Source organism: Zootoca vivipara, chromosome 2 (assembly GCF_965207765.1).
Source record: "Zootoca vivipara chromosome 2, rZooViv2.hap1.1, whole genome shotgun sequence".
In the NCBI taxonomy this organism is placed as follows: Eukaryota; Metazoa; Chordata; class Lepidosauria; order Squamata; family Lacertidae; genus Zootoca; species Zootoca vivipara.
In genome coordinates this window covers 33,561,505-33,849,862 of record NC_142584.1, presented here as the reverse complement: position 1 = coordinate 33,849,862, position 288,358 = coordinate 33,561,505, and the positions used below count along the sequence as shown (strand labels likewise).

Here is a 288,358-nt window from a genome sequence, read left to right as displayed (position 1 = left end):
GCTACACAAATTAAAATTGCCCCCTATTTACAATCAATCATATTTTGCAATCAATCATATTCTCAGTGCAGATTTATCCATGTTTACTTGGAAGTATGTGTCACTGTGTTGAATGGGGGCTTATTCCCAGGCAAGTGGAATAGAGTTATGCACAGATGGCATACTGGAATTCTCCACTATACTGATGGGCAGAAAAATTGGAGGGAACATTTTACCCAATTTCTCCAGAGGGAAGAGAAATCTTCCAACAGTTTCTCAGGGTGGGGCTTACCAATAGCAGCAGCACTATTCCCAGCTCTCTCCCTGCCCTCCCTTGGTATTGTTGCTGCCGCCACTGCAAGTTGTCACAATGGCAACTGGGTGTCACCATTTTGGATCTTCTGCAATGTTCTGGACCCAGTGCCATTGTAGGGCAGGGTGTGCAGGGGTAGGGTGTGTGGAATGTCGGCCGCTACCTGAAAACGATGGAGAATATTCTGTGAAAATTCGTAAAGTGTCCTTCTTGCTCGAATCTTCCTCAGAGAAATGGCTCAGCTCAATATAGCTTCAAGCAACGCCACTCTAATCAATATCAATTGGCATGGGTTCAAGCTCCAAGTTGTGCAAAATGTTCCTGCACTGTAGGGAGTTGAACTAGAAAGTTAATAGATGATCCGTATGGTTCCTTCCAACTCTGCCGTTCTATGATTGCTCTGAATCCCCACAATGTGAAGTGGCTCCTTATTGAGGCACTTCATGGTTCAGCCCCATTGTAGCTGCTGGGAGTTACCTACTGATTAACGTTACAAAAGTTAAAATGATTTAAATGTCCTGCCATGTCTGTGTTGTGCAGGTTGTTCACAAGGTAGGTGTCCCCTATACTTACATTATTGGTGTCTTGTGCTCCTCCCCTCCATGTCGGACAGGGCAGATACAATCTATTACTGTATATTGATTTTGTTCTAAGGATAATTTTGTCTGCTCTGGGAAGATGGAGGGAAGCACACAGGATCAGGGCTTGCCTTTGAGATGACCTTGATTTTGCCTGATAAGACATATGCCCCATGACTCTTTTCCCTTCCATTTTTCAGTTTATTACTAATTTTGCGCTTCGCTTTCTTGCTGTGGCTGCAGAGAGTAATGAACCTGGTGCTGATTTGCTGTCAGATAAATGGTGCACCATAGAGACTATATTTCTCCTTTGTGATGAGTGCTCAATATCCTCCCAATGAGTTATTACTCTGAGCTCTTTAAAACTTGGACTTTAAGCACCAACCAATTACTCTGCCGTCATTCCAAGGCTGTCTGCCTTCTCTGCCAGAGGGACGACCTTTTAAGTCTTCACATCATCTGGCTGACTGGAGAGCAAAACAAACTTGTTTAAAATACTGGATTGATTTTGTTTGTTTCATGACACTCCCCCTACCACCACCACCCATTCTTTCTACCCCTTATTGCTGTCTGGCTTCCATTTCCCCCTTTTTACTAGAGGAAAGTAATCACAAGCCAGATGTTTGCAATCCAATCCAATCAGCTGCCGCCACAGGTAGAACTGAGGGTTACCAAGCCGGCTGCAGCTCTGATTGCAAACTTACATTTCTGGTTGGGGATTGTAAACAACGAGGAGGAATCCTGGGGAACCAAAAATAAAAATAGCTGGCATGGGACGGGATGCAGAGATGCAGCTTATAGGTATAGGTAGGAATAGATACGGCTTATATGGGGAGGGTGTCCACCACATCTCTGTATGAATCACTCTTCTGTCCTTGACTTCTTTCAGTCAGGAGACCTGCCCAGATCAGAGACTCATGCAGATATATACAAGGTATAGTTTCCCCTGAGGGCTGCCAGGTTAATCTTGCATGCTGTAAAAGTAAAACCTTTTTTACCTGTAAGAATGGAATTTATCTTTCATTTCTATTCAGAAAAAAAGTGCTTCTGCTTGTCAGAGGAATGTTTCTGTGAGCTCTGTATTCAACACCCAGAGGAACTGAAATGGATATCTTCTCAACTTTAGCCAGCGGCTACCTGCAAACAAAATTCTGAAATTGACCAGATCACCTTTACAATACAGTCCTACACATGTTTACTCAGTGACTATGCTACTTGCCTGCTACTGTCAAAATCTGAAAGCTCCAGCACGTTCGTTGTTGATTATGGTCAAATACTGACTGCTACATGTCACATGCTGTCATATTCTTTTTCTCTCTCGTATGCCAGCTGTCAGTCACTGCCAAATGTTTACATGTCAAAGTGTGGTGACAAACAACAGAGAATATTTGCCACCAAACTTTGCAAATGATTTTGATTTTTTTTTTTGGGGGGGGGGGGAGAGGGCAGAGAGTTGTGTTTCAGCTCCTGATGGGACTGCTCATTTTTGCTCTATTGACATGTACTGTGGACCTTATATTTTCCGTCTTCTGAAGGAGTTTTCTCACATATCAGGAACACAATATGAATTATAACGCAGTTCCACTAGCAAACTTGTTAGGATCCAGTGAGTTCTGCTGGCTTTTTTGCACCTCCAGCCATGTCCCAGACACACGGGCTAACAATAGGTATAACCAGAGCCAATGACCGGTAGAGCCAACTATTTCTTGTTTTGCCCCCATCTTCCTCCTCCCTGAGTTCTACAAGGGCAACAATGACCGGTAGAGCCAACTATTTCTTGTTTTGCCCCCATCTTCCTCCTCCCTGAGTTCTACAAGGGCAACAATGAGACTAAAGAGGAGGAAGCTGTCACAACCAGTGCCACCTCCTGGGCTGGACGTACGTAAGAAGGCAGGCAGGTAGATGCTGGTTAAAGTCCGACTGAGCCTGAATAAACCAACTTCCACTGCCTGTGCCTTTATTTCCCAGTCTGCTTCAGTTCCACAGTGGGCAGATCTCCAAACCATCTGTCCAATTCAACATCGGGGTGAAATTCAGCAGCAACCTCATTGAGAACCATTCTAGCCATATTAGCAAGATGCAGAAAAGGCATATCCAATTCATATCATTGATTTGCCTTTTGGTTTTCTCGCTTATCTTAAAATTGCTTTAAAGGTACACAGATGCATATTTGCACTCAGAAGCGGTGACAACTGGAAGGTCAGAAACAACAACAGGCAGGCTCAAGACTCAGCTGTGTGAATAGGAGCTGGTTAACTATTCTGCACACCCTGCCTGGAATTGCTGAAAGGGTTCTTTGTGTAACTTTAATTGTCCACGGAGGAATTACAAAGCAAACAGCAATTATGTTTTTAAAAGATCCACCCTCCCACTCCAGCCCCCTGCCTTGCGTGCTGTAGGAGCTCGCAAAGCTGCTTTAGCAATATATACCAGAAACTAAATGGCTTTAAAACTCAGGAGGTTTGAAAGCACACAAGTGTGGGTTGGAAGGAGTTTTCTGGCTGTACTTAATTCAGCCATTTAATCCCAGGTGGAGCTGAGATCTTTGCAGCAATATGAGAACTTCTGTGGCTTCTGCTGTAACAGATCCATTGCAAGACGCCTATTAGTTATGGAGGTGCAATTGTGAGTATTTTGTTTCCTGATAAAACTGTGAGCTTTTCCTGATCTTGGAAAGAAAGCCCAGGGCTCTATCCTTGGTTTCAGCATCAGCACCAAACATTCCTTTTCAGCTTCCCTAGAGATTTTCTGTGGGAAAATCTAGCAGGGGTGGCCAACTCTCAAGAGACTGCTATCTACTCACAGAGTTAAAAACTGGCAGTGATCTACCCCCTTTTTTGGGGTTCAGGTCAAAGTTGTTGGGCTTCTTTTAGGAAAGAGGAAGGTCCATGGGGGGGGGGAGTCCAGGTCAAAGTTGTTGAGTTTTTTCAGGGAGAAGATAAAATGTTCAGCTTCTTTGGGGGGAGCCAACGATCTACCAGTGATCTACCACAGACGTCCGGTGATCTACCGGTAGATCACAATCTACTTGTTGGACATGCCTGATGGTATTTTCAGTGCCAGGTAAATATATTTTTATTCACCTAGGCTGTGCACACAACATACATAACCAAGCCTTCCCCACAACATCCTCGAATGGTAGTTAACCTTTCATAGAGCTACAATTCCCAGCACCCTGAACAAACTACAGTTCCCTAATTTTTTTTGTGGTGTGTGAGCTTTAAATATATAGTGTATATGCAGCCCCAGATGTTTTTATTGTGATTTAAGTACAGGCTGTTCTGTGTTTCTATTGTTATGGGGGGGGAAATACTCTTTGCTATCTTTTATGGGTTTTTGAAAATAATAAATAATAATAATAATAATAATAATAATAATAATAATAATAAATTCATATGTGAACCAGCCAGCCTGTAGGTTTTGTGGACTATCTTTTATAAAATGTTGTGAGATGCACATGTAATAACTAAGGGTCAAATCTGACATGATTAGGATCTCCCGTTGTTTTGTTTTTTTGTAGTAATAGAAGTCGCACTCTAAATCGGCCTCTTCCTGAAGGTGCCATTAGTTCCAGAGTCGAACATACAATTGTCTTTACTATATTGGTATGTTGTTTTTGCTTTGGTTAGCTGCTTTGGACTCCTAATTCGTGTAAAAGCAGTGCATAATAAAGAAATCCATACCATACTTATTTGCTTCCCTCCATAAAGCAGGTGCAGGAGAGAGGAGTGATAATTACCCATTATTATTTGATCTTCAAAGTTGAAGCTGCTAATGCGTAAAAACAAACTAACAAGCTGGATCGCTCACTTGGTTTAGACAAGTGTGGTGCTGACAACATCAAGGTCTGAGTTGCATCGCAGACAGTTGGACTCAATGATCCTCAGGGTCCCTTCCAACTCTATGATTCTAGGAAGAGCTCAGAAACCCAAAGGGAGATTGTGTTCGCCGTTTTCCTACTTCATGTCTAATTTGGCCCTGTAACAACATAATTCTTCAGTACACTGCTGTTGCATTTTGCCAATGCACATGTTGCGGGTTATAATTGTGCAACAATACTACTCCATGCAAATGTAATTTCTGCTTTGCATGGATAGATCTCCCTGACCCAGATTTCCTGCTTTGCACTATAAACCCAACATAAGATCTGAGTTGATTTATATATTATCTATCCAGATCTTTCCATCCATCTGTCTCTCTACCTCCCCTCCACTTATCTTTCTTTTCATCCGGGGGGGACGGGACAACTGGCGGTGCTGGAGGAAAGGGTTAAGAAGCCTCTCCTCACTGCCTCTGCTTGTCTTGCAGTGCAGAAGCAGATGACAGTCATAGCTGCCAAGTCTCCCGTTTTTCACGGGAAACCCCCATATTTTAAACCGTTTCCCGCTGGCAGCCCGGATTGGAAAAAAATCCCGTAAATCCCCCGGATTTCAGTACCTGCCAGGGAGGCTCCTTCTGTGCATGTCTGGACATGTGCAGAACTGATTTTGGGTGCTCTGCCCATGTCTGGGCACCAAAAATTAGGCAGAGTGGCACCGGAAGTCGCTTCTGAGCATGTCTGGACATGCGTAGAAGCAACTTCCGGTGCCGCTCTGCCCATGTCTGGGCACCAGAAATCAGGCAGCACCGGGCACCGGAAGTTGCTTCTACGCATGTCTGGAAGTGACTGCTGATCCCAGATTTTTCTAACCAGGAGTTGGAAGGTATGATGACAGTAGAGATCTGACCTGAGAAGACAAAATGCCACTGTCAGTTCTTCTTGACCTGGAGAGACTCACCATGGAACTGACTGAGAAATCCTGTTGTAGAACTCAATGTTTCCCACAGCTGTCTGGTTGGTCACTGTGAGAACAGGATGCTGGACTAGATGAGCCCCATTGGCCTGATCCAGCAGGCTATTCAAAAGAACATGAGATGAGCCTGCTGGATCAGGCCAGTGGCCCATCTAGTCCACCATCCTGTTCTCACAGTGACCAACCACATGCCTATAGGAAGCCTGCAAACAGGATTGAAGCAGAGGAGCATCGTGGTTTCCAGCAACCGTTATTCAGAAGCATTGCTGCCTTCAACTGGAGAGCCAGAGCATAGTCATTATGGCTAGTAGCCTTCGATAGTTCTCTCCCCCTTGAAGTTGTCTAATCCCCTTTTAAAGGTTCTTATGCTCCTAATATCCCTGCTATGTTTCTTGTGGCTCAGCTTTGCGATGGGAGGGGTTTCCCCAAGAATAAAACTTGCTGCACTGATACCCTATTGGAGGGGCAGGGGAAAAAGAAAGCTCTAACACAATTGATTAAACGAATAGCTGAATCTTTGTGTCTAGAGAAAGTTAATCAATGGTATTTTTTTTTTGAAAGGCAGGGAGTGAATACCATGTGACGTTTTCGTGTGGTTGTGAGACTGACAAGATGTATTATATCAGTAGCTGGAGAAGTGGAGGAAACAATGGCGGTGGAGGGGGGAGAATGGCAGAGATAATGTACAGAAACACAAAGAAATACCAACGGCTGAAATGAGAGGAGAAAATTAAGGTGACTTCCTTCCTTTCAGCAACTGCTGCAATCAGTTCAGAGAACAGGAGGGAATTGAATTTTTTTTTAAAAGGGCTGACAGATGGTAAAGCTACAGCTTTCTCATTTTATGTACCTATCCCCATTCTTCATTCTGTTGTTGATGGTAAAATAATGCTAAGAGGCATATTGGCAAGGAGAGGAAAACATTGCAATTGTAACCTCATCATATTTTTGTGCCACCACAAGCTTCAACTTGTGGACTTGAGAGTTCCATGGACTGCAAGGAGATCAAACCTATCCATTCTGAAGGAAAGAGTCAGACAGGACTAAACGACTAAACAACAGGAGGAAATTGCAAGCAGTTCCAGAAACTTTCATTAATTTCACTGCCACTTAAAACACTCACTCCAGGGGTGATGCTTATTCCTCAGGGACGTTGTCCAGATTTCTAAGGCCCCTGACACCTTTTTCAAGGTTGTGTTCAAAACATGAGTGTCATGTCCATCCCATTAAATCAGGAGCCCAACTTAGCACTGGACGAGACACTAAGTGCTCCTTGAATAGACTATTTACACTGGAGGGTTAAACTCTGTCCCAAAGGAGGATAGCAATAAGCTCTTACACATGAGTTCTCAAGTGCACTCTGCTCTAATTTCTTGTTTTAATGATTCAGTTTCAACCAATGGCCTATCTCCACGTGAAAATACTGTCAGATGCCACCACTCTTGCCCCAATTACAAGTAATACAGCATCTAATTAGCATGCAGAAGGTCCCAGGTTCAAACCTTGGCATCTCCAGGTAGGCATCTGGGAGTGTCCCCAGTCTGAAATCCTGGAGAGCTGCTGCCAGTCAGTGTAGACAATATTGAGCTAGATGGACTGATGGTCTGGCTTAGCATAAGGCAGCTTCCCATGTCCCTGCGTTTTGTGCTGTCTTTAGGAGTTAACAATGATTTTGCATGTATCAGATGGTTGCCTCCACGTGATTTTGGCCCCAGCACTGCATGCCTCTCTTTAAGCAACTGCAATTCCCTAATCTGCAAAAACAAACAAACTAAAAACTAAAAAACCCACAGCAGTGGGATTGGCATTAGCTCAGTTGGTGAGAGCGTGGTGCTGATAACACCAAGGTTGTAGGTTCGATCCCCATATGGGACAGCTGCATATCCCTGCATTGGACTACATGATCCTTGGGGTCCCTTGCAACTCTACAATTCTATGAGTCTATATTTTGCACACAGGCACACTGGATAGCCAGGACTTCCTACTGTGAACCATGAAGGCAGCTGTGCAGCTATCATAAGCTTTGCAGCCTTTGCTGCCACTTGGCAGGTGGTGGTTGTTAATCAGCCAACCACACTACCTCATTTGTTCTGTACTTGGAAATAAAGAGCTGCCCGTATGGATGTGTGCGTGTATCAATCTACCCCTGGCCTAAGGGGGCACCATTCAGCACATCACCTGGGCAAGTGCTCCTGTCCATGTTCCATGGATAGCCCTGGTGCCACTTAGAAAGCAGGGCTCCTGAATGACTCTGATCTGCTCCTGGTGTTCCAATTTGTTGGCATGCATGATAATACTGATGTCATTTCCGGCGAGGTGGAATTAGAAGTGTCATATCAGTTTCACTCTTCCTCTCATAGCTTTCTCCAGGATATGAACTGGAATGACACCTTTTCAGAAACATGTGGGCGGATGTAACCTACTTTGGGAAGCACCAACCCAAGGTTTATTTATATATGCTTTGTCTGCCAGCTTTGGATGACTTGGAATTAGAAGGCTAGATGAATATTTATCGTTTTGCACCATGCAGAAAAAAGAGTAAAAATGGCACTGTTTGAAGAGAGGACGAATGTGCTTTTTTGGAATATCCTGCAGCTGGTCGGATGATATCATCATCATCATCATGTAATTTAACTTGGATAAAATTTCCCACAATCCCTTTCAAAAATATATTCTCACCACTTTTCACTTGCACAGCCCAGACACCGCTTAGCTGGAGATTTTGTAATCCACCCAGAACAAAGCACAGGCTTCTTGTGAGTCTATGTGGCATGTAAAGGGCTAATTACCTTTGAAGACAAAAGTGTGTTTATGTGCTTAAAAAAAGCAGTAGGAACGAGAGGCAATAAGTAACCAAGGGAGTGATAAATGGCACAGGGGGACCAGAATGGCAAAAGGCAGAATGAGAATGTGCATTAGCAAGATTGCTTGTTGCAGTCACAAAAACACGTCCGGCAGACATCAACAAAATAATTCAATTTAAAAATGGCACATGTTGTTAACAGGGATTTCATTTGCATTTCAGAGGGTTATCTTCTGCTTTCACTAACTCCTCAGCACATTCACATGTGCAGACTACTGAGTTGATGTTCTTGGGGTGGGGGTATGGGTCAGTTGTCACTGAATGCCATTTGTGAGCATGCCCTAAGAAAAACTGGAGAGCCGACAGCTGTTGCTTTGATGCCCACCCACTCCTCCTGTTGCCCCCCTCTCTCCAATTTCTCACCCAACTCCAAAATCCTCCTTTGTCCTTCGATCTGAAATTCAAGCAACTGAACTCACACACCCAGATTCCATAAGCCTATTTAATGTGTGAAGCCAGGAAGGCACTCCCGAAGGGACTGGAAATTAGCTGAAGATTTACCATCGACTGCTCTCTCCTCCTATTTTTAACTGCATCGTGTGCCACAAGTGGGTCAGCGAGAAGGATGGGGGTGAAGAAGGCAGCTGAAGGAGCAGGTCTCATTTATTTTAGCTTTTGGTATTCTGAGAAATGCCTTGCTGTCGAACAAGGAAGGGTGGCGGGAGGGGGGAGGAAGCAGAAAACGGATTCATACTGGACTCAATTCTCCTTTTCACTGGGAGTTCAGCTCCCCATATCTAATAAGCCTTAATCCTGAACCCTTCACGAGTCATTGTTGTGAAAGTGGGAGAAGTGGAGGCAAACTAGGAATCTGGGCACAGCTTCCAGGGATCAGGAATGCACGGCTTCTTGTTTTGCCACCCCCTTAGCTCAAGGATGGTGGGCAGAGGAGGCAGAGCTGCCCCATCCCAATACCATTGGGCAAAATTAGCAGGCCATGAGGAGCAGCTTAAAGGGCGGGGGTTGCTCTTTGAGGGCAGCTTTCCTCCATTGTGGCAGCTCTGTCCCTGCCCCCAAGATCCAGCATTATAGGTCAGCCACTGATAAATTAGGGTTTTGTTGGAATTTTAGGCATAATTCTCACAGCTGGTCTTCTTTGTCCTATTCCACACTGTTTTTAAAAACCTACTGGGGTAAGGTTTTGTGCAATTCAGTCTGATTTGGTCTTTAAGGCAAGTCTACCCTAGTGAGGTTGCTGAGGCATCTTGGTGGTGAAGAGCTTTTTTTTTTTTTACCTGAAGAAGAGAACCAGGATAAATCCTTCGGGCCTCCTTATTGCTTCATGGAGAACTGCCGTTCGGTTGTTTTAGACTCGGGGCTTAATGGTCTCATTCACCACTTTCAATGGCAATGTGCACTACTTCGCATTTTTCAAAATGTGGTAAGCCAGGCCTGCTGCATTTGGGAGTACTTGTCCTCATTTTGCTGAAGAGGGCCCTGGGTGTGCTGCCCTGACAGCACCACTGGTTTCATGGCAGGTTCTCCAGCTGAGATTTGTCGAGGCAATCAGTTGCCTTCTTGGCACATCCTTGACGTAAGCAAGCAACAAAAAATACGACTCAGCTGACTAACCGATTGGATGCTTGGAGCCAAGATGGAGGCACCCAACTAAGATTATTTAAAGCACACAAAGCTCTCGGTTTGGGGAACTGTGGCTATGTAAGGGGAAAACTCATTTACTTTAAATGCGCAGTATGGCTCTGAGAAAGCAGGCGTTCCTCCCAGCTCTCAATTTAAATATTAAGAAATCTGTGTTAGCTGGTGGAATCAGATGTTGCAAATCAGTTTCTGCTAATTTTCAGGTGCCTGTTAAATTTTGCAAAGTGTTGGTCATTATTAATGCCATATGCTGCCTCAGTTCTTCAGTCTGGGGGTGTGGGAGCAAATGTCGCTTCTCTGCGGAGGATTTTTCTTTTTCTTTTAAATTTAACACCCACATGAATGTTAATCCTTCTGAAAAGAAACGATCTACGGTATTCCAAAGTCTCATGTTGGACAGAAATATAATTAGGAAGCAAATATATTAGATTTTATGGAAATGGAATGAAAATCAAATAAAACACCTAGAAATCTGATAGCAATCTTGCATACAGGTAGTGTCCAATTCAAGGCAATCTTTCTTGAGCAGACTCTTCTCCAGAGCAGGCATAGGCAAACTTGGCCCTCCAGATGTTTTGGGACTACAACTCCGATCATCCCCGACCATTGGTCCTGTTAGCTAGGGATGATGGGAGTTGTAGTCTCAAAACATCTGGAGGGCTGAGTTTGCCTATGCCTGCTCTAGAGCCTGATTGGATTCTGGCACTGTCTGGAAAAGTCCACCTACATTTTAGGCCATGCATACCCACAGATATGACATAATAACACCAGCATAAGGATGCTTTATACGTGCAGCATGTGGTCATTGATATTCCAAAGCCTCCAGAACTTCCAGTGTCATTCAGCAAACAGGGTTACTAGCATCCAAAAAGGGTAATACATCCAACTGTCAGGCTTTGGGGAATACCTCCCCACGGTAGCAGCCAAGAAGCAGAGAAACAATAAAAGTTCTTACCAAGTAATTAATTCACACAGAGAGATGAAGGAATGCATTCTTCCCTAAATAATGGCATTGGTCCAAGTAATGTCCCCCCCCCCATCTCTCTCCTATTCTACATCACCCCTGCACCGGCTGATCTGTGCTTTCTGCCCCCGAGCTTTCTGTTCTACTACTCTCAAGACACGCCTGGTTGTGGGCAAGGGGGGGGGGTCAGGAATGCTTTCCAAAGACACTGAGTCTGTCAGCTGTCTCTCCGCTTGTGCTTCTTCTTCCTTCTGTTCCTCTTCCAATATTTCCCAGCGTATCCCCTCTGCAGCCTCTGAATGATGCCCTTCTGCAAACTACTATTCTAAATCTATAGTGTCTTCCTGTTCTCGGGAAGGTTCAGGAGAAGGGGGGGGGCAACATTCTTCCTCAGTCCAGTCCCTGACACCAACTCTACAAGTATATTATTCCATGTTTTGAAAATCTGAACTGAAAAATCTAATTCTGCTCCCCACCACCACCCCCAGAGTAGAGGCTAGTACTCTAGCTGTGCTTCATGCAGTAGTTAGAAACTGCAATGTATCTACAACAAACACTACTATTTACCACACCCACTTCCACAGGTTACGTAACTGCTACCAGCCATGGTGGTTGTTAAACCAGAATTGGGAGGCATATCAAAAGAAAAGTGTGGCCAGGAGCAAGCTTTCTTTGCAGGTCCTTTTGCGATGACCCTCCACAAAGCAGGTGAAGATGTCTTTGTATGGGAGGCCACTCTGATAAATGGGCGTTAGAGCTTAGCAAGGGACCTTCCATGCTACCAAGGCATGTAAATTGGCACCTATTAGTGCTGTGAGAAATAACAGCAACTTGTTTGACATAATGAGGTGATTAAATCGGTATGAGGAATCCTGCTTGTGAAGCCAGGAGGATGTTGAGATGTAAATTACATCTCAAACCGCAGCACAATTAGGGAAAGGACAGCCAGCAAAGGAAAACGGGAGTGGGGAAGGAGGGAGGAAGAGGGAGAGATGAACCACAAGGCTCACATTTAAATATATCTGCAAATCAGGGCAAACTAGAGAGCTGCTGCTTGGGGAAATGACCTGGCTGCAGCTAAAAGAAAAGTAAAAGTCAACAATGCCAATAAATTAACCTGGTTAACAGTGCTGCCCCAGGACATTTTGCTGGCAAAAAACAAACAAAACAACCCCTTACTGATGCCTGCCACCACCTTCTCCGCAGCCATGCTCACCACTGCTGGCATGCCCCTACCATAGCTGCCAAGTCTCCCACTGAAAAATGCAGGATTGGCAGCAGCGCGGCACCGGAAGTTGCTTCTACGCATGTCCGGGCATGCGTAGAAGCAACTTCCGGTGCCGCTCTACCCGATTTTCGGTGCCGAGGCATGGGTGGAGCGGCACCGGAAGTCACTTCTATGCATGTCCGGACATGTGTAGAAGCGACTTCCGGTGCTGCACTACCCATGTCTGGGCACCGGAAATTGGGCGGCGCCAGGACCCAAAATGGAGCCCCCCTGGCAGGTAAGAAATCCGAGGGATTTACGGGATTTTTCCCAATCTGGGCTGCCAGTGGGAAATGGTTTAAAATACGGGGGTTGCCCACGAAAAACAGGAGACTTGGCAGCTATGGCCCCGACTGCTGCAGGGGGACCCGCAGAGGAGGAGGTGCCAGTGGGGTGTGGTTGCAGCAGAGGTGGCTGCCACTTCACAGAAGGAAGTGGTGAGCTTCTTGAGCCCCGGTCTGCTGCCTTAGGCAACTTTCTCACCTTGCCTCATGGGTGGGCCAGCCCTAAGTGCCAGATAAGGAAAGGTGTTGAAGTCCAAAAGATCTTCAGGTAAGCACAATCTGTCTTCATACTGGAGTGTGTGCACAGCAATCAATGTTTCATAAAGGTCTGAAATCGATGGAATGGTTCTGGTTATGAGGATTTAGAACCTGCATAAAGAAAAGAAAAAGTATCTGCATTTAGAGCTTGAAATCATGACTTCATTTCTGTTTCAATCGGTATGCTTCTTTCCTTCCCCTAGATACTGTTGGCAGAAATAATATTATCAGTTTTGGAAAGAATCAATGTCTTATTTCCCTTCAATTATAGAAGATGGCATATTTTATTCAAGAACAAAGGAGGGCTTTCTTCTTGCACACACTGGAGAGATATCTTTGTTCTATGAGCGTTTCCATATTTTTACATTTTTTTGCTGTTCCGTTGATATTTTAAGCCTGTGGTTCTTAATGTGAACTGAAATCTCCCATCCTCTCCTCTCCCAGCTAGTTTTACAGATCTAATCACCTTGAAATGATTGGCCTAGGAAGATAATGTTTGAGATCCAGCAGCCCCTAGAGAAGTCAATGCAGCTGGCTTCATATTCCTACCCTAATTCTTTAGGGACCCATCATTCCAGTTAATTCTCTAGTGTTTCTCTGCCTTGCTTGAACCCTAAAGCAAGAACTAATAGTTCAGTTGCTTTTTATTTTTATTTCCGACCTCGTTATTCCTTCTCATGATGCTTGTTTTATTATTTTCCCCTCCCCCATTCCTGTCAAATTCCCAATTCCCTGAGTTTATTATCACTCTAGAATAGTGGCCCGCTCTGTTGTATGACCGACACATTCCCCTTGTGCAGTGTTTTAAAGGCCTTTGCCTGTTTCTATGGCAACAGAGAACAGAAGATGCACTTTGGCTGGCTAGCATTAGGATCCCTGGAGCAGACAAGGTTTTGACAACTTCCTTTTCTCTGGTGGAGGATGCTGTGGCTGCTTGTCTGGGCACAGATACTTGGGCGTAAGTTCTATTGAAACCAATGGGATTTGAGTACAGATAGAAAGACTAGGCCTCCTTGGGCAATTCTAGTTCCTGGGACTATACCAATGCAATGCCCCAAATATCTTATCTATAGGAAAGAAGAATTCTAGCCCCAAATTCTTCTTAACGTGAGTCGTTTTCTATGGCTCTTATGGCAGATGAGGTGGTAAATCTGTTTCTATACTGTACCATTTGAGACTACTTCCTGCGACGAATGTCTCCCTCTATTACTAACATGCGACACAGGAATCCAGAGGTGAAGCCACCCACATTCTTCTCCCGCTGCCTCCAAATAAACCCCTTTATTCTTGTGGGTTTATAAGTAAAGAGACTCTCCTTCTGTAGCAGGGCCCCAAAGGGCCCCAATTAAGTTAATAATGTAATTCCCTGTAAATCCTGGAATATGCTTATATTAGTGAATTATGGTAACCTGTTGCTTTAGAGAAACTGATGATTCAGCAAGAAGCCGTCCCTACTGGGATAGAAGGTCAGCTAATACGTAAATCACAAAGAAGCAATTCATAAACTAGAACATAAATTGTTACATCCACACGTAACACAGGTTCCCATACATGCAAACTAACAATATGTAACAGATCACAGTAAGAATCAAAGTTTAGTTAGCAACGCTTATTGCACATGCGTATTAGATTAGGTAATGACGTACGTATTAAATATGAAATGAGGTGATGAATATTAAATATTAAATGATGTAATGATTTATGTGATTGGTTAAATTGAAATCCTTTGTCTGAAATGTTATAAATACCTCTGCCTGGCCTTTGGGCGGGGTTCCAGTATTCTGAAAAGATTCGACTGTAACCTTATTGCTTTGCAATAAACAAAATGGACTCCTAACTCCTCTTGTCTCTGAGTTTTATTGGCTAACTCAGAAGATAAGCCATTTTTTGGCTTACAACACTTCCAGCTCACATGGCCTGGTATCAAAGAAAAACTCTTGGCTGTTTAATAGAATAACCTCCTGCCACCAGTAAAGGCTCTCTCTCTCGGCTTGATTCCCCCTACTGTAAAAGTTTGCCCTTTCCACGCTGGCAACTTGTTGACACCCCAGGTTATCTTTCTAAGCCTCCAAGACACAAACTTTCGCCTCTTTTCCTGAGGTAAGTTTTGTCCTCTAATGAGTTACCACCTCTGTGAGTCCCGATACCTTGCTGGAAAAATAATGGGGATACTTCTTGGCACAAAAGAGAAGAATTTTATTACCCTTAGAACATAGTTGTTTCTTTAACGTTTCATGTGTTTATAAGCTACGTTTCGGTTGTAGATAATCTCTGTCAAACATTTAACATTGAGCCTTCCTGAACCTCATCTAGATCCCCACTATCCTGGCCTCTCAACTTTCTTCTTCACACCTACCCACTCCCTCTCCCTCTCCTCAACTGACAAAACCGCTGCTCCCTCCTTTTAAACTGGGAACAGTCCCGCCCCCACCAGAATGTTATGTCAGTCAGGCTGGAGGTGGATTAACTCTTTTCCAGCCAGGTAGGAATAAATATTTCAAAACTGTGTCAATCCGTTACACTTCCCATAAAACACCTCACCCCAGCAAATACAAAAATATTGGGATAGAATTCTTTCGCTTGACATGTATTCTACTATGTATAGAAATTGTAATGTTTGTTGTTGTTGTTTTTAAATATGGAAGAACATTCAGTCATGCACTTCCCCAAATGCTGTATTTATCTATGTATTTCAATTCCTACCTGCATTCTGAAGTGGTACATTCCCAGGAGTCTTACACCCTCCCCCCCACCCTCAGTGTAGGTCTGCTCTGAGAGACAAGGTGGCAGCAAAGTTGGCATGGTACAAACACACCAGCTGAACCAATCTGATGCTCCTTCTGATGGGTTTGCACCATGCCAACCTTGCTAATGCTGCGCCCCTCTGCCTTCCTCAGCCTAACCACCCCCAACTCACAATTATATATGTGTGTGCGCGCACACACCTGTGTACTGATCTTGTCTCTTTCTGTACATAATTTCCCACTTTACAGCTCCATCTTCCTCTTTTCCTGGAATAATAACATTTCACTTCAGCCTTCATAGCCTCTATGGGTCAATTTAGGTGAAGATAACAAAACGTCTGCTCCCATCTGCTTTGTGCGCTGTTAGAAAGATGCGGTGAGAAAATGGATTGTGACCCGGTAAGAAAAGTGTGAAGTGGCAGATACATTTTGTAAGTTACAGGCTCCTGGTAAGGTCAGAAGGGGCTACAGCAAGCATCTGTCAAGCAGAAACCATGAGAGGCTATGCTCCATTGAGCTGAAGAGATGGGATGCCCAACAGGTCAAATTGCAAGCACCTTGTGCTGCTTGGTGGCACAGAGGAGAAAGGAAAGGTCATTCAGGGCTTGTTTAATGCATCCTCAGCATCAAAAGCAGGAGGGAGCTTTGTACTAGCTTGGAGATACAATATGCTGAGAGAAACAAAGGGTACCGACTAGATATTAACATATATTAGCTGGTTTTGGTAAAAGCACATGGAAAGCATTATACATTTTTAAATTTTAAAAATATATAAACTATAGAATCAATAAATACTGCAAGTAAAGCAGGTAAATAGGTGTGTGCACGTGAGACTAAAATAACAGTGGCATCAACTGAGAAGATTACCCCCTCACTCCATGAGCCGATCTTGAACCAAAGATGATCATCCTTGCAGGAGAAGGAGGGGTTTTTTTGTTTGTTTTTGTTTTAATACAAAAATGGATTCGCGTGTTTGTGGAAGGTTTGCCTGCAGGATCTGTTCAGGTGGAGTGTTCCAGAATAGAAGCCACCATGGAGAAAGTCTGACTCAGTGCTCTGCTTGATTTCTCTCCAGCAAATGGAGAACAAGTTTGGTGATAGAACACATACTTTTCTTTGAAGAGGTAGTAGATTCAGTCCTTGATACATCCAAGGAAGACAGAGAAAATCTGTCTGAAACCCAGAGAGCCATTGCCAGTCAGTGTGGATAATAGTGGATAGTCTGAGGAGCTGGGTAGAGTCATGCTCTGACTTGATAAGGTGGATTTCTGTGGTCTGAATGGTCAGGGACAAACATCTGGCCAGGAGAAAGTCTCCCTAAGCTATGCCAGTGTTATGTATTCAGTGGTCTGTGTTTGCCTGAGCTTGAGTCTGGACTAAGGATTTTGAGCTCCTGTATTCTTATTCGATACTTGTTGTCCAATCACAGAACATTTCAGGATTTGGGCCTCTGTCATTGGCCCTTGAACTCTGAGTTGCGATTCGCAGTTTGGAAGTTTAGACAGGCAATCACGTTGGGAATGGGAGTGGCCCAGGCTTTCAGAAATGTATATAAGCAGTTGCTTTGCCTCTATTTCCTAGTTATGTAGTTCAGTAAAGGTTCTTGCTGTTATCACTGTGTCTTGCTTCGTGGGAACCCACCTACACTTCACTGGCGACGAAGGTGGGATGCTAGGCTAGATATTCAGCCCTGGCTAGCTTCCACAAGCTGAAATCACTGCTGGGGAACTGTTGCCTCAGCTGAGCTGAAATCACTGACTGCACCCACAAGGCAGATCACACAGAGTGGACGTCATGGCCACCCAGGGCCACATTGAGGAATTTGACACAACAGTTCCAGGGAAATGGGACTCCTGTGTCACCTGGCTTGAGTTCTTCACAGCCAATAAGGTGACTGACCCAGAACTGAAGCTGGTTACGCTGTTCAGTGTGTGTCTGCTTGGTTCTCATCCAGTTTATTAACTCAGTTCTGTCTTTGGTAGGCTGGTACTGCAAGCCAGCCCTGGACTTTCCTGCTTCCTCTTTAGAGCTTTCAATCAAAGGAATTGTGGCTCAAGGGCAACATGTACTATTACATGCTTAGCTCTTTACTAAAGTCACCACATTGATCTTTCCCATCACTAATAGCAACTTTGGGAACAGGGGGTGGGATTTAGGTCAGGGAAATGAAATACAGGTTATGCCTCTGCTCCAGTGTTTCTTCTCCACTCAAATTAGCAGCATCACTGCAGTTGTTTTTGAGTAAAAACCGAACAAAACTGTGGGAGACTCTGATCATGGAACATCAACATTGCATGCAGTTGAGCCCACACACTTTTGGTGTATGGCCATGTAAACATCTTTTCTGAGTCAGAAAATAATACCCCATTTCAAACAGATGCAGCACACCTCCACACAGCTGACTGGATGAAATGAAGCTTCTTCCCACATAATAGGGTCTTGGGATATCCGGTGTCAGCAAGGGGAGAGAAGACCTTTCCACTCAGACTGCTATTGGCAGGCAGCACATCCAACACACCCTGTGGCCATTTCCCAGGGTCTAAGGCAGGAGTGTGGAAAACCTGGCCCTCCAGATGTTGCTGAACTACAACTCCCACAATCCCTATGGCCATTGGCTATATGGCTGATAGGAGCTGTAGTTCAGCAACATCTGGATGGTCAGGGGTTTTCCACACAAGGTCTGAGGGATGTCCTAACCTTTCGTTTGAGGCAAGGGAGTGGGGACTTCATAGCACTTGTATGAAGCTGAGTTGCGTTCAATTATACCAGTAAAATATTTCATTTATAAAGGAAAAGAATGGAAGCCAAGTTTTGCCAAAAGTGTCTATCTCTGAAGTGCCTTTAACTACCGTTCTATGGTGAATAAGGCTTTCCAATAGAGCCACATTCCGAATATTATTTACCCAGGAAATGAAGCTGGTACTTTGAAAGTCCAATCTAGCTCTGGGCCTGGTACAGGGCTGCAACCCTCTTGGCAACCCTGGAAGGACAAATTGGGGTGCGGGGGAGGGAAAGCAGATTAAATGAATATATTTTCCCCAAATATACGCATTCAGAGAAAACATTACATTTTAACAATGCTTGTGTATTTCGTTCTTCCAAAATAATGGGCTGCAAGATAGTGCCAGAAAGATTCTCTCACACAATTCCTGGTGTTCTCACTGTAAAAGCCCAAAGAAACATTCCACTCCACCCACTCGCCTTTACATGGCAGCTAATCCTGTTAGCTGTCTATCTTGGGAGTGTCAGAGTACTGCTACTGAATATAAACATTCTGCATTTGTAGAAGTACAGCAACGGTCTGACCCTCCTATTCGCTGCCAAGGAATGTGTGAGAGGGAGGGCAGCTTGTGTCCCAATGCCCTTTGCCCTGTTATAATGGCATAAGCTGCATCCTCTCATTGAAGCAACCATTCGGCTCCAGTGTTGCATCCTTGCAAGCCGTCATGCCATGCTTAGGTGTTTCAGCATGGGGATGGATAACCTACAGGGTCTTCAAATGTTGCTGGACTTCAACTCCCATCATCCTGACTATCGGCCATGCTAGCAGGGGCTGATGGGAGTTGTAGTCCAACAAATATATGGAGTGCCACAGTTACTCAAGCCCGTTTCAGAGTTACATATGCTCAGTTGGTTAGAGCGTGGTGCTGACAACACCAGGGTTGCAGGTTCGATCCCCGTAAGGGGCAGCTGCATATTCCTGCATTTCTGCAGGTTGAACTAGATCAGGCACCCCCAAACTTCGGCCCTCCAGATGTTTTGGACTACAATTCCCACCATCCCTGACCACTGGTCCTCTTAGCTAGGGATCATGGGAGTTGTAGGCCAAAACATCTAGAGGGCCGCAGTTTGGGGATGCCTGAACTAGATGATCCTCAGAGTCCTTTCCAACTCTAGGATTCTGTGAGAAAGATGTTCTTTTATATGTGGTACCCTACAGCGAGGTTGTGCCAGTATAGATATATATGTTGAGTATTTCTAAAGTGGGAGAGTTCAGTTAAACAAGTCGCCAGGTCACAAAGGACAAAGAAGGTAGAGTGGTTTGCATTATCTTAGGTAATGGAAGAGCAGGAAACTCAACGGACCTTGGAAAAATGAGTATATTCCACCTGGGGACCACGAGGAGCCTAAATTAAGTGTGTAATGAAAATCCAGATTAGTCTGGGCCTTTATGAGAGATGACTGGTGTGAAGTGTTTTAGTGTGTGACCATGAAAGCAAGAAGCATGCTGAAAGCTACGTTGTGTCTTGCTGGCTGTTCGTATGCAGAAGTTCAGCCCATCTGAATCCAACGGGATTTGCTCTCAAGGACTGCACCTATGAGAGCAATCCCATAGGTGTGATGCTGTCTTCACCTTACAAGCACTCCCATCTCCTCCAATTCTCCAAAGAATGTCTCTGGGGATAGGATAGAGAACATATAAGACAGAAGATGTAACTCCAGGGCTTCCCTCTTATACACATGAGAATCTGCCAAAGCAAAGAGGGGCTACAGTGCTCTGGGTGTGTCAGTGTCACAAGATGGCCCTCGCTGCAGAATAACTCTGAACAATTTGCAGAGAGGCACCGGTGTGTGGAAACCCATCGCAAAGAAACACACCAACATTTCACAGCCAGGGTCTGGCAGTAAAATAATCTATTTATTTTTCATGTGCATCCGAGTGGCAATGACATGCTGACAGGGCAGCCTGCCGTCTTTTGACTCTTGCCAGTGCCATCTGCCAGGGGAAACAGGACAAATGGCACTGGAGTTTGCGAGCTATGCTCTTGCTAATAGCTGCTGAAAAGGTGAGATTTAGGCACAGCTTGGAATCTGGGGAAAGTGTACTTCTCTCTTTGCTACTTTTCCGGGAAGCCACAACCCAGGAACTAAGAAGTTCTGACTGTGGGGCAGCATCAGGAATTGGATCCAAGTAGTCGAAACAAAATAAAAAAAAATCCTTCCAGTAGCACCTTAGAGACCAACTAAGTTTGTTATTGGTCTGAGCTTTCGTGTCCTGCCCACCTAGCAGTTTTAAAGCACGTCAAAGTGCAAGTAGATAAACAGGTACTGCTCTGGCGGGAAGGTAAATGGTGTTTCTGTGTGCTGCTCCAGTTTGCCATAAGCGGCTTTGTCATGCTGGCCACATGACCCGGAAGCTGTCTGTGGACAAACGCTGGCTCCCTCGGCCTATAGAGCGAGATGAGCACCACAACCCCAGAGTCGTCCATGACTGACCTAACGGTCAGGGGTACCTTTACCTTTAAGGTGCTACTGGAAGGAATTTTTTTATTTTGTTTTGACTACAGCAGACCAACATGGCTACCTACCTGTAACTGGATCCAAGTAGGTGGTTCTTCTTCTTCTTCTTTTTCTTCTTCTTTTTCTTCTTCTTCTTCTTCTTCTTCTTCTTCTTCTTCTTCTTCTTCTTCTTCTTCTTCTTCTTCTTCTTCTTCTTCTTCTTCTTCTTCTTCTCCTCCTCCTCCTCCTCCTCCTCCTCCTCCTCCTCCTCCTCCTCCTCCTCCTCCTCCTCCTCCTCCTCTTTTTCTCCAAAGATCTCAAGGTGGCATACATAGCTCTCCTTCTCTTTCCTCACTTTATCCTCAAAACAAGGAGGCTAGGCTGAGTCGGGGTTTGAACCAGGGGTGAAACTAGGCTTTATTTTACCTGGGTCAAAGACCCAGTCTGGCACCCCTCCATGAGCATTTGTGTACACACACACACACACACACAGAGAGAGAGAGAGAGAGAGAGAGAGAGAGGCTGGAAGCCATTAAGGCTCTGGAGGCTTCACTTGGGAGAAAAACCCCTGGCTAGCCCCCTGCCCCCGACTATGACTCTGATTTGAACTCAAGTCTCTCAGGTCCTAGTCCAGGCATTCCCAAACTTCGGCCCTCCAGATGTTTTGGACTACAATTCCCATCTTCCCTGACCACTTGTCCTGTTAGCTAGGGATCATGGGAGTTGTAGGCCAAAACATCTGGAGGGTCGCAGTTTGGGGACACCTGTCCTAGTCTAACACCAAGCTAGAGAAAGTGTTGGAAAGGACCGGTATGGTGTCATAGATAGGTAGTTGGATATTGGTTGGGACTTGAAATTCCTGCTCACTCATTAAGCTGATTGCTCAGTCACCCAGGGTTGCCCTTGAATGATGATGGCAAACTTTGCATCTGAATGCATGGCTGCCTGGATGCTGACTCAGTGTAGATATCTGACCACCACTGTTTGTTGCAGTATAATCATGACTTGTTTTTTTAAAGAAACAAAGCTGTCAGACAGATTTCATACTACAGTGGAACCTCGGTTTATGAACACCTCGGTTTATGAATTTTCAGTTTATGAACGCCGCGGACCCATCTGGAACGGATTAATTCACTTTCCATTACTTTTAATGGGAAAGTTCGCTTCAGTTTATGAACGCTTCAGTTTATGAACAGACTTCCGGAACCAATTACACCCATGCTTCAGTTTATGAACGCTTCAGTTTAAGTACTCCGCGGACCCGTCTGGAACGGATTAATCCACTTTCCATTACTTTCAATGGGAAAGTTCGCTTCAGTTTATGAACGGTTACTCTGCGGACTGTCTGGAACGGATTAATCCACTTTCCATTACTTTCAATGGGAAAGTTCACTTCAGTTTATGAACGCTTCAGTTTATGAACAGACTTCCGGAACCAATTGTGTTCATAAACCGAGGTACCACTGTATATGTATCCACAGAAGAAACCATCCAGTGAGGCTGCCTAATTATCCTGCTTTTAATACAGCAGCTCACCTAGTGGAAGGAGATGAGACATAACTGGATGTAATTGTCAGCAACTGTTGCTTCTCCATTGTCTTTTCTCTGGCAATGTATATTATGTGTGTACATGAGAGAGAGACAGAGGGAGAGAACTAAGTAGTAGGTAAGTCATATGCTTTACAAAGCAAATGCATTGTGCTTTATAAAGGAAAGTCTAAAGCTATAAACCCTGAACCATTATTTGCAGCTCAAACCAAAATTCAGCAACATTTTCAGATGTAGCAGCTGAAATCCAGTGACCGTAAAAGCAAAACCTGACCTCAGTGCAAAAAAATTAATAGCATCCAATTTAAACAAAGCCCCCTTTTACAAAGTGGCCAATATAACATCCCTGGGTGTATGTGAGCTGAATAATATGTCAAATGCCAATTTCAAGGGAGTCAGAAATCATTCCCAAAATTGCTATTTGCACGTCGCTTGAAATCTTACCCAGAACAGTTGCTATTTGCACCATGTGGTTTATGGAGCTGAAATGCATATTAACTTGGAACGAATACAATGCATGTTGCGTATTAACCCCCCCTGACCATTAGGTCCAATCGTGACCGACTCTGGGGTTGCGGCACTCATCTTGCGCTATTGGCCGAGGGAGCCGGCGCACAGCTTCTGGGTCATGTGCCCAACATATCAAAGCCGCTTCTGGCGAACCAGAGCAGTGCACGGAAACGCTGTCTACCTTCCCGCTGTAGCGGTACCTATTTATCGACTTGCACTTTGACGTGCTTTCAAACTGCCAGGTTGGCAGGAGCTGGGACCGAGCAATGGGAGCTCACCCTGTCGCAGGGATTTGAACCGCCAACCTTCTGATTGGCAAGCCCTAGGCTCTGTGGTTTAACTCACAGCGCCACCTGCGTCCCACTGTTGTGTATTATACCATTGTGCAAACCTAAATTATGTATCTCAGAGTGGGACAGATTTGCAATGGCTAGCCACTTTCTGCCTCTCCACATTCAGAACAACCTTCTAGGCCAAGTTCTGACTGATGCCATCCTGTTGCTTGTGCTGCAGGGTAAAAATTGGGAGCTGACCCTCTTTGGAATATAGTCTACAGGGGGCATCTGGGGCATGTTGACAGCTCTAGAGCCTCTGATACCTTCCCAGGTCACAGAGATGTTTGCTTGGTCCCTGGCAGTGCCACCAGGAGATGGGCCTTTTCCTTCTGTTTGGGATTGAGATTCTGATGTCATTAAGTGAAGGCTTCATTTATCTCTGTTTGCTCTCATCTGACCTTTTAGCCACTAACGGTTCATTGATGGACTCACATTACCACGAAGATGTAGCCCATTTCCTCCCATCTCTTTGGGTACTAAATAAAATGTTCTTGGTGATGATAGATGAAGAAGGCAGCTTGTTAGCAGAGGACTGGGGAAAAACATTCTGATGCCCCCCCTAGAGAGATTAAGGAGGTCTGCTAGGGAGGAAAACCATCATATTAAAGTAAAACAACTTGGGGAGGGAGGAAGGGTGGATATTACCAACCTGCCTTTCTTGTGAATTTTTCCATGGCATTTGGTGGGTGCAAGCAAAGTGTTTGACAGGCAAATAAGAACTCATGACAATAAGCACCACCATGCTGAGTGCGACCTTTCGTCCATCTAGTTTGAAATTTCAAGCGAGATGGACTGCTGATCTAACCCAGCGTGGCAGTTTTTACTGTCATGCATTCTTATGACTTCCAAGTGCTTTGCTTTTAGCCAGGAGCTATATTCTGGTATCTATTTCGGGCTCGTGTGTGAATATTTTGCAAAGGGGTGTGCGCGTGTGTTTATTTGTGCTGGAATTAGTATGATTTAAATGTCTCCTCTTGAATGCATTTAATATTAATATCTGTGTGCTTTGAGATAATTTGTAGTTGGGTTTTTTTAATAAAAAAATACCTCGTAAGGTGCAACAAATGGGATATATAGACGCCACTGGGATTTGTGCCTTTGGTGTGCATAACAGGAACACAGCTCCATTTAATTGTATACTATAATAGCCTCTTCTTGTGTACAACCAGGAAATGTGGGTGCTCCTGTGAAATAGCCATACATGTCTGAAAAATGGAGAGGCGGGAGGGAGGGAGAGTCAGTACCACCCCTCAACGTCCCCAAATGACACTCCTGTTATAGATCCTTTATATCGCAATGGGAGTGGGTAGGTCAGGGAGGAGGGTCAGCCTTTAGGATTTTCTTTGATTAAAACATTTCCAAGTTTAGCTACTCATATATCATAAATCAGTAAGGAGCCTCATCTTACTGTCTAACGTTTCTTTTCTTTTTTTTTTTAAAGAATTTAATATACTTTATTAAGATTTAAAATTAAAATACAATCCACACATACTCAAAAATCGCAATCATACCAAACAAAATCAATTATACAAAGTCATATAAGTCATACCATACAGATCATACGAAACCATAAAGATTGTAATATACAAAATCATATAGATTGTGTAGTGATAAGAGGGGGAGAAAAAGAAAAAGAAAAAAGAGGGGGGATAAGGGCAGGGAGTGAAGTAGGAAGAAGAGAAGAGAAGAAAGGAGGAAAGAACAGAGGTAGAGAAAAGAAAGGCAGATAAAAGGGAATTAGGGGAGAAAAAGAAGAGAGAGAGAGAAAGAAGAAACATACATTTATTTCAACAATCTCATCCAAAAACAATCAATAAGAATATCATCTAAATTCCTTAATAATCTCAATCTAATACCCTTATTTCTCCCACTGAAGACTTCCACTTACCCCTATTCTCAGATTTCTCTAGATATTATTCCCTATTACTGCATTCCCCAATAAAAATAACTCAGTACGCATGTCCAATATCATTTTCTTAACATATCACGTCAATAACGTTTAAATTATAAAGTAAAATAAAATAAGATAATAAATCTCTCCTTCCCCTCAACACCATATGTTTTGTTTTCCTTTAACTCAATACGGGGTACTAGAAGTAGACCCAAGACTTTATCATTGGGCACTGTCCCCTCATGTATTCCCCAAACTTATCCCAGTTTTGTTGAAATTTTTTTTTTGAATATCCTCTAATTAAATTAGTCAAATTGTCTAAATCCAAATAACTTAATAATTTCTCCTGCCATTCCGTTATGCTGGGTGTTTCTTTCTGCTTCCAATAGGATGCGATCAGAGTTCTCGCCGCTGCTGTTGCGTATAAGAACAATGTCTCATCCTGTGGTTTGATTGTGCTATCTGTAATCCCCAGCAGAAATGATTCAGGACTTTTCTTTATGTTATATCTAAATATTTTTTTCATTTCTTCGAAGACTTGATTCCAGAATTTTTTAATTCCTTCACAGTGCCACCATGCATGTATGTACGTCCCCGTTTCCCCCCTGCATTTCCAACATAGATTATCTCTGGTCTTGTACATCTTGTGGATTTTAACAGGGGTTAAGTGCCACCTATAGAACATTTTGACCATGTTCTCTCTGACTCCCTCTGAGGCTGTAAATTTCCACGTTGTTTTCCATAAGCGTTCCCATTGATCAACTTGTATGTTTTTTCCTATGTCAATGGCCCATTTTGTCATTGTCTCCTTACCCAATTCATCTTTGGTTTCCCATTCTAACAGCACATTATACATCTTTGAAATAATTTTGATTTCTGGTTGTACTAAATTTTTTTCCAATAAAGAAGGTTCTACCAAAAAGCCTAATTTTTGTTTGTGTTCTTTAAATTTACTATGAATTTGGTGATATTGATACCATCCATTTAATTGGTGTTTTATTTCCCCGTAGTCCTTAAGTTTGATTTCTCCTTCTCTGCCCTCTAATAAGTCCCTATAGCTCCCCCGGTTTTCCCCTGAATTTAATTTTTTGACTGTGATTATTTCTATTGGTGATGCCCACCTGGGGGTTTTAGGCTCCAACAATCTTTTATATTTAGTCCAGATTTTTAAAAGAGATCTTTTAATTACATGATTGTTGAAGTCCTTATGTACTCTGACCTTATCTTCCACCAGGTAGGCATGCCATCCAAATTTATTCCCCACCCCTTCCAAATCCAGTAATTTATTATTTTCCAATTTAATCCAATCTTTCAACCACACAAAACCTGCCGCATCATGATAGAGATTGAGATCGGGCAATGCCAGGCCTCCTCTTCCTTTAGTATCAATCAAGAGTTTATACTTTATTCTAGCGGGTTTGTGTTTCCATATAAATTTCATCAGATCTTTCTTCCATTGATGGAAAATATTGTTTCCTGTACCTAAAATCGGGATCATCTGAAACAAAAAAATCATTTTAGGGAGTATGTTCATTTTTACGGCCGCGATTCTACCAAGCAGTGACAAATTTAATCGTTCCCAATTTTCCAGATCCTTTTTTATTTCTTTCCAAATTCTACAATAATTATCCTTTATTAAATTGTTTGTGTTGTTAGTTATCCAAATCCCAAGATATTTTGCTTTTTCCACCACCTTTAGCCCCACTTTCCCTTCTAATTGAAAAATCTCCTGTTTTGTTAAGTTTTTGGTTAACATATTTGTCTTATTGATATTTAATTTGAAACCCGATAGTTTCCCATAATCATTTATTACTTTCAAAACATGGGGGATGCTTTCTGTCGGTTCCTCAATTGTAATGATGATATCATCTGCGAATGCTTTTGTTTTATAGACATTTTCTCCAATTTTAATTCCTTTGACTTCCTCCTCTTTTCTTAAGTTTTCCAATAAAAACTCAAGACTCAATATAAACAAAAGTGGAGATAGAGGGCAGCCTTGCCTGGTACCTCTTTGGATGTTTATCTCTCCCGAAATTTCATTATTTATTATTAGTTTAGCTGTTTGGGTCTTGTAGATTGCCCCTATTCCGTTGTTCATTTTTTCTCCAAACCCGAGGAAGTTCACACATTTTTTCATAAACACCCACGATACTCTGTCGAAGGCCTTTTCGGCGTCCAACAGTAAAAATGCAGCTTTTTTATCGATTTTTACACTAAGATATTCCAATAGATTAATAACATTTCTTAAATTTTCATGCATATATCTTTTTGGTAGAAAGCCCGACTGATCTTTATTTATTACTTTCCCTAATTCCTGTTTCATTCTGTTAGCCAATAGGTTCGCAAATATTTTATAATCATTATTAAGTAAGGAGATCGGTCTAAAATTTTTAATTTGGGTGTTATCTGTTCCTTGCTTAGGTATTACCGCTATATAAGCCTCTTCCCATGTTTTGGGGATTTCACCATAATCAATGATTTTGTTCATCAGTATCCTCATAGGATCTAACAAAAATTTTTCGAACTTTTTATAATAAAGAGCTGAGAGCCCATCTGTCCCCGGTGATTTTCCTATTTTTGCTGTTCGAATTACCTTTTGTACTTCCAGAGATGAAAAGGGTTCATTCAATACATTTAGTCTTTCTTTGTCTAATTTTTTTAAATTGGAGTCCTGTAGGTATCTTTCTATTTCTCCTTCGTCTACCTCCTCTTCCTTATATAATTTTGTGTAGAATTGGACAAAAGAATCCCTGATTTCCTTGGGTTCTGTTATAACCTTCCCTTCCTGTGTTAATTTGTCTATCACTCTTTCTTTCTGTTTTTTCTTCAATTGCCATGCTAAATATCGGCCTGCCTTATTTGAGAATTCAAAACTTCTTTGTTTTAAAAATCTTATTTTATTCTCAACTTCCTTATCTAATAATTTAGAAATTTGGTCTTTCAATAGTTTTATAGCTCTATTTATTTCCTCCTTCTTTTGTATCTTGGCCTTCCCTAATTCTGCTTCCTTCTTTGCTATTTCTTTTAGCAAGGTGTCTAGTTTTTTCTCTTTTTCTTTTCTTTTCCAGCTACCTTGGCTGACAAAGAAACCCCTGATCACCGCCTTTCCTGCATCCCACACTACATTTACTGATGTCCCTCGATTTAAGTTTTCCTCAAAATACTCTTTTAACACCTTTTCCGCCTTTTTTATTATATCTTCATCTTCTAATAAGGATTCATTTAGTCTCCACCGTCTGGTTATCCGGTCGTTCCCTTTTAATTCCATTAAAATTGGGTTATGGTCCGACAGACATTTAGGCAGAATTTCGATTTTTTTACATCTCATTGCTAATTCTCTAGAAATCCAGATTAAATCAATTCTACTTTCAGTGTCGTTTGGGTGGGAATAGTATGTATATTGTTTCTCAAGGGGGTGTTTATATCTCCACATGTCTCGTAAATCCAATTTTTCAATCATGTTAAAAAAAGTTTGGGGTAACTTCCCTTCTTTTTTCCCTACACCTTTACTCAGTTTATCCATCTCTGGGGAGACCACCCCATTGAAATCTCCAAGTAGAATGATTTTTTGGTCTATAAAATCCAATAGTATTTCTTCTAATTTTTGATAGAATTCTGTTTTATTTTCATTAGGTGCGTAGAGTCCCACCACTATTATCTTTTCTGCTTTCCCTTGGATTTTCACCATGATAATTCTTCCTTCAGTATCTTTATAAATTTGTTCCGGGTTCAATTTCGCGTTCACATATAATACGACCCCTCTTTTTTTAACTACATCCGAAGATATAAACTCCTCCCCCAGATTTTTCTTCACTAGTAGTCTGCGGTGTCTTTTGGTGATATGTGTTTCTTGTAAACAAGTTACGTCAGGTTTCCTTTTGCCCAGTAGATGTTCAACTCTATTCCTTTTCGTCTTATTATTAAGGCCATTGACATTCCATGTAATAAATCTTAAATCCATTTTTGAGCTGATAAAATCTTTATTCTATCTTTATTAAATATCCTCGTTTGGGAGTAAGAGAGAATTTTAAATTGACGGGCAAAACAGCGAAGAGCGAGAGAGAGAGAGTTGGCTTACGGGAGCAGATCAGTAAAGAGGGAAAAAAAAGGAAAAAAAAATTAGAAAGAATAAAAAAAGGAAAAATATCAAAAATGGTCACAAGTTTCTGCATACAATTATAGTGATTTCTTAGGTGTATCTTAAACAGAGTAGGTATCTTCCTTATTTATCATTTATTAAATTTCCTTATTCTTCTTCGCTTTCTGAACTATGTTTATCCCCTTTAGCTTCTTTCTTGTCTCCCGGTTTCCCTCCCCCCCCCCCAGAAACTTTTCATATTTCCTCCAGAATTTCTCTGCGTCTAGTCCTGTGGTCAACTTTCTTTTGATTTGCTTGTAGGTGAAGGTTATTTCTTTCAGGGAATTCCCATTTAAAATAGATGTCATTCTTCTTTAATGCCTCAGTCAGGAAGTTGTATTTTGACCTTTTTTTCAATAGTCTTGGTGGTATCTCTCTCATGATTGCTATTTCTCTATCATCTATTTTCAGTTTTTGGGTTTTCTTACGTATCATAATTTTGTCTCTCAATATCCTTGAATTCAGAAAGACTAAGCAGTCACCTGGCCAATTATTCGCACGGGCTTGTTTCGATCTCAACCTGAATGCTTTATCCAGGCATATAGAAATGTCCTCCTCCTGCAAGTCCATCCACTGCGCCAGGGCTGTAATGATGACATTCTCTATATTTTCATCTGCTTTTTCCTTCAATCCTCTGAACCTCAGGGTCAAATCATTTTGTTTTAATTCTTGCATCGCAAGAGCATCTAGTAGTGCTTCCTGACTGTCTTTTAATTTTTGTATTTCTTCCCTCATTTTTTCTTGACTTCTCCTATTTTCTCTACCTTCCTCTGCATGCTTTTTAGCCACTTCTTCCTGCTTATTTAACCTTGCTGTTAAGTTCTGGATTTCACTTTCCATTTCTTTATTTTTCTCTTGTAAGTCCATGACATGTTTGTCCAAATTTTCAATCGCTTTGGTATTCTCTTCTGTCTTTTTCCAATTTTCTTCAATTCTATTCCCCATCTTATCCATCTTGTCATTCAATGAGTCCATCTTTTCTGTAAGGTCTGTCTTTAACCCAAGAATCAGTTCCTTTATGTCCAGCGTATCCGAATCCATATTTGATCCTCTTCTTTGGGTACCAGCCGGCGTAATCGCAAGTTGATTCTTGAGTCTTTTATTCTCTCCCATTCTTACGTAATGTAGGGTATATCCCCAAAGCTTTAAAGTTCAAAGTTGTAAGAGTCCTTTTTCCTCGACTTCAAAGTGGAAAGAAGTTTATTTTCAACCTTAACAATTGGGGGGGGGGGAAGGCAAGTTCTTACGCTGGTATCATATCTCTACCGCTAAAGTCAAGGGGGAGACTGGATGCAAGTCAGAGAGGGATTAAATCCACTTTCCCATACAGGGCAGGAGTGTGAAGAGTATGGGCTAGTATGGGCTGTCACTAGATGTCGCTCTTTCCTTACTTTTCCTCCCCTTCTCCCAGCCTTTTTCTTATAGTCTGCCACTCTTCTTCCTGCTTCTTGTATCACCAACTTCCGTTTCTCAGTGACTCAGCAATTTCTCACCGCCATTAATCTCTTTTGCTGCCAATTTCATGTTGTGGTTACCCCCTTCTGGCAGCCTCCAATGTCCCTCACGGTGGTTCAAAATTTAATTTTCCTTCCCTCCCCTTTTATCAATTCAGTCCTTCTTTTGTAGCCCCCTCTATTAATCTACTCCGTCCAGCACTCTTTCCTCCTCACTTCTTGTCTCCTCTCACCGCCCCTCACTTTGCCTTCTTGTCTCTTTGTATCTCTCTTAGCGTTTCTTTGTAATTCTTTGTAGCAGTTCGTATAGGAGGAACCACCCCTCGCGCTCCCCTGTTATCCCGCTACTCACAGTCTTTGCGTTTGTCACCTCGTCCCTTCCCCAGAAGGTGGGTACATCCAGACCAGGCGTTGCGGGGGGGGGGTCAATTCCTTCTTTTCTTAGGGCTCTGCAAATATTATAGTCCCATATCGCTTTTTTGACGCAGTTCACAAGTCCTCTAGAGATAGGGGTAAGCTCCGTTTGCAGTCCTCCCCAGTTTCCGCTTGCCAGTCGTTTTGAACTAGTTCAGCAGAGAACTTGGCAGAATAGGTTTCGGTTAAAAAAACTATAGGAATAAAAACTGTACTTCCTCTGCTCTTAGGGTGCTTTTCTTTGCGTTGAAATGCCGTCGCTATTCCGTGCTCCGTCCTGAGGCAGCTTTTAGAGGGGCGGACATTTTCTAAGCGCCGGGGCTTGGCTTCTCTTTCAAGTTTTGAATGTTTCCCTGCCCTTTCTTCTAGCGCCGCTTTTCGTCTCAAGACCCTGAAATTTTCCTTCAGGGTTTTTGAGGCTCCGTTGCCTTCGGAGACCCCCTGAATCCCTCTAAAATTGGATCGCCACGAGCGCCTGCAGCGATCCCGACGCAGCTTCGGTAGCGAGCAACCCGGAAGTCCTACTGTCTAACGTTTCTAGTAAAGGTAAAAGTAAAGGGACCCTGACCATTGGGTCCAGTCGTGACTGACTCTGGGGTTGCGGCGCTCATCTCACATTATTGGCCAATGGAGCCCGCGTACAGCTTCCAGGTCATGTGGCCAGCATGACAAAGCCGCTTCTGGCAAACCAGAGCAACACACAGAAACACCGTTTACCTTCCTGCCGCAGCAGTACCTATTTATCTATTTATCTATTTATCTATTTATCTATTTATTTATCTATTTATCTACTTGCACTTTAACGTGCTTTCGAACTGCTAGGTTGGCAGGAGCAGGGACCAAGCAATGGGAGCTCACCCCGTTGCAGGGATTTGAACCGTCGACCTTCTGATCGGCAAGCCCTAGGCTCTGTGGTTTAACCCACAGCGCCACCTGCGTCCCAATGTTTCTAGTAGGGTGCCTCAAATCATGACATGGCCTTTGGGCATTGTACCATATGGTTTTTATTCACTGCAGGAGGACCTTTGGCCCTCCAGATGTTGCTGAATAATAATAATAATGATGATGATGATAATAATAATAATAATAATAATAATAATAATAATAATAATAATATTTGTACCCCGCTACAACTCCCAGCATCCCTGGCAATTGGTTATGCATGCTGGGGCTGATGGGAATTGCACACCTAGCAACACCTGAAGGGCCAAAGGTTCCCCACACCTGATTTATTGCTTCAAGGACCCACAGCATCAGGCCCTCAGAATTCACCCCTTATCCCTCTCATCCTCTTTCCCTCTATGTTGCAGTAAAAAGCAGGAGCAGTAAGAAAAGCAAAGGATTTCGTAAAAACAAAAACAAAAACCCAAACCTTAAAATGTATTTTAAAGATTATATTCATTTGAGAGGTAAAAATGAGAAACACTAGGAAATAGTGAATGATTCCTCAAACACATGCATTCACACAGGCCTTTTTTCAGCTGGAACTCACCAGAGCTGTAGTTTATTGGTCCCACAAACCTATAATTCCCAGCATCCCAGACAAACTAAAGTTCCTAGAATTCCCCATGACTGTTCAAGGGGTATAAGAGTGTTTTGAATGTATGGTGTGGATCTCTAGCTACAGGCTGATTTACAGCAGCACAGAGGGGGAGAAGCGTGCAGACATCCTATTGTTTTTGAACAATAGCCACAGCCACAGCCAATACTCAGGGATGATGGAAGTTGCAGGTCAACAACATCCAAAAGGCCACAGGTTCCCCAACCATGCAGTAGAACATATTTGCGTGAAATATTATTTTGCTTCTGCTTTTGGTGAATTAATATTACCAGTAATCCATGTTTGCTCTTTTGTCCACCAGGGAAATGATATTTTTCTTATGATCAGAGTAGAACAGCATAATGGCTTTCTAAAATACTGTTTTTTTATTGATTGCTTTCTGTGAAGCTGCCCCAGTCCTGACCTTCCACACTTCTGCAATTTTCATTTCTGGTTATTTCCCCACCTTACACATTTCTGACGATCCATTTCAGTATTAACCTTCTGAACTCTCTGCTTTTCCACTGAGCTCTATGGGCCCAAGGAACCAGCCAAACCAATCCTCCTCAATAACAATGTATAACATTTCCCTATTCAGCTAAGAATCTAAGCATTTAAAGATGATGGAGCGTGGCTGAGCTGTGTTGTAGTCTAGCAGAAAGGTCAGACGTGCACATTTTCTGGGCAGGGGAAGTTTGCATGCTAATGCAACTTGTGAATTTGTATATTGCCACAAAAAGCACTGTCAGTTGTTTTCAGAACTACTTGCAGCCTAGAAACTTCTGCCTCCAACCCTCTGGACAATCCAGAGCATATTTTGCCACCTGGCTGGTTTCAAAGTAGACAGGACAGAATGAGGCTGACTTTTTATTATTACTTTTTTTAAAAAATAAAATCTTTCAATAGACAAGCAATGGTAACTGTCTGATAAATTCCATGACCATGGGATGGGGGCATGAGTTAGGTCACTCATCACCTGTGATGGCACAGGTGCTATCCATTAAGTGCCCAGGAAGAGAGGACAAGAGTCACCCAGTGGGCAAATTTCACAGATGAATGTGGCTGCCCACCTGTCAATCACCTGGCGCCACAGTGACATCATGAGCATTTTCTTTCTTTGGTGGTTGTGGCTAGAGCTGCACCTGCAGAGAAAGATCCTGCTCATCGTTCTATTGAATTCAAGTTGGTGATTCAATGGAAAAATCAAGAGCACTCTCTAAGCAGTGCTTCCTTTTTGCTGAAAACAGTCTGCTGGGCCTAATTAGGCTTGGAGGAGTCCCCCCCAACCCCCCCATGGAGTGTTCCTAGCATAAATATGGCAGAGCACACAGTTTTGCAGTTGATAATGCTGTCTGGGGTTGATGGGCATTGGAATTCAGCCGTGTGTGTGGAGTCCACCCACTTCCCCACCCTTGCTTTCAAAGGAACAGGCAGATTCATGGAAAATGGGATAATCAAATCTGCTAGCCATAATAGCTAAACGGAAAATCCACATGCAGAGTTTACCTCTGAACAGCAGCTTTGAGAGGGGCGGGTGGAATGATGAGAGGGAGCTACATCTTTTCTTCAATGCTTGCTTCTGAATTTCCAGAGGCACCTGGCTGGCTGCAACTAGAAAGAAAGCGTTGCCCTAAATGGATTTTTATTCTGACCCAGCAAAGGAATTCCTCTGTTGGTCTTGCCTGGCCTGGCATTCTGAAAAGTACTAGCTCCCCGGTGCCCGCTATCTTGGAGAGATCTGTGTGTTTTCACAAATAGCAGCATCTCATTAGCCCAGGCAGGGCAGTGGCCTCTGTTGAGAATCTGAAGATTTGTCTATCAATTTATTGTGCTGGACTCACCCCAAAGTAGCAATGCTCCTCCGTAACAAGGGAGGGATGAAACAAGAAATAGCCTGGGAAATCCAGGGTTGTCAGAGTAGCAGCTAAAGTTCTTGGCTAGAGGCAAGAGAGAACGAAGCAAAATAATTTATGTAGCTCATCTTTGTCCAAAAATTTTAAGGACAGTGTGTGTGTGCGTGTGTGTGTGTGCGTGTGTGTGTGTGTGTGTACACACACACACACACACACACACACACACACACACACAAATGCACTATTAAAAACAATTAAAGTAATTAAACAGCAGCAACAAAATACTACAAAGGTGACATGAGACATGGGTAGCTCAGTTGGTTAGAGTGTGGTGCTGATAATGTCAAGGTTGCAGGTTCGATCCCCATATGGGACAACTACATACTCTTGCATTGCATTGCAGGAGTTGCACTAGATAATTCTCATGGTCTCTTCCAGCTCTACAATTCTATGATCCTTAGTTATTGATGCTTATATGAATTGCATGACTTCTCTGGACTGTATTTGCCACAAGCCCCACAGTAATTTTGGGTTCAGGCATGGGCTGGCCAGCTCTCATGGACGATTGCTGCCCTCTTTTGAATTGGGAACATTCCTTTAAAATAAGGCATCTTCACTTAAAATTAGTTAGATATCTACCAGACACCTGCAAGGAGGAGATGCAATCTTGTGGAGCCTCAAAGGCCTTTGTGCTATCAGTCACCATCTTTAAAGTGTCACAAGATTCTTTGTGGCTGGGTAAGGAATTCTGAACCCTGGTCTCACTGGGAGAAGTCTATCAACACCACAACACTGTCCGGAATGCACCTGCAAGGGGAATTCTGCTCAGCCTGTTTCAAATCCCAAGTGCTTTTAGTGAAAAAGAAAGCCAAAAATTGCAATAGGAGAAAGGAAAAGGAACAGTACAGGAACAGAGTCTGCCAATGCAACCTTTCTATTTATGATTTCCCAAGGTCAATAGTAATCCCCTTAGCTACAAGCGTATAAAAATTGATTCTTTCATGAAGAGATTGATGGCTTCTCAGTCAGGGCATCCTGGAGCAGCTCCTCCTCCTCCTCCTCCTCCTCCTCCTCCTCCTCCTCCTCCTCCTCCTCCTCCTCCTCCTCCCAGCACAATTCATGAAGATACTGCTTCTCTCTCTCTCTCTCTCTCTCTCTCTCTCTCTCTCTCTCTCTCTCTCTCTCTCTCTCTCTCTCTCTCTCTGTGTGTGTGTGTGTGTGTGTGTGAAGAAGAAGAAGAAGAAGAAGAAGAAGAAGAAGAAGAAGAAGAAGAAGAAGAAGAAGAAGAAGAAGAAGAAGAGCTGTGTGGTGCCTCCATCCACGTTTCTCCATCTGAATTACCTTCTCAATGAAGTATTTGCATTTTCATTTGCTCAGAGAAACAGGAACTTTCCAAGTCTAGCATTTTCTCTCCCTTTCTTTCTTTCTTTCTTTCTTTCTTTCTTTCTTTCTTTTTTGAGGTAGGGTGTACACTGGGATAGAATGAAAAGTGCTTACTCACCTCATTAAGCCCTAAATAAGCTGCTTGTGTGTAACAGTTACAAGTGTTGGGCTAGGACCCTGGGAGACCAGGGTCTGAATCCCCACTCAACCATGAAGCTCACTGGGTGATTTCAGGCCAGTCACTGTCTCTCAGCCTTACCTACCTCACAAGGTTGTTGTGAGGATAAAATAAATAATAATAATAATAATAATAATAATAATAATAATAATAATAATGATGATAATAATTTATTATTTCCCCAGCCACTCTGATGAGGAGGGGGGAAATGAGGAGGGGGGAAATGGAAGGTAGACTCAAACCTTCCTCCCAAAGAGAAGAGGAAAGGACCTCATGCACCAGAAACACACAATGGGAAGGCGAGGGCCATTTGTGCCACCTTGAGCTCCTCAGAGGAAAAGGTGGCATATAAATGTAAATGATCTAACTGATGTTGCAAGCAAAATCTGCCCTTATTCCCTTATGGGGTATACAAGAGCCCCTATAAAGTCATTTGTAGGTTCTCCATTGGTAGGAGAAAATAACAGAGGCCAACCAGAGAATATTGAGAAGCAAAGCAGCTAGTAAGCCCGAACTGTTGCTACAGCGTGCTCCCTCACTGGCAGGAGAGAGGAGGAGGACCCAGAACAAAGGTGTGCCTGTCCTTATATAGGCATTTTGAAATTCCCTGCCCTGGAGCTCAAGACCACCCCTCCATACATCATACCTACATCACAGAAAAGATGGTCTACAACAGAAATTTGAACGTTGTTGTTTTTCCTGTCTGCCAGGTTATCTGATAATGCCTTATCCGATTGCCTTTCCTGGTAGTTTGGCCATTCCTTTGAGATGGTAATTACTTAATTCCTGAGAAAATGGGAAGGTTTATTTCACCTCCTCCCTCCTTGCAGAGAAACACTTGGCCAGCTTGGGAGTCAAAATGGTTTCAGGACTGTCTTCCTGTACTGTTTCAGACACGTGGTTTATATATTTATGTACGTGTTTGCCTTGTACATTTATGAACATTTATTATATATCTAAGACCTTAAAATTCTTATAACACTGAGAAGCATTGATCACAAAGAGTGTCCCCTAAGAAGTCATTCCACTTAGATCAAACTCTGTTGTCCTCTTCTTATATGGGTCCCTTCTGGTCATATTGAACCATCTCACCTCATAATTTGGTACTCAAGAGATGGGAGAGCATCAGCAGCTAACCCTTCTTACATTACCTCCAAACATCTGGAATTTACACCCTGAGCTCCCTCTTTTCTGCAGTGAATCTAAACTTGAAAAACTTTACCTGGGTTGTATGTTATTGTTCTTTGCCAGTCATTCTGGAGACAGGATTGTGCATTTAAAGGCTTCCCATTCAGTTCAAATAGTCAGTTAGAACTTCTTTTAGTAGCATCTAATCAGAGAAGCAGTCATTATCTGCCATTTACAGTTCTCTCTCTCACTTCCCACCCCCTCAAAAATCTATAATACAGAAAAAAAGCCTGCAATGGGCAGATACACTTCCAAGGTAGAGTGTTTAAAACAGAATTCATTGGGCAGGCATGAAAAGAGCAAAGAGTTTCTGGGCATGAAGGTGACACTTATGCATGATTTGGAAGTCTGGATTTCAAACTAGATACAAGTCCAGCCTCTGCTCTCTACTCTGTTTTATTTCTACAAATGCAACGTCCACAACACTTGGGATGCAAGAGGGACTGGCAATACTTGCCAATAGCATTTCAGTGTGCAACTAACCAGTTTAATCTGCATTACAAATGAGTATTGGCATTTCCTCTGTCTCAAGGACTGTGATACTATTCTTATTTATTTATTTTCAAATCTACTGGGCTGAACTATTCCACATTGTTGGCACATTCTAACATGGGACTGCTCATCATGCCATGAAGGCCCAGTACATTTTAGTGTTTTTTTTTTTGGGGGGGGGGGAACCCTGGTAGAAAATGATGGAACATATTAATTAACTATTTGCTGCCCTTTCATGGTACCCCAGAATCTGCCACCCAAGGTGAGTAGAACTGGCCGTGTCATATTTATGTATTCAACAACAAAATGAATTTTAGGAACTGCAGTTTTGTGAGCATAAGACTGCTTTCCCACAACTAGAGACTGTGACGAATTGCTACAGGGAAGACAAAACCTGCCAATGCAGGAAAATTTCTTCCCAGCTCTTCAACAGCAACCAGTCCAAAGACCGTAGCAGTGCCTGTTAAACAGGAAGAAAAAGGTTAACCTGCAAAAAGAACATTAAACTAAGGGAGGGTTGGGTGGCTGAAGCTCCTGAGCCAACTGCCTGGTTGCCGCCAGCTCTGCCTCCTATTTATGCGACTGTCCCCACCTCCAGTAATGCTAAATGAATAACTGAGGTTTGGTGGGAACCTCCAAAGAATAGCACCGAGAAGCAGCCTAGCCCAAACAGCCAGTAGGTCCCCAGGAGCCTGAGGCGCCATGCGCGATCCTGCAAAGGGCGGCCACAGTGTAAGGTGTGAGAGCTCAATATCAAAGGAAGTGAATATAAACATACTGTATATGAGCTCATTCTTGCAACAACTACCAATTAATGTGGGGTTATCTTGACTACCAAGATGCTGCTTGCAGGTCTTCCAGAACTGCTCACCTTTGGTTCAACACATCCCCACAACCAGCTGCCCTCCATCTGTTTTGGACTATAGCTCCCATCAGTCCCAGCCAGCACAGAGCTGATGGGAATCACAGTCGAAAACAGAGGATACAAGGCTGGGGAAAGCAGCTTTAGGCTATGTTTAGTCAGTATCAAGCATCCTATTCATCTTCCTTCTGAGAAAGCGTCAGTGTTGGCTAAGGTGCAATAAGGTTTCAGCAGTTCAACAGACAAGTCCCACAAGGTAGGATCCAAGACCTTTGCATCTCAAACAAGAGGACATTTTCCAAAGCAACTAATCAGAAATGGAAGAACTGCAAATTAACTGTGGGGTAATTTCATTTCCATTGCAAATGAAGTCACTTCTTCTTCTTCTTTTCTTTTTTTTTAAAAGAACCATACCACTAATCAACTGAGCAGTCATTTTTACAATGCTTTTAAATAAGCCTGATGGTCCTTTTGCTTCTTTGTCACACATCAAGGTATTATACTAGTCCCTGTTAAGCAGTTCTCCTAATATTATTGGGAACCCTGCTTCACTACTTTCAGGCCAGATGTTCTTGGCTAAATGTCTGGTTAGCATTTTAATGCAGCCATAACTATTAACAACAGCAACTTGATGTTTCTCATGAAATACACGACTGTCAAGCTTTGTGCTTTACCAGTTGCTAACGGCTGTCTTTGCCCAGATGTTCACCAGCAGTTTCATGAGCTGATTAGGAACAGTGCTTTTTTTCTGGGGGTACTTGAGGGTATGCATTACCAGCACCCCCCCCCCAAATGTTAAAAGTGTGGCACTTATTGTAACAACTTATCGGCACCTACCTGTCAATCACCTGATGTCATCAGGATCGACACCTGTCAAAGTCCATTGTGTCACACTTCTAAACTGCTTGACACCCAGTTGCCGGGAGCTGTGCAATGGGCTGGGCTTGGTGCTTGGGAAGCGTACTGGGTTTCCAAAGTGCTTTGCTTCCCAAATTGCTGCGAGGCATTCAGAAAGTGTTGCACAAAGCGCTTTGCAAGCCCTGTCCTTGATGCTTCCCAAGCACTGAGTTTGGTGCTGGCGAAGCCCCTTGTGCAGCGGTTCCAAAGCACCCTTCAACCAGCTGCCTCGTGGGTCCTTTGGAAACTGTGGAACAGATTTTGACAAGTGTCAGTCATCTGACATTATTAGGATTGATAGGTGCTTGTTCCAACGTGGGAAGCGTTGGGTTTCCCAAAGGCCCAATGACCAGCAGGCACTGCCTAAAGGCAAAGCCTCTTTTGCCAAGCCCTACCTTTACCAGTTCCACTCCTGATGTCAGAGATGCTGCCAGGTGTAGGATTGGTGGGCCCACAAGTTTGAGGTTCCCCATCCTGATCAATGCAGTGCATGCAATTCATTCAAGAAAAGGGCCAAAGGCAGGCTGCTGTAGCAGCTCTTGAGCCCTTCCCCACTCTAGCTCCCTATATTATAAAACATGAATGGGTGCAGCTTGAATAGGGATGCTAAATCTGTGGCCCTCCAGATGTTTCTGCACTACAAACTCCCATCATCCCTGCCCGTTGGCTGTGCTGGCTGGGGTGATGGGAGCCTAACAAAACCCGGAGGGCCTCAGATTCCCCATCCCAAAGCAAGACCTTTCAATACCTGCTGCCAAAGTTTGTCATTAGTGGCTGCAAGGCCTGAAGTCTGGAAGCATGGAGGATGACAGTTTTGGGACAGGCAACACTCTCCCCCTTGCCACCCAGTGAAGCCATTCAGGCAGATCTTTCTCTACTGCTTAGACACCAAATCTATCCTTGGTGGAGCACAGTTCTGCTGAATAATTAAACTGCAGGAAATTAATACTTTTTTTTTTTTACTTTAGCGTTGAATTGGGGTATTTGTAATCACAATTTTATTGAAGCATTAAAAATTAAAAGTGCGCCACAAGGTTACGTTTTGGGTAAGTGCTGCATTAAGCCTGGACGAAGAGTGAGTAAAGCTGGGGGTTGGGAGGGAAGGAGCTGGACGGCTGGTTAGGCAATACCACAACAACAAATGATGGCAGGGGGGCAGCAACCCACACCAAAACTAGCAGTTTTGCCACGCTCCACTTTCAGAGAGTGGTTTTCTACGGGGATTTTGACTAGCTGAGAAAAGCCTGCCACTCTCATTATTCACTTCTAAGAGGGGATTAATGAAAGCAGTCTTAATTTAGAGGCTCTCTGCTGTTGTCTCTTATCTGCTGACCTTGCTGCTGTCTGTCTGAATGTTACCTGATCTCCCTCTGCTGCTGACTAAACACAGGCCGCTCCTGGCTGCAAATGTACCTGCTGTCTCTCATACCCTCCAACATTTTGTGAGAAAAATTTGGGGCACCCCCTCACCACCACCCATCTCTGTCGTTCGCCCCATCTCCCTGCTGCTGACCCCTTCCTGGCCCATCCGCTCGCCCCTTCCTTCCCTCCCATCTCTTACCTTTGTTGTCTTTGGTCCCCTGCTCACCAGATGCTGTGTCTCCAGGCGCTGCATGGCCTAGAGCAGCCTTTGGAAAGTCTTCCCAGGTCTCGCCACATCGGGAGACACTGTGCGCCTGGAATGGCCTTTGGCAAAATCGGGCATCCTGGATTGGGATCAGAAGCCAGGGCAGCTTATGTAAATTTGGGGTGTCCCAATTAAATCAGGGCACTTGAGGGTTTCTGGAAAGGGGGACAACTAGCTCAGGGGCAGAGCAAAGTTCATTAAGGTTGTGGTTTCAATTTCTGGCAATAAAACAGCTTTAGATGCCCTCTCCAGCCGCCGCCGCTACTACCACTGCCATGGCTTCTGATGTCGCTGTTATTCAAGTTTTGCTCTGAGAAGGCATCTGCCTGAGAGAGCAGTGTGTTCCTTCAAATCAGGGTGGAGAGCACCCCCTGACAAGGACCACTGGCCTGACCTGGTACAACAGCTCCTGTTATTTCTGCTTTCCCCCTGAGTGTAAAGTGGGATTTGTGCCCACCTCAGATCCCCAGAACGGTGAACATAGATCAGATACCCACAAGCAGAAATAATGTGCAATGCACTGCGAGTTGCTGGAGAATAAATGAGGGTTTGTTTACCTGCTCCTAACAAGTATTCAGAGATCGCAGAACTGGAAGTGCTCTCTCTCTCTCTTACATTTTTAAACACAGATGTTCCTCATCAAATGCTCTTCAGGGTATACAACCACCATGCTTTTTCCTTATCACTGACTTGCAGCTGTACCTCTTTAAGGTAGGGAGCTTTCCAGAGGCAGTATCTCTGGCATATATAATCTAAACAAACAACTGTCCAACATGGCCTGAATTTTGTGTATGAGCAGGCTGCCATCTTTTCCCTTTCTTTTTCCTTTTACTGTCCTTTCCTGCAGCCTTTAACAGCAGCTGGATACACCAATATTATAGAAATATATTTGTAAATTAAGCAATTCTTACAATGGTACCTTTGATGACCAATGCTGTCTTGTCCAAAGGGGGGGGGGAAGAAACCCTGATACTTCTGCCCCTTGATCTTCTCATCACTTAGAGAAATGGGGAGTGTGTAATAACATGCTTCATTCTTTGTTTTCGCATTGACCATGGGCTTCTCCAGATGACCTGATTATTTATCATTCATCCTGTTTTGTTTGCACAAAGCTTATGTGGTGGTTAGACCTGTCCAGACTGGTCTTGTAGATGTTCTTAACACAATAATAATGTTGGATTTATCCTGATCTGGTTTGTTCTGGGATGCGGTCCCAATGCTACCACATTATTGCTGACCTGTAGGGGCTCTAGCTCAACAAAAGCATGACAAAAACAAAACAGAGTATTTCTGGTATAAAAAGGTATAGGGTTTCGGCAGGAAGTTACAGGATATGCATTGATAGAAAGTGAAGCTCCAAAACCTTTGCAGGCACAAACAATATTGACAGGGGTCGTGTGTGACCACCCTGGCAGCATCATGAGAACAAATAATGAATGTGCAATTAAAAGGATGTCTGGAGGGGTCTGAAACTGATTTAAGAATTAGAATTTATCCTGCATTAATCTTGCTTGGTGTTTATACATCTCCCCATTAATCATTTATTCATGCCACACTTTCCAAACCACAAAAATGGGTATTGTGTGTGAACCTGGTGAATTTATTTTGCTAAGGTGACAGAGTGCTTAAATACACTTTAATTTCACAAACCTAAAGTTTTGGTAGGTGCTTCGGACAGCCCAGAGGCAGCCCATACTAGTCTTCATGGGTACAGGCAGAGTTATCCTTGCCTTCGTAGTGGGTGGCTGGAAATGTTAGGCTGTGCTCCTGTGCCCAGGGTCTAGACTAGAGCATAAAATTGCAGGTGGCCGTGAAAGTAATTACTACATTGCTGAAGATTTTCAATCATGCCGTTTATTATGAGCAGTTGCTCAAAAGAAGACAAGGGACAGGAAAGATAGGGAAGAAAATACAAGGCAGGTTTTTGCTGCCGATTCTGTGAGGGTGTGCGCTGACTTAGCTGTCATCCTCTCTGTGGATGGCCTTGAGATTTTGAGGCCATCCCTTCCTGGCTTACTTCTTAGCACGCTACATCCAGAGAGGGTCTTGCTACAAGGTCTCATTTTGCTGGTGCCCACATCATGTGTCCTCTTTGAAATCTTCTGTTAATGATGGCAAGATACATGACAGTGGGTTACTACCCACTGTCATGTATCTTGCCATCATTAACAGAATGTGTCCAGGCCAGGGATTTCATAGGGTTAACAGTGCTTACCAAAGTCAAGGCACAGGGGAGGAAGCATTACTGGAAGCATGTGACTGCCTGGTCTGCATGCTGTCTCTCTCACACACACCCCTGTGAAAAAGAAAATCTGCTAGTAAATGGAGTAATTTCTCTCCTGCAGATTGTTGGATCCTGGAAAGGATTTTTATTTCTTCCACAGGAGGCTTGTGGTTCTTTGGAGAGAGAGGAAGCATTTGAATCAAAATCAGGTCTTGAAGGATTCAGGATGGAGAAGGAATACGTCCCTTTTCTATTCTCTCTCTCTCTCTCTCTTTCCACCCACCGAGAGAGAGAGAGAGAGAGAGAGAGAGAGAGAGAGAGAGAGAGAGAGAGAGAGAATATGTATATAAATAGAACAGGAAGACATCTTTACTCCATTCAAGCATTCAACTCCCTCCAAAGTTCTGGATATTATTACAGTGGTACCTCTGGTTAAGAGCTTAATTCGTTCTGGAGGTCCGTTCTTAACCTGAAACTGTTCTCAACCTGAAGTACACTTCAGCTAATGGGGCCTCCCGCTGCCGCTGCACCGCGGGAGCATGATTTCTGTTCTCTTCCAGAAGCAAAGTTCTTAACCCAAGGTACTATTTCTGGGTTAGTGGAGTCTGTAACCTGAAGCGTCTGTAACCCGAGGTACCACTGTACAGAATTTGCACCCTCCAAAGAATGCTGAGTCACCATAGAGCAGGCATCCCCAAACTGCGGCCCTCTAGATGTTTTGGCCTACAACTCCCATGATCCCTAGCTAACAGGACCAGTGGTCAGGGATGATGGGAATTGCAGTCCAAAACATCTGGAGGCCGAAGTTTGGGGTTGCCTGCCATAGAGCTTCTGCTAGCCTCAGCTCCTCCCCCCCTTCATAGCTATAGGTTTATCGCTTCCCTGGATCATGGTTAGATTACCATTCACTTGGCTCTGTTTCTGAACTGCCCCCAGCCCACAAATGAGTTGCTTTCCAGTGACATAATACCAGCTGTTGGTGGGCTAGAGAGAGTACGGTGGGGGAAGCTGGACAGCCCTAGTGAGTAGTTATAGGCTCTAACCCAGGGGTTGTCAACCTGGTCCCTACCACCCACTAGTGAGCGTTTCAGAATTCTAGGTGGGCAGTAGGGGGTTCTACGGCACAAGCTGAATCCTCCTTCCATCGAGCACTGGTGGACGGTAAGGAAATTTTACCACCAAGAAAGATGCATTAATGGGTGGTAGGTATAATAAGGTTGACTACCCCTGCTCTAACCCATCACTTTATGCACAGAAGCAGAGGTATGGGGCTCATAGAATGCCCCACTGAATGGAAAGAAAGTCTGGTTTTCACTTGTGCCCTCAAGAGTGTGTAGAAAACAGTGATTGAAGCAGTGTTTCATGGAATGGAGCTAAGATAAAATATTCTGAAGGAAAAAGCCAAGCTGCTGTCAAAGGTGCAGGGATAGGATCTGATAGAAAAGTGGGCAAGCCTCTTCTCCTGCCTTTCCTAGATAGTGCTTCTGCTGCTCATCCCACCCAATTTTCTTTCCAGGGGGCCTAACAAGTTGTACTGAAGCACCTCCACAAACACTGCCATGTTGTACAGGCATTCTTTCATCTGCTCATGCATTCTCTGCCCCCACCCCATGCACTGTGCCTTTTATAGCAGTGCAATAGGCAGAAATGTAACGGGTACAGTTTTTGAGGGCACACAGACATGGTGATGCAAAATGCTTTTGCCTGTTGAATTTCTTACTGTCATGCAGCAGTTAAAAGCACAGGAGCTTGTACTGAACACAAATGTTAAAGATGGCAAAAAATGGACACTTCTCCCATTCAATACAGTGGACGGGTGTGCATACGCACCTATTTCTGCACCAGAGCTTTTCATTCCCCTGAAGGAGACAATGAAGCTGCTGCAGGAAATGGAGCTGAATGTGGGCAATTATGGCCCCCATGATGAAGCATTGCTATAGGAAGGGCCTAAGCAACGCTGTGGCACAACTGTTCTCCTTCTTGCTCTGTCTCAGAAGGTCTTTTTATTCTAGAAAGGGTTTGGCTTATTCCAGCTTGACTATATTTTGGTGGCATTTTGTCTGAAGCCTCCAGGAGATGAGAAACATTTGCGTGGAAATGGAAGTAAAATATCAAGGACCTGGCAGGATTTTCTCTCTCCTGCAGTGTTTAGCTTGAAAAATCCTCATCAGAACAATAAAAATAAATCTGCGTCTACCACGTGTCATTTTTTAACAGCTCGTTTCCCCCTCTCCTATCAGAGGTGCAACCGACCAATCAATCAATAAACGTGTTTCGTTCAGTTTGAGAAACAGCAAATACCTCCTGGGAATCTGCCTTCACAATCATGGCAGAATTGTATCAGTAGAGAATCAACACAGGGTGCACGCCCTGGAGGAGAAGGGCAGGCAGGCTAAAGGTATAGAGAGGAGGAGAACTTTGGAATACAAATGCCAGAGCTTTAGGGATGGATACGGACTTTCTCAGTAGCGGATAAGCCGAAGCAGAAAAGTGCTTTAGAAGTCGGCAGAAACCAGTGAAGCATCCTTAAAGCTTCAGTCCTGTGCACATAGCAGGGCTTACTTCTGACAAAATATGCATAGGCCTATGTCCTTCAGCAACTTCACTGGCAATCCTCTTTGTCAAATCCAGCACTATAAAAATTGGTTATACCCAGAGCTCTGTGTACATTTGGTACTTTGGCTGTTGACCCAGGAAATGGGACATTGGAAACTGGGAACACAATCAGCATCGTGGCAAACACCACTTTTGTCTATTAAAAGAGAATGGTTCTAGTCCTCTTGCCTGTGGAGAAATGCATTAAAATGCATGGCCATTTTAATGGAGGCTCAGCAGAATTTGCTACAGTCAAGGGCTCCAGTGTTGCACGGCAATGCTCCTTCCTACTCCTCTGACTAGCAGAGTAAAGGTGGACACTGTGGGGACTTTGTTGATCACTGTGGGCCTGCATGGAAAATGAAGCAATATATAAGTGGACACAAATGTACTTATTTGGAATGATCCAGTGCCAGTGGGCACATTTGGCATTTTGCTGGTGGCCCCTGAACTAAATTTGAATCCAGAATGTGTAAATAGACAGTTTTCTGTTCCAGATACTAGCACAGGACGGGCAGAACAAAGGCTAGAATTTTGCTGGTGGCCCCTGAACTAAATTTGAATCCAGAATATGTAAATAGACAGTTTTCTGTTCCAGATACTAGCACAGGACAGGCAGAACAAAGGCTAGAATTTAACAGGAAATGCTCACTCAGCTTCATCTTCTAGGCTGGCTGATGACATACAGATCCCCTGCAGGTATTGAAACCAAGGTGGTGCCCAACTCTGACATTTCAGTCTAATTTCATTACTAGAAACAAGCATTCTGCCAATAACAAAGTCTTTAAATCCACAGACTTATTTTTTTCCCCCAAAGTGAAAAATCTCTACATCCATTCTTCAAGTTAAATGTATGATTCCGAGAAGCAGAGGATAAAGGAGGAAGTCCCAGACTTAATTTATTTCTAAATTTATCCCAAGAAACCAAGTACTGAGAAGCGTTGTCACAGTTATATAAAATGCTATTAAGCTTAGAAGCGGCAGATTATTCATTTAAGCATATTGGGCTAGAGACTTGGGATATGCTGCCTTTGGTAGACCTGGTTTAGAGCAGAATATTTGATTCATATCATCTTTTCCTTTTCTTACCATTAAAAGAATCCCAGTTTAATTTATTATATTGGTGGTATCTCCAAATAGATATCACAGGATCTGTAACACAAATATGTTAAAAAGCGGAAAATGCTTTTTTTCACAGAATATAGTTGCGCTGCCATTGGTGGCTGTGCCAAAGTCCAAATGAATAGCTACAGATAACCAAGAAGCCATTTCAAATGACAGGATGGAGAGTGAACTTCGACCTTTAACAGTGCTAATAGACTGTTTGGAAGCAGCAATGCATGATCAAGTGGGATGAGCTCTGTAAAATCTATGGATGACAACAGAAATTGTTTTAGTCAGATAGTGGATGTCAGCAAGTGCTGATAATCACATTTCTGAAAATGGCAGAAACAGAGATGCTAATGGATGTTGCATGCAAGAAAAATGGCTTCTTCTGGCTGTGTGGAAACATGGGCTTCATTGATTGATTATCGAAATACTCATTGTACACAAATTAGATTACAGTGCAATCCTACACAATCTACTCAGAAGTAAGCCCTGTTGAGTTCAATGACACTTGTTCCCAGGACTGCAGCCTTAGAAAGACTTTGCTCGTTTGGTAATTCCATAATTGAGAATCCTATATAATAATATGCAAGTGTCTCTGCGTCCAAGTTTTCCGTGTGTCTGCGCATGTGCCCCAGGGACACAGGGATTGGACGGAGAGACTGCATGCGTGCACTCTCCCCCCCGCCTCCTCCAACCGCCGCTCCCGGCCAGACACCGCCTCACTGCAGGGCACGTCAGGGAAGCGAGGGTGGAGGCCGGCGGAGGCCTCCTCCTCACAACCCTCCCTGGCCCGTAAGAGGAGCGTCTGGAGGAGAGGAAGCAGCGCTTTCTCCTCCTCCGTTCCTGCCCCCCTGCCGCCGACAACAAGGACAGGTCCCAGGGTTCGGAGAAGCGCTGCGCAAGCGCTTCTCCGAACCCCAGGATTCTAGCGCCCGTTATTGAACGGGCTGAAATACACTAGTGTTGAAATAATGTGGAAGAGAACTGAATTGGGAGAATACATAACTGACTCTTAACAAAAATTTAAAAAAATCAAATTGGGATGGGAAAAATGGGCTTGGAGATTTCCTCCTCCAAAATTCGTTTCAGCTCTCGTCTCCATGGCTAAAATTTCTCATTTACGTTCTAGTCATTTCTGGCCTTGATTACTGTAATCTTTTTTTCCAATGCTTTCCCAGCATGCCTCCATTCCAATCAATTGAGAATGCCTCCAACAAAATAATTATTTATGTTCATGACACTGATCACGTTACATACTTCATTACACATCTCACTCCTGTATTAGGGCTGCATACTTACCCAGGAGTAAATCCCATTGAACATGATGGTGCTTACTTCTGAGTAGGCATGCATCTGATTGTGCTGTAAAACTTTATATCAACTACCCACTATATTTTCCCTTACTTTTACTAGCTGCCATTACCATCGAAACTTCTAATCATGCTCCTCCCTGTATACACAAACATTTCCTATCCCTCACTCATAAGAGGCATTGTTGCTTGCTATGTATATGCACACGGGCACGCGCGTGCACACACACACACACATAAGTGTCTCTGGTCAAAGAACCATTTCAAAGAGAATCATAGGCTCATGGAGTTGGAAGGGATCCTGAGAGGGTCAATCTATCCCAACCCCATGCAATGCAGGAAATCTCAACATGCGGGTCCCATCCAATTTGAAACCATACCAGACACTGCTTAGCTTTGCAACTGTGCTTGTTGTGTTATTGCTGCACCACTAGGAGACAATATGGATTGCACTGCCCCTTTCATACTACCTACAATGGGGGGGGGGAGAATAACCCTTTTCAGCCAGAGGGCCACATTTCCTTCTGCACCTTCTTAGACCACCAGCAGCTCTCCAAGGTCTCATACAGAGGTTTAGAGAAATTGGGATTCTATGCCTACGCTCAAAGTATGAGCACTACCACTGCAAGGTGGGCCTTCCTTCTGTGGGCTGTGGATCCCAGTTATTTCTTAGGGTTAGAACATCTGCTTCATATGCGGGTCCCAGTTCAAACCCTGGCATCACCAGGTAGGTGTAGGGAAGTGAATAGATGCTAGGAGAGGATATATTTATGAGATCTTACCCTTCCTTCCTCATGTTCGTGAGTTCAGCATCCCCTTGCATCTTAAAAGCACGCTTAGATGGGCTAGTTTTAGCCTTTTGGTTTAAGTAATTCAGGATGCTTTAAGGCAGACTGGATTCTCCAGGTATTACCCCCTTTCCTCCACCTTAAAACAACAATCACACAAACAGTCTTCTAAAAGTTAAAAAAAAAAAACATTGACTCATTCAGAACGCTTGTTGAACAGTAACAGATACAGCAGGTTTGTTCAGGCAGGCTTAAAATGGTAATTCAGTTACAAGGACATAAAGTCTAGCTTAAATTGATGTCTGAACATTGGAGCTCAGGCATTCAGGTGTCCTCACATTGCTGGCTCGAAGGAAAGTGGCAAAAAAGAGGGTGTGCCCAGGCAGGTAAAAAAAGCCAGAGGTTTTTTTTTTCCAGCCGGAACTCAGTTCCGGCACCTCTCAGGTGGGTGTCATTGCCATTGTAAGAGAACAAGGGAGGCGTTCATGGTGAGTTCTGGCACCTCTTTTTCTAGAAAAATGGCACTGTATATATCTACACCATCTTCCTGTCAGGACACAATGGGAATATATACCTCGCAGAGTTTCCTGTGAGAACTCTGTGAGCTTCAGCGGGTCCCGCAGGGGGGCAATGACAATAAAGATTCTGTTCTGTTCTCTTCATTTCATCTCATCATCTTATCTAATCTTTTCATCTTATCTTATCTTATCATCATGTGCCTGTCTAGTAAAACATGAGTCGTTGGTTTTGACTGCACTTTACATATCCCACAATAGGACTGGAAGAGACTCCTGCCTGAAATTCAAGAGAGGCGCTGCCGGTCAGTCATGGGTGTAGGCAGGGGGAGGCAGGAGGGGGCAGTTGCCCCCCCTCGCCCCTGAACGACCATGGCTTTCCTTGCCCCACTGTGGCCCCTCCCCTGTGCCTTGGTCCTGCCCCTTGCCCCCCTAATTTTGATCCTGGCTACGTCCCTGCGGTCAGTGCTGACCACAGTGATCGAGGTGGACCATTGGCTTGGTATAAGGCAGCTTCCTGGAGTTCCTGAGATTCCATAATGAACCCCCCCCTCAAATGCTGGGAATCTGTCCAGCCTCCTCCAATTGCTTGGCTTCCTGCTTTTGTTTGTTGCAACCCCAGACAGAGCAGCTGCTGATCATGTGGGCTCTAAAGAGCCTGCTCAGAGGACACGGCGGCAGCAGGAGATACCGGCACATGCAGTCACTTTGCTCGCAAACTGATAGGGGCAGATGTGCTCAGCATTGATTGGCCTGGAAACAAAAGCACGCCCTGGGATCATTCACTAAAGAAAAGAGAGAGCTCCCTCCCGGCAGCAAATGATGATAGATCATCCGATTTTCAGGCAAAGGCATTCTTTCCGTGCCCATCTATGCACATAGAACCTGTTCCCCCCCCATGGCCCCATGGGAAAGGGGAACACTAAATGTTAATGCAATTACATATTATAAAACTGTACATATTATAAAAGTGTCATTTTCTTTCACTGTCTCTCTCCCCCTCACACCCCCCACTCCCAGTTTTGAGGGCAGGAGCAGGCTGTTCTTTCCCATCAGCAATGAAACCTTAGTTTTGCCTGCCGGTCTTGGTGAACTGCAGGTATGGGGGAGTTTTTGAGCAGGGAGATAGCTTGTAAAGGGTCATGTAGCCCCTATACCCTCCCCAATGGCCGTTGACTCGAAACCACGGCCCCTTGAGGCTACTTTTCATTTTGAAATATGTTTAGACGCTGTTATGTGTACTTATGTGCAATATTGCTTGCCCTGTAATCGGAAGGTGATTTTTCTACTAGCTTTTTCCATTATCCCTGTCATTTGTAGCGCCTATTTGCATGATAATAACAGCTATGTAATATTCCTGACCCTTTTCTTGCGTCTTCCTTCTCCTTCTCTTCTTCTCTTGAATCCTAATGGATTCCTGATGGAATCATTTTCCTCCGGAGATCTCTGGCATGTTAGCCCAGCTTGATGTCTGGAATTGGGAGACACCCCACGCAATCTACTGTATTTACTCGAATCTAATGCTCACCTTTTGGGGCCAAATTACATTGGGGTGCATTAGATTCGATGGCACATTTACGTCCACCAGCAAATACTTTTTTTGGTTTCAAGTTTCTGAAAATTGAGGTGTGCATTTGATTCGATGGTGCAATAGACCTGAGTAAATGTGGTATGTTTGTCATAGTACCTGTCTTCTTACCCCTATTTACTTTTCCCCCTCCAATGCATTTCCTTGATATTTTACCCACTCCCCAATGCCCTGAAATCAAAACAGTTAAGCACACATGCAGATACAGCCTCCGCACACACAGATATGTAGGCAGCTTAAGCATTGCACAATACTGAATAAAACATGTGAATGACTCTAATCTGTGTAATGTATTGCAATCATTGCAGGGATCTGGGGTGCATAACTAGGCACAGCATCCCAACCTTGTGCTTGGAAGAGGAGAGCAGTGCTTGGTTGCTGCCATTTCCCTTGGAGATGGATCTCTTTGCAAGCCAAAGTGCCCTGAGTTGCTAGAAAGATAAAACAGAAAGTTGACCCACTTTGCGTCTTTGCAATACTTTAAAACATTTCGGGCCTCATTTCACATGGCGGCGCAGCACCCTCACCCCCAAATTATTCTGCAAAGAAACGGACATATTGAATACTGCCCAACCTCCCCCCCTCTAGCAAAGCGGAGGAGGTTTGAAAAGCAGTAATAACTTAAATTTTTGTTCTCAGATGCCTTGAGTGAAAAGCACAGATAAATAGTTCTTCTTTTTATGTACAAAGGGAAGAGACTTTGAATGGGGAGGGGGCTCTTTTGAAGCAGAGCATTTGAGTCCTCCTTTTGTAATGAGATCAAAAAGTAATCTCCAGTGACACGCATTGTAGCGTGTTAATGGGAAGCCATTTAAACTTCAGATCAATATTTTCTCAGGAGAGATAGGATCTGTTCAATACAATTTCTCAGTCAGGAAAATAAAATGAAAGCAGCCCATCAACAACACAGCAGCTCTGAAGGACTGAGCCAGAGTTAAGCTGATAGAAAGTCTAGTCCAGTGAGAATGGGGTTGACGCTTCTGAAAATCTAGACGCTAACAATTGAAGAATTCACTCTTACATCCATTATGCTTTCAATTTTGTACCATCCTGACTATGAATACACATTCAGCGTTTTTTTGCACTTGGTAGTCTCAAAAGACCCTTTTCTTTCCATGCATGTGACAAATTCAGTCACTTAAATCCTTTCACAACGACCCATCCTCATTCTTGTGCTTAGTATATGAACCATTAGAATGAACATCAGACATGTTTGTCAAGTTTATCTTCACTATCATAAGATCTAGAACAGGGGTCAGCAAACTTTTTCAGCAGGGGGCCGGTCCACTGTCCCTTAGACCTTGTGGAGGGCCGGACTATATTTTGAAGAAGAAAAAAATGAACAAATTCCTATGTCCCACAAATAACCCAGAGATGCATTTTAAATAAAAGCACATATTCTACTCATGTAAAAACACCAGACAGGCCCCACAAATAACCCAGAGATGCATTTTAAATAAAAGAACACATTCTACTCATGTAAAAACTTGCTGATTTCCGAACCATCCGCGGGCCGGATTTAGAAGGCGATTGCGCTGCATCTGGCCCCCGGGCCTTAGTTTGGGGACCCCTGATCTAGAAACATGCTTTAAAAAACCACAAGCTAGCAAACAGATTATCAGGATTGTTTCAGAAAGCAGAGAACCCATTTTACTACTAACAGAACAATATGAGTTCAGATTTTCTAAATCTGCTTCTGTTCCCTAACTACAGCTTTTGGGTAAGAAGACCAGGATATGAAGCAAGAGGTACAATTTTGGGCTTTGGAGCCATTTATTATGTAGGTAGTTGTACTGGCTATGGATGTAAATGTTAAATGGATGAGAGACACCTGAAACAGAGAGCAGACTGACCAGGTTGATTCCATCTGCCTTGTGTTGGCTCATGGTCAGCATTAGACGAAGTCTGTTACTTCCAATCCAGATATAAATTGGCTGTCCATCAAGTCTGCTCTTGAAAGTGTCTTCTTGGCATGATATCATGGCAGTGAGATAAGACGGTACAATTCACAAATCACTTCTGGCAGGACAGTGCACTTACTTGCATTTAAACTGACATCCCGCTCACACCAGCTTTCATTTATCTGAATTTTATTGTGCTTACTTTGAATTCACAGAACAGGTTGCCATCACAATAGGCACCAAGGTATAAAACCAAAGCAAAGAAGAAGAAAAATGTGTGTTCTTTCTTTTATATCCTCCCAATCTCTACTTAAGATGCTGGTTCATGAGATTTGTGAATTGCAGCTAACCAGATATATTTGACCCCATAAGAAGAGCCCAATTGGATCAGGCCAAAGGTCCATAGACTCTAGCATTCTGTTCTTGCAGTGGACAACCAGGGGGCCATGGGAAGACCAGAAGCAGGACTTGAATGCCCAACAGCATTCTTCCCCACTTGTGATTTTCAGCAACTGATCTACAGAAGCGTATTGCCTCTGCCAGCAGAGGTGGCACATAGCCATCAGAGTAGCCACTGGTGAGCTTATCTTCCACAAATTTGCCAAAACACCTTTGAAAGTCACCCCAGTCGATGACCACACACATAGGGTGACCAGCTCTTTTTTGACCAAGGCTCTTTCATATCCAACAGAAATTCCATTGTGTGGAGAGATGTAGTGACAGAATAAAATCAGTTTTGAAATGCTTGCATATCACCCAGCCCTCACTGAACCTGCTCTGTGCACTTCTGAAATGCTTTTGCAAGGAATGGAGATAAAGTAAAGGAGTGTTTCCCCAGCAGAATAGTGTGAGTCACCTTTGGCAATTGTATACTCAGCCCACTATTGCCTCTAGCAAACCAGGTTTGCAAGTTTTTATATATTGTTCACTTCCCACCCATATTTGTACAGCACCCTTCCTGCATGGAACAAAAGGCAGCATGCATGGCAGTTACTTGGCAGTAGCTAAGCACACAAAAAAAGATATTTGGGGCACAGTGGATCACTCAAGAAGAAAGCCAAGGCAGAATGTGATGTCAGGAAAAGAAGGGATTTCATGCTGGGAATGATTGGGAAAATGATAGAAAATTAAGCCTTTTGTACCATGGTGCCTTATAGCTAGGTTCCCAAGCCAGAGCACATGGAAATGACGTTTACTTTCCCACCGCAGCGGTACCTATTTATCTACTTGCACTGGCGTGCTTTCGAACTGCTAGGTTGGCAGGAGCTGGGACAGAGCAACAGGAGCTCACTCTGTTGTGAGGATTCGAGCCGCCAACATTCTGATCAGCAACCCCAAGAGGCTCAGTGGTTTAGACCACAGCACCACCTGCGTCCCTATTTGGTCCACAACATACCACTGCTAGAGCACATCAAGGCCCATCCCAATTGTCTTAAAGATTGAATTTTCGGACTTTTTTGTTATTTGGTGGAGAGGGTGCCTTTTGGTGTGGGTGTTGCCTGCTCCTTTTGCTTGTCTTTTGTTTGTTTGGGGGATGTAAGTGTTTTGTCTGTCTGTGTGCATGTGTTCTTTGCATCACCAGTTTTTCTTCTGTGAAATGGGTATTTCGTGGAGCCCACAAATTGCTTAGATTTCAAAATGGGCCCCCAAGCCCCCCAAAATTGTGAACCCTTGTTATAAATCTACAGTATGCCCACATTTGGAACATTGTGTATCATTTGCATCATTAATATTTCTAAAGGTTACTGTAATGCTAGGAACCAACACAGAAAAGGACAAGCAAGATGATCAAGGAGTTTGAAGAGCATCTCTTCCCTATGATAAAACACTAAAGCATTTGGGCTTTTACAGGGTTCAGTCCTGTACTAGAGTTATGGATGAAGGGCTTTAGGATAAGGTAGCAGAAAGTGAGAGATGCCACCACCATCATGACAGGGATATATGCCAGTAGAACATTCTACACCAACTGAGCTGTTCCATTGGAGAAAAATATTCAATGGAATGGCTAAAATAGAGCAGTCATGAGTAGGGACAGGGCACAGCAGAGGAGCATATTTAGCATCCTGGATAGATCCATGGCCAAGCACCTGCTGGTCAAGCACCCAGTCACAGCATACCACCACCAGATGAAAGGTTTGGTTTGAGGGCCAGATCACCATATGGTTTACCATGAACACACTACTCACACAACACTGTGTGCTGCTTGTAGGGAAAGAGGAGAAATTTGAGAGCCACTCTATCAAGTTCACAATTTCCAAAATGATGATGATGATGATGATGCAAGAACTGAAGCACAGTCATCCTTCAAAATTCACACTTAGCTGATTTTTTGTGATGCAAAAATGTATATATTAGGGGTAAGTGTCTGTAAAAAAAATGAAGATATTAGTAAAAATAACATTTAAAATGCATTATATTAGGGGAGATTTCTTGCAAAAAAATGCATTCAAATGCATTATATTAGGGGAGATTTCTTGCAAAAAAATTGAATTCAAATGCTGGTGAATTTTCATGAGGACTTTAAAAAACAAAGGCACAAACTGATGCGGAAATGTGGAGAACTGAACTTAAGATTAGGAAAACGAGAAAGTAAGAGAAATTGAAATGGACAGCTCCTTCCATTCCTATTTGCCTGTAGTGGCATATGCAAGTCAGCAGCCCAATTTGCATGTCATAATAAACAATTGCTAATGGAGGTGTGAGGGACATCTGGCATTCAGACCTAATTACGTAGTCTTGGCATGGGTTCCAAATTGGCCTTTGAGGCTGTTTCCCAAAACCACCCACAGCTGCCCCACAACTGACATCACTCATGACATCAGGTGAGGGACAAGCAGAGATGTGGCTACCAACGAACAACCAGGAGCTTTAAAGTGTGTAGGCAGTTGTTCCTTGATAAGGAAGACCTGCTACCACTGCCAATCAGCTGACCGGTGATGACAGCAAGCCTTCTGGGATTGGCTGTACCCCCCATCAGGAATGCTATAGGGCAACCAACCTTGATGAAAGCGGGGATTGAAGTCGGTGCCTGTCAGGTAATGTGCATTGACTTCAAGCCTGCTGGAACTGTCTGTACCTTGGAGTTCCCCTTTGGGGAGATGGTAATGTTCCTACCTAGACTCTTTCATTGCCCCCTATAAGTGCACAGAGGAAACAAACTGTGGTCTCTGGCTTAGCATTGTGTCTGAACCAGGGATCATTATTTCTTTTGGCTCAATGCCCACCTCCCCATGTTTGGAAAGCTAAAGATCATTGTTTCTTCCCAGTGGTAGTGCAAAGGAGCAAAGGAGATGTGATTGGCTCATGCACAGAAAGCCATGGTTTATGGCTTACCATGACATGCAAATACAGGCTCCATACCAGCCAGGTTCCTATTTTCTTCAACTTTCCAACAGTCCCCATAGCCTCTAATTTGCAGCCACGATGCCTCTCTGTTTTGCAATGCAAAACATTCAGTAGCGCCATATTATGCCTGCATCCCTCTACAAGCCTTTCAACACCTCTTTTCTTTTCATTCCCTTCTGAAAGGATTCTCTTTCTGAAGAAAGCATTTGAAACAGAAAACATTCCTCAAGGGCTACTTGTCGATTTTCCTGCTTTAATTTCAATTTCCCCAATAAAAAATAAATAGATCAAGATGTTTAAGGAAGATGAAATCCTAAAGAGGCTGCCTTGTTGTCCTTCAGAAGGATTTTCAATGCGGCCCTTCTAAGCCACTTTGAAGTCTCCAGTGGTCTTGGATGCAGGAGGAGATATGCCTTAAGAAGTAAATAAATGTTGGAAACGGGTCCTTGGCCCTTGACTGGGAGACAAAACAACCAATGGAATCTCACCGACATCCAAAAAGTCTCCAAGAAGATGATTCATTTGGAACCTTCTTGAGTATTGCAGAAGCCTTTTATGAAAGAAAAAAAGTTATTTGTTTGCATGTGTGGCACGTTACAGCACACATGCCTCAGTGGAATCACAAGCAGTCCCCACACAGTGCCACTTGTCCTTTGCGGTAATTGCGGCAGGGGCAGAGGCGCTGGTACTTGGTATTGCATCCTGCACAGCTGAATAAGAGAGGTTCCTTCTGGAGGTAGCACTCCTGGGCATTTTCAGCCACAGCTGGGTAGAGGTGATTCATCTCTGACTCTGTGCTGTCACAGACAATGTTGAGCCTTGGAAACAAAGAAACACACAGAGAGAGGTCTTTTCAAACACTGGTTCTAATGTTTGCATTCCCACTTTTATCGTTCGTTAGGCATACAGGAAGGGCCTTATTATATGTTTTGCAGAAGATCCGTGATTAGATTTCTAGACGTTATGTTTTTCATGTGGAAGTGCAGGTGAGGTGGGCGCTGAGCTGGCCTCCTGGTGGGATCCCTGCATGGGGCAAGGCTGATGGGAATCATAGACCTAAACATCTGGAGGGCATCTGGTTGGCAAAGGCTGTTGCAGATACGCCTCTTCTCAAACAAACCTTAGTGAAAGAAGTAAACCATGCACCCGTAGGCGATGCTATAGCCTTTCCTTCCCCAGCCACTCAGTAAACTCCCCGGCATCTCTTTAATAAACTCTGATTTGAACTAGTGATTCTGAACCAGCAATTTCTTGAAATGGTTGGGTTTTAAGGAGCTAAAGGAGCTTAGCAAGTAGAATCTGAGCTCTGCCTCTAATTTATCATATAAAAATGTCACTTGGACTCAAATTGCCTGCCTGGCCGCCGTGACAGAAATGATAATGCGCCCATTTTAATTGTCCAGAGCTATGTATGGAGCTTGGTGGCAGATTTATGTTCTATTAAAATGTCAGTGCCTGTGTGTTCCAAATGTATGCTTACAGACATAGGGATAAAGGGGGAAGGAGGGAGACAAGAGAACAACGGTGTCTAGAAACCCTTTTTCAACTACAGAAAGCCATTCCCACACACAATGCAACCAGAAGGTCTGTCCAAATATTTTTAGTTTGCCGTGTTGTGTGCAAAGGGCACTGAACAAATGTCAGGGAGGCAACTATGAAAGGATTCACTTTCTTAGCATGAATGAAGGTCTATAGCAATTATTGAGGCTTTGGGAGAGACTTAAATGGGCCTGAGGAGCAAAAGGACCTTTAATTAATGAGCGGTGTCTAGGCCAACTTTTGTATGGTGGGATATTGCTCTTTCTTGGGGTCCTCAAATAGTTCTGATATGCAATTAAAATGTCAAAATTCAATTCAAACTCAAGGTTTTTTTTTTTATAAAAAAACAGACTGTTCCTGCAAAGCACCAGCCTCTAACGAAACAAAACCTGGCTGTAATATTCAGATTTAGAAGTTGAAAAGTGAGTTTTGTAAGCAAATATTGTGTTTTTACGAAGAGCTCAACACTCTTCCAACTCCATCTTTGCAGCATTCACGGCACATAAACGTCACTTTCCAATACCGCGTTGCATAAATATCAAAACTCAAAATCAGTTGAGATGCAAACCAAAACAAATCATGAACTTTACAGTTTTGCCCAACAGCTTCAAAGTACGAAGTGCCTGGGTTGCTATCTAGCACTTGCAAAGGGGAAGAGATAGGACTTATTTTCAGTTCCGGGACCTTTGAGGTGGGCACCATTGCCAAGAGAACAAGGGAGGTGTTCATGGTGAGTTCTGGCACCTCTTTTTCTAGAAAAACAGCACTGGGAAGAGAAGAGATTCCAGGGTGTATGAGGGTAAGATGGGAGAGAGAAGAGACTTACTGCTGAAACACTCCTTTCTTGTTGATGAACTTGAAGAACTCTGGCTCACAGACCAAACCATGCTGCTGACAAGTGCTGGTGCAGGCTTGCCCAGCGTCTGATATCCACACCTGCATGGAGTTGACTGGAGGCCAGGCAGAGGGGCTGCCGCTGGAATTGTGAGACCAGGCCAGGTATGTGGAATTGGGCTGCAGGCTGAAGGGGCTTGCTGAGCTTTGCATAGTGTGGCTGCTGGACTTCTCTGGCATAGCAGCAGTGGCACAGAAATCCTATCCGAGAAGAAAAGAGACAGATTTTTATACAGAATTTTTCAAAAGGCACAAACAGGAGCTAGTCCCACCGAGTTCAATAGGGGCCTGACTCCTAGGGAACTGCAACCCTGCTGGAGTCCATAGAATCCCATGCTAGAGATCATTAGGAAAGGAACTGAAAATCAAATTGCCAATATCATAATGTCACCGTGCTAATTTTTAGTGCAACCGTACTTGGAATATTGTGTACACTTCCGGTTGCCTCGTCTCAAAAAGCATATTGTAGAGTTGGAAAAGGTTCAGAAAAGGACAACCCAAATGATCAAGGGGATGGAGGCATCCCGGGTGAGGAGATGATGCAGTATGCCTCTGAATGCCAGTTGCTGGGAATGACAAATGGGGAGAGCACTGCTGCACTCGGTTCCTGCTTGCGGGCTTCTCATAAGTGTCTGGTTGGCCACTGTGGCAACAGGGCACTCCTTGGTGAAAGGAAGGCATATCATGTGTGTGAGAGCATCATTGGTGCATGGGAGTCTTGGGTGGAAGACGGCAACCTACGTGAGCGCTATTGAGAACAGCTCATCTGTATGATTTAGGTATGGGTGGCATACGGTTATTGTATATACACCGTTCTGTCAGTGAAAGCTTTCATTGTCTCCTTGGTGTTTTTGCTGTATGTTTTTGTTGAGTGGTAGCAGTGACTGGTGATAGTGGAAGGTGAATGAGTGGGAGATATTGGAATGATTGGGTGGGTGATGAGTTTGTGTGTACTGGTGGGTGCATATGTGAGGTGTGGGAATAGACTGCAATGAGTGCTACTGAATGAGCAGGAGGTACTGTATGATTTGCGTGGATGTAAGGCAGAATTTGGGTCTGATGTCTACACATTAGAGGGACGAGCGCTGTATTTTGTCAGTCAGGATGTGGCTTGACAAAAGCGAGGCTCTAAAAATGCTTCAAGTTATGCTGCTATGTTGTTCCAGTTGGGTTTTATTATTTATTTCATTGCTTATTTGTTTGACGTTGCATTACATTTGTCAGGGCTGGTTCAGCTGCAGGTCAGCACGGAGACTCAGAGATGAGCAGTAAAGTTGATTCTTTATTCAAGGAAACAGAATACAAACAAAGAAACCTACAGCAAGACTAGCCAGAAATGACAATCTGGGGCTCCCACTTCCCCCTAAGTCTCCTCCCTATCTGGCTGTTTTCCCCACAGTCTTAAGCTCTGTCAGTAGGGGGCCCCCACTGCACCTTCTGTGCTCATTGCTCCACTACATGCAAAACTCTTTGAGCCCTTGGAGAGAAGCAGGGAAGACTGGCAGGCTCCTGTGAATCTGTTGCTGCCTCAGCCCCCACCTCCTCCTCAGCTGCCTATTCTACATCTGCAGTGTTTTCTGCCTCTTCTTCTCTCTCACTCAAGCCTGTTGCTTGTTCAGCATTCAACTATTTCCCCCCCCTCCTCTGACCGGCCTTCATTGCCCCACCACTGGCTCTGAGCCTTCCTCTTTTTAGGTTTCCCTATGGGGTTCTCCGGCTGGAGCCTCTTCACATGACACCTCTCACCACTCCTCATTGCCCAGCCAGTCCCTGATAGCATTATATTGTAACTTCTCAGTTACATTGTTCCATCTACCTGCCTACCAATGTATTTCTCTACATATATCATTTGGAATGAGGCAGTTTCATAGCTACATGAATTTTTTTAAAACCACAGATAGACTGTATGTCTTGCGAAACCAGGTATATCTACAAGGCATTTCCGTGGTGTAAATCTTGGGGTGAGGTGAGATGTTTAGAGGCTGATGTCTGTCCATATGCATAAGGGGTTGGGTCACACTTTCAAGTTTTATTCAGAAAATTAATTATACTTGTGCACAGTCTTAAAAATGGAGCTACAAGCTGATGTGTCCTAAGATCCCAAAGCATAGCGTTTTGCCAGTTAGCAAATGTGAGGTGGTGTGTGTGTGTGGGAACATCACACATAATAAATGCTGAAAATAGAAACTGTCAGAACTGTGAGGAGAAAAGCCCAGAAATAGATGAAACTTGAATTTCCGGGGGTGGGGAGCTCAGAAATAAATAACCATATAATTAATTCAATTTTGCTAATCATTTGGAAAAAGATATCAGAAGAGCTACATCCCCCCAATTTCTGCTGGCTTCCCAACCCCCACCCCAAGACATAACTCTCCAGACACTGGTAAAAATTTAACTCATACAACCAAAGTGAGTGGTCATTGTGCTATTCATTACCACCTTGGGGGCAAGAAAACACTTGCCTCCTAGACTTAATCAGAAAGAACTGCAGAACAGGATGCAAATCAACTACCTGGTACTGAATGTAGGCATGAATTCGCTCCAGCATCCCTTCAGAGGTGTATTCATAGGGCAGGTAAGGATCAACCTGGAAGAAGGGAAAAGCGCAGCATAGGCATGGATCAGTACAAGGAGACTATCTCCATCACCACTTTCTGTCAAGTGAAAAACCCAGTACAGTATCTTGTAACATGCCTAACATGTTGCATTGGAAGAAAGAGGCAAATTTGATCACACGTCTTTAATTTGCAGCCTTCCTCAAGTTTTGCAGGCTTTTGAATTATTGGCAAGGATCTGGGAAGACAGAAGAGCTCAGCAAACCATATGTGTGGGAATAAGATGCCAGAAAGAAGGAAAATGTACAATGAACAAAGATTTAACCTCCAGAGCATGAGAATATCCATTCAGATATCATATGATTTGATAGCTGAACAGCCATGTATTTTTTCCTCCAATAGGATATCTAGAAATCTAGTGGCAAGGTGGTTAGTAATCTGACAGTTATCTGATTTTTAAATCCCAGAAACCCCAGAACTACAGGCCATCACCTGCCATTAAGAGTTGCAAAGAAGGATGCAAATATTCTTCAGATCACTTCAACCAGAAATGATTCAACCATCCAGAATTTTTTTCTGGTGCAAAGCTGTTGAAGTGTGCAAGACTGCTGGCTTGTTCAGCTGGGCCTGCCTGTATGCACATGACTTCGCTTCAAGCTTCCTCCTCGGCAAAGCTTTCCTTATGTATGAGCCTCTCCTCCTTAGGAATGCTGGCAAGCATCCTGATGGATCTGTCAGAAACACTCACAACAGGCAATGCCAGCAGATGCCTGCCTCCATCTGCTACCAGGAGACAGGTGGATGAAGCCTCATCTTGAAAGGAAAGAGACCCAACAACAGATGGGCTCACCAGGACAAGTGGCTCCTAATGAGCTTCCGCCTTCCCTTTCCCCTTTCCCCGCTCCCTCTTTTTTTTTTTAAAAAAAAGATCAAAGTTGGTTAAAAATATGCCAATTAAGAATCAAACTAAAGCTCAGTGATTAAAAGTGCACGGCATCTTCTCTACTTCCAGCAAAAGACCCCTGTATGCTCTGGATAGCCTGCTCTTCTTCTGAAGAGCAAAGAACTAACTATAAAACCGATCACACTAGGGGAGTTTGGTTTTCAAGCAGCTTAGTAGTGACTGATGACAACAGGATAGATTTCCTTTTAACTTAAGATGTATCTGATCTTACATCTTCCTTTCACCCTCTCACCTGTTCTTTCCCCATTTGATACCAAGACTGTGAACACAGGCATGTCCATGTTGGGCTTTTCTGGATTTGATCTCTAGAAGCTGGCTAAGAACTGTGCTGATTTTTCACGTTTATTCTTTCTCAGATGCAGCATAGATTTAGGTTGTATTCCTAAACACATTGGCCTGTGAGCATAGGCGCAGGCCCCTAGGGGCCGAGATATTTTTGACCCCCCCATGGGTGTTTTTTTTTTAGGAGGAGGAGGCCAGTTTCCCTCAATGTTCAGAGGGTGTTTGGCTCCACCCCCTGGCTTCTCACGATGTCAGGACATGCAACATCACATGGGTGATGTCAGGATATTGTGCTGGGCCCCCTTTGGTCATCCTGAGAAGATGGCGCCTCTGGCTGTGAGCCAGGCCTGTTGAGCCTAGGAGGCCTTGCTTCAAATGTTCTGGCTGCAGGAGGAAGAATTAAGCTTCCTGGCAGTCAGCACAATCAACAAGGGGAAGTAATATGCAAAATTCCCCGTGTTCAAATTAATTGGGGACAGACAGAGCCCAGTCCCCTCATCTCTTGTGGCAGGCCTTTGCCAGGTGCTGTTTATAGAAGGTTATGGGGAGCCAATGATTTAGATTAAATTGGGGGTGAGGGTGAAGTTGGAGGTGTGGTTTGTCTGCTACATCCAAAGGCCCCTACCTTTACTTGCACAACCCGCACAACCGTGTAGTAGCATTTCCTGCAGTTTTTAGCTGAAGTCCCAGATAGGCATGATGGCCAGCCCTGCCATGAGGTAGAATGAAGCAATTGCCTCAGGTGGCAATGGCCTCAGCAGCAATGGCCCTTCTGGTTTTTCCTCCCGCATCCCCTAGTCATGCCACTCTGTTGGAGAACCAAGATGCATGTGCCACAGGCCTGTCATTCAGCCCCTAAACGTGCCTGCCTATTGCATTGCCATTGCTGAAGTAAGATTCAACAACCAGTCCAACCAGCTTCTGTTTGTGGCATTTGTCCTTTGTCTCAGGCAGCAAAATGACTTGGGCTGGCCCTGAGAGGCAGCATAAAAGGTTACTTCTGGCCTGGGATTGAACAGAACTCTTATTCCCCTTGCCCCAATGATAATAATAAAAAGACAAAGGAGGCAAATGGACATTTCCCAGCTCTACAGGCAATGTTTCATCTCTCCATCTATCATCATTCTTTTCTTTACTATACCACCCCCCACTATCCCCAGAGAAGAAGAAAAAGCCCCGAGGAGTCTGATGGGATATTTTACATTTTGAACTTAAGCTTTATTGCACCAGAAAAGTCAAGCTGTATGTAAAATGGGTCCCTGCTGCTGAGAGAGATTAGCATTTAAATGAGGGATATGATTAGCTACAAAATCCAGCAGGGCTATGGAAAGAACATTGGAGTGAAGGGAAGAAGGAGAGACTCTAAATGTTAGGGCACTTGAGAACACAAAACACCCTGTACAAATCTGCATAGAAGCCCACTGTAGCCAAATTCCTATTTGGGAGTGCCCAGCTTGCCATCTGCCTTCCATAATGAAGGTTCTGAATTTCTATTATTATTATTATTATTATTATTATTATTATTATTATTATTATTATTAAAGATTTTCTTGATTTACAAAAATATGTACAATGTCTCTCGTAACATTTTTACGAATCAGTTTCATTTGTTGAGACCATGGGCGTAGGCAGGGGGGCAGTTGCCCCCCCTAGAAGCAAAGGGCTGAGGGGCGCAGCGTGGCGGCCCCAGGCTTACACTCCCCGTGTGTCTCCGGAGCTTCGCGCAGGGAGTGAGAGCCTGGGGCCACCTCCTCGGAACTGCTGGGAGGCGCGGAGGAGGCAGCCGCAGGCTCGCACTCCCCACGCGCCTCTGGAGCTACGTGCGGAAAGCGGGAGCCTGGGGCCACTTCCTCTGAACATCTGAAAGGCGCAAGCCACGTAGCCCCGCCCACATTCCCACTGTGGCCCCTCCCCTCCCGTGCCTTGCCCCCGCCCCTTGCCCTCCCTAATTTTGATCCTGGGTACGCCCCTGGTTGAGACATTGGGAAGAAAAGGGGGAAAGAGGTAGATGGGGGGAAGATGGGTGGAGGTGGGGTCAGGTGACGATGTTTCTATTTTACTTAATATATGTGGGGTTGTTTTTGTCAGCGTCACTTGTGCAGGTTCTCTGCTATTCGCTTGTGTTCCTTTGGTGGTGAGAGATGTTGGGGTTGGCCTAGGGTATGCTTGTTCATTTGTGGTTGGCTGTGGTGGTCTTTGTTTCGTGTGTGAGTTGGGTGGGCGGGTGTTTTGGATCAGGTTAGCCATATTGATTTGTATGCTGTTGGTGAATTTATGTCATTGTCTTCTTGGGCTGTGTATGTGATAAAGGGTGAAGCCGTTTTCTTCTATTTGTCCCCATGTCAGTTTCAGCTTATTGGTTAATTTTTCTAGTAAGGCTGTTTCCCATACTATTTGGTAAGGTTCTGAATTTCAGAGAGACTGGGACCAGCTTAGTTGTTTTGCCCATTACTCAACAACAACAACACCATACCTAAGTTCAAAACTATGTGTGTTTACCAGCATTACCATAATTACAGAAGCAGATGGGAGGTAGGAGGTATTCAGTAGTAACTTGGGGGCCTTAAATTATGGTTGGACACTCAGTGACTCCTTTAAATAGGATTCCAAACTTCAGCTGAAACCTCAGTATGAATAGGTTGCATCTATGCACAAAAACCAAGCATTAATCAAGTAAAGTAAGTAACTGAGACAATCTGTGCTCAGATTCTTGTCTGCAACAAAGGTTTGGGTTTCTGCAATCTTGGTATTTTGAGATCAGTTCTGGTAGAGTGTACGAGGCTGTAGACAAAAGAGACACATTTGGATGCATGCAGAGATAAGGTGTAGCAGCTCCGAATTGCTGTGATTTCTCATGTTCTGGCTGCTATTTATACACGCTATGTGATCTCCTTTGCCTTTATCATTCAAATGGATAGTACATTTTAGGAATGGATTATGGAACACCTCTATTCTTACTTTGTTCCGCATGTCTTTGCTTTTTGGCAGCAGGCTGCCAATGGGAGGAGAGCCATATCTGAAAAGTACCTCCCAACATTCATCTAGCTGGCATCTGGTCACCTCCCAAACTTTGCGGTCCAGCACAATAATGTGAAGATTGTTCAGGTAGCTAAAGCTGATGGAAGAATGATCTCACTGAAGTTCATGTCTAACAAACTTTTCAGATTCAAATGGTCCAGCCATATAAAGTATTCTGTGTTAATGTAAGCGTCACAAATTACAGCTGCCTTTTAAAAATGGAAACAAATGAATAAAACTTAACAAAACAGCCAAAACAAGGTGGACATTGGATACTTCTTTTGTCTGTTGTTACTATCATGTGTAATTATTCCCTGTTATACCACTTCACCATTTGCCATGAAACTATTCCAAAAGGAAGAATCCTTATGTTCAGAACACCTCACATGGTGATAGATCCACAGAAGACTGACCAGAACTCCACCACTATAGTGGGACATGTCACAAGGGATACACAACATCCTGGCTCTAGATCAGGGGCAGAAAATATTATGCCATCCAGGTGTTTCCAGACTGCAGTTCCCATCAGCCTCAGCTAGCATGGCTAATGGTAGGGATTATGGGTGTTGTAGTCCAGCAATATCTGGAAGGCATCACATTGGATACCTGTGTTCTAGCTAGTCGATGTTCAAAACCATACTAATCCTACAGCTCTAGGATGCTATGATAATGTCACTGTCCTAGGAGTATCTCAGCAGGCAATGAGCAGCAAATGAGTCACAAGCCAAGGGCTCTCTATCAGTTTATGACACATCTTCTGTCTACTGTTCCAGTCACATATGTGCTAAACGGAGTTACTTCTTCTCTTCTGATGTATGAGTAACTCCAAAGGCTGGAGGAGACACTGCTAAGCAACCTTCTGCCATAAATATCTCAGATGAGAGTTCAGCAAGGCTGGAGATTGTACCCATTATATCTAATTACAGGTGCAAACGGTAATCAGTTTCGACATAATGACAGGAGTTGATACTGCCTATGAATTATTGAACTTGCCCTGGTTTGATTCGGCAACCTTCAGACAGGAAAGTGATGGGCGCTTCTGTGAGTTCCTTAAATAGAAGTGTCTAGCTTGTCGTAGCACAGATTACCTACTTGACTCTCCTAGCAGAGAGCTCTGCATTGTACTTCATTGTTCACACATAAAATAGATTTCTATATGACAGAATTGCCCTACTTTAATTCCAAAAGCAAGGGGGGGAAAGGGGGAAATCTGCTTTTGTGGTACTGGTGGTGTCAATGTTGCATTTCACCAGCTTATTTATTTATTTGGCAGATTTAAAAACTGCTTCACAACCAGAAGCTAAGATGAAATGAGGTGAAATGAAAAAAGACACAGACTCTAAAAACAATACAAGCATTTCTACAACTATATAGTTAACATTTGATAGGACCACACTTAAGGAAAAGCCTTCTTAGTAAAAAATACATCCAGTACCTAAATACATTCAGCACCTAAATATCAAGATGCGAGGCACCTACTGAGTTTCAGCTGCTGATTCCAGAGCGCTGGAGCTGCAACACTAAAAGCCCACCTTCTGGTACAAGCTAAGTGCACCTCTGGGGCATGTGATACTCTCAGCTGTGCCCCATCCAGGCAGCACAGCAGATGGCCATGATGGATGGACTCAACAGTAATAGACTACAAAAGGCATGGATAGTAGGTGCCTTCTCAATCGACACCACAACTTCAACTGCTTTGAAGATATGAGAAGACAGTGCATAAATAGAGTAACTGTGGCTCTGACACAGGCAATGGAGATGGAGGAGAGGGCAAAGAGAAGATCTACAGAATGGCCACAAACACCATTTCGAAATGCTTACAATAGCACCATCGCAACTAGTAAGTCACTAAATTTATTTACTCCACAACAGACTGACTTGCACTGGCTTTTTAAGCAGGGTGTGTTTACAGTTTTATTTGTTAACTCCTCATTTCTAGCTGTTTTCGAATGGATCTCATTGGACTTATTACAGAACAGTTGCAACTCAAGCACATTCAGCAATATTTACTCTCTACAAAGGCTGCGTGCGTATGTCAAGAATCTAGTGCACATATGCACAGATTAACAGATTTATTTTTTGTTTTTAAGCATCCATCAAATGCAAAATTGGGGAAATGATTAACAAAAAACAAGTCCTAGAAAACAGCTGGTAGCTATGGAACAATCCTTACCATGCAGTCCTACGTACATCTACTCAGAGCTAGAGTGTAGTATATAGTGAGAGCCTGTGTGGTGTGGTGGTTAGAGTGTTGGACTAGGATCTGGGAGATCAGAGTTCATCTCTTTACTCAGCTGTAAAGACCAAGTCTCAGCTTAACCCAGGCCTGGAGCACCCATGAGGCAGGGTGAAGCCCCTGAGGTGGCACTCCCAGGAGCCCCCCACTCGCTCATTGCCTCTGCTGCTGGGATCGGCAATGATTTCTGGTGAGATCTCACTGAAATCTTGAAAGACCTCATGGAGTGCATGGGATCTCATGAGGTTTGGGTGAGATTTTGATGGAAATCAATGCCAGTGCTGGGTCTACTTCTCCACTGGTGGTGGAGGCGGTGCGGCAGGTGGCCCAGCTGGTGGCAGGGCGGCACTTCTCGTTTTACCTCAAGCAAGAAGATGGGATGCAGTGCGCCTGGTTTAACCTATCTCATTGAAAGCGATATGGAGAAAGGAGAGAGTCACATACAACCCCACCCTGGGCTCCAGGTAGTAAAGATGAGAAATTAAAGGGAATGATTAAATAAATAAGCCTTACTCCCAGATAAGCATGTGTAGGATTGCTGCGTCAACCTACAAAAGGAACAAAAGCCCGAAATGAAGGCAGAAGGGCCTACAAATTGTGAAGCCGTTACTCGTAGAATACCAGGTTTGGGGTGAGGCTTTAGCTTGGCTGGCTCCCCAAGAAGGAGCAGAACAAGTCATTGTATTAAGACAGATAGTGGTGGCCTAATTTTCTGAACTTAAGAACACACATAAAAACCTTTTTGATCAAAATCCATCAAAATAACTGGTCTTGAGCAAGTCGAGTGTCGGTGTATGTCATGCTCTTGGCCTGAAGTTGACTAAGTGCCACTTCATCACCACGCTTTCCTTGGAGCGAGCTTGTTTCACTCTCCGGAGGAATGGTTCCTTCGATCATTATCACCATGCCATCTGATCATGAGTAAACTATTTCCTACCCATTGCTTGAGGGAGAGAGGAAGTACTTCTCAGGATTGCATAAAGGCAACCAAGGCTTAAAACAACCAGGGCATCATAAGACAAATGCAATCATCACATGAAACACACAATGGCACAATGCCACCCTTAGTGGCCTCAAAGAATAATTTTTATTTAATTTACTCTAGAGAGTCTAATACCAGCAGAGTCATCCCGCAGCTAAATTGCACAGCCCTCAAAGAATAAGTAATCAGACTTGGCTCTGGTACAATGCTTCACCTCTCAATTAGGTTTTGGCTTCCCCTTAGTTCCAGGGCCAGAACCTGGCACCATCAGAGCTAATGTTCTACTAAATTACATTTTGGCATTTTGTGCTAAGTTCAGTAGGTCTACCTGGGTACAATGTAAAATGGAATCTGGCCTCAAACGGAGCGTGTTTGTATCCTCTTTCTCCCCCAGAGGGAGACCGCCGCTCTTATGATAGATAGTGTTCTGGAAAGGTCTCAAAACACCGCAGTGACCAACAGGAGGTAGGAAGTGTCGGATTTTAATTAAACAATTATTTTGGAGGAATTGGCACTTTGCTGTGGCCTTGACTGCACCATCTGAATGTATAAACAGAAGGAAGAGAAGAAAGAGATAATGCAAGAGGTGCTCTTGGGACCGTGGTGAACAGATGGGTCATCAGAAATAGTGTAGCGAAGATGAGTGCTTCGATTACAGGGACAAGGGCAGGAGGAAAAATGCAGAAAAGACAAGATAATGAGGAAAGTGCTTGTGCCCAAGGGAAGGCAGGGAGGCTGATTAGAATGAGAGCCACAGTGGAGGGGGGGGAGATTCCAGAGGGGCTGGGAAACCACATTTCTCTCATCCATCAAAGACTCCCTTTGCACTCTGGTGCCAGGAAGGGAACAGATGCCATCCTCATAACAGGAGCCATCAAAAACCACCAGCATGTGTAGCCCTGACAGCCTGCATAAGAAGCGAAGAAGTAACAAGTTTTTCTTAATTATGTTCAGGTTTATCTAGCCGAATAGGCACAAGGTGGGTAAAATGGGAAATGGGTGGGTAGGGGAGAGAAAGACATGTCAGAAGACACTTCACAGTATGTATTCTCTTTGACATCCATGGCATAAACACAATGTTTGTTTCGTAGGCCCCTTTGGACTTTGTGAGGCTATTAGCAGCACCGAGAGGAAGAAATAACTCAAAGAAACAAATGTGTACCTTCCTTTTAAAATAGGCCCAGATACAATATCCCATGCTATTCTGGAACAGCAGTCTCTGTGAGAAGCCCTTCTTCACCGAGGCCCAAACTGGACCTGCCATTAATTGCACGAACACTATTGTTGTTGCTTTTGGTTATGTAAATAGCAGCCAAGGGATAACCGGAGCAGCCTTAGGAAGGGAATGCTTAACTTTTTCCTCTCCCTGCCACAGTTCCATTGGCAGCAATGGAAGCTTCCCTTGAAATGCAAATAGCAGCTTCAGACAGATGTCTGTGCTAATGTGATGTTCGTAACTGCACCACTTGGAGAGTTCAGGTGTGAGGAACTCAGTAATACCAAGGCGTCATTAAAGGGGGCGCCCCATTGATACTCTGAATGAATGAAAATTTATTATTACGGCCAAACAGCTAGCGTACCATTGATACAGTGGTACCTCGGTTTATGAACACAATTGGTTCCGGAAGTCTGTTCATAAACTGAAGCATTCATAAACTGAAGCGAACTTTCCCATTGAAAGTAACGGAAAGTGGATTAATCCGTTCCAGACGGGTCCGCGGCATTCGTAAACCGAGGTGTTCATAAACCGAGGTTCCACTGTACTCTGTAACAAGGAACATTCCCTTGAATAAATCTAATATTTCCTTCTTGGTTGGGAAACAGGTATGAAGACTCAATTGCAGTATGGAGAACAATGGCCAGTAGTAGTAGTAGTAGTAGTAGTAGTAGTAGTAGTAGTAGTAGTAATACCACCATCTGACTGTGTTGCTCCAGCCACTCAGGGTGGCCAACATAGTAACAGGTCATCTCACCTAGATGTGAGCTTCCTCTCAGTCTCTAGGCATGTCAGCTGAGCCACATTTTTGTAGAGGTGGTCTGGAAGTTGGTTTTATTGCAGCAGTACCAATGTACCATGATAAATACAGTCCCTTAAAAGAGGGCACCTCTTGGGTAGCAAGCAAACGTACTCACAACCCAGGAATAGATTCAAATTTATGATTTCTCCACAGGAATCTGGGTTTTCAACAGGAATCATAGCTCTGAGAAGAATAATGAATCCTTCTCAAACAAAATTGTGGGAGGAAGGTAGGGGGGAGAAAGCCCAACCTAAATGTTATCAGCCAAATAAATAGAAAATAATGCAATTGTCTAACAGTGTGTAGCAGCAGCCTGGGGATATTTTAACCAGCTATTTTCACAGCATTGCTTAATATGCTACTCTCCCAAGCATAGCCTGAAATATATAATTTTCCATTATATTCCTGTACATTTGACTTTAATATAATGAAGGCTTCTCCCTTCACTACACCAGAATATTGGCTGTATTAAATTGCTTGTGTAAGAACCGTGGTTTTTTCTTTGAAAATGTAGAAGCTGAAGTTCAAGCAAATGACCTCAAAGGAAAGCCTGTCTCTGCCTGTCGCCTTTAACCCCTCCGTTAAGAGCTGTAATTCATCACAGGGACAATACTCCCAGTGTCACCTTTCCCTGTGGGCTGCAATTTGACTTTTTTGTCTCACATGTTCTCTTGGCTCCATGCAGCTGCTCTGTAGTCTCCTCTCCTTATGCTATGAGATGCTGAGTGTCGCAAGAAAAAACCCCGGTAAGCTCATGCTATAATTATCTTCAGGAACCATAGCTTATGTTGGATAGCTGGACCAAAAACATGAGCGCATAAACTAGGCCAGCACAACCTCTGAGGGGGGGGGGAATCTTGAACTTCTAGCTCAGCTGTGTTTGGCTGGTGTGCAGAGAAGCTTGCACAAGCTTTAGTAACAAGCAATGCTCTTCATTCAGAACAACAGGAGAAGGAGCTCTGCACACTTAGACTATCTACCATAGGGGTAGCCAATGTGGTGGCTTCCAGATGTTGTTTGACTAATCAGGTCTAACCAGCATGGCCCATGCTTGGAGAGGATGGGAGTTGTAGTTCAGAAACATCTGGAGCAGGCATGTCAAACCTGCGGCCCTCCAGATGTTTTGGCCTACAACTCCCATGATCCCTAGGTAGCAGGACCAGTGGTTGGGGAAGATGGGAATTGTAGTCCAAAACATCTGGAGGGCTGCAGGTTTGACATGCCTGATCTGGAGGATGCCATGTTGACTACCTCTGTATTACTCACAAATTCAAAGATTCCCATTCTAGTCAGATTGGAGGCAGGGGAAGAAAACTTCAGGACATAGACAGCCTGTTGAGAACGTCCATTCTAAGCCACCCAGACTCCTCCTCAACCTTGCTGTTGTTTTTTCCTTTGTACATTTCCTGCTGCAGCAGAACAGTGTTTCAAAGACAACGTATCAAGGGAACCCAACAGCAAAAAGACTATAATAAGGCTTTCAAGCTTTTAAGGTAGGTCAGTTTTTAGGCCTAATTGCCTTGACAGCATCTCTAATATCCTAGCCCTTTAAAAATAGAAAGAAGCAAAGTGGCTGCAAATCACATTGTATTCTCTACCGCTTTCCGGGTGGTTTACAAAACATATTTTTGAAAGCAGCTCTAATGTGTTGAGGGAGTAGCCTAGGAAGATGCGTTCTGGAATGGGTACTGAGGATAGGACAGGGCTGAGGGGGTACGCCAGCCAACAATTTTCTCTCAGAGTTTCACTGCACATTTCAGTTGCATTGTGGTATCAAAGTTTTCTTACATCTTAAACTAAAATGAAGGGTGGATCCAAACTCCATTGTTGTCAGTGGGATCAGGAGCTGTTAAGCTAGAACCTGGAGCCCCTGACTCTGTTTGCTTCTACCCCATGTGTGATCACTACCACCTCTGGTTCTGCCATGGAGGGTAGCTGCATCACATCCTTCTTGGTCTCCCTGCTGTTTGTGGGGTGACCTTGCCCACCCACCTGTCTGCCTATTGGGCAGATATGATAATTTTTGTTTCCTCCGGTTTCTCATTTTCCAGTCTTCAGTTCTTCACATTTCCACATTTCCGCTTTAAAAAACAAACAAAAACCTCCCTTGAAAATTCATCAGTATTTTAGTGCAAATTTGCAAGAATAGGTGGAGAATGGTGCAGATGGAATGCAGGGGCTCAACCTGTGCTCTGTAAACACAAAGCTCCTCTGTTGCTTCAGCAGAGAACAACCTCAGCCTCAGCCCTATATGATAGTAGCACAACTGCCTCCTGATGGTGAGTCTCGCCCATACTGGAAGGTGCTGCCAGCTCTCTCCATTGGTCTCTTACTGTCCCTGAGTAAGGGGTGTTGCTGGTTTTACTGAGTCCCCCATGGAGTCCTCTGAGTTTGAGGATGGCAGTGCCACATCCTCCGGTTAGGTGGGACACAGACACTGCAGGTTTGTCAGGTAGCAACACACCTTGAGCAAGCCCTGTGTGCCCTTTGACTTCCTTATCAGAGCCTCCACTTCATCAGCAGAAGAGGACTCCTGCTACCTGGAATAGCATTGCCACAACATCCAGGATAATTCTGCACCCTTTCCCCTAGCAGTAGCATTTTGTAAACATCATTTAATTGGAGAAGTGCACTACAAAATTCAGGGGTGTGTGAATTTTGAAGGATAAACATGCGTCAGTTGGCATACAGTCATACCTCATGTTACGTCCGCTGTGGGTTACGTCTTTTTGGGTTGCGCTCCATGCCAATCCCAGACGTTCTGGAATGGGTTACTTACAGGTTTGGAATGCGCGCATGCACAGAAGCGCTAAATTCCACTTTGCGCATGCGCAGAAGTGCCGAATCACAACCCGCGTGTGCGCAGATGTGGGTTGTGAATGCTGCGGATTGCGAATGTGCATCCCGCATGGATCACGTTTGCAACCCAAGCACCCACTGTATTGGTTCGAGAAGTGAAGACTGAAATGCGAACAAAACCAATTCCCCCCCCCAGCCCTAATTTCTTGCTGATGCAGGCCCACCTTTCTGTCTGAGACTGAGGAATTGAACAAATAGCTCCTGTCATTTATACGAATGACAAAACCTAAGGATTCATATAGCGACATTGGTCTGGATTTTCAAAGCGAGTCAATAAGAGACCATAATTCATAGTTTGAAGATGAGCGCCTAACTTGGTCCTCCGTTTGAAGTGTGTCTACTGCGTGGGCGGGGAGAGGTCTCATTGCCACTCTTTTGCTCTTCATTGAAAGCGGTTCAATCTGTTTAACACTTGTTAAAGAAAAGAAGGCTCCGAAGGTCTTATTTTAGCTTCCTGGCAGCGTTCTTTTGAAATGTGAGGCCTGACCCAACTTGACCCCCTTTGCAGGGTTTCATCTCATACAGTTCTCCAACAACAGGAAAATCTTGCCCTACATCATTATGGACCAATTTTGAACTTGAACCAAATATAGGCCCACAGTTGGAGCAAAGTGGTTTTAGAGTAGATGCACAGCTTCTATAGCAGGAGGCTGACAACGGACCCTGCTTTTGAGGAGACATGCCCCACCTGCTTTTAATCATGCTATCGGCTGTTGTCTCTTCAGTCAAATATATTATGAAACCTCCCGTTTGCTCTCAGATTGGGTTCTTCCTTGAAGACAGGGCTAGCCAGCGTGCTACCCTCCAAATGCCATTGGACTAAAATCACCATCATTCCTAAGCATAGGCCATGCTGGCTGGATCAGATGAACCACATTGGCTGCCCCTGTTCTAAAATGCAAGCTGTGCCATGATAAAGGCCACCACATTACATCAGTAAGGGAGGGCATTTTACCCTATTTTATCTTGTTTACATGCTCAGAGAATAGTTACGTTTCTCAGCGTACAGAGGGTATTTCTCAAAATTTTGGAGATATGGAGATCAGAAACCTCCACCCCCACATCAGACCAACTACTCAGATACTGGAGAGTTGTTATTGCTTCCTATTACTTGGTTGCTAGTTTGAGCGGTCTAAGTTTGATTAAGTGAACTTGTAGTGGAGGGGAAGGATATTAATTTATTTGTTTCAGGGCCAAGACTTCACAAAGTTGCTTACTTCATGCTGACGTAAAATATAAAACCACAACATCTGATGAAACTAGAGGCACCCAACACAGCAGCAGAAGTATAGTATACTTGCAAGGGCGGGGAGAAAAGTGTCAGAACTTGGGATCGTAGGGTGATTTGAATCTCAACTGGAACAGAACTCCACAAGGGCAGAGCCACCACCAAAAAGGCCCCATCTCTCATGCCCAGCAGTCTAAACAAGGTAGCAAACCTTCATGTCATACGGAAACAAAAGAGTACAGTGGTACCTCGGGTTACAGATACTTCAGGTTACAGACTCCGCTAACCCATAAATAGTACCTCAGGTTAAGAACTTTGCTTCAGGATGAGAACAGAAATTGTGCGGTGGCAGCACAGCGGCAGCGGGAGGCCCCATTAGCTAAAGTGGTACCTCCGGTTAAGAACAGTTTCACGTTAAGAACGGACCTCCAGAATGAATTAAGTTCTTAACCCGAGGTACCACTGTCTTGTGGTAGAGGAAGAGATGATATATTGTGGCTGTTTCCTTTACAGCCATGAAACTGTAATGAAAAAAATTAATCTAGTAGTCTTTAAGAAGCTGCCAGACTCTCTCTGTTTTCTTTTGCTACAGACTAATATGCTACCTCTGTGGATTGGGTGATCCAGGTATGCTTATTGGGGAGCTGGGACTGGTGATAGCTTCCTGGCCTGTGTTCACTTGGAGACAAGCTTGGAGTTGCTACTACGTAATGTGTGAAGCAGCAATCACCGGTTCCTAAAAAACATATCCCTTTTAATAGTCACTCAGTTGATTTGAGTTCCTTGATTCCTGTCAACCTTCTGAGTCAGACTTGGGTATTAAGAGAGGCACCATTTTGCAGCGCATTGTCTTTTGAAACAACAGAGACACCCATCTCCCCCACCCAAAGCAAATTGTGAGCAAAATGGAGATCAGCACATTTTCCCCCTCCAGGAGAATTGACTTTAATGATCTGGACAACTTGAAAGGCTTCTGCTGTGGGAGAAGTAAATATTCATGACAGATACATTTTAAAAGTCTTTGAGAAACCGCATCACACAGCAGGTGCTGCATTTTTCAGAAGGTCCTTTTCCTTACTTCCCAGTCATTATTATTATTATTATTTTTATAAAAAGTGTGTGTCTGTGTGTGTCTACAATGCTCATATTTAAAACGCAGCACTTGAGGCTCTTCCTCTTATTGTTGGCTGGCTTAATACAAATACTGCTAATATACTAATAATGAATAATTAAATCAAAGAAGATAAATTATCCTGAGCTTTTATAGCACTTGCATGGTAGGAGTGAACAGCAGGCAAGTTGTGTTAATATCTCCTGATACAGGAGAGGCCCTGCGGAGCAATCTTTGAGAAATTGCCCAGAAGCTGAAAAAGATTTATCTGAAAACAAATGTATAAATGCTGAGGCCTGTGGCTGGTGTTACTTCTTTCTGTACATGCAATCTTAAAACTCATATCTTAGGGCTAAACTAGATGTTACAGTGGCAAAGGTGTGACTGCTTTAAAAAAAACAGCAGGAAATACACCTGTTTTCCCCTTCCTCTTCTGTATCAACTAGCAAAGGCAACATTGCGTCACTCATGACATGTGTGTTTCACCCTCATGTGCAGACCTCGGTGCAGACAGCAGGCCTGGTCATCTGTTTATTTCACAGGATTGTATTCATAGAATTGCAGAGTTGGAAGGGACCATGAGGGACATCTAGTCCAACTTCCTGCAGTGCAAGAATGTTTTTGCGCAATGTGGGACTCAAACCTACGACCTTGAGATTAAGGTTCTCTTAAGAGGCTCATGTTCTCCTGACTGAGCTATCCTTAAGACCTTGTTGAACATTCTGATGTCACACAAGTCACAAGGTATAAATTCTCCCTCAATATTCCACAGGGGAGAACGAGAGCAAAATGCATGGCAGCCATTTTTCGCAGTAGCCAGATATTAACTGCAATGTCTCATTTGGTCTTTGAATGCTTGCAAAAGTCACTTTAGAAGTATTTCTTTCAAATGTAAGTTTAGTTTTGCTGTTAACTGCAAAGATGCGTGCTTGGTAAAACCAGGAACAGAAATGCCAGCATTCAGTTTGCCATGTGTGGGTCATTGCTATGAAATAGTTGAATGTGTGTGATTGTCCTACATAATGTTTATGTACATGCAGAGATGGGTGGATCTGTCAGTTCTGTTTTGTCTCCATTTCTCATTTTTTCCAGTCGTCAGTTCTCCCATGTGTGTGTTTTTTAAAGTCTTCATGAAAAGCCATTATTATTATTATTGCAAATTTATCTGAACATATACATGTCTGTATGCAATTTTGCCTAACAGACACATTTTTTGCAGTGCAATTTCCCCTAATATAATGCATACTTGCACACTATTTTCACAAATATGTGCAAATTTGTGCACACTTTCCCACAGTATATGGTTTTTTGTATATGGATAGGCATTGCAAAATTCAAAGAAGTGAAAATTTCAAAGGACAGCTGCGTCTTGGTGCTCATATTGCTTCAGAAAGTGCAGATCAAGTAAACTTGCCTTTAAATGTGAACTGAATCACATTTCTCCCCCACCTCTATGTACATCTTAAAATAAAGTTGGAAACGGTCGTGAAACACTCAAGAGTGTTTTGGGAGTCACGTGAGAGACACACTCCCATGTCTTGAGATTCTAAATGCCAGGTTTTTTATTTTTAACTGTGTTTTTGAAAGTGACATTTAAAAAATGAAACTTTGAGGAGAAGTTAAGAAAGTAAAAGCAAAACACAGCTCGCTCACTTATTAACACTTTCTAATCCAGATGGCCTGGCTTCCTGTCCTACAGTTTGTAGGGGTGGGGATAGAATACACCTGATATAGGTCACGGTTTTCTTTATTTTCCTGAGATGCACTGCAAACCCACACACATTCTCTACCTGCCATCATTCTTGTTGAATCCACCCACTGGGTTTTTTTTTTTTGCAAAATATTGAAATAAAAGGCTCAATTCCTATGACTAATAATGTTTCAGGAGGCTTGGCTGGCAATTACCTTGGTCCTCATAATGACTTTGATAGCAGCTTCAAATTCCTCTGAATTATTGTAGTCCACTGTCCACACATGGGGTTTCCCTATAAAATCCTCTGCATAGGGATGCTGGGAGGGAACCTAAAACACAGAAAGGAAACATAATACTTCCTGCAGGGGGCACTGTGACTGCAAGCATTTCAGAAAACAAAGCAAAGGGTGAGGATCAGAAATGGCAATAAGGAAATAAAGGAAACTGAGTGGAGCTTATATATAGTACAAACTTCTTTAAGTCATGGAAGATATACTTATTTTCAGACACGTACTAATTCAGGGACAACCATATTCTCTAATTCCTGTACATAATGTGGCTAACTGCCTCACCCTTCCCTCATGCACCTATATACATATTACAAGGTATGCACTTTTTATTATAATAATTTTATCATGGCAAAGTGGCATTTGAAGCAGCTCTCCTTCATTCTCACAACAGCTCACCTGCACAGGTCCTCCCCCTCTAATACTTTTACAAATGAGGGAACTAAGGCTGGAAGAGAAAAACAGGCATTATGAACTACTACATCCCACCAGTGCAAGGATTTCTTGAGTAACAGGAACCTCCTCCCCTCTTTCCCCCCGATGCACATGCCCTACACACTCCCCAAATCTACCCCACAGGGTTGGAGAAAATCTTAGAACAGATTTAGGGGGCATGAGCTGGAGGGGGGGGGGGAAAGAGGTGGAGATAATGTTTTGTTGACCATGGTGAAATCTTCACACTGATGAAATGAGGGACTTAGCACTATGTTGAATTCCACCCAATGTGCTCCTGTCCCAAATCATAGGTCATAATCCCAACCCCTAGAACACACCGGTTCTCTGCAAGGCTGGTACATTTATAGTGGGGTATGAGAGCTGAAAATAATGCCAATATATTTCACATCTGGCAAGCAATGTGTCCCTTTGGTTTCAGATAGTACATGGGTAAAAGGTAAAGGTAAAGGGACCCCTGACCATTAGGTCCAGTCGTGACTGAGTCTGGGGTTGCGGGCACTCATCTCACGTTATTGGCCGAGGGAGCCGCCGTACAGCTTCCAGGTCATGTGGCCAGCATGACAAAGCCGCTTCTGGTGAACCAGAGCAGCACACAGAAATGCCGTTTACCTTCCCGCTGTAGCTATTTATCTACTTGCACTTTGACATGCTTTCGAACTGCTAGGTTGGCAGGAAGTACCACAATTCAAAGTGTTGGTGTTGACTTTTAAAGCCCTAAATGGCCTCGGTCCTGTATACCTGAAGGAGCTTCTCCACCCACATCATTCAGCCCGGACACTGAGATCCAGCTCCGAGGGCCTTCTGGCGGTTCCCTCATTGTGAGAAGTGAGGTTACAGAGAACCAGACAGAGGGCCTTCTCGGTAGTGGCACCTGCCCTGTGGAACGCCCTTCCAACAGATGTCAAGAAAATAAGCAGCTATCCTATTTTTAAAAGACACCTGAAGGCAGCCCTGTTTAGGGAAGTTTTTAATATTTAATGCTGTACAGTGGTACCTCGGTTTATGAACACAATTGGTTCCAGAAGTCTGTTCATAAACTGAAGCGTTCATAAACTGAAGTGAACTTTCCCATTGAAAGTAATGGAAAGTGGATTAATCTGTTCCAGACGGTCCGTGAAGTACTTAAACTGAAGCGTTCATAAACTGAAGCTAACTTTCCCATTGAAAGTAATGGAAAGTGAATTAATCCGTTCCAGATGGGTCCGCAGCGTTCGTAAACTGAAAATTTGTAAACCGAGGTGTTCATAAACCGAGGTTCCACTGTTTTGTTTTAATATTCGATTCGGAGCCACCCAGAGTGGCTGGGGAGACTCAGCCAGATGGGTGGGGTACAAATATATTATTATTATTATTATTATTATTATTATTATTATTATTACTACTACTACTACTACAAGGGTAGAAATGTCTAAAAAGCACGGGACACAAATTTCCATTGCCCTCTAGCAGCTATGGTGGCTCATTTGCCAGAAGTAAAGTATGCATGGAAGTGTATAAATTCTGACCAAACTAAGCCTTCTGATGTATATTTTGCTCTAGGGGGTTTAGTTTATTCAGAATTGAGTATACACTTCCAGAGTTAATGCTAAATACTATACTTCTGGTAAATAAGCCATCATAGTTGCTAGAGGGCTGTGAAAATTTGTGTCCCAGGCTTTTTAGACATGTCTACCCTTGTACTATCTGAAACCCAAGGGGCACATTTTTCCAGCTCTCCTACCCCACCATTAGAGCGGTGATGAAGCTGCAAGTATATCAGGGATGGTGAACTTGTGGCTCTCTGGACATTGCTGCTGGACTACAACTCCCATCATCCCTGACCTGTCTAGCAACATCTAGAGGGCCACAGGCTGCCCATCCCTGCTTTAGAAATACCCAGATCAATTAGGCTCAGGTCTAAGATCTCCGCTGCATTATTTCAGAGCAGGCTTACCTCTCTCGATGTAGGCTTCCCTCTGAAGAATTCATGATTGAGTGAACTGTGGGGTGGGTTGAAACGAGCCTGCAGGAAAACACACCCATTGGCTATTGCTTCCAAGGGGGCGGGGCCCTCATAGGGGAAACCAAACCCGATGAAGAGCTGCAAAGAGAAAATTAAGATATTTCAGGCATCTTTGGCAACCATACTTTTAAAAAGCTATTTAACCCTTCAGTTCTTTGCCATGGGAGTTAATGGTCCATCAACCCTTTGCTTGGTATTTTAACCTGTTGGCTGAAAGTCCTGCAATTTGTCCAGTACCAACAACCTGTGTCATTTAAGAGGACAACAGTTGAATGGACACGTAGCCCAGATAGTCTCTACTCATTTGCATGTTTCAGTAGTGACTAATTAACAATTTGCATATAATTTTAATGAACATGGCAGATAGCAAACTATAGTCTTTGAACATGTTGCAGTTTCATTCTTCCACTTAACAATATTCTTTATTCAGAAATATTGTTGCCTTCGTATGAAAATATTTGAATTAGCCCAGGAAACTGGGGCTGGAGCTAAAAAACCTTTTTTAAAAAATTATTCTTAATTTAGACAGTCATAGGAGTTGAAATTGGTGAATTTGGGATTGGGCTTGTCTCTTATCCTTTAGCGTGTTCCTGTCATTTTGTAAAATACATTAAGGTGGCTGATGCTAATTGGGACTGGTAGGGTGGAAGGCAGGAGGACTAGCAGTAGGTGGCACCAGAGCCAATGACAGGCAGAGCCAACTCATTCTAGCCTTGTTCCCATCCTCCTCCCTGCTGAGTGCTACAAAGAATCAACTCGGAGAATAAGGAGGAGGAGACTGGCAGGCAGTGCCACCTGCTGGACTGGCTGTTGTAAATTAGAAGGTAGGCAGCTGAGGGGCTGGTTGAGGGTAGACAGGCAATGCCCCAGTTGCTCCACTGGTAAAATAAATACAATAAATCTCTGCATCCACACAGAGTTTCTGCACAAGCTCTTCTGGAGAGCCATTGTGGTGTAGAGGTTAAGAGCGGCAGACTCGTAATCTGGGGAACCGGGTTTGCTTCCCTGCTCCTCCACATGCAGCTGCTGGGTGACCTTGGGCTAGTCACACTTCTCTGAAGTCTCTCAGCCCCACCCACCTCACAGGGTGTCTGTTGTGGGGGAGGAGGGGAAAGGAGATTGTTAGCCGCTTTGAGACTCCTTCGGGTAGTGATAAAGGGGGGTATCAAATCCAAACTCCTCCTCCTCCTCCTCCTCCTCCTCCTCCTCCTCCTCCTCCTCCTCCTCCTCCTCCTCCTCCTCCTCCTCCTCCTCCTCCTCCTCCTCCTCCTCCTCCTCCTCCTCCTCTTCTTCTTCTTCTTCTTCTTCTTCTTCTTCTTCTTCTTCTTCTTCTTCTTCTTCTTCTTCTTCTTCTTCTTCTTCTTCTCCCCTACCCTCTTTCTTTCCATGTGGTGCTTCCCCTTGGGAAGAGGAGGCACATGGCTATTTTGAGCAACATGCTTCCATGAGCAACACCACCAATAAGTGTTTTGTTTTGTTTTGTTTTGTTTTGTTTTGTTTTGTTTTGTTTTGTTTTGTTTTGCTTTGCTTTGCTTTGCTTTGTGTTTTGTTGGCAGGTGGATGTGTTGGGAGATTCATTCCCTGTCTGCAGTCGTAGGATTGTTGTGTATCATATGACTGTATGTGTGTTCATTCCACAGAGTGGATGTGACTTAGACAGGATGTTCGTCTACTGTTCTGTTCCTGAAGTGGGACTGTTGTTTCCTTTGTTCTCTCTTCACTGCCTGCTATGCTAGAGAGAGGCAGCCATGCTGAACAGCTCTGAATGTCTGAGCTGGGCAAACAGAGACAGACTCTGCATTTTGCCACAGTAAAGCAGTTTAGCCTTATTCAATGGCTTGTGTGTTGTTCTTCACGTTGGGGAACAATCACAGATTTGATTGCACCACCGGACTCTACCGGGCATATGTGCACTGGCTTTGGTCCGGGAGACAAATGCTAACAGGATGTTCACCTTACTGGGAGAAATGAACCCCAGAGTATGTGCGCAAATCTGCCTTTGCAATTGTTTATCATGAGCTGCAAAAGAACTGTTGGTTATTTTATCTATTTGATAGTTTGCTTGACTGAGTAATTTATATCCACCACCATCAATACCAAGCGGCATCCCAGAGCAGCTTAAGTTAAGAAGAATAAGTTTCAATGATACAATAAAATAAAAAAACCCAGCACAACAATTTTAAAGCAGGTTCAAATGATTAAGAGGCCTGGGGAAATAAAATTGAAATATCATTTCACGGCACCAAAACCCAGCAAAGTGGGGACCTGGGCAAGGCTCCCTGGGGAGGACATGACAGACAGGTGAGTGCCACCACCTCAGAGGGTTGGGGCAGCGGCGGAGCAAGTCAATCGGGCACCTGGGGTGGCATGCATGCCCTGCAGCCAGGGGTAGGGCCAGCTGCCAGTGGGGCAGGACGAGTTGGGGCAGGATGCTCCGCGGGGCCTCCAAGGAGTCTGCCTGCCTCCTCCCACTCAGCCGCCCTACAGCTGGGGGGGAGGTGGCGGGCAGACCGTTTGGGGCAGTGTGGAGCCTGCGGGCGCCCAAGTCACCATGTCACTCCCAGGAGAGACGCGTGGCTCAGGCTCACTGCAGGACCCACAATGAGTGCCACCCGACATTTTGCCACCCCCCTCAGTGGTGATACCCAGGGCAGACTGCCCCAATGCACCCCCCTTCCTCTGCCCCTGGGTTGGGGCACACAGAAGAGAGTTTTAGTCAAGGTCTTTGGAGTGAGTGGTGAACTTTGACTGGATTGTGCTCAATTTAGATCATTGAGTGAGGAGGGAAATGGGTGGAGGTTTGACAAAGGTGGGATTCAAGCTCCATTCACTCTCCATTCCTACGCTGAAACCATTCTGAAGTCACTAAAGACATGAGCAAGTCACAGAAAATAATGTGTAGACACCTGAGACTTTTAAATGTTCATGGACAGAAAGTGGAGGACGAACCTAATAAATTCTTTGTTGCAATTATATGCTTCAGTGAATTCTTTAGAAGCACTAGCAAGATAGCTAAAGGGTTGCAGGAACTCCTGACTCTATAATTATGAAGAAGATCCATCTGTAAGATCTTCAGCTATCTCTTCCCATAATGAGATTAAACTTTTCCCAAACCATTTCCGCTCTGCGCTACTTTGCCCTTCTAATTCTATTATGCCATTTTCATACAAGCAGTGGCTTCATCAGCCTTGCATTACCAGCTGTGGAGGTGAACCATTAGCAGGCTTACGGAGTGATCAGATCAGGAGAGGGGAGAAATTATTCAGCAACACACTGTGGAATGAACTGGCAAAAAGAGAAAGAAAAAAGTTCCCCCACCAACTCAAGGCAAAGCGCTCTAGTTTGAACATGTCCTATGGCCCACTGAGATAAGAGAGCAAGGACCCTGGAGAAGCTATGTGACTAAGGCTGCAATCCTACTCCCTAGTAACTGGGAGTAAGGCCAATTGAATTCAATAGGCTTTACATCTGAGTAGACTTGGCTAGTTTTGTATTGTAAACCTGTACTCTTACCAGTGCTAAGTAACCTACAGTTTAGGGCCTCTGGTTATGAGAGGCCTCTAAATCCATCTTTAACTAAATTTCAATTTTTATGTAATTGGTTAAAAAATAAAGGGAATAAGTAAATCCAAACAGACATTATCATTCTCTTATGACAGAAACATCCCATAAGATCTGGATTGAGAAATGCTTTCACAGCGGAATTTCATTTCTGTGATTTGGCCACTTGCAACAATATTATCATTTTTTGCAGGGTGCCTGCTACCTTATGCCAAGAGGCACAGGATGTAAAGTGCCAGAAACCACTCCTTACTGCTGCTTATTCTGATTTCCCCCTTTTTAAATTTTGTCTCATGGTATATGAGAGAGTTTTTCCATAATCACATATACAAAGCAAAACATTAAACATCAACTTCCCTTCCCCCCCTTCCATGGTTCCTAGATAGATAGATAGATAGATAGATAGATAGATAGATAGATAGATAGATGATAGATAGATATAGAAAGAAACAAACAGCCAACCACCATTACCAGCCCTGGAGCACTGCCTAAGGGTTTTGTCCCCTGTGGATTCCCACATTTTTATTGCTGCAATTTTTCCATTGCATTCTCCAAGACCTTCATCCCACAACAGGAGAATTTCTTATTGCCAAAGTTTCATTTGGCCGCAACCCTTTCTTTCTTTCTTTCTGCCTGTGGCAAATACCTTGGCTTTTCTCAGGAGTTGTTGGAACTCATGCTGTGGCAAGAGACCATGATTCTTCACAAAAGCTGGGACTTCAGGGGGGCGTTGTGTTTCATAATAAACAGTGCCGTGGATCTCCATGTACTTGTTCAGGATGGCTAGAAACTTCTCTTTGCCCTGAGAAAAGAAAGGAAAGAAATTCATCTGTGATTACCAATCACAAAGTTCAGAATTCATGAGGACATATAAAATTCCGTGCAGCTGCATAGATTTTGTCATGGCTCATCCAGATGGTAACCTTTCCCCAATTAAGCAATCAAGTAAAAATGTACCCCGGCAGAGACAATGGGAGATCAGCTAGTATAATGATTAGGGTATCTAATATGTTCCTGATTTAAATTCACACTTCAAGCACGAGCATATTGGGTGGGCCTTAGGCAAGCTGCTCCATCTCTCATTCTCAGCCACCACCTCTATAATATGGAGATAATACTGGCCTACCTAACCAGGTTATTGTAAGTCAGGGGTGCCAACTTGAACAAAATATGGGGAGCAGGTAAGCCCTGTTCCATATAATTGATCACAAGGCTCGGCACATGCACATCATTTGAAAGGCAATGCCCATCAAATTGGGGGAGGGAAGGCCCCTCAAATATTTTAGGGGGGGTGTCGGCCCCTAGGAGTTGGCTCCTATGTTGTAAGTAGCAATCTAAAATGAAGTGTGTTGAGCAGTTAGAAAAAATGTGAATACTTAGAGCATTCAAAAGGTATCCTGTTCTTAAAGGGAGCTCCTGCTCTTTGGAATAAGATTATGTCTGATCAAATTTTGTGGGTGGTATGCTCTTTTTAAGAAGCAGACACCAGTTGCCCGATCAGAGGTGGGGAAACTTCTTTTTCCTGGGAAAAGAATATGTTGCCCAAGAGCTGAACTGATGGTTTGTAGAGAGCTCCTTCTCTCCCTCCAGGCTCCCCTACATGCATGAAACTGGGCCAAGGTTCCCCACATATGTGTTAGGTGTTATCTTGCAGCTTTCCGGCATTTTTCCTTTGGGGAATGAGCCCTGCATTAGGTTGATTAACTCTGAAGCTCATTTGATGTTGCCTTTTAAGAATCGCACGTAGCTGGTAAGAACTTCATTATCACTCTATCAAATGAGTAGGCTAGCAGATCAATACATGTCACACAATGTTTCCAAGCATGGATCTCTTTTCCCTGCCAGCATAAATTCTGCACAAGAGAAGTAAATTCCCCTGCAAATTCAGCTGTGGTCAGCATTGTCCTTTGCAGAACAGACTCCTTTCTGTTCTCCCTTCTTCCCCCAATTTATTCACACTTTTCAGCATCAGAAGACACAAACCAGCCAAATTAAACTTGAGGGTGAGAGCAAAGGTACAAAGAGTAATCGAGACCTGGGCTTCATTGAAGCCCAGCCTAAAGAGGAAGCTCTTCCCAGCCACAAAAATTAATGTATGGTCTATGGTTTAGTAGACAAAGAAGGCTGGGAACTTTAATGGCCAAGGCTTGCTCTCACTTACCCTCCCTGTGCTGTCTGCAGCAGACACCTGCCTCAAGCACTTAGAGAAGTGATGCAACTTTTGCTGCCACTGCGGGATGCTGATACACTTAAAGATCTGTTTCAATTCTTCCACCACATTTGGTATTGTGGCTGAAGCGTAAAACCATAAAGAAGTGTGCAGCACTTTCTGCACATGCAAAACGTCACACACCAACTGCTGGGTTGATCAGTCAGATGTTTGATGGGAACAAGACTGAGTTGGCTCACGTGGGTAGGGAACGTTTTTCATAAAGCCCAGTATCCAAATCTGAATTCTGCTGATGCTTCTGTTTTAGATTCCATTATGGGAATGCCAGGCTTTAAAATGGACCTTGGCAAGAGGCCCCATCATGTAAGCACAGAGATGCTTTGCCATGTCATAGAGATCTGGGCTGTGCCAAGTCTTGCCCTGTATGGTGGGAGGCCTCTGGCATGTCACATAATGATGTGGGCTCATGTACAATACACCAGAGACTGGAAGGAATGCACAGCCATGTCTAACCAGTCCAAGGACGTTTTCAGAAACTGATGGAAATAATAATAATAATAATAATAATAATAATAATAATAATAATAAATTGTGTACAAGCTCAGAAGCAAAGCAAAAATTGTGCAAATCAACAAAAGGAGCAAATTCATTTTGAGTGTGCCAATTGGAAGCATCCAGTGCACTCCATGAGGGCTTGGAATCGACTTCTTTCTGTAAAGTCTCTCATACAAGAGTCTGTGGGATGTATGAGACAAGGTTATGTAACGGAACTGTGGCCAAAGGAAGTAAGTCTGCAAGTGACCTTTGAGCTGTCAGCAAGAGGTTCATATTGCAAATGATCACTGAGCCCAGTATATATAAAGCTATGCTTTTTAAAGGCAGGTAGATAAGCACATTGAAGCGATCATTTGCAATACAAAATAGGGTTTAGAGGAATGAAATGGAGTATATTCAGATCAGGTGTGATTTTCTGAGAATGGATGTGAATATTACAGACAGCATTTGTTAAAATAATGGGAGATATGCATAGTATGTGTGGATAGATGGATAGATAGATAGATATGATGTCTGCCTGCTTTTGCAATGGAAAGCATATTGTGCAATGGGACTTCACATTTCTCTACTCCCCCCACTGCCTTCCCAAATGCCTGACATCAGCTGTCTGGAGCTGATTTGGGGGGTATGCAGGGTAGGAGAGAAAAGAGGAGCCCTGTTCCACCAGTAGATGCTACATTGGAGAACATCCACTTGATATTGCTTTTGTGTTTATAGTACATTCTTTCTTTCAAATCAGTGGCACGCTAAAGTGAATAAGGAAGTTGTATACATCTATGGTGCACCACAGATTCCGGCAAATATGGTTTGGGTGAATACTGTTATGATCATCTTTTGACAAAACCTCTGGTTTCTGCATAGAGTTCTTGCTTAGCAGAAGTGATAATTTAAAACCCTCCACTGCACTCCTGATGGCACATATTGCAGTTTGCTGGATAGAAATCTGTGTGATGAACAATCACATGTCGATGCACAAGAGATTTCAATAACTTGAGATGCACAATGTTTGCATCAAGTAAAGCTGTGCAGGAGGGGGGGGAAGGGGGAGCGTTCTCTAGGCAGGATTTGCTTCTATACTCAGGGGGTAATTGACCTGCTTCCCCCCTGGAAAACAGAAGCGTGAAGAGGAAACAACACGCAGAGAAAACAAAACAGCAAAGGGAAGAAGCCAAGCCATTCACCACCTGGGTTTGATTAAAAAATGAGAGGTGTTGTGTTTCAAGTGTTCTACTTAGAAGGCACACACTGGAACTTGGGGGGCTGGGCTCCATATGTGTGGTGGTGGTGGGGAACAGAGATGGGTGAATTTGTCAGTTTTAATTTTTATCAGTTTCTCATTTTTCCAAACTTAAATTCAGTTCCTCCCACTTTTATATCAGATTTTTTTTAAGCGCTTTGGAAAATTAACCAGTAATTTAACTTCTCCTGATATGCACATTTTTATATGCAGTTTTCCCCAATATATGCATTTCCCCCCAAGGCGATGTACCCCAATATACTGCATGTCCCATGTTATTTTCATGATTATATTCATTGATAGGCACACTTTGCACTAGTGTATGTATTTTTGTACAAGTACACATTGCAATGTAGCCTTCGAATAAAATTCCATTTTGTCAGCGCAAATGGGTATTCAAATCTAAATACACATAAAAAGCACATAGCTCAAAATGATTTTCTGCTTACCTGCAGCTGGAAATCCCATGGTGGGCACACAGAGAGAAGCAAGAAGGGATGAGAGTTAGTTCCTCTGTATCAATGACAATAAACTAAAAAGATTTCAGAAATGCTCTGAAACAACCAGAAGAACTTCAGGAAAGCTCTGTTGGGTTGTACCAAGGTCTCATTTAGCCAAGCATCATGTCTGAACAGAGCCCAATCCAGTGCTTCCAAATAGCCTGTGAGCAGGCCATAAAGGCAATTCAGCCTCTGTGTGGTTGTTTTCAACTACCCCAAACTATCTTGCCACTGGTATTCCTTTAACTGTCACAGACAGTAGCAAATGCTTGTCCTCTCCTCCTCCTCCATGAATTCATCCAACCCCCAGAACTTCAGGGTGGCATCATGATTACTGGGGAAGATTTGGAAACAGGGGAGTTGAAGAACCATATATGGTAAGCATTTTAAAGTTCTTTAAAGCACTTTTTAAATAGCATGACATGAGCACAATGGTTCCTTCCCCATTCTTTCTTGGGCCCATCATTACCATTTGCTGCTGCAAGGAATAATACTCAAAGACCATAAAGACTGGTTTGCCTTTCAGTATTTATTTGTATATGCTATCTGCTTGACGTTTGGTTTTGGCTTCTGTGTCAGCGTTTGTATATGGTTCTCTTATTGTTTTCTTTTTGTACTAATAATACTTGATTGAAACTTGATTGAATCTTGTGCCCTTGCGTGCTGCTTGTATTGTATTGGCAAGGAATAATACAGCAGAGTTGAATAAAGAGGACAGGCTAAGTTAAATCTTTCAAATGCTTACTTTTATATAGAGAGGTCCATGGATAGAGTACATAGAGTGACAACATTCACTTAGTCCTCTCACTGTGGGACTTGACATTTAAACAATGTGTGTGTGTGTGTGTGTGTGTGAAAGAGAAGCCCCCCCCTTTGCATTTGCAACCAGGCAAGATTGGGATATATCTATCAAAGCCCTAAACTGGTCCTGAAAGTTAAAGAATTATTTGGATGAAACCTATAACTCTTCATATGGTCCTCTGCTGTGTCTGGGATGAGGAACCTGTGGCATCCACTGTTATTGGACTACAACTCCCACCAGCACTACCATCATGTTGTTGTTGTTGTTGTTGTTGTTGCTGCTGCTGCTGCTGCTGCTAAAATGTATGAAACAGTTGAAAACAAACTACAGTCATTATAACAGAGTCATTTCTGACCATTGGCCACACTAGCTAGCTAGAGCTGATGGGAGATGGAGAAAAAAATACCATTGGGAGAGGCACAGGTTCCTCATCCATTTGTAGATGCACTCCATGCCTAATTACTCAAAAGAAGTCCCACAGAGTTCAGATGGATGTATTCTCAAATACAGTACATTTGCATAAGATTGCAGCCACAGTGCATTTAGCACACTTTGGACCATGTCTGATTAAATGCCTTTGACACCGTTAAAAAGTTCCACTATTTTATTCGCTACCCACCTTCCAAATGCTGGCTTCTTTCCCATATACCACTGCCATGTTGTTAGCCTTGTTGGATTTAATAAATTGCTTCTCTGTTTCATTGAGCTCCTCAGACACAAAACCCATGAAGGAATTGTCAGGAGTATGAGCTGCAAAGAAATAAACATCCATGCATTTGACTTGCATTAGGTTTCTCCAGGGATTTCCCCTCTGTTCTCAGTAACACAAACACCCCATTCCCAATGGGATGCCTCACAGGGTGTGGAAAGAAGCCTCACAGGCTCTTTGCTAGGGATGCATTGAATTTTGCTCTCATACTCGACTTTCTACCACCACGTGGTTTTATAATATAAAAAGTGCCACATGTCGCCCCACATAGGCTACCACTATTGCAGCACACATTTTTTGATAATTCACAGGAGATCTGCTTCATTAGTTTACAAGTCAGTTACATTAATTTTAGAAATGAGTCCATTGAGATATTTTACACCCTCCATTACATAACATCTTTGATTTAATAATGGAATAACTCAGAAATACTTTATATTTTTCTTCTCATTAAACAACACCGACATCTAGTAGAGTGGGCTACATGAGGCAGAGGTGGCAATTAACAAAAATGTAATGCATCAACCCTGGAAAATGCTTTTTGTTTTAAAATAAAAATTGAAACTCTTTAAAACATTGACTGAGAATTTTCACTTTGGCACAACCTTTTTTTTTTTAAAAAAAAAACATAAAACCTGAGTATAATTTTAATCTTAGTTCTCTGGAACTATAACAGCTTTATTATTTATTTATTTATTTTGAAAAAACCCAAATGTTGAAGAAATTGAATTACTTTAGAGCTGAATTGCCTTAGAGGATGCATTCAACAAATGTTATTGGTTTGCTACTTGCAAAGTCAAGTCTAATACAGCTTCTACTTGTAAGATTCAGTTTCAAATATCCAAGTAATTTTCAAACAAACTGTAATTTCTCAATGCTGGGGGTCCCTCTGTGTTTGCTTCTTCTATTGGGCTTTCATTTTTTGAATCATATACAACCTTTCAAAATTACAGGTTCCTGATTATTATGGATAGCTCTTAAGGTGTTCATGTGCTTTTTATCTCCTGTTTTCTCAGGTGACATTTTGGCCATGCAGCTCAGTAGATTTCCATGGTCACTGAAATGTCACAGGATATATTTTTGGGAAGTAACAACAGGAATCCAACAGCTGGGGGAGATTGCTGGAGGATGGGGTGGTGGCACAAGGTGGTACTGTAGATGTGTTTAGTAGATCATGTGAATAGATGCTATGTTCATATGAACTGTTCACTGATGGACTTGTCTGCACAATCAGGGACCCACTCCATAGAGTTATTGGGAGGATAAAGTTTGGTGCTGTGGGGAAGCCGTGTTCTGCAGGAAGTGTGTGTTTGTGGAATAAATAAAATACAATAAAACTTTATCAAACTTTTTTATTTTGTATATAGCAAAAAAGGGAGAGCTGCATGTACCCAGTTGAAAAAGCACAGTCAAGACTAGACTGCTCTGAAGAGCAGACCCAGAAGTGATCAACTGATTGGCTTGCAAAGCTTTGGGTTATTTCATGTCTCTGCAAAGGAACAATGATGCAATGCACCATCGGTGCAATGATGGTGCTCACCACACATCTGAGTACATGATGGAATGGCAGCAATGATGTTATATTTTCCTAGCTGTTATACTGCAATTGTCTGTTCACCTAATTAGGAGGGTGCTTTCAGGACACTTCATTGCCTCTAAAGAAGGTTGGCATCCTCCTCCCATGTCCCTTCCCTCCTTAACCTTCCAACAAGAATTGTGCACCACACAACTGATCTCCCATTAAATCCCAGAGAATTCTGAGACTTAATTTGTGCAATGCCATGTCTCAAAGGAGGGGACACAAAAATAAAGCTTTATGCTAACTGCTGGTTTGCAAAGGCCCATTTATTTCATTTCCAATACAGTCCTGAAGATATTTTTTACCATGACACCACATCCTACTCTTTCTGCTGTCACTGTGCTTCTAGCTGGGTGAGGAATGATTGGTTATCTTGGCAGCTCGCAGAGAGCCAGAGAGAGTTACTTGCATCGAAATAGCTCTGTGTCTGTTACAAGTCTTTCACCCTGGCCATGCTGGGGAGAAGGGGAGATGCTGGGACAGCCTGGAAACATAATTAGCAAAAACAGTGGGAGTGGGACAGTAAAGTATGAAAGCTAATTAAAAAGGCAGGCCCCATTAAGCTAGCTTTTCCTTGGGGCATCATTGTCAAGGTTAAGGTCAGGTGGAAACAGCAAATCTGCCTACCCAGAACCCTCGGGAAATCAGCTTGGAGGTGCAAATGTGACAGTATCTCTACTACCCTTTTCATGGCATGGACATAACACAGGGCACAGGAACTTTCAGTTCCTGTCTTCATGATACCTTTGGGGCTTCTTCATTTTGTAAAGCTTCCAGATATATTCCCTGTGTTTCATTTCTACCAGCTTTAAGAATGGTGTGTCAATAAATTCTACTCTAGACAAATGATTCAGGCCACTGGTTCAACCCACAATCCAAGCCGAGGGTGTGGTGTGTGTGTGTGTGTGTGTTAGGACACTTGAAAAACAATCATGCGAATCGGTCAAGTGGTCATGTGAATAAGTGACAGCTCAGAAACGAATCAGAAAATTATTTTCTACTATCAGAGCAAAGAAGGTAAAAAGTACTTGGGGTTCATCTTGTTAGGTTTTTCCTTTAAGACTGATGTGGTCAATGGTGCTACACAGAGATGTGTGTTTGTAACCTTGTTCTGAATGATAGCACACCTGTGAGCTTTTGCTAATTTGAATAATTGATGGTAGAGTTTGCTTACTGTAATGTGATTGGGTAATTGACTATTTTGAATTCTGTATTTAAGCAAATGGTTCATGGGTGTGGTGGTGGTGATGTATTGTGAAATGAGAGGAAAGGAGTAGAGGAGTGTGGTGTATATAATTGTAAATAAAAGCAAGCAAAGATACTGAAGACGACTTTGTTATTTCGTCGACCCTGCCGCTGTTGCCACTCAGTTGGTGCGTATTTTGCCCAACATCCTGTTATGGGCCCAGGAACTGCGCATGGGTGTTTGAACTGCTTGCTAAGAGGGCTGCGAAGCTGAGCTATCTGCCGGTCAAAAAGGAGCCGGAAGTATATCCAGGATGGATGACGGCGAAAAGACGGCGCTTACCTTTCCTCAACTAACTGATGGTAATTATACTCTTTGGTCCTTTAGAATGAGAGGATTACCCGAATGTAAGGACCTGTTTGACTACGCCACAGATGACCCTCCTCAGATAATCACCCCTGAATGGATACGGGGGGATAACAAAGCCAAAGCCTTTATAAACTTAGCAGTGTCCGACCAGCAAGTTGTATATATCAGAGATAAAACGTCGGCTAAAGAAATGTGGGAGAGTTTGGCTGCGGTCCATTTGAGAAAAGAGTCCGCATCAGCCTTGGCTTTTTACCGCCAGCTTTATCAGGCAAAACTGCAACCTGGCGGTGACTTGGCAGCTCACCTGAGACATTTACAGGAAATCAGGTTGGAGCTTTTGAGAAGAGACGTTGTGGTTCCTGTTAATCAATTTTGTTTTATAATCCTCTGCTCATTAAACAAAGAGTATGACGCAGTCGCAAGCCAGCTCGCTTTAGTCCCTCCTGACCAGCTGAGTATTGAAGGCGTGACTGCAAAACTGATGGCAGAGCTGGACAGGCGAGATGCCTCAATCATGCAGGTTCCCAAAGAGCAGAATGTGCATTCAAATGACAATGGGGATGTTGTAGCTTTAAGAGCCAACAAGAAATGCTTTGCCTGTGGCCTTTTGGGACATTTTGCTTCGGAATGCAGAGCAAAGAGTAAAAAGACTTCCTCTAGGTCGCAAAAGGGACGCACAGCCACTCAGGCGTGGAAGCCTTCGCAGCGACTGCAGCGAGGTAGTCGACCCGAGCCACAAGCATTCTTTGCAGAACCACAGGCTTGTGAGGTTAAAAGAGGTAACTGGGACTTTTTCATCATCGATAGTGGCGCATCGCAGCACTTATGCAGCAATCGCAGTCTCTTCATAACTTACACACCAGAGACTGGAAATGTGCATTTAGCGAATGGAATAGTTTTGCCCTCACTTGGAAAGGGTACTATAAAACTGCATAGTTTGAATATTACTATATCAGATGTTGTTTATTGCCCTGAACTGTGTGGGAACTTATTATCAGTTTATCAGTTTGCACGTCAAGGTGTTAGAGCTAAATTTACTGAAAAAATGTGCCGGTTTTATCGGGCCAATAAGCAGGTTCTCTATGCAAAACAGACTCATGGGCTTTACAGGCTCAAGTTTCACTCCTCTTCAGGAGGAAGCAATAGCTGTTGTGGTGTAGCCAATAGGAGCAGGCAGGGGTTGGCAAATTGCCAGCCACATAAAAACTGCTTACATGAAGCTCACCGCAAGCTTTGCCATAAAAACTTTGCAGATGTTTTGAAAACACGGGATATAGTGCATGGTCTAGAGATTAAACCGTGTAAATTTTACATGAACTGCCTGTCATGCTGCAAACATAAAATTAAGGTGGCACGAAAGGGCAAAAGCACTATGAGAGAAGTAGCAGAGCCTTTTGAAAGGGTTCACTGTGATCTAGTAGGACCATTGCCAGAATCACTTGGAGGGTCCCGATTCTGGCTAACACTTGTGGACCAGAAAACCAGATATGTTTGGACATATGCAATCTCTAAGAAGTCTCAAGCACTAGAAATGTATAAAAAGTTTTGCAACTGGGTTAAGACTCATTTTGGTAAAAATATACAAAATCTGTACTCTGATCTTGGAGGTGAATTTATGTCGCAGGATTTTGAAGAGTTCCTAAATGCGCAGGGGACAGTACACCAAGTGTCCTCACCCAGGAGTCCTTGGCAGAATGGGATTGCTGAGGTTGTTAACAAAAACCTACAATCTGGGATAAAAACAATGCTCCATGACGCTCAACTTCCTGATAGCTTCTGGGCTGAATGTTTGAGCTGTTACACGCATACAAAGAATCGATCCTATCATTCTGCATTAACAGTAACACCTTATGAAATGCTTTTTGGAAAGCGTCCCAATCTAAAGTATTTGTGTGTTTGGGGCAGTGATGTTATGATGCATTACCCAGCTAAAGGGAAGCTGCAGGAAAGAGGTGTCCCAGGTAAATTTATGGGATATCAACAAGGGAATTATCGCATTTATTTACCAGACACAAAAAAGTTTCACCTTACCCGTAGCATTATACCATCAGTACACTGGGATGGTGTAGCTGAGTTTCAAGATAGTGATGGTCTTAAAGAAATATCCCCAAAGAGTACAGCTGATGCTAACGAGCAGCCAGTTGATACCGATCCTGACAGTAATCAGTCAGAGATTGGAGAATGTGAGTTTAAAGGGGAACAAGAGGCAATGGACAACTCAGACCATACTTTAAGTCCAAAACCCTCTACTAGCCGTATTTCTGAAGTTTTGGAAGGAAATTTAAAAGCTGACAGTGAAAGTTTACCAGAGCTTAGACGCTCCAGTAGGATAACTAGACAGCCGCAGCGTTACATCAATGAACAACAGCTACAAAGGCAAAAACGACAGGAGCAGGTGTTTAAACGTAGAAATATTGCTACTGATGAGGAAATAGAAGAAGTTGCAAACAATGTATACTGTAACCAAGTTAATTTTGAACCAAAAAGTTTTAAAGAGATACAAACCATGCCAAAGTCACAAGCTCAACAATGGAAAAAAGCAATAGACACTGAGCTTGCATCTCTAAATCAAAATAACACCTGGACTTTTGTGAAGCAAACACCTGATATGCGAGTCATAGACTCAAGATGGGTGTTCAAAGTAAAACTTAATGATAAAAATGAAGTAATGAGATATAAAGCTAGGTTAGTAGCAAGGGGTTATCAACAATTGGAAGACATTGATTACGAGAATGTGTTTTCTCAGAGTGTGAAGTTTGAAAGTATAAAGTTGATGATGCTAGACGCTGTTAAAAATGGGTGTGAATTGTACCATTGTGATATTTCCACAGCTTATCTTAATGCTGATTTGCATGAAAACATATACATGAAAGTTCCGGATGGTGTAGATGCTGCACCTGGAGTAGTTTGTAAATTAAACAAATCTCTGTATGGCCTACATCAAAGTGGCAGGAATTGGCATGAAACTTTAAAACAAACCTTGATTGAATTTGGATTTGTGCAGGGGAAAGCTGATAATTGCATTTTTACCAAACAATGTGATAATTCTGTTGTCAAATTGGCCGTTTATGTTGATGATTTATTATTTTCATGTAAACATTTAAAGGAATACCAGTTGTTTCTTTCTCAACTTGGTAAACGTTTTGATGTAAAAGATTTGGGGAAAGTTAAGAATTACCTGTCCATGCAAATAGACAGGGAAGCAGATGGTTCTTTTGCTGTACACCAAACTGCAAAAATTAAAGATTTAATAGAAGTACTAAATTTGGAGAACGCAAAAGGAAAAGAAACCCCATTAACATGTGGATTTACTTTTACTAAAGAGGATACACCTTTTCATGACAAAACACTTTACCGGTCAATATTAGGAAAGCTGAACTTTATTCAGCGCGTGTCCAGACCAGACATATCTTTCAGTTTTAATTTTCTTTCCACATTTGTGGAGAATCCAACCAAGCAGTGTTTTCGAGCGTTAAAAAGAGTGGTGCTTTATCTTAAACACACACTGCATTACAGGTTACATTTTAAGGCGCATAATGACACAGGGTTCGATATTTTTTGTGATGCATCTCATGCGTCTGAACATTTCAAATATAAAGGTGTGTCCGGTTTTGTTTATAGATACAATGAATGTCCATTTGAATGGAGAACACGCAGACAGCGTATAATTTGTATGTCAACCACAGAAAGTGAACTTTGTGCATGTTCTGAAGCCATCAGAGACATTGAATGGTTTTTGCAGTTGTTTGCAGACCTAAAAATAAAAGTAAAATTACCAATACCTGTGCACATTGATTCCCAAAGTGGAATAGCCATTTTGACATCAGAAGGCAATACCCAACGTACCAGAACGTTACGATTACGTTTGGAGTTTGCAAAACAAATGATTAATGAAAAAATTATTACTTTTGAATATGTAGCTGGACTAGAGCAAATAGCAGATATTTTCACAAAAGCTTTGCCAACAGCTACGCATCTTAAACATACACAGAAGATGCTGAATGTTACTGCTACGCATCATTGACCAGCAGGGGGTTGTTAGGTTTTTCCTTTAAGACTGATGTGGTCAATGGTGCTACACAGAGATGTGTGTTTGTAACCTTGTTCTGAATGATAGCACACCTGTGAGCTTTTGCTAATTTGAATAATTGATGGTAGAGTTTGCTTACTGTAATGTGATTGGGTAATCGACTATTTTGAATTCTGTATTTAAGCAAATGGTTCATGGGTGTGGTGGTGGTGATGTATTGTGAAATGAGAGGAAAGGAGTAGAGGAGTGTGGTGTATATAATTGTAAATAAAAGCAAGCAAAGATACTGAAGACGACTTTGTTATTTCGTCGACCCTGCCGCTGTTGCCACTCAGTTGATGCGTATTTTGCCCAACACATCTATGCTGAATTAAGTATGGACAGATTAAGGAACCACAAATGATTGCCTTTTCTTTTTCATATGTGCTCATTCCTGGTGAGGCAAAACCCATTGACAAGTTGGGAGTATGTAGATCTGGGAAGCAGTTTGGGGCAGAGTGGAAGGACAGCCAGGGAAGAAAAGGGTGGGGAATCTATCCTGGATCAAGACTCCATGAACAAGTGGTATTGGAGACAGGACTTTCAGTACTCTGGACAGTAGACAAATTGTTCAGAATGTAGAACTCAGAAGACCTTCTCCATGAGGAAAGCTGTGGAACTTTTTAAGGCAGGGGGATAACTAAGGGGGGCATTGTAAAAGTTTATAAAATTCTGCATGTTTTGGGAGGAAGTAGATATTGATAATGTTTCTTCCTCTCCTAACATTAGTACTCAGAGCCATTCAATGAAGTTTATGGCCAGGAGATTCAGGACATGCAAAAGGAAGAACTTTTCCACACTGTGCACAATTAGCTTATGGAATTCACTGACTTAAATAGCTTTAAGGGGGTGGGTGGGAAAGATACCCCTATTAGCAGATAATGGCCATGATAGCAAACTAGCAAGCAAACAAACACCCCTTCCATATTTGCAAGTCATCTCTGAATATAAGGCATTGGAGAGAGCAGAAAACAGCTTATTTGTTTGTTAAATTTATATCTCACTTTCCCACCAAGTGATACTCAAAGAAGCTAATGTAAAAAATAGAAAGTAAATTATAGAGTTGTAGTCCAGAACAACTGGAGGGCATCAGGCAAGGAAAAGTTGGATGCCATGGAGTTCTGGCCTTACTCAGGAAGGGTCTGTTATTATATCTGAATGCCCACTGTCATCACACACCTCTCCATGGCAAATCACTGTCAAATGTTGACACCACTTACGAAACATTGTCATGAACTGCTTTGGGTTCAGATTCCAATAGCCCCAGTTTGTCCGGTACCCATGCAGTGTGGCATATTCCTCATGGTTGTATGCAGGCTCAGTCCCAAAAGTGTCAATCACTCGAACACGGCACCTGTGCAAGGGAAACGAACAAAAGCCATGCCGGTTATGTCCTCCATAGGAGCAACACAAAAAATATGAGCTAGTGATACATTATCTAGAGCCATTGTGCCATGTCCAGTTTGGGTGGAGGTTCTTGTGTTCTGGCGTCTTCTTTAACCAGAAATGTCAAGGAAACAACAAAACCGATGCTCCCTGGAGAGGCTCAGCAAAACCTCTTGTGTCTCTGTCAAGCTGTCACAACTACTAGTGACCTCTCTTTTCCCAAAGGAAGAAGACAGGGATGGTAGACTGGGAGACTGGCAGGGGAGGAAGACTTACACATAACCCACTCCCCTCCCTCCGATGAGCATCTTCTGTGAATACTGGAAGTCCTGGCTGAGCGCTGGCAAGAAAAGGTCTCAAAAAGGGACTGCAAAATGAGCTGATGTGAGTTTGCTCATCCCTAGGTACAATACATATTTTTATTATCACCAAAACCCACTTTCTCAAATATATAAGGAGGTTGCAACACAACCAGCATGAGTTGCATAGCCAATAATATCGCTTAATGATGGATAGCTTCATATTTCTCTGAAGAAGAAAGATAGATCTAGGTTGAAAGAAGAAGGAGAAATGAAAGGGGTGGAAATGGTCAGCAGTGAGACAGGTGGAAGAGTGAAGCAGAAGGTAAGACAGGGGTGGAGGTGGGCAATGAGGTCTTGAGGCAACAGCTCCCTGAAGTGAAACAAAAATGCAACACAAACAAATTGTCTTGGTGGTGACAAATGTTTGGGTATCACAGGAGTCAATTACCAAAATCATCATTCTGTTAAATTTGAAGAGGCTTGATGTAATTCAAGTTTGAATATATGAGATTCGTATTCAAAATTGATTTCACATCTTGTTTTGCAAGAGCTCTTCCCCCTCTTTCTGTTGACAGGACTCCCCTGACCCCCACATCCTAGCCACCCTGAAACTGGCTTATGGCAATGATAAAAAGAGAGAGGGGAAGAAAAGTCAGAAAACACAGCAAGCAGAAAGCAAGCACAGGAATAACAACTCCTCTCTTCCAACCAAGCTGAATGCAGAGAGAAAATTGATTTACAATAGAAGCAATAACACCGCCTGCCATTTTTCTCCCTCATAAAATTGTGCAGGATAACAGGAGGGATTGGAGAAAGAGTAATGAATAGTTGGGCTACAAGTGCTAAATTAAATCACAAAATTTTGCTAGCTGCTGATCTGGCAAGAGTCTGTGAGCTGGACTTTTTAAAATCTCAAGAGGAGGGACAAAATGGGCAGAGGGGTCCCAAGATGATCCATCCACCTGCCTGCCTCTTTCTCTCTCCTAGCAATGCTTGCAGAACACACTTCCAGAGTGCAGATGTATTATTTATCCTTGCTCTCACTCACAAGTCCATAACCCCCAAGAGTCTCTGTGTTCTCCATGGAAAGTGATACTATTATTATTTCTTTTAAGAGAGTGCTATGAAGGATTGCTCTTTCACCTTTGCAAACACATCCCAGCATGTAACAATGGCAGCTGTGAAGCAGCATGGAAGCCATTCACTGGGCAATTTACCAGCTCTCAGAGACATGGAGATAAACTGGGCCAAGGGAAAGTCTAAAACTTGTGTTGTGGAAATTTACTTTTGGAAGCTTGAAGGATAAGGAAAGGCTAAAAGTTCAAGAGAATTCCAGGTTCAATTCTGTTCAGTCTCTGGAATAATCATGTGCAGTTAAATTCTTGGAAAATAATAGTGCAATGCATTTTGATCTTTTGAAATGGCAGAAAAAAACCAGCTCTTAAGAAGAAACCCATTTAAATAAAACATTTGTCATATGAAGCAAAAGTTTGTTAAGTACTATATACAGCTGTGGTTTCAAAAGAATAGAGAAGAATGGAAACAATATCAAAAAGGACACCAATGGAGATGTCCTTCTTAACTTTATTTTTCAGTTTATAAAATACATATAACAATCAATCTCCTTATACCCCACCACCAAGAAATATAAACCATGCATATACAATGTAAATAATACAGTCAAACATTCAGTTTGTAAATAGTTTAGACTTGATTTTAGCCAAGAGAGGTATTGAGAAACATTACTACTTTAGGGCTGCCATACATCTGGATTTTCATAGACATCACCAGGATTTCAGGGGAATTTCCAAAATTAGGTGCAAGTAGGCAAGTCAATCCAAAAAACATATTTTTGGCATTTTTTTGGTGGGGGGAGCTTAAGAATTTTAGGGTTTGTCTAAAAAAGCTCAACAACTTTCAGGGTGGCCTCGTTTTTACTTTTTGAAAAATGGCAACCCTAGCTACTTGCCTATAAAAAATATACAAGAGGTGGACATAAAAGCCCACCAAGTTCTTCTTACCTGTATTTCTTGAAGGAGAGGCCCATGTGCTGCTTCATCTGCTGTAGCCCATGGTAGTCTGTGTAAATGAGGTCAAAGGGCAAAGGGACTGTCAAGGGACAATTACCCCGGCCAGGAGGCACTCCTAAGTTACTGGAAAGAGCAAGAAAGAGAGGTGAAAAGGGAGGGAAAGACATCAATATAGCAGAGGTGGGGAGGAGGACAAATGTGGCCCTCCAGCCCTTTCTTTGTGGCCCTGGGGACTCTCCCCAAGCCATATTCCTCTTCCCCAGCCATACCGTCTCTCCCCAGATAGAATTTACATTCACTGAGTCCAAAAACATCTCTGGAGGGTCACAGGTTCACCACCTCTGGTGCAGAGGACCTTCAGAGGGGCTAGTGAAACTCTAAGCTGACTATAAATTTATATGTGCCTAGCATCATGGGCTCAGCCTTCTCTAGCACAGGCCTCTCAGGATGAATGTTAAGGGAGTGCTCTACCTAAAGATTCCTGCCTTTCCCTGGGGACACTTCCCATACTCTCAGGTGAATGCTTATAGCAGCCAGCAGGGAAAGAGGGAAGGTGCTGCTGTGTGGATGAGCCCTCAGGATTACAACTTCAGTGGGTCATGCAAGTCACTTCAGCTTCTGGAGGTAGTTCTTAGTGGTTGTAGTTGCAGCTCCAGGTTGGCCACAGAGAGCCACAGCACAAAGCTTGTGAGCTGCAGTTTCAAAAGCTGGGAGACTTGAGGAATCACTGTGGCTGCAGGAACGGATTGGGGAACAAAGTCGCAAAGGTGCCTCACAAGGCTTGGAAGTTGAAGGACCCACTTTTCACTGCTTCCTGCCATTGGCTCCTCCTCCTCCTCCTTGTTTCATACCACTTTTACCACCTGACTCTCTTGCCTTGTATTGTTACCTGCTCCTTCTTGCTCATCCTGAAACACCTTATTAGCACCTCCAACCTTGGCAAAGGTTCACCTCTTTGCTTTGCCTCTTTTCTTCAGTTGCATGCACACCATACGTTTAGAGTCCATGGCTCCCCGCAAATAACCCTGGGAAATGTAGCTTATCTCTCACCGAGCTGTAATTATGCTTCATTTTTTAAAATTATTTTGTTACAGTTTTTCCTGTTCTGTACAGTGGTAACCTCGGGTTGAGTACCCAATCCGTTCTGGGGTGGGCTGTTCGCCCCCCGAAAAGTACTCAACCTGATAGAGCGCTTCTGCGCATGCGCGTGTGGCGGAACCCGGAAGTAAACACTTCCGGGTCCACCGAGTACACAACCCGCAGCATACACAACCCGAGGTATGACTGTATTGTATTTTGGTGTGTGTGTGTGTGTGTGTGTGTGTGTGTGTGTTGGCTTTGTGAGCTTCCCATGGAACTCTTTGTTATGAGGTAACTTATGTAACAGACGAAAACAAACAAACAAAAAAGCGGATACGTCGGAAGGCCTCACATCTGGCATTAGCTGAGGGACATGCAGTTAAGCATTCCAACAGCGCAAACCATTCTGCTGATACTAAGAAACACTTAGAAGAAACTAATAAAGGACCATGCTACATTCCAAGCAAGGAAAAACAAGGATTTTCAATTTATGGTGATTTAGCTGGAGATAAGTGTGTGAAGCTGCTTCATTGCTCTTGTCAAAAAGAATATAAGCTTCAGCGCCATGTAGAACAGAAAAAAGGCTGGCAGTGGCTAGGATGGGCTGTGGTTTTATCACTTGTAATTTAAGTTCACTTTTACGGGCAATTTTACGCTAAGTGGCTGGCCGGGAAGATGACATGAATAGAAAGTCTCTTGTGTCTGACAGCCACCTTTAAAAAAAACCTACCACACCACATAAATAAAGTGAAGCAATGCAGAAGGGCTCAGCAGCCCATTATGGAGTAGCAGGTCAGCTTGCTAGGGATTTTCTGGCGCTTTGTGAGCATCTCAGCAGTAAAGAATTAAAGTGCAAAATCAAAGAGGAAAGGGAGATTCTGTGGCTTCTTAGAATATGGACATCAGCTTAGAGCAGCTTTTAACACATTTGAGGGGAGAGGGGAGAGACCTGCATTTGCATATGGAGACTTACTATTTCCACTTGCCTTATCCCATCCTTCAGCCCTAGGAGCCCCCATAATGAAGCTGCCCCAAAGAAGAACTATTGAATAGAAAAGAGGACAGTTTCACTTGCCTCCGTGGCTCCCAACATGACTATTCGGCCTTTGGTAAGAGGAAGTTGTCCCTTTATAAAGAAAGAAAAGGACTATACCCTCTTGATATTGGAGTTTTAAAGGGTGTGCACTTTCCGAAGTGGTGATTCAGTGTGGCAGCCATTTTATCTGTCGTAGATGGGAGAACTCAATGTTCAAGAAAGAGGAATATGCAGATGACAATGAATACATGTGACTATTGACTAGGTCAGCAGGAATATAGGAAAAAGGCACACTGGTGAAGGTTGTTCTCGTGGTGGTGTTTTCATTTGTTTATTTGAACTTTGAAAGAGCATAGTGTTCCCTTTGAACTGGTACAATAGGCCTTCAGGGATTTTAAAATAATGACTCATCAGCTGACTGTTGTGCACATAACTTCATTGAATTACCCACAACAGCTGCTACCAGATCAGCCAGGAAGAAAGTGAGCTATGCCCCGGAGGGGGGGGGAGTGGTTACACATCTCCACATCAGAAGCAAGGAGTCAAGAAGGGCCCCTTCCTTCCTTGAAATTTAAAATGCTTCATTTGCCCACCTGAAAAGCCTAGTTCACTTGGTTCATTGTACAACAGTCCCGGGGGGGGGGATATTTTCCCCTCCCTACACACCCAGTTAGTCAGCTTGGGAAATCAATAGGATGGACTGCATACTGAATAGGACAACAGGGCTATAGCAGGATGGACAAATCAGTTGTGGGGCAGAAGCAGAGGGTCAGAAACACAGGAAGCTGCCTTATACAGTCATGCCTCGGTTTAAGTACGCTTCGGTTTGAGTACTTTCAGTTTAAGTCTGGAACGGATTAATCCACTTTCCATTACTTTCAATGGGAAAGTTCACTTCAGGTTAAGTACGCTTCAGGTTAAGTACGGAGTTTCAGAACCAATTACACTCATATTTCGGGTTAAGTACGCTTCAGGTTGAGTACTCAGCGGACCTGTCTGGAACGGATTAATCAACTTTCCATTACTTTCAACGGGAAAGTTCGCTTCAGGTTAAGTACAGACTTCCGGAACCAATTGTGTACTTAAACCGAAGCACCACTGTACTGAATCATTGTTGCTCCATCTAGTTCAGTATTGTTGACCCTGGTTGGCTCTTCAGGGTTCCTGATACGGGTCTCTGTCAGTCATGCATGGAGATGTAGAGATTGAACCAAGGACCTTCTGCATGCAAAGCAGATGCTCTGCCACTGAGCTACAGTGCTTCCGCCAAAGTACAAAAGACTTCCCTCCAAGATCTGCTACAGGTAACCTCTCCTGTCATTGTATGTAAAAGTTAACTACTTCTGCCCTTATGGACACACAGGGAACTTACTTAGGTATGTAGGAATCTGTATTATACCCTGTCAGACCATTGCTCCATCTAGCTCAGTACTGCCTGCACTGACCAGCAGCAGCTCTACTTGGTTTTAGAAAGGAGCCTTTCCCAGCCCAACCTGGAGATGGTGGGAATTGAACCAGGGACCTTCTGAGTGAAAAGCAGACACTCTACTACTGAGCTATGGGCATTCCCCGAGGATTGTCTATGACTCAGTCAACAAACCTGAGGTTGTTTGACTTTGAATGGAGTTAGCACAGGGAGGCAGCAAGCTGAGTTGGGTGTGTGAATGTCTAAGGCTGGTTGCATAAAACTGACAGCAGGGTCTCCTCACAGACATGGATGTAACTTATACATTTTACAGGCACTGGGTTCTACTGCCTGCAAATAGTATGCTTTTGTTACAAAGTTCTTCCATTCATTCTTTTTCTCTGGGGGAAGAAAAGCTCCATTGGGCCACAGTAGATACAATTTAAGATTGCACAGTGGAGGATGGGAAGGTTAGCACTGTCAAGGAGAAGTGCAATAACATTTATCTCTGTGTTTCCAGGAGCACAAGGATAATCGGCCGGCAGCTCCATGACCTACTAGGCAATGAAATCTCAGCCACTGAAGGTTTTGCAATACACAGTGGACAGCTCAGAAGGTTGGCTGAGTTGCATTTCATCTTCTCAACAGTGAAGAAAAGCTACAATCTTATACCTGCCTCAGCACAAGGAAGTTGTGTTGTGCAGCCAGTGGAATGGATGCTAGCATGTGCTGTGGGATGGGGAAAATGAGAGTGAAATGTATTGTCAGCTTCGTGGTAAATTTGCCCCCATTTCTTATTTATTCCAACACCTGAAACTTGGTATGGTACTGTGGATATGAGTATGTGATAATTCTTCCTGAGTTTGAGTCATGAGCTTGTTGGGTAAAGGTAAAAGACCCCTGGATGGTTCAGTCCAGTCAAAGGTGACTATGGGGTGCAGTGCTCATCTTTCTTTCAGGCCAACTGAGCTGGTGTTTGTGCACAGACAGCTTTCTGCTTCATGTGGCCAGCATGACCAAACCACTTCTGGTGCAACGGAACACTGTATGAAAGCCAGAGCACACGGTAACGCCATTTACCTTCCCGCCATAGCGGTACCTATTTATCTGCTTGCGCTGGTGTGCTTTTGAACTGCTAGGTTGGCAGAAGCTGGGACAGAGCAATGGGACCTCACCCTGTCATGGAGATTCAAACCGCCAACCTTCTGATCGGGAAGCCCAAGAGGCTCAGTGGTTTAGACCACACCGCCACTTGCTCCCTTGTTAGGTAACATTTGGCAAGTCATCATCCCTCATAGCATTAGTTTATTTCCTTCCAAATATGACAGATATGGCTACCATCTTGATGACAACAGGTGTATCCTGCTTTCAAACTGATCCCCCTTGCTTGCTTTCTGCTGCACACACAGTCAAATGCATACACAGGAATGAGCGGGGATGTACACAAGAGAAAACAGAATAATAGGCCCTTATGAATGTTGTGCACCATTATGAACTGTTGACTCCAATATAATTATAGAAAAGACACTCAAAGGAGCAAGAAAAATTATGAGGAGCTTCTTTTCTCCTTAATAAAATGTGATTCTCATTGTGACCTACTTTACAAGCTTATTGTGAGAATGAATCAGCTGAAACTTGTAAAGGACTTTGCAAATTAAAAGTATGATAATAGGGGAGTTAATGGGATGCCCTACTGATTTTTTGGGACTACAAACTCCCATGAGCCCCAGTCAGCATGGCCAATGAGCAGGGATGATGGGAGTTGTATTCGAATAACAACAGAAAAGCACCACACTGGCTGCTTTTGTACTAGATGAATGGATTGGTGATAGCCTGATTGTAAAATGGGTGTTCATTTGAAAATTAATCTGATTTGTGGATTTTAATTGGCCCAGTGTCATAGTTTGTGTGGCAGAATTCACATAAATCTTATGCGCTTCCATTTATATCACACAAATGACTCAATAAAAATAAAGGTACAGGCTTGAGATAGATCTTCTGTAACCTGGAATAGACCCTGACCCTGATGTTGGGAAAGATTGAGGGCACAAGGAGAAAGGGACGACAGAGGATGAGATGGTTGGACAGTGTTCTTGAAGCTACGAACATGAGTTTGACCAGGCTGTGGGAGGCAGTGGAAGACAGGAGTGCCTGGCGTGCTCTGGTCCACGGGGTCACGAAGAGTTGAACACGACTAAACGACTAAACAACTAAACAACAACAACAACAACAACCTAATGGTGGTCACCAATTATAGTCTGCCATCATTAGGCATAATTTTTCATAAAAGCAAAGCCAAGTTCATCAGCTGGTGCAAAAATGTGTACCAGTTCTATGTATATGATGGAGTTATATTGAACTGGGAAATCTAGCCCTGTGGCTCTTTCTGAGGAGGAAAAATTGCACTAAATTGCCAAGCAAGCTAGCTAGTGCAATGGGACACCTTCCTTTACCCATGCTCACCCCAATCCACTCTGGAAGGTCAGAATAACCCCTAGAACAATGCAAATGGGGAGGAGGGGTGTGTGGTTCCATCTGGTAAGCAGAAATGCTTTCACTGACAGAATGATCGGTAGAGAGGGCTGTTTGATTCCTCCCTCTGCATTCACTATCAGTCTCCATTTATCTTTCACTTCAGCTAATATGTTTTAACTTGAGCACTGATCTCAATTCAGCCTGCACCTTCAAGTTCCTTTTCTACAATTCCTTCTTATTTAAACATTCTTTATTCAAGCTTTCATCATCTGCCAGTTAAGTCAACTAATTTTCTACTAAACCCAATTTCACTCATGGTTGGAGTGAAATCTTGGTAATTTTTCCTCATGCCATGTACTATTAATGGCGCTTGAAATTATGCAAATAAAATTGAACACAAATGCTTTCTTCACTGAAAGCTTAACAGATTTGTTTGGGGGGGGGGTGATCTTTGCATCCAGGGCCAGTCGCTTCTGAAAACTTAATCTTAAAAGAAGAAGAAGAAGAATTGGCTAGTGAAATCTGCTTTTGATTGAATTCCTATGAATCCCCCTTTGCCGCCGACACTACAAACCTCTTATGAGGATATCAGTAATTAAGATTGCTCTGGAAAGCAGTATAACAAAGCAGACGAGCAGACAAGAGTCTGCAAAATGAGACCAGCTTGCGTTTATTAAATAAGAAATAACATGAGTGATGGCTGACATTGTTTCCTCTTTAATTAAGCCAGTTAAAGGCATCATGTTCACCTATACAGGAAAGCTTTGCTGGTTGTTTTTGGACATCTGTCTTGAACAGCTGCACGTATCCCAGAATAAATCTGCAGCAGGCTTTTCTCCTGCCTTTCCTCCCTTACAGGTAATTTAATCAACCAAGGGAGACATTTTGAAGCTGATACGATGGATTCAGATTACAGTGGGTTATCTCCATATCCCATTGACCTATTTTCAAATTAACCTGAGTTTTACTTCCAAGTTATTGCTCCCCAAGTTGAGACATCCAGCACAAAATTGATCTCAGCAAACCTCTGCTTCCTTACAGAGGACAGAACCAATATACGAACGTCAGCATTAATTGCATTCCTGCGGCTAGCCCTTCTTAACTGTAAATCAATGGCAACAGTGGACGGTTCGGCAAGAAAGGACTTTGTACATCATAGAGTGCCTGTTTGTTTTTAATTGGGCAAACCTTAGTTTTCCCATGCTAGTTGGGGCACGTCTCCCAATTTCAAATCCTCTAGATTTCTGTTTGTTTTTTCCTCCATTGTTTTTCCCTTAATCATACTGATTTCTTCTTAAAGGCCATCCATCTAATCATATCCACAACAGTTTACTATATTCCTCATGGATTTCTGGGTTTCCCAAGGGATGGGAAGTGCAAGTCCATGAAATCTCCTATCTACTTTTTTTTGGGGGGGGGGGCAAGCTAGTCCCTAGGGAGAAAAATTGTGTGAACTGGCCATTGGTGTAGAACATCTTCATACATCTGTGTGGTGGGTGAGATGAGGATGCGGTTGCTCCTCCATCCTACAAAGAGGACAGCTACAAAAAGTCTGGTCAGAGCTAGAGTTATATTTATCATTTGTTCCTGTGAAGTGCAGAAGTGGGCAAGCCATCCGTTGGGATTGCTCACCTGAGTAATGGGAGAAGAATTATATTGATTGAGCAGGCCATGGTGGTTCGTATGTCAATCGCAATGAAGCCTGCAGATTTAAGGGGATCTATCTTCCCTGGGAAGCATGTTTTAAAAAGCTTGACACTTTGTGCAATCTAGCATATTCTGAAATTGCTGTCTGTGAACCTCGGAGATAAGTCATTTCCGGCAAAGATGGATAATGTTTCTGCATCCCAAGTGTAGAATGAAATCCACCAGAGAAGAGGTGGGTGTGGGAAGTGAAAGCAGTTCCTCAGTGCGACAGCAGAATTTTAATCAAAGGGCTTCCACCTCAACTGCCTTCAGTGCATGCTTGATTCACTCCAACGTCTGCTTGGCTACCGTGCTTCTACTCCCCCCCCCCCGGTGTGGACCCATTTAGGCTGTGCACAGGTGTCAAGTGATGACTAATGACAGAACAGGATGCTCTCTGCATACAAGCGCACACAACTGCCTATTTTAAATACAAGGCAATTATATAATGAGGCTCTTTACAGGTATACCCCCCCCCCCGCCCAACACATTGCAAAGCACCCAGTTAAGAAGTCTTCATTTGGAACAAATATATTTCATGAAAAAAGGAAAAATTAACAGCTCACTGATTCCTCCTTGTTTATGCACCTTCTTTTCTCAGAGAATCAAACCTAAAAGGGCAAAAGCCCTTCCCTTTCAGAATTCACAATGGCATAAAGCTATTTATCTGCGTCCCTCATGCAAAAGCAGTCAATAAATCTAATCAGCTATGTGTTTCTGAGGAAAAGAGTTGTCTCTTTAATTAAAGGTAACAGGTTTTATAAATGTTCTAACTGGCAATGCATGGATTTAAAGAGGCGCCTTTACATTTTGGAAATATACCACAGATCCTGTTACCATGGGTTCCGAACAATAGACAGCTGTCCCTACCAGGGGGAGAAACAGGAGGAACCTGCTATATATAGATGAAAGACTCTTGCAAGCTACTGCAGGGCCATTTTATGGGAAACAACACTACCAACTGTTCACATCTAGGGTTAAACTAGATGTGACCATGGCAGATAACTTGCGCTTTTCTGATGTCTCCCTCATTCACCTATAAGGTGGCCAAGTGGACAGGATCCTTCCTTAACAGAAAATTAACACATAAAAGAGGGATTCTGAACATTTCCTTTCCCTTTCCTCCCATCTCCTCCCCTCAAAACTTTACTCCAAGCAATTTACTCCCTTTTTCCAGCTCATGCCTAATATCCGAGATGGGAAGGGAGGGAAGGACTGAGGTGAGGTGAAGTGGGGGCTGGTTCAATGGTCTTCTCCCACATGCTGCTTTGACACACTATTTTACACTTGAACAGGGCAGCCACGTTAATGACAGCCCTACACTTCTAATATGAGTCCTTGGGGCAAGCTATAATTGATACTAAATGTGCCTTTGAATCCTGCGCTTGATTTTGTCCTTCTCTGCTTCTTTTAGTAAAAGCAGCCATAGTGGCTGATTCAGCCACTAATATTCAGGGATTAAGATTTTCCCCCAGTGCTAGAAAACACTGCTAGTGGGGGGGGGGAGTCTTTTCAGCAAGGCGGGAAATGGCAAGTGGAAAGGGTTAATCTTGCTTCTGCCCCGTGTCAAAGCCCCAACCAAGAATGGGCCCTCCACAACTGCTCTTAACCTTCGTTTGATTGGTTTTTTAAAAGGAGAATCTCAAGGACAGGATTCAAAGGAATGTTTAAAATCATGTCTAACGTGATTTTAGTGCAACAGAACAGCTGTTCAGCACCAACGGTTTTTGGACAGCTCCTCAGCTTGTCAGGGAGGCATGTTTTTCCAAGCCTTCAAGAACCTGATTGAGATGCTCCTCTCTAAACTTAAAGACACATCCCTTCCCCACATGAGAGGATGCTTGTGCAAAACAGAAGGAGAGAGTGACTCACTCACCTGGGGACAGGGGAGAAGATGCTGTGTGCTCCTCTCCAGCCTCTTCCTGCATCAAACTGCAGACTTGAGCAAACTACCAATAAAACCTCATACCATTCTGAAGGAAGGCAACATTGCTAGGGTAAATCCTGTTTTGCCTCTTTTTCTATTTCTTTCACAATTTTTTTACCAAGCAAAGGAGAAAAGACAAGAGGGAATCTTTGAGCTGCCAGTCTGTCTTTGCAGCACCTTTTAAAATTTCTTTAAAATTTATATACTACTTGTAAGAAGAAACCTTCAAATTGGTTTACAAAAAAATGAACGAAGAAAATTATATATAAGAACAATAAAGAGTTATTTAAAATATTCAAAAATAGTTCAACACAACAATAAACTATAAACAGATTCAAACACATGTCAACCTTCTACATATCTGAGCAGGCTCATAACGAATGGCATGCATGCACATTTATCCTGAGCTTCTCATACCTTAGTTTCATTTATTAAGTTTGTACATTGTTTCCTACTTAAAACATTGAGGCAATTTATCCTAGACAGGCATTTCAAACCATCCAGGTCCTGGAGCTAATACTATTAAATCTGAACAATAAATGCTTCCACAAAACTGAGGATGGAGACTAGAGTAAAAAACCTAAGGGTACAATCACAGACTCATTGGACTGCAATGGCAGGAAGGGACCAGCATTTCAGCTTGTCTTATACCTCCTGTGGCAGAAGAATACAGCCTATGATAATCCAAATTTTACTCTGTCACCAGCAAAGAACAAAGGAAATTGCAGCTTACTGTGCTCAAGGGGCTCAATAGCAGGAAATCTGTTTCATAATGCGAACACAAGCAGTTTAAAAACATTCAGCAGAAAGGAATGAAACAAGGACAATGGACTAAGTACCATTTAAGGCTAAACCTTGGAGCCTGAGCAAGTGATAACTTATATTTGGGCACAGCAGTTGCTATTTTCTGTCTGGGCTATAGTGTTTTATTTTCTATAAAGCATATATTTCTGCTATACATTTTTAAAAGCAAAAAAAGGGCATGGTTTATGGCTTTGTGCATTCTTCAGTAGCACAAATGTACCCAGGATTCCTGTTTAATAACCTAGGAAACAATGGGATAATTCACAAGCACAACCCTCCAAAAAGTAAAAATAAAAAGAGCCGTACCTGGCATGCTGACATGGAGAAAACATGCAGGTGAGTCACAGGTCTAGTCAGCAATAAATCCCAGGATTAAGGTAGCAGACAATAATATTCTGGCTCATATACTGGTGAAAACCAACCTGGGTCATACCCAGATTCCTCCAGGTAGTGAAACAAATGAACATAAGCAGCCAACTGTAAATCACACTTCAATGATATACAAAGAATACTTGTCCTTCCCCTCTCTTGCACAAACGCCTCACATTTTCTCAACCTCTTTACTTCTCTGCCACTTACCAACTTAACAATTGATCAGCTCTATTACAAAGTGCAAAGCAAATGGATTTGTCTGTACATAATAAGCAGGCTAGAAGCAATTGCATTTAGAGGGAAATTTGAGGCCTGAGCATTTGCTGCTAATAAAGTTATGTAAATTTCCACCATTAAGAAGCTGGCTGTTAAAGAGGGGGTTGGGGAGAGAAAGAGAGACTGGAATGTGGTCCCTTGATAATATCTCCATTAAAAGAAAACAGGTATAATTATACCATCAACAGATCTTGGCGTCTTATATCTTCTTGGAAATCGCACCGCTTTTCATCTGTGCCTATAGGGAAGTCTTAATTTATCGAGAGACACAACACTGACTGTAACAATCATATTCTACTCTCTCTCTCTGTTTTGTCTTCTCTTCAAGTTACTTAAGGCTCACTTACACTTGAAGTCCTCCCCCTCCCTCCCACTGGGCATAGGGCCTGCTACCCAGGGTGCTTGCAGATTGGGTTGCTCTGGGATCTGTCAATCATTGCTCTTCCACTGTAAGCAACAGAGAGAATTGCAGCTGACTTCCCACACTTCGGAGGGTTATAACATTTTTATGTGTGTGCATTCTGCTATGTCCTGTCCACAGTAGTGAGCAAGACATTTAGCATGTGTGGGCATAAAAGAGAGCATTCACTTGACCATGTCCATTTTGAAGTCAATTTCTATCACTTTTTTTAAAAAAAAAATTCCCACCAAAGTGCTTTTTAATATTTCAGCACTTCTGCGCAGTTAAAAACAAAATGAAAAAGAAACACACCTTTTTTTAAAAAAAAAATGGCATTGGCTGAAAAGGCAGCATGCTAGTTAAAATCAGTTTTTAAATTTGCTATGTGGCAAAAAAGAAAGAAAGAAAGGGAAATGAAAAAACTGGTTTAAAAAATGCATAGCTAAAATGAAAGGTAATTGTATCAAGTTGTATAGCCTACCTTCAGATGGTAGGCAAACCTGTCCAATATTATCACTGCACACATCAAAACCATGGCTCTTTAACAGAGAGAAGAGTAGCACTACGATGATCTACAGCTGTGGAAATTGAGCTTGGCACCACTGCGTAAACTCACTGCTTGGGGCCTGATCAGCAGCTCCAGTGGGTAGGTAAGAATCAGCAAGGGGTGTGAGAGAGCATCAGTGGGCAATGTGTCAAGGCCCACTCCTGTTAAGCACCACCCCTGTTTGAGTTAGGGTTCTGCCCTTTGCATATTTTAATGGATTTTTTTTGTATACTGAGAAAAGAGAAGACAAAGGAAGTCTATGACTTGACAATAAAGATACCACACAGGTTCCTCATACAAAGCATGCGACTAAAGCACAACTATTCCAAAGTATATGCTTCGCGTGAAATAGCCCTCACTCTCTGATCCACATTAAATATTGTATGTTCTGCACAGTAAGATATGAAGAAATCCTCCTCACATTGGAATCCATAGAGACTACACACCTGAGCTATGCTTCTTGCCTCCTTAAGCCACAGAGATGCTGCTTGAAAGACTGTTTTCTAAGCCTTTCCACAATCATTCCCAACTAGAACCCAACTTTATGAAACTTGGAAGGCACAGGCATGCACACATCCATATCTTTACATTCTAAACAAATGTAAACAAAGGAAATGCAACATTTTCATCAATTTCTGCGTGAAAATGGGCAACGGTCACAAAAATTGCTTCCAGGATTGTGCCCGAAACAAAATTCTGACCTTGGAAAAATAGATTTAGGTATTACATTTCCTGCATTTTAAAATATCTTAAGCAGCAGGGCTTCTCTCATGTTCTTATGAAACACAGTCAAGCCCGTTATCCAAACCTTGTTTATACAGTCCCCTTTCTTATCTGAATCTGCTACACTCGTCACAGGTGTTGATGCCTGTGGTTCCCTCTAAGGATGGCCTGCCTTTTATCAGAAAAGAGAAATGGCCCAAAGGGGTACCATTCTTTGCATTCTGCTCTTTCTCCATGGAATTCAGAGGGGCATACATGGAGATCATCACATTTTATCTTCACAAAAACTCTGTGAGGTGTGTTGCGCTTAGGGTTACATCATTTCCTCCTGTACTATATTCCTTTATTGTTTCAGAAGCTCCCTCTGTGTGGTGCATTTCACTCTCTTTAATATAATACAGAGGATTTCTATAATTAATTTTGGAATTGGAAGATATGTACTTAGCATAGCTGCAGTTTTGAGTTGTTCTTGTTCCACTGTATCCTTTGCATGCATGTGACTGCATATGCATGATGCCCCCGAAAGCCAGTGATCTTGATGTGATTTTTAATTCTCTTCCCCTGCAGTGTTATACTGAAGAGTTGGGGTCCACCTGTGCAGTGGTAGACACCACACACAAAGAACCTGGCTACAACTTCTTGTATTCTTAAATCAGATGGTGAGGATTTCAGAATGATCTCTAGTTAGGCTGGAAAAGTGTCGTCCGGTGAGCTTCATGGCTAGGCAGGGATTTTTTTTAAAAAAAAGTGGCCCTAAATTCAACAAACTACCCAGGAAACCACATGACTCGAAATGAATTTCAATACTTGCCCTAACACTGTTACTTTTCCCCCACCACACACAAGAGCAAGCTGGTGTAAAAGTAGGTTAAAGGGGAACATGGGGGCAAACTTAGCATCCATACTGGTGACAACTTCACTTTTGCAAGGAACTCCAAACTGAATGCTGAATTAAGGGGAATTTAAAGAGTAGGGTTTTTTGGGGGGGATGAGTGCAGGTTTGTAAAGGAAAAACTCAGGGGTGGGGTCGACTCTGGAACATGCATATGTGCCCAATGGATCACAGCTAGTCATTGGACATAATGTTGGTGCTGTGATGTATCTGCTTGTTTTTCACAAGCAGTGCACATGATGGCTTGTTTTGCGTGAATGATCGTGGTGAAGGTACATCCTGTATATTATGGGAAATGATTTAAAATTCAGAGCCTCGGCGCCTTTCTTGCTTTGTGGGGAGAAAAACAAGCCATGGAAATAAAAGGCTTTCATCTGCCAGAAGTAATTAAAATGCCTCACTTTGAAAGTTTGGTGTTTTCTTGCATATGAGCCACTCATTTCTGTAGCATAATGAACCAAAGAAGCACAGACAAATACACACATCCTCTATAATTGCACAGGCCCCACACAAAAGAGGGACAGTCAAAGGTTTGCTGTGCACTTATTTTACTAAGTCTCAACAGACTGTGGCTTTTCTTGTTGACCTCTAGATGCCTGGAATAGAACTGCATTGTTGTGACTGTGCTGAAGAACAACCTTTTCTAGCTTGCCCCAGTTGAAAGGAAGAATTCTTATGCTTAGATTAAAAGGGGGGGTGTAGATTCTGTGTGGGCACTTATCAAATCTCTCCTCTCATTCTAACCAATTTCTGCTTTTCTTCTGCTAGTGATACTAGAAATATTTGTTCAAGAGTGTTGGGGGAATGGGGTGGAGCACTTTGGAAATGCAAAGCAGGGCGTTAAAGGGCACGTGATCTTCTGTCACTCTAAAACAGGCATCCCCAAACTTCGGCCCTCCAGATGTTTTGGACTACAATTCCCATAATCCCTGACCACTGGTCCTCTTAGCTAGGGATCATGGGAGTTGTAGGCCAAAACATCTGGAGGGCCGCAGTTTGGGGATGCCTGCTCTAAAAGAAAAGCTACTGTTAACAGGAATATACAGACTCAGGGTCTGCCAACTCATTATTGTCCATTGACCGGCAGTGACTCTCCTGGGTTTCAAGCTGAATTCTTTCCCAACCCTACCTGGAGATTTCAGGGAATGGAGCTGGGACTTCACCAAATCGCTGGTGCAATGGCTCTTCCCTGAAATTTTGAGTGCAATTTTTCGCTTAACAATGTCAGGAGATCATGCTGAAAAGGCAGAGGTTCACTTTTCATTGTCTCCCACACTTCCCACAACAAACGTGAGAAGCTATGAGAATTCTAGTTGTCATATCCTATCTGCAATGACCGGTTTGCACATGCAAGCTATGAAGTTGCCATCATCAAATGAGGACTGTTCCATTTATTTATTAAATTTACTGTATATCCCACCCTTCCTCCCAAAGGATGGTGGAGGAACTTCTTAGTTTCATCTATAACTCTGCTTTGCAGAGCCCAAATTGTTTTCATCTCCGTTCCAGTGGGATTGAGTTTTTGTCCTCTACTGCACAACACACAACCAGTGGCATACATTTCCAACTGGGAACTCTCCACACTCAGCACAAAAGTTAGCAGCAAAGGAGTCTTGTCTGGACCCTAACTGATTCAGCTTGACACTTGCACTCTCTTTCCCGGGAGCTGCAAATTGCTGATGATGTTACAACAATTCCTTTGCATGGTTTGCACCAGATAATCATGCACATTTCACCTCTTGGCTGTCAGGATGCATAAAATTGAAGCTAGCAAATACACTAAGAAATGCAAGGGAGTGTGTGTGTGTGTGTGTGTGTGTGTGTGTGATAAAACAATGAAAAAACAGGCATCTAGTTTAACCTACAGGAGTCAAAGTGGGAGCCAGACGTTTTGTCTTCACATCATCACCAACTGAGATCAGGGTTCCTGTATTCTTCCAGGCAGACATAAGAAAGAAATGCTAACTCTTCCCATGAGGCCTGACAGCTGGGACTCTATGATATTTGCACTAAAAGGATGCTACAGTCAAGTTAGGTTTTTGCATGCTCTGACCAAAAATGGTTGGGCAAATTAAAACAATTATGCAAATGTGTTTAAGCTGCAGTATTGAGCTTGTGGTGAAAGTGGTGGGGTGAATTAAACAAAAGAATTAGCTTGAGTTTTGGAGAGTACGCAACCTGTGTCTCTCCAGATGTGTCACTCCAGATGTTGTTGTAGCCCAACTCCCCCAACAGGCTTTGAGTGTAGCACAGTACATCTCCTCAAATTCATGTTGAGAATGAGAACAGGGAAATGGGTCATGTAGCCAAGAATGCACTTTTGGGGGGAACAACCATGGAACCACAGAACAACACAGGATCAAATCACCGTACCCAGAGCAAAGAGTTCCAGAAGCTACAATGCTCCTTTATTTGCCTATAGCCCTGCCTCAACGTTCATTGGTGACAATAATTAAATACATAAACGGCCTTTAGTGCTACTAGGATTTTCTGAGTAATCTCTTCTTCTAAAGCCTTTGTTAGCTCCATAACCAGCTACCCTCCACCCTACTAACCGTTCTGTAGCTGCAATATACAGCAAGAAGCTGAGATGATTTGCAGGGAAGGCTCCACAAAGTGCTACAAAGCAATAAAAAATGTGCTGGTTTCACTGAATAGAAGGCCCTTCTCCTGCCCTTTACAAAAGGAGACGCTTCATGGATTTGTGCTGTGTTACAAAACAGGAGCATGCTGCAGTAAATTAAAAGAGGAGCAGAAGAAATTATGCTTTTTCAGATCCTCTACTGGTAGGAAACCACTTGCAACAGAGAGTGTACTGTCTGTTAGGTATGTGATTGGAAGCTGATGGTGCAGGAGATCTAAGTGCCCAACAAACATCAGAAACCAGTGCTGGAATGCAGAGGCCAAATCTCCTACTGTTCTGAGCATAAGAAAGGGCTTGAACTATGTGAAAGAGAATCACATTGAAAGAGCAGCTACTGCACATTTGTTAAACTGAAACCCCAATATGAGCTTGGCATAGACACAGGGGTTTAACTGTCCCCTTTATGTCCCTTAATCCATCTCCGCCGTTTTCCCATTTCCGCCGTATCAAGCAGTTGGTCCCTTACCTCTTTCGCCCTGATCTGGCCACAGTGATCCATGCGACGGTCACCTCCAGGCTTGATTATTGTAACTCGCTCTACGCGGGGCTGCCCTTGAAGCTGACCCAGAAACTCCAGCGGGTGCAGAATGCCACGGCGAGGCTCCTTACGGGGTCCTGGCCGCGGGATCACATTCATCCAGTGCTTTACCAGCTGCACTGGCTCCCGGTGGAGTATAGGATCAGGTTTAAGCTGCTGGTTTTGACCTTTAAAGCCCTATGCGGCTTGGGACCCTCGTACCTACGGGACCGCCTCTCCTGGTATGCCCCGCGGAGGACCTTAAGGTCCACAAACAACAATACTCTGGAGATCCCAAGCCATAAGGTGGCTAGATTGGCCTCTACTAGGGCCAGGGCCTTTTCAGTATTGGCCCCAACTTGGTGGAATGCTCTTTCACAGGAGACCAGGGCCCTGCGGGATTTGTCATCTTTCCGCAGGGCCTATAAGACAGAGCTGTTCCGCCTGGTCTGACCCCTGTGTTTTCCTCCCTCATGGCTTGGATTTATGGACTACTTAAAATCAGGCTACATTTTAAATTTTAATACTGTACAAGTGGTTGCAGCGGCAACAGCTGTGTTGGCAGCGTGGCCCCTATTGTCAAAATATGGTTGAGAATGTTCAGCAGAAAAATATGTAAAGTGGCATTATTTTCAGAAAATATGTGTATATGTGAAAAAAGAGGAAAGTCTCAGAAATTTTCACAGAGAAATTCCTTCTGAGAAATTCCATCTCAGTATTAGTCATACCAGGCGCTCTAGTTGGGGGACAGGGAGCCTTCTCTTGCAATATTCGACTGTGTTTCTTGTAACATTTACCGGGAAGCTAAGCACTCATTTTAAAAATTGCATTTTTGCGACAGCTAGGGCTGATAAGGGAGCATGCCATTCTGACTGAATCAATGGCTGTTAAATACTAATCAGCCTATCCCTGCTGTGATGTTGTTTGAGCTTTCTTGTTCTTAACCCCCACCAGCAGCAATCCCCACTAGTTAGGATAATTGCTTTCTGCAACTCAGTTTGAGCTGTAAGTAGGGATGAGCTGGAATGAGGAGGGTAATATCCGCTCACACCTTCAGCACTGATGAGAAATGCCCCACTATTGCAGCAAGATATGTTGTTGTTGTTTTGGGGGGGGGGTGCTGCTGCTGGAGGAGAGAATCACTGTGAAAGGGACAAACATGGCAGCCTATTAAGAAAGCATTGCCCCGAATAGGCTTCATTTGTCCTCACATTTCTGATTGGCTAGGATCACTCATGAGGTCAGTCCAAGAACCATGGCCTCCTCATGCTAAGCAGGAACGCTGCATTTTTACTTCCATTATGGAATAATTCTATGAAGAAGAAAGGAATCCCCAACTAAGAGGTAAAGTGGTGCAGCAGCAGCAGATTGTGAAAAACGAGAGACCGAAAACAAACATGAAAAGGCCAAACGTTTTCAGTGACTTAGGGTCTGTTTTGCATCAAGGGCCCCCAAAATTGTGACTTTTTGACTTTTGACCTCCAAGTTGAAATGGGTGGAATTTTGGCACAACCCTAGGTATAAGCAGGCAATGAAATGGAGACAACTTTCCCAGTTTGAGGACCACATTCCCTTCTGAGAAATATTCGAGGAGGGGAGGCACATGTCAGTAGGGCAAAGGGGGACAGAGCAATGGGTGTGAATTTACCTATGTACAGTAGGCTGGTTTCTACACCACAGATTTCCTTCCTCCATCCAGGCAAGCAAAGGGGATTATTAGAGCTCAAGGGGACAGTCTAGTCAGACATGAACATTCAAGGAGGGTGTGAAGCATGGCCAGTGAGGGGCATGGTCGGGGGACAGGACATGCAGCCCCCAAGCCTGAGGTTCCCCACTGCTGTAATCTAAACATTATGACCACAATGAGCAAGAGCCATAGTCCAAAGACATGTTTCAAAACAAATGTCACTGTTCAGCTTCTATTTCATCAACAAACCCACCTCTGGAGCTCCTTCAAAGAAACTGTGATTTTCAGGCTATGGCCCAGAATGAAAAGGACTGCCAAAATATCTGCCCATTGGACCATCTCCCCCAGGGGGCCTCCCTTTAAGACGCGAGGGCTGAAAACGTCTCCTGATTCTTCTGTCAAGAAGCCAATATGGATCAAAATCTAATGAGGGAGGAAGAAGGAGAGGGAGAGAGAGCAAGATATCAATGCTGTGTGTACAAGGGCAAAGCAAATATACAGAGCACATAGCAAAGTAAACTCTCAGGCTAAATCCACCTATTAAATCCCATCAGCACAAGGACGTCCACTTTTGGCAACAAGACTTTCCCCATCTCCCCCTGCAATCTAAGCTAGGTTTCCTCTAACACTCCAGTACAGATTTGGGAAAAAGCAGGGAGGTTCATTGTGGAAGTGGAGTCCTTATAGGAGTCCTTATAATAATTTATAATAATAATAATTTATTATTTATACCCAGCCCATATGGCTGGGTTTCCCCAGCCACCCTGGGCGGCTCCCAACTGAATGTTAAAAACACAACACACCATCAAACATTAAAAACTTCCCTAAACAGGGCTGCCTTCACACGTCTTTTAAAAGTAAGATACTGTAGTTGCTTATTTCCTTGACATCTGGTGGGAGAGCGTTCCACAGGGCAGGTGCCACTACCAAGAAGGCCCTCTGCCTGGTTCCCTGTAACCTCGCTTCTCACAGTGAGGGAACCGCCAGAAGGCCCTTGGCGCTGGATGTCAGTGTCCAGGCTGAACGATGGGGGTGGAGACGCTCCTTCAGGTATACAGGACCGAGGCCGTTTAGGGCCTTAAAGGTCAGCACCAACACTTTGAATTGTGCTCGGAAACATACTGGGAGCCAATGCAGGTCTCTCAGGACCGGTGTTATATGGTCTTTGTAATGATGAGACACTTCAGCTGGATACGGCCTCAGTCTTGCTGTGACTCCACCATACCCACAAATAACAAGTTGGTTCACAAGCAGCAGACTTAATTTTGTACCTGTTTCTGATCTCTCTTTTTGTCTTCTAGCTTCTGCTCCAGTTTATGTGAAGCCCTCAGCCACTGCGTGGCCAAATGCCGAATCCTTTTCTTCATGAAGATCAAAGACTCTTTGCCACTGCCAATCAACTCCAGAAGGTAGGAGAGGTCTCTCTGAAAAGACGCCTAGGGAAACAACAACAGACTCTTCCTGTTAGCGCAAGGTCCATCTGAGCAATGGCCGCCTGAGCAAGGAGATCCTATGGTGCATGTAGGTTACACATGGGCAAAGTATGTTTCCTTTCCCTTCTCCATTTAAACAGGGCTGAAGACAGAGACCTAGCTGGGTGATCTTGTGCCCCTGGCAGAACCTTCCAGATTGTGCCTCCAACCCATGGACAAATTAGTTCTCCTTTCCACCTCTCCTACAACCCCCCCTCCACCCATTCAATTCACCCTCTATTAAAAAACCTTTTCTTATGAGGCAATAATCTATATTTTTATTTATACACATATTTATGGACATATTTTTAGCCTATTTTGTGCCTCCCTCTCACCTGCGCCCCTGGCGGGGGCCCACCTCTCCACCCCTTAGCTACGGCCCTGGCTTAAGATGCCTCATGATTGGAGCGAACACATTCAGACACCAAGGGCCAGCCAATATGTTCAGTGCCATCTTTAATATTAACTGTGATATAGGTACAGCTAATTTGTTGATTAAAGTATATCAATTTTGATGTGCAACTAAATGCTGTAGTGTAGAGTGCTTCTATTCGTAGTTCCATCCACCCACCCATAATTCTTCTCCAAGATACCGCACTCAATTTCCTCTCCCCTGTGTATGTTGGGGAAGGAAGTGATGGGAGAATTTCCAGGGTGGATAGAATGGGCTTATACACTGTTTTCATGGGCTACCATTTTGCTAGGTATACTTGTTGCTTGAAGGGTTGACAACAGCCTTGTCCCCATACCCACTCCCCACTTCCTGTCCATCAGGCAGATGGAAGAGACTCCTGGGACCAACTTCCTGCAAACTTCCTGCAAACTTCCAACTTCCTGCAAACTACTGCTGCCACTCAGGGACGTGAACACCCCACCCACTGGCACCAACACCTTACTGGGAGTAGTATGGCAGGGAGGAAAGAGGGGCAATGTTGCACCAGGTCACAGAGTAGACTGAGGGATCATTACCCATTTCTCCTCAGCTCAGACAGGAGCACCCTAGCCTGAGTGCGAGGCCTTGCCCCCCACATAATCTTTGACATAACCACCACTGGGCATGATCTTTCTCTCTTGCCCTTCCCATACTCGGCCAGGGACAGTAATCTTTTCTCTCACTGCTGCCTACTCCTGTAGTCTGAGAGCATTGAAACCAACCTGTTTCAGACAAAAACAAAAACAACCTTTGTCAAATAAGGGAGGATGTAACTTGACTGGCATGATTCAAGGCCTACAAGCTTCACCTGCGCTCTGGGTGGTGGCATTGTGGAAGATGCAGCCGCTGTCTGATTTCGCCAAGGCAGCACGGGGCAAAACCACTCGACTTCGCTGAGGTAGATGAGGAATGAGCACTCTGTGCCGTCCACACCAAAGAATGCATAGCAGGGGTCTGATGTCCACCTGGCTCTCATCCACTGAAAGGCAAAGGGGGGGAGTATCGGTTAGGTCAGCCTTTACACAAAAAAAGTAACAAACAGTGGAGCTTCTGAGTGCAATAAATTATATCAAGGATCATCAGATTAATTCTTGGATTTACACTAAGAGGCTAACATTTCTAGAGGTTGAGCTCATCTCTTTGGACTTTATCGGGGGTATGATGCATGAGTATTGGCAAATTATTGGCTTAATTTGAAGAATTAAGGTATTTATATGGCAGAAAGAGATCCTGTTAAAGGAAAGAAAGCAAAAGGATGCAGTGAAAATACAGACTTTCAGACTAGGCAGGTGTAGTCAACAAAACAGCTCCTGAAATTTTTATTTGATTTTTCTTTAAAAAAAAATTATTAAAAACCGCAGGTGGTTTACAGCATAAAAATACAAAAGGAGAACATTAAATACATAACAAAACAAAACAATAACCCCCCTGTTACGGGAGCTTAATTTGTTCAATAGAAACTGTGAAAACAATTCTGAGTAAGTATAGGAAATTCTCATAAGATTTGTCGGTGGCACCAATCTAAGGGACAAAATCATTGCAGAAAAGGATAAAGATCTGAAATATGTATATTTATTGATATATTTATAGAGCACATTTTCATTTAAAAAAATACAGCAAAGCTGTATACATGTATGTGTAGGCCAGGCATCCCCAAACTTCGGCCCCCCAGATGTTTTGGACTACAATTCCCATCATCCCTGACCACTGGTCCTCTTAGCTAGGGATCATGGGAGTTGTAGGCCAAAACATCTGGAGGGCCGCAGTTTGGGGATGCCTGGTGTAGGCTAATACACAATGGTATTTTATTCCCTTTCTTATACTGTATGTAAGTAAAATGACACATGCAAAGCAGCCCTAGGAAAATGATTCAATAAACTTACTATATTATTATTATTATTATTATTATTATTATTATTATTATTAGAATTAGAATTAGAATTTATATACTGCTCTATACCTGGAGGTCTCAGGGCGGTTCACCTCTTTAAATAGAATAGAATTTTTATTACCCAGTAAACTCATCTAAAGCTTTTATCTAAAAATGGATAGGAGATCCTGCCAAGGAGCTTACATTTTATCCGTTAGCTTAGATCTCACAAAGCTTATTTTGCTTATCACTGAGGTCTGTTATCACTGATCAGCACAGGTTGTGGAGGAATAAATAATATCACAGCACTTCAGATGAAAAAATGCCAGAACAAAAGCAAGCCGGCTGATAAGTGTAGAAAGTGCCTGATCCTTATCTGCAGTGGTTTTGCCCCACAGAGCGAAGCTAACACATGTATTCTTTCCCCCAGAAAAGCAGAGCTAGACTCCCTCCTGATATTCTGGAAATGGCTCCACTGATGGAGGTTGTGGTCAAAAACTTATGGAGGCCACCGGGTTCAAGAAAGGCTGATCCCTGTGCTAAAGAGAAATAAATGTAGTGAGGTTCTCTAATCTCACAAGGTGATTTTGCATGCAAAGCAATAACCCAGGCTTCCAGTTCTCCGTGTAGATCTATCATCCTCCTTAATTGCTGGTGCCAGCCTCTTCCAAACTTAACTACACAAACGAAGCCACTCAGGAGACAGCCCTCCACTCCCGATATGTAAAACACACCAATCATCCAGACAGGAGATCGAATTACTGCCTCCAGCAATTAAATTACACTTAAAATTTAACCCCGCCATGGAAGAGGATGGGAGAAAATGACCGCTATGTAGCTGGGACAATCTGAGTAATGCAACGGTTGTGTCTTGTTAATCTGGTGGTTAATTTATTTTGTCAAGCTGCAGGATGGGGGGCATGCAGGCTTAAATAATAGCTGAAGGGGTGCAGTGGGGGGGGATGACTTCATGTTAATTTTACTGTTAAGCTAAATGGGTCGGTGCAGATAGAGCTGGACACAATTGCACTGCCCAGTCAAATGCCTGAGTTGTGTTCAAGTCAAGACAATGTGCTGCTCTAAGCAGAATGTGGTACTCAAAACCAGCATCAGGTTACAACACTTTGCTTGTTCCCCAGAGCAAAGATAACGCTTGAGATTAAAAACAAGCAAGACAATAAATCCATTGGTGCTTCCTTTGCATTTTGTTGCATATGAATAATTAACAGAGATATAAATGCTACATTAGTCCATGAATCATGCAAGGCAGGGCAACCTAGTTGCTCAGACTTCACACAAAGAAGGTGTGCATCCCCACACTCTCTCTCAATGAATATTTCATAGAATTGTAGAGTTGAAAGGGACCCAAGGGTCATCTAGTCCAACCCCCTGCAATGCAGGAATCTCAGCTAAAGCATCCATGGCAGATGGCCATCCAACCTCTGCTTAAAAGCCTCCAAAGAAGAAGAGTGCGCAACACCTCTCATGTCTCTTTACAAGGCTAGACTAGAGGTCTTCTTTCCCCGAATTTAGGGCTGTCCAAAAATGTTTGATCTGAAAAGAGAGACACCCTGGCCACCTCATGTAAGAAAAGCACAATCTACTCATCCACCTCAACAAATCTGGTCCCTTGAAACTAATGAAGTTCTACCCACCCTACCTTTTGGGGGGAGGCATCTTCTTTTTGCCGTTACCCTCCTCCTTCAAATGACCAACATTAAATCTCCGAGAAGGTAGGGAGGCCTTCCTCAAGCTGGTGCCCTCCAGATGCTTTTGGACTCCAACTCCCATCAGCCCAGCCACCATGGGCAATAGTCAGGGATGATGGGAGTTGACTCTCACCACCACAAGCAGGAAGAGCACTGTTGCAGTCAGGTCCTGCTTGTGGGCTTCCCAGTAGCCAATCAGAACCCTGTATGAGAAGAGGATTCTAGACTAGACGGGGCTTGATCTTCTTCTGTTCTTATCTGGTGGGGGGGGGGGCAATATATAAAATCTAGGAGAATATCTTCCCTTAAAGTTCAGAGTTGACCTCTAGGGCCACAGCACACACACACACACTAAGTGGGACTGCCACATTTCCAGGTAGGCTTCAAAGAAATGAAGTTATTTCAATGGCTCTTAGTGTCCAAAAAGTACACATTAAATAAGAACAGGTTTTTTTTAAGCTTGCAAGCTTCTGCCTGCTTATAATGAGTACAGCCTCTTGTTGCAATAAACAGTAACTCCCTTAAGTTGTCCCTTACCCTCTCTGAGCACCATATTCACAGCCATAGTAGCTAAAGGGGGACTTCAGGACTGATTAAGCATAGTAAGGGAGACAGGGATCTTGAAAAGTCCACCCTGAGCCAGCGGGGTACTTGAGTGGGCAGCAGAGCTGGACAGGTCAGGTGCGTGTTGTCAGTTTGGAGCACAATCACTTGAGGGCAGGCGGCACCAGCTGCTCTTGATTTGTTCTCAACAAGAAATCTCCCTCTTCTAAGGAATAAGACACCATTCTGTTGTATCACTAAACCAAGAAGTTGTGTGCTAGAATTTTGTTTAGGTGGAACAAATCCTTATCCTTGGTGGGGTAGGGCAGCCACTGGTCCAACTCTGGATCATGGAAAACTTGACTTAACTATCACTGTTCATTTCCCCAGGTGATCTCTGAAACACTACCCTGGTAAAGAGAAAAATGCATTGAAAAGATGTTTTCTCACATCGTAATAATTTGGTTTACTGCTGCAGTGCTCGCTGGAACAGTGTGTGAACAAAAAAAAAGATTCCATCTTCTTTTAACTGTCATCCAAAGAGACACATTGCTTTCATTTCTACCTTTTTTTTCTGTTCAGAGCATCAATCTGAAGCTACTTTACTCACCTCCACTTTCCCAGAGCAGTCGGGGTACTTGGCATCCCTAGGCACCTCACACTGGTCCCGTCTGCCTTCTATTGCTGTTGAGTACAAACACACATGGGAGTGGTTAGTTCTGAGCTCAGATTCTGGTACCAAAGGGAGCTTGCTAAGAATGCCAGCTTTCTTTTCTGTTTTAAAGGAATAGAGTCGTGCTCACATTATTCAATCTGGGCTTCAGTTCCAAGAAACTGGGTCCTGTCTCTCCTCCCTCTGTCCCACAAAACACCCCATCATAGATCCTATCCAGGCACCGGAATCCAAGGACTGGCAACCCCAACCTTCCCTAAACAACATTATGTGCGAACAGCCTCCTATTCTAGCAAATCAGGAACTCACTTCTAGACTCACTGCTTAAATACTGGTGCATGCAGAAAGTCAAGACTATTTCTCATGGCATTATTTTTCTACAGCACTTTTCATTAGCTTTGATGCTGGGGTTAACATTGTGCATGGTTAGCAATGAGACACTTTTTTATTGAACTGCTAATTTATATGCCACTTCCTATTTCAACAGAAGTCTCTAAGGAGTTTACAAAAAGCAATCAGTATAGGGAAGACAATACAAATTCCTCATTCAAAACCAAACAATAATAATGATTATTAATACTAATAATTCCACATTTTAAGTAACACGGTTAAATAAATATCACTAAACAATGTACGTAACTAAAATGACCTAGAACCACAAAAGACAATGTCATATTAAGCATCAAAATATATCACGGTCCATCAAAATGCTACAGAATTGCAATATATCGTCTCAAAAAACTCATATTGTTGGCATCTGTCTGTCTCAGGCCAAACTGCTGGAGAATCACGGGGCTTGTTATGGCTGCAGAGACCGGTACAGATTTTTCCTCAAGGTTTAATCCCAAAGCCATTCTCACAAACGATTATAGCCGCAAGGCAGCAGGTGTTTAGGTTCAGAGTTTTCCATTTCCTAGATGGGCTATGTTCCCAGATTGATAAGCCTCATCTAGCCATCTCATATATATCTATATATCTATATCTATATCTATATCTATATCTATATCTATATCTATATCTATATCTATATCTATATCTATATCTATATCTATCTATCTATCTATCTATCTATCTATCTATATATATATATATATATTGCAGCAGCAGCAGCAGCAACAACAACAACAACAACAACAACTCAGCAGCTGGGAAGGGAAGTTCAGGGATATTTTTTAAAAATAGTTTTATAAGTTGTGTGTCTTTGTTTCTCAATTTGATCCTTTTACGTGGTTTTCTATGTTTTGTGGTATTTTATGCATTGTGATTTGCTGTCATTTTTATTGATTGTAGATTGGTAATTCTTTATTGTGGTTGATAAGCACGAACTGTTTAGTTATTATCTGTTGATGTTTAATTTTACCGTTTACTATTAGATACTGATTTATCTAATAGAGTCCCATGGACTGCAATATGATCAAACCTATCCATTCTTAAGGAAATCAGCCCTGAGCGCTCACTGGAAAGACAAATCCTGAAGCTGAGGCTCCAATACTTTGGCCACCTCAAGACTCCCTGGAAAAGACCCTGATGCTGGGAAAGATGGAGGGCTCAAGGAGAAGGGGATTATAGAGGATGAGATGGTTGGACAGTGTTCTCGAAGCTACGAACATGAGTCTGACCAAACTGCAGGAGGCAGTGGAAGACAGGAGTGCCTGGCGTGCTCTGGTCCATGGGGTCACGAAGAGTCAGACACGACTAAACGACTAAACAACAACAACAACTGATATATTGTTGAATGTTGCTTTGTTTGATATAAGTTGTCTATTTTAGTTATTGTGACTTTTATATTGGATCAGATTGTTACTATTAATATTTGGTGTTTTATTATGTTTTTATGTGTTGGAAGCCACCCAGAGTGGCTGTGGAAACCCAGCCAGATGGGCGGGGTATCAGGTGTGTGTGTGTGTGTGTGTGTGTGTGTGTGTGTGTGTGTGCAATAATCATTTTCCTGCACATTAACACCACATAGATCTAATTAAGGTCCTTTCCCCAGAGGGTGGCTTTTAGGCTGCCCTAGAGAAGCTCATGGGACCCAGGTATGGGGAAATTGTCCGGTTCTGAGATCAAGGACACTAGACAACCCCTGAGTTTAATATCCAACTAACTCCCACTCAGAGTAGACCCACTGAAATTAATAGACTCATGTTATCATGTCCATGCATTTCAATGGGTCTCCTCTGAGTTGAACTAGCATTAGATACACCCCATGTGTAAGAACTTCCTTCAGCCCAGGTGACTGTGTGTTCATGGAAAGATTTACATAGAGTATATAAAGGAACCCTACCCAGGGGGGCATTAAGAACAGGTTAAGACACTGGGCCCTGTGGACTAAATCACACTCAAAGCCTCATTGTTGGAAGTTGGAAGCAGCTTTTGCATGCTTCTATCTGTTGTTCAGAACCTAACCAAGGAATGATGACATTGGAAGGGGGCAGTTGAAAAAAAAATATATCATATATATGCCACACTTCGATTTCCTATGATAATGAAAGCAAAATGGAAGTTAAAAAAAGTGTTTCTTGGCATTGCTCTATTGTATGGTCTTACATTTCTTCTCAGATTACAGAGCATGCTAATGGTTGGCCAGCATTTTGCCTCCAGTCAATGCCCCCCCCCCAAAAAAAATTGTACCTAATGAGGCATGTGCGTGACTCTAAAGGAGCACATGAAAGCCCTTCAAAATATAGACATTTTCAAATTGCAGCAGAAAATTGTACAGGCAATCAGTCAAGTGCAGAACCATCTAATGAGACAAACAATAGCAACACCTACAGGCACAAAGCCCTTTCAGAGAAACTCAGAAGTAAAGCATGGAGTTCTGTCTTTGAAATAAACACCCAAACACCATGCCCAACAGTTTGAGTAAAAACTTGCTTACTCAGGTTTTATCCCCCAGGAACCAGAAGGCCATTATTCAGCTTCAGGCTGTATATCCACAACATCCCTGTGGGACAGGGGTATCCATTCCCCAATGAACAACATTCTAGAGACCACGTATTGGTGGTGTACAGAACAGTGAATGGACCAAGTGAACAGGCAGCAACAACAAAGGAAGGAACAGCAGAACCAGGAGGCTCCAGGGGTTGGCAGAGGGACCCTGAGTCAGGGTTGGGCTTTAACAGTTGTCCAATGGTGCCAGCCTTGGAGCCAGATGAACTGGAGTTTAAAAAAGGGGGAGCTGCTACTTCCTAGGCACTTAATTGTAGCACCGACCAAGCCCAGTTTGGGATAATGATCCATTATTCATACTGTACATGGGGAAAGCTAAAAGGAGCTGGCCAGTGAGGGTGCTATAAACTATTTATAACATGCTCCATTTGTTTTCAAGCACAAATTGCAGAAGCCTATGCAATTATTCATGACCTTAAAGTTAAACAAAGTCCTTTGGCACCCCAATTCTTCATTAGGAACCATAGCTGCAGATTAAAGACAAACATTAAACACTGGTATTAGAACAGGAACAGGCAATATTTTATCGACTCCCTTGCACCTCTTTGGGTGTCAGGGAGAGAGGTGGCAGAAAAAGCCATTTGGCGCATTGAGCCACAGCTGGACAAAGAAAGATGAGCAAGAGAGTCAATATTTAATACTTTAGGGTCACAGCAGGAGAGCACAGTGAGACAACCAGTCATAAAATGCTCTTGTATCTGCCACATTAATCATCATAATGAAATCCATTTGCAATTTCAAAAGATTTAGTCGTTGATCCAGGAAGGCAAAAGCTTCATTTTCAACATGGGTGTTGTCCGCACTTCAGCTTCCTGTTGCATCATCCTACAGAATGTTCAGCAGCAAATATTACACAGTGTCAGAAGGAGATAAAACATTTTTATTTTATCTACAGGGCCGATCCACCCATAAGGCAAGGTAAGGCAACTGCCTTGGGAGGCAGGATCCACAGGGGCAGCAGATCTGACCTCCAAAAAATGCATTGCCTGCTACCACTGCCACTGCAATGGCAGCAACAGCTGCAGCACACTCATTGGAGGCTGGATTTGCCGCCTCCTTGGCAGCCAAAACACATTTACAGCAGCCTTTTGGTGAAAAGAAGGTGTTTCTGGTCTCCTCCCACCCTTGTTCCCAGTGTAGATCTTTAGTTCCCCTTTATTCCCAATGTTGATCGACACTCACCCCTTCTTCCCTGGCCGGAAACAGGGGATTTTGTGGTTCACCTCAGGGGCCAAAATGTCTTGGGCCAGACCTGTTTATATAGCACCCTTAATGTGCACAGCACTTTACAACTAAAAGACAGGTCCCTGCCCTGAGGAGCCTACACAGGGCAGGCAGTCAAGCTGAGGGTGGGGGACCTGTGGGCCTCTGAATGTTGTTGAACTTCAGCTGCCATCTTCCCTGACCACTGGTGACTATTGCTGGATTGGGCTAAAGGGAGTTGGAGTCCAACAAGAACTGGAGGGCTACAGGTCACTCATCCCTGCAATAGGGGGATAGAAGGAAGATGGAGACAATGGCAGATGAGAAATGATCCTTTCATGAACTTAGGCCTTGTTTAAACAGGGTAAAACAGAATGCCCCCCACAAAAGGGACAATAGAAAATCTCTACGAAATACGTTGTGGGAAGTAAATGCTGCAGTGACTCAAGAAGATGCAGACAAGGATTTGAGTTGTACAGTACTGCATTGCGAGTGGGTCAATTGAAATCGGTGACAGATTTTATCCAACACTATTTATTCATAAGGCAGGTGAATAAGCAAGAGAGGTATTTAATACTTTTCAGTTTGATGACAATGCAAATAATAAATGGTCATGTCTGGATTTGAAATATTGAATCTGAAGCACACTCAGAAGAAATATTAAACATGAAAGCTGCATATTCTTTATTAGAACTCGGAATGAAAGAGAAAGCACGAATAAGCGGATGAAATAGTGATTGCTTTAAAGTTGTTGGCACAAACCCGTGCATTTGGGGAGCTGAGTGAATCACTAAAAACTGCATAGTGTGATCAGGCAGGCAGAGATCCAGGTTTGCATGAGAGATTGGTTTAGTTCTCGAGCATGCCTTTGATATGACGCACAGAGCAGTAGAAGTGGCTACAAAGCAGCTGAGAGGACTAGCGGGGGGCACAGCTTAAAACAAGAGGCTGCCCTACAGTCCAAAGCTATCAGTAAGAAGGTGAGGCAGGCAGCCTCAGAACAAAAGATGCCCCTACTTACAAAAATCTTTCGAAAGAAAGAGTACTGCGGGTAACAGTGTGTACTACAAGTACATCATCAGACAGTATTTGTAAAACATTCAAAGCACTGCAAGTTGAACCGTTTAATCATTAAAACACCAGATTTTCTTTTTAACACCCCACCCCAAAATACTTCTTGCATTCAGTAAATGCAATCAGAATTGCTAGTGTGTGTGTAAATAAAGTGACTCAGCTGGAATTCGAGGCAGTATATTACTGAGTCTAAGGCCATGAATAAATTTTTAAATGGGGAACCTGGTGCTTCCAGCCAGATGTTGGAGTACAACTCCCAGCATTCCTGATGGTTGGCCGTTCTGACATGGGCTGATAGGAGCTGCAGTCCAACATCTGGGGACCACCAGCTCCCTGCTGCTGACGTAAATGAAGGCAAGACACATTGTTAATAGAGAAAACCTAATGCTAAACTAGGCGCTGAACAAAACTAAGGGGAGAGGAAATGGCAGCGCTCCTAAAGGACCAAGGAAGGAAGAGACATTTTCAATGATGTCGCTCAGGGGGCAATCAGGGTGGCCATGCTATGTGACTTCACAGATACCACTTAAAGAACTTTTGAATTTTAGTAGTGTATATGTTTAAAAAGTGAACAACCTCTTTTAACTTGCCTCCAGTGCTTGTTCCGTGTGTGTGTGTGTATGCGCGCGCGCGCAAATGAAACTCTGGTGTAGGGCCCAGCTTGCAACTGTTGCTAGTCCTCTGGCTTGACAACCCATAGGCTAATAATGGAGCTCTGTAACCATTCTATGACAATTGCCCACTTCTGTGTTAGCTTCCAACTTATTTAATTTTTAAAAAGCCCTGCCATGACAAACAAGAATGGCAGACTCCATGGGAATCTTTGCCCCTAGGTAAAATCATAGCATCATTAAAGTCAGCTTCAAAACCCATCCTGCAGCAGGAGAAAGGGGAGAGTTGTGCGCAATGGGGAAGACAGGAGACACACAAAAAAGGTGAATAAATCAAGCTTTCAAAGGAGAGGTTTACGGGTACTCGTGGGATTCAAGGCAAGCATTTTTAATGGTGTCTGTTGGGGATTATTTTCTTTGCTGGATTAGTAGGAAACAAACACATCATTGTTGCATGATTAAAGTGATTCCCTCAGTAATCTCCTTCTTAGCACATTAACCCACTGGAAAAGGCGGGGGGGTGTTAGTTGTGCCACATGCCAAGAAGGGGTGTTGAAGTGGGAAGTGCAGACAAGCGCCCCCACAATGGATGTGCGCTGCCATAGGAACACACTTCTTCCCTGCAGTGTGCTGCTACTGCTGCTGACTTAGGCATGGCTTGCAGTTCTCTGACTGTTAGCTTTCCCGCTAATGATGTATGGTGTGCTCAGCTCACCAAGTGCTTTGCAGACATTAACTCTTCCTTTCCCGAAGAGTCATGTGAGGCCAGCATTGAAGAGTTCTCCTCTCTCCCCACACCCTCCCTAACTCCTTCCCTAAACTGCCTAAGAGAACTGAACGTGCAAATCCCAATGAATCAATTTCACCAGTTTTTAACGACCGTGGTAGGAAGAAAGATGAGGAGAGGTACAGCTCACTTCTTGTAGTGCAGGAGAGGGCCAGCAGTGGAACGATGCCATCGGTGTTTATCTTATGATGTATGAGGGGAAATAAATGGCCGGGAGGACTTTTAGAGAAAGCTGCTAGAGAGAATGTAACCAAGACAGGGACATGGGCAGAAAGCTAACCCTTCCAGCCCTGCATGTGACAAACACGGTATCTGAGGGTGCTTGCTTTCTACAGCAGGAATGGTCAGATGCACTTTGCTTGTGCCTTTGGAAAACACAACAAATACACAACAAATGTTGCCTGAAAAGAGGAAACACACCACCAAGAAAGGAAGACAAAAGGGATAGAGGTTTGCGTTACATTGGCATATGCTAATTTTATATGCCTTTGTGAAAATTTAGAAATAATTGCTATAATTTAAAGGGAAACACCATACATCTCGCCATAATCAGGAAGACTGTGACCAGGTGACCTATGTGCTGCCAACAGTATTAACTGTTGATGGGCAATTTCAAGGCCCCTGTTTCCCCTTCTTTAAACGGGACTGTTCAAGGCCCCTGTTCCCCCTTCTTTAAAGTGGGGAAAACATCTGCTGGAGTTTGCTTTCCCCGCCTTCCTCCCATTCCTTTTTCCTCATGTTCCATGTCTTCTTAGAATGTGAGCCTGTGGGAAGGGACTTTCTACTGCTTTTTTTCTTGGTTAAATGCTGGGGCACAAACACCGCATAGGCGCTGACTCTTAGGGGCCAAGGCAATTTCACCACCACCACCCCATGTAATTTTTGAGGGGGGCAAGTCCCCTCCATTTTCAGAGGGCGTTTGGCTCCACCCCCTGACTCCTCACGTCATGTATGTGATGTCTGGATGTTGTGAGACATCATGTCGGGCCCCCTCAAGGAACCAGAGAAGCTGGCGTCTCTGAAACACCACAAACGAATAAGTATAAAGCCTCACTTTGACAGCCTTTCAAGCAGAGGACTGGGCCATGTAAATTTTGAAACAAGAGCAGCTAACCTGTTTAGATGAGGTGAGGGGCAATGGAGAGGGGCAGGGGATATTCAACCCTTTTCTGTCCATGTTATGCTTCCTAGCTTCTTGTTAGGATCAGAGCAGAACCAGACAATGCCTCTTCCTCTGTGAAGGAATCTTTTGCCGGATGTAGCATATATAGGTATCAAGGGCAATCAATCAGAGACTGACAAACCTTCTGAGGCTGCATACGTACTATACCTTTAAAGCACATTTGAAGCACATGTAGCCCCCCTCAAAGAACTCTGGGCGCTGTACATTAAGTCATAGAGTTTTTGGGAACCATAACTCTGTGAGGGCTTAACTACAATGACAAGATTGTTCATGTTTGGTGAGAGACACTTTTGTCATAGACATCTTGCAGTTAGGGGAGAGGAGATGGGGGGAGAGGGGAGAGAGGGGTGGTGGGTATTGTTCTTTCATTCTACGTATTGCCTATTGTAATTGAAAGTGGAAACAATAATGTACCCTTCTCTGCTTATCTGGTTGCTTTATAACACAAAAAACTTTAATAAAAACTAATTTGTTTTTTAAAAAATTGTGACAAGAATTCTTTGAAGGGAAAGAATGTGTTTCAAATGTGTTTTAAAGTGTGTACAAAGCTCTCATTCTAATCTAGAAGGATCCCTACTCACAGAAATGACAGATTTGAGGGACTGAATTTCAACTCCAGTCCTGCCCAACTTTTTCCAGAGTGGAGCCAGATGGCTTTGTCCATTTCAGTTCTCAATTTCAGACACATCAGAATAAAGGATGTTAGAAGCAGGCTGAGGATGAGAGGAAAAGATTCCGAGGGCATGTGCAAATTGCCCTGGATCCATTGGGCTGCCTCTGATCCCTATGGTACAGACACATGTCATGTTTCACAGCCATACAGCTGATTGAGAACAGCAGTCGATGAGCTCAGCATGTGCAATCTACACAGCTGGCTTCCTGTGATGTCCCAAGGATAAAGGTATCTATCTTTAGTCCCAATTCACATCCTGAACATTTGTTTTGAAAGAAATGTCATCATGCTTTTCAGGCCAATTTGCCAAATACCGCGGATCACTAAGCAGTCAGTGGTGTCTCCACTTAATACTGAATACTGTATAGTATTCTTTACCAGGGATAGCAGACCACACATTAAGAGGCTGTAGCTGGAAAAAAAAGAGAGAGGAATAAGATTGGAGGAAGGGAAGCTGGGAGAGGGGAGGGCGAGTCAGGGACTGCACTGTTCTATTGCAATAATGTGAAAACCCCAATGAACTATGGATAAAAAATGCAATTCTCTCTCTCCCTTTCCCCCCCTCTCTCTCCATATACACCCACACCAGCTACAGCATTTTCATCTCTGACATTCAGTGAGTTAGCACGTTATATGGTGCTCATGATTGCATGCTCAGATAAGGAGATAAGGGTTGGGATAAATGAGTGTCTGCTCTTGCCACAGATTAAGATCTATTAAGTTAGGGAAGTTTCCATCGCTGCAACATGCCTCCCAGTTGTGGGTATTACTCAGGGAAGAGTTCCCAAAACACACTCCTGAATCCCTGGGAAGCTTGACTTTTTATGTAGTTCACAGAGTAGCAGTTTCCCATGGGCTGCTACCGTAGTTACAGGTGGTCTTGCATCTCATTTTCTGTGCCTGGAACGGCCCAGACTTTCCAGTGTTGAGCGATTATTCATTTTGCTGCCAGATGGCTCAGTGGAACCATCCTTCTTCTCCTCTTGATAATCCCCCACCTGGCAGGTATGTAGCCGATTATAGTGCGGATTTATTTTGGAGTGGCTTATAGGTTGTTGCTTTTAATCTGTGTAGTTATACGATGTATTTTATGGATTAAGTGTTTGCATAACTTCAAGTTCTGCATTTGTTCACATTTTGTTCATCCCAACTTGTTGTTTTGTACTTTCCAGTTGGGCTTGATTTCGTTTTAGCTTCTTTCATTGACATGTAATTGGATTGTGCAAAGTGCCAGAGCCTGCTGGTTGGACAGTAGGGCTGCCGTAATAAAGGACGCTGGCATGACTAAAAACACCAGGAGAAACATTAGCATGCATTGGCATAACTCAGGATCCTCTAGCAGGTATCTACACCCACTACTTCATTTGCACTCCACACACCTTTGCTTTCACTCCTTGTAGTCAGAGGCTTGAATCCAACTGATACAAACTTTTGGATTTTCTCTAAGTACTCTTCTCTAGATCAATTCCCTGCCCCTTTGTTCTAGAATAAACCCCTTCAGAACCTATAAGAAGTTGCATTTCCAGTCCTTGGGCTTCTTCTAGTCCTTGTGGGTCTTCTCATTGACGAGACCAGACATAGGCAAACTCAGCCCTCCGAACCTTTTGGGACTACAACTCCCATCACTCCCAGCTAACAGGGCCAGTGGTCAGGGATGATGGGAGTTGTAGTCCCAAAACATCTGAAGGGCCGAGTTTGCCTATGCCTGGACTAGACTGTTCCACTCCAGATTGCCCCATCCCTACATCAGCTTCACTCCTCTTCTTATCACCCCCTTCCCAGTGTCCCACACCTCATTTCCACTTTTGTGATTATGCCATATGCTTAGTTAGGGACCTAAAGGAACATGCAGCCTCTGCTTGGGGAAACCTTGTACTGCTCTGCTAACCCCCCCGCTTCCCACAACTGACCACCTAACTAATTCCACAAGCATCTCCCACCAAAGAAAAATTCTCCTCTCCCTCCCTCTTTTCTCATACACTATCCACACTCTATTTTTTCTTTTCCAGCTCTTACTGTGCTTCTATATTTCTATTGCCCTCATTCTGCCAAGAGCCAGGTTGCTCCCAGCCAACCCTCCAGCTCCAAGCATGTCTGCTTGACTTCTATTGCCCTTTCCTTCACTGGATTTGGTATTAGATTCCTGCTATCTCTGCTGTCCTAGCTATCCTGTCCTTTCATTTAACCCGCACATTGCTCGTCCAATTGAATGTAATGGCCTGCATAGCGATCAATATTTCTCTCTCTCTTGTAATAAATCAAATATTCCTTGAATCCAAAGCCCTGGTTTGTTGCCAGATTGCTAATTCCCCCTGGACTAAGTGAAACAAACTATAACTTGTATGTGCGCATGTGCATACAATGGCACCTAGTAACATTTCGATAAAAATATATAAGCATATACTACACTCTCATATCATCCTTTCTGGTGAGCCTGCTGGTTTTCTTACATTTTCCGTTTAGGAGGCTGTTGCGAAGAATCTGATCCACCTTCATTGCAATGTCCGAGACGTTCTGAGCAATCGCCTGGATTCTCTCCATCAAGCCAACTGCTGGATGATACCTGAAGAGTAAGTGAAAAAGAGATATAAACTTTGGTTCCTTCTTGTCAGGCATCCAGACTTGTCAGAAAGAGGGAACAGGTCCCTCTGTCCCAAAACAACAGTGCTTTGAAATTGCAGAGCCAATTGCCAAAGACAGACATTCTGGCAGCCAGAGGGGATGTCATGGGAGAGAATGATGGACAAAAACTCCCACAGCACTTCCTCAAAACATCTGCAACAAGAGCCTTAAACTGAGGGAACAGCAGAACTGAGCCAAAGGCAAAGACTGAAACACACACACACACACACACACACACACACACACACACACACACACACACCTTGCCCCCTTTCTGGAATCTGATCTGATCTTCCATAGGGGCTGTTGTGTGATGCGTTATCATCTTTGAAGCTCCCTTGAGGGGGCTCTACTGGAGGACCCTTATACACCCAGTAGATTGCTGTGGTCTGTGGGAATGTTTCTCCTGCAAGCACCAAAGATCTCAGAAGCCTGCTGCACAGTTACTTAGAGCAGAACCTTCAGTGTGGCTGCCCCTGATCTATGGAATAGGATTCCTGTCGAACTATGACAGGCACCCACTATCTGCCCTTTCCAGAAACATGTGGAAACATTTTTGTTCCTACAGGCTTTCCCAGTGGGTCTTTTCCATAAGTGTCCACTTGGTAGGGTATTAGTCTGGTTTTAAATACAGTTGTTGTTTGGGTGTTTTTAACAGTTTTCAATTACAGTGGTACCTCGCAAGACGAATGCCCTGCAAGACGAATTTTTCGCAAGATGAATGTGTCTTGCGATCTGATGGTGACTCGCAAGACGAATTCGTCTTGCGAAAAATTCGTCTTGTGAATTGCGGTTTCCCATAGGAATGCATTGAAATTTAATTAATGCATTCCTATGGGCAAAAAAAAATTCAATGCATTCCTATGGGAAACTGCAATTCGCAAGATGAATTTTTCGCAAAACGAATTGACTCGCGGAACGAATTAAATACGTCTTGCGAGCACTACTGTATATTATAAATAAATCAGTTTGAGATTGTTTAGAAGGCAATTAATAAATCAGTGGTGATGATGATGATATTTAAATAACTAAAAACCCTGTTTGCCTCTGTAATGTATGAAATGGCCCCACTTGCCGCCACCCCCCACCCCCAAGAAAGGCTAAGGAGAGTTGACTCTCTGAAATTGAAGCTTTTCCTTACAGTGTAGGTTCAGCAGGTCATGTATATAAACTCATCTGTAAAAGACAACTAGTGTAGGCATGTCTTCTGTCTGGGAACTGAAGCTCTTGCATTATCGTTTTTGTAATTAAAAAAACAACCCACCAACCTTACTTTAACTTCCAAGGACATTACTTTGCCAAGAGATTCTTAGTCATTTTAGGAATATAAACTAAGGAGTGAAATTACACCTGTCAAGTTTTTAAACTGCCAAAAAAAAATAGTAATCCAAAAACACCCCACAACCATTTGTGGCAGTATCAAAAGGCATCTGCATGAAGGAAGCTTGGACAGATCCACTACTGGTGTAATCAATTGGCAAAGCTCCATTGCTATAAAGAAGGGGCCAGTTTAGTTTCCACTAGCTCATTCTACAGCAGGGGTATGGAAACATTTTTCAGGCTGTGGGTCACATTGCTATCTGGGCAACCTTCCGGGGGCCACACATGCCAGTAGTGGGCAAGGCCAAAGGAAAAAGTGGGTAGAGCACTTGATGCTAATGTTAGCTTTGTACAGTAGGCTAGTTCCAACAGCCAGGCAAGCATGAAGCATTATCTGAGTTCAAGGACATATTCCAGCCAGGCAAAAGCACCCAGGGAGGGGGCAAAGAATCAAGGATGTGGCCTCAGGAGAGGGTGTGGAGCTGGGTAAGGGGTATAGGATGAGGAGAGTTCCAACGATCAGACAGAGAGGCCCAGAAAGCTGCAATTGGCCCCTGTGGCCTGAGGTTCCCAATCCCTGTTCTCGTACAATGATGACATTCAGATTCTTACACATCCCAGGGAGGGAAGCAGTCACACTTGTATCTCATTGGAAACCTGAGCAAACAGCCTGTCCTTGATTCATTCCAAAGGTTATTGAGAGTTTGGAGTCTTGCTTAAGGCAAAATGTTGAAAAATGAATAAAAGGACTACCAAATCTCCTTCATTCCACCTGAAAATAAATCCAGATTTAAAAAAGAAAAGCATCAAAGAGCAGAGTGGGAGATGGAAAGGAGAAACCTAATTTCTAGAGCTTGTATTATATCCAAGATGTCCTTTAGTAGGTTTAGATATCTTGGTTGGTTTTGTACAGCACACAATTGGCCTCTTCAGGGGCTTACAAGCACAACCAGTTGAGAGTGGGTCACAATAAGCACTATCTTATGGTTTCGCTGGGTCTTGCATTAATTTGTGCTCAGTTCACCTCCTTCTGCTGTCCCTTGCATTACTCGGTCTCTTGGCTTCACTTACAAAAAGAGAAGTATTTTTATTGCCTCTGATAAAGTGGCTTTGGCTGACAAAACTCATGCCGCAACATATTTGTTGGTCTTTTCAGGTGGCACAGGCCTTTTTAGTGTTTAAACAGCACAAAATAATACTTTGAGAACTTAACAACATCTATCATTCTCAGCGGGCGAATAGGGGGTGGATGCTTCCTTCATAATTAAAGAGCAGTCAGGTGACATTTCTGCTCTTCATTTCAGTGTTGCCAGAGTAGATCTAATCTTTGAATAAATATCACACCGTTCTTGGCAAATGTAATGACTGAGCAATCTCCACAAAGAAGATGTTCTAACTGTCAAGGAACCAACCTTTTTTTTTTTTTTACTCATGTAATCTCAGATAACAACAGCTAGCTGCTGCTCTATGATGGCCGCAACTCAGGGAAGGAGAAGAATAATTAAGATAATTGTTAATTTGTATAATTAAGGCTTCAGCTCTAGGAGTCCCACTAGACTCAAGTGGACTTAGTTCTGAGTAGATGCACATAGGGCTGCACTGCCAGTCATTCTGAAATGATGGGATGGAGCCTATTCAGCAATGCATATGTGAGCTGTAGGGTTTTCTTAAAAAGTTCAATAAAGTGTTTAACAGCTCCATTCTTTAGCAGCCCAGAAATAGGACTCACGTTTTCTACCCTTTGGAGAAATGTGAATTTCAAAGAATGGCTGTGTTTTGGTTCTGGTACCGTTCCAGAAAGCGCGAATTAGGTAGGTTTGCTTTTAAGTGCAATCTGAATCCAATTTCTTCCCAAACTCAGTTCTGCCTGCAGCTTTCCTTCTAGAAAGAATTTTCTGCCTGTCCATCGCCCTAATTCACCAAAGCATTTCAATATGTTGCTTTTGCGACCTGCATGCTATGCCGTTCCTTTGGCTTAAAGAATGGGCTGAGCGAGTCAAACATTAAATGCATGAGCCCTTTTGCATTAGAAATGCTTAGGCTACCAGGAAGAATGCCGGCAAGGATGGCCAGACTGTAAAGTTTAGGGTCCCTGTACCATTAACAATTGTGCAGATGAGGGAACTTTAAGATGTAAAGCTTGCGCTGTGGGGACCCAAAAAGCACCACCTGCACCTGCACAACTCCCAAAGGTAAATTGGCTCGAATGCTGAAAGGTTGGCCATCCCCTTTCTGTAGAGCACCTCATTAAAATCAAAGAGTCTTATGCTTGTGGACAGAATGGGGTCCTGCATAAATCACATAACACACCAGGGAAAGGTTAGTGCAGTGGTGTGGGTGGAGGTGGTTGGGCCTGAAGTTATGCTCAGAGTAAGTCTAAGGAGCCAGTGTGGTCCGGTGTCTGAAATGCCAGCCTTGCACTATGGAAATAAGGATTTTAAAGAAACCACAACAACTCAACTATTGTTTCCCTGGGCAAATAGCTACCTCTCAGTTTTTCACTCCTCCATTTTTGGAAGCAGGGCCAGTAATTGGCTACTTCAGAGAGCGGCTTTGACGGGGAAAGTGCTGAGCAATTGCAAAGCACTTTGTGGATTGTGTTGTGTGCTAAATTATTAGTAATAATGGAGTCCATCTTATACCCAGGAGCAGAAGCTGCAGGCTACTCTTCTCCTTTCTCCAGTCCTGCATTACTGAAGACAGAGCAGGGGGTCCATTTTGTTCTCAGGAACAAAGAGGACAAAGACAACTGAATGGCTTGCACTTATTATCTGCAAAATCTAAAGGGTTGGGGCGGGGCAATAATGCAATTCAAAACTTTGTTACTCTGCAGCCCTTGCCCTTCAACTAATATGTTCATCGCAGCTGTCCTGAGTGCAGAAGGAGCTGAGTTGCATTCAGAAATTGCTCAAGCCATCTCCCATGTGGCAGGTGAATTTTTTTTTTTAGAAAGCATATTTGTGATTCCAAACGTGTGATCCAAGTGTGTGTTCAGGTTGCTTATGAGAGCTCAATGAAAATAATAGGAAATTTTCACTTTGCTTTTGCCTTTTCCGATGCAGTGTCAAATGCTGACTTTTGCCAGGCCAGGGTGACCACGGATGCATCACCCAAAAGGTGCATCTGGTGTGTGTGTGAGTGTGTGTGTGTGTGTAAGTTCTATATTTTAAATAATAATTCATTACATCTCACAATGAGGAAGACTGTGAGCAATGAGGAAGACCTGCTCAGTTTGCTGTTGATAGGCAATTTCTGGGGCCCTGCATTCTCTTATTAGGGGCCCCTCTCCTAAAACTAGACATGAAAAAGAGACCTGTTCTCTGACAGTTCTTCAAACAAACAACAGTCCTCTGCATTGCCACCCCTCCTATTGTTCTGGCCTGTTTCTCTTCACATTTGATACGTAGGTATAAGGATTGTATTCAGCCATCTCTAAGGTTCCAGCAACAAAAGGATTTTTGCTGTGCAAACGAACCTTCTACCCCTCTCCCCCCCCCCCACATGCCTCCTAAATCTGATCTGGGGGTCCCAAGATGGAGTAGGGGGTGGAGATTCCTGTTGTGCTAGTGGGAATCCTTGTGCTTGCTTCTGTTAGTGCTACAATTTAGTTGAGTAGCTTATTACATCTTACAGCAATTGAAATATACAAAAATTAAAGATACAACAGCAATTTCCATGTCATGATACACTAAAACCATTCCACCTCTCCAAGAATGGCCATACCACTGCTCCAAGATAATCAAGAATAACCAATTAGCATGATGGTGGTATCAACCAATCCTTTCCCATCAAATGTGTTAAGAGGAAGGCCTTAACCTGGACCTTGCTATGTAGAGCTTTCTCCATAGGTGGTGGTGCCACAACTGAATTGGCCCTCTTCCCGTAAACCTGCTCACAAGTGTCTCCTAGAGAAGGGTCTTGGAGGATGGACTGAGATGTTGATTTTAGGGCTGCCTTGGAGAGATACTCCATCAAATAGAACAGTTGGGCCAGCTGCAACTCCCTTAAGCATACCTTCAGTATCAAATCTGGGCCTGCTGTAGTGTAAGGTGCAAAACACTCTTAGTGAGAAGGAGAATGTTGCTGTAAAGCACTCAGAGGAATGGCTTGAAGTTGAATCTGGAAGGCCAAAGGCTCCTATACCTGGCACAAGGGATGCAGTGAGCTGTAGTAGGTAAAACGCTGGGACTGAACTTGATCTACATTTGTTTAGCAAGGGGAAGAGCTTAGACCAGATGCATGGCAGCCTTCCCTAAAGTGATCGCCTCCAGATGTTCTTGGCTACAGTTCCCACCATTCCTGATCCATGGCCACACTGGCTGGGGCTGGCAAGAATTGTAGTCCAATTTAGGGTACCAGGCTGGGGGAGCCTGATACATAAGAAACAGGTCAACGGGGCAATTAGAATGAAATCAAGGTTGTGTTCTTGAGAGCACAAACTTTCTATGAAAATGTATTACTTTTGCTACTCCTATTGATGTATCTGAAGGTGAATATTGCAGCAGATCCTGTCTCCCGCAGCATCATGATTGTAAGCCTTTTCTCTTTCTGGATTGTTAAAATACAGGAAAATGTCATCACAAATGAGCAAAACTTTAGGAGGGCTGTCCTGGGTTAACTCAGCAGGAAAATGTGTCCTGATTTCAGGTCCCTTCTATTTAAGCGTTATGTTTGTTCTTGAACAGATCACTGAACCTGAAGGCTGGAATTTAAAGTACCTCAATTCTCAAGGCTAAAAAAAACCCCTGCCTCTGGTTTTATGAACCTTCCTGGCTCCAGCTCTTGATTTAAAGGCCACACTCTGGCAGCAACCAATCCACATCCCCCCCCCTTTCAAGATGGTTTATGACAACATTGGCTCCTCGTGCTACCGGGGGGGGGGGGGCGGACTACATATCCTGAACTTTAAAAAAAGACACCAATCTATTTAAAATCATGGGGAAAGACTCCACTGGGATATTAGAGCTGTACCAAGGGAAGATTATGAAAGGTGTAAATTATATCTGGCAAGCAATTAACGATGTGGTTCTTTGCCCATTTGCCTGGGTGTTAGCCCCATCAAACCCAAAGGGATTTAAAGCTTAGATATGTAGAGGGTTTTTGCTCTAAATTATTAGTATTATTAACATCCTGTCAGTACATCAGTTAAGAAACAAATTCAAATAACATGGGATGCTGCATAACATGGCCCAAGAAAGGGGTTTACACATGAGAAACAACAACCCCAAGCTCTTTAGTGTGAAAACCCTGCTCATTTTAAAGCTGCATATCCGACCCCCGAGCCGTCTGAAAGCAATCCTGTATAGTGAAGTTTTTTTAAAAAATGTTTAATGTTTTATTATGTTTTTATATGTTGGAAACTGCCCAGTGTGGCTGGGGCAACCCAGTATGGTGTGTGGGGTATAAATAGTAAAATTTTCATTATGGAATGGGACGTCCCTATTTTCATCGGAGAAATGTTGGAGGGTATGCATGCATACTTGAGAGTAAGGCATCAATTGTATCTCCCCCTGCCTGCCATGTTGAAGGTGTGTGCAATGGCACACTTCTCTGTCACCTTCTGCAAGCAAAGAGGAGTGTGGCCGGTGGTGGTGGTGGTTGTTGTTGTTGTTGTTTTTATGCAGGTGGGTAATAAACAACCACTAGCAGTAATCAGTGGAAAGCCCCCCAAACAGAATGTTGCAGGGTGCTGACAGCTTTTGATCCAGGTGTGTGTGCAGGGGGAGTGATTCCACAGCAGGAATATAGTGGAAACCACCCAAATAAACCCGCCGCCCCCCACCTTCTGGCCAGGTTGAGCTGACAGGGCCCTGAATGTGACAGTGAGTCTGCCATTCTGCATCTCTCCTCAGCCCCTTGTTAGGATTATTCTGTACACTCCACAAAACCCACTCCTCACATGCCTATTTGAAACATGTTCCTTTTCTTCCATAGGCACAGTGCTAAGTGTTTGGCTTTCAGGGATTTGGACAGCTATAGGAAAAGAGCCCAGTCAAACATCTGCAAGAATAAGCTGCTGTGTAGAGCAGCTGGCCACTAGAAGCCCCACACCTCTTGCAGTGGGGCCACCAGAAGCCTCCAATCTTATTGCAGTTCAGTCTCCTATTTGTTTTGTTTTTCTATTCCATTCTTGGAGGGATAATCTCTTGAAAATTATGAGGATGTCGTATTCCGCTGGAAGCCACTTGAACAAGCTAGTTAAGTGGAGATGAACTTTCCTATTAGTATTCTGATGATCAGTGCTAATTCAGATGAAATCAGAATTGGCTTCTGGGAGGGGACTTTTTAGCTGGAAAATGGGCTATACTTCTAATGAGGCCTAATGGTCAAGATTCCCAGCTGGTACAAAATTGCAACAGCTCAAATAAAAGGCTGTATTTTACTACAGATGGCAATTGGGTCTATTGCTCACAGAGAGTTTTTACCAGTTCCATTAACTGTCAGCTGCTCTTTTATCAAAAAGTATTAACTTAGAAATGAATGTTTGGCTATCACACTCTCGAATGCTCCTTTCATTTCTTCCAAATGAGGACGTTGTGTCACATTAGCTGTTCCGCAAGGATTTCTGTGAAATGTGCTATGGATGTTTATGTGGAAACAGACTTCAGACTTTGAGCCCAAGGAGGCTCGTGGAATATTACACTCCAGTAAGCTATATCGGAGTAAGATAATGGCACAGATAGTCTCTGTCATGCCTCTTTGCATTTTGTCACATAACTATCGAACAGCGATATTTTAAGACAAATGACTGAACACAATATAGTGCCAGTTTCAATTTCAGAACCTATTCACCCCTTTCAAATTGTTTAATGGGGGGCAGATAAGGGGGCCCAGTAGGCAGGGGACATACATGCTTGTTGGAATTTAACCTGAGGGCCAAGCTACATGTCATGTTAAGCACATTTTAAAATGAGCACACTTCAGGGAAAATTTCTGTTCAGGTGGTAGTGGTGGGAAAGACTTAAATACTGTCCCAGCCAGCCATTTCCCCTTCAAAACAAAACTGGTCAGCTAAACGAGGATGGGGAAACCTGATGGCATGGACCAGTTGGACATAGAGGAATGGTGGGAAGAATCAGCTGGGAAACCCTCAAGGGAAGAAAACTCAGAGCCAGGAGATTGGTGGTGGGATAATGAAGGGTGGTCAGAGATAGAACAGGGAGACAACCTTGATTTTCTGATATGATTTTCACTCCATACATCTCATTTAGAAATTAAGTCACACACTTAATGCAAGAGTATGACCACGACAAAGAGATCCCTCCCATAGGTCTCTCAGCAGACTTTTGAATATTAAGAGTGGTTGCTTTTAAGCCCCTCTCTACAGATCTGTAGAGAGCTGATTGGCCAGAGAACCAGAGTTTGACAGAAATGTCTCTACAAACCTATTTCAGTTCGTGGAAGTGTAAAATGTGTGAGGGACAGGAAAGAGTATGTGGCTTTGAGGGTGGGGCAGGAGTGTAGGAAGATAGGGGCAGTGGGGGTGGGGCGCCCCGGGCAGCATGATCCCAGGGGCGCCATTGCGGCTGCCCCCAAAACGCACACCCGCCCCTGCGCGCAGTGCGCCCCGCCCCCCAGAACGTGCAGTACGTCCCTGGGGGCAGTGCGCCTGCTCTCCACCCCCGGTGGCGGAGCATGAAGCTCTGCCCCTGGGGTGGGTTTTTTTGGGGGGGTTAAAATTGCCTGGTTTTCCCAGTAGTGATGTATGGAAGTGAGAGCTGGACCATAAGGAAGGCTGATCGCCGAAGAATTGATGCTTTTGAATTATGGTGCTGGAGGAGACTCTTGAGAGTCCCATGGACTGCAAGAAGATCAAACCTATCCATTCTGAAGGAAATCAGCCCTGAGTGCTCACTGGAAGGACAGATCGTGAAGCTGAGGCTACAATACTTTGGCCACCTCATGAGAAGAGAAGACTCCCTGGAAAAGACCCTGATGTTGGGAAAGATTGAGGGCACTAGGAGAAGGGGATGACAGAGGATGAGATGGTTGGACAGTGTTCTCGAAGCTACGAACATGAGTTTGACCAAACTGTGGGAGGCAGTGGAAGACAGGAGTGCCTGGCGTGCTCTGCTCCATGGGGTCACGAAGAGTCGGACACGACTAAACGACTAAACAACAACAACAACAACAAAAATTGCCTAAGATTCTTATTGGGAGGGCTGTGTCCCAGTAGCCCTAGTAGAAAAGCAGCCTTGTTGTGCTGTTGGTGGAGGAACACTTTAGGCACTATGTATAAAATCATAGAGCTGGAAAGGATGCCATGGATCATCTAGTCCCAACATGGGGCTCAGACCCACGACCCTGGGATTGTTGCTCATTGTTCTCCTTTTGCTTTTATGGCATTTTTCTATTTTGCATCTTTGTAAGTTGCTTTGAAACTCTTTTATTGAAAAAAGAATAAATTATTATTAATAATGTAAGTGTGTGTGTGAGAGAGAGGGGGGGAGGGAGGGAGGGAGGGAGGGAGATAACTATACAGTCCCTGAATGTAGGTTGTACTGAGTTTTCCTAATACAGTGGTACCTCGGGTTGCGGTCCTGATCCGTTCTGGGGTGCTATTTGTACAAGGTACAAATCCTTGTGTTTCCAGAAGATAAGCAATTCAGCGTCAAAACAAAAGCAATACAGTTTGTGCTCCCCCTCTTCATTGACAAATACACATGAATCAGCGATACTTTGATGAAAACCTAGAGAAATCAACATCTCTGTTAGAGAGATGTTGATTTATCTAGGTTTCCATCCAAAACTATTGGTTTTCATCCAAAAAGTCCGCAACCCGAGCAGTGCTTCTGTGCATGGGCGAAAGCGTGAGAGCACTTCTGCGCATGCGTGAAGCATGCAGAACACTTCTGCACATGTGTGAAGTGCACAGAACACTTCTGCGCATGTGTGCGGGGCGAAACCCAGAAGTAAACACTTCCAGGTCCACCATGTTCGTAACCTGGAAAAACGCAACCCGCAGCGGATGCAACATGAGGTATGACTGTAATCAAATGATACCACGGTATTAAGTAGAGATCACAGGAATCCTGCCATTGGTGCGTTCCCAGTCTGCTAGCACATTTTTCTGGTGCCTCAGTAGGCTACCAGTAGTGAAGTAATAAATGCTGTTTGTTTATATATAAGCTTGTTTTGTGGCAATGGTATAAATTCCACCCAAACGTTCTGGGAGCTTGCCAGCTATTGAAATTAAAGTAAATTACTGTAGGTTCTCACAAATAATTTTTTTCCTGGGACCTTAAAAACATTTACTAACAAAAAATATAGTACTTTTATTCCTGAGCATCAATATTGATTTTCCCTTTATTATTTTTAGATTTATATTTCTGTGTCTTGATTAAGATTCAGCTCACACTGCAGTTTATAATAGACTGACTACAGTATTTATCTTCCTTCAAAAACTCCCTGTAAGATATATCTTTCCCCAAGGCAGCTCATTTTCAGTATGAGGTGACTGGGAGTTGACTCTTTTTTTATATATCTTTTTTTTAAAAAAAGTGCACACATTAATTTAATTCCCCATTCCCCCCTGCTTTGTCTCTTGTCTCCAATTTTGCCACTCCGGCTTAGTTATAGCATGTTTATCTCTTTACCGGATGCTGTATCTTTATTGCCTCTTACAAAATGGGCATTACTAAAAGATGAATCTCTTTCTGCTTTGTGCATTGTCTCCACAGCAGAAACTCTAAATACATCCTCAGTGTAATCTGGTATTCTTAGCAGCTCGCTGTCAAAAGCAGTGACTTCAGTGTGTGACAAATACAAATGGTAGAAAATAGGTATTTTTAAAAGACAGAATGTGAGGGATGTGTTGGAATTGAACTATTATAAAGTATCATTCATTCGTGGGTCTCAAATGTCTCTTTATATAAGGTGCATCAATTGCCTTCATAACAAGGCAATGAAGAGTGGTTTCAAAGTAGCATTTGATGTTGCTTCTAGTTCAGCTCTTTTTAGGTGACATGAGAGCCAATAGGCATTTATCTGGTGGAAACTCTGCTCTGGCTCCTGAGTCTGAGCAACTTGTTCCTTGAGTTAATTTCAGTGTCCATACTTGCCTGCCTGCCTGCCCACCTGTTGCTTGTTTTTTTTCCTCCAGACTAGACAAAGTCATTCCTACTATTATTCCCTGTAGGAAGCTTTCTGGGTGGAAAGTAGTCTTCTCACAATTGCAGCGCATAACATGCTGGACAGAAGTCCACACACTTCACACGTACCATTAATATTTCTTAACCTTTCTTGTAAGGGTGGGGCCTAAATTTGAAAGTTAGAACTGAATTTGAGACACTCTTGGCATGGCTGTAGGACCTGATGGGGCCCCCTCCCATGACGTATAATTCAAAAAATGAACTCCTATTCTCATGGAGGAAGCCTAAAAGGCCATTCACTGTTAACAACTCATTCTCAAATTCCCCCCTTAATAATCAAATTCCCCCCTGTGGGACGTGTGCCCCATGTTGGGAACCATGGGTCTAGACCAGGCATCCCCAAACTCAGCCCTCCAGATGTTTGGGGACTACAATTCCCATCATCCCTGACCACTGGTCCTGTAAGCTAGGGATGGTGGGAGTTGTAGTCCCGAAACATCTGGAGGGCCGAGTTTGGGGATGCCTGGTTAGACCATCAGGGATGGAGAACCTCTGACCTTTCAGATGTTCTTGGACCAAAAACTCCCATCATCTATGACCATTGACCATTCTCCAGTGAAAACTGGAGGCTATCACCAGCTGGAGGACCACAGCTTCACCATTACTGGTTAGGCACTCCGTCCCAAATAGAGTGGCTCTGTGCCAGAGGGCAACAACTCACTGAGAGTTAGAAAGACAAAGGGAAGAGTTGAGTTATGTGAGCTAGAAGTTGGAAGAAGTAGGCTGGGAAGCCAGGGAGACAGAACCATGCCCGATTCCTGCTTGAATCCAAGGCTGTGACTATGGGAGAAACAAGACACCCTCTTGGGGTGTAGATGTTGTGAACTGTCCCTCCTAGGCTCAGGTTGTATATATATGTGTGTGTGTAAATACACCATATATCATAAAGACACCACAACCTTTGCTGTCCCTCGTTCTGAAGGAAATTGAACCCTGGGTAAGCATCTGGAACCCCCAGAATCTCACCCCGCTCAGAGATTGAGGCGGCATGCTGCAATATGTAAAGCGGAAATAGAAGCAATATCTCTGCCAGGGATGTTTGGAGAATGAAGATTTTTTTATATGTGAGGATTTATGCATATACTTTTGCATCGTGTGCATGATTGATGAATAATGTTCGGATATTGTGAAGTATAACCTACTTTGGGACATAATCTAGGCTGGGAATCAATAATGTCAGAGCAGTTCCATGGAAGCAGAAAATCTCTATGTGGCTCCGGTCCACCCATCAATTAAACTATATAGTACTTGACTTAAAACTCTTGAATGCAATTCACTTTAACTTTTAACACTACAAAGGGAAGATCCACACTTAAACATCTCATTCATGGAGACTCATTGGCTCCTGAGATGTGTACTCATGGAAGAATGGCACTTCATATGCCGCAGCAAAAATCACATACTCATTCCTCTGGCATACTGATATTAATTGCTGTGTGGGGACAATAAAATATGAAGCAGATGATCCTAATATAAGGTGTGTGGTTTATGTGACCAACATTTCAAAAAATTAAAAACAGACAACAGACATGGGAGAACCGGATTGTGGATAAGCCCTAAGTGACTATAATGTGTATCAAAGCATCATCATCACCATCATCTCTGATAACCACTTAGAATAGCCAAATTTGGTTATCAGTTTGGGAATCAAATATGACTGGACTCAGAGAACTTCTCAGGTACAGAGAAGTATATTACTTTGTCATTTTAAAAAACATAACAAAACAACAGCAACAGACTAATAGAGACCTGTGCTCAGAGCTTTCAAGGAGCTGCAGAACCTTGAAAGAGGCCAGAGACAACAAAAGCTTCTCTCCCATTGCAAATTACACCTTTGGGGGCCCCATTCTGCATTGGAACTATAGTGGGGGCTAAGAAGTAAATCCCCCTTCCTTCATATGTCATGGTTGATCCCCCTGCCCTGAAATGCCTGCATACGTTTTACGAAAAAAAACCCACACAATTACTAATTCTTCCATGAACATGGCAAGCACAGGATCGCCACTTTCCCTTTTATATGCAGCTCTTTTCCTGTGTCTGACCTGCAGAAATTAAACAAGTGAACTAAGCATTATTCTTCACTTTATCTGCATGCCAAGAAAAACTTCCCTTGCAATTTTATGCAGGTTAGGCAGCTGTTAAACGCACAGGACAAAGGAAACAATGTGGCGGCTCTAGCCACGCACCAACAGATGCATCTATTTGGGAATCTTTGTCAGGGCCAAACTCTAGCACTGTCGGCATCTTCTGAATACAGGTAGGTAGCTGTGTTGGTCTGGCGTAGTCGAAACAAAATAAAAAAAAATCCTTCCAGTAGCACCTTAGAGACCAACTAAGTTTGTCATTGGTATGAGCTTTCATGTGCATGAACACTTCTTCAGATACTTCAGCTTCTGAAGTCATTGTAGTCCGCTGCCAACTACCCCTGACACCCTGTCGCGATTTCAGCATGGATAATGAATGAACAGGGACATGCTGCCTCTACTCTAGCTCCCTCTCCTCATTTTGCTGCAACAGCAGCCATTCTTCACCATTCACTGGCCCAGAAGCTCCTGCTGTGCCCTGTTGCTGCCGCTGCCTGGGGATTGCTGTCATGTTTCTACCCAGGAAGAAGTAGCTGCATCTGAGCAAAGTGATGGATTGCCCACGCACTCTACGGAACACCTAGAGGTTCCATTCTCATTCTTCTTCATGAAGGGGTGTTGAAAACGAGCTGTTCTAATTTGATTTGGGATCTGCGTTTAAGTAGCAGAGACTCTTCAAAAAAACAATTTGGATAAAAGTGGTGCTGCAGATGGTGTGTTCCAGGAGCCCCGAACAAGAAAACAACATGCCAGTACTTTTAATTAGAAACCTCAAATGAGGTTTGCCTTGGAATTAACACCTTTTTATTGCATCTGCTTGCACCTAAACATCTGAAGAATTAAAAAGTGCTTGCCAGTCTCAGTTCTCCTGGTGAAAGAGAAGTTAAATCACAGCAAGGATGCCGTATGTCATACATATGCACACACACAGAGAGGGCAAAGATGTCCTATTAATGTCCCACATTACCCCCCCCCCCAATAACTATATACCAGGGGTGAGGGTAAGCTCAGATCACCCAGCCTGCCAAGAAAACAGCAACATTCTCCTACACACCCAAAGAGCAAACGAGCTCGACTGGCAAAGCCTAAGAAAGAGCTGAACACTCCTCCATCTAGTCCTGAAGTGGAGATCAGTTCCAAGCCACTGCAACTCCAAGTTACTAGGATGCCTTGACCAGAAACTCAAAGCAGGAACTAGGTTCAGGAGTATGAATTCAATTCAGGATAGTAGCTTAGCCAGGGGTGTAGCAAGCCGCCGCGACACCCGGGTCGGCAAATTGCTATGCACCCGGGGGGGGTGCGGCGTTGCTACGTAACGATGCATGCGTGTTACATAATGACGCAAGCATCGTTACGTGGCGCGGTATCGCCGCCCCCACGCCCCTCACACCTCCAAAGCTGTGCGCCTCCAGCTACAAATTCCAGGTAGAAAGCCCGCTCAGCGTGGCAGGGGGGGTGCCACTTGGCGCCCCCACCCCCGCGACTCCCAAGCCGAGCCTCCAGCCTCCCAGTAAAAAGTCCGCTCACCTCCAGCTACAAACTCCAGTAAAAAGTGCCGAGCAGATGGAGTCGCGGGGGGTGGGGATGCCAAGTGGCACCCCCCCTAGAGTGGAACCCAGGGTGGACCGCCCCCATCGCCGCCGCCCCCAATTGCAACACTCCTGAGCTTAGCACCACTTGGCAATTATTGTCCCTGGAAACCTGGCACTCTGTGCAAAGGCAGAGCTCTGGTTCTGGGTATCAGAAGGCTGGGTTCATGACCCCTCTCTCCCTGGTCATGAACCAGTTGTCTACAGGAGTTTGACACTTTGCCCCACTCTCTTTTACATGGGTTAATGCACATTGGGACTTCTTCTAGGTTTTTCTTGATATTTGCCACCAGCCACTTACGGTATATCCTATTCCCCCTCCCCACTCCAAAGCCAGAGAGTCCCTCCTAATGGCTTAAGAGGGTAGACTGTGGGTGGGTTCTCTTCCTTTCGGAATGAAGTCATTGCAACTCCCCAGCCCCCACTTCTACTCTGGCCAGCAACGTTTATAGAGCGCAGGTGGGGGATGTGGTGCCATCCAGTGACGATTGGACTGCAGCTCCCATCGTTCCTGACCATCAGCCATCCTCACTACAGCTTTTTATAGAACATGTAGGCACTCAGGGTTGCTCTTGCTTTTTAATTGCATCATACCAGACTAGACTGTTTGCCAATAAAGTACCTTAAACACAGAAAAGGGGATGCATTGGCAGAACAAGCAATTTAGGCAAAAGGAACTACAAGAGAATTTGACTATTCTACTTTGGCTCAAGCATTACATTAATTTGCAGAGCTGGTCCTAAGACTTAATTACTGGGCTAAAAAGACAGGGTGCTTATCTCTTGACATTAAAGGCCATTGACAGCATTTCCTTAGGATGGGCAGTGTCTGACACAAAGCCCTATCATGGGGAGACTGCCTTCTCTCTCTCTCTCTCTCTCTCTCGGAAGGCTATAGGAAGGCACAAGGGCTTAGCTATTTGCCAATTACCAAGGGCAGATGAGAGAGGAAAACATCCTTCAAATATATAAAAGGATGTCATATAGAAGAGGGTGAAAGGTTGTTTTCTGCTGCTCCAGAGAAGCGGACACGGAGCAATGGATTCAAGCTACAAGAAAGAAGATTCCACCTAAACATTAGGAAGTACTTCCTGACAGTAAGAGCTGTTTGACAGTGGAACTTGCTGCCAAGGAGTGTGGTGGAGTCACCTTCTTTGGAGGTCTTTACATGGAGGCTTGACAGCCATCTGTCAGGAATGCTTTGATGGTGTTTCCTGCTTGGCAGGGGGTTGGACTGGGTGGCCCTTGTGGTCTCTTCCAACTCTATGATTCTATGAGAACAGAACAGAAATTCCTTTAGGTATCACCACTTAACTGAGAGTTCTTCAGGTGAGCAGAAGGATGCATCCTGTGTTGGAGGCACTTCCTTAGAGCACTCCTGGCCTAGAATTAATCAGCCTGCTTTCTTTTGGCTTATAAGTAGCTAGTGTATCTGCATGTATCCCAAGCGGTATTAGAAACACTAAGCAGCCATTTTGTCTAGGCAGCACAGACATGGCCTTTCTCTCCTGCAGCAGGGTTCAATTAAGCTAAGGGAGCACTGTGGTAGCAGCTGCAGTGGTTTCTGCTCTGGTGACAAGACATTACTACTTGTTATTACATCGTGATGGGCATAATAGGCCACAAATCCAACTGTCAAATTCCCACTCAGTCAAGAAGCTCTCTGCCAACTTTGCATTTCAGATTTTAGGATGCAGTTCTCAAACAAAACCAATGTGTTTTTTAAAAAAGGTGTTTATCAGGGGAAAGTGTGCGTATAACTGCATATATTGGTGAAGATAATATACAAAAATATTAGGGTAGGTTCAGTGCTTTTCTTCTAGAAAAATAGGTGCTGGCACTCACCATGAAGTTGTTACAGTAGGTGCCACACTTTTAAGCAACAACAAAAAGAGGTGCCAGGACTGTGTACCCTTGCCCCCCCCCTGCCCAATTTATCTTTATTGGTTTTTAACAACAGAAATGCTTTCTTAACGTAAAACCACAGTATAAAGTTTCAGTTTCAGTTATATACCTGCAATAGAAGACCTTCATGTAGTTTTCCTTACCCTTGAATACCCCCTGGGGAAAAAGCAGCGGCGTAGCGAGCCGCCACGACACCCAGGGCGGCAAATTGCCATGCACCTGGGGGGGGGGCGTCGTTGCTACGTAATGATGCGTGCGTACAATGTATAGGGGGATCACAACCCCCCATGACTTCTAAACAGAGCCTAAACGGAGCGTCCAGGCTCCAGGTAGATAGCCCACTGGCGCAGCGCGCCCACCGCACCAGAGGGCTATCTGCCTGAAACCTGGACGGTCCGTTTAGGCTCCGTTTTGAAGTCGTGGGGGTGCGGCCCCCTCTATGTTGTATGCATGCACAGCATCCCACTCCAGGTAGATAGCCCACTGGCGCAGCGCACCACGCCGCGCCGAGCGGGCTTTTTACCAGAAGGCTGGAGGGGCTCACTTTGGGAGTCGCTGGGTGGGGCGCCGACTGCCCCCCCCCCAGAGTGGAACCTGGGGCGACCCGCCCCCTATGCCCCCTAGCTCCGCCCCTGGGAAAAAGCACTGAGTACATTAGTCACAACTATATACAAAAGTGTGCTTCTTCAGAGAAATTCACATTAAATTGCTGCTGAATTTTCATGGTGAGTTTTTTTTAAGAACTGAAGATTGCTGCAGAAACATGGAGAAATGAATTTAAGATTGGAAAAATGATAAACTTGGGAAAACCAAAGTTGGCATATTCATCTCTCCTTACCTTGAGCTCCTGTTATCTAGGATAAAAAGGTAACAAAGAAAACAAAGACATCCGAGTTCTGGGACACGTGCCAAATTCAGGGAAACTATTTGTCAGAAGAGACCTGAAGAATACCCTGGATTCCTTATTCACTTTGCAGTCTCTCCATCATACAGGTGTATCCATAGCATGTAGGCAAGGAGCTGCTCTCCCTAGATAGCCAATCATAGGCAGCAGGCTAGATTCCACTGGATCCTGAACCCATGACTTGGGAATATCAAGCAGCTGTTCTTACACATTTATATACCGTCCTTACACACAAACAGCATTTGGGAGTAAGGCTTTGTTGTCTGTCATTTCTTTTTCAGCCATTTTGCTGTTCTCGGCTGTTTCAATGTTTTATATATTGATATTGCACCCCACTTTCAGAGACACAGCTGAAAAGCAGTATATAAATTTTGCAAACAAGCAAACAAACATCTGTGCTCCCACTCCAGCAGTTGATCAATAAACTGAAAATCCTGCCAACAGCATCCAGCCCCATCTGTTTATAGGCCTTGCGCCCTAATAGTTCCTTACATCCTGGAGAATCTGAAAAATGTTCATAACCATTCCGTAATGCCTCCATAACAAAGCAAACAGCCAGGGAGATCTTGTTCCAAATCAACTGAAAACCATTTAACTAATAAATCCAGAGGTTTCAAACGCCTGCATTTACTTCAATATTATTATTGTTACTATTTGGTCAAGTGCATATGAGTTTAGAGAAGGAGATAAACACCCTATTTTCCCACAAATCTACGTGATCTGTGAATTGGAATGTGCCACTTCATTTGTCTCTCTACCACTGTATAAAGTGCCCTAAATGATTATCCAGAGCTAGCTTTGACTTCTCATATAGATAACTCACATAACCCATTTACAGGTCATAACATTTCTGGTGGCCTGAATGTCTGTTTCCCATTCTAAGATTAGAGGGGGGGGAAGCATGCCAGGAAGCATTGGTGCTGGCTTGCACCCATGATTGAGAGGGCTGACATCACATGCACGGCGCCCTGACATCGCACAACATCATGACACCACAAGCACAACATTGTGATGTCCGACACATGATGTTGCATGCCGTTGTGACATTGCTGCTGGATATTGAGGGGTCTGAGCCCCCTCCTTAAAAGCTTTGGGGGGTCTAAAGTTCCTCTGCCCCCAGAGCTGGCGCACCTGCCAAGGAGACCTTTGATCCAGGGGCCAACAAGCGTTCAGATGGAGAAAAGTGTGGCTAGTGGGGGGAGGGGGAGGAGGAGGAGGAGGAGGAGGAGGAGGAGGAGGAGGAGGAGGAGGAGGAGGAGGAGAGTGTGCCAAAGCAAACCTACAGTCAACTTAATACTCTGCCACCCAGTTATTTGCTACTAACTTAATCAAAGCTTAACTTCAAAGCAGATTGCTGCTGCATTATAGAGGAAATTGGCAGCTCTCTCTTTCAAAAGCAGGCTTGGACCATTGAACTGGAATGAAGCCAAAGACCAGGGGCTTATTAAGTCCTTTGCCTCTTATTGGGGCTTAGCAGAAGTAATGGTGTGCAGATATCTCTCTGTACTACAACCCCTGCAGGGAAAAGAAAATAAGATAATTGGGAAGGAGCAAGACTGGGCACCACCATCAATTTCAGCTGCATAGTCCAGATAAAAAGCGGCTTAGCACCATCGGAGCTCTCAGTGGTGCTGTATTATATCATACAACAATGCAATTTTCAGCACTTTCCGTGTGTGTGTGTGTGTGTGTGTGGCGGGGTGTGTGTGTACTACAACCAAAATGCAATAACTTCATAAAACCTTCTCATACATTATTGATGTCCAATATCTGCTAAATATTCAATGTCTCAATGCCTGAAGTCAATTTTGACTTCCAATATTTGATAGACTATGCATGCTATTTAATGTCTATTTGATGATTGATTGTATTAATATTTGACCTTCAGTCATTCCTAACCTATATTCTACAGCCTACAGCAAGAGCATTTGATATGCTGCATGTAATATGCACATTCAGGAGCAATTCCATGCACTTTTACCAGGGAATGATTCCAGTGGAGCTTACGTCTTATTAGACTTGCACAGGATTGTGTTGTCATTCTGGCTGGTTTGAGTTATTCCAGAGTGAGGCTTGAAGCGCTACAAAAACCTGCAAAATCTGTTTCACCTGAGACCTTGGGAAGACAGGAAATTAGCATGAGTATCACCTCTAAGTCTCTGAAAGCCTGTTCAGAGGCAGTTTTAGGGTAGCATGACCAGTTCAGCAGTACCGGGTACCAGAGCTGGAGGGGGTGCTGCAACAATGATGTAGAGTGGAGCATAAGAGGCAGGGGGTGACATATTTTAGCATTTCACAGGCCCCCTCTGAAATTTGAGAGCCCAAAGTCAGCCACTGGCATGTGGACCTCCCACCTGGAAAGGTTTTTGTTTCATTTAAATTCCAGTGAAATTGAGTATGACAGAATAGTTGTGAAAAAAGAAAGACCCATTAATTGTATTGAGGTCACTTCAGCCCAACTAACTTTCTTCAGATTGGAGCCACTGTTTGTTCACAGCCTAAGTAAGCAAGGGAAATTTATTGTCTGAATACACAAAATACTTTGAAGTGGATAATGAGCGAGAATGAGAGGGGAGGGAGTTTGTTTGTTACTAGATGATTGTGGTGTTAATTACTTTAGATATTAACTTTGTTCCATGACAGTGCCCAACTTTTTTGTTCTTTAAAAAATGTTGTTTCCATTGTTAACAATTGCACAGTCATCAGAAACTAACCATGCACACTCGCAAGAGCTAGATCAAGTTGAAATCAAATTAAAAGCTCTACATTTCAAAACATGCAGTCAATCCATCATACAAATTAACTGACGTTGTTAGCCTTAGTAAAAACTGAATTGCACTTCCAGTCATCATTTTAAAACCAATCATTTATGTGGAGGTAATAAGTCATTTTATGGTGCCTGCAGAATTTCTGATTCCATTCCTTATGGAGATGCTGCTTGATAGTAACTTATTAAAGGGTATTTACCTACATACCCACACAGTCCGCAGCTGATTCCTGGATCAGATTCCCCCGGATAAATAATTTATTTAACTGGATTGCTCAAGATCAAGCCTGTAATTGAAGCTCAAAACCCTCCACTCTCTAATACTAAATGGCAATAGGAAAAACACACAATTTAAAACCTAGTGCTATTGAAGAGAGTTGCCCCCTGGAGAAATAGACCTTACAACTGACATTAATGATACAGTAGCTGTTGCATCACTCATCGGTGCCCTTGACCCTTCTCCATCACTTGCAGGGAGCAATACTGAAACCTTGCTTGCTAAGCAGGGTGGACCATTAACCATGAAGAAGAAGAAGAAGAAGAAGAAGAAGAAGAAGAAGAAGAAGAAGAAGAAGAAGAAGAAGAAGAAGAAGAAGAAGAAGAAGAAGAAGAAGAAGAAGAAGAAGAAGAAGAAGAAGAAGAAGAAGAAGAAGTAGTAGTTTGGATTTGATATCCCGCTTTATCACTACCCGAAGGAGTCTCAAAGCGGCTAACATTCTCCTTTCCCTTTCTCCCCCACAACAAACACTCTGTGAGGTGGGTGGGGCTGAGAGACTTCAGAGAAGTGTGACTAGCCCAAGGTCACCCAGCAGCTGCATGTGGAGGAGCGGAGACACGAACCCAGTTCACCAGATTACAAGTCTACCACTCTTAACTACTACACCACACTGGCTCCCATGAAGGTAATGTCGGGTTCTCCGGTTAAAAAATAGCAACCCATCTAATGATTTAAGCCAGGGACAGGGAATCTATGGTCTTCCAGGTGTTATTGGCCTCTAGCCAGCAGTGTGCCTTCAGTGGACTAGAGGGACTAGGCTAATCCCCTAAATGTTCCCCTGGCACCTCCTTCACAAAGCCTGGAAAGCTTCTGTCCGGTTTAAGGAGGGAGGTGAGATGTTCACTTCTGCGACCCTCCCCGCCCCACTGCATCACCCTCGCAAGCAGGTGCCTCTGGCCCTAACTGTTCTCCTTCAAAAAAAATTCCACCACATCCCACTGCCTCCAGTTCCCATTAGTCTCAACAAGAACAGCCAACCGTAAGAGATTGTGGAAGTTGTAGCCCAAGAATGCCAGTAGGGCCACAGGTTGACCACCCCTCAATTAAGCGATATTCCTGAACCCATAATATGCTGACCAAAGGCCTGCCATCAGAATCAAAGAGCAGAGGAATTGGAGCATGCAGCAGCTGGAGTAATCAGTCCATATGAACTCCATATGCAGATCTGGGTCTCACCCACTTCTTGGGTCCAGGAAAAGAGGAACCTGTATCAATGAATGCTTCCAGCCAATGTTTCTTATCTACTGGTACTACTAACCTGTCCATAGGAAAATGTGTCTCCTCCCCCTTCCGGAAGTCCGTGCTATTCTCCAGCCTGGCTAGCACATCCATCCTCTTCACCATCATCTCCAGCATGTCACTCATTTTTCGCAGCACCCCTCTGGACTCCAGAGCACCCATCACTGCAGCCAAACGAAAAAGCAAGAGGAAAGGACTGTAAGGACATTCTGAAGTGGTCCTCAGGAGGCAGCAGAAAAGTGTTCAGACAGGTGTGTGAAGTCAAAAGGCAATAATTGATTTTATAGTGAAAAGGATCATAGTGGGGTGTGCAGTAGGGTTGGGGTCCCTTGCAGTATTGCTTGAATAATGTAATACTTTCCAGTGGGCTGCATCCAGCTAAGTGACACTTTTGTGCACTTGATGTGTGTGTGTGGTCCAAATGAATAAAACCTCCCTGTTCATGTTGATTAACTGCAACAGGTTTCCTCTGAGTATGTCTAATGCTGTATACAATATTGTACATTTATTATATTATATTATTAATTATATTACATTCACAATATAAATAAGATAAATGATTAAGTATATCTGACATTTAGGCTGCAATCCCAGTGTATATGCACCTGGGTGTAAGTCCCATTGAATTCCCTGGGAGTTACCTCTGAGTAAACATGCTCTGGAGTGCATTGTAGAGGTTATCAGCTTCCATCACATAATGTGTCTGTACTAAGAGCCTTTAGCACAATGGTTGAAAATCAGTGCCCATTAACTCAAGGATGGGTTTGGAGTAAATGCACCGATACACTCAGGCACTACACTGCATGGAGATAAGATGTCATCTGCCATGTTTTATGCTGACCCTGCCTTTTTTTAAAAAAATGCTGACCCTACCATTTTACGCTGACTCTACCTTTTTTCTTCTTAACAAAACCCTGCCCTTTAAACACTGGGGTGACCTGGTGAGTCACCCTGAAACTACACCTATTGCCTTTTATTTTCTCTCTTTTGGTAATGCACAAGAGACCTTATGATGAGGTTAGAGGGCAGAGAATTAGTTCCTATTGCATAATGCTAATGCTCGTTAAACTTATCTCTTCCATTCCACTCTTTTAAAGAAGGTAAAACACATTTTCATTTACACAGCAGCAGGGGTTAGAGCCTGCTGAGAAGCAAACTGACACAGTTATGTAACAACACATATTTTGTAGCACAAAACACAGGTCTGCAACCAGGAGCTGAATTTCTGGATATGCCAATATTTCAGGATTAGGAAAGAAACTCATTTAGTCTGCAGTTTGATTCTATGCTCATAACACTGACATCTTTATGGTGACCATTTGCATCTTACAACTTGCTTATTGAATCAATATTCAGAAGCATTTCGAATCTCTAGGTTGTTATCTACATGACCCTGAACACCAGTTGCTGTTTTCCCCCCTGGGAAGATTCCTGTGTCATTAACAGTTACCTGACAAGCAAAGCAAACATTCACCAAGTTACAATTGTCTTGGAGTACAGATACAATGGCAAGAAAGTATATCGTGGATTTTGATGTATTTTAATGTGTTGATTGTACTTGAAATGTACTTGCCCTGGTGTGAACCACACTGGAGTCATCAAACAGTGGTATAAGAATATCATTGGATTTGTGTATTTCCTCCATGAAGCACAGGAACCCTATCAGTTCTATCAGTTAGAATCTTGGCTATCCTATCATAAATAGAGACTTGTGGAATCATTGAGCTAAACCTTCTCACTAACTATTTTGACTCCTGCAGAAGGCAATTCGCTACAAAGCTGAACTCCACTCACCAGGGATAACAGCCCTGTTTTTGTTTGCATTGTCACTTTTCCTGGGTAGAGAGGTTTTGCTAGGGTTGCCAACTTATTTGTGAGCTCTGCTCCAGTGCCTTTAAGAGCAGCCTGATATGCAAAAATTAAGCAGGTGACTTTTCCCTATCACTTTATATACGAGCAAATGAGGTGGGGGCAGAAGTCACCTCCTTAATTTCTGTATTTCCAGCTGCTCCTAAAGGCACTGTTGCTCCCCCATATGGAATCAGGATGCCATAAACCACAATATGCAACACAATTAACCATTTAACTGCCAGATTCCATTTCATTCTCCAATGCAGGCATCCTGCCTCACTACCTCGTCCTCTCCACTCTGGCTTCAAGCCTTGGGTTTATTAAAACAATGGTTCCTTGTTCTGCCTTGCCAAAGCACCTTAGAGATGTGCTGAGGAAGCTCTGACAGCATCAGCATCACATACCTTGGCAGTAAACCTCATGAGGAGCCAGCAGCTCTAGCACTGCTCAAGGGTGAGCTGGTAAGCTGTAAGAGATTTTGTTTTAGGTAGACCTCTCGTCACTCAGATGCCTCAGAGGTGTGTATACCATCAATTTTCTCTCTCTCTCCCTCCACACTGCTAGATGTGACCTAATTATCTGGAAGCTAAATAAAGCGAAGCAGGCCAAATTCAAACCAAATGAAGCCCCTCGTTGACAGTGCAAAGGAGATAAAAACAACTATCTTTTCAGGACCAGCCAGAACAAGTGAGCCAAAACAAAGAAGAAGAAAAATATGACTAGGCCTCAATGGGGGTTGGGGAAAGGAAGCCGCAAATGCTGCCTGGAAGGGGATGTAGATGACTTAAACAGATGTGGTGATGCAGCTAAACTTTTATTAGTTGGGCCAGACCAAACTCAAGAGCCAGGTTCCCCCTTCTTTACTCCCCTGCTCATGATACCCCCAAAAGCAAAGCGCCTCCCTCTGCTGTTCAAAACTCAGCTCCTCACAAAACTGGAAGACTGGAGAAATTCCAACAAAAGAGCAATGGCAAGCGAAATTGATGAACTATGCAGAGATGGCAAAATTGACGGACAGATTACGAGAAAAGGACAACAGAGACTTTAAAAAAGAGTGGGAATCTTTTATAATATATTTGCAGAAACAAAATAAGAATATGGACTTGATGGCAGGACTTAAATAAACATACACACTTTATATATATATATATAGCATTTAAAACAAAGAAAAAAATGATATGGTGGATTGGTTGAAGCAGCAGTATTTGATAAAGGGGAAACAAACCAGAAATGGGAGTTGGGGGAAGCCTGGGAAGGAAGGGGCAAATATGTGTTATATGTATGTTATTGATACAAGATGTTTGTCTAAATAGAAAAGAAAGTCAATAAAAAATTTTTTTAAAAAAAACTCAGCTCCTCAAATGCTTAAGCAAATCATAAGTGGAAGTGAATTCTCAGGGCAGCCATTCACATAAGCAGCCGCCAGGTCCCTCAAGGGCTTCTCCATACATAGTTTTTATTCACATCTTGCCTTGAGCAATCCCAAATGTTCATGGGCAGCAAAATGGTACTGAATGCACCACAATCCAGTACGGAATAAAATAAAGTTTGCCAAAAGCTTGCAATCAAAATGAAACAGGAAAAGTAGAAGGGAGCGAGTAAGAAGAAAAGTGGAATGACGGGATTATTCAAAAAACAAACAAGCCATATAATTCAGTGTTCTTCAACCTTGAGGCCCCAGATATTTTGGACTCCCAACTTTCACCACCCTCAGCCAGCTTTGCCAATGATCTGGGATAATGGAAACTGCATCTAGAGAACCAAGTTTGAAGAATACTGCTGTGGGACATATATAATAGCATTTGATACGGAGTTGACTTGGGGAGGAGGTGTTGTTTTTTTAAATGAACAGAAGCTCTCTGGCCAAAACCAGGAACTGAAGCTTTTGCAATCAGTCTGTCCCTCCTCAAGAGAATACCTGCCTTTTACAGGCATAGGGCTGCTGTCCATTAAAATTGTGGAAACCCTAATCAAAACACACCTCTGTTTAGAAAAGGGATATCTGGCTTTTTAAGACACAACAGTCCTCCAGGAACTGCTTCACTGAAATGAATGAGAGTTGCATACAATTAATGAAGTAAAGGAAGAGCGGTGTCAAAAATCAATCCACTTTACGCCCTGGCCTCAATATGCTACATAGTGCTTCGAGAGGCGGATTTTGGGCAGCATGACTGGTTCTGCTGCACTGGGTGCTGAGCCTAGGGAGCACCACAGAGCGCCACAGCTATGATGTAGTGAATTTAGCAGGACAGAAGTTGAGAGGTGGGTAGGGGGCTCTGAATTTTGGCTTCCCACCGGACACTGCTGAAATAAGAAAGTCCCAAGTCTGCCCCTGGTGTTCCCAACCAAGTATGTTCTATTCCCTTTCATATGCAATCTGTTCATAGGGATGGGGAGAAATATAACTCAATTCACAGTTAAAGTTAAGTATCTTCTGCCACAAGGATTGGGGACTGGTGGCCCTCCAGGTGTTGTTAGACTCCAACTCCTATCAGCCCCGGCCAGCCTGGCCAATGACCAGGGATGCTAGGAGTCCTACAACCAAAGATTCATTGTCTCTGTTCTCACACATATTTTCATACCAAACATCATTTTGATGCCTCCCTTCCTATTAGGGGTGGGGAGGTGTATACCATCCAGCAATGTTACATGCTACGGCTAAAAAAGCACAACCTTCATTTTGAACATATGGAAACTTAAAAGGAGTCACTCACACCCAACCAGATTGCTGTCCCAAGTGGTTTGGTATCTAGTCGATATGTAGGTCACAAAATGTGCCTTACAGGCAATGTACAGCCTGCAGGCCGCATGTTGCCCACCTCTGCCATAAATCAGCTTCGAGATGGGGGATTTCTCATATTCTCCAACTTCAAGATTAATCTGAGCAGTTTCGTTTGCTGGGAAAGACAAGCAGCCACCAATCCTCAGAGACTTGCATGGAGAACAGGCCACCACATTGTGCTTATGTGGGCTTTAATATATTGCATTTCCAGTATATATACAACACAAACCCATTACCAGTAGAACGTCCCCAGGGGACACTAGCAACTTGCAGCTCTCAGCATTGCAAAGACCTGCTCCAGGCTATGTCCTTGTTCATACATCATTTGTAAAATCACACATTCGCTTTCTGCTCCAGACTCTTTAGCTGGCATATGGCAGTGATGTATGAGGCAGAAGTGACACCATTAAATTATCTGAATCCCAGGTAGAACTTTTTGTATGTTATATAAACAATAACTGCTGAAGGAAATGAACGTGGTTGTTGGAACTGCACAAAATACGCACTCTCAATAGCAAAATAATTCACTCCATGCCAGGCATGTACTTGCATATACAAACACTACATTTCTCAGATGCGGTCAAGGCGCAGAGGTGGTGGGGGGAGGCAGGAGCAATGGAGGATGGCTGCAGAAGAAAGCATTATTACATTCATATTTCACCTTTACTCCAAGGATCTCAAGCTGCTGTGCATCGGTGTTCCTCAACCTTGCGTCCCTAGGTGCTGTTGGACTGCAACTCCCATCCATCTCCAGTCAGCTTAGTCAATGGTAAGGGATGATAGGAGTTGTAGTCCAACAACATTTGAGGACCCAAGGTTGAAGGACACGGGTATACATAGTTCTCCATGTTCAACCATACCCCTTTTATGCTTACGTCAAGCTTGTAAGGTAGACTATGTTCTTATTCTCTGAGAGGCAGTCACCGGTCCAAGGTCACCCAGGGAGCTTCTTGAGATCTGAACATGGGTCCAATGCTATACTACTCTGAACACTGCACTGCAGCTGCACCTCACCTCTTCTCTCCTTACCTGCTCCTCTGACCCTACCCTAAACCCTTGTGGAATAGGATCCAGGGCAGAGTGCGACTGTCCTGTCTACCTCCATAAATGCAAGCCCCTCTCTTTTCTCCATAGAGCTTTTTAGAGCCATATCAATCCCATAAGTGCAAGTATTCCATGGTCAGATTGATACAACCAACTTATCCATTCTATACCAGTTATCATTTGGGGGAAGTTATATGGTTGCTACTTAGATTCATAATATGTGACACCTATATCATACCCCTCAATTGCCCTGATTAAATTGGGACATCCTGGTTTGGGGGGCACCGTGCTCTCAGCACAGCAGCCCCAAACGCACAAGATTGCAACCTCATGCAGCCGGGAAGATGCATGTCCCAGCTTTTGGCTTCAACATATTGGAGGGTGTGTTATATAAAGAGGCAGTTGCCTGCAGCCTTCAACTGAAAAACCCAACCAAGAATCAAGTCAAGACTTCAATTCATGGGTGTACTCTCATTCATTGCATTGGAAGAGGGAAGGCCAGTTCCCCACTGGCCCTTTAAAAGGGGGGGGGGAGAGAAGAGAAGTGACATTGGGATTAATCACCACCACCCCTTGCAGTTACTGTGCAAGTCAAACCTGAGCCATCTAAATCATTGGCATTAAAAACAGATACCAGAGCTATCCTTGGAGAGCTTTTTGGAGACAGAGAGAGGCTGAGTCCTTGCCTTCTTTGTACGGAAGAAGAAGAAGAAGAAGAAGAAGAAGAAGAAGAAGAAGAAGAAGAAGAAGAAGAAGAAGAAGAAGAAGAAGAAGAAGAAGAAGGAGGAGGAGGAGGAGGAGGAGGAGGAGGAGGAGGAGGAGGAGGAGGAGGAGGAGGAGGAGGAGGAGGAGGAGGAGGAGGAGGAGGAGGAGGAAAATGTTGTACAAAAGATGACTACAAAATGTGCATCTTATGGATGTAAGTCAGACAGTGAGTCAATCTCTGTTGTTTCAACCATGAGCCACAAATAGAGGATTGTGGCTGGATGCATTTAAAAGTGTGTATTTTATGTAAAAAAAAAAATGTGTAGAAAATGTACACAATGGGACAGGACAGGACATAATAGCATGCAACAGGATGGAGCACACCTACGATCAAAAGGTGATGGAGTTGAGAAGGGCATTAGCTCAATGGCAGAGCATTTGCTTTGCATAAAGAAGGTCCTGGCTTCAGTCCTCACATCTCCAGGTAAGAGTGAGAGTGACCCTTGCCTGATACCCTGGGAAGCCACTGCCAGTCAGTGTAAACAATATGGAGCTAGGTGGACCGTGAACCAATAGGTCTGACTCAGTTCCTATGAGTTGCTGATCATCTCATTTCCATGTGCTCCTCCTACCCTGGGAGAACCCATAAAACTGCTCCTTTGCGGCTATCACCAAGTTCCAAGTTGCTGCTGGCAATTTTGTTCTTTTGTGTTCAGAACCAGAGCATTCAAACGCAAAAAAAGCCCATAGGATTTGAATAATCCATTCCTGTAGCCACACCTTTTTTGGAAAGCACTTTGGAGACTGGAATTGGCACAGTGCTCTGTGCTGGATTACAGAGGGAGAGTGAGCAAGCAACCAGCTATTTATTATACAATAAACATGCATCCAGCTAAAAAGTGACTGCTCGCCTGAAGGGCAAAGCGCAGCCACTGCTTCTTCACTTCCTCCTTTTGTGTCTATATTATAACCACCAAATCTGGACCCATTCCCAGGTAATGGGGAACAAAGGTAATAGTCCCCAGCAGGCAGAACCTTTGAAAAAGGAAGTCCATGGAAACAGAATCAACCTGCAGCTGAGTAATTGAGGGTGACCCCCGACACTGTATTTTATTAAAGTTTCAGATCTGCCAGAATTTCTGCTGTGGGCTTTAGTGAGAACTCTGAGATTATGAAGAAATTCAGAAAAGGGGCCAACTAAGGAGAAGAGGAAGGTGGGGAGTCTGAATGGAAGAAGGGCATAGACATCAGGGAGCACCATAAAAATGCTGCAAGTGAGTTATTAAACTAATGAATGAACACCATAAAAGCTGAGCTGAACATTCCCCGGAAAATTGGTGTCTAATTGGTTGAGCAGATTTGCGCAATGCAAATTAGAAGGAAGATTCTTGTTAAATTTTCCACATTCCAGTTGGGTAACATGCATGGACCATTTGTAAATGTCCTGCTATGGGAAGGGCATCTGCCTTAAATTCTATTTCCGAAAGGCTACCTTGCCTCTCTCTCCTGCAATTTGCTTAGCAAGTATATCTGGCCCATTCATTGGATTTGCCCATATGGGGATGTCTCATAAGGAAGTCACAACAGATTTCTCTGTAGTAGGGTCTACCACATGTTGTTATCATGTTTTGATATGTTTTCAAAATATCAGTTGGTATTGATGAAGTGTATTGATGAAGTGTAAGGATAGACAGATTCTCATACTAAAATTATTTGCTCGGGTGTCTTTGCACACACAGTCCAAATTGCTGGACAAAGTACCAGAATTCTGCAGTGATTTCCACAATAATGGCAGCTGTATAGCACTGCACAGAAATAGTTGCAAAGAAGGATTGGTATTTGTCTGATTCACATGACTGTGTACAGGGGAATGGATTCTCATGGAGAAAATTTAGCCTGCTATGATGGTGTAAACCAGAACCCAGAAAAAGACTGCATTGTGCTTTGAAAGCCATACAGCAAGTATGGCCTACACCACTGGTTCCCAACCTTTTTTTGACCATGCCCCACTTATGCCTCCCCCCACTCCGACATATAATTCTTATTATTCAAAAAGTGAACTCCTATTCATGTGGAGGAAGTCTAAAAGGCCATTCACTGTTAATACCGCATTCTTGAATTGCCCCCCTTAAAATCAAATCCCCCCCCCGTGCGGCATGTGCCCCACGCTGGGAACCACAGTTCTACACAGAGGCAGCCGTAATTTCTATGTACAAATCGCCCTGAGAGTGATGGAATGTCATCCTGTCCCGTGGCTTTGAGGGGAATTTGCTGCATTGCATTGCATTGCTGTATTGTCTGGGGTGGCAAGGAGCACCCCCCTCAACAGCTGCTCCACGGTGTCCACCTGTTTTTAAAGTTTGAAGGAAATAATATCTTTTACAGAAACAGAGGCAGTGCCTCAACCCTTAAATGACCTTGTAAACACCTTTATTTTTTACCTCTGCATTTTCCATGCCAAATTTTGAAGACTTAAATATACACAAAAATGGGTTGAGATGGCTTTAATATCAGCCTTGTTTGACACTGGGACAGAGCAGCTTGTAATGGGCCTGTCCATTCATAACTCATCTCCAGGGGCTTGGATGATAAAGGTGACCCTCCTTGACTCACACTAGATATGGAAGGGCAGTGGACTTGCTGGACTGAGGGTTCAGGCTATGGGGAAAGTCTCACACTCAGGGAGTGGAGGGGCAAGGAAAGTAATTTTGTCGCAGGAGCAGAAATGGAAGAGTACAGTATCTCCTTGCTAAGTGCTCTCAGGGTCAAAAAGTTCTTTTGTTGGGCTTTTCAGCACAAAATTGGTGAGGTGAGCAATACTGAAATTGACCCCAAAGAACTTTTGGGGCTGGGTTGTCTCACCCACCACCCCGCTCCTCATGAAGTCCTGGGAACGATATTGCCTAGTTCCCATAGTACTTATGCATAGCTGCCAGGTTTTCTCTTTTCTCGCGAGGAAGCCTATTCAGCATAATAGAAAATCCCTTAAAATAAGGGATAACTTGGCAGCTATGCTTATGGGAAATAAAATGGCAGTCTCTAGCAGCAGCAGCTGTTGCAAGACCCCAGCTTACCCCCAACAAAACACCCAGTTGTACCCCTCATGTCACTGCTTGCGAATGGCAAACTGAAATGGAGGTAAGAAGCTTTTGATTCAGCCCTAAGTCACACTGACACACTCAAGGACCCATAAAGCTCGAATTCATGGCCAGGCCTTACACTTATACCATGGGTAGGCAAACTAAGGCTCAGGGCTGAATCTGGCCCAATCGCTTTCTAAATTTGAACCATGGACGGTCCGGGAATCAGCGTGTTTTTAAATGAGAAGAATGTGTCCTTCTATTTAAAATGCATCTCTCGGTTATTTGTGGGGCATAGGAATTCGTTCATATATATTTTTCGAAATATAGTCCGCCCCCCCCACACACATTGGACCGGCCCCCTGCTGAAAAGGTTTGCTGAACCCTTGACTTATACTGTGCAAGAAAACACCAAGCACATCTCTTCCAGCCACAGAAACAGGGGCAACCAACCCCCTATGCTTGCTTCCTAAAATCCTGTAAATTTAAGCTTTTGTCTTTTCCCCAAAGGTATCTTGCCTGCTATAGCAAATCACCCACATTGCACCGCATAGTCAGAAAATTGATTTGTTCCTTTAAATAAAATTATACCTAAAGGAAATGTTTTTTTAAAAAACAACCAACTCCATCCTTTTGCTCAATTTTTCTTTCTTTCATGGATCATTTTCCATGCTAGGGACTGGGGGTGGTGGAGGTGGACCACATTATCACCTGCCGTTTCCAGCAGACAAGTGCAGCTTTTTTCTTGCAGGAATTCTCTGCGCTCTCTCTCTCTCGCTTTCATTCCCTCTCTGTATTTCCCCCCAGGGGCTTATGAAGAATAACAAGAGATCTATGACAAATTTGGCAACAATTATTATGGCATTTTTCAGAAAGTTTGCTGTTGCTGATTGTATATAGTGATGGAAGTCTTTGATATACTGCTGAAGCTAGAATTAAGTTGTCCTAAACTGAGAGCCGATTTCTGGACACCTGCAGAACTAGAGCTCAGTTAACTGAAGATTAGCAAAGAGACAGTAAGGGTGGGATATGGAGAGGGGAAGGAGAGAGAGAGAGAGAGAGAGAGAGAGAGAGAGAGAGAGAGAGAGAGAGAGAGAGAGAGAGAGCAGCTTTTCCTACCCCAGTTAGTGTGGGATGTAACATCACTGAAGCAGTCAAATGCAGTCCAGAATGGACACACAGGGGAATGTTGCTCCAGCCAGGAGGACTTCCTGTCGCACCTGGTCTGGAGCATCTTCTCCCTGCATGTGACCAGGTAGATGGGTGTGACCCTGGCAGACCCTACACAGTGAGTGAAGAGACCACACCAAGACCTCAAGGATGTGGATGTGAACAGCATGCACTCATTATTTCCGCAGAGAGATTCTAACTGGCATATGGCATGACCTCACCCATGTAGAAAGAGCATTGGCTAGAAATGGCCCAGTTTTAAATGACAAGATACAATAATGGAGAAATCAAAAGCAAAAGTAGACATCTGAGAGAGCACCACTAATTAAGCTGGGTTAGGGGGGAAATCTCCTAATGAATATGGATAATAAACAAGGGTAGGCAAGAAAATACAAGTAAAAACCATGCATGAAATTAATTGGAGTTTGCTGAAGAATGACAGCTTTCCCCCCATGAAAGGCGGCTGCTCTTTAAGACAATTAATGAATAGGGCAGAGATTTTCATATGGTACTTTGAAATAATGACCATAATCAATCACCTCTCACTATCTCAGGAGATGTGACAGCAAACACGGAGGAGGTTTGAGGCAGCTACTTATGAAGCTGCAGAGAGGCACAGAGCTAAGTAATTAGAAGTAATAGGATGAAAGAAAAACTGGATGAAGACAAGTCCAGAACCCGATGCTTTATTGAAATATGTGGCATTTTTCTCAGGGAAGAAGAGAAAAAATGCCAATCTAGTTGGAGAACTGTAGGGTCGGAAAGAACCCAAATCTCCTCTTATCTGAATCTGCTCTGCTGAGACAAAAATTCTCAGCACTCAACATTTCCTATAACAGATTAATTCAGACACTTCAACATATAGTGTACCATGAGGAGATAAAAGAAAGAGCTTATGTGCACCATGCATATAATCAGCCTGTTAATTGAGGAACTGAGATTGTAACTTGCAAGACTTCAGACTTCCCCATGGGGAATCTGTTCCTAGCTCCATGCTAGAGCATCTGCAGATGTTCCCAAATTCAATCCCCAGCATCCCCTGGTAGTGCTGCAAGAGACCCCCTGTTTGAAATCCTGGAGAGCTGCAGCCAATCAGAGTAGACAATACTGAGCTAGATGCACCAATGGACAGACTCAGTATAAGATAGATTTGTATGTTCCAATACAAAAATAAAAAATGACATATGTTTCATTTTTAAAGCAAGCATCAGACACTACCTGAAGATATCCATCCTGTGAACCTTGGGGTGGGGAGATTAGCAGCATTCATCCTTCAACACTGAAAAGTCCACAAGTAGCAGGTGCATGGGAGAGGAGAGATACTAGCAGCTCCCGGTTCCATATGAGAAGCAGAAAGGCTACCTGCCTCCAAACCTGCTGGCCTCCAGAAGCATGCCTGTCTCATAAAGCAGTTCCCAGTGAAACTGCACAATGAGGCTGCAGGAAAGTGCCCACTGATGGGCAGAGCCAGAGCAGGTCTACGTGCAGCTCTGACCAGCACCAGACCAATATATCAGCTCTTGTTCTCAGCTACTGCACAATTTCCTGGTTGCCTGGGATATTCATTTCATCACATGTCCATGTTGCCCTTCCTCAAGGGATCTCATTTTTTGACAAAAACAACCCTGTGGGGTGGGTTGCACTGAGAAAAAAATAAGTTGCTCAAAACCATACAGTGAGCTTCATGATCGAGAGAATATTGAAACCTGGGTCTTTTATATCCATCCGTCACCACAACAAGCTATCTTTACTACCAGCACACAGCTCAGTTATTCTTGAGTTCTGAATCACCAAGTGGAGATCCAGGATGGTACTGTATTGTACATCCTACTGATGGGAACTCTACCCCTCCACCACTGTCTGTTTTGCACAGAAACCACCAGTTATTTCATCCAGAAAGCGAATTATTACACCACTGTGGCTTGCAAACTCCATGTGCTTCTGATGCTGTTCGTCTTTCAATGGGACAATATGATTGCAAAACACAGTCAGATACGATTGGTCAAGCACTCTGAGGGAAAGTGAAAATTTCTACAATAGGTCTGTAATCAATCTAATTTAACATGGGTGGGGGATCATTCCAAACTGCAGCATCAGCAGCCTATTCCAATGAGAAATGTGTCTGCTGAGCCTCTTTGAAATATAGATAGTTCTTTAGCAGAAGTTCATTCCACCTATTAATTCCACACCATTGTGGCCACCTTTGATGCTTCGGAGGAAGAAAACAACTAATCTTGTAATGAAGGGAGGAGAAGGGAGAACAGCCAACTTTCTAATCCCAACAGACCCCTATAGCTTGAAATGGATCCATAGCCAGTTATTATTTTAAGCTTTGCAGGGTGTTGATGGACCCTCCTCCAAAGGCAGAGGCCGCTCCTTGCCTTCATTTCAGAAATGAGATAACTGCATGAGTGCTGCAAGCACTGACCTTTTCTCTGAGTGCCATGACACATTATGCAAAGCTGTGGAAAAGCTGTGAGAGTGATCAGTGCCCCTTCTTTCCATACTTCCAGCTAACCAACAGGGGTGCGAGGGATGCCCAGTTTCCCTGTGGTGAGCTGTACAACTTCCAAATGCTTGCCGCAGGGAGGTGTGCAGCTTTTCCCTTTCTATGATATTTGGACATACAAAAAGCAGAAGAACAAGTCACCTGCATATTAGCAATGTGCCCTGGTTGCAGGAAAATGCCAAATTCCCAGACAAAGTGGAGTGCCTCAGAGAGATTTTGAGTTTGTGGAGAATAATTAGTGAGGTGACACCAGTCAAAAGCAGGGACCCCTGAAGTGCTTTCTGATACCTCAGTGATCCAGACATTTTTAAAAGCATCTGATGAAAGGGAAAGCAGGGGCATCTCAGGAGATTTTGCTGCCTGAGGTGAAAGATAAAATCGTGTTTCACCCACCCACATTTCACATACAGAGTCCAACCAGATTTGAAATTGAATCTTACTTTACCAGTGGAAATGGTATCCTCCATTGTACCTCAGGGCAGCAGGACTAACTTTGAGGACTCAGGGAAATCATGTTGGGAGGGAGAACTTCTGCCATCCCCTACCATATTCTGCCTGAGGCAGTTGCCTCACTTTGCCTAGTGAAAGGCTGCTCCTGAAATAAAGTAATGTCTTTGACTTTGCTATAATGCCATGGTGGGGTGATTTGTAAAAGCAGAACAAACACCAGATTGGGAGAGCTCCATTGTGAATTACAGGTCAAGCTCATAAAAATAAGGAATTGTGTTACCAGAAAATGAGGCCCTGTTAGTCCCCCCCCCATACATTTTAAAGGTACTTTTAAAAAGCCCCTAGACCTATTTGTCTGCTTTCTGACAGGGTTCTTACCCAGGGGCATATCTCACATAACTTATTGCCCACAAAACTCTATGGCAGTTAAGTTATTCCTTTTCTACCCACCACAAAACTGTAACAACGGCCCTTTGGGGAAACCACTGCAGCTAGCCTTCTGAATGGCTCGGATTCATGCACTCAGAAGGAATGACATTGCCTACACATTTAATCAAATACTCATTATTGTTTAAGTTATGGGTTCTTCCTTTTTTCAAAAGCAAAAGCAAAAATAAAAAACTTTAAAATGATCCCAGTACAAAAGTGCCTAGACCTATTTGCCTATAATTTGACAGGCTTTATCCACCCTGGAAAGGATAGTATGCTTGCAAATTTCACCAACTTCTGTCAAAAGTTTTAAAAGTGATAGCCTTTTTTTATTTCTTGATTGTGAATTTGGGGGAGGGGGGAGGAAAGAGAACTTAAGACAGTCTCCAAGCTGAATCGGGCCATTTACCACATCCCTTGGACCAAGGTGGGTCATTTTCCAAAGCATCAAATTAGGGTGCAAATTAAAACACGTGCGTAGTTCACATCCCTTCAGCATAGCTACTTTTTGCCACTTTTCAAAACATGCAAAGCCATTCTCTAACCCTATTCATGTATTGTGCTCTCCCTCTCTCCAAATTGCCTGTGGATTTATTAGCCCATATGAGTGACCAACTCACAGGAGCAGTATAATTAAATGAGATGGAAACCTGAGCAGTTGTCCAAGGATTTCACATTTCTTCTGCCTGGTTTCTTACCTTTTGCATGAGAGTTCTCCATCCATGTTAGACACAAAGGAAGGTGCCTTATATCTGGTTAGAATTAGTCCATTAAGCCCAATATTGTCTACTCTGACTGTGCATGGCTCTCAATGTTCTCAGGTAGTCTTTCTCACTGCTGCTACCTGACCCTTTAAGTGAGATTCTACCTGGGATCTGCTGCATGCAAAAAAAAAGCCAAGCTATCTCTAAGCTGTTTTGCTACTATAGTTCAAAACCAAGACTCTGACAGGGAGCCTGTCCTCCTCCTGCTTAACCAGAACAATTCGTAGGCATCAAACCATCCCCACTGACATTTACAATGTAATTATACAATATTTCACTGTTGTTCTTAGCATGGGTGGCTTGCTTTTGTTTCTATTACAGGGGAATATTCTTGTTTACTTGTCCTGTAATAGCGAGTCGCTTTAACAGAAAGAAGGGAGTTTGTTCAGAGACGGAGTTATTGCTTGAATCCACAAAGAATACCAGCTGAATTCATTATTGCACAAAAAAGTTAGTGTACTAGGAGTTCCATCCCACCTCTGCAATTACAGCTAGCTCATGAAATCATCCACAAAAATGCACTATTTTCTTGAAGAGGCAATTGCATCTGCTGCATCAACTGGCTACCGTGCTTCTTATTTACAGCAGGATGGAAACTCAAAGTTTGTGTGAGCAACATTGGGCTTCGATTGTTTGCTTTTCGTCAGAGCAGCCCTGCTGGATCCATTTAGATCAGGGTCTATAAAATCCAGCAATCTGTTTCCAGCTGTGACCAGCCGCAAGCTCCTGGAAACTTACAAGCAGAACATGAAGGAATGTCCCCACCTTCTTGTTTGTCCAAAACATCTGATATTAAAAAGTTATGTGCTGCTAAAATGGGAATTCCATCTAGCTATCACAGTAATAGCCAGTGAGAAATCTACCCTTGTTACTCTACCTTGTTACTCTATCCCCATATTTTCTCCCACATCATCAATTCTGTTTTATGCCTGTATTGTTTTCTGCCAGATGTGCTTTAATCCTTGCTTAATTGGCATTGTCCTTGGCCCTCCATCATTATCCCAAGTTTCCAATCCTTCAAGCCACCAGCAAGCCTTCTGCAATGCAGTGGGTTTCTACGGAAGACATGTAACAGTTCCTTGGCAGACAACATGATGCAGAAAAAGTTTCCTGAAAGCAAAAAGTATGAAAAGCACATACCGGTAGTTCAATGATGCAAAAATCCAGGTGCTCAAAGGAGTTTTTCTCATCTTCATTTGTTAAAAAGAGCTGCAACCTCTCCCTCTCCCTCTCCCTCTCCCTCTCCCTCTCCCTCTCCCTCTCTCTCCTCCCTTGTTACCTTTAACTTTCATGACCTATCGCCCAGATTCCACAATGATGCAGATCTTCCTGTCCCAAGTTTTCCATCCAGCCAAGCTAGATTTTCACTTCCCTTGCTGTCGATGTATCATGAATTAGAGTTCATGAACTAGTTAAGAGTGTTTGACAACATGATACCCAGCTCTACCTCTCTTTCAAATCAGAACCAGTGAAGGCAGTGAAGGTCCTGTGTGAATGTCTGGAGGTGGTTGGAGGATGGATGGCGGCTAACAGATTGAGGTTGAATCCTGACAAGACAGAAGCACTGTTTTTGGTGGGACAGGAGGCAGGCAGGTGTGGAGGACTCCCTGGTCCTGAATGAGGTAACTGTGCCCCTGAAGGACCAGGTGCACAGCCTGGGAGTCATTTTGGACTCACAGCTGTCCATGGAGGTGCAGGACAATTCTGTGTCCAGGGCATCTGTTTACCAGCTCCATCTGGTACGTAGGCTGAGACCCTACCTGCCTGTGGACTGTCTCGCCAGAGTGGTGCATGCTCTAGTTATCTCTTGCTTGGATTACTGCAATGCGCTCTATGTCGGGCTACCTTTGAAGGTGACCCAGAAACTACAACTAATCCAGAATGCGGCAGCTAGACTGGTGACTGGGAGCAGCCGCCGAAACCACATAACACCAGTCTTGAAAGATCTACATTGGCCCCCAGTACATTTCCGAGCACAAGTCAAAGTGTTGGTGCTGATCTTTAAAGCCCTAAAGAGCCTCGGTCCAGTATACCTGAAGGAGCATCTCCACCCCCATCGTTCTGCCTGGACACTGAGGTCCAGCGCTGAGGGCCTTCTGGCAGTTCCCTCACTGCAAGAAGCCAAGTTAGAGGGAACCAGGCCGAGGGCTTCTTGGTAGTGTGGAATGCCCTCCCACCAGATGTCAAAGAGAAAAAACATCTACCAGACTTTTAGAAGAAATCTGAAGGCAGCCCTGTTTCAGGAAGCTTTTAATGTTTAACAGACCATTGTATTTAAATATTTTGTTGGAAGCCGCCCAGAGTGGCTAGGGGAACCCAGCCAGATGAGCAGGGTCTAAATTATTATTATTATTATTATTATTATTATTATTATTATTATTATCATCATCATCTATATAAATAAAAATGTAAATGTCCGTTTGTACAAAATCAAAAATCTCCAAAAGTTCTTGACCAATTGCTTTGAAATTTTGACACAACGTTGCATTCAAATACGGGAGTGTTTGTATATCATTAGATTATAGAGATGTCACACCTGTGACAGGTAAAAACATGTTTTTGTGGAAAAAGAGTGCCCTCTATTGGACGTCAAAGCAACACATGCTATAGTAAAAATTTTACTCCCAGAACACCTTGGGGTATGCGGTGGCGTCCTTCCGCCGTGAACCTGCAGAGGATACTGGGAGCGGGTGGGTGACGGGTCTTTCGCTCCTTCTGGGAGACTGGGGGCCAGATCCTGTCCCTTCACTGCCGCTGCCTCGCCTCTCCTACCCACCCTCGACATGTCCACCTTCCATAAGGAATTACACCTGGTCCACCTACCCCCTACCCCACCAGGATCTGCCGGGGGAAGCGGGAAACCCTCCCCAAAATGTGTATACGGTAGCCAGCTCCTTCTGGGAGACGGGGGGCCAGATCCTGTCCCTTCACTGCCGCTGCCTCTCCTCTCCTACCCACCCTCGACATGTCCACCTTCCATAAGGAATTACACCTGGTCCACCTACCCCCTACCCCACCAGGATCTGCCGGGGGAAGCGGGAAACCCTCCCCAAAATGTGTATACGGTAGCCGGCTCCTTCTGGGAGACGGGGGGCCAGATCCTGTCCCTTCACCGCCACCACCACTGCCGCCTCCCCTTTCCCACCCGCCCTTCCCATGTCCGCCTTCGTTAAGGAACTCCACCTGGTCCGCCTGCCCCCTCCCCCACCAGGATCCAGCGGGGAAAGTGGGCAACCCTCCCCCAAATGTGCATATGGTATGGGAGGGGGAGAGGGGGGGTCGGGGTGGAGGGTGACGTCACGTGAGGTGAAGATGATGTCACCCACCGGGGACAACATAGAGAGGTCTGTCGTTACCTCATATGCCTGTCCTGAGAAACGGGGGCCCTGACTGAGCCACAGCAATGCGTGGCAGGGTACAGGTTGTTGTGGTTGTGGTTGTGGTTGTGGTTGTTGTTGCTGCTGCTGCTGTTGTTATGCCATGACTCATAGTTATTTGTCCACCACAGGCAGGACATAAACCTGGCTTGTAAGTATAAACTGAATTGTTGTGGGGTTCTGTAAGCTATATATGTGGCAAGTTTGTATGTGCACACACCATGCAACTCTAGGAAGCTTTTCTAACTTTGTATGTGACACTTGGGCTGAAAACAATTGGCCACCCCATGATACAGAAGATTGAGTCTGCTTTAAGAATCTTGAAAAAAGTCTGCAGTGCTCAGGTGACTGGCAGTGCCTCCTTCCTCCACAGTGACCTAACCTAATTTTAGCAGTAGCCATTAATGGAATTTCCTATAACTCAAGGGCTGGGATGACAAAGGAGCATCACTAGAATGGAGGTGCCACTCATTAACAGAGGCCATTATCCCAGTCTCACCCTAGCTCAGAAAACCATCATTACTCACACTTGATTAGCAAAAGTCCATAGGGAGAACAAGACACCTCCCAAAGAGTATGGGGCAGGGGGAACTCTCTCACCTGCCATTATGATAACATTGCTTTGACAGGCCAGTCATATAAATGTATCCTGCCTGCCTGCTTGCATGACATGTTCTACAGACACTTAAAGCAAAGGGCAGCATCTAAAGGGAAAATGAGATGCCTCCAGGTGCCATCAGATTTAACAGGGGTCTTGCTCTCCAGTCTTCACAATGATAATGCCTATCATTCATTCCTGTCCATTTATCCCTTGATCACTGAGCCTGCTGGCCTCTTCACCTGCTGTCAGCTTTTCACAGGTATGCCAACAGCAATGCAGGAGAGAAGCTAAAAATAGTTAAGTAGTATCCTCATTCTTTTGACTTGAAGCTTTCCATCACCTTGATCTGTCCTTGACCATTTGCAAAGGCAATTAGCACCACACTGTGTTCCTGGCAAGTTCTTAGCCAACACTGACCACTTGCATGCCAAGTCCCCATAACCTGCAGTTCCCTAGTGACACGGACAAGTGGATTTGGTTTATGGGTTCGAAAAGGCCACAACTTTATTGGTTACAGATGTGAGTGGTCTGGGTGAAGCCAGACTATATCTTGACTCCTGCCCATCTGCAGGGAGTCCAGCTAAGGGTAAACCACCATGACTACGAATGCACCATCTTCAGCTACACATCACTCATTAAGACTAGATGTGCAGGAAACAGCACTTGGGGAAGGGTAATTGCCCTGGGGTAGAGCATGTTTTGCATGAAAAGGTCTCCAGTTCAGTCCCCTTCATCTCCTGGTAAGGTTGGGAGAGGCCCACTGCCTAAAGCACTGAAGAACTGCTGTCATTCAGTGCAGACAACACTGAGCTTGAAGGACCAATGGTCTGCTGCAATATAAGGTAGCTTTCTGTGCTATAATACATATTAGCATTATCTTGCACTGCATTTTGAATGTCTTCTCATTGGGTAAACTGAGTCAGGTGGGAAGTGGAGAAATGATCAGGGAACCGCTGTGCACGAGGGCTAGGCTGGGGTTAAGCCTTTTCTATTATGCCGCACTCTCAATGAAAACCACATACACACGCAGCTGCTATAACATCCATTGTGGCCTCCTTCCCAGGAGGAATTTCAACTTGGGGGGATTTTGGTTGGGACCACTGTGCAGGGGGGAAATGTGCCCCACTCCTTATATTCCAGCTGCTTTTTTAAAAAAATAAAATAAAAAATAAAGGCTGACATGCTAAATGCACACTCATTGAACATATCTAGTTTGGCCCCAAGAGTCTGCATACAGCCCTGTGTTCCACCAATGACCTTTTAAGACTGGGATCAGTCTCCTAGGTCTACTATCTCTGCACCATTAGAATGGAATAACACAAAGAAAAACACTTTCAGCTTTAGAAACTGCTTCCTGTGGAGATTCACCAAAATCTGAGCCCTTTCTGCTGGTCAAGTGTTCAGAGAGTAAGGGTCAAACAAGGCATAACCCTAAATGCATTTAATCTGTCTGGTCCCCTCACCCCCAAAATAACAGCTGCTGGGCATGGGGATCAGGATTGGTGCCACCATGTATGGGACAATACCAGCACCTTCTCTTAGATAGGAAGAACTTGCAGGAGAAATAAATGTGCAACATCATATAGAACTTGGTGCCTTCCCTTTCCATGTATTGTTTCTTCCACCTCCTACTTTGTGATAAAACACTGAGCACAAAACTTCCATGTGGTTGTGGCTTACTAATCATGGGTTAAATGTGGCTGAGGGTCACCTTATCACCACCACGACCAAATTCCTCCCAAGCTGACTTAACGCTGCTAGCACATTGACAACTGCTCTGGTCCCTACCCAACACTTCCAAATTCCAGAGAAAGATAATGCAACCTGTGCAGCAATGTGTGAAATTTTAATTTCCTAAAATCTCCCTTAAGGCACAGCCATTAATTTGTTCATCTCAGCCCGCACCTTAGTCTCTCCTTTGCATCATGTCACTTTTCTGCTTCATTCCGTACTTTCTCCTCCCACAATGTAGCAGAAGCATCTTCTCAAAGTCAAGGCATGGGGAAGGAGAAGTAATTTAAGGAAGGAGAGAAGCAGAGCTGGCTAAGAGACAGAAGCAGAATGCACATTCGGTACCACCGCAAGGAATAGAGGTGTCAGAAGGCATGTTCCTTTCCACCCTGTATTCCATGTCTGCAGCACTGTTTCTGTTCCACTACACTATTCGTCTTGCTGCCTGCCAAGGTGAAATTATGAAATTACGTGAATTATATTAGCATTACATTATCCCACCCCCTTCATTTCAATGCAAAGGAAAATGCAATGCAAACTGGGGGAGGGGGGGCCCTAATCCATTACATGTCATTTGCAACCACAATGGTGAATACCAGTCGTAGCTGCTAGAGTTATTTCTGTTCCAGACATGGGATCAGTAGGCAAATATTGGTGTCCTGAGCACTCCCTCAGCCAAGGAAGGCACACGTTTGATAAAAATGTGTCAAAAGCACACATTTACAGCAGCTCCTAAGTGGTTACACACACACACACACACACACACACACACACACACACACACACACCTAGCATCTCAGCAGCTGTTCCCAAGTCCATGCCCTATGGAGCAGTTACAGCAAGAGCGAGCCCTCTGACATATGTACCCTCATCTGTTAGGGTTCACACATGCAACCTTCTACATGGAAGCTGTTGCTGCTCTTCCCTCTTCAAACCCCTCCTGGTTCTAGGAGGCAGCAGAGCAGGGGGTAGCAGGCATTTGACTGGCCTGTCCCTCACCTAAACAGCCTCTTCCTTTGGCTCCTACACATCCATCTCAGACTTCTCTGGCCCTTCTTCTTCAGCGCACCCTGGCTCTTGCCTCATGGGTAGTGCCAAACCGCATAAATCACTGGCCCCCTCTGCCGGGTCAATCCCCTGGCCCCCTGCCTCGGCCACACACACACACCAGAGCCCTGCCAGTCTCTGACAACTGGCAATTTCTGCTCCCATTTCCATTTTGACAAAATGCTCCCTAATGGAGAACGTTGAGCCCAGCGGGTAAAGTCGTCCTCAGAAATATTTGCAGGGAAAGGAAACACACATTTACACAGCAAACAATCAGCAATCAGTGGCTGGTCAGATGACCTACTTGACAAAGTAATCTTACCTTCTGAGGATAATTTGTATCTCGGTAGACTTTCCTGTTCTAACCTGTTGCCATAACAGCTTTGCGTAGAAGCAAAGAAAGAAGCGATTTTGGATGTTAATCTATGGTGGGTGTTTGGATGAGGTGGGGGAAGGGGGAAGAAGGGAGGTATTCATGCTCTCAGAGCCTTCCAAGTTTTGCCACCAGTGATTTTATATTCTTTTGACTACATGGAGAAAAAGAAATCAACCTGTTTAGCAACTGTGATAAAGCAGAGAGGAAGCGGGAATCAAAGGCTGAGGGGCCTTTATGCCAGCAACATTGATTCACACCTGTAAATGTTTGTGAATCAGCTCGCAGGCCTGCTTTAAAAATTGGCATTTTGCAATTGCTGTAGATGCAGTGCTAATCTACAGCCGAGCATCACTGAAACATACCAACCATGAATCTGTTCCCTTGCAAATGGCCAAATGAAGCAGACTTGAGCCCTCGGCGAACAGTGCCGGTTATGTGGGTTACGCTCCATCTATCCAGCTAATCTATTTGCTGCCCTTTCCTTGCCCTCCAGTGGGATCAATACAAATTGCTCATTCCTGCTCAGTTTTATCTGGCTGATGATGACGACAACAACAATGAAGAAGGAGAAGCTGTCACCTCATCATCTTGTGCTACCTCCTGCATGCTGGTACCTCAGCAGCCACCATTAGCCATGGCCACTGAAGAAGTCTTTCCTGACTACTAGTGATTTGATAGAACAAAAATCACATGCTCAGCAATGGAGAGTAGACAACTCTGATCTTCAATGGGGTGTGGTGGAAGGCAGCTCATCCTATGTTAGTAGGAATTGACATATCTATCAATAAAGGTTTCTCTCCAATTCTGGCTTCCCACTACAAGGACAGACTCAGTGGAGTCTGAATAACATTTGCATATATGTTTGCTGGGGAACATAAAGCATTGGCCAACATTCAAACCTTCCCTCCCCCGCCCAGGGCCTTTGAAGAATCTACAACCAGCATATTCTAGGAGATACTAAGCTATCCATCTCAGACACTGTCTGGTATTAAACACCCATTTCCACAATGGAAATATTCGAAACTACCACCACCACCGCTTCTCTAGAGAAGGAATATCTCTAGTCGTGTATACATAACAATGGCCATTATAACTGGTGACCCATGCCAAGGGTTTCAGATGCTGTTTTCCCAGTACTACACCTCACCTCTCCCCTGACTCTGGCTAAACTGAAACATAATTAATAGGAGACCTTGACTACACATCTCAACATGAACATGCATTCCTTCCATATTTCCATATAAATAAGAAAAGTCAGGGAGCTAAGCAGTGCCAATAGGCTTTTACATTATAGATGGGTATGTTTTCATTACCGCTGGGCAGGAGAAGGGCTTTTAAAAACCTTTTTATTTATTCTTCCTCTCTCTCTGCAATGGAAGTTTAGATATTGAAAAGAACCTGGAACACAACTCACAGGGGATCTCTTCTGCACAATCCCCACTGAACTGTGGTCTTATGGGCTGGTCTTCCTTTTCAGTGGGATTTGCACAGCAAAACCTTGGGTGGATCATGATGGTCATGATTTCATTCACCAAACAAAGCTTTCTATTATGCTTCATTGGAAAGAAAGAAAGAAATGTGTTGGGAAGGCAATTATATCTGTGGCCTGTAGGTAATTAATGCTGTTATACTAGACACTCTTACCTAGTGGTACTTATTTCTAAATAGATAGGTAGAGGATTTACACAGTTAAGCATGATAACTGGTTTACACACACTAACATGGAACTCTGGGCCAAACTAGACATGACATGAGCCATGTAGTTTAGTTTGGAGCCTGATTCGGTGCTTTGGAAAACAGCCCACACAAGACACTATGTAAGCTGCCCTGTTCAGTTCAGGATCTGTCCAAGTCTCCTTTGTTTTCCCCCTTCAATATTGGGAAGTAAAAACAGAGCTTTTTTCTGAAGTGGATGAAATTTGCAGGCATTGTAGCAAATAGACCCAGGCAAACAGATGTAGGCAAATAGAGCCAGAGACCTTTGCAACACTTTTTAAAGTTTGAATGTGTGCATTCAATTACAAGTTTGAGCTGTCATCTATAATGGAGCACTCTCTCTTGCTCTCTCGTTCTTCTTCCACTCTGGTGTTTGCTTCCCCTTCCCCTATCACCTCATCCTGGAAATATTACTTACCTGGTAAGACCAGAAACTTTACTTTTGCTTTTAGAAGATGCTTGTCTGCAGAGTGATTTGTTTGTTTGTTTTTCTACACCTGGATTGCCACTGCTCAACGAAGTATTTCGGTGATCCCTGCTTTGTCCTGGGCTTGCTTGTTCAAATCTAACATCCCCTCTGACGAGGCCCAAATCCCTCCAAGCCTTCCAACTTTGGGGCAAGTTGAATGATTAATCAAAATCAGAGACACACACCCCATTCTAAAGATTCATGCTTTATCATGGAACATTGCTATTCTACATCTATTGAGCTCTTAAGTAACTGTGACTGAGGCTGTGACTTGCCTTGAGCATACCTGCTCAGGAAAGAGCCTGCAAGATCAACTTGACTATCAAGGAGCTCATAATTGAGGGAAGAAAGATGCAAACCTTTCATAGACAAATAGAAGCTGACAAGTGTGGCACTAGGACCCAGAGACAGAAAGAAGAAGAGTGGGGAGAGAGTGAGAGCAAGATAAAGCACTGTGGCATCCTCAAGATGGGAAAGAAATAAAATTTCACTTAGCTAAAGTATAATAAAAACCACCGAGAGAAATCTCAGGGCTGCTTTAAAATATACCGCACTGAGATGTATCTGTGTGCAGAAAACTAACATATGAAGCAGTCCTAAGGGCAACTGCAAACATGATGAATAATCTCCCACATGCAGAGAACTGCCATGTAGGAAAAGGCATGCAAGCTTCGTGCAAGTCATCGTGTATGGCTATGGCACAGTGATCTCCATGTGAACATGCAGTGGGAAGCTGGGCTTCAGCCGCACCAATGCTTGCAAACAAGGAGCTGTCCACAACAAAAGGCTAAATTTTGTGGTGCTGAAGTCACTATACTAGTGACTTAGAGATCGGGGGGGGGGGGGAGGAGTCTGAAACAGGAGTTGCTCCCTGTACTTTTACTGTGTACGTGTGTGTGTGTGTGTGTGTGTGTGTGTGTGTGTGTCCTTCACCTCAACCAAGTATGTTGCACTCAATTCCCCAATTCTCTCTATTCTTAAAGCTTCTCTGGCAGATGTCAGGGCTGCAGCAGCTACTCCTGGCACAGCAGATGCCGCAGGATATGCATGCTCCATTGCCTTTCGATCATCTTGCCCCCTGCGGTGGAACCTGGTGGTCTTGAAGCAAGCAGATGCTTGCCAAGGCAAAGAGGTGAAAGCTGAAGCAGGCAAGGTCTTCCAAAGAGTGCTGCCTCTCCAAGCACTGTGACTACTCCCCGGTCACACAAACTGGTTGACTAGCCAAGCACCTCTCAAATGCATCCGCCGTGAACACAATTCACTTTGCACAAACATCGACAAATCCAAGGATCAACAAACATTATACAAGCATTACACTTAAAAAGTGGATGTAGAATCAATAGAAAGAAGTACATCTGAGCGAAGGAGACGTCTGCATTTGCTTTTCAGGAGCTGACAAAATCCAAAACGCCAATTAGCCCTGTTACTCCTGCAAGGGGGGGAGGGGAACCCCAATCCTTCAAGCAAGATTCTAGCAAATTTGCCAGCCAGAAATGCACCTGGCACTGCATGTCCAATTTATAGGAACTTCACAGTTCTTCACATTTTGGAGGATTGCAATCATAAGAGGGGCAGGTCTACAACAGAAATGGAAATGACCACCACCATGTCATCTTCACCATCATGATCAGGCTTCCTCAACCTCGGCCCACCAGATGTTTTGAGACTACAATTCCCAGCATCCCTGACCACTGGTCCTGCTAGCTAGGGATCATAGGAATTGTAGGCCAAAAACATCTGGAGGGCCGAGTTGAGGAAGCCTGATCATGATGATGTAACAATGCAACAGGCTGCATAATTTAGACCAGAAATAAGCACCCTATTCTCTTACTGCTGCATAAACAAATAGGGAATTTCCAACATTCTTCCCTATACCCCATGTTGACTGCATTAGACAAAGAGGAAAACATCCGGAGAGCCCATCATTACAGATTATCTATTTACTTACTTTTTTTAAAAATAAATAAATCCTGATTCTCAGACAATTATGGTCTCCGAAAGCAACAAACATCATTTTTGTTAAAGGGAGGCTTCAGCCCTGTTTCCCTGTTCATAAGGTGCAATGTTAGTGGGGTATTTTGGCAGTTTGGGGGTAGGGGCAAGAGTGGGGCAAATGTACCCCCGTCTTTCCCCAGGCTTCTTAAGGTTTTAGAAATGTAGTGGTAAGAGGTAGTTGACTTTACAGTTTTAATTGTAACTCGGTTAACTCCTGCTGTTTGATGCGTTTTAATTAGTTTACATTTCATATGGTTGCATGTTATTTTCAATACGGATCTGTACCCTGTCCTGGGATCCTTAGGAAGGATACATGAGCTAAAAAAAGGACCTTAATAAAACCAATTAATCAAGGTTTGCAATTGTGCTCGCAGGCATCATTTCCTCCCGCAGGATCCCAGAGTAAGTCAGCAAACATTGTTGCTCTCACTTTGATATATTCGCAGTGACACTAAACTATCTTGATGTGGTGTCATCCTGAGGCCAAACCAAAGTGAAGAAGACCCCAATTCCTGCCATCACTCCAGATCTTTGTGGCAGCAGGGGTACCCACCAGCAGCCACAACCTCCAAAAGCACAATCACCATCAGCCAGGCTATGAAACAGGCAGCAGCAGCAGTAGCATGGATGGACTTCAGTTAATCATGTCCATTCATTTCAATGGGTCTACTCTGAGTAAGACTAACATTGGCTACAACCCTGGGTTAGGGGGACAGTTTTGTAAAAAACCTTCCTCACTCACGCCTTCTGTGAAGAAGAATCATTTTTTCTGAGCCGTTATCAAACTGTCCATGTGATGGAGCAAATGGCTCGCTTCCTGAGTAGTGCCAAAAAAAAATCACCAGCAACACAAACCCATCCCTTCACAAACCCATCCCTGTTGCTAAAAGCAAACCAAATGGTTGTTGTTGTTTTTCAGAAACTTCTTTCCATTCACACAGGATTGTTTCAATTTCAGAGCGGAAAGGCATAATATAAAGCATTAAAGGTCCATTAACGTCCCTCCAGGCCTTAGTCTGGTATTTGCAGATAGGAAGTTGATGGAAATGCTATTTTACTTCTTTTTTTCTGAGGTATAGAAAATCAATTAATTGATTTAATCGCTCCTATGGAATTCATTGCTTATGAGAATAATGAACTGCCACGGGCCAGATTGCTGATTTGCTTCCCTTGTTCCACCACACAGAAAAGCACTTCTAGACCCAACATCTCTCTGAATTTAGGAATTAAACATGGAAATATTGTGCTGGAAGGTGCGTGCATCTGGTGGGACTGATAATAATACAGAAAGTTAAAGAGAGGGAAGAGATTGCTCAGTGATACAGAGCAAGAAAGGACAGTAGGCCACAGAGTCAAAAGAGGGAGTCTGAGCTCCATTTAGATGATCTGCCTAATAATCCCCAGTGAGGACTTCCCAACTGCTAGCCTTGAATAGAAGCTAAACAGAACTTTGTATTTAATACATTTTGCAAGCCTGTCTCCTCCTTCAGAGGATTGGTAGAGTGGAATCAGATGAGCAGCTGCAAGAGAGATGAGGCCTTCTGGACATGCTTTTTCATTTCACATTTATGATTATTTGTGCTCATGAAGGTTATAATGTGATTCCGCTTTAAATAATGTTTGCACCTGCAGAAATTTCAGAGTGGATGGACCTACTTCTTTATCTGCAATTTGTGTGTGTCCTGTTAACTTCCTGTTGAAATCCTGTAACTTTTTTGTACTACAAATCTTCTGCGGTGTTGGGTTTATTGGGTCCCGCTTTTGCTGCGCTGGAGCCCAAAAGAATTCCTGCAGATGGCAGTGATGCCGTAACACTGGGGAAGCTCACTGCATAACAACCAGTAAAGTGGACAGTCCAGTCTAAATCCACCACTAACGCACAATTATTGCAGCGATGACATGCTGCAGAATGCATCCACACTCAAGTGCCTGGAGGGACTCAATGGTTTTGCTTTGAGGTTCAGGTGTGATCAAAGTATCTGCAGGTTTTCCCTTGCAAAGCAAACATAACCTCTTGGAGAGGATTTTCACTGAGAAGACTAGCACGAGTTGTGGGGCAGATTGACCTACTCCCCCCCTTCCCTAGCACCTTGGTTCGTGACTAAATCAGGGCCGTGTGGCTGCTATTCAATTTTATTAAAAACATATGAGAGTCAAGTCACAGATCTTCCATCATCACGTGGGGGAGGGGGGAAGAGGCAGAGACAAATATTCCTGCCACCAACCCTCCTCACTGATGAATTTATGCAGGCCAAAAAAAGCCACAGGCCCCCATTCAAAGTGCCAGCCATGCCCCCAGTACCCTGTGCAAAGTTTCTCTGCCAACCAGCCCAAAGGTATCAGGCTGCTGCGGCTCTTTCTTTTGTCTACTCACACATCTGCTCACCAACCCTTCTCGAATTCTTCTATCTGGCACTTTTGTTCCTGTCAATCAAAATGCCGAAAGCATTTCCAAAATCCCTCCCTTAACTGCTGTGAGCTGAAGGAATAAAGCGCAGGGAAAGGGGGCTTCCTAAAGACCAATTTCAACACCATGAGATAAAAAAAATCTTCTTTTTTTCAGAATCGTTTGGGGGATGTTTGGCTCAGTAGATGTTTGAGCAGACAGGAGAGCATTCTGCCCTGGCTTAATCAGAGGATGACATATCGCGAAGGAGAGGTTTCTTCAGGGTCAAAGCAGATGAGATGCGAGGAATCAGTAGTCGAAATCTCATGTATGTGTGTGTCTGTGTATTTTGTTTTGTTTTTTACTTCAGAACAGCCACTTGGGGCTGATAATCTGACTAAGAAAGTGACATTGGGGGGCAGCTACATAACCCTTTCCTCACAGGAGTAACGTACTATGGGCTGCCAGCACCCAGGACTGCACGGGGGTGGGGACATGTGTATTGAACTGTCTAACAGTATCCACATCACCCAGGAGATTGCAGCTACAGAGATAAGAAATGAAGAGTCACTCTGTTGTCTGGAGAGGGCACTTCCTGGTTCACATGGATAAGCCATTTTCAATGGAGTCCAGTGACAAGAGTGCGCAGATGTATTGAGGCAGCACTGGGTGTTGAAATTTTGTGCCCCCTAACAATTTTGCACCCAGGGCAACCACCCCTGTGTTTCACCCCCACCCACTATGCCACTGCCTGCCAGGCTGTTTCCCCAATCCAAATATCACACACACTCACATGCAAAGCGGCCTGCCCCAACCCTGTACCCTCCAGATGTTTTAGAGTAGAACATCCATCAGCCCAATGATCATGCTGGCCAGGGGTGGTCGGCATTGTGGTCCAAAACATCTGGTTGGCCCCAGGTTTGGAGAGGATGCACACCAAACTTGGCACTGAGCATACAACTGCAAAGGCACAAACCCCACTGTATTTTAAGAGAGGTGTTTTTTTGTTTTGTTTTTTAGCCAAGCTCATAGCTCCTCTGGGGAAAGGAAATGGTTGTGTATGAAAAATGTGCCATTTAATCCACAGAAACAAAAATTAAATTAAGTTAAATGAAATGCATGTCTCCAGTCTAGCGGTACTCTTAGTCACAATCATTCAGATTATGTGTTATTATTGAAAAGGTTTCATATCCATCAACTGCCACAGGAAAAAATGGGACATTTTGAGCACCATGCTCTCGCAGGTGATCCCAGATCAGGCTGGGACACCCTCCCCCCAAAAAAAGCATTTTCCTGGGTCACATGACTCATGCAGGATTTCGGACCCAGAATATACTGCCTTGTATTGGAGGGGATTGGCGATTTTAATCTCACTTTTTTAAGGAGGCCATATTCAAAGTAACTGATTGCTTTATGTGCTTTTTAATTATAATTTTTAAGCACCCTGGATTCAAAATCTATCTATCTATTACATTTATTAGGGATGCCATATACCCTAATAACATTACTGGGATTTCAAAGGCAGAATTGACACCTGGGGGGGATTTTCGAAAGGTGGAGCATTGTGGGGGATTTGGGGGCCTTTTGGGGGGCTCAACAACTTTATAATTTTCCTTTAAATAGCTGAACAATTTCGCTAGTCTTTACTTTTTGAAATATGGCAACCCTAGATTTATATTCTCCAATGAGCGTACATGGTTCACCCTCTCCCCATTTTCTCTCCACAACAACCCTGTGAGGTAGGTTTGGCTGAGAGGCAGTGACTGGCCCTAGGCCACCCAGCAAGCTTTGTAGCTAAGTGAGGACTAGAAGCCACAGTCTCCCAAGTCTACATCACACTGGCTCTTAATTTGGTGGAGGACAGTATATAAAGATTAAAAATTATTAAATAGCTCAAATTCTCCCTGCTTGAATTATGACCACAGTTATGATGGTGCTTTAAATATAATAGCAGGGAAGACCCATTCTTCTCTCCTATTCACACATGGTTTCCATTTTTTCTTCATACTCATATTTGGCTTTAAAAAAAAACAGCTCTCACCTCCTTTCACAATCCAAGGCCTGCATCCAAACTTCATCTTACGGCTGCCTAAGCCAATGCATCCCTGAACCACAGACATAAAACCATCCCTGGAGCAGAAAATGGGAGCTGTTACACAGCCAGCAGCAGTACAGCAGCACATTTTTGAGTTTGCAAAGAGAAGACGGATGTCGTCTCCAGTTGGAAATGCAGGGGGGAATTCAGTGAAGCTGAATGCAATTATCTGAGCTGAAATTCTGGGCTGCCTGCTGAGGGGAAAAAAAACCTATGGCAAGATGGCTTTTACACTGAAATTTTGCTGGCACATCAGTTTAGGACACTTGGATTAATACCCTTACTAGTTCAATGGGATATATATATATATATATATATATATATATATATATATATATATATAGTGTGTGTGATTGCATAAACTGGGGCAACAGACCTTCTCCCTGGGTGTATTTAGAATCTGAACAGCCGAGCTTAGTGTCTGAAATTAGGTTTGCTCACTTTTAAAAATCCCTGCTTGCTTTATGAGCATGCTGTGAATTTTCACCATCATAAATACGGCTGGTAGAATTATGTGCAAATCACATTCAGCCAGTTACATCTGGGCAAACCCAGATAACAATGGGCCAAATTCTCAGTGGGGATAAATCAGTCTATTTCCATGGGAGCTATTGGCTCTATGCTAAGCATCAGTGGGAAAGTTGGTTGTTTACACGGATATCAAGGGACCGGCAACGGGGTTGTATAACTCTATTTGTTTGTAAGACATTGTAGAATTTAATTCTTTCCACAGACCAGCTTGATTCTGAGAATGCCGGGTGGTTTTGCAGAGCTGCCAGTAAAGGGGACAAGGAACTCTCTCTATGTAGGGCAGGGAGGGCAAGCCCCTTTCAGTTTGAGGGCCACATTTCCTTCTGAGCAGCCTTCCTGGGGCCACATGCTAATGGTGGCTGCATCCAAAGGCAAAAGGGGGTGAGGCATAGTATACTCCACCCACAGTGTACAGTACAGTATACTGATTTCTACACACACATAAACAGCCAAGCAGAAACTCTCAAGACAGTGCAAAAACAAGACCATTGTGAGGTGTGGCTTGAGAAAGGATGTGACCTGGGTCAGATATTCACCTGGAGGGCCACATTTGGACCTTGAGGTTTTCCATCCCTGGTATAGGGGGAACCCTTTTCCTATCTTTTTTTTTAAAAAAGAATGGGAGGTGAGATTACCTCAGGTTATCCAGACAATTTATTCTTTTTACTCTGCCCCCTTACCTCCACGTCAAGGGATGTGCACCTGGATTTGCTGGGAGGACACAATAGAACCACAGGAGGACTGAGGAGGTAAAGCCATGGCTGCATCATCTCCTGCTTAGTTTCCCATTTTAAAGATACGGAGCAAGTCTCCAGGTTGCAACTTGGCATTCCTGCTGTGGAGGCAGGTGAGATGGCTAGTGATGGCACACAAAACAGCCATCGCCATATGCGCTTTCCCCACAAGTGTATTGCCAATATACCACAGAATGAGGTGTAGCAGAGAGATGCTTCGCTGTGAACTTTCCAGAAACAAATAAAATATGTGTCCTTTTACCCAGGCCGTTGGAGAGATCTGATGGTTTGGAGTTATTGTGGAGGACCACCGCAATATTTATATGATGATTGTATTAGTTATTATTACAAATTTGGATCACTGTTTATTAATGCTTATTTAACTACGTGCTTTTATATAAAACACACCTTAATATGAAACCATTTGAACAGACTCGTTATGTACTATTCTGGGATCTTGGTTGATGGAAAGGCAGTTTAAAAATTAGATAAACAAAATAAATAAGTAAAAAAAAAATGCTGTTCCTTCCCAGCACAACAATATTGAAGAAAGCACATGAGCACCAGCAGTTAACATCATTACCAGACACCCGCCTTCAGGAAAAGAGTGGCAATGAATCATTAGCAAGCATCCCAAAAAATGCCGCCTGCCTTCCCCTTCCCTCCTATAAACTTCTCATTCTATCAAGCAAATGAAGACTCAGCAATTTGGGTAAAATCAGAAGAACCAGGTGGCCACGATCTGCTCTTTCAGAGGGTGAAAAATTATGGGATGCAGGTGCAAGGCATGAATTCATATATTATTGAACAAGTACAGATGCAGAGGCCTTTTCTCTCTCTCTCTCTCTCTCTCTCTCTCTCTCTCTCTCTCTCTCTCTCTCTCTCTCTCTCTCTCCAATTAAGCCCTCCTCTTCAATTCAGAGGACAGGCTCTGTGCTCAAAAGTGACTGGGGAAATCCAGCCCCTTCCTTTTTTGACTCTGCTGAACTGCTTCCTGGAGGTATTGAACGACATCTGCCAGCTCCAAAGACTGTTTTTTAAATTATTCACACTCCAGGCCATACAGAGATAGCACAGTTCTGTGAGACATGGATTTAGAGCTTGGGTTAGCAACTGCTAACTCAAAACTGTGAGTGGTATTCAGCTAACTTCTACTCGGGGTAGACCCATTGAAATCACTGAACATGACTAAGGTAGGCCAATTAATTTCAATAAGTAAAACTTAGTTGACTCCCGCCCTATGTGGGAATTTGCTACCAAGTGGAATTTGCTACCAAGGAGTGTGGTGGAGTCTCCTTCTTTGGAGGTCTTTAAGTAGAGGCTTGACAGGCATATGTCAAGAATGCTTTGATGGTGTTTCCTGCTTGGCAGGGGGTTGGACTGGATGATCCGTGTGGTCTCTTCCAACTCTATGATTCTATGTCACCTAATACAGTTCAGTGTCATATAGCTTGCAAGCTGTATTGAAATCCAAGGGGTATCAAAACAGCCATGGGGTACGATACAACCCACTGTTAGCACCTTTTACTCAACAAACAGTCAATTCTGTAAACAATAAAGAGGAAAGTTTTGACAAAAGTTGAGTCTGTCCCGGAGAGGCAGGTAGATGATCTCCCAACTGGCAACACATTATGGCTATAACCCCAGGCATATTTAAAAGGTAAAGGTAAAGGGCCCCTGACCATCAGGTCCCGTCGTGTCCGACTCTGGGGTTGCGGCGCTCATCAAGCTCTATAGGTTGAGGGAGCCGGTGTTTGTCCACAGACAGCTTCCGGGTCATGTGGCCAGCATGACAAAGCTGTTTCTGGCAAACCAGAGCAGCGCACGGAAACGCCGTTTACCTTCCCGCTGGAGCAGTCCCTATTTATCTACTTGCACTTTGATGTGCTTTCAAACTGCTAGGTGGGCAGGAGCTGGGACCGAGCAACGGGAGCTCACCCCGTTGCAGGGATTCGAACCGCCGACCTTTTGATCAGCAAGCTCTAGACTGTGGTTTAACCCACAGCGCCGCCTGGCATATTTACTCAACAGTAAACCCTTTAACACAATGGGGGCTTCTTTCTGGTAACTAGGCATACATATGGTTGCATTGTAAAGGAACACTTCTGGAATCAATACTTCATTGTTCTTCACCGCTTTCAAAGCACAGATATCAGATGAAGTGAGGAGCCATTACATGACTCGACATCCCAAATGAGGGTTCCTTTCAGGGATGCCATCTAAGGGGGCTGAGGAATCACAACATTTCCAAGGAGGGGGTAGCCCCCTCAAAATCCACAGGTAGCTTGTGTTGGGGCTCCTTCGGATGACCTGTTTATGGAGCATTCATCCTGATTTGCCTGCACAAAGCTTATGCAGAGGTTAGAAGATTCAGGGTCCTTATTAAGAATTTGTTCTGATTTGTTTGCAGGGAGGTTATACGAAAATGAGCAATTATCTTGATTTCATGCCAATTTGCTTGGATGGTGATTAGTCATCATCATCAACTTTTATTGCGCTAGCCATAGGCCATGGCATCATTCAGAAAAATAACAAAAGGAAAAACAGCAATAACCATAAAAATCATCAGGCACCACACCACACAATATAAACCACGGTCAGAACTACTAAGATTGTTTGTTGCATAAAATAGAATAGCAGAAGATTCTCTAGTAAAATGTGCCAAATTAAATAAACCACGGTCAGAACTACTAAGATTGTTTGTTGCATAAAATAGAATAGCAGAAGATTCTCTAGTAAAATGTGCCAAATTAAATATCCAAATCCCCTTTGCAGTTGACCACTATTTTTGGTGATTAGTCACATATACCATACTTTTAACAAATTTTCCCTGACACTTTCCTAACCGCAAAACATATAATTTTCCTTCAAAGTAAATTTGTTTTGGCAGAACAACAGAGCCATTTAATCTATTTTAATTGCACAAAGCTAAATTTCCAGTATTCAGTTGAATACCTCATGCAAATTAATAATAATAATAATAATAATAATAATAATAATAATAATAATAATAATAAGATGATGATGATGATGATGGCAGTTTGAAAGCCACCTTGGATGTTATGAAAGGGCAGCAAATAGGTAGTTATTAGAAAATTTATACTTCCAGGGAGGAAAGAGACATACTTGTGGTATTTTCTGCTTCAGGTGCCAAAATAACTTGACTGCCTTGAGGGGTACTGTGCTCCTTGACTTGTTGGGGAGAGGAGCCATTTGCTGCTCTGCCTCAGGCAGGAAAATTTTGGGGCTGGCTCTTGTTTACACAGCAACTGGCTCCAATGTGAGGAAAAGTACTCTCTCTCTCTCTCTCTCTCTTTCTCTCTCTCTCTCTCTCCAGCCCCATACTAAGCCTGTGCTGTTGATGGAGTCGCGTGTATGAGGAAGACAGCCGTCCCACTTAGATTTTGCCTACTTCCTCAGAGGATCCTGCCAAAAGAATCTATACTCCAGTGAAAAAGGAGTTTCTATGCACAGAAATGGGGGCTCTCAAGCTTAAAAGGCAGAGCTTGACAAAGCCGAGAATATAGGCTGCCACTCACAATTTCCTTTCAGTCCCTGCCTGAAAGGCTGCAAAGAATAGACTTTGGTGCTGCATTTATTATTGTGTTCTTTTCCCTCGCCCCTCTAGGAATAACGGGAAGGTAGGATGAGCATGTGGGGAGTGTGCTCTATGCCAATCAAGCTAATAATTGCACCCAATTTAAAATGCCACCCCTGTCCCGCTAAACCACTTCCTTTCACGCCACGACTGTTTGCGCTTTAACAGGCAGCCCCGTTTGCATGCAGAGACGGAATGCCAAATGCTCCCTCGTCAATTACCACGGCGTGCCTGCCTGTTTGAGTGCCTTATTTACAAGAACCGTGTTGTTCGTTGCACTGTAATGGAGCTAAACAGCTCCCAAACATATCCAGCGAAATACCTTGCTGGTAAGACAGCAAGGCAGGTGATATGCCCCAGTGGAAGTAGCAGGTGTGTGTGGCAAGTGAGCAGGGTCCTGAGTCCTTGGGGTAGCCGCCAAAGGAAAATGCAAGCTATCGGGTTGTCAGACCATAGCCCAGAGAGGGCCTACCCACCATTTTATTAGCTCCAAGGCAGCAGAGGTAGGGCAGTGACTGACTCCCCACACCTAAATCAAACACTGATGTCATGGATTGTCTGGATGCCAAGGAGTGGTGGGAGGCACCAGGTATGGAACCCCCAGGGGAAGATGGCTCAGAGCCATGGGATTGTTGGTGGGATGATGATGTGTGGTCAGAGGGAGAAGAGGGAGCGGACGGGGAAGAGGTGGTGTTGGAAGCTGAATATGTTAACAGGGTTTAGTGAGCAGGAAGAGGCTGTGGCAGAGGGCAGTCCAGAATCAGTGACAGGAGAGGAGGAGGAAGAGGAGGAGGAGGAGGGGGAGTTTGGATTTGATATCCCACTTTATCACTACCCGGAGGAGTCTCAAAGCGGCTAACATTCTCCTTTCCCTTCCTCCCCCACAACAAACACTCTGTGAGGTGAGTGGGGCTGAGAGACTTCAGAGAAGTGTGACTAGCCCAAGGTCACCCAGCAGCTGCATGTGGAGGAGTGGAGACACGAACCCGGTTCCCCAGATTATGAGTCTACTGCTCTTAACCACTACACCACACTGGCTCTCCAGAAGAGGCAGAAATCAGGGAGTCTCCCCCTCCTGCTGTGACCAGCTGCCCTCCCCTGGGTCTCCAGAACGCACTGAGAAATGAAGAGAGCAGAGCAAAGAGAGACAACACGATGGAGCCTTCTGCAGCTGAGGAAGGAACCTGAGGAGGAGCCTTAGAGAGTGGTGGGAAGGCATGGACCTTCAGTCCTCACAACTGTATCATTGGGGCAAGACCTACTGGTAAGGGTTGCTGTGACCACTAGGACTGAGCTGTGTTCTTTCTTTGAAAAAAGGGTCAACTTCACTGAAATAGGGTGTTTTACTGGTGACCTATGCTTGACTCCAGCTCCTGACAATTGATCCCTTTGCCTGCCTTCCTCCCTTGCCTGATGTAGCAAGCAGGACTTCAACATTACTCCACACCAAAAAGGTAAGTAAAGTAGGTGGGTAAAGAGGTGGCAGGCACAGAATGCTTCCTCTTCTACTACCTTTGAACTATTAATAATGGGCAGGAAGGAGGGCCTCTGTTTGGGAAGCCCATATTCATCTGGCAGGGGACCAAATCTTCATCCACTTGGATTGTTGAGGGTATTGTATCCAAGCCTCCTTTCCGGGTTGCCCTGAGGTTGTTGTTTTTCTCATCTGGTTTGCAATATTCCAGGGAAGCTGGGACCATAGCATATATCCTGAATTAGCCTTGGTGTCTAAAGCTGAAATCCTATGCACACTTACTTAAGAGAAAGCCCCATTGAGTTTGGCGTGGCTTACTTAATGTCAAAAACTATATATATATATATATATATATATATATATATATATATACCCTGCCCATTCTGGCTGGGTTTCCCCAGTCACTCTGGGTGGCTTCCAGCACATATAAAAACATAATAAAACATCAATAAAAACCAATAAAAGGTCCGTATAGTTAAATATATGGTTTTCCCAGTAGTGATGTATGGAAGTGAGAGCTGGACCATAAAGAAGGCTGATCGCTGAAGAATTTATGCTTTTGAATTATGGTGCTGGAGGAGACTCTTGAGAGTCCCATGGACTGCAAGAAGATCAAACTTATCCATTCTGAAGGAAATCAGCCCTGAGTGCTCACTGGAAGGACAGATCGTGAAGCTGAGGCTCCAATACTTTGGCCACCTCATGAGAAGACTTCCTGGAAAAGACTGAGGGCACAAGAAGAAGGGTATGATAGAGGACGAGATGGTTGGACAGTGTCGAAGCTACCAGCATGAGTCTGACCAAACTGTGGGAGGCAGCGGAAGACAGAAGTGCCTGGCATGCTCTGGTCCATAGGGTCACAAAGAGTTGGACATGACTAAACGACTAAACAACAACAACAACTTCTGAGTAAGCATGTGCACGGTCATGCTCTTGATTTGCTTCAGGTTGTCTGTGTGTGAGTGTGAGACCGTGTGTGCTGCAGGGTGGAAGATCTGATTTGAAAAGATGTTCAAAATGTGTGAAAGATTTATGTTGAAGCAATGGGGTAAATTAGCAAGAAAGGGAAGGGAGGCAGAGAAATGTTCTCAAATGGCTGTTCAAAAGAGCTGTTAATTGAAATACTTTATTGTCACTTGTACAACTTGTATACAGTGAGATTACACTGCAACTAATGTTAACAATGCAGCTGAACCCCCAACCTGCAAATTTGCTGCTGGGCCGACCTGAAGGCAACTTGCTGAATTATCCACTTGCATAACTCATTCACCTATTCTCCATCCGGTCATCCATTTCAGGATATGCTGACGTGTCAAACCATTTCTAGGCTCAAACAGGACGGACTGTCCCTGGTGCACAGCATTCAAATAAAAACCCAGCCATCTGACAAATCTACTCCAACATATTTATTTGATTGACCTCTTGAGGCAGAAATGGTAGCATTGGTTGTTAGAAGGCCTTATGCCCTACCTAGGGATAAGGGAGAAAGTTTATTTTGTTTGCATTTTAACTACCTAACTCACACTTTTCAAACCAATATGTTCACCAAAACACAGCTATCCTTCAAATTTGGCCTTCTCCAAATTTTGCAATGCAGTTCACGAGCCAATGTGTGTATAAATGTATGTATTAGGTAAAAGTGTACCAAAGAAAATGCACACATTGGTGAAAATAATATACAAAATGTATTATATTAGGGGGGGAATTGGTTGCAACATGTGTATATTAGTCAAAATTGTGTTTACTGGGGGGGATTAGCACTAAATTGCTGCTGAATTTTCATGGGGATTTTTTTTTAATGAGATTGCTGCAGAAATGTTGAGAATTGAATTGAAGACTGGAATAATGAAAAACCAAGAGAAAGGGGAAATGATAAATCTATCCATCCCTAGGCACCTGACAACTCTATTCCAACACCTTTAGTCAGTCTATTGGGGGGTTTAAAACACAAGTATTGAAACAGAAATGGCAACACATAGGAACAGCGCATCCTGTTTTGCCGCTTGAGAAGAAATGGGAAGGACCACTCTGTTCTGCCATGCCAGTGGTCTCGCTGCTTCTGCTGCCAGCACCACAACCACACTGCCCACCTCCACTGGCATCGGCATCAATTTCCATCAAGGTCTCACGGAAATCTCACAAGGTCTCTCACACCCCGTAAGATCTTGCAAGATCTTGCCAGAAATCGGTGCCGCTTCTCCACTGGTGGCTAAGACAGAGGGTGGGTTTAGGGGCTTCCAAAGCCGGAGGCGGCTGCTTCCCCCCACCTAAAAGGTGGGCTGGCCTCGATTGCACAGATGTAGAACGCCTTGTGCCCTACCTACATTTTAGGTCAAGAAGGTGACACAAAGGTCTGAATTTCTAGGACACCACATTTGCCAGGAAGGCCACACTTGCATGAAGGTTGTTTGTCTACCAGAAGTTCCTAGATCTAAGAGAAACCCCATTACTCAACGCCTGCTGCCATAATGCCAATGCTCCACAAAACAGGAGCCAGAGCAAAAGAGGCAAGCTGTCAGGAAAGAAACCTTATGTTCCGAAACAAAAGCCTTTGGGGCTTTCTTCATTTTCCTTGTCGAGCTCCGAAAAGACAAATTCCATCTGGTTTAGAAATTGGACAAGCAGGCCTGTCATTCTGGGCTCCTGTACGTGATTAGAGGAAGGAGCAGAAACAAAGAAGCGTTCTGCGGAGGTCTGGGAGGTCAGAATGAGGGAGAAAATTAGTTCCCTACCAGACAACTGCTGCCCTTTTAGGTCGGCATTTTGCGACTGTCTCTTGGCAGCAGCCCAGGGCCGAAATGAACATTAACTCCCATTGGAGCTTTGTCGATGTGTTCCAGAGGCCACTGCATATGGCTGGTAGACATTGAACGCCACAAAAATCTTTTAAGGGAGAGCTCCCCATCACAATAGAAAATGAGCTTGTTTTCCTTTCACTGCACTACAAATAATTTTAACTGCTTCATGCCCTTCAAGGTCAGGAATGCTCATTCATGTTAGATTTGGGTAAGGGCTGATGGCCTCAGCTGCTGGATCAAAAAGACAACCGCTCCTCTCTCGACAATGGGTTGCTATAAAAGGAGCTAATCAGCCTTCAGAGGGCAGAATTACAATTAAGCATTCCATACATGGAATGAAAACTGATAGTAGAAATTGCACTCCTTATAAAAATGGGGATTAAAACTGCTTTATAAACCCACAAGAAGCCATGAAAGATGAGCTTGGAAAGTAGGGTCCTATGAATTCTCCTGCTAATTATTTAAATGTTTTGCAGTTTAGAAATAGGGGGGGGGGAATCTGTCATCACAATGGCAGAAGAAAAAGACAATAAGCTGCTGTTTCTGGAATGGAGTTTTTACCTTTTTTATAGCAGCTATGATGCTCCCTGGGTGACCTAGGGATAGTCATCATCTCTCTGTCTAACCTACCTCACAGGGTGGTTGTGAAGACAACATGGGGAGGGGGAAGAACCATGTATATGCTAGCTTCCTGGAGGAAAAAAATGAGGCAAGAATGCAATAATTAAAAAATCGAAATCATATGAATGAGCAAATTCATACATAAATAATTCCAAGTGGTCTATAGACATTGGGCGATAGACCGAAGTCAGTCTATTGGTTTTAATAGGTCTACTCTGAGTAGGAGTATCATTGGATATCACTAATACAAGGCCATGGAACTGTAACTTTTCCCCAACACTATGAGAGGGGGGCGGGGATAGTAAAAGCAGTATATTGTGTGCCATAAACAGGAAGCATAAAGATTCGTAGGAAGGCATTTTGAGATGCAATTTGGCAAGCACATCCTAGCTAATACCCCTAATCTTAAATAACCAAGACAGACAGAAGAAGCACTTGAGCTCTTCACTGTGGGATTTCTGGAAAGGGCCATTATATTTGAACAGCTTGGTTGTAAAAATGATGTCTCAGACCTTGCAATGTGCTATGAATTCAGTCAGCTGCCTCATTGAAAGAGTAAGCCCCTTTGAGGATGCTGCTCCATTCATCTGATCCTTGGCACGCAGCATGGTTGCTCAGAAACAAAAAGCAACCATCACAAACCTTGCTGCAGGTAAGATGAAGGGTCACATCCCATTTCTACCCTTCTTCACCAGCAGGCAGATCTCACTGGCTCGGCACCTCTGGAAGCCTCCAGGCCATCCTGCAGGGAACACAGGGCAAGTCGGTCTTTCGAAAATCAGGTTTATCAGATCAATGCCATCTGCTACCAGAGCAGTGAGAGTCCTCAACAAGAGCTTCATCACACTCCCATCTAATCAAGCTGCTCTGAAAGCTGCTACTACACTCTGTAAGAAGGAAGTCCATATGACGCAAGTGAAAGACCCAAATTCAGTGGTCGCATCATAATATAGAAATGCCATGGTGTTGGTTCATTAACAAAAGAAAAAATCTGCCCGCAGACCATTCATAGGCAAAAGTTATTTCATTGATGCTGCCTGGAGATGGGACCTTAACCATTGCGTAACCCATTGTTCCTGGAAAAACTCCCTGGGGCATGAGAAGATCAATGGTCCTCTAAGATGACCTTTTAGAGATGATTCACATTGTGCCATGGTGTGAATACTCAATACATGGTATGTGCATAGACTAACTACACACAGACACAGACACAGACACACACACAGACACACACACACACACACACAGAGAGAGAGAGAGAGAGAGAGAGAGAGAGAGAGAGAGAGAGAGAGAGAGAGAGATCTAAACATCAAACTACATTTTTCATTAAAAAAGGTAAAGGTAAAGGGACCCCTGACCATTAGGTCCAGTCATGACCGACTCTGGGGTTGCGGCGCTCATCTCACGTTATTGGCCAAGGGAGCTGGCGTATAGCTTCCAGGTCATGTGGCCAGCATGACAAAGCCGCTTCTGGCAAACCAGAGCAGCACATGGAAACACCGTTTACCTTCCCGCTGTAGCGGTTCCTATTTATCTACTTGCATTTTGACGTGCTTTCGAACTGCTAGGTTGGCAGGAGCTGGGACCAAGCAACGGGAGCTCACCCCGTCACAGGGATTCGAACCGCCGACCTTCTGGTCAGCAAGCCCTAGGCTCAGTGGTTTAACCACAGCGCCACCTGGGTCGCTTGCACATTTTTCATTAGGTACATATTATTACTGAACTGCTATGCACTTCTCATATACACATTTCTGTATACAATTTCACCCATTTTACTATTGTTGGGTGCACACACACCCCATCAGCCCCGTGGTCTCAGTCAGGCTGACCCATCCAAGGCCAACTAGGGAGCCACTCACCCCAGATCCGATCCTGAATTAGTTTTTGTACAGGGGTAATGGTCACTGTATACCACATCACTGTCCTGCCAAAAAGGGACTTTGGACACATCCTCTGTAGATGCAGTGATTCCATGGCAAACATACAGTGGTCCTTTCACCAGGGGAAATATGACCCCTGGAAGTAGAAAATCTGAAAACCACCATCCTACAGGAAATGATCACCATTTTGTGAATCTTTCTCCATGGAGGAAAATAAATAAATCTAAACCTAATTAATTTATTGCCCCACTCAAGCTCTTGATTGATGATCTCCCATGACAATTTCTTAAAGAAAGTGATGAATTAGTTGTCCCTAGACTTACATTATACCTTCCCTTTTGGCTGCAGCTGTTTATTTACATTTGTTTAGCCTGCCTTTCTTCCATCCTGGAATTTAAGGTGGCTCCCAAGCAGTTCCCAGGCTGACTCCCATCCTGGCACTCACTGGAGCCAGACATGCTTCACTTCAGCAACATTGCTGTATTATGTGCTTTCAGGCTGTGCCAGGAAATAAAAGTCCCATCTCACCTCATGCCAAAGCAAGGCTACTCTCACCACCAATGGTATTCTTCATGGGTGGAGCATCAGAAGGGTCAGGCCAGCTCTATCATTAAGCAGATGCTACCAACTGGGGGAGCAGCAGTAATGTCTCTCCTCAAACTTTCCCTCCTGAATCACATTCAGCTCTATGGGAGATAAACGTTGTGTGTGCCAAAGGCTTGCCATACTGTCTCATTGCTAGTGTTAAAGTAAGACTCTGCCACCAGTCCAGTCATCACTCCAGTACATGGAGTGGGTGGAGGCATCTTGTCCTTCGCTTCAGCTAGCAGAATGTATTGGGCTGGATGTGGATACCACACTGCAGGGACTGGCCCTATGAAAATGCTCAAAATAAATAGGAAGCCCAAACCCCAATGATCTGTAATGGCTATTAGACACAGGAAGGAATTCACAAACTAACGTGCTTTGGAACCAGCAGCAGATGACTAAACAAAGGCACTGTCACAGGTTTCTGCATCGGAATTGAGAATTCAAATGGCATATTGTTTGCATTACAGAAGGCTCCAGTTCTGTCTGGGTATTCTACCACTCCACAAACGTTTTTAAATGCTTTGAAATTTCAGAGACAGAATTCATGCGGAGCTGGGTTATTTTTCACACTGTTGTAAGGCCCCATAACTTTTGTTGTTGTTGTAACAGAGTCTTAGGAGGAAACTCTGAGCTTCTGCCCAGACTTGTGTATCAGGCACCTGTGAGGTTTATTCATAGTAATCTATCTAGTTGTGCCCATGCACAGCAGTCGTGCTGTTTAGGACTAAGTGGCTGATTAGCACTAAATAGATGATTTAGCCAAACTGCCACATATAGGCTCCCGTAAAAGTTTCTGCAGGTAAAGAATAGAATAGAATAGAATAGAATAGAATAGAATAGAATAGAATAGAATAGAATAGAATAGAATAGATACTTTATTGTCATTGTACATAGTACAGTGGAACCACGGTTTATGAACACCTCGGTTTATGAATTTTCGGTTTATGAACACCGCAGACCCATCTGGAACGGATTAATTCACTTTCCATTACTTTTAATGGGAAAGTTCGCTTCAGTTTATGAACGCTTCAGTTTATGAACAGACTTCCGGAACCAATTACACCCATGTTTCAGTTTATGAACGCTTCAGTTTAAGTACTTCGCGGACCCATCTGGAACGGATTAATCCACTTTCCATTACTTTCAATGGGAAAGTTTGCTTCAGTTTATGAACGGTTACTCCGTGGACCGTCTGGAATGGATTAATCCACTTTCCATTACTTTCAATGGGAAAGTTCGCTTCAGTTTATGAACGCTTCAGTTTATGAACGGACTTCCGGAACCATAAACTGAGGTACCACTGTACAACGAAATTGTATGCCATCCCATAAAAAACAATATAAAAACACAATTACAGCCACACACACACATACATATACACCCATCATAACTCCCGGAATCATATTGTGTGGCGATGACCCCTCTTCCCATGAAATAAGACACATGACACACTGTATAGATTTTAATTGGGCGAAAAGGCCACAACTTTATTGGTTACTGATGTTGAGCGGTATTGGCTTAGGCATTGGAACCTAACCACTAAATCTGACTGCAACCCGTGTGTTGCAGTCTGTGAGCAGTTAACCACCAGCAAGGTGCCCAGTGATGTACATCTACCAGAACCCCTTCTGTGGCTGCCGAGGGGGCGTGCCTTACGGCCCTGACCTCCATAGGCTCAGGACAAGCTCCGCCCCAAAAACCTTTATTGGAATATTTCACTACTCTCTGGGGAAATGATGACGTAAATATGCTAATTTCCAATGCCTAACTGCCGGGATCATATTATTTAGTTACAGCATTTAAGATGGTTATAGCTCTCGGATAGAAACTGTTTTTTCTTCTATTCGTTCTTGATTTAATTGTTCTGTATCTCTTGCCCGAAGGCAACAGTGCAAAAAGACTATATCCAGGATGAGCTGAATCCTGTAAAATATTACTTGCTTTTTTAAGGCAACAGGAGTTGTATAGTTCGTCCAGAGATGGGAGAGGATGACCGTTTTTGTAAGATGATTAATGCAAAGGAAGGCTCTCAAAGCAAATGCAAAGGAATAAGAAGGCAGGGGAGGGTGAATTTTGTGGGACAGCAGTGAGAAAACCAACACATATCAAAATTCCCTCCTCTCCACATCTGCTCGAACTATAGTGGTCCCTTTGCTTCTGGTGATCAGGGAGTTTTATTTGCATTCATGCACTTAGAAAGTGAATTCTCCACACAACCAAGGGATTCTTGGGGAATCTCTTGTGCAAAGCTATTGCCTGCAGATGTGGTGGAAGGCAGTTACGGAACAGTGATGGTAGCAGGAGTTCAGACAAACCTGAGGGCAGTTTCAGGGCCACATGGGGTAGTCTCATCCCTCTGCAACCAGCCATGCCTCCCATGTGCTGCATGCCAAGTGTTTGAAGCAGCCCTGAACTCATGTGCAAGTGGAGCTCATCGGTGCAAGGGGGATTCTGGGCCAATCAGGATTTTCCCACATGTGGAAGAATCCAAGAATCCACACACACATAATTGTACACATTCATTGCCTCTTTCATACAACGACATAGCAGATTTTGAAGTCCCTGAGTCAGGTTTATGGAAATGGATTTCTCAAGGAGTTGAAGAGATATGGGGCTCATCTACACTTCTGCTTGCCCTGTGCCTAGAAAGCATGGGTTCAAGTGGTTTTCCTCTTGCCCCACTCCTTTTCCAGGGAAAACCCACTCTTTAGTGCTAAATCAGAGAAAATCCAGAGAAAAACCAAATTGCCATTTGCTCCAGTTGAACTCTAAAGAGCAGTTTAGGAGGAAAGCAGTGGGACAAGTGGAAGTGTGGATAAGCTCTTACCCTAGCTGTGGGTTGTCAAATAGTGCATTTCAGAGGTAAGAGGAAAAAATGTGATTTGAATGTAAGGCACACTTGTGGACATAGCAGGAGTCCAGAACAGGACATTACTCTGGAACAGAAGGAAAGAGGTGGGTAGGCTAGAAAAGCTACAGAGCAGAGTTTCAAACAACCCTAGGATTAGGCAAAGTGGGGGGGAGGGAGCTTTCAAGGATATGAGGTTATCAATTACTATATTTTTACTGAGGAAGCGCCCCCATTTGCATTTTCCATCTCAGGCATCAACAGATCGTGGGTGATTTCTGGAGAATCTCAAGTTACCACCTGAAATTGGTACCTTTGCTGCAATTTGCAAACAATCATTGTGGCAACTGGAAATTATTTCTGTATATTCCTTGGTATTCCATTGGATATCAATTTATTTTCCTCCCAATGCAGCTCTGGAGGCTCACTGGCAACGTAATGAAACCTGTATCTGCTTCTACGGTTGTGCCTACATTGTGTGACCTTTTAACAATCCATCATTCTTTGATGGATTAGTGATGAATTCTAAATGAAAGGCATCGTTCTAAAAAAGAAAGAAAGAAGGAAAGAAAGAAACTGTAGGTCATTTGCAGGAGACTCTGATCTGGCAGAGACCTTTGTTTAATATCGATGATAATAACAATAGCAATTGATGTGAGCAGAGGAATTCTGTCAGTTTCCCAGCAGCACTGTAGACATCAACACCAAGCCCTGACTTTCTGAAAGCACTCAGCATTTAGTCTCCCATAGTGTGGCCACATTTTGTATCCATGTGCAATTCTGAAAGGCGCCACAACATTATGAACATTTCACAGCGGCATTTAAACATCTTGCTTTGTGATTTGATGACTGACTGGCCCGTTTAAATCCATAGGTGTTCAGATAAAACAGTCATTAGGGATTTATAACAACTCCACTAGATACAGCTGAGCAGAAAAAACAGAATGTCTGCTCTCTTTTTTCCCCCCTTAAAGGCAGCAGAATTGGAAGCTATTCAGACTGACTCCACAAAATGGAAAGGCTAAAGTGGGGGACAAGGCTATTTTATTGAATTCAAAGCATTTATACCCTAACAGAAAAGCTCCCAAGGCAGTTTACAAATCAATAAAAAATAACACAGTCCCTTTCTTCTAGTGTACAATCTAAAAAGTTGAGGCACAAAAAGGAAAAGGGATGGGGAGGGAAGAGGTTACACTCTTACGCACATTTCCTTGAGTACAAGGACCACTGAAACAAGCCTCCAAATGTTGTTATTTTTTTTTTTTTAAATAATTATTGTTATTTGCATTTGTCCACCACATCATAACAGGTGTGCTCTCTGCTTGGATAGGATCGCGAAGCCTGTTGTAAGAACTAAGGGACACCATGAAATACATGCAGCAATGGTTTCTCAGTGGTGAAGCTGATCCCCTCAGCAATCTTTCCAGGAAAGCCTACACATCAACCCATTAGCTCAGTTCCCAAGCTGAGCAATTGTGATAAGCCAAATTAGAAGTTTCCAGGAGAAGAGATGCTGTTTCAGCTGCACTGGTTTGAAAATGATGAAGCACTCGGACCTCCTGGTAAGAGTTCCACACCTTCCAAAGAGGATGATCCTTTACACATTGCCCTTAATGGGCATGCATTTTCCTATATCATGCTTTCCTATTTCTGTGTTGATCTATGAGGAATGGCTGTGTCAATTCACGCCTAACACTAAGCCATGGTTTGGAAAATTAGCATGTGTTTGAACATCTGAACCCAGTCTACAGGCTAACCATGATTTGTTTTCTGCCAACAAACCATGATGTGAAGCCAGAAAGAGAAAACACAAGAGCAGCTAGAAAACTAACAAGCTTGGGAGGAATAAACCAGGGCTTTTGCTTCTCTGTCTGTGAAACAACTAATAATTTGTTGAACAAACCATGGTTTAGTGTTATGTGCAAATACAGACTCTGCACATTTTTTTTCATATGTATCAGATATGGAAGCTGATCACCAACTCCCTTGCATTAAGATCAGGACTGGGGAGAGAGAATACATTGTTTTGGTTGTTAGATGTGGAAGAAGGCATGTTTACATATGAAGATATTCCACAGGGATCATTATTCATATTGTTCACCCATAGCCAGGCCCCAGTTGTGATGAAAACTGCAAAGCCAACACAGCAATGGGGGAATTTACAATTAGACACTGGACAGCTTGATGGTAGCTCAGTCCTGGACATAATAAAAAAGGCTCCTATTTGGGAACAGGGATTGTTGGCCAGTGTGAAATATATGCCTACCTTTAAGGAGACACTCAAGCTTCAATGAAATGTGGACAGTAAAGACAACAGATGAAAACCATTGTTGAAGCTGCTTTTGCTTGAACCCAGCCAAGTACCGGTAAGTCCTAATCCTGCAGTAGCAGATTTAATGGCATTCACAATGATTAGGGAGATGGTGGGGAGAAACAGAACCAGCTTTGTATTCTCCTCCATCAGGGAGAAAGCTAAGCCAAGTATCAAAGAGGCAGTATTACGCGATAATCTCTTTTGAAGTCAACTAAGCATTTTGCAAACCAACAAAGGAATTTTGGGAACCAACCTATCAATTCCCTGCCCAGCCGATATGCTCTGTTTGGCTTTATTTTTTTTAATGAACAACAGGGCAGGATTTATCTTTGAGGGAGGTACAAGAACTTCTAGAGAACAGACTTGGAAAGGCTTTATCCATCTGTACCTCCTGAGATGTAGGCTGGCATAGGGAAAAGGCCAACAGTGTTTTGGTTTTTCTTTTGGATTTTTCAGAGTAAACACCTAAGGATCATAAGAATCATAGAGTTGGAAGGGACCATGAAGGTAACCCCCTGCAATGCAGAATTTTTTTGCCCAATGTGGGGAGCAGGAGCATATAAAGAAGAAGAAAAATGGTGGTAAAGGAAAGCGATAATGAAGTTATTCCCTCAGAACAACCTGGTCCTCTGAACAAGAAGTGCCAAAAGAGCACCATTCCAGTGCTGATCTGTGAGAAGAGAAGCGAAAGAAAACGTTGACTAAACCAGAACAACTGTTTATAAGAACATGGCCTCCATTTCTCAGACCCCAGAATGGGACTCTGCATGAGAAAGAGTGTGTGTGTTCTTTCCCAAAGTCTGTAAAAGGGGCATTTGGGAGAGGCTTTCCATTTTTATTAGATTCCACAAGAGCAGTGTGGCTTTAGTTTGGGATTTAAAGGCACACCAGCTATGATTAAAAAGTTGGGTTTCAAGAATTATTGAGGAGAAGGGAAAGAAAGAGTCCCTAGCACAATTTCAGTAAAGCTATGCTGAGGTGGTAATAGTGTGATTTGTGGGAGTGGGAGCAAGGAAAAGCTAGTTGGGGAGGGGGGGATAAGATTATATTATATATATTTCATTACAGGCAGGCATTTCCCCCTCCTGACTTCCCACTACAGCCAAAGAAACTGAAGTAATCTTAAACTTAAACCAAAGGTTTACACACAGTCACAAATAAGGGGGTCAAACACCCCCAGGAAGTTATTGAGTGGTTTCATTCCTTGCATTGTCACTGGCTAGAGATGCTTTCAAGCTCTCTAAAGCAAAATAAGAAAAGAATGTAGAAGCATAGGAAATGTACAAAACCATGAGAAGCTGCACATTTCATTTCATGAGAATCATTTCCCACCCCCATCCTATTAATGGAGACAAATTACCCTCAGAAAGATATGTATTGTCATCAATATAAGAAAGAGGAAGGAGACCGGGAAAAACACTTTCATAATATTGACTTTCCAGCAAGGTTATTCCATCTAGCTCACCAACCCAAGGGCTGGGTGCACATACAATGAATGTACAAAACACCTGTCTTTTGACTATGAAACATAATTTAATTCTCCCGCAAGTTCCAAAGATCTCAGAAACCCACTCCATGGTAACTCAGAGCAGGGCTTTTTATTGTGGCTGCCCCTGTTCTGTGGAACACAGGCACCCACTATCTGTACTTTGAACTGTTGAAGACATTTTTGTTTTGTCAGGCTTCCCCAACTGGATAAATGGTCTTTGCCACAAGCGTTCATTTCTTAGGATTTTGGTCTTGTTTCATATGTATTGAAGCTACTGTATTGTGTTTTTAACTTTCAAAAATTATGTTATGTGTAAATTGCCTTGAGGTGGTGGTTTAGAACAGGGGTCCCCAAACTAAGGCCCGGGGGCCGGATGCGGCCCAATCACCTTCTAAATCCGACCCGCGGACGGTCTGGGAATCAACATGTTTTTACATGAGTAGAATGTGTCCTTTTATTTAAAATGCATCTCTGGGTTATTTGTGGGGCATAGGAATTCATTCATATATTTTTTCAAAATATAGTCCGGCCCCCCACAAGGTCTGAGGGACAGTGGACCGGCCCCCTGCTGAAAAAGTTTGCTGACCTCTGGTTTAGAAGATAAATAATAAATCTGTTGTTGTTGTTGTTGACTTGGAAAATGTTTTTATTCAGATGCAACACATAGTTGACCAAGAATACAAATATCAGAAGGGTTGATACTTAAAAATGGATGGCAAAGCAATGGAGCAATGTCATTTGTGTTTATTAATCCACACAGAAAAAGCCTCCTACTTAATAGCACCACTTACAAAAATGGCAACCATGGACAGCACTATTCTCTCAGATCCCAATTGCATGTTATACAGAACTTCCACCATGACCTATTTTAAAAACAGCCTTCATATTGCTTCCAGGCAATTTTACCTTTGCGAATGCTCTTTACACACACACAAAGATGTGCTTCCAAGTAGCAGTCTCACTCCTGCTCTTTTGAAGTTAAATGGAACTTTAAATTATTCCTTTCCTGTCCTCTCTCAATATTGCACAGTTGTTAAGGAGAAAGAAGCTACAACACACCGACACACACGTACACTGCACAATTGGATCCTTCAACATCCCACTTATGTATGTGTCTTGTGCTGCAGAGACACAAATAGCCAAATTGTCACTCCACATCTATTTTGTTTCTCCCCCAGAATCAAAGTTGCATATCAGAGAGACTCATCTGCTTCCAAATGGGAGCAGTCAATTGTACTCTGCATTTGGGGCTAGGAGTACTGCTAGACAGCTGCTCCCTTCAGCAGCCAGAGTGCTCTTGCTCTGCTCCTCTTCTGACTTGATAACATTTTGGAGATGAATTTAGAGAGAATTCCACCCCTCTTCTTTTACTACCCACTATTGCTGGGCTATCAAAAAGGCAGACATCGGGAGCTGTCGGTCAGCTTGCCCAATTCACTGAAGTCCAGACTGTGTTACTATTAAATGCATGATGCTGTCTATATGATTTTAAAACACTTAAAAGGATTCCCTTCTCCACTGCAAACCTGCCTATGATAAGGCTATCAATGACTCCTAGCCACAATGACCAAGTTCTCTGCCTTGACTATCAGAGGCAATATGCCTTTGGATACTAGTTTCGGGGGGGGGATCACAAGTGGGGGGGGAGCTGTTGTGCTGAGGTCCTGCTTTTAGGCTTCCCATAGGCATCTAGTTGACCACTGTGGAAACAGGAGGTGCTTGACTGGATGGGTAATTGGCCTGATCCAGCTGGACACTTCTTATATTCTTACCTGCTGAGAGCATTACCCGAGGTTCTGCCCCAGGCACCTCCCTCCCAGCCCAGCCTTTGGTTACTGGGAACAAAGCCTTTTCTGTAGCCATGCTCTGATCATAGAACTCTCTCTTCAGTCATATTGGTCTGGAAATTTTTGCCCCAAGCTGTCCTTGTTCTCCCAGTGGTAGACAATATTTTTGTGCTTGATATTTTTATTTGCTTTTCTGCATACATTGAATCTTAGGCAATTTTAAGCTGGATTTTGCCTGCGTTTTTGTGCTGTTTAAATTGGGAATCGTAAACTGCCTTGAAGGCTAATCAGGATGGAAAGGCAGGACAGAAATGTTTTAATTAAAGGTGATGTGTGACAGGATGTTATCACACTCAGCATTTCCTACATCACTGCTCCAATTCATTGGCGGCTGGGGGTTTTTTTTGGGGGGGGTGAGCAAATGCTGAGTGCCCTGTCATAATGTTTTAACTAAATGCTACAAGGTGGATGGGAAGCTTTTTTGGCCTGAGGGCCACATTGCTCTCCAGGGGCCACATGCTGGTGGGCAGAGACTCTTGCCTTTATACAGAAGGCAACATTCCAGGCACACAAAGAGGTTTCTGCATTAGCCAGTGTGGCATAATGTTTAGCGTGTTAGACTAGGACAGGTATAGGCAAACTCCGCCCCTCCAGATGTTTGGGACTACAATTCTCATCATCCCTAGCTAACAGGACCAGTGGTCAGGGATGATGGGAATTGTAGTCTCAAACATCTGGAGGGGCGGAGTTTGCCTATGCCTGGACTAGGACATGGGAGGCCAGGGTTTAAATCCCCACTCAGCCATGAAGTTCACTGGCTGACCTTGGGCCTGTCACCCTCTCTTAGTCTAACCTACCTCACATGCACACCACCTTGAGATCCTTAGAAGATAAAGGTGGTATAGAAATCTATTAAGTAAGTGCATTTCTCTATCCACTATCCAAATAAGTCAGAAGTGCTATCACAGTTCAAGAATACATTCCAGCCAAGCAAAAGCACAAGGGTGTTACAGAGCACGGCTGGTGGGGGTGTGGCCTAGGGAGAGTTCCAAGGGCCAGAAATAGTGACCTGGAGGGCAGCATTTGACCCCTGACCCTGAGGTCCCCACTCCCTTGAACTAAAGGCAGATTCAGATGACATGCACACAAATTGAAGGAATGCACAATGAGGATTATGGGACTGCTCAGGATGTTCCGATGTGTGTGCACATAGTCCTCATGTTCCTACAAACTGGGACAAGAACCCTCTAAGCAATAGCAATGGATCTGGAAAGACTTTCTACTTTCGCACATACCCTTGGGAATGCCACACTATGGTGGCACAGAAAGTCATGCAAGAAACACTGAAAACTGTTAAAATATAACACTTTCAACATCATACGGTCCTTCTAAAGCCTGTTGGTCTTACTAGACAAAAGCAGGTGACCATTTGCCCTGTAGAAAAATGAGAATGTGCTACTCCTTCAATCGTCTGGTGTGAGATGTTCAGAGCCAATGGCTTAGACCACAGAGATCAGCAACAGACACAGAACTGCCCCTCTCTGCTTCCCCAAGGTGAAACAAAGGGATGCAAGAGTGATTACAGGCGATGAAACCGTACAAAGTTAAATGTCATAGAAAAGCAATTTGCTTTTTTCTCAGCCTCTGCTCTCCAACCATCCGTCTCACAGGGCTATTGTGTGGACAGATCAAATAAGGACTGCAAAAAGGGAGGAAAAACCATTAAAATCTTATGTGAAGGGAGAAACAGTGGCAACCACAGCATTAGATATCAAAGCAGTGCGTGCCAGGGCAAACTTGCATGGCTAGCATACTCCAGAAGAGACCACCAGGAGTCACGGCCCATGCTTTCATTCATGATTACCTTCCTAGGCCATCAATGATAACCCCAGAATTCTCTCCCATTTTAATGTTGCTTTAACCAGTTAAATGTAGGGATGTCAGATTAAAAACACAGGCCATCATTTTTGCCTAAACTCTTTGCTGCAGCAAATGATGATATCGTGACAGGTCAGGTGACATGGGAGGCAGGAAGAGGAAGGGGCCCCATCTTTACCACACTGTGTGGTGAGTGCGGATACTGACTGGCCAGGACTTATGGTCCATGAATCAGACCTCTTACTTTTGGAAGGGAGTTCAAAGGACCCCACGGATGTGGAGGGCTGGGTGTGGAAACGATCAGGAATGAAGCTTCAGAAGGTAGCACCCTACTCCCCTGTGAAGGGACCCACAGAAGCTTGCAGGGACATTTATTTATTTAAGACACTTATACACTGCTATATCATTTGCTATTCTAAGCAATGTACGTAAAACAAACCATATAGAAAATCACCAGCTCATGGTCTGAAGAGGTGGCCCCTGGAACTTTCAACAATGCAAGGGCTCTATCAGAAGAAAAACACATCAAGGCCCTTTAGAGCTATGACCACTATCTCAGCTAGGGAAGGAGAGCTAAGCAGGTAACACCAAAACTGCCAGCAGGCCTGCTTAAGCTTTCTGTTGGTTTTAGACCTTAGCTTGTTGCCTTGCATGCCTATGTGCAAACCAGACTTTACCCATATCCACTCCTGCTTCTCTCAACTCCAGCATGCCTCCTCTGAAGCAGGATACCATTTATCCTTGTGCAACTCTTTCACAACATTTTTACTATCATCAAAATACGTTGCACAGGGTCTCCAGAGGGACACACTGCAAAGGACTTATATTGAGGTAAATAACAAAACTCTCAAGCATTGAACAACGTGTGTGTGTGTGTGTTGTACACAACTGATACAGTTTGCATGAAGTCCAACGCAATAAAACAACACATTGCCTTCCTGAAGTTCCTTCGTTGGGGCTGCATCACCACAAAACATCTATTTTACTTAATATATGTGGGCGTTTTGTCAGCGTCGCTTGTGCAGGTTCTCTGTTGTTTGCTTGTGTGTGTTCCTTTGGTGGTGAGAGATGGGGTTGGCCTAGGGCAGTCATGTCCAAAAGGTATTATATTTATTTATTTATTTATTTATTTATTTATTTATTTATTTATTTATACATACCCCCGCCCATCTGGCTGGGTTTCCCCCACCACTCTGGGCGGCTTCCAACAAAGATTAAAATACATTAAAATATCACAGATTAAAAACTGGCTGGCCCCCAAAGATCACTGGCTCACTGGCTCCCCCCCAAAGAAGCTGAACAACTGTGGCTCCCCTAAAAAAACCTCAACATTTTACCTCCTTCCTAAAAAAAGCTCAACAACTTTGACCTGAACCCCCCAAAAGGGGGTAGATCACTGCCAGTTTTTAACTCTGTGAGTAGATCGCAGTCTCTTGGGAGTTGGCCACCCCTGGCCTAGGGTATGATTGCTCATTTGTGGTTGGCTGTGGTGTTTTTTGTTTCACGTGTGGGTGGTGGGGGTGGGGTTTTTGAATCAAGTTACCCATATTGATTTGTACGCTGTTGGTGGATTTTTGTCATTGTCTTGTTGGGCTGTGTATGTGGTGAAAGGGAGCCATACCGGGGTGAAGCCGTCTTCTTCTATTTGTCCCCGTGTCAGTTTCAGTTTATTGGTTAATTTTTCTAGTAAGGCTGTTTCCCATACTATTTGGTAACCAATGAGCATTCTGAACCTGAACCAGCCTATCCCTGCAACTAGCGCCACTTCTTTATGCCTGTCAGTAAGGGTGGAGGGGCTCCCTTTCTTTTCGTTCACCATTTGGTGCAAGGGAAGGGAACATTTTCCATTCCAAGGCCACATTCTCTCATAGGGAAGTTTTTAATATTTAATGCTGTATTGTTTTAATATTCGATTGGAAGCTGCCCAGAGTGGCTGGGGAGACTCAGCCAGATGGGCGGGGTACAAATAATAAATTTATATTATATTATATTATATTATATTTATTATATTATATTTATTATATTATTATATATTATTATAGGCAACGTTCCGGGGGCTGCATGCCACTGGTATGGCCTGGGGAGGAGCCTTGGGGCCAGACAAAGAGGTCAAGAGGGGCACAATGCAAATGGCCCCCAGGACTAAGATTCCCCACATCTGGCCGAGTGGCAACAGCCTTTCCTACTTCATCAGCTATGTGACTTAAAGGCAAAAGCTATTATTCAGGTTGCTGATCTGACAAACATAGTCAAATGAGTGATATGGAGTTACCTTCGGTCCTGATGGTGAATGGAGAGTCCGCCAGTCTTTTGGCTGAAAACTGACCTCCCAGTGATGTCATTAAGAAGCAGAGAGTGAAAAATCCAATCCCAACCACAAATATCCTATAAAGGGAGACAAAAGAGGAGGCATCATCAGGTATAAAGCTAAGCAATACGCAGTGAAATTCCCTACAAATTCCCGCTACTTTGAAGGAGCTTTAAGGATTACTTCCATCCCTCTGAAATCTCGCATTGCTTCCAGGAGATTTGGATCTGCCCTTGGAAACACACAGCTGGGAAGAAGGTTTTTTCTACTAGCACAAGTGTGTGGAGTTAAGGGTTCTTTGCCATGGGGCACGTGATGCTTTGACACAATCTGATCCTCAATCAACCGTAGGCACTTACAAAGTGACTTCGTTGCTCCCTTAAGTAAGAAATGACAAACCCAGCCATCAAAACTTCACCACTTTTTCCCCCCTCATACTTGTTGGATTGAATAAGCTGCAGGGCAGGAGTAAACATTGTGTTAGCTGGAAGAGAACACGGTACTTCTCTCTGCTAAACAAATTAATTGTACTTAACAGGAATGAAAGCTGCATGTGTCAGAACACTCACCACAGGGCATAAATCCACTGGGATGTTCTCCTGCACAAATGTCAGAGTAACGCTTTTTGCACAGCTCCCTGTCATTTCTGAAGTGTATTTAATCATTTCACCCACTGCCTACTTACTAATAAAATGAAAAATATTGTGCAGCCTAACTTTAGCCAACCTTTGTCTTGGACCTCCAGGAGTTAGGTGTGTAACTATATGACATTTATACCAGATCTGACTAATCTAGAGACTTTATACTAGCTGCCAACCATAGGGGCCCATGGTGCTCCCTCCTGTTCTCTTTTAACCCCAACGAAGATGGCTCTGAAGCCTGAGCATGTGCTGTTCTAGGTAGCTTAAGAGTCAGAGACTATTGGAATGCTACATTTCACAATGGCAGACCACCAAATCAGACCGTTGTATGCTGTTCATCCACTTCAACAACAATATCTTTTCTCCCCAAAACATAATATAATGATGTGGTACCTGGTGTGTGTCTAATGGGGGGTATTTAATTGTCAGGGTGGGCCCTGCTTTGTCTTCAGCCTTTTCTCCAGATTCTTCCCATTGATTTTATTTTTACACACACACACACACACACACACACTCATCATTATGCCAGACTTGTTTAGGCTTTTGAATCTTCATAATTATAATCGAGCAAGGAGTGATGGTTAAACACTGCATTTAATTACTAATTTAGACCACTGGAGAAGCAGGGGGAGAAAGAAAGAAAAAAGAAAGAAAGAACTGAAAGGAGGGGAAACAGTCAAATGAGTTGCCTGGTTTAGAAGAATCTCATTAGAAGATGAAAAACTTCAAGACTGCAAATGCATTTCAGAGGATGAAACTGCAGCGCCTGCGGTACCCGACAGGATCAGAATAAGTAAGTTACAAGAACTTCAATGGGGCAATATGGTGATCAGATAATTACGTTCACTCTGGTTTTCCTCAAGCAAAAATAACCACTTGCACAGTATTTGATTTCCACCCTACCCCATTTTCCTAAGCCATATAATTGTCCCAAGAAACCCCCGTTTCAAGATGCACCACAAAGGGGAGCCTTCTTATTCTTGACAGCCAAAAAAACCAGAGTGTGGCTTTGGATGTTTCTGCTTGCAAAGGGAACAAGAGCAAAAAGCCACCAATTTGGTTTCCCCCACCACCACTTTGGGTGAGAAATTCCTAAGGCCACCACTGTCACTTAGTGTCACATCCACATTTAACATAAATGTTAGTGTAGCCCAAGCTAATCAGTACCATTCATTTGCCACTGAGAAAGGAAAAAAACGGCACATGTAATAAGAAGTAAGGAAAGGGGGAACACACTGCGTTAGAGCACAATACAGGGGGAGGGGTATTGTTTTTGTGTTTTGCTATGTTATGCATTTTTGTGTTCATATATGTGATTCTGGGATAAAGGGTGCACAGAAATTTAATCAATAAATGAATACCTTTAAGTGCACATAGCAGCAAGATACAGTGATGGGTGGCTTTATATGAGGATTCAGCAAATTCATGGAGAATAAGGCTATCCATGGCTCCTATGCCCCTGAATACCAGTTGTTGGGACTCACAAGTGGGGAAACTGTTGTTGAGCGCAGGTCCTGCTTGTGGGTCTCTCACAGGCATTTGGCTGGCCACTTAGGAGCACAGGCTTGATCCTGTAGGGCTCTTCTCATGTGGGAAAAGGTTTCCAAGTCTGTGGCTGCCGCATCATAACATAATATCACAATTATCACTTAGTTAAAAGGGGGGTCTTTTTTTGCTAATAGGTGAGCAGGTGCTGGAGTCCAGTGGCATAACAATTAAGACCCAGCATTAATCTGCAGTCAAATTAGGAATGTTCACAGTCTCCTTCAACCTGACTAATTTCTCTCTGCTTTTTCATTTTATTAAGAATAGAGCAATTCAACAAAATGTCACATTGCACAAGGATCATTTGCAGCTGCTATCAATGGGAAATACCCATCTCCTCAGGTTAAATATGATCACATCCATCTTCCTCAGTAACAGTAAAGGTAAAGGTAAAGGGACTCCTGACCATTAGGTCTAGTTGCGGACGACTCTGGGGTTGCGGCGCTCATCTCGCGTTATTGGCCGAGGGAGCCGGCATACAGCTTCCAGGTCATGTGGCCAGCATAGCTAAGCCGCTTCTGGCGAACCAGAGCAGCACACGGAAATGCCGTTTACCTTCCCGTCGGAGAGGTACCTATTTATCTACTTGCACTTTGCTGACCTTCTGATCGGCAAGCCCTAGGCTCTGTGGTTTTATTTATAAATAAAGGAAGATCACATTGTACCAATCAATTTGGCTGTGGTGCACTTAACAGAAGCCAAGGTTCTTATTTTATTTTTTTGTTTATATACTACTTTATGTACTAGTGGTGGAAATAGCCTAGAAATTTTAGAAAACAAACACGGCGCAATACTCTTGCAGGAAGGGGTCCCATGAGCATCCCATGGCAGCAATCAAGGCCAAAGGGGGTGGGGGAGAGATGGATGCGTATTCTCATCATACACAGAAGCCTTTCACTCCAACTCCCACAGAGGCCTGTCGGTGGTGTGTCTTGCTGCCTTTTTCAGCAATGCAGCTTTATAGAAGACTCTTTGAATACAACTCTAGGTTACAGCAGTTTTACCATACCCTTGTGACAGCTAGAATATATTTACATAGGTTGCATGCATGCCGATTTCAAGCAGAAGGCTAGTCTTTCTACATCAACATCTCACCTTCTTTTGTTTGGTTATGTCTCTGGACCACATGCTTCAGTCCATAGTGCAGTCCAAGGGGAGTTTCTCTATTACAATCTTGTATGCACAAGCTTCTATGACCACATGTTGTTTGGGCTTGTTTTTTAAAGATGGGAATAATCAGGACAGCGGAGGTGCCTGCTATTGTGTGTGTTGGATTCTCAACAGGCATAGGTAAACTCGGCCCTCTAGATGTTTTGGGACTACAACTCCCATCACCACCAGCTAACAGGACCAGTGGTCAGGGATGATGGAAGTTGTAGTCCCAAAACGTCTGGAGGGCTAAGTTTGCCTATGCCAGATCTAGAGAATGGGGTGCGAAGCCTGAATGTATTTCCACTGCCCTTCGTACACCATAAATATATTTGTCTTTATCATTATAGGAAGCTGCCATATACAGAATAAGGTGGCTTGGCCTAGCTAGCTCAGTATTATCAACAGTGACTGGCAGTAGTTCTCCAGGGTTTCAGACAGGGCTCTCTCCCAGCCCTAACTGGAGATGCTGTGGGTTGAGCCTGGAAACTTCTGCATGCGAAGCAGATGCTCTCCCACTGAGCTTCATCTCTTCTGCTAACAAAACTATACACTTCAGCATGAAAGAAAGAAAGAAAAGAAAGAAAATTGGCCCTGAAATTAGTTTGAAACTTCTCAGCTTTTTTTAAAGACCCTAAAGCTAGACAGAAAAAGTAGTCTACTCCAGCCACTCCCTCCCCATGCCATCCTTCATCACAGCACAATAAGTCGGGTTCTGCTGTTCTATTAAGCCAACCGTCAGTCAACATGAGAGGAGGTGACAGCTCTCCCTGATGGCTGTGTATAGCCCATGACACAACTGGCACAGCCAGTGAATTGCTACTGAGAGACGTATCCGTCCATCCAGCTTCTAGTTTTGCACGCAACCCCATTTTAGAGCTCATCTTGCATTAGGCCAGTCAGCTTTGCCATGGACCTTAATAAGATCAAGGCTGGCACATTTTTTAAGAACAGTAATACACACAATTCAGGAGGAGATGGCCTGGGTGGACCTCTCCCACATGAGCTCACCATGAGAGTTTCTCTGACAGGGAGAGCTGCAACCAATCACAGCCCACTGAGATGAGCGCACCTGCATGATATACATGTCCGTCACATTCACGTTACACGTTTGAATTACCTTAGGGATGTTACACACAGTGACAAACCTGGCTTTGCCACCTAGCATACACCCCACAAGGCAGCACTCTGACAAGGGGTGTAGTGGTTAGACTGTTGGGCTAGGACCTAGGAGACCAGGGTTCAAATCTCCACTCAGTCATGAAACGAATCATTGTCCCTCAGTCTAACCTACCTCAATGGATTCTTGAGGGGATAAAATGGGGAGCTCCTTGTCAAATATAACTGTAATGATAGATAGATAAGGGTGGTTAGAACATGGTGCTGATAACACCAAGGTTGTAGGTTTGATCCCCATATAGGACAGCTGCATATTCCTGCTTTGTTTGGGGTTGGACTAGATCAGTGGTGGCCAGACTTGGCCCTCCAGCTGTTTTGGGACCACAACTCCCATCATCCCTAGCTAACAGGACCGGTGGTCAGGGATGATGGGCACTGTAGTCCCAAAACAGCTGGAGGGGACTAGATGATCCTCAGAGTCCCTTCCAATTCCACAAGTCTATGATTCTATTATAAATGAATGTATCTGTGTGACACATGCGTTTTCAAATACCTGCTTGTCACATTCTTGATTTTGAGGTAAATACATTACAAAGGGACATTTGATGGGTTCATCACAGTTACACCTGGCCCACACTCCTCTTTACATAAGCCTCTCATTCTTGTCCTTCTGTAAAGGGAATAAGTGCCTTAAACCTTTGTGACTGTGTACCTAGTCACTAATCACTACGAAGATGAGTGTTTGCAATTAAGACCTTCTGAAATTGAAGTTCTTCCCCACAATTCAAAAGGAGCAAGAGTCAACTGCAGCTTCTCTGTGAAGTGAGGGGAAATCACTATGTATATGTTATTATTTCCTATGTTCCAGACAAGTACTGGCTCAACTTAAGCCGTGCATGCAGCAGTCATGGTTTCATCTAAGTACTCCTATTCATAACAGGAGTCGAGGCACCTGAGGATGAGAACTCAGAATGGGCTGGGGGGGGGGCTGATGAGGCAGATGCCCCAGAGGCTGCCCCTTCTCTGCAAATGGAGGAGGATAAAGGCTCAGGGATGTGACCTGCTCTGGCAGAGGGGTAGGATTCACAGGGGGGGAGGTCTAGCACTTCCCCCTCGGGAAAGGCTGCACATCAATAGAAAAGAGAAGTTTCAGCCCCCTAAGCAGAGTGCCCACCTGCAAGACAGGAATTCCCACAGGGATGTGAGTATCCGAGCATTCTCTGCCTCTGCTTAAAAGGGAGAATCTCTGGAACAATGTTGCAGCTCTTGTTCAGTCTTGGACCTCTTGCTACTAATCTCAGACTCCTGAACTTTGGCCTTCATTCTTCTTTGCCTTGCAGGAGCATCTGGTCTAGATTTTGCTCTAACCTAACTGCCAAGTTTGTACCATTAGACTGCTACAATACTTCTTTACTTGCAAGTAATGGCACCCATGGTTGGTTTTGGATGGGAGGCAGGACAAAAGCTGCCTAAGGATGCAATCCTACACCAGCTCAGTGGGACTTCTGGGTAGACATGTATAGGAATGCACTGTGAGATTCCTAAATGACATTACTGCAGTGCCAATGTAATTATTTTATGATACAGTGGCATACCTATTGGTACACCCCATGTGAATCAATAAAATACACAGTACTTATAACTTAATTACATTGAAGTTTTCTATGCTGCCCGTGTATGCCAGGTTGGCATACAATGATAAAAAAAGCACAGTCAGTCCAAGACATTTGCCGCCTGAGGCAAAGGGAAAGAGATTGCCCCTCCTATGGCATGTGCAGAAGCTGAACAGCCTGAATCTCATTTCAGCACCACAAAATTGGACAGCGTCCTCCACCACACCTCCTAAGGGCAGCAGGCTATTTTAGTGGGTGCAAAGTAGATCACACAGCACACACAGCTCCCAACCTATTGCTGTTGCTCCCTGCCCTGCAGCATCTACTGCCCAAGGTGGTCACCTCACTTGGCTTAATGGTAGGGCTGGCCCAGAACAAAAGCAATAAATACATAGAGAGAGAACACTACAAGATGAAAACACCAGATGTGGCAATTAAAGGAAGACCATAAAATTCAGGCGAACGGATAAAACTTGCATTATTTTGCTGAAATACCTGAGCACATGAAATGCCAGCTGAGAGTCCTCCATCTAGCTACCAACTACCAGCATTGTGATCAGAGAAATTAGGAGGAAGAGCCCTTCCATCATGATTTGATCCCGCTCCACAATCTGGTGCATTACTGACCATCATGCAGGTGTGAAGGGTTTAGGAGAACAGTCAAGTCAAGACAATCGGAAACACATCGGAGAGGGACAGCTGTTCAGGTGCCAAAAACATTCCATTGTTACAACAATGTTTGACAGACGGGAGACATCGGATCATCCAAGGAGGAGGGAGGAGGGGCCAAAGAAGGCATAAGGCGAGGTGGCTAACCTGTGGCCTTTTTGGTTGTTGCTAAACTAGAATTCTCATCATCCCTGACCATTAGCTAGGCTGGTTGGGGCTGATGGGAGTTGGAGTCCAATGACATCTGGTCAACCACAGGTTCCTCACCCATGGTAAAGGGGCTGGGAACAATCCTGATGAACAGGCAGTGCAGAAGAGATCACAAGAGGAACAGAAAGCTCATTGGGGAACAGGATGGGAAGCAGTGCGAGTGGACTGTTCTGTACATTATTTGGAAGCATAATGGCCCTGCTCTGCATGCTATGCACATGAAACTAACTGTCTTTTGTGAACTGCCCTGGGTAGGCTTAGTCTTGAAAGATGACATAAGTTGGTTTTTTTTAAAGCAAATATATATTGAATGGTCTCTGACTGATGCCAAAATTATAGCATGGAATCCTGGCTGCCCTGACAAAGAAATGGTTGTGCTAGACTGAATGCAGAGGTATTTTTAATGAAGAATAATTTACAATATTCTTAGACTGAAATTCTCATAACAGTATGTTTCCCCCTGGTGAGTAGCTTTAAGGGAAAATTTTAGATCAGGAAAATTGCCATACCACATGTCTTCAAAGCAAATGCATGGGATTGCTAAGATATATTTTTAAAATGGAAATCCTGAAAATGGTTTCCTGCTGTCCCACTAAACCCAGAGGGTCTTTAAAAAAAACAACCCAAAAAACTCTGATAAGGACAGGCTGTTAGGAGTTTTTATTTTGGATGGGTTGCCAATGACTTCAATCCCTTCACTCTGCACATACGTTTACTATCTCTTCCTATTTCTTAAACCCACAAACCTGCTTATTGTTAGCAAGGGAGACTAAGGTGTTGCAAAACCAACAGACAGCTTTGGAATCTTTCCATTTTCATCTACCTGAGCTATTTACTTGACAGCTGTTTGCCAGGTAAGATAAGCAGTAGTTTTCTTATTAGTTTCATCTGAGTGAACAGCAGAGTCATCTCTCACCTCAAGCTTCACCACAACCGTACTAGCCTAGTCCCGTGGCCATCAGCACCCCCCGCCACCCCATACTACAGATGTGAAATGGAGCTATGCAACAGCTACCTTCTAAAAATACTCAGCCTTGAAGGCAAGGGTGGACAACTTCTCGTTTTTCTGCTAAGGTCCACCTTTCCTTGGTGGTAGTCTGCCAAGAGCTGCATCTATCGGTGGGACCAAAGTTAAAAGTGCCGCCTTCTCCCTATCTTTCATAGAATATTAAAGCATCCCACAAAGTTTTTTGGGGGGATTTAGAACAGGTGTGGGGAACCTTTAGCCCTCCAGATGTGGTTGAGCCACAACTACAATCCCTGGCCATTGATCACGCTTGCAGAGGATGATGGGAGTTGTAGTCCAGAAACACCTGGAGAACCAAAGGTTCACTACACCTACTATATCATAACATTATATGCCATAATCCATGCCCCTTTTATATAACAGTCTTGCTCTTCTTGAGATCATTCTAGAGCATCCTTTCCTCAAATTTGGGTGCCCAGATGTTGCTGTACTACAATGTACAATAACCAATGGTCAGAGGTGATGGGAGTTGTAGTTCAACAACACCTGAGGACCCAAGGTTGAGAAAGGCTGTAAAAGGTTCATGTACTTCTGCTGGGCAGCAGTGCAGTTAAGTGATTTTAGACCCTGGACTTAATAAAGGGGGGGGGAGGCAGGGGAGAGCAGCATTCTTTAGATGGCAAAGTGCACTTACTTCATTCACTATGAAGCATTATAAGCCAGTCCTGCTGCATTTAGGAGCCTTCCTGCTCACTCTTTTGAATGGGGCCCTGGACTGACTGACTGACTGACTGACTGACTGACTGCATGTATTTAGAGCATTCATACCCCCCCCCCTCTTCAGCCAAAGAGGCTCCCAGAGTGGTTCACATACCATCAATTAGAACAAGACAGTCTCTGCCTGCAAGCTTACAGTATAAAAGACACAACAAACAAGGAAAGGGGAACAGGGAGAGAAGAAGGGAGGAAAGCAAACTCAGGTGCAAATGGTTCTAAGTCAAATAGCTGTTCTTATAATGATATGTCTTTCTTAGAAAGTCTTGCTCTGACAGCACCACTGCTGCTAAGTGCAGGGGTCCAGCCCTGGAGGGGGTGGACCAAACAGCAAATTTAAGTTTCCCTCCCCCTTTGAAGCTCATCAGACTTCCTCACATCTGAATAATAAAACCCAGCATTCTAAAGCCCACCTAGAGCAAGTTCAATCAGTTTCACTTGCTCCTGGTTTTCTTTTCGTTCTTCATGCTCTTTCGGTATGTGCGTTTTTCATTTATGCACCCTTACATGACACAACCAAGGAAAGAAAAGTGCCACTGATAAAACAATCGGTGAATAAGCTTCAAATCTCCCTGCATCATTTCAAAAGAAGATAGCAGGAAGTCTGAGCATGGATGATAAAGGAGCCCCAAAACAAAGACAAGGGATGGTAATGGCCCGATGAGGATCAACTGAAACACAACCCCTAAAAAAGCAAACTTTACATGGACACAGCAGTGTGTAGCTGGAATTCATTCATTCCACTGGGAGGCTCATGAGAAAATATATGTTATAGACCCAGAATAATCTCATAGCCTACAGTCATCAATTTACACCAACCTATACCTAAGGATACCATAATAAAGTTTTATATTGCACTGATCCCCTGCAATATCTACAAATATCAATAAGAATCATTCACCCAGAGAAAATAACCCCCAACAAATCCCAGCATCATGAATGAGCTAGCAAACACTCTGGCAAACAGGACTGGCATCTTCCTATTTGCATTCAGGTGAGTTCAAAAGCAAACTTGCTTCTTATTGCAGGCATGCAACTCAAATGGCCTCTCCCCTTAGAAAGGGGGGGGTTGTCAGCATGCAATCTTTAAGTGGTAATCACCCCACCCACCCCCCAGCATTCCAACAGGAAGGTATGTATAGGAGAACTTTACCTAAAAGGCCTCAAGGTGACGAGACATCTTCTGACCATTATTTTCCCATCTGAATTCACTGTAATCATTGTTCAAACTTTAAAAAAAAGGAAGGAAGGAAAGCAGACATGTAACAAGTCCAATCACTGTTGTTATAAAGAGCCCATAGCTGGAGGCATTATTATTTTTTAAGGATGTATATAGAAAAGCAATACAGAATTGACCTAATAATAAATCCAGGTATATTAAAGGAAATCCAATCTTCAGTTCCCTCCCAGGTGCTCTGCCTCTCTGTTGCCGTCTGCTTCAGAAGAAATAGGTGTGAACCCAGAAAAGAGAACTGGATGGTGTTGATTCGTACAATGTTTTAGTCACATTTTGAATGCAGGTTGTTGTAGCAAACGCAGCAGCCCTCCCTTCTCCAAGTATTAAATCCACTGTTGCTGACCAGGTAGGACACACCTGGACCCAAAGACTCTTCTGTTCACAGGATCCTTCATCACAGCCAGTTTTCACCCAGGGTTCACCTTAAATTAAAAAAAAAAAATCCTACAGCAAACGCTCGCTCCTTTCCTTCTCCAAGCTTCAGCACTTCCAGGTAGATGCCATTTCCTGTGCTTGTTTCCTATTCAAGAGGCGACTCCCAGCCACGAATGGAGATGCAGTGGTTAAAGGGACCAGCTCCATCTCAGCTCGGCATCTGCCTTGTAGCATCCCGGCCATCCAAAACATTCCGTTTTGAGTCTTGCGAATAGGTTGTGTTGTTTCCTTCTGGGAAAGATGCGCTGCTTAGGAGCCAGGATTCGGAAGAGGCTTCGTCGTGAATTGGATGCCATCTAGTGGCAATTGCAGGGATAGCCCTGTGGCATTAAGCTTTTATGAACTGTGAAGAGCATACCTGAAAGGTGGTATTGCACAGCAGCCTTACAGCAGTGCCTGTTTCCTATTCAGCCACTGAACACCAGATATGGGCTTTTGTCTTCTCGGTAGTGGAACGCCCTCCCTTCAGGTGTCAAGGAGATAAAGAATTACACAACTTTTAGAAGATATCCGAAGGCAGCCCTGTATCTGGTTTTTAATGCTTGATGTTTTATGTTTTTAGATATGCTGTAAGATGCCCAGAGTGGCCGGGGAAACCCAGTCATATGGGCAGGGTATAAATAAAATAATAAGAATGATGATGATGATGATGTTGATGGTGATGATTCTATTGCCAGAAAACTCAATACATGCTCAGGCAGAATGCTGAAGGAACAAGATGTGGCTGACACAATACACCACACCAGCACCACTAGACCATAGCTGCCAAGTTTTCCCTTTTCTCGCGAGGAAGCCTATTCAGCATAAGGGAAAATCCCTTAAAATAAGGGATAACTTGGCAGCTATGCACTAGACTGGGTTACTGCATCAATCTCTGCATGGAGCTGCCTTTGAAAAGGGTTTGGGAACCTCAGTCACTCCAGAGGGTGCTAGCCAACTTGTTACTGAGAAATGATCTGGGAGAGCACACTATGTCAATAGCCAAAGCTTTCTACAAGTTAACAGCTTCTGGGTCTAATTCGAAGTGCTGGCAGGGCAAGCCCAGCCCATTGGGGGACACAGATTAATACATTGATTCATGAGTGAGGGGCACTTTTCCTCAGCTAACCACTCTCTAAGCAATCCTACACCTGATCACCTCACCCCCTTGTTACTGGTTTGGGTGTCTTCTGTACCTAGAAGAACTCTACCCTCCTAGCTATAGTGAGACCCAGGTAGCCTGAATTCCCACAGGTTTCTACCTCTCCCGGTTCAGTCTGTATACCTTCCCCAGACCCTTAACCCACTCTCCCAATCTAAGCTGCAAGGCTTGCTATGGATGTTTCACTTAACTCAGAACCAGTTCTCCCTCAGTCAAATCCTATTCTACTCCCTATCTCTCCTCTTAAATCAAGCCCTGTCTCTCAACCTGAACTCTCTTCCTCTGAAATTGGTCCTTTTATTCTTCCCTCCCCTCCCCGCTCTGTGGCTAGCTGACTTTGTAGCCAATCAGAGAGTGGCTCTGGTGGGATTTCAGGGAGACTGCATCACCAGACTCTGGTCTGGCTCTGCTGTCCATCACAGTAAGCTTAGAAGCCATGGGAGAGGTCCTCTTTTGGTTAAGAAACAGGAAGCAGAGAGTATGAGTAAATTGACAGTTCTGCCTATGGAGGAATGTAGAAAGTGGAGCCTTCCCCCCCACACACACACACCAGAATTGTTTTTCGGACTGTGCTTTTTAACTCGTTCATTAATTATCTACAGTTAGGATGAGTCAGGAGAAAGCAAAGCTTGCTAGCAATACCAAATTGTTCAGGCGAGTTAAAACAAAAAGGTATTGTGAAGAGTGTAAAAATGATCTCTCCAAACTTAGTGAATGGGCAGTAAAATGACAGAAGGATTTTGCAGAAGGGCTTTGAGCTCAATTTAGTTTTGATATTCAGAGCAAATTACTGGGTTCAGAATCCATTAATTCTAAATATATGTTGTCTGAACCTGGCTACAGTGGGTGGGTCTCATGGTTCCAGTAGAAAAAGAAGAAGAGTAAATCCTAAAAGCTTGAAGTCAGCCCACTCCTGCCCTAATTTCATTGCAGTGTATCAAAAGGAGGCAATACGAGAGATAAAAGAAAGTATTAGCCACATGCAAGAGAAATATCTAGGTTCCAAAACTGATTAGCTTTTCTAGTTAACTTAGTACACATTCCACAATGTCCTTCCATTTCAAATTTTACAAACTGAACCTGGAAGAGAAGGCACTTGGCACAAGAAGGTGAATTAATGATGTGTGGGCTCAGATTCCTAAGGAACATCTTTGGGAAAGATTTCACCTGAGTGAAACCAGATTAGTGGAACCTGTTTCTGACAGATTATGTGTGCTTGTACACGAGTAACAGAAACAAGGAACTCGCTTCCATTTTAGTCTCATCAATGCAGAAGCATACTTAACAAAGCCCAACGTGTGAAAGTCACAATACATTTTTAGAAGACTACACAGATTAACTTTGTCGTGTTTGTCAAAGGGAATTCATACCAGCTAGTTGAGGAATTAACTGTGTTAACTGAGCAGAGAGCTCAGTGGATATAAGAGAATGCAACGATTGCCTGGATATTCAGGTGGGTTATGTGATATATCAAGCAGTAAACCAAGCTTGGACCATACTGGCTCACATTTTGTAGTATTCGTATGGACTCAGCCCACTATGTCAAGTTGCATAAATATGATAATTGCTATTGCTTCTCATATACTAAACCTGTCTACTCAGAAGTAAGTTCCAGTGAATTCAATGCAGATTACTCCTAGGCAAATGGCATCTCTGTTAAATGAATAGTCTAAGAGTGAGGCTAAGAACAAGTATCCCTCAGCTAGTTTCTTTGGAAAGAGAAGAGCTGGCATGACAATCTAGAGGGGATGAATTTCCCTTTTCTACACAACCACCACAGGTACAGAAGCTCTGCCTGCTTTTTCAATTGGCCGGCCTATTTGTGACATCATTCACCAGTGACTACTCATTGGCTTTCTCCAGTCTATTTGCACATATGTACTTATGGATTTTAACCTTTAGGAGATGATTTAATATGACTTTACTCATCATTACCAGCCAGACGTTTCTGTTCTATTCCTCAAGTAGAAGAATATTAACACATCTCCGGTTTCCTAATAACGTTTTCCCCCAGCAGCCAACATACTGTTGACCAGCTGTCTGCTTTTCTTCTTAGTGCAGCTCCTCAAATAATTTAAAAGAAAAACCTGTGGTGTGAAGATCAAATTATCCTTGTTATAATCGCACCCCTTGGGAGCCGTTGGGCTCAAAGGGGTATAAAAATAAACTTTACTTACTGTACTGTAATATTAATAACTAGGGAAAAAATCCAGCCAAGAACTCCTCGTTAATTTGCAGGTTCACCCATTGTCTAGAGGGAGCCATTGTGTAGCGACGGCTGAACTGCAGGCCAATGCTATCCAAATCAAACAAATAGAGACCTTTATTTAGTGGAGAGTTTGATGCAATTTTTCTCATGCTGCCACAAACCTGCCTTCACAGCCTGTGTGACCCAAACCTCTGCTCCAAAGTCAACCCTATCGTTGGTTAGAGTGAATTGACCACAGGCAGCAAATGCTGAGGGCAAGATGCAGGGCGCCATGCAACTTGCCTTGCACGCTTAAGCTAGCTTGCTGTCCTTAAGTGGAGTCAGTGTTGGGCGGCATGGTGCGGCAGCCCTGCTCACCTGACCTCCAGTTGGTTACGTCGCTGTTGCTTGCTGGCAGGTAGAGTGGGAGGGGCTGAGGCAGTGGTGGGGCTGGGAAAGGGCAAACACACCAGTGGGAGCACTGAGTTGTCCCTGCCAATGCATTTGTGCATTGGTGGCGCCCAGGTGGCGCTGTGGTTAAACCACTGAGCCTAGGGCTTGCTGATCAGAAGGTCGGCGGTTCGAATCCCTGTGACAGGGTGAGCTCCCGTTGCTTGGTCCCAGCTCCTGCCAACCTAGCAGTTCGAAAGCACGTCAAAATGCAAGTAGATAAATAGGAACCGCTACAGCGGGAAGGTAAACGGCGTTTCCATGTGCTGCTCTGGTTTGCCAGCAGCGGCTTTGTCATGCTGGCCACATGACCTGGAAGCTATACGCCGGCTCCCTCGGCCAATAATGCGAGATGAGCGTGCAACCCCAGAGTCGGTCACGACTGGACCAAATGGTCAGGGGTCCCTTTACCTTTAACCTCACCACTGCCTTGGCCCCCCATCCCTCTAATTCCCAGGAAGCAAAAGCAACATGAACAACCGGTGGTCAAGGGAGCTGCCCTGCTCCAGGTGTCCGTAAGAATGCTCTCCCAACCCCAGTGTTGAAGCAGCATTCAGTTGCCAGTTTAAATGTTGACAAACTGATTGAGAATTTTTTCCGCTACATCTTCTTCACACTATCTCCTCCATTCATTCTCTGTACCATCTGGCTAAAATAGGAATGAGAAGTGGAATGCTGATTACCCTAAATAACCCCCTTGGCTACCTTGTGGTTGACTTCTTTTTCCAATTTTGCATACAAATGGGAAATGTCTTTTTTAAAAAAATTGAAATAGAAATCATAAATGGCAGACACAAAATATGAAGTGAATTCTCATAATCCTTCATTGTTTTCCATGAGATTAGATTCCCCCTTCCAGGGAGGCTTTGAACATCATCTTCCGTAAGGAAAGATTTTGTGATGTGTGGGGGGAAAACAGGCTAAGAAGTTATTAGGGATTAGATGAATAGGCAATTTCTGTAGAGCCAGGGGAAAATGTTTCCCCTCGATTGCCCAGTGTTGGATCATTCCCCAATCTCTCTGGAATATGTGCGAAAAGCTCAGCCTGGCCTTTATCACTGCTTTGCTACAACTTAAGGAATCAAAACATTCATTAACATTTCCCCTGCAGCAGGAGCTGAAGGGCAGGAAAGTGGAGGGATGTGCTAATGGAGACATTTGGCAGGCTGTGCTGGGAAAGATCACTTTAGGTTTTGTGTGCCTAACTCTCCCTGCACTGGCGTGGTGGTTCTGGCCTCCCCCTTCAAGCCAGAGGACTGGACACTTACTGCTCTGAAACAGCTACAAGCAAGAATAAGCCACCCAGCAAGTGTGACAACATCTGCTTGTCTTGCCCTGGATGGACCTTTAATGCTTCTAGGATTGCTAGATGACGCCATGCACGAGACGATCATATCCTTAAACAGTTGGTGAGAGGGTAAAAAGTTGCTTTCACTAACCAAGTAGGTACTCTGTGGAGTGCATCCAACATTAGTCACTCCCAGAAGAGGCGCATTGAAATCAATGGGCTTAAGTTAGTCATATTCATTGATCTCACTAGAGCTACTCTTGAGTATGACTAACTCCAGAGAGTAAGTGGCAATAGCTGTGGGTCATAGAAGCACCATGAAGTGTAATAAGTTTATTTAGTTTGGGCATGATATTATCCCACAGGAGGGGAGGTTTTTGTCTAGCTCTGCACCTTTCCAATCAGCAGTTGCCTTCAGAGTAGTTGCCCTTAACTTTGAGCTTATTCTCATTTTTTCTGCATCAAAGCTCCTCCAGCCCTCACACTCCGGCACCACTTATTCCATGCCATGATGATCTCTATATAACAGGATTGGGTCCAGTGAGGTATCACTATGGCTTAGGGATGGGGAAGAAATTTGATTCAGTTCGCATCTGAAGCTACCGGTATATCTATCAAATCCTGAAACAATATGAGAACTGACACATAGACATTCTTCAAAATGGGCAGTTTTTCAGGTGCTTTTCTCCAACCAAACAATGTTTGCAAAAGTTCATGTTAGGGGAAATGAACATATTCATCAAAATAACATGCAAATGTGCATTATATTTGGGGAGATTGCTTGCTAAAAAACGTACATTAGTCAAAATTGCACATGCTTATTACGTGGATGGCATGGAGAAGCATATATATGTCAGAAGAAACAACATTCTGGAGAGATTTGAGGGGGTGAACAACGTTTCTGCTGGGTGTACACACTCATACAGATTTTCTCACCCCCCACAATTCGTCCTTCTTGGATATAATCCTAAAAATCTGTCCAAGCTGATTCTAGACTTACATTCCTCGGAATGAGGAATCAATGTTCATAGAGATAGGGAAGATCAGCTATGTAGCCAAAGAAAGGAAAACTAGAAGAGGAAGGAATCCACCATCCTTATGCTCTTTGGATGTGAAACTGTATAAACACTTGCGATGGAACACGTGCCACAGAGTGTCAGTGTCACAAAGTTCAAAGCAAAAGCAAAGGAAATGTCTTTGCAATTCCAGTAGGACAACATCTGATATACAAAGAAATGAGTTTTCTACAGATGTACTGCCCCATGTTTCTTCAGTAAGAAGAGCAAGGGTCAGTTGCCCCCTGTACTTTAAAGGTCATGTTGGTAGACTGCCAGATGTAAAGGCATTCTGGAGATCAGTCTGAAAATACAGCGGGGTTGTATATTAACGTAAGTCAAAATTGAGGTTGTCCTTCAGCAACCTTTTCAAAGAAGTAAAAGCCTAGTACACAATGTAAAAACAGAAAGGAGACAAATGGGGACAAGTTTCCTATCCATAGGTGGGCACTGCGCGCGCGCGCACACACACACACACACACACACACACTGAGGGCTGGTTTTCATTGAAAGTTTAGGTCCAAGATTCCAGGAAAATAATTCATTAATTTATATTTAAGAAAAGCTTAGTGGTTCATTTAAATTTCCGCTGACTTACTCTCTGTATCAGCTGATGTCATATGCCCCCTACCCCATATAACATAATCCCAGAGCCACATTTTATGAACTAGGTAACCTGTTCATTAAGTGAACACTGACTGCTTGGGATGCATGTAATCCAAGAGACACTGACCTCACTCATGCTGTTGCATAGCCAAATTTGATTTGTTACATAGGGTCACTGCATGACCACATCCAGTACACAATTCCCAATTGGCCAGCATCATCAATATGAATGAACCATGAAAGACAAGGCAGAAGCAGTGTCCAAAAAAGCAGCCACCAGGCAGGATCTTGTAAACATGAATATTCTAGTGCTGGGCTGAAAGTGGCCCTTCAAACTCACTGGCCCATTCAGAGGAAAACCTGCCATATAACATCAGTAGCTTTCCAATGTCTCAGATGAGGAGCTTTCCCATCATCTGCTACCTCAGGTCTTAGGAGCCAGAGGCAGCAGCCCTCCAGGCCTCTCTAGCTAGACTGTGGGACTCTCCCCAAACTATACATCCTCTTGAGCCACACCACTCACCTGCCCTGCTTTGCATCCTTCTCCTCCTTCTTTTAACCAGACTGAAATGTGTCCTCCTTGAACTTTAACAATGCTTCATGAGGTGAGGGTTCTTAATGGCTACAAGCCTTGAGGGCTATGCTCTGCCTCAAAAGTTGGAGGAGAGAGAGCTCTGCTGCTCAGGTCCTGCCTGCTGGTTCCCCACAGGTATCTGGTTGGCCCCTGTGAGAACAGGATGCTGGACTAGACAGGCCATCAACCTGATCCAGGAAGTTCTTATGTTCTGGTTTGCCTGGATGGAGGAAAGAAAAGGATGTTCAGGTGCTAGCCTGCTGTACAAAGGTAAAGCAGTAGAAATGTATTTCTATGCCGCTTTTAATTCAAATGTTTCCCAAAGTGGCTTGCAAACAATAAGTAACACAACAGAATATCACAGCATAAGTAATGTAAACTAATTAACAAAATCATCAATAAAACAATTATAATCTATAAAACACTATAAAACTCTGCCTCTTGGCGCAGCCTTCCCAAATGTGGTGCCTTCCAAATTTTCTGGACTTCCACTCCCGGCATCCCTGACCACTGGCCATGCTGGCTGGGGCTGATGAGCTGTATTCCAGTACATCTGGAGGGCCGAAGTCTGGGGATGCCTGTTATAGAACTACAGAGACTCTGCACACTTTTGCCTCTGGCTTTCTCCACCAATGGCACGTGCTCCCCCCAGAAGAAGATCGGCCTTTTGGCTGATAAAGGTTCTCCAGCCCCACCCTGTGTTTCCTGGTCCTTTTAACTAGGGATCAAACCTGCAACCTTCAGCGCCCAAAGGATTCATCTCTGGCACTATGCTATTATCCCTCCCTTCAGCTTATGTCAAATCACAAGCCAAGTCTAATTACAGCTTTTTGTTAGCAGACATATTGATCTCTGCGGACTGAATCAGTTTCTTCCTGTACATAATATCAGTTGGAGTTGAATCTTGTATATTTTATGCCACTGTTTAAAATGTTTTTTTCTAAAGCAATTCCAGACAGCATATTAAAAGGCAATTCTCCATTATCTCATGCAGGAGTGTCGAAGCATTTATAATGTTATAATAGTATTTGTTGAGAGTGTGTAGAAACCAGAAACACCTGTGTGGGCAGCTTAGAATGGTCACATTCTGTGTGACATTGGTGGGGAGAATGGAGTTAAAAGGCTATCTTGCCTTTTATTTTTCCCCCTGCCCCAACATATATTTCATGCTTTGTGCTATGAGAAAATCTTGGCACAGAGGGGAAATTATTTGTGCCTGGGTTTCTTTTATAACAAGAATGTAGAGACACATTGTTTTCAGAAAGCTGGATGTATTTCCTTTTAACAAGGCAGAACAATTGACTATTTCTTCGGAGTATTGCTATGGAAGGGAGTTTATTATTATCATTATCCTTGGGAAAAGACAAGCATATGGTTGGCATCTTTCAAGAAAAAAGATGCAGCCTTGCTTACAAGCCGATGCGCAGAGCCCAGGATGTTAACACAGGGTCTTCCATTCCACTCCTGGTGAAAGCTAGCTGACACATGCAGCAAAATGAGATGGTAGAAGAAATCATTTCATTTCAGGCTGTGGTGAGAATGCCATTTTTGAATGCTTCTCCATGTAAAAAGCTCCCTGAAAGTAGCTAACACGTTGGACAGAAAGGTTTGGAAGACTGGTTTAAACAAACCACAGTTCCCCAGCTTTGGATCACAAGGAACTGTAGCCAGCTGTTGTTCTTAGAAATAGGGGAGAAATTCAATTCCATTCACATTTAGAGGTGAGCCTACCTACTCTGCACTTTATAGCACAATGCATACATTGAAACATAGCCATTGTTCAAAAAGTAGACTTCGCCAAATTTTGCATTAAAATTCTCCAGACAAGTAGTATCTACAGAAATCCTTCTATTAGGGGAATATGTGCATTTAGCTGCATCTATTACTAAAGATAATCTACAAAAATGCATTATAGTAGGGAAATTTGTTTTGCAAAAACGTGTATATTAGGCAAAAGAAATTGCATACAAAAATGGCTTACAAGAAATGCTAAAATGATCAATAACAATTAATGATAATTAAAATTAACAGTAAAAGAAATTAAAGCACATCATCATCTACATGTCTGCATAGACTTGCCTAAACAAAAATGTTTTAAGCAAGTGCTGAAAAGAGGCACCTGTCTGGTGTCAATAGACAGGGAGTTCCGAAGGGTAAGTACCACCATACTAAAATATCGATTATTATTTTTTACCACTATGTAATGAATGAGTCTTTCCATTTGTCTGCATACACCTCTGCTCAGAGCAGTGCTGTCAACTTTCCCTTTTTTGCCCGGGAAATTCCCTTATTCAGCGCCCTTACTTTCATATCCAGGAGTTGACAGCACAATTGGATTTCCTTATCTTAAAATCCGGAGGTTGATAGCTACGGCTCAGAGAGGTGTAAGTTTTGGCTTGGTCCCTTAATGGCTTGGGACCAATTTACTTGAAGGACTGCTTTGCTCTATGTGCCCACTTGACAGCCTTGATCTGCAAAAATGGCACTTACAGGTGCCATGAATACTCAGTGTATACAACAGAGAACTATTGTGTACCATGTAACTGGAAGTGTATCAAGGATCCTTCTAAACAGCTGTAGCTTGATCAAATTTGGGAGATTATGGGCAAATTATTCACCAAGTGTGGCAGGCAATGAGTTCCCCCATGTTTTTTTAAAAAAATGGTATTGTCCTTGCTGTTTATGCATATGTAGAAGCCCTTCAAGCATCTGACCACATTCTAATCTTATGGGGATGCAGGTGTTTTTCTTATTGTGATTCAGTTACAAACTCTCTCAATAGTTAATGAGTTTTTCCTCAGGCTGTCTTTTTACTCTGTCTCACAAGCTGGCCGGGATGTACTAAGGACTGTAATCAAAATTCCCTGCCCCCTTATTTCCTGATCTTAATGCATTGTTACGTTCCTGTTTGTTGCCTCTTGGATTCAACCAAATTTCAAAATAATATGTCATGTTAAGCAAAGAAACAAAACAGAAAGTAGGCCTACAGTCAGCGAGCAGATTTGCATTACTTAGGCAATTACTTCTAGCAAAGAGGTCAGAGGAGATTAAATATTCATTGCCTAGTCTGGTTTAACAAAGGTGAAAGCTTGCCCTCAGCATTGCAGGATAATGTTGTTTTGCCACCTCCACTGTTGATCAGTCTTAATTTTTTTTGTCAAGCACATGGGGACATGTAGGCAATTTCAAAATAAGCAAGGCACTCATCTCTAAGATGCACTGCCTGTTTGGAAAAAAACTGTCTTTCACACTCACACACACACACACACACACACACACACAACAGGAAAGCAGTATCTTCCTTATGAAGAAGAGCTTAATTAAAAGGGCTAAAGAACATAGGAAGAGTTCTACTGGATCAAACCAAAGTCCTCTGCAGTCAAGCATTGTGGTCACATATTATTTTTATTTATTTATTTATTTATTTATTTATTTATTATTATTATTAATTATTATTATTATTATCTACTACACCTGAGCAATGAATCATTTGGCTTGAGGAACCAGACCATGGTCACAAGCTCTATAAGAACATATGGAGCTCTATCTTCACCTTGTGACATCCGATTCCCACAGACCTAGAAGCTGTAGTACCACCATCTGGCCACCTATACTGGTGGCACTGCTGTGCAGCGAAGATCAGGTCAGCAATTCAGTTTGCCCACAAGCTGCTAAATGAGGGAGTAAGATGCCTGGGCCCTGCTAACAGACTCTCAGCCTCAGGGTCCTGAAACTCAAGATCTTTACATTGTTACAGGTGAAAGGAGGACGGCCCAGACATCAGTTCCACTTTATCTATAGTTTGTAGCTCTCCCTTGAGAGAGAACAAAATGGAGGCTTATAAAATTATGAGCTGTATCAAGAGACCAAATGTTCAATTTCACTTGAAACTCAGGATCATGATCCAATTAAACTGATTGGCAGGTGGTTCGGAATCAGGACAGTGGCCTTTATCAGCACAGGATGATGAAGCGGCCACCAGCTTGAAGATCTTTATAATGAGTCATGGGGTATAGGTTTCTCAGTGGCTGTGAGTCATGACAGCTAAGAATGTCAGAGCTCAAAAGGCTGTAGAATCCTATAATCTCATAGCATAAATCTTTTGCACCACAGGTCTGTGTGCTGCTTTTTATGAGGTGGTAATAGACTGTAGGTAAGGTCCATTTTTTTAAAATGTTCCCCCATGAATTGGAGAGACTCATTACCAGGAAAGAAAAAATCTAGCATAGCAGGAGGAGGCTGAGCTACCGTAGCATCATTCTCCTATGTGTTATTTTGTTTTGTTTTGTTTTTACTTACACACACACACACACACACACACACACACAGGTACCTCGGTTTACAAACACAATTGGTTCCGGAAGTCTGTACTTAACCTGAAGCAAACTTTCCCATTGAAAGTAATGGAAAGTGGATTAATCTGTTCCAGACTGGTCCGCGGAGTACTCAACCTGAAGCGTACGTAACCCAAGGTATGAGTATAAATGGTTCTGAAAGTCTGTAGTTAACCTGAAGTGAACTTTCCCATTGAAAGTAATGGAAAGTGGATTACTCCGTTCCAGACAGGTCCGCAGAGTACTTAAACTGAAAATACTCAAACCGAGGCATACTTAAATCGAGGTATGACTGTATATTTACGGAAGAGCATGCAAAATGGCATCCCACATGTGACATGAAGGCTGAAGTGGCATGGTACACTAAAGATCCTACCAACACATTTTGCTCTGTGTGCAAACAAGGGGACACAACTAAACCATTTGTCCAAATTTACTGTTAACCATAGGACAAATTCTTATAAAGGGAAGCTGCCATCTACATTCCACTTTATTATTCTACCCCCGTCCCAGCAACATTTACCTAATGAAGAGCTGCTATTAGAACCCTTAAGTAGGCTCCACAATAAAGCACTGTAGTATGGAGTGCTCCTGTTCAGCATTTCAGAATCAGCTAGATCTTTCCCCAGAATATTCCATTACCTTTTCCTAGATTATTTTTGGCACATAAAGCAGATGCTCCAGTCTCTATAGCCACTGAGCATGCTCAGCCCACTGTTTTGTATTTTGTTTTTTTTAAAAAAGAAGTTTGTCCTACCCTTTCCAAAAGGGTTTTTTATTTCTGCAAACCTTGAGGGTCCCCCCCCCACCAAGTCTGCTGATCTCTCCCTTACGTGCACAGATAGTGTCCCTTTTTACTACCTGAGGACCATGACTCAGAGAATGCTGTTAAGTCTATAGGCTAGGAATTTCTCTCTGAGGCATTAGCTGTGCAACCACATTTCCTCTTTGCTGTGCTACCTGACAAAACATAATCTTAATTAACTACCACTTCACTGCCTGTTTAATTTGATAGATATAAAGCCCAAATAGGGTAATAAAGTGATCTATCATCTCCCTACTGAAGGCAAAAGGCAAAACGATGGCCTTGAAAAAAATCAATATTTTTGAAATTATATATATTGGTGTTGTTACAAATTAGGCAATGTCAATGCTTAAGCTGTCTTTCTTCATTGCCTGACTTGCAGAGGGAGGGAGGGGAGAAGGGGGAGGGAGGGACTGGCCTCTGGAATGCCCTAGAGGAGACTTCAAGTTATGTAGAGCATGAGACTGCAGGCACACACCTCAGTTGTTCTGTAGAAGCACAACTTCTAATTTCTAAGCCGCCACCACAAGAGATGGAACTAGCATTACAGATTAGCACCCCCATTGTAGGGACCTTACGTTTCTGGAAGTCCCGGAGGGTGAATGGGGCCGGCCTTAGTTTGGGACCCCCATTAGGGCACAGTTCCCTTAATGTTCGGGCCGAGAGTATGGATAGAGTTGAACCCATGTCCAGCTCCATGCGGCATGGGGCTCCCTCTATCTGCACCTCTACATAAATTTTCTCTGTGTTGGGATGGGGCAACTGGAATACCGTGATCTCCGTCGAGTTGCCTTGGTGCATGGTGCCGTGTGACCTGGGGCTCCTGGGTCGGTCATCTGATGCTTGTCGACGGGTGAGTCGAGCCCGACACACCCGGGTGATGTGTCCCAATTTTCTGCACTGCCTGCACTCTGCGTTGCGGAGCTTGCACAGTTCCCTCCTTCTCATCGAGTGCGCCGCTGTACTCGGTGTACTTCCTCCCTGTCAGATTCGGATTCGTCGGTGAGGTCTTCGTGGTAGACCCTCGGTTGGGATGGCGGGGCCGGTCGTGCCTCTTGCATTGACCTCTTGGCGGCTTCGGTTGCCAGGGCTTCTTCCAGAGCAATCTGGAACGTGAGGTCTTTTTTGGCGTAGAGGCATTGTTGCAACATCTCGTCCCTCAGGCCACCGACGAGGCAGTCACGAAGCATGTTCTCCAACTCTGAGAAGTTGCATAACCTGGCGGCTTGGCGGAGGGAGGTCACAAACCCAGTTATGGTTTCCCCCGGAGCTTGCCGCTTTGCGTAGAAGGCATTTCGGCAAGCTACCACTGAGGGCTGTGGTGAGAAGTGCTCCTTCAGCCGTTCCATTATTGTTTTGTAAGAGACGGTAGCGACATCTCTAGGTGCAAGGAGAGCCCGGGCGATTTCGAACGTCTCCTCTCCACAGACGCTGAAGAATGTCGCCCTCTTCATGGCATCGTTGGTGACTTCTTTCGCTTGCAGGAGGAAGTTGAAACAGGCGGCGTACCCTTCCCAGTCTCCTGATGCTGGTTTGAATGGCGAGAAGCTGCTGTCGGTTGCCATTCTGGGTTCCTTGGGTCCTGGAGCTGAAGCCTGGATGCACGGTGCGATGCAGCGGTGCAGCAGGTGGCGGTGCTGCGGTGCAGTGCGTGGTGGCGGTCAGCTCAGCAGGATCCCACCTTCGTCGCCAGTGAAATATACTCGGAGTCGAGAGTGAATTTCATGCTCTTTATTCAGCTCAGAGTCATCAAGGAGAAGAAGAAAAGAATGGCTCTTTTCCCAAAACCATCTGCTTATATACATTATTTACACAATGGGCCTTGCGTGATTGGCTACTTCAGGGCTACATCTGTAGGCCAATCAGGTTGTGGATTGACTTCTGCCTGCAGCCTGATTGGCTGCTTCTACAGGCCAATCAGGTTGCAAATTCACTTCTGCCAGCCGTCTGATTGGCTGCTCCTGCAGGCCAATCAGGTTGCGGATTCACTTCCACCTGGAGTTGGATTGGGTAGCTCCTGCGGACCAATCAGACTGCTGATTCTGAATCCTATTGTTCTAGGATTCAGCTCAGTACATAACAACTGGCTTTTTGAAAGTCTGGAACTAAACCACTCTCCACTACTCACCTATAACAGAAGCAACAACAGTGCAAAATGTGTCTGCTGTTCACAATTCAACCCACCATCTAAGCATACATGATTGACATATCTCTTGACCTTGGATGTGAGGGTGATCTGGCTGCGACATCTGTCACCCCATTGATCACCAGGGTTGATTTGGCTGATCTGGCTGGCTAGGCGGGTGACCCCTTCCTCCCTCACCGCTCCATGTGCTTCCCTCCCGAAGCTGCACGCTCGGTGGAAGAGGATGACCATCCCAGATAGAAGGAGTGTACCGTTCTTCGGACAAGGGTATACGATAGCTGCGCTCCCCTGCTAGAACCTCCATGACCTTAGAAAGCTCTCAACTAGGGCCAAATGCAACCCTCCAGGCTCCTCTATCTGGCCCCTTGGGACTCTCCCCAAGCCACACCCCCTCCTTCCCCAGTCTATACCCCTCCCCAGCCTCGCGTCATATCCTCTGAGAGTTTGGTTTATTTTGCCTGGTTGGAAGGTGCCCTTAAGCTCTTGTTTGCCCAAATGCTCTCTCTCAGACCCATTAGATTTAACCAAAGAATTGCCCGACCAATGATGAATACTTTGTAATGAGTTAAGGATGGTTTGTAATCAATGGTGCATTCTTTTATTCAAAACTGGTCTTTTGTCTGGATGCTAATTCCCCCTTGTGTAAGGATAAACTGACTCTTCACTGCATATGGTAAGGCATGGTACCAATGGACTTATTTTTCATATTGGGAAGGTTTCCAGATCATTAGACCACATGAAGAGTTCTGATCTGGCAAGTAGCCTTCAACATCCTTAGGATATATTGAGCGTGGCTTAAACTCTAAGGCAAAAACCCAATCATTTAGGAGAATCCTGGTTCAATTCTCACCTTGCCAGCCGAAACAGTGGCCACTCACTTAGAGACCGTAGAGCCTGTGGCACAGATGAAGTGTTTGTTTGTTTGGTTTTAGCCTCCCTCCTGATTCAATCCAACATATTTATTGATCTTTGAGAGAGCTAGTTCCTTCCACATTAAGCCTTGGAGTCAGGAATAGCATCTGTCTCTCGCTGTTCTTGCTTCTGCATTGTTTGCACACATTTTTATGACTCTTCCATCCCAGCAGAACAGAGGCTTTATTGGCTTACAATACAGGTTAAGATGCTCGGATGTATTGCTCTTTCCAAAAAGCAAATGGGAAATGCAGGTGCATGCATGCACATTATATTCCAAAGCCCTCTTCCAGGGAAGATTTACTGCACTTTCCCAGAAAGAGTAATAGAAAAGCACAACAAAACAATATGCAATAAGATAGTGTTCGCCACTTTCCTGAGAAATGTCTGTCTGCAATGTCGCCCTTGAGATAGGAAACGGAATTGGATTGTGTGATAGCTACAAGGCCCAAAGTACATGCTAGCATGTAGTTTCAGCAAAGGCTATGCTTTGCTGCTGTCACCCTAAAGAGAAGTGCTGTTTAGCTATAAAAGTAGTTTTAACTTGAAACCTTCAATAAAAGATTCAGCATTAATTGTATAATGCAAAGCAACATCCATCACCATGGCTAAAAAACGAGACCTGTCTCCTCTCTTTGATTTACACCCATTGTAAATCAAGGGTGGCTTTACTCATCTAAACGGCCTCTGCTTTTTATAGCCCATTTGCACAACCACTTTTTGTATTAAAAATTCAAATCCAGGCTACTTTGTTTGTCAGGTCAGACTGAATAGGCATATGATGAAGCTGCCATCTGAGAGCTCCACTATAGGTAACAGATTCCCAATTGAATGTGCCACTATAAACAACCCTTCAGAAGTGGTAGTGTGAATTGGCCCTTAGCAGACTAAAGATGACAAGCCCTTTATTATGCAAATCACTTAGTCTGGCATGCATCTACATTCCGTTAAGCCCCGTGCATATTAATCAATTAATTCAGAGCCACAAATCAAAAACGTTGCATGTCAACGGTTTCCAGGTTTCTATTCTGAAATTCCATTTTGCAAGAGCTTTTCAAAACACTAATGTATATCAGTGTTAGATCAAGGTGACAAATATGTAATAACTTGAGGTGTGCCCAGGTTCTAAGATTTGCCGTGTGTGTGTGTGTGTGTGTTTAAAAATGTTTTGCCCCCCCCCCAAGACATCTTTATTGAAAGTTTAAAAGTGCATAATTATATGTGAACTAAACATGATGAGACGTAAATAAAAGAGAGAGAAACCGCAGGGAAAGTAAAGGGGGGAGGGGAAAAACAAAACTGTATACTTTACAAAGCTGTTATTGTACTTCACCAAAACGCTATTGCAGTATTTGTAAGAATGGATTCCAAATACCATTGAATTTGTCCATGGCAAGTCTATGTTTATATGCAAGCTGTTCATATGTTGCAAGTTTGTAGAAGTCTTCAATCCAATCGTAGAAGGGAGCCACATTTTTATTTTTCCAATTCATCAGTATCAGTCTTTTCGCTGTGGTATTTTTTGGGAAAATATGTTGTTGTTTCTGAGTTACTGTGTTCTCTCCACTTCAATCTTTAATTTGGCTCCTGTGCTGCTCTGTGCTCTCACTCCATTCACAGTAATGGGAGAAATCTAAAGGTGGCTATAACTGTTTCCCCTTTTGGCCAAAGTGGATGAAATTTCCAGGCCCAGGAGTGCCTCCAGAGTGGATTAAGCCTGCAAAATGGCAGACAAATAGCTCCACTGTAAAAAGGGATCCATTTTCTTCCACAATTTCTTATAGAAAATTTTCTTACCTTAAAATAATGAAGATGTGGCTGAGTTGCAGGTACTCTTGCTGGTACATTTTTTATTTTAAAAAAATGCAGCTTCACATAGGCCTTAGTTTCCAGTGCCCTCCAATAGGACTTACAGGCCTTCTGTACAAAACAACAACACCCTTGAGCAGCAGTGTGCTCTGTGGCAAGTTTGCCTTGCCAAGAGGCAAGTGATTCTTTTTCAATTCTGGCAGGCAACAGCAGAAACACTACTTAAATAGGATTTATTTGCTAAACAAGAATACAAAGGAAAGCATAAAAAGCCGAACTGTCCTTTGAGTTGCTGGGGGGGAGGGGACTCATCCAGAACAGCAACACATCCTCCTACTTTGGCATTTGATCTCACTCTCTAAACAAAGGCACGGCTGGGCTTTATATACTATCATATGATGGTGTTGCCAGACATTTCCAACACTCTCCTGGCTGTTGACTGCAAAGCCAACATGTGACTTCAGAGAACTGGCTAGTGGCCAAGGGAGATACCTCATCTCTCCATGCATCTTGATGGCTCATAAAGGAAGCCCTTACTACTGTACTGTATCATGCTGTGGTCTTAGGACCTCCACGTGACATAATCCATTCCTACACACATTTAAACTCCTTAAAGAAGCTTGTCATGCAAAGGTCACCTGCCGAAAGTCCATCTCCTGCACAACTAGTAAAAGCAGAAAAGTCTTTCCATCCTAATTTTCACCAGGCCATCTTCTGCCTGCTGGAATATGGATAATTATCAGGACCCAACCCTACTTCCTATAGCAACTAACTGCATTTTGTAAAATGTGGGTGTTGAACGCAAATTTCTTTTACAAAGATTGTCCATTGAGGATTTCTAGCCTTCCAAATGGCAAAAATACCTATACATCATGTGATTGGGGGGGGTGTTCCTCTTCCATATTGGTCCTCTGTGCACAATAAAAGCTAGCAATTTGCATCCTCAACTCAGCTGGGTAAAGTACATTTGAATGTTGTCTGGTTTCAAGCTTTTAGACTGGCATAAAGATCAATGAAAGCTAATGGGATTGGCTATGTTTCTCATGGCCAAAACCTTGAGCCAAAACCACACAATAACAGCTGTTGCTCTGAGATTTCCCATACAATACTCTGTAACAACAAGACTGGCAGAAATTGTTTGGATATCAGATTGTCAGTGCCTGGTCAGTAATCCATAGATCGCCCTGGTGTGGGGGTCAAGGCACCAGTATGGGCTTGATGGGAAACATTTGTTATCCATTTTCCAGGGTGAATGAATTTGCAGGGCAAGCTGGAAGCAGACAAGAGTCCAAGGAGAGTGGCTGTGGTACATGGAAGAAGGCAATCACTGATAAAAACTCACCAGGGGACTATGTAGGACTTTGATGCAAACCATGGGAGGAATTCAGGATAGTGCTATGCCAATTGATCTGTCAGTGCAAACTTTTCTGCTTGCCATATGGGATGGTCCTCCTCTTCTCTCCCTCATATTATTGAAAGTATTTCCAATATTTCAAAACAACCACCTTCTGAATGATTACGTAAGTTGTGGCTCTTTCCTTTTCATTCTTTGCCAAACTGGGCAATAGGAAAGGTTTTGAATCCTTGAATGAATGAATGAATGAATGAATGAAACTTTATTTGCATGACTGTGTCAGCCATCAGCCATAGCAACAAAAGAACATTGCCAATATACACAGAACAAAATAAAAAGTTGATTATATTATATTGAATCCTTCACTTATAACTCAGGATAAATGCTAGGAGCTGTCGATTTTAATTGTCTCTGTCTGCCATTGTTCTATTTTGACCTTTCTGCAGCAATTTTCATTTTTTAAAAAAATCAGCATTTTAGTGTACATTTATCCTGATCAGCACATTTTGTCATTTGTCAATGCACTTTTTACTGATCTTCTGCAAGCAGTTTTCTCTAATAGCATGCATTTTTTTCTATGTGATTCTCACTATAATATTCATTTCCCCCCAGTATATGCATTATTGTGAACACTGGTTGCTTGGAGAACTGAATCATAAAATTTGGGTAAGTACAAATTCCAAAGGATTTTTAGTTTGCATATTGTTTCAGAAAGTGTGGATTTGATCAGATTCACTTCAACACAAAACAGAATCTCTCTTCCATCCCAATGTCTAATACAACATGGCTCCAAGGCTCAAATTTCACTTCCCTATATGTGTAACAAGAACACAAAGAGATCAATCGTACAAAGTTGCCCGTGTCTTGCTCCACTAGTCTCTAGCCTATGAAGGGTACATACCAAAAAGAAATATTCATGAAATACTCCCTTTGAAGACAGGTACATTTTGCAGAAAGTGGTATGGAGGCAAAGGAAAATTTAGGCAAGAACATATAGGAGCAAGGCCAAATTGTTAGCCATGGCCCAATTTTGTTGGAGGCACAACATGTGCCCTTTTCCCACACAAGGACATTTAACTTGGAATCAGAATCAGCCAGGCAATGTCTGCAAACTGATATACTACAATATTCAAAGGTAGTACTATATTAACTTATCATACAAGCCATTGATATGGAGGGATTTAAATATTTCTTCAATATCATTTCTTTCTATCACTTTCCTGCCTGTCAAATAAAAGAGGCTTCCATTATTAAAACTTTAATTTGGATTCCAAAGGTTAAAGTGATATCAGTTGGAGATTGCTCCTGCAAGGCTCCACACTTTTAATTGCCTTGAAAATCTTGAGAAATTAAGATTTTGCTCAGTGACTTGTAACACTTTATTATAAAAACAGGGTACTCCAACTGAAGGATTATGGGCCTAAAAAGAGGCAGGCATGGAGCCAGTCTTAGCATTTGGAAAAGGTTAGAAAGTATATTGAGAGGGGGGATTTGTCCCCTGGAGCAGACAAGCAGAGAAGAATCAGGGGAGTGTAATATTATCTAAGCACTGAGCAGACATTCAGAAAGGGTTGGGTTGAAGTCAGTAGCAGAATAACTGGGTCGTTCGGAGTAAGAACCTTTGGCAAATGACCCAAAATGCTATTGTAGCAGAAACCTATCCATTTTTTCTTGACTCACTGGATAGATGAAAGCTGTTCTGGCAAGATTCAGGACTTTTAGGGATTGTTAATTTTCTTAGTGCCAAGCTAGACTTGCCATTAACTGTGTATTTAATAGTTACCATGCAGATTGTTAAAAATACAAATAGCATCAGCCAAGACTGAGGACTGATAATCATTGAGATGGCAACAGGTGTGGATCTTTCCTCCCCTACTGCAATTCAGAGGAGAATCTCTTCTCTTTCTCTGAATATAATTTTTGCCAGGTTCCCCCTGGCAGCAGTAGAGAATTTCTCCACACACACACACACACACACACACACACACACACATCACCAGCTTCCAAGGAGCGTTTTCCCTCAGGACCACAGCAGGGGAGGGAAAAGTTAATTTGATCCTTCATGTCTGCTCTGATCCGAATAATTACCAGCTCTCCCAGGTCATGAATGATTATTTATTTCAACTATTTATATACTGCTTAACACCACAGTTTTTCCAAGTGGTGCCCAATGAAACCACTATAGAGAGGCAAAGGATGAAATCATTTAAAATCAACAAGAAGATCTTCCTTGAAATGCCTGCCATTTTTTTTATGACTTCATCTGACGTTCAATAGAGATTCGCTTGCCATTCTTACGGATCTACATGTTAAATGCAAACACAAATTTAACATCATGCCTCTTTTCACTCATTGAAGTTTGGGATGTTAGCATCCAAAATGCATATGTAAAGGGTTGATTGCAAGAGCTGTATAACTCTATGATGTCATACACTCTGTGACAGTTATGGCAGTTGGCACAGCCGTGGCAGTTAGGTGAACGGTTAGAGCAGCAGATACGTAATGTTGTGCTACTGCCTGCCTCAGAGTTAGTCTATAACAGTTTAACAGTTGTTTTAGCAACTTTAATATCACCAACCTGCATTGTATATTTTAATCTGCAAGTGCAAGTACACTAAGTAAAAGTTATATGCTATTTAAACTTTAAAAGAGTCGTTTTTATAGGAGGGGAATGGGAACTGATTAAAGGGTCAAATGCTACAACCCAGGTCTGTCTTCCGCATACTCTGCAAATGGGAAATAGAGTTTAATTCCAAGAAGAAGAAATCAAGTGGGCACTGTCCCACCTCGGAATCAACACTGAACTGGCCTGGCCTGGAAGACAAGTGGCACCTCATCTGTCATGGAACAGACCCCTGTCCCTGTCCAGAATCCATAGACCTCCTGAGAGATGACACCTTCATTGCCCTCTAAAGACCTGTGGCCAGGGACGTATGAAGGGGGTGGGAGCCCCCGCCCTGGGTGCCACACGGGGGGTGACAAGATGGCCCACTGCCTCCCGCAGCTATAGAGCAGCCAAAGGCGTGTGCATAGTCAGTATTGGCGCCACTCAAGTGTGGCTGCTGCTCACACACAGCGTCCATACAGGCTGCCACGCGTGCACAGTCTGTACGGACATTGCGCATGCGGTGCCGGGCGGTTTGCCCCGCCCCTCGGCATCATGCCCCAGGTGCCGGAGGGGGTTCCTCCACCACTGCCTGTGGCTCTCCTTCCTCCTGCAAGATGGACTAGGAAGCCTCCATATCATATCCAGTTAGGCCAAGCTCTGACCTGACAAGGAATTGGGGAAGAAAGTGTGATTACTAGGTTGGTATTTGTGAGGTGGGGGGGAGTTGGTTTACGCCAGGACACATTGGATCCAACAAGTATTAAGATATAAGCCAGGCTAGCTGCCTGGTGAGGTGATTATTTGGGTGATGGGCCACTAAGTGGAATGAAGGGAGAGGGCTCTGTGTGAGGAAGCAAATCAACTCGTGAATAGTTAGAAGGATAAAGCCAGAATTGAGACCTGAGAGTTGAGTGATGTGAGCTAGAGGAAAAAGCATCAAGCTGGAGAGAGAGCCAGAGCTCTCTCTTTGATGTCTGTTTGTATCCAAGGCTGCTGCTATGGGAGAAACAAGATCCTTTTGGTGTGTTAGTGGTGTGAACCCTACCACCATAGGCTCAGGTTGTATACATGTGTAAAGAAACCATATACAGGCAATGGCCGTTTTGTGGGGGAGGGTTGCGCTCCACACCCCCACACATGTCAGCAGAGTGCATGTCAGCCCTTTCTGCCCTGTTACACCCTGTTAGGCCCCAATCTGACCCCTCCCTGACCCCTTTTCTGGCCACTTCTGAGTTGCAGTGATGCACGCATGCATGGTCACCCATTCTTTGAAGATGCGCAAGACAGGAGTTGCCTGTATCAAAAAGACACCACAGTCTCTGTTGTACATTATTCCTAAAGGAAACACAAACCCCGGGTAAGCGCCTGGAACCCCTGGAATCTTGCACTACTCAGAGATTGGGGTGGCACGCAACACTATATAGCACAAAGCTCCTCTGGCAGATGGTGTGCCACATATTTTTAACATCCAACAGTCTATTCTAGTTTTCCCTAACTTGCTCTCACTATTCTTAGCATCAACACAGATGGCCAGTCTTCCTTCAAATATCCGGTATATACTTTTCTCTCTCCAAAAGTCTGCTATATATGCCAGACAAAAATGTCATAAAATCGCTATATTGAAACAAGCCCAAAGTTCACATAGGACCAACCCTCTGGCCACCTGACAGGATCCTCCTCACATCGTCACATCCTAACAACAGCATCCTGTTTGTATACATTGTGCCAGAAGAAGAGCACAGGACCTAACAGTTGGCAGAATCATCTATCCAAGATAATGTCAGCAAAACAATAAAACAGTTCTTGAAAGATACCACTGGGTAAAATCAAAGATGGAGAGGTGAGATAGAGTTGGGTGTCATCAGCATACTGGTCACACAAATATGACTTCACAACATCAACGGTGTGCCCAAAGATAATGGCAAAAGTCCCATCTCAAACTCAAACTCATTTTTCTTCCAACTAGTGATTATTTATGTGAATCTTTGGACACACCAATGATGTTGTGAAGTCATATTTGTGTGACCAGTATGCTGATGACACCCAACTCTATCTCACATTTCCATCTTTGCTTTCCAAGGAAGCTGTTTAGAGTTCTGAATCATTGCCTTATGTCAGTATAGGACTGAGGGCAAACAAACTGAAGCTTAATTCAGGCAAGGCAGAGGTGCTCCTGGTCACTTAGAAGGCAGATAAAAAGTAGGGGGGCAACCTGTCTTGGATCCCCAACCTTTATGGCCTTCTAAAATAGGGGGCTTCACTCTCTTTTGAACCCCAGGTTCACAGTTTGAGTATACTCCTGGATTCATCCTTGAGCTTGGATGCCCAGGTTTCAGTAGTGGCTGAACATAAGGAAGCTACTGTATTAGTCCATTCAATTCAGCATTGTCTTCTTGGACTAGCAATAGCTCTCCAATTTTTCAGACAGGGGTCTTTCCCAACCATACCTGGAGATGCTGGGAGTTGGACTAAAGGCCTCCAGAATACAAAAAGATGTTCTACCACTGAGTTGTGGCTCTCCCCATAAAGTTGTCTCATTAAACTAGGCTTAGAGGGTTGGGAAGAGGGGAAGCATTGCTTCTGTTTTTCTCCCCTTGATGTTTTCATTCATTGCCTTCATTCTCATTATTTTAGGCAATGGATATTGAAATCCTGACAGTTAATTATGGAGTTCAGTGCTTTCAGCAGCAAGGACACTCTGCTAATTAAATCAGGATGGAATGAGCTTCTAGAAATGATTAACTGACAGTCACAGTTTGAAGAAACCATGCATGCAAGTTTCCTCTAGCCTGCTTAGTTTCTTGAGTCATTTTTCTTTCCAGAATAATGTGGCATCAAGCACTAAGCGAGGCAGATTTAACTAAAACATACTTTCACATGTTATTAAACTGGCTGGAGATAACGAACATTTTGTAACAGCAATGAGGGAGGAATATGACTAGAAAACTAACTGGTGGCTAAAATTCGTGTCTATTAGGAATTACATATTCCAATCACATAGTCACATTGGGTGGGGAGTAAGAACTCACCTGTCCACTCAGCATCCCAGCATTGTCTCTGATGGCATCAGAAATCCATACAGGGGCATAATGTTCCCATAGGGTGGAATCCAATGCACGTAGGCCAAGAGCACTGCAAGCAATTCCTGGATTTTATCTGGGAAATGGACTGTGTGATCCTAGCCTACCTACACTGGGTTGCATGTGCACACACCCTATTTGAATGCCCCTGTATATACCTGGTGGCATTGGAGGCAGGACAGGCAGATCTGGAAGTTGTACTAAGTCTGAATTTGCCACTGTGTATGCAAACTGGAACACATGCATGTGCAATTATTCCATGCAATTATCTCCATTGCATACTAAGAATGGCACAGAGGTGCTTTCTGTGCAAAAATTCATAGCGACTGGAGAAGCCTTCAGTAGACAGGGTTTTGCAGCATTTTCAAGTCTGTGAACCCATTTTTGTGGCTTCTTTGGTGAAATTGTATCTTTTTGTTAGTGGCTGGTCTTGTGGCTCTGGCACATGTGGATGTGTCAACAACATGATTTACTACAACACTTTCACAAAATGTTGAACTTTTGATGGGTATTCTCCTCAGTGAGGATACTGCAAACTTGCATCTGATTAAGAAATTTAAGACATACAAATTAATAATGTACAAACCTGTCACTTTTGATTTATCTCAGTTTCTCATCTTTCCAATCTTCAGTTACCCTATTTCTGCATCACTTTATTTTTTTAAAAAAATGATACCCATACTGTGCATATTTCTCCTCGCATGTGCATTTTTATCAAAATTTTGCCAATATAAGCATTTCTGCCATCAATTTTCCCTATGTATATTATTTTCACTAATATGTGCATTTCTGTGTGTACTTTCCCTTAAGAGACACCTTTCTGTATGCTTTTTTTTAAAAAAAGAAAGAAGAAGAGCTGCATCGCAAAATTCAGACAAGTGCAAATTTCAAAAAAATAGTTGCATTTTGGTTTATGGGTTTCAGGTTCACATTGAAATTCAGACCAAACTAATTTCTCTCCTCAATCCTAATGTGAATAAGTAGCAGCAAGGTTTCCCAAAAAAGAAACAGAACCCTAGCTCAGTCTCAATGTTAAACAATTGGCCACTTACAATTTTAGAATTAATTAACATATTTAAATAAGCAACTGGGAATTTTTTTACTACTAATGGAAGAGGAGGTTGTTCTTCTGACAGAAGCATCTCATTTATTTATCCCTCAGCTGTAGATATATAAGCAAACAGATTCATACAATGTAACTAGAAAACTTCAATGCTCTTTACTACAGAGGAAACTGACTTTGGAAAGGATAATTTGAATACTGCATCACTTTAAAGGAAGCAAAATAAAAGCTTTTCCTAGACTGTACCACTTCAGGTTGTAGGATTTGGGTGGGGGGTGCCTGTTTAAGACTTCCACAACAAAAAAAAACCTGAATATAGAAATGTTAGGGGAAAGAGTCTATTCAAGGTTTGTCCATTGCATACTATTTCCCCTCATGTTTAGACATTGCCCTGCAGAGAAACTTTCGAACATGGAATTCTCCCCCATCCTCCCCACTACATCCTAAAGAACTTTATCACTTGATTCTGCTGATTGCTTAATGAATTCTGAGATGCAGAAAATTTAGCTGAACTTTTTAAAGTAAATGGAATATACTATGCCTGCGTCATTTCCTGAGGCAGATCCCACAGAGAATGTGGCCCCAGGCTGGCAGCTACAGGACCACAAATATTTCCCAGTGAGCAACTCACTCCCAACAAATTTAGGATCAGAATGAGGCCTTTTGAGCCACTGTGTTCAAACTACCTCTTCCAGACACCACCCATTCCTTGTGGAGAGTCTTAAAAGGACAACCCTCTGGTCTGAAGATAGGCAGTGCTCCTCTCATAGCTTTCCTACTGGTGTGTTCTCAGTATCATTGACCCGTGTTGTGTGGTGGGAGGCCACAGGCTCCTCTGGGGAAGATGCTTGTGTGGGTCTGAGTTCTGGCCCTATAGGCCCTGGCTGTCCAAGAGGTTCTTTTGGGGGCTTTTGTCCAACAGCCTCAGATACAATGGCTTATTGGTCTCCAAAAGCCAATGCAGAGCCCTGAACTTGATCTGCCTTTTTAGCTGGTGCCTCTACAGCCTCCGATTCTGTGTCTGGATTGGTGATGAATTCAGAAGTCATGACTGTTGTGCAGGGTGGAGTGATTAAAAAATCAATCCTCCTGTCAGACTGGGAATATCCCCTCACTCACTCAGTTTAGGATATTCCACCATTCTTCAGCAGAGTTTCTTTTCTTTCAGCAAAGTAAGCAGCTCACATATATGTCAAACAAAGCTTTAATAATAAAGAAAATTGTAACACGACGACATGCTATCTGTGAGAAACTAAAACAACACCATGAGGCAAGAATGACAGTTGGTCTCTCTAACTGAACTTAACAGGACACCTGAAGAGAGGGGCAAATTCCAGAGCACAACACAAAAGCCCCACCTACCAGATGCCAGACTTCCTACTATTAAAATTAGGCCCCTGTGTTTTTCTAACAATGACACCATGGAGCTAACTCTTCCCAAACGGAAACCAATGTTGCCATGATTTACCATTTGAATGCTGGGACTTTTGGAGATTCATTCCCCATGTTTGCATTCATGGTATTGTTGTCTATCACATGACTGTGTATGTTTTGACTCCACACAGTGGGAAGTGACAAAGACAGGATGTTTGTGTTACTGTGTTCCTGAAGTAGGACTATTGTCCTTTGTTCATTCTTTTTGCTGTCTGATGCTAGAGAGAGAGGGAGCCATGTTGCAGTGTTCCATGTGTGTTTATATGTAAATAAACGTAGATTAGCCAAATGCTGAGTTGCTGAGGTCTGTTGCGCAATTGTGCAATCTCTGCGGATCCATAAGTGTGCTGATGTCAATTGGCATCAATTGCTATGATGTTTGGGCAGAAGAATGCTTTTGAATCTCCCGAACGATCAACCAGGAGAGAGAGAACATGCCAGTCGGGTATGTGTCTCTGCCAGGGTCCTACTCATGAGTAAGAGAGCCTAACAGGGACCCTTGTTCAGGTCTACTCAGGTCTTACTCAATGCTACAGGCATACAGCTAATATGTATCACTAATCCCCACCATTGTCTAAGACATATAATGGAAATCATACACACACACACACTGCCCAGTGTTCACTTTTCATTACAATAATCCTTTTTCTGTAGCCTTTTCCATTATGTCATCAGATTTACATCCAGTTCCTAACCATTCCTTTCATCTCTGTCCCTTTCTTCCTGTGCATTACCAATTTTCAATCTCAAAAGCAATTTTGTCCTCCCAGTATTATCATAAAACATCATTTGCTTTCATGGGGAAGGCAACTGGATTGAATTACTGTGACTTGATTCTGCAGTAAGGGCAAGGCATGACTTTTTTATTGACATACCCAAGGCATAATGTGGCTCTTTGTGGCAGTATTTGACAATAGCTTGCAAGAAATTAGAGCAATAGCTCCATGGATATTGAGAGGACACCCTTATGAAATATATATTAAAAGATACAAAAAGTAGCAACTACCAGGGATGAAGGAGAAATCTGCTCAGTTTGCATTTTTGATATGAGCTTACCAAATTTGCACTTCCTGAGCCAACATGCAAATCGAAACACTGCTCTCCTTCAAAATGCACACTTCTCCAAAGTTTGCAATTCAGTCCTCCAACCAAAGAATGCATACAAAAATGCACATAGGTGAAAAATGTGTAAAAAGAAGAAGACAAGAGAAGCCATTGCGGCTTTGCCAAGTTGCTTTGTGCCAACTATGTCTTCAGGTTTCAGTGCTTTCCACAACCTGGAAGAAGTACTTGGAGCTTTTGGGGACATATGCCTGACAGGCTGGGGGGCTGGTACCCATTGAACCAAGTAGGGCAGAAGGCAGTTGGAGTCAGAGTCCACTAATTCTACTTTTGTCCCCATCCTGCTCCCTTCTGAATTTTGCAAAGGCAACACGGGCTGCGTTCAGATGTGGGGTTTATTGCATCTTCTTTCCCAGTTTCTTAACATTCCTTTTACACTGCAGCTGTTTTCTGCTGCTCTGAGAAGAAGGTGGGTGCTACCAGTTGATGGGCAAGCAGAAAAGAGCTGACCCTCCAAGTGTCCCTATTTTCCAGGGACAGTCCCAGATTTACAGACGCCGTCCTGGTTTCTGATTTGATCCAGGAATGTCCCCCTTAGGACGTCCCTCTTTTCATCAGAGAAATGTTGGAGGGTGTGGAGTTATGTGACTCCCCCAAGCCAGGGAAATAAGGAACTATACAACCTTTAGAAGACATCCGAAGGCAGCCCTGTATGGCGAGGGCACTCTGGGCGGTGGTTGTTGTTGTGATGGTGGTGGTGGTGGTGGTGATGATGATGGATGGATGGATGTCCCTATTTTCATTAGAGAAATGTTGGAGGGTATGGAAGAGGGCAAGTGGCAGCCAAACTGAGAGAAGGCTGGGAAGGGACTTTTGGCACTCAGGCAGGTATAAGAGCTGTTGGAAGGAAACGCTTGCTGCTGCCACAGTCACCTGACTCCTCATCACACAGATCTTCATTCACGTGCTCCTGTATGAGGTGCAACCAGCTCCGACAAGTCTGTGTCCTGGGAATCCATGCCCATCACCTAAACCCTAGTTATCACGCGTCTGCGGCCAGGCTAAGCTTCTGTGCTTCACTCAGAGCCATTTCCTCCCTCCCCCCCCCCTTTTGTGTATCCAAGCGCACGCTCAAAACGAAGGCCATTATAATAAAGCCATGCATCATCATTCAAAGGATGCTATATATCTTCATTTCATGTCATGGTTATTCAGTTCTGCTCCCTCAGTTCTTTTACGGGCCTAACATAGCCATGTATCACCATTTGGGCTTTGTTTTGTAGCTGGCTGCTGGGAAGATGAAGCCAAATAATAAATCCCTCCAGCTTTTGCTTCTTCTCTTCTCCCTCCCCCAAGAACAAAGCATACAGTTTCTGCCCGCAGACAACCCTCCGCAGGCAGCCCTTGTTCCCCCATTCAACACCAATTATTTGTTCTGTTCATTATACACAAGCCTTGTGGGACCCACCACAAACTCCCTTATCTGGAACTTTCTAAGAAGAAAATAAACATTCCTGAAAATTCAGGTTCAACTTATTGAATAGCTTCCAACAAAACTGGTCTGGCCCTGCAAGCCCAAATATTCCTGAGTGTTCCCAAACACTTGAGGTGAGTAAGCCATTTGAGTGAGTGACTGAGTGACTTGATTTGAGTTCCTACCTGCGCTTCATCATAAAGTCCCAGCATGGATTACAACAGTATAATCACACAATTAAAAACTGTTTATACAATTGGGAGAGGGAGGGCAAGTAAAAAAATGAAACAAAGGGGGCGGGTCCCAGCAAAATGCCTTAACTTAAGAGAGATGTGTGTTCAAATTATGATGGAAACTAAATAATGAAGATGCTAATTGTTGTTGTTAATATGATTTGTACCCCACCCCATCTGACTGGGTTACTCTAGCCCAGGCACCCCCAGACTTTGGCCCTCCAGATGTTTTGGACTACAATTCCCATCTTCCCCGACCACTGGTCCTGCTAGCTAGGGATCATGGGAGTTGTAGGCCAAAACATCTGGAGGGCCGCAGTTTGGGGTGCCTGCTCTAGCCCTTACACCTCTGTGGGGAGGCAGTTTCACAATTTAAGGGCTCCCACAGAGAAAACCACCTGCTGGGCTGCTATTCTCCACACTTATGAGGGCAGTGGGACTACCAAGAGAGCCCCCTCGGCTGATCTTAACATCCAATAGATATTCGGGGCCTGTGGCATTTAAGCCTTTGAACATTTGATTTTAGCATATTAACCAGTGCAGCTTTCTTAAAAGAGGAGTGCACTGCTCACTAACTCCAGGGTAGAGCTAGAAAGAACTTTAAAAATGGACAACACCCCCTCCAAATCTTCACAAAACTCCCCTCTTCAAATTTCAATGTTGAATATTCTGTGCTTGACCAAGTACTTGCTATCTGATATCTGAAGGAATCACCGAGAGTGAACATGCTGCCGTATCTGTTAGTAGGCATGAAATACCGTTTTAGCATTCAGCAGTGTTTACACACTGTGCTGTTCAGCACTTGGTACCATTTGAGAGCTGACAGTGGTATTTCATATCTAACCATGTTTTAGAGTTGACACATATAATGGTGTTTGATAGCTGCAGCTTAGGAGACTTCCAAACAATGAAGACACCAACAAGCCTCAAGTACTTGCATTTTAAGGTCTGAGGTAAAAATTCAACCTTTAAATCTGACATTCACATCGTCTTGCTCTGTACAAATGTTTAAACAATGCCTGAAAAAGGCATCTCTTCTTCTGAGCCTTCAAGCGCTGGATCGCTGCCTCCTTTTCCCCCCTTCCATTTGGGGACCTTGTGTCCTGCCCTTCCACTTTCTAAATAGTATTGGGTGTTGTTGTTTTCCTGTACTATTTATTTTTCTTCCTCCCTTCTTCTCTCTCCCCCTCCCTTTTTAAAGAGGAAGTTCAGCAAAGGACCGTAGCAATTTGTAGTGCAGTATCATACAACTAAATACAGTCAAAACTAAAACGTTTAAGGGGCTTGAGGGGGAGGGAGGGAGGGAGGGAGCAAAAAAAAGGGGGAATAGGCTCCTGCAGAATTTGCGGGGCATAGACTTCACACAAACAGTCCCAAGTGTCTGTTTTTTCTCCTCTTGCTCCCTGCCAAATATGCTTTTTCATATGATGCAAGAGTAGGTAAGTCTTCTGACCACTGAGCAATTTTGGGGTTGAGGAATATACGTTCCTTCCAATGTTGTAACACCAGCCTTTGGCCCACCAAAAGGGCATGCAAAGTTCAGTTACGTTGCCCCTCCGCCAATGCCCCCAGTGTTATATTCTAACAGCATGGACAACCAAGAACTGGGGGGGGGATTTCCCCCGAGACCAAGTTAGCACAGACAATTACTTCTGTCCAGAATTGTGCCCCTATGGGGCATACCCAGATGATCAGCTTGAAGGCAGGGTTTCAAATGGATCAATTGCTAAAGGATCCACAAACAAAATGTGAGCAGCAGAATTTTAATATGGGTGAAATTCAGAATATTCATATCAGCTGTCCTGCGAGAGACTTGTGGAAACGAGGCTGCCATTCAGAGACTGGTTATTATCAGACTTCCATGAAGAACCTCCATAATCTACAAAGGTATAGATGAGTCATTTTGAGTTATACATTTTGATGGATCAGTGGGGAGGGAGCCTTTCTTTACTGGCAGACCTTGGTTTTGTTGGAGAGGGGGCGTTAAAGCTGATTGGACTGACTGATGGTAGCCTAAGCTCTTAACAAGCCTAGTTTGTCCAGCTGCCTGGGTTATATTTAAGCCCTACTGGCAGCAGCAGTCATTGTGCAGATGGATGGCAGTGTTTAACTGCCCTCCTGTTACCTGCGTTTTATTCTGCTATTGTATTCCTTATACTTTTAGCTGTCTTATTCTGTGGCTTTTATGATTTCTTTCATTTTAGGTCATTTTGTAACTCACTGACCTTTTTCTTGCTACCAGCTCGGGGACATAGTTTTAATTGAAAGCAGTTTCAAGTCTGCCTAAATAATGATAATAATAAATATAACAGGACCACAGAAAAACAGCAATCTTTAGGCAGATGCATGAGGGCTCAGTCACACCTTACGTGCTTTTTACGATCTCAGGCATTTCTATCTGGGTGTATAAAGAAGAAAATGACTTGTTTTCCTATCTCCTGAGGAATAGCTTTTGATTGTATTAATTTATTATTATGATTATTGCATTATTCTTTTGCGTAAGAGCGGCATTGAAAATAAGCCCATTTCAGCCCATTCAAGAGTGAAATTAAGTTGAACAACAAAGCAATTTCTATTAGCTGAAGGAGGGAGGAGGAGGAAAACCAAATTAGGAGTGAATAGAGAACTCACAAAGGCAGAGGAGTGTGTCAGGCAATAGCGAAATTAAGAAATAAAAGCAATTGCTCAGGCACCAGCAATACAATTGCACTGAGGTACACCTCACGGCTACAGTGTTCCCTTTAAATAACTTATGAGCACCTGATAGCTCAGATATTATAGTGAAGTTTCGCATTGCTAACCATGAACACCCCATGCTGGCTTTTACCGTGCCTTAAGAGGCTGAGAGAGCCTGCTGCTCTGTTTCTCCAACTCCTCTTTTCCATATGCGACAGCTGCCTATTCCTACATTGCAGGGGGTTGGACTAGAAGGAGAGGGTCCACAGGGTCTACAATTCTACAATTCTGTGATTCTATGATACCAACAGCAATTCCCTTTTCCAAATCTCTCACACTAAGTCTCTCCTTTTGGAATCTGAGTATAAACAACAGTTTGGTATATGCACACATCCAGTGTGATCATGCATCCCACTCTGGAATACTTATCATCATCATCATCATCATCATCACTACCATCTACCCCACCCACCTGCCTCAGCCACTCTGGGCAGCTTCCAACATTATATAAAACACAGTGGAGGGAAACCCATACATTAAAGACTTCCCAATACAGGCCTGCCTTCAGAACTTCTCCCTCTCCCTGTAAGGTCCCTTTAAACATTCCCTTGTTTAAACTGTTTTTGTTCAAAGTTACATTCCCCCCCCCCAAGTTCCATTTAAGTGATCCAGGCACATGGGTTGGGAATGACCATGCCACTATTTCCTGGGAAATTGCATACCCCCTAGTATAGTCTCAGATCAGGAACATGAACCAATGCATTGCCAAACTCGGCGCCATAAGAAGATTCTGGCAGCTGAAGATAGGAAATAGCCTTGCCCCTCCATGAATTTGCCTAATCCTCTTTTAAAGCCATCCAAGTTGGTGGCCATCCCTGCCTCCTGTCTAGATGCCAAGCGGGTGAGTAATTGCCCCTTAGGCTGCCAATGTGTTGAGCAGAACACATTGGCTGCAGCATAAGCCTTGTCCCTATGGCAATGTTATTTATTGCATGCACACATGATCTCCAAATAACCTGCATCATTATAAATATATTGTGATGGCACCGTCTTGGCAGCTAAATCAACATCTGTCGAGGGAATGTTGATGGATGGCAAGAACCGTCTTTCCACATACTTATTGTTGACAGTTGATTCACCTTTCCATTCATGTGACAAAGGGACGATGGAAGGAGTGCAAGCGTCTGCATAGTGATTGACCCTGAACTCCATGCTGCAATGAAACTTGTGAGCAAATATACTGCCATTCACCCCAGCCAGTTACAAGCCTTCCTGGTTTGGCTGCTGCTGCCTGAGCTAATGCATATCCAGGGCACAGCAACTCATAGCTGCCAAGTTATCCCTTTTTTACAGGGATTTTCCCTTATGCTGAATAGGCTTCCTCGCGAGAAAAGCGAAAACTTGGCAGCTATGCAGCAACTGCAAAAACAGCTTGGAAGGGTGCCACCCAAAGCGTCTTATTCATGGTAGTGACAAAACATTTCATTGCTGCTCCTTAAATCATATTTCCCCCTTGTGCTGAGTGCAAGTTTTCTTAATCATCCAAAGCACTGAAACAATGGGAAATGGAAGATTAATTCTATTGTAACAAATGGACCAGACTCTTGGCAGGAGAGCAAGTGGCTTAAAATATACTGCAGGCTGACCCCCAAAGCCTGAACCTGGTTTTAATCTCCCTCACTTACAGTATACCATCCTTCAGTATAGATAAGCTCTACGCATGTCTGGACAGCATCAAGGGTCAAGCATAAGGCTTGTGAATCCTATCAGGCTGGGTGTGGGCTTCCAATATAGCTCTTTGGCACTCTTTCCGGATTCCACGCAAGGTTTTTAAAAGCCAGAAAATGGATGTACTTAGAACAGATAGCTTAACTTGGCAGTCAGGGGGTTTTGCATGTCATGGCCTCAGCCTCTCTCCCGTTTATATCTGTAGTACTGGGTAGTTTGTGGAATATAACAAGATATATATACTGTAACAGGATCCTCCCAGACTTTTAGGAGACATCTGAAGGCAGCCCTGTTTAGGGAAGCTTTTAATGTTTAATAGATTATTGTATTTTCATGTCTGTTGGAAGCCGCCTAGAGAGGCTGTGGAAACCCAGCCAGATGGGTGGGGTATAAATAATAAATTATTATTATTATTATTATTATTAAGATTGCCTGGAATCTATAACCAGAGCTAAGACCGTGTCTCTCCCAGAGCTCCTTGTTCCATTTATTTATTTTTTTTGTTGCCAAGTTAGACACTTAGGACACATCCGCTTAAAGGACACAACTGGTTTGCTGCCTTGTGAACTGCCCTGAGACCTGCAGGTACTGGGCAGGTTACAAATTTAATAAATAATAATAACAACAACAACAACAACAACAACAACAACATGTGCATTTTGTAGTATAGATGTGTCCTAACATGAGAATATGATTCCCTTATCTGACAGACCAACAGAGAGAGTTCCTCTAGTCTGGAGGGTCTCTTAGAAGGCTAGTATCCGTGACCTCTCATGACCCTCTGGAAATACATGTCTACGTCCATCTACTTTGGATGACCCTGGGTTCTAGTATTATGAGAAAAGTGAGAAAAACCTCTGTCTGTCCACTTTTTTATATACCCTGCATAAATGTACACATCTCTGTCATGGCCCCTCTTACCTTTGTTCTGAACTAAATGGCACTCCCATTTTTTTAAAAAAAAAATATCCATTGTAGACAGAAGCATTTTGGCTTATTACTGTTCTTGGACTTGCCCATTTTCACCTAACCAGTATGTAACATCATAGACGTATTAGTGAAACCATGTTACATTTGCCTCCAGCAGATGTTGCAGTGATGTAGCTTTAATCACGTCTAAATGTTGTCTCGTATGGGAAATCATATCTTGAATTTCTTAAACCTCTGCGAAGTGCTATGCTAGCTTTAATTGGACAATAAAGGCCTTTCTTACTCAATAAAGTCTCATTTGACTTGCTGTAACTAGACTTGTAAGTGTGTAGATATGGTTAAAGCTACATTACTGCAACAGTGAAGAACTAAAGTGAGCCCATCAGTTTGTAGAGTGTCCCACACTTTTTCTTTTAGTCCTTCAAATGGGTTCTGTAAGTTCAGAGCAGGTATTGATGATGTTCCTGAGGGAGTGAACTGCAGGCTGGTATAAGCATACTAGGTTATAGCCCGTTTCAGGCCTTTTTCTCATGTTGTTAGGTGTTACATGGAGAAGGAGAGCAATCCCATCCTGGCTTGCCTAACCTTCACTATCATGTCCTGGTCCCCATGCCCAGCCCATTTGTTGTTGTTTAGTCGTTTAGTCGTGTCCGACTCTTCGTGACCCCATGGACCATAGCACGCCAGGCACTCCTGTCTTCCACTGCCTCCCGCAGTTTGGTCAAACTCATGTTCGTAGCTTCGAGAATACTGTCCAACCATCTTGTCCTCTGACGTCCCCTTCTCCTAGTGCCCTCAATCTTTCCCAACATCAGGGTCTTTTCCAAGGATTCTTCTCTTCTCATGAGGTGGCCAAAGTATTGGAGCCTCAGCTTCACGATCTGTCCTTCCAGGGAGCACTCAGGGCTGATTTCCTTAAGAATGGATAGGTTTGATCTTCTTGCAGTCCATGGGACTCTCAAGAGTCTCCTCCAGCACCATAATTCAAAAGCATCAATTCTTCGGCGATCAGCCTTCTTTATGGTCCAGCTCTCACTTCCATACATCACTACTGGAAAAACCATAGCTTTAACTATACGGACCTTTGTCGGCAAGGTGATGTCTCTGCTTTTTAAGATGCTGTCTAGGTTTGTCATTGCTTTTCTCCCAAGAAGCAGGCGTCTTTTAATTTCGTGACTGCTGTCACCATCTGCAGTGATCAAGGAGCCCAAGAAGGTAAAATCTCTCACTGCCTCCATTTCTTCCCCTTCTATTTGCCAGGAGGTGATGGGACCAGTGGCCATGATCTTGGTTTTTTTGATGTTGAGCTTCAGACCATATTTTGCGCTCTCCTCTTTCACCCTCATTAAAAGGTTCTTTAATTCCTCCTCGCTTTCTGCCATCAAGGTTGTGTCATCTGCATATCTGAGGTTGTTGATATTTCTTCCGGCAATCTTAATTCCGGCTTGGGATTCATCTAGTCCAGCCTTTCGCATGATGAATTCTGCATATAAGTTAAATAAGCAGGGAGACAATATACAACCTTGTCGTACTCCTTTCCCAATTTTGAACCACTCAGTTGTTCCATATCCAGTTCTAACTGTAGCTTCTTGTCCCACATAGAGATTTCTCAGGAGGCCCAGCCCATACATTGAACAAATCTGCTGTATGCATCTTCTCCACTGTTTGGATACCTGATCAAGCAGGGCTCCCAATCATGAGGTGGACAGAAATACAATAAATCAAATCAAAACCAAACACATGTACACCAAGCTCACCTTTACAGACACCTCCCTCCAATGTGTGAATGTTGGGGTAGGGACTGTGGGGGATGTGACAGTGAGGCCATCGGGAGCAGCCCCTCCCTCTCCCTTTATGGGAATATTATGCACACAAGGAGAACACCTGAAAAGGGCTTGCAGAAGGAGCTTGCCCATGCCTGAGAGTTGCTAGAATCCAGCCAGACCTATGCATGCAGCAGAATATGGTGAAGCATTCTGTCCTGAACCTGTGGCCTACCTGGCAGCAAGGCAGTATGCCAAGTTCAAAGCTCAGGGGTCAATCCACACAAGCAAAAGTCCAAAGGTCAGGAAACACAGTCCGGGGGCATTCCAAGTAGCCAAGTCCAGCAGTCAGGATACAGCCCAGAGCCAAACCCAAAGCACAATCCCATAGAGGTCCAGGAGTATCCCAACACGGGCAGTTGAGCAGACATAGCACCTCAGCTCTGCCTTCCTTTTCCAATTTGCCTGCTGATTGCAGCACCTGGACTTGATGAGGCATGTGCTTCTCACCTGTTCCAAGCCTACTCCAGCTGAGGAATCACACACCTCCTCCCAGAGCTAACAAGCCCCATTTGGCCAGCTGGGGAGCTAGGCTGTGGGTCCTTGCCTGCCTCAGTCTCCTGGAGTGCTCCTGCCACTGCTCCCTACACCTCAGAGCCCATCGTGTTTGGGGAGACAGGGGCCCCTCCGGATCTGGTGATGGGTCCTGCTGCTCTGTTTCCTGTGCATTGACCCCCATCCCCTTGCCTTCCTCCATCACCCTGTGAGTACTTCCTTCCCCCATTCCCTGCTTGCCCCGGTGTGTCCCAATCCTGGCTACACCCCTTGCCAGGACCCTCTTCCTCCTCCTTGTCATCCTCCCAGTTCATGACACATTCTGAGGGGGTAGCATGGACTGCACAACTGCAGGTCATATTTGGGGATGTTCTCCTGCATTTAAAATTCCTGCAAACAGAAAACCAGCAGCACAAGGCTGTTCTAGGTTTCTGTTTGCAGGGAGCTGTTTACACAGGGTGCGCTCAAAAATGAAATCCCTTACTTGTCATCTAAAGTGGTCCCTCCTATATCGCCACCTCATTCTCACTCCATTCTGCTGCATGATGTGGACCCAATAGGAGTGACCTGATGCCCAGAAGTAGGGGAGCTCATGCCAGTTTAGGGAGTGGCAGGGCTCATCTACACCCTGGGGGCTAAAAGTCTGTAGGACAGTTCGAATACTGGGACAGAGGGCTGTGGATTTCAGATATTATTTTCAGAGCTAGAAGTCACTCTCAGCAGTTGGAAGAATGTGTGGAGTTAAGCAAGAAGGAAACCGTGAGCTATATTGAGATACATGAGGAGCCACAAAGCATGAAGCAAGCTTCTTTGTTGGTCTTCGGTGCTTCTCCAGCCTTCCGGTCAACCTACCTAACTGCACTCACATCTGTTTCCTGTATTGCACCATCATTGCTCTGCTTGCCCTCACATTGCTGGAATCTACAAACCTCATGGTACTGAGTACCTGGAAGGCTAGGAGGAATAGGCAGACCCTGAGGAAAGAGATGTGTAATTAGAGTTGCAATAAGTTATCACTTAAGATAGCGAAGGCGCATCGGTGCTGAAAATACGTTGCACTAGGAAATTCTCAGCACAGATCATAAATAGCTGGGTGTCATTGCACCATATTATTCTAAGCTGTCCAAATCATAAAAGATCAGAAGTCATAGCTTTGGCATTTGTTTCCCTTTTCTTTTTGCTGTGTCTCCCGGCCCCCATTTCCCCTTTGCCGAAGCCTCTCTGCTGTAAAGCTTCATCCAAGGCCAATCGTTCTGGAGCTGTCCAGTGTGATGGGTGCTGAATCAATCAATATGGTTCTTCCCCCTCTCCTCCTCCCCAAAAGACTTTTATCTAACATGAAGCAGTCAACAGTCGATAACATCATAATTTGAAAGAAGATGCTTTCTGAATCAAATGCTAAGCAGATTATTTTGCTGTGTCCAAGGCAACTCTACCTTCCGTCTCACTCTCACTCTCTCCTCTTTTCCCTCTCTCCCTCTCCCTTCTCTTTCCCAGAGGCAAAGGATCAATAAAGATATGAAAACTCTTTTGTAGGCTCCGGTGTTCATAAACAGCCCACAATTCATTATGGCACACCATTCAGTGAGAGGCTATAGAAAAGAATGCAACATTTGCAGAAGGTAGGGTAGGTGTAGTTTATGTAGGTGGGGGAGTTGCTTCTGTTTTACTTGCCTTTGAGTGGGGGATAGAATATAAATGTTCCCCTTTAATATTTTTACATGTACTTATGACAAGAATACAATCCATGGCACCCTGGGCCATGACCTGACACCCTTTCTAACCCACCCACCCACCCCACACACACATCATCTTCACTCAGGCAGGTAGCCGTGTTGGTCTGAAGCAGTAGAGATATATATTAAAAATTATTTTTTAAAGTTGTCCAGTAGCTTAAAGGTAAAGGGACCCCTGACCATTAGGTCCAGTCACGAACGACTCTGGGGTTGTGGCGCTCATCTGGATTTATTGGCCGAGGGAGCCGGCGTACAGCTTCCGGGTCATGTGGCCAGCATGACTAAGCTGCTTCTCGCGAACCAGAGCAGCGCACAGAAACACCGTTTACCTTCCCACCGGAGTGGTACCTATTTATCTACTTGCACTTTGACATGCTTTCGAACTGCTAGGTTGGCAGGAGCAGGGACCGAGCAACAGGAGCTCATCCTGTCACGGGGATTCGAACCATCGACCTTCTGATCGGCAAGCCCTAGGTTCTGTGGTTTAGACCACAGTGCCACCCTGTGGTATGTTCTTGGTATGAGCTTTCATGTGCATGCACACTTCTTCAGATACACTGAAACAGAAGTCACCAGACCTTTATATACAGTATAGTGAGAGGGTGAGGAGGGTTATTACTCAGAAGCGTGGTGGGAATGGGTGATTGGCTGATAGGTGTGGTAAACCTGTTGACGACTGTTAACTACAGTACTGCAATTGGTGTTACAGGAAAAAGCAAGGGATGAGATGGTCAAAAATAGTTTTATCATGTATAATGAGATAAGAATCCAATGTCTCTATTCAGACCAGGTCCCTCCATGGTTTTAAGTTTGGTAATAAGTTGCAATTCAGCAACTTCTCTTTCAAGTCTATTTCTGAAATTCTTTTGTAATACGACAGCTACTATGAGATCTTGTATAGAATGTTCTGGGAGATTGAAGTGTTCTCCTATTGGTTTCTGGTATCTGAAGAAGTGTGCATGCACACAAAAACTCATACCAAGAACAAACTTAGCTGGTCTCTAAGGTGCTACTGGACATTCTTTTTATTTATATATATATATATTTCTATCATCTTCACTGGTGGCCATCCTAACTGGTTCCCTACATTTTAAAATTAAAGCCATACCCTCAATGTGATCCAGTGGTCAACATTCTTGAAGAGTTTGGGCTTGTCCAATATCACCATTAACTCAACCATCTTTTACTGGAGATTCAGTAGATTGGGCTGAGGAAGTCAATGATGACTAAAGAGCTTGGACTTGGGTACTATACCTGAAGAACACCTACTCATGTATGAAACTGCTTGATGATTGAGTTCTTGCTCAGAGAGCCTACTCAGAATATTGCCACTTCCTAAGTAAGGCAGGTTGCAACCAGTGGCAGCTGGTGCCCACTAGACCTGATGGAGCTACTAGGATGTCATGGAGGCATGGCCACTGAGCAGTCACATTCTCCTTGCAGGGGCTCTTCCCCAGTAGCATAATTCATCCAACTTCCACTGGGTGCAACATGTCACAGGGCCTTTTCATCTGTGGCACCTCAATAGCAGAACTGCTGCGTCTCCTCATTTGTTCAATGAACCCATTTATGGCTTTCAGATAACAAGTTAAACAAGTATTATCTTTAAATTCTTTAAATTAATTTAAATAATTATTATACTTAAAACAAGCTAATACCGGTATGTTATAAACTAGAAAGGGAAGTTGGGGGAAGTTGGGGGGTGGGGGGTGGTGGTCAGGAATGTACTTTCTGATTATATTATAAGATGAAATTTTGTTAAAGATGAAAAAATCTAATAATTTTTTAAAAAAAACAAGTTAAAGAAGTATTATGCGAAACTTAATGGCGTTTACTACTTTTTAACAATATTTTCTGTTGCTGGTTTTAATGCAGTTCAAAGTGGTTTTAAAATGTTTCTTCTTCTTCTTCTTCTTCTTCTTCTTCTTCTTCTTCTTCTTGCTTGCTTGGGGGGCCTTTATGTGCACTCTGATGCATTGGTTCAGTTGTATGCCAGCTCAAAACCAAGCTTGAGACATAGGCTATAAATATTTAAACAAACAAACTCAGCAATGATCATACCAGTTAAATCCCTCATGTACCATCATAAATGTATGAACAGGACTCTGTTTGCAGGTCTTTCCTGCTAATCCATACAGATCTTCTGTTTCAACCTGATGTTTTGTGCAGAAATCATTTGAAAGTGCTCCTAGGTAAATATTACATTAGAATCTAGTTTCTAATGTAACAGTTTACAGCAGCCGAGAACAAGGTCTTGAGGATACAGAGAGCGATGGTAGAAAATCAGCTTTCCATCAGACAACTGGAAGCCATGCCCCCTGACTCATGTCTTACTCCTTCAGTGAAGAATCTCTTAAAGAGTTCATTTTCTTGGCTCAGAATCTAGCACTTCTTCCATACTCTGTATTCCGCTGGCAAACCTGTTGGTATCTCACATCAGGAAGAAGGACAGGTGAATGTGAAGCCTTGGTCAACTCTTGGTGGATCCTCTGAAAGCTTTGGCTGGTCACTTGGGCAGCCTGGCCTGCTGGTTCTGGGGTTTCTTCAATATTGGGATCCTTTGCCTGCCCATCCCTGCATGGAGCTCTAGATTTTTTAGGCCCTGTGAGCTCTTTGACCCCAATTTTGAGCGTGTGGACTTATCCATACTTCCTATTGTTCCACTACTACTTTCCCCAGGGGAAATGCTCTTTAGTGCCCAGTCAGAGCAAACGGCAAACAGGTTTTCATCAGATTGCCATTTGTTCCAATGTAGAGCTAAAGAGCAGGTTTTCCTTGGGGAAGGAGCAGAGTAAGCGGGAAACTGCTCTGATCCATGCTTTCCAAGCATGGGGCAAGTGAAAGTACGGACAAGCTCTGTGTCACTTCTAGTAGAGCTGGAGAGATAGCTGCATCCTTCCCTGAGTGGGGTGACTGGTTGGAAGCATCAACAGTAAAAAAAAAGATGCAAGAGGAAATCAGAAACATTACCACATTAGAAAAGAGATAAGACAGACTAACTAGAGAATTATAGCTCAGCTAGTCTTGCAAACTGCTGCATCGTGTAATTAAAATATTCCATTTAAACGCCACAGGAGTTCCGACCAGGACATGTCAGCTTAAATTCAACTGACTGGCTAACTGCATTACAAACCAACCTTCTGGTCTCTCTTGCAAACCCACACACCGCATCTTCTACTTCAATGGGACCCTGTGTCAGTGGCATGCTTTGAAGGCCACATTGCCTGTGGGATAGTTCTGTTTCATGATTCCAGGGAGGCATTTGACAGAAATGCAGCATGACAGTCCTCCGAGGAAACTTGAAATGCAGCTTGATGGAAGTCCTGGTCAGATGGGCTCACGTAACTTGCTGATACATATTACTCAAAATTAGTGGATCAATGTCATACTGGGAGAAGATAACTAGGAGGTTCCCCAGAGGGTTTGTCCTGAGTTTAGCATTGCTCAGTGTTTTCATTACCGACTTGGATGAGGGAGTGGAGAGAGCACATTCTTATCAAATTTACAGATGACACACAAGCTGAAGGGGGATGAAAGCACTTTTGAGAACATGATAAGAATGTAGAGTGGGTTTCAGACTACATCAGGGGATTTGTCTCCTACTTGCAAAGTAAAAGGAGAAAAGAAATGCATATTTTTTGTTTGTTTGTTTGTTTGTTTATTTTAAGGCGTGGGAGGGTATAACTCCTGAGGTGCAATTGTCACCCATAAGGCCTGGGACTATAGCTGACAGCCACTTATTTAGCAACATGATGGCAAGTGTTTTAGCAGGTCAGCTTGCCAGTCAATAAGTTGTACATGGCAGACAGGAAATACTAACAAGTGAGGACCTAAAGGACCAAATCTTTCTTGACATGAAAGAGGTGGGCCTTGCTTTATGAGATTCAGATGATTCAAAAGTAGGAATCCTGGATTTGGATCCCAATGCATTCATAGTAGCAATCTGGCAAGCATTTGCTAAACTGTAGTTTTTCATAAGTGCAGGATACAGATGCATTTTAGATAATGTGTGAACACGAATTTAAAAACCCAGGACTGGGAATGCAGTGAGTCCATAGTAAGCAAGAGCGTGAACACAGGCTTAGAGCTAAAACTGAACTCGGCATCTTAAAATAGCAGCCTTAGATGCCCAAGTGTCCCTATTTTCCGGGAAAGATTGCGGATTTACAGAGGCCATCCCATCCCAGATTCTGATTTGATCCCAGAATGTCCCACTTATCCTTAGGATGTCCCTCTTTTCACCAGAGAAATGTTGGAGGGTATGGAGTTATGCCAAGGAGATAAGTAACTATACAACCTTTAAAAGGCAGCCCTGTATAGGGAAGTTTTTTTAATGTTTAATGTTTTATTAATGTAAGCTGGAAGCCACCCAGAGTGGCTGGAGCATCCCAGTCAGATGGGTGGGGTATAAACAAGGTTGTTGTTGTTATATAGGACACCCTTATTTTCATCAGATATATGTTGGAAGGTATGGCCTTTGTTCACATTGATCTTGGTGGGTTTGGGACAGTAGTCAATCAGAATATATCTCTGCCTCTGAAAAAACAGGCCTGTAGGTGGCTTAGACTAAGAGGATGCCTTCTCCTCAATATAAGCAGTTCTGTTTCTGGCCAGACACTCACACCCATCTTGGTCATCTGGTAAATTGATAACCAGCAGTGTAAATATTCATTTCAATTCAGCTCTACTCTGGATAAAAGGGAAGTTTCCTTTCCCACCCTGCACAATTTTATGGCTGGTTGTTAAACCGTGCTTTGCCTTCTAAAATGTCATCAGTGAGAGTCAGTCGCCCTCATATTTTTCTGCATGGTATAAACACACATAAAAAGAATTGCATTAAATGAGCTCCAGCTCGATCAATATTAATATGTCTTCTTATTCAAGTTTTGAATCCTGCTGAGAAAGTGCAAGTGGAGGGGAGCCTTGTAGAAGATGGGAAGTTAATCCTTCAAGCCAATAAAAATGTGGGGAACTGCAATTATTTGATGATTTGTTGCAAGCTAAAACTTGTAAATTCTTAATGCTGAAACCTGGGTTTCTAGCATCCCTGAGGTCCAGTTCTTGCTAGCTGACTTGCTAGCCTATGAATTTATATTTAATTTTACAATTATCCATATTTACTACAAAAACTTGTGCCCTGGACTTTTCCATTATAACATTGCCCAAATGTGGCTAATAAAATAAGTACGGCAACAAAATATATTACTTAAAAACATCACAACCAGTCACACGCTTTAAAATGGCAGGAAAAAAAACATCTAGAGAACTACAGTGAGAAAACTACCATCAGGGGAGGCTAAATGGCATCCAAAAAAAGGGAACGTCTTAATGTAGTGGCATAAAGCCATAAGAGAGGAAGGCAAGGAGGGTTTCCTTGGAAGGGAATCCCAAAGCCTACAGAGAATGCAGAATCCTCACCCAATGGAAATGCTAGGCAGAAGCTGCTCCTTAGATGGAAGCTGCTCGTCTGGCTGTAAATACTTAGACTTTTGTCAATGGGAGATGTCCCATTTGAGATGAGGTGGGGAGTGCTGTGGTCAGGCTGCCTATTAAGCAGATGTTCCCAGTGGGTGGTACTACCATAGTCACTGGACACCTTCTTTCTTGCTGCCCTGCAGCCCGATTGCCCACATTACCATACACAGCACATATGCAGCCAGTGTGGTGTAGTGGTTAGAGTGTTGGTCCAGGACTTTGGAGACCAGGGTTCAAGTCCTCAGTCCACCATGAAGCTCACTTGGGTGCCTTTGAGCCGGTCACTATCTCTCAGCCTAACCTACCTCACTGGGTTGTTGTGCGGATAATATATAGCAGGGGAGAGTCATGCACACCACCTCGAGCTCCTCGGAGGGAAGGTGGGATATAACAGCAATAACTACTATTAATTTTACTTACTTATTTATTTAGCTACTATTAATTATATGCAGAAAGTCCGATTTTTTAAAGGAAAAAAAACAGCAGCAGGTACATCAGTGGTGGATGATTCCACACTACATGCACAACATCCTGGGTTCAATTCTCAGCATCTCCAGGTAAGCCTTGTTACGTATTCAGTGGCCTGTGTTTGCCTGAGTTTGAGTCTGGACTAAAGATTCTGAGCCCCTGTGTTCTTTTCTTTTCTTTTTAAAATCATTTTTATTGAATAATAATAATAATAATAATAATAATAATAATAATAATTTATTATTTATACCCCGCCCATCTGGCTGGGTTTTCCCAGCCACTCTGGGCAGCTTCCAACAGAAAAATAAAATAAATCAATTAAACATTTAAAGCCTCCCTAAACAAGGCTACCTTCAGCCCTGTTTATTTTATTTCCCAGTAAAAACAGCCAATTAACATATCCATCAAATCATAATCCAAGTAAAAACAATAAAATTAAATTTAAAAAAACCAAATTACAATCCAAATTATTAATTATTAATTTTCCCGGGCTTCCCATAGTCTGGACCTCTGAAGTATATCTCCAATATCTTCATTCCTGCCTTCTTATTGTTGTTCTCATATTTTCCACATTCTGATCTTAACCGCTTTAAAGTTCCCTCTCACTGGCTATGCGATTCTCAGTCATGTCAGAAATCATATATCCTTTCATCCATCGAGTACAGTTTGCCAGCACAGCTTTTCCTGACTCCATTCCAATCTTCCAATCCAGGCTGTTGTCCAAGTCTATCGTTTGAAGTTTAATGACGCAATAACTTCCATGTTGTTAAATTGTTGAGCATACTGTTTGCAATATTGCAATGTAAATGAACTGTATTCCACAGATATAAATCATTTGGCGATCAGCTTTCCTGGAGACCACACAATCCCCCGCTCTGGGCCCTAGAAGGGGGTTGCTAGACATCCATTTAGCCTTCTCTCTCGCTCATAATTTGCAGAAATTCTGCAAACAGATGCACTGTATGTTATCCCAAATTGTTGTCTCAAGTCATTATAAAGTCAGCTAGCAAGTATTTCCCACTTCCCTCGAAAAAGGGAGGAATTCTCATTTTTCCGTGCTGCGTCATATTAACAAGAGCCATCTTGTTTCTTCTTGTTTCTTCTTTTATCTTTATCAAGTCTTTCAAGTCTAAGTAAAGCTGTGCAATTGAATACTTAATTATAAATAGAAGTCCATCTGTACTTAAAAAAAAGGTTTCTTAATGAGGTTTGACATAGAAAAACAATTGTAGATATTGAGGAGAAGAAAAAGAAAAAGAACATACCAATCACTTCCATAATCCAAACACCATGATGAGAATCTCTTTGAAGTCCGAGCTTAAACACCAGGAACTGTGCAGTTCTGCAGGGTTTTTTCTCAGTCTTCTTCAGTCCAGACTATGTCTGTTTATTGTCCAAATCTAATTATTTTATCAAACAGATATTTCCGGCTATGAGAGTGACTTCGGAGAGTGCCAGCCGAGTTGTGCTGTGGGACCCAGCATCCTGCCACTTGCACCTTGATACCCCCATATCAACCCTGAATTACCGGCACGGCTGAGGTCCGATCGTGTGGGAGTCAGCCATTTATCAACGCCGGAAACAGGAAGCCCTGAGCCCCTGTGTTCTGATTTGATACATGATATCCAATCACAGAACATTTCAGGATTTGGGCCTCTGCCATGGCCCTTAAACTCTGAGTCATGATTCTCAGCTTTGAAGTTTAGACAGCCAATCACGTTGGGAGTGGGAGTGGCCCAGGCCTTCAGAAATGTATATAAGCAGTTGCTTTGTCCCTGTTGTCCAGTTCTGTAGTTCAATAATGGTTCTTGCTGTTATCACTGTGTCTTGCCTCATGGGAACTCACCTACACTTCAAGCCTGGAAGAGACTCCTGGCCTGAAACCCCAGAGAGCCACTTGCAGTAGACAACACTAAACCAGATGGCCTTACTCAATATGAAGGCCGCTTCCTAGGAATCTGACACAGCCATAATCTCATGGCTGTATGAGGGACAAGGGGAGCAATTGAGGTGGCTGAGGAGTGCATCACAACCACAATTGGATCCCTGTCCTGACTTTGGGTGCTTAAAGTACCCAGAAGGTTATGCTGCAAAATCTATGTACGCTTTCTGGAGCTTAGTGGGACCCACTTCTCAGTAAACATGCATAGGATTGCATGGTTAGTAATTGTGCAGGAGAAGGCTTTTCTGTAGGTGAAGCTGTTCACATCCACATGTGACCAGCTCAACTTGCCCAAATTCATTCTTCTATACCAGGCATCCCCAAACTTCGGCCCTCCAATTCCCATCTTTCCCGACCACTGGTCCTGTTAGCTAGGGATCATGGGAGTTGTAGGCCAAAACATCTGGAGGGCTGCGGTTTGGGGGTGCCTGTTCTATACCATTGCGACAGAAGCTCTATCTATCCCTATACTTGGGGCATCCTGCAGCTCACAGATCTACATTATGAAAAGGTATGATACGATAATATGTGAACAAGACCTGAGAAATGTAACAGATGTTTCTCTGTTGTTTTTTACAAGCAGGCATTGTCTAGTCAAACCTAAAGTTTTAAGTAGTGGAGAAGAAAGAGATTGCAACAATGGCAACAAAACCCTTCCAAGCATCGGCAAAGGCGTAATATAATTTTGTCTAAAAACGCATGAATGAACAATCCAATTTCACTTCTTCTACCCAGGCTTTCTTGCACAGAGTAAATACCGCACTCCCCCCCCCTCCTCTCCTTCTGACCACTTGTAATAGGATGTCTTCAAATATTGTTATGTCTGCAAGAAGCTGGTAAATAATTCAAATGGGCTTTTTGCCATTTTTCATTTTAATTAATCCACAAAGAATTTTTTATCTTTTTTTTTTAAAAAAAAAAACAACCCCATTATTTCAGCTAGGGAAACAGCAGGCAGCAGGAAGTGGGATGGGGGACCTTACTATATTTCAGTGCAGATGATTTCCAGGGTCATTATTAATAGGGTGTCAAGTTTTGCATTGCCAAAAGGGGGGATTTGCATCAGCAAAAAAATTAAAAAAGACAAAAGAGGACACCAGTTTGCATAAAATTTGCATAAGATGATTTGTATGTATAGACAGAAATTTAGAAATAGTTACTATAATTTAAATAGAAATGCAGTACTTCTCACTACTGTGGGGGCCACCTCGCCCAGAAGGCCTCACTCTGATGAAGGACCCCCATGGCCCTTTCTCAAAGCAAGGTGTGGCTGGCCATAGGCGGTGGGGCAGGAATGGTTGGACAGATTGCCACCCAGTCAGTCAATCTAGCTAATAATGAATTGAGAGGAAGGCTGGGAGAAGGGCAACCATTCACCACCAGCCATCCCTACCACCCAAGACAATTGCCTCATTCCATCTTTATTATGGAGTTGGCCCTGGTCCTGCCCCCTTAAGAATATAAACATTTTCCAATGTGAAAGCCACCCATAAGCTTTACTTTTATCTTTATGCAGGGCAAGCCCATACATGTGTATTCAGAAGTAAGTCCTGTTGTGTTCAGTGGGACTTACTCCCGGGTAAATGGGACCTATTCCTATGTAAATGGGAATAGGATTACAAAATTTCTCAAGATTATTGGAGTTTTACAGACTACTAATAGAGCCTCTTGACTTACCCTTGTCATTATCATTGTTCATGAGTTGTTAGTGTCATGTGTTTCTGAGAAATTCTGTTTTAGGGAGCCAGTGTAGTTGATAGAATGAAGATTGGGAGCCTATGAGCCCCCTGATATTGCTGGGCTCCAACTCCCATCAGGCTCAACCAGCACAGCCAACAGTCAGGGATGATGGGAGTTGGAGTCTAGGCACACCTGGCGGATGTTTCCACATCCTTGACGTGAAGGGTTCATCTTGGGCCAGGGGAGCTCAGCACAGCCTTCTGCCATCCTCACTCACAAAGCTCAGAGTGATATGTTGGACAAGTCTGCATCTTTCGGCCCTAATCTGTCTCACAGGGATGTTATGAGGATAAAATGGGATCGCCTCTTGCATGCTCCCCCGAGTTCCTTGTAGGAAGAGCAGAGTGTTAAGTGTGGATTATCCTCAAGTATGCCTCACCTAAGGTTGACCTTGATATAAATGCCAACAAAGTACAGTGGAGGATCGGAGTTAAAGACTAAGGAGTATGCATCACTCCAAAATGCTTTGCAGCCCATGCTGTGACTTACGAGGGACAAAATACTTCTGAAGCTGACAGCATGGAGATAAAGCACGGAAGCCGCCTGAGGACAGCACATTAATGCTACGTTGTTCTTTGCATTTGTGTTTCTGGCTCGTTCCGTTTCATCAAGAACTCACCAAGGTGCGATTCGCTTAAACTGAATGGCTCCTTTGCCTTGATCAGCTATACTGAGACTAAAGGAAAAATAGAGTACGGCATAAGCACAACTTTAATTAGAAGTGTTAATAGTGCTGAGACCTTAAAGGGAATAAGCACATCTTGGCAGACAAAGGGGTGGGGGTGGGGATATGCAATTAGAGGATGGTGAGATATAAGCAGGGGGTCAGGTGGCCAAGCTTGATGCTTTTGTATTTCTCTGTACCTGGAGAAGCCACCCATGTTCCACCTGTTCTGCAGGTGGATAAAGTGAACTCCAGGAGTCCATGGATAATTACTGGGAAGAGAACCTCCTGCTGGCCTGCATGAATCATTTATGCAAACTTTAGCCATGTTTTATGGATGAAAGGTAAAAGTCTTGACCATTTTTGATTAGATACCGCTGCATAGGTAGGTTCTGCTTTGCTTTCCAAAGTTCTGCACACATGAGGGGGAAGAGGCGGGGAAACAGGAAGGGCGTAGTTTTCGTTCCGAACTTGCAAGTTACTGTCAACAACCATCCTCCCTTGCAAAGTTATGGGCTGGCATTGTTTCTCTGAGTGAAAGCAAGGACAAAATGGGTTGGGTTCAACGAAGTCATTGCACAAGTAAAACAACCTTTGCTCACACCGTGAAACTTCCTCTCCCTCTCCTTCCCAGCCATTTGCCCTAAATCTATTCTGGGGCTTCCCCTAACCTTGCAGAGTGGAAGTTCCATTGCAAAAATGGAAGTCATTCTGCTCGTGCAGTGACTTTGTTTAATTCAACTCAGTGACTTCTCCGTGGTTAGTCATGAAAGCCTGAGTGGTGACATGGAGATTAAGAATTTGGTTGCAGGGATGTGTTGAAAAATGTGTGGACTGTCCGTTTACTACAAGATGGAGGCCCCTTCCAGTTTTTGTTCTGTTGGAGTGAACTCCATGAGTTGTGATCTTTTCTCAGATTAACCCTCAATACATGCATATAGCAGGCATCCTGCTGGTGAGCCTCTGACTCTGTGGCTCTTAGCCTGAGGTCAGACACTGAAGAATTTGATTGAGGAGCAGCAGATGACACAGGGGAGGTAGGAACATCAGATACAAGAGAGAAATGAATTAGAAACATCACCTCCAGGGTGTTGTTATGTCACAAGTTGAGGGGGAAATCAGCCAGCCAGCCAATGATAATACAGACAGCAATTAAAACTATCATAGAAACTGTTGTCATCATTGTGCAGAGCTAGCCAAAAGAGACCATCGATAGAAAGAGCTGCTGCTTAGGAAAATGGCTGCATGGAAAGCAGGTGCCAAAGGGAAGGCAGCCCTTTGGGGAAGATCCTTAGTGGGAACTAAGTCAGAGCCACATAATCTCTGCTGGAGACAGCAAGTGGTGGAGCAGCTGGGAGTTATTGCTATTGTAACATTGAATATATAATTTTAGTGTGAGTATATTGTATGTTTGTTATTTTTTATTGCAAGCTACCTTGAGTATTATTTTAATAGAAATGTCTATTGTGTCTATCTACAGTGGTGCCTCGACTTACGAATTTAATCCATTCCGAAGGCACCTTCATAGGTCGAAAAATTCGTAAGTCGAAAAGCGCCATTGGAAACGCAATTTCCCATAGGAATGCACTGGAAACGGAAACATTCATAAGTCGAAGCAACCCCATCTAAGAATTAGTAAGTAAAAAAAAACCCTATCTAAAACCGCCACGGTTTCTGTTCGCATGTCGAGAAATTCATAAGCGTGCGGCCGTTTGCCCCATTCGTAAGTCGAAAAATTTGGTTGTCGAGTCATTCGTAAGTCGAGGTACCACTGTAATTGGTTTGGTCTAATCTAACAGATTTTGGTCCAGTCTACATGTTGGTGCCAACACTACAGGTTATGCAGATTTTCAGGGATTGTTCTTGCTCTTTTGAAACAGATACATCACTGTCAAGGTTCTCCTGCTGTGAAATTTGGAATGGGTAAAGGACCATGTGAGCATTTAGTGAACCGAAGGTCTGAGTGAGGAGAAGAAGAGGACATAAGAAGCCAGACCCCATAGTGTGTTTCTCTTCAAGAATTTGAAGTAACAGTACACCATGGTTAGGTCCTATCAGTGCACCAGTTATAACCTGATTTTGTATGTGAGTAAAAAAAAGAAAAGGTATTATTGGAAATATTAAGGCTGTGTACACAACATATGAGGGGACGTGGGTGGCGCTGTGGGTTAAACCACAGAGCCTAGGGCTTGCCAATCAGAAATTCAGCAGTTCGAATCCCCATGACAGAGTGAGCTCCCATTGCTCGGTCCCAGCTCCTGCTAACCTAGCAGTTCGAAAGCATGTCAAAGAGCAAGTAGATAAATAGGTACCACTACAGCGGGAAGGTAAACGGCATTTCTGTGTGCTGCTCTGGTTTGCCATGACATGCTGGCCACATGACCTGGAAGCTGTACACCAGCTCCCTCGGCCAATAACGTGAGATGAGCGCCACAACCCCAGAGTCGGTCACGACTGGACCTAATTGTCAGGGGTCCCTTTACCTTTACACAACATATACCTTTAAAGCACATTTCCCCTCTCAAAGAATTCTGAGAGCTGTAGCTTACCCCTCACAGAATTACAATTTCCAGCAACACTACAGTGCCCAAAATTCCTTGAGGGGGAGATATGTGCTTTGCATGTGCTTTAAAGGCATGGTGCGTATGCAGCCTGAGATTCGCTGTTGCTGTTAATTTAATATTAGGAATCCTAACGCAAAATTCATCTCAACCTTTTGAAGTCCTCCAGCCCCACCCAAATCATACACACTGTAAAATTAGTTTTGTTTTGTTTTATTAAAAAAAATCCGTCAGTTCAAGGGAATCAAAAGAAATTTAATTTAAAAAAATCCTCAAGATAGCATCAAAGCTGTGACTTCTACCACACACACACACACACACACACACACATTGTTCCCCCTACTCTGGCGCCCTCCCTCACTGCTGTTCATCAGCAAATGTTTCCAATTCATTGTGGAGCAAAGCAACACACCACAATCCCCTACAACAAAGCAAACACATAGGTGCTTCACCCCTTGTCAAGTTGAGCAGGTCTCCTTCCCCAATAGCAGAGGATGAATCCTTCACCCTCCAGCATCTCTGCTGCCGGAGGAATGGGAAATCAATTTTCTATGAAGCAGTTAGAGGCCATGGGAAGTCTTGGAACATCCCAGCACCGTAAGAGAGATGCTAGATCAGAACACCCTTTTAACATCAGACTATCCGATGTTTGATGCTTTTCATGCAAAGCTGCTCCTCTCTTTTTTAATGTGGGGCTGGAAAAGATGTTCACCTACTGTGCTCTATATGTATGAATGTCTGTCTCCTTGGAAACGAAGATCCAGGCTGCATTTGTTGTTGTAATTTACATTTTTCCCCTTTTAAAAGTGATCTGAAGACTACATTACATACCTTACTTTGCCTTTTAGGCCTCAGCCTCTAGAAGGGCTGACCTCTGGGGTGTCAGACCAGGTTTTTTTAATTGAAAGGATCGGTTCTGAAGTTCTCCAGAACGTGTTAGCAACATGGAAATAATGGCAACCCACCAATTCACGTTGCACTGAGAAATCCTATGTGCTTTCATTCAGAAGTCTCATTGTCTTTGGTAAGACTCATTCCCTATTCTGTCTGTTTAGGGTTGCATTCAAAACCTTTGGTTTCTCCATATTTCTGGAGTTTTGATTACGTGTGATATTTCAACCTGGACAGCCCTGAGCAGATCTCTTTTAAGATTTCCATGTCTCTTCCCCATCCGGCACTGTCAATTTGTACATACTAACAGGTTGCATATTATTAATTGTCAAGCCCTGTTGCTTACCGAAAGGCAAACAAGCCAGCAGCCACTCGAGTCAGTATGTCAACACATCAAGCTATTTCAAAAGGGGCAAGTGCTTACCAGGTTCATGTGCAAGACAGGAATGCTTCCAGCATGCTTCAGCTACCTGATTATTTTTCGCCTACTTTTTTGTCACCGTTTTCAGAAAATATATATCCATATTTATACCACATCAGAAATTACATCTGAAAGAGTCAGCTGTTATAAAAATCAGGTAAATAAATACATAGTTATCTTGATTCATTTTCAGCACTTAATAAAGACTTTCTAGCTCCTGCCACAACACATATTAAAATTATATGAGGGCCAAACAGCATATTCAAAGAGAGACAGCATGAGCTAAAAACTGAATAAGGTAAGGTAAGGAAATTAAACAACACTGGCTTTTTTAGATACCGGTACATAGTATTCTTTTATTTCATATGTACATTTTACATGTGGTAACACATGACCTCCAGTTGCCCAGGGCTCGCGTTGGAGACCTGCTGTCCTAAACCTGAGTTCAATACCCTGCAGATAAACAGGCCGCGCTGCGCCCTGCCTACCGGCCCACCACCCTGGCACCCCGCGCCACCAGGACTCTACCTAGAGCTGGCCCTGGGACACAGCTTATTTTGGTTTTTTTTTAAAAAAAAAGCAACAACACCTTGAATATTTCCAGTAATTTTATATATTTAAGTGATGGAGTCTTCCTAAAGAGGGTAAGCTGGAAGTCACATTCCTGCCTATGAGGAGAAAGACAAATAGTGTTTGATGTGGATGGATGCTTGCTTCACCCTCTTGTGCCTCATTTATCATTCACCAACCATCTGTACATCTGCTGTTGAGCTGTGTGCCTGGTAGCTACACAGGCAGAAGAAAAACAGAGAGCATGACGTCCACAGGGGTCAAACCAAGCCTGGAGCATGATGGCTGCACAAGCAAGCACCTCCTCTGCCCAGGTGTGGGTTATACCACCACCCCACTCTGAGATATGGCAGTCTTGTTCATCAGGAAATGGTTTAGAAAGACAGAGAAAGCAAAATTATGTCAGGTATTTGGAGTGTGTGGATGTGAACTGTTAGCAGAAGATTGGGATTGTGGTCATAGAAATATTGCTGTGTCTTTTACCTGGCGCGGCATTTACCATTCTGCGTAAGCAGGGTTAAGTGGCATCTCTTGCAATGCTTTTAATAAAAAATACAGTGGTACCTCGACTTACGAATTTAATCCATTCCGAACGGACCTTCGTAAGTCGAAAAATTCGTAAGTCGAAGCCAATGGGGAATTTTTTTTTAAAAAAAAAAGTAACTAAAAAAAATCGTATCTAAACCGCATCCAAAATGGTGGACGGAACTCTGTTTGTAACTCGAAACATTCGTAAGTCGAGTTATTCGTAAGTCGAGGTATCACTCTATCCTGTTTGACTGACAATTGGCGTCCAGATTCTATTGGCTATTCCAGGCAGCCCCAATATTTCCCTGGAGGTGTGTAGAAAAGTTCTGTACAGTTCAGTAGTAAAAGCATTTGGTGGGAAACTAGAGGGATCCATATTTGACTTTGGGACGGTTACCTATGGCTTCCAACCAAATGTTATGAACCCTCCACAGGCACTCAGATTGAGGCTGGATTAGGCCAGCCTCTGCCTGGATTTGGCCAGTACCCACCAGGTGTTTTGGACTGCACTACATTTCCCATCATCCCAAACCGTTGGCCATTTGGGCTAGGGTTCTACCAGCATAACATCCTCACTGTCCCTCACAGCAGTAGTAACACTAAACCATGGTTTAGTGCTACGTGGGAGAGTCCACTCACCCTCCCCTCCTCTTCTCAGGTACAGCAAGGGGGAGGACTTCTGGCAAATTTCATTTCATGCTAAAGAATTCTAGCATAGCATTGTGTATCCTAGTCCAACCCACAACTAATTATGTCAGAATAAATTTGGTTGGCTTCTACTTCTGATACGCTGCCTTTTTATTTCAGTTGCTGCTTTGGTATCGGTGACTTTGATGTGGATCTTTTATTATTTTGAGATTTGGGAATGTTAATGTTGGCATTAATGCTGGTTTGGGGCATTGTAAAACACATTGACAGACTCTTTGAGCCAGAATGATGGTGCTTGTATTTGAAAAATACATACATCAAATGTGGCTCGCAAATGTAGGCAACTCTTTGTGGACTGAACGGTTCAATTCTTTTTCTTTCCACAGGATTTGGGTTACCATGGTGCTAAATTTCATGGTAGTACGGAGCATACTGTCCTATTCGTTTCCTCCACTTCTCACATGCCACTGAAGAAGGTGAGAGTAGGGCCTGCAGTTTCTAGGCATGAATCTGAATGGTTTTGCTTTCACCCTGCCACGTTCCCCCGGAAAACCTTTAGCGATAAATCGGAACAAACAGCAATCTGCGGGAAACCCAATTGCCCTTCGCTCCGATTCAGCACTAAAGACCAGGTTTCCCCAGGGGGGAGCAGCAGAGGTGTGGTTAAGCCCCAAGACAGCATTCTATGCCTCCTGGACCCAACCCACAGTCGCCCCATTTGGTTAATTCAGACTGCACAGTTCTGCATCTTTAAAAGAAGGGGGAATCAGAAAGAAACCTTCTCAAGACCTTCACAGTGGTCCCAATTGCTGCAACACCTGAATATTTTAGCAGTATTGTAAACGTTGTTTGTGCATTTTCATAGCAGCTGGATTTGTCTTATATGTCCTGTGCTATATATGTCTACATTTTTCTACTATAAATTATGAAATATTTATATTTTAAAAAGAATAAATATTTATAAAATATTGTAATAAAATATATAGAGTTGTACATAAAATAAAACAGTGCTTTGCAATAAAATGGATCAGGGTACAAGCTTAGCGAGGGAAACAGCATTTTTTTCTTTTTAAAGGAGACCCATCAATTCCCTTTCCAGAACATGTCTCTTGCATCATCCAGCATAGAATCAATTTGGATTCAACAAAAGTCGGAAATACTCTCATTTCTCTGATCCAATTCAAGTGGGAACAAGGGTCTTTGATACTGAAAATGCCTAACAAGTTGGCTCCCTTTGATTTTTAAGCTCAAAAGTATGCATTAGACATGGTCAGCTTTGAGACAAAGTAGGTGACGCATACTAAGGTGAGGAGAGAGATGGCATGTTGCACAGCTGGGTAGATCTCACCTTTCAGTCAACCAAATGGTTGTCAACGTATTTCCCTCAGGTATAAAAGAGGCAGAATCTCCTGAAATGCGTAAGCCATGTTGCAGCGATGAGGCACTTGTGCCTCTCTGACATTGTTGGACTCCATCTCCCATCAGCATGGCCAATGGTCAAAGTTAATGGAAGTTGTAGTCTGGTAATATCTGGAGGCCCACAGGTCCCCATCCATGCCATATATGGTGGCCAGTTATGTGTTGCCAAAAAGAAGAGGAAACAGTACAAAGATGAGGAGAAAGGGGAACACAGATTTGCGTAAAACGGGAACGCTCTAATTTATGGATTCAACTAACCCAGCATACTACCTAAAGCCAGCAAAAAAGCTGCTGCTCACACAATGGGGATTTTCCGCCTCACCTCTCTCAACGAGCCACTTGCTTCTGTCCCAAATCTGTTCTGGAGGGCCAAGGGGAAAGAGACAGAACCGGGGTGGGGGTAGGGGTGGGGGTGGAATGCTGCTGACTGGGTTGCACTGAAGAGTAAAAGCAGTGTGTCATAATTCTCCCTTTAAAGGTAAAGGGACCCCTGACCATTAGGTCCAGTCGTGACCGACTCTGGGGTCATGTGGCCAGCATGACAAAGCTGCTTCTGGCGAACCAGAACAGCGCACGGAAACACCGTTTACCTTCCCGCCGGAGAGGTACCTATTTATGTACTTGCACTTTGACGTGCTTTTGAACTGCTAGGAGCTGGGACTGAACAACAATTCTCCCTTTATGCACCTATGAATTGTGTGATATGTCTCAGAGCCCTACGCAGAATCCCCTCCACAGTTACGATTTCATCTCTTCTTAGCAGTTTTCTCTAAAGTTCAGGAGAGCGGAGCGGAGCTTTGTTGACCGAGATCTAGGGTGTCCACAGCTACATGGCATGAGTTCGATAAAAGTCGGTAGGCAAGGGATCTCAATGAAATTGCCTCCAATTGGTGGGAGTAGTGGAGGAGACATCATCAGAAGCAGAGCAAGTCGCCAACCACCAACCTTAATCAATAGGATCTTTCTTTCTCTGGGAAATGGTTTCCCATGGAGTTCTTCAAGAGCAGCCCATCAAAGAAATTCGGCTGAAAAATCATTAAAAACACCTTGACCGTGTCCTTTCAGTGTAATTAAAAACCTATTTGCAGCCATGCCAAATGTTTACTAATTACACAAGCATTTGTTCTGTAGCACTAATGAAAAGAAATGGAGCTACTTTTCAGCAAATTCCAGTTTTTAAGAAATAATTACTCTGTAGAAAATGAGTTACTAAATTATTCTATTCTTTCCTGGCACTTGTAGCCTCTTTGTGTTTTAGGCAGGAGGCCCAAACGCTTGTAATCAATAGGGGATTTCTCCCCCCCTCCCCACTTTATCTTGAATGAAAAAGAAAATTCCGTTATGGAGAGAATGAGATAGAAACTGAATCAGAATGTGGCAGAAGGGACTGTTACCCCCATTATCTTTTTCCCCACTTTTTGAGATTTATGTATTTATTTCTAGCACTTTCATCTCTGCTTTTAGCAGAGGTTTGTAAAAATAACTGCCAATTAGTATTGCCATATTCCCCACCCCACAGACAGAGAAGCTGTGGTTTTTAACAACAGTTTTTCATGAGTATATTCTAGAGAGGCTTCATCAGAAGGCACTAATAATTCCCTGGCAATGGTAATGTTTGCTGCTGTGGTATCACCTGGCTTATTTAGCAATAGCCCCACAGTCCTCATGGAAGAGACTAGAGCAGCCTTTACCAAGCCTTCACCAAGCTAGTGCCCTCTAAATGTTTTGGACTATATGGATTGTGGCTAATATTGTGTGTGCCCTATTGCAATTTGAAGCAATAGGATGAATAAAAACTGACTCCTCATGGAATAAAAATTGTCCAGACCCAAAATATGGTTCCAAAGCTTTATTAACAGAACAGAAGGCCACCCAGAAGACAATGGTGGAATCTACACACATATTAAAACCATTCTGAAAAATGCTTTTTTAAAAAAGCATTGTTAAAAATACGTTGAATTTTCCATAAGGCTCACCATCACCACCTAGTGTCACATTGTATATTGCACTTAAAACACACTTAAAACATTTTATTTGTAACTGTATAGCTGAGTCCAATGTGGCCCTTTAACTTAAAAAGCTTTTCTCTCCCCCCACCACCACCCCTGGATTAAGCAATTATATTTGTATATGACTAAAAACAATTGCTCTAAAGAAATTTCCCTGTTTTCAGGTGGACAGAAATTCACAGTAGATGTCATCCTAGAAGAGGCCTTACCTTCTATTTGCTGCAGGATTGTAGAACTGTAGAGTCGGAAGGGACTCTGAGGGTCATCTAGTCCAACCCCCTGCAAAGCAGGAATCTTTTGCCCAACATGGGGTTCGAACCCACAACCCTGAGATTTAGAGTCTCATGCTCTACTGCATACCTGTCAACTGCCCTGGAAAAAACGGCATATCCCATTTTTTCTCATGAGAGAACAGCAGCCCAAATGGCTGCTGTGATCTCGTACAATTTCGGACAGTACTTTGGTGGGGCCTGGCGCCCCAAAATACACGTTTTGGGGCCCCACAAGATCATTGCCCCCCAAAAGCACATGTTACATGCAAATCACATGTCACCAAAACACATGCGATGGCCCCTTTGTTTGGGGAAGAGCAGCTTCAGAAGGCGTGAGGTGGAGAAATGGCAAGGATGAGAGGACGGGTCACTTAACCCCTTCCCCTCCTGCCTCTTCTCTGACCCAAATTGCCCTTGCAGATTTCGACAAGTGTGCCGACCGAACCGAAACCCTGTTCTCCTTCAACAGAACTGCAGCAGAGTTCAAGACAATTTTCATTATTATCATTTTGTCATTGAGCACGATTTGGCAGCCATCCTAGCCCATATGCTTTCCTCCTCGTGGCTCATGGTGACTTCTGTTCTGAATCGAGATGCAAATTATTTTGATTGTAACGTGAATGGCCCCCAGGGGCTGCAAGTGCAGTGGAGACATATTTGCGACTATCATAAATGAGATGAAATGTATGCATCTGCTTCCTTCTTCTGCAGGCGCAGGAAATGTTTGCAGGCCAAGGGGGATGCTTCGCCTGCTCTGGTGTTCTGGAGAGCGCGGTGCTAAATTGTACATGGATCCACGAACCACCTGGCATTCGTTTCTCATCGTAGCTGCATGCCTGCTTGAGCCAGCTTGCAGTGCCTTCTGGGAGGTTTAGACTTTGCGACTCGGTAAAACCAAAAACTTGACGGTGACACTTCTTCCTAATCTGGGGGAAGACAGTGAAGAGGAAATAGAGTTCTGACACATACAGCCAGCCTATTACAGAATCCTAAGGGGTGACATGTCTGCCTTGTCTGGATTCTGTAGCAGATGGGAAGACTGGCTGCATTTGCTGATTATGGATTAAGAGGCTTATCTTTTAAATCTCAACTTTCTCCGGGGTTAGTCAAATTTCAGAGGGGCTCAATGGAAAGGTGTAAGATGCGGTTGATTAAGGGGATGAGCCCCAATGTGACGAGGAAGCTAATTATTAAACATATGCTTGCTCCAGGACAGGGGAAGCTGACAAAGACAGAAAAAACGGGAGTAAAAAGTGACTTGCGCATTTATCTGCATCTCAGCCATGATAAATAGTTTGGGAAGATCGTTGATTCTGTTACTTTCTCTGATCACCAGGCTTCCTCAACCAGCTGAGTGGATTCTTCATTACCTACAGGTGTTGTAATCCTACACATACCTGCTCAGGAGTAATGTGCAATCCTATATATGTCTACTCAGAGATTAATCCCATTGAGCTCAGTCAGGTTTACTCCCAAATTAGTGGGTATAGGATTGCAGCTTTAGGTTGGGTACGCATTTCCGGCTTAAAACGTAGCTAGGCTGTTTGTTTCCTTAATTTCAATCAAAGCCAGTTTTGGGGGGGAAATGCATCAAAGTACAATACTTAACAAGAAACAACAGGATAGATATGGATTGTGGCTAATATTCTGTGTGCACATCAGAAAAAATTTGTATAGAGTATGGGATAAATATAAAAACTTATCGGAGACAAAAACATCACTTTGGCTCTCAGCATTGGAAGCCATAGCAGTAGAGAAAAAGAATATGATAGCAGGTTGGACAACTTACAGAAATTTATTTTAAAAAGAGGGAGGAGAGTTTAAATTAAAAGAATTTATCAGGGAAGTTTAAAAAAATGGATATAATACCATCAATTGAATGAAGTATTTAAGAAAGATAAGAAATGAGGATTTGGGGAATAAATATCACAAATGAAGAGAGATCTGTTGGAATGTAATGTTAAAGTGCTGTCTAAAATGTATAAGATATTACTGAACTGGGAAACAAAGGATGAGCAAGTAAAATCTTCTGTTATGGCAACGTGATTGTACTGGCCTATTTGCTTTGAATGTTTGTGAATGTTTGTGGATGATGCCAATAAAGGTTTTGATTGATGTGAAATCTTCAGTGATACTTTGGGAAATAGACATTGGTTATAATATAGATATGGATGCATGGGAACAATTGTGGAATACAGATATAAAATTTACAGCATGCTATGGTTTAAGAGAAAACTATATGAAACAGTTCTATAGATGGTTACATGTTCATTATTTGTTTCATATTGGTTTTTGTATTTTCCTTTTTTAAGTTTTCTTCCCCCCCCCCCTGTTTAGTGTTATGTGTGCTTGTGTTGCAAAATAAAATAAATATTTTTAAAAAAAGTTATATAGATGGCATCTAACACCACGTAAACTGGCAAAAATGTATAAATCAAAATCAAACAAGTGTTGGAAATGCAAAGTGAAAGAAGGTATCATGTGTGGTGGTCTTGCAGTAAGGTTAAAGCTTACTGGGAAATGATATATAATGAATTGAAAAAGATGTTCAAAATAACATTTGTTTTAAAAAAAAACCCCAGAAACTTTCCTTCTGGGAATTATAGGAGCAACACTACCTAAACAGTATAGAAATTTATTCATGTATGCAACTACAGTGGCAAGAATGCTATTGGTCAAAAAATGGAAAGAAGATTGGATACAAAAACTCATGGAATATGCAGAAATGGCGAAACTTACCAGAAAAATAAGAAATCAAAACAACAAACTTCTTATAAAAGAATGGAAATGGTTTATTGAATATGTACAAATAAATCGTAAACGGATAAGGACATTGGCAGGATTATTGTAATAACCTGCAGTTTCAGAAGAATAAAGAATTAAAGTAGATGAATAAAAGGATAATTTAAGTTAATTTAGAATATGCAGGAAATGATAAACATAAACATAAGTAACCGCAGAAAGAGGAGGAAGGAAGTCGAGTTTTGAAATGTTAAAATGACTGTGAAACTATTGAAATGTATGTAACTGAAAATTGCAATATATATATGGGGGGGTGTATTTTGTGTGTGTACCATTTCCAACACCTACAGTGGGAATGCAGAGTAAATGTGATAGTGAACAGTCCCCTAAATAAGTAGGACTTGCTTCTAAGTAAACAACCATGGAGACAGGCCATTATACCAACAATTCATTGTTGTTTTTAAGTCCAAGCTGCTTTCCATTAGGGGAAATGTCATTATCCCTTGCTGCTTGTGTATGATGTGATGACGTCGTTTGTATTTTTTCCGTTATTGGTGTTGTGATTAGCTGCTTTTATCTGGTTTCATCTTTACGAGTTGTTTTGGGTCCATCTCAAGAAAAGCAGGATACAGGTCATTAAAATAATAGTAGCAGCAGCAGTAATAACTTTACAGCACAGATATGAGGATAAAAGCATCCGGATAACTGTCAAAGACTGAACAATTGCTTGCAAGCTGAACGAAAAGAGGACACATGGCTTTTGTCCTATGATGCCTCCCATTATTCTAATAGTCCAGCTACTGAAGGAATGGCTGCAACCCTCAGTTGTTTCGAAACAACATCAGTTTACGGTCATCAGATACTCTTTTCCTTCCTTACAACATGCAGTTTGTGCCCAGAATTAATTGCCAGTTGCCACAGCGATGTCAACTGCAACCTGGGAGTGATTTGGTATACCTATATGAATATGCTACACTGCTTTGGCTTCTCTCAAAACTAGCTGGCAACTATCAAAATATTTCCTTCATTATTTCTTTTCTTTTTAAAGGAATGCAGTGGCACTCTCTTGAAAGATCATAGGGAAGCCACATTAAACTCAGTAGGACTGTGCAGGTGGAACCCAGTTATATGAATGCTTAAAGGTAAAGGGACCCCTGACCATTAGGTCCAGTCCATAGCTGCCAAGTTTTCCCTTTTCTCGCGAAGAAGCCTATTCAGCATAAGGGAAAATCCCTTTAAAAAAGGGATAACTTGGCAGCTATGATCCAGTCATGACTGACTCTGGGGTTGCAGCACTCATCTTGCATTATTAGCCGAGGGAGCCGGCGTACAGCTTCCAGGTCATGTGGCCAGCATGACAAAGCCGCTTCTGGCAAACCAGAGCAGCACACGGAAATGCTGTTTACCTTCCCACTGTAGAGGTACCTATTTATCTACTTGCACTTTGACGTGCTTTCGAACTGCTAGGTTGGCAGGAGCTGGAACCGAGCAACGGGAGCTCACCCCATCATGGGGATTTGAATTAAAGAGGAATTACGATGTCCTTCCATAGATGACATAAAACAGGCATCCCCAAACTTCG

General features: G+C 43.5%; 1 protein-coding gene across 2 annotated transcripts; it reads right to left on the bottom strand.

The window, feature by feature from the left end:
* Positions 1 to 53,384: 53,384 nt before the first annotated feature.
* MGAT5B (alpha-1,6-mannosylglycoprotein 6-beta-N-acetylglucosaminyltransferase B) lies at positions 53,385 to 242,835 on the bottom strand. 2 transcript variants are annotated; one of them, XM_088661601.1, is made up of 17 exons: positions 242,719 to 242,835; positions 215,028 to 215,140; positions 159,655 to 159,799; positions 137,229 to 137,341; positions 126,236 to 126,309; positions 122,312 to 122,482; positions 120,870 to 121,034; positions 119,852 to 120,021; positions 101,119 to 101,250; positions 98,630 to 98,763; positions 90,117 to 90,247; positions 84,880 to 85,035; positions 80,604 to 80,750; positions 78,140 to 78,256; positions 61,494 to 61,568; positions 58,914 to 59,182; positions 53,385 to 57,366 (listed from the first exon to the last, which is right to left on the bottom strand). In XM_088661601.1, the coding sequence occupies exons 1-17, from the start codon at positions 242,766 to 242,768 to the stop codon at positions 57,168 to 57,170; spliced, it is 2,361 nt and encodes a 786-aa protein (XP_088517727.1). In that variant the 5' UTR covers positions 242,769 to 242,835; the 3' UTR covers positions 53,385 to 57,167. The 2 variants fall into 2 exon arrangements, with proteins under 2 accessions (XP_088517727.1, XP_034963851.3); XM_035107960.3 differs by lacking the exon at positions 242,719 to 242,835 and adding an exon at positions 224,904 to 225,086.
* Between the last annotated feature and the right edge of the window lie 45,523 nt (positions 242,836 to 288,358).

What these genes read in the sequence shown, in the direction of transcription:
- MGAT5B (XM_035107960.3), bottom strand. Translation starts at nt 224,971, where the DNA reads ATGATTACAGTGAATTCAGATGGGAAAATAATGGTCAGAAGATGTCTC. An exon ending in TGCCACCACCCAGAGCGCAG is followed by an intron (nt 121,035 to 122,311) that starts GTGAAGCTTGTA and finishes TTGTTTCCCTAG; the next exon opens with GCGTCTTTTCAGAGAGACCT. An exon ending in AAAAGAGAGATCAGAAACAG is followed by an intron (nt 120,022 to 120,869) that starts GTACAAAATTAA and finishes CTCCCTCATTAG; the next exon opens with ATTTTGATCCATATTGGCTT.